Below are 288358 nucleotides of genomic sequence, written 5' to 3' on the forward strand. Positions count from 1 at the left end.
CCCTGTGTCATTAAATTATTCTATATCATCATTCAATTGCCTGTCACTCATGAATGGACTTCTTGTGGTTTATTTAACCAATTCCCTATGATGTGCCCTTTCGGTTGATTCCAGTATTTTCATTTTGCCATTATAATTGTTGCTGTAGTGAACATCCTTGGGGTTTCCTCTTTATGTCAAAGTTGAGCACATTTTTAAAAGACCTGGATTGATACTGTCCAATGATTCTCCTGAAAGTGTGTACACATTTCTGACCAGCTGTGTACGGATGCCTTTTATTGTGATATCTGTCAATTTAATAGGTGAAAAATGAGCATCTCTTGTTCATTTTAATGTCTTGGATTACGGGAGGTCAAACATTCTTCTTGTGGTTAATTAGCTGCAGGGCTATCTTGTACTCCAGGCAGTGGGGTTTAGTGTCCTTAGTTATAACTTAAGATGAAATTGGGGCGTGCTGCCAGGGAGCTGAGGCAGTTAAAGTGGTAGCTATTAGCCTTCAGTCCTAAAGCCAATCTTCCTAAGTGTCTCTCCTCAATCATCCCCGAGTGGGCCTTCTAATCTGAGGGTATCTCGCTCCTCCAGGCCTCCTGCAGGGCAGAACTGGATGGAGCAGGATTTGGGACACAAGAGGCTGGGGTGGCTTCATGAGGACAGGGTGCCTGGCGCACTAATATAGATTGGTTTCCTCACCTCCAGTCTTTCCCCTTTTCTTCCCCTTGTTCGTGCAGATAATCATGTATTGAGTATCTTTCATTGTGTTTTGTGGTGTCTGTTCCCTTAAACGAGGGGGTAACTAGAATGTTCGATGCCACTGTTGACACTCTGAGTCTGAGGTTGGTGGGTTATCTGCCTGGTAAGTGGTTAGGACCAGCTGTGTATGGGTGCCAGGCTTCTATTATTTCCAGGTGTGAGGCCTGCAGGCCTGCGCGAGGAGAGAGGTCAGAGTGGGGAAGCCGGCTCGGAATCCAGTTTGTATCATCTGTAATATGTAATATGTAACATGCAATGTGTTGGGAGCAGCAGCCATCTGGGGTGCGGTGGCTGGGCTTTGAGAAAATGTTGATTTGTGCTTCCTTCATGATACAAAAATGACTTATTCCAACTCATTCCAGTTAGAAGGCCTAGGGATGGGTCTGGAAAAAAAAAATCATGAAGTGTTTTGTCAGTTTCATTAACCAAGTTTATGAGGAGAAAAGCAATGGCTGTGGGGAAGTCGAGGGGCCTCTGGCTCCCACCCAACCAAGCCAGTCCTGTGAACTGGGTGAGAGCAGCCCCCCACCCTCCCAAACTGGCAGGTGCTCCTGGAAGAGCTGCCGAGGGGTGAGAGAAATGGCATCGTTACCTGGAATGTGGGAAGGAGGGTAGAGGCTTTATGTATAATTTCTTGTCCTCAGAATCCAACGTAGTCATGAATAAGCTCAGAGACAACCGGCAGGAGAATTCGGCATGAATGCCTATGGCTTCTGAGGCGCTGGAGGCTCAGAGGAATTCAGATTGCATCTCTCACTTTGGGTTTTGACTCTGAAGTAATTTGACCAAAGCTAACTGTAGTCAGTTGACAAAAAAGGCCCTGCAAGGTGACGGCATGCCACAGGGATCAAGACCTTCACAATGGAAAATGCAGGCTTGGCATAGGTGAGCTCCAAATGCTTCTTTTTTAAATCCTGCCCAAGGATATATGTTTATTGATTTTAGAGAGAGAGAGGAAGAGGGAAGAGAGAGAGAAACATTGATGTGAGAGAGAAACATTGATCGGTTGCCTCCAGCATGTGCCCCGAACCGGGGATTGAACCCATAACTTTTGGTGTAAGGGAGGATGCTCCAGCCAACTGAGTGACTCGGCCGGGGCTTTAAACTCTTTTGGGGTGATAATCCTGGACCCCTTGCAAGTCTTCAGGAGTTCGAGGCTGAGAATATCAGAGCATCACGACAGAGTTGTACACCAACCCTCCTTGCTGTGCAGGGACTTGGTGTCTTTGGGGGCTGAGTGCAGAGGCGAGGACTTGGGAGGAGTCGGGGGGACACCGTGGGCTGCCACAGAGAGAACTGCCCCTTGGAAGAATCTGGAGGCATTTATTTGGTTGAACCAGCGGTGAGCCAGCATTTATTATTAATCACAGTGAAACTGCTTTGTGTTTTTTGAAGTGCTTTCATGTAGACCTGACTTGATCTTCCTAATATAAAACATTTTTCACAGGTTTTTTGAATTTCAATTGTTCAGTCAATATTTGAACAATTGCTCAGCCTCACAGAAGGGGCAGTTTTATAACAGGTGTGTGTGTGACAAGCCGCAGCAGCCCATGTCTGAGGAGTTGGGCATGAACCCCAGTCCTGACAGGGGTGCAGCGGGGGCAATGGTGGCTGATACAGCAGAGTAAAGGTCCGAGTCAGAGACCCCGCTGGAGGCTTAGCTCCACTCCACCTTGGAGGCATCAAGGCCTCGTTCTCTGTCCGAGGATCTCTGTGTAACTGTAGTAGGCACTTAGATAGGCATAAGCCAAGCAGGAATGATGGGCGTGTGCAGAGGGTCACCAGGGCCGAGACCCCTGGGTGCCTAGCAACCGGCAAAACTACAAGCCCTTGCATGACCACTCCCTTAAGCATGGAATCCTGGAAGATGACACCTAGGCCTCAGCTGTGTTTCAGCTCCAGGCCCAGAGAAGCAGCAAAATCAGACGGAGTGATGCCATGGCTGACATCAGGATCAGCTGCACTGACTAATGACCCCCTGGCTCCAGCCAATCAGTGGAGACCACAAAGTTGCACACCTGGAAAGCTGATGGATATTCTGTTGAGATCCCTCCCTCAGACTTCAGATAAAAGCCCTCAGAATGGAGGACCCAACATGGCTCTCCCTATGGAGCACCTTTCCCCACCCCTTTCTTTCCCCAGGGTGCACTCTCCCCACCCCCTGAGCAAGCCAGAACAGCCCCCACCCCCTCTCGCTCGCTCCCTGGGCCCTTCTTTTGCTGTAACTTGAGCCCATTTCTTCTGCAGCTCACTTCTTCTACCTCTGACTTTCTAGATAAACTTTCTCTTATAGTTGGAGTCCTGCCTCTGAATTCTTTCTTAGCCAGAACTCAAGTACTGAGGTCGCTGGACCAAGGGTAACACCTGGCGCCGTTTCTCCGCGGCCAACGTAACTAGAGTGGGCAACTCGTCCACCTGAGAGCTGCTGTCTTTGCTGCATGATTTTTGGCAAGTTATTTAAGCTCTCCAGGCCTTAGTTCTCATTTGTAAAGTGAAATAATAAGGGTATATATCTCAAGGAATTGTGTGAATATTAACTAAGTTAATACCTTTTTAAAAAGAGCACTTAGAGTAGGAAGTTAGCACTCAGTGCGTATTTACTATGACGACAACAGCAGTAATGACCGTGAACATTGGATTCACGGGGGAGGCAGCCGAGGATGGTGAGACAGTTTCCCTGTCTCCCAGCAAGTGTTCAACAAATCCCCACGTTACATCTTCATGGCCTTGCCGCGCCATGGTGAAGAGCATGCAGGGGAAGGGCTAATTTTCTATCTACTTCTGAAAGGGGCTAATAGAAAAATAACCTTCAAGTTTGTGAGATAAAAGGTCAAAGTGGGAAACTTGACCTTGACTATTTCATTAATCTCTTCAACTACATTGAAGGCAGCAAAGACCTGACTTTTCACATGAGACCCCCAAGAATTGAAAGAGTAAATGCTGTCCTCTAACTCTTGGCTTTGCCACTTTTCAGCTGTGTAACCTTGGGCTAGTTACTTAATCTCTCTGAGTGTTAGTTTCTTGATTTGTAAAATAGTATGGGGGGAACAAACTTTCCTCTACCCTCAAGGATTTTTTGGCTGGTCTAATAATCAAATAGACATGAGACAGATTAGCAAGAGAAAATAACCACATTTAATGCACACATATGTATGGGAACCCCACATGCATCAGGGAGTCAGAGACCCCACATGCACAAGAGGTTCAGAGATAGAAAGGGTACTGAGGTATATAAGACGTTTTGAGCTGGGATGCGGTGATACACCTTGGGGACTTCAAAGGGTCATTGTATTGGCGGTGGGAGAAAGGCACCAGGTATTAGACTGGTGGGGTCAGACCAGCCCTTGGTTCAGCAACCTCAATATTTGAGTTCTGGCTAGGAAAGAATTCAGAGCCAAGACTCAGACTATTAGAGTTTATTTAGAAAGTCACAGAGGTAGAATAAGTGAGCAGTAGAAGGAATGGGCTCAGGAAACAAGTTACAGAGGCAAAAGAAGGGGCCTTGGAGCTTAGGAGAGAGGAAGGTAAAGGTAACCAGCCTGGGGGGAGGGGGAGGGGGAGGGGGAGACAGAGGGGGAAGGGCAAGGCGTGTGTTCCCAGGAGGAAGAGTGCTCTGGGTCTTGTGTCCTAAGGGCTTTTAAGGGTGGGGATTAGTGGAGGTCCCAGAGGAGGATCTCAATAGCATGTGTATCAGCTTTCCAGGTGGGTCTTTTCCAGGTGGTCTCCTCTGACTGGCCAGCGCTAGGGGAGCTGGTCATTAGTCAATGCAGCTGGTCAGCTATGCTGTCGATGGTTTGGTTTTGCTGCTTTTCTGGGCCTGGAGCTGAAACGCAACTGAGGCCTAGATGTATCTGATGTGGGTCAGAACCTCATTGTCCTGGGGGCTTAATGCTTAAGGGCTATTCTTTGGCCCCCTTGTTCGTTCCTCCTCTAAGGGTGTCTAACCCGCATGACTAGCAACATGCTAGGGGAGGAAAGGTTAGGGGGTTCCAGCCACAGGACCAGAGATATGCTCGGGGAGGAAAGGTTACCCTGGGGGCGAGGTCCTTGTTTCCCCAGTTTTGCCCATTGCTAGGCATCCTGTGGCTTCAGCCCTGGCTATTGTCCTTGCCTGTTTAACTGCCCCCCACTATTGCAGGATCATAAGAACAGACATTTAGTAAAGAGAAGTTTGCTGGCCTTATAAATAGGTCAAAAAAGTTATCTCCGGGCCCTGACCAAAGATAGTTGAAGGGAGGGAGAGTTGGTTAGAGCGTCATCCGGATGCACCAAGGTTTCGGTTTCCATCCCTGGTCCAGCCAGAACCAATGAATGCATAAATAAGTGGATCAACAAATTGTTGTTCCTTTCTTTCTCCCTTCCTCTCTCTATTTAAAATAAAAAATAAAAATAAATTTAAAAATGTTCTCTCTGATCATCTTTTATGGGCAAGGCCCCTGATTCAAGTCCTCGAGGTAGTTAAAGGGAGGGGCGGAACTATCTCCTGAGCCTGTGGCTAAAATTGCCTTTAGCTCTAAGTAACCTGAGTGCTATTGAGGCAAATCTTAGGGTGGCTTTTTCTGAACCCCCACCATGGGGATAATACTTTATAGGGCTGTTGGAATTACAAACTCAGATGATCTGTAGAAAGAGCTAAGTTCTTGGAACCTGGCAATGGCTTAGTAAAAGCCTATTACTATGCTATTATCATGATTATTGTAAATGTTTATAATTTCAAGCTACCTTACAGTTTACAATTTATAACTCCAGGAACAGATTATCCTCACAGCAGGACTTGTCCTGGGAGGGTCCTCTCCCTCGCCTGGAAAGTTAACCCACAGGAATTCCCTGGCCCTGGCCAGACCTAACCCTCTGTGCTGGGTGGCTGACCGTATGGAGCTGTCCTGGTTGCACAGGGCTGGGTCCACGGCCCCCGCCTCTGCATGTGTCCCCAGCCCCCAGAACAGGGACTGGCCACGGCTCCTATTGGATGATCAGGGCAGGGCTTTTGAGGGTTTTGAGGTGTCTGTACTCAAGTGTTTCTCATCATTGACTCCTGCTGGCCAAATTCCTAGGAATAGAATGGCAGGATTATATGGCAGGTGTGTGTTAAATTCTTTTAAGAAACTACCAACTGTTTTCCAATGTGGTTGTACCAGTTTACATTGTAACTAAGCAAAGAGTTGGTCCACTGGGTGCAGCAGGTAGCCAAGTACGCGGACACCAGGCGCAGTGAAAGAAAGTGGTGTTATTACTAAGTGGAGGAGAGGCCGCTTGCACTGGACAAACCCAGACTCCCCGAGGGTTTGTTTATAGGCAAGAGGCATTAAAGAGCAAAAATCATACGTCATCACAAGTAAGTCTGGTTTCATGGGGACGAGACCAGGGGGTAGTCCCCTTTAGTGCTCAGGAGCTGAAACACAACATAGGGCATGCTGTTATCTTCAGCTTAACAAACCCATATCTTGTGACCATTAGTCAGGGCCTGGCCATCGTTTCTGGCTGCCCGAAGGAGTAATAAAATGTAAGGGAAAGGGCCGAGGCCTATTGGACGCGCTGTGAGGAAACTACATCGAGTGCTGGGGCTACATGTTAAATCAAAATCAGACATTAAATCAGGACCCTCGGTTTCCCTTCTCACCAATTCCAACTGTACAATCTCCCAGGCCACATTTTTTATTCTGCCCCATATATCAAAGTCTGTGCCTTTCAAACTTTAAAAAAACTGTGTGTTTTTTAAGAAGCAGAACCTTAAAACATAACTGGTCATATAGCCCCCCCCCAATAAATAAAACAGGGAGGGAGACAGATGCTGTGGTTGACGGGTCAGGGAGTGTGTGGAGCCTGGGGCCCTGAGGCACCTCTGCCCACTCCAGGCCCCCAGCAGCATAGAGTGGAGTCTTCCTCTAGGTTACACCCGTGGGTCAGGCTGTCGGATTTAATTGTCAGTGGAGTCCTGTTCCTGCCAGAGCTGTAGAGATACTGCCCGGGCCTGGCCCACCACTGCTCTGCCAGCCATGCTAAAAGCCCTCTGCAGGGCCCCCAGAGCTGTGGCAGAGGGCCGGCCCCTGGGGGGCCTGGCCGTGGGGACGATGCTTCCTGCTGGACGGAGAAGGTCTCTCAGGATCCAGGTGCTCCCTTTCCACCACCCTGCGTGTCAAACTGACACCATCCAAGACAAGCATCGGAAGCTGTGCGACTCCAGGTACCAGGAACAAAGAAACAAATTTGGAACACTGGGCGTGTGGAAGATTTTAATAAAGATTGAGCTGGCTCCGCACGTAGATTCTGCCGTTCTCCTTATCGTGATCTTGACGGCGATGCAGGTGGGAAATGAACAGGCTGAGCCCGAGGCGATTCGTATTCCTGGCACCGACGGCCCAGCGCAGCCTGGATGGTGGTGACGACAGACAGCGGAGCCTTTGCGGAGGTGCTCCAGGGGCGCCCCCACCCTCCGTGGGCTCCCACCGCTGCCCTGGGGGCCGGATGCTGAGGTTTCTCAGTGTCCCTGTGGGAGCCTGATGGGAGCAGATGCCAGGACCCTTCACCTTCGCTCAGCATCCCTGGGGCAGGGGCCCAGGAGCTGTGTTCTCACCAACCTCTCTGCACGGTCCTTCCTCCTCCTTCTAACTTTTATTATGGACAATTTTAAACATATACCGAAGTAGATGGAATAGTATCTATCATGAACCCCCCTGAACCCACAGCCCAGAGTCAACAGTTACCAACAGGGACACTCTTCCTTCACCTCTAGCCCCACTCACACCCAGCATGTTATTTTGAATCAAATCCCAGGCATCATATTATTTATAGACAGGTCAGTATGTATGGCTGAGATAAGGGCTTTTTTATTTTAAAGACATAACCGCACTATCATAATCCCACCTAAAAAATTGAATAAAGGCTTCTGAGTGTGTCTTAGGTGGAGTCCGTGTGAGGCCCGCTGCCCAGAGCTCTCTTGTCTGATTGGGAGGTCACTTCCTGCGGTGGCAGGAGCCACACCTGACGTGTTGGAGGAGAGTGTGCATTTTAAAAACATTTTTCAATTACAGTTTACATTCAGTATTATTTTGAATTAGTTTCAGGTGTGCAGCGTCGTGGTTAGACAATCGCATACTTTACAAAGTGGTCCCCCTGATATTTCCAGTACCCACCTGGCCCCGTACATAGTTATTACAGTATTGTGATATTTCCTTTGCTGTACTTGCATCCCCATGGCTATTTTGTAACCACCAATTTGTATTTCTTAAGCCCTTCACCTTTTTCACTCATCCCCCAAACCCCCTCCCCTCTGGCAACCATCAGTCTGTTCTCTATGAGTCTGTTTCTGTTTTGTTTGTTTATATTGTTTTTTAGATTCCACATATAAGTGAAATGATATGACATTTGTCTTTCTCCAACCGACTTCTCTCACTTGGAGGGTGTGTGTTTGAAAAGAAAGCCGAATCCACACTCAGGAGAGAACCCAGCAGAAAGTCAAGCTGCTGACTTGCTTTGGAAAAGGGCCTCTGGGCCTTAGGCCCAGGAATCTGAGAATCTGGGAATCTTGTAGTTAGACGCCTTTTATTTATTTTTCAAATAATTTTTTTAACCTAAAGGGCAGTGGGGAGCTCTGTTGAGTTCCCTAGGAATAGTCCCTGGGGCCACCAGTATAAGGTCACCCTGCTGGCTCCCCGAGGTCGCCCATGAGGAGCGTCCTAATTCATTTTCACAGGAGAGAAATGTGACCGTGAATGCTTTAAGATGAAAGCACAGGGAATCTCTCTGTTTTGCACGCGTCCGTGTTTTCACTGCTCCTGATTTGTGCCCCTGTGTCAGGCAGCCCGTGTTCACCTGCTGCTCTCACCGCCTCGTTTCCTACAGGACTGTCAGGTGGAGAGAGTAACAGTTGGTATGTTTTTCTGATACAGTTACTTTAGCTGCAATAATAAACAGGACTTGGTATCGGCTAATATGTGGAGACAGCATACTGCTACTTCGTAACATAGAAAAAGTCTTATTTAAACTTTTCATTAAACTCAGTGAGTCTCATGGGCTTAAGAGAAACAAACAAAAAATCCCCAGGTTTTCAGTGTCCGGTCAGAACACCTGGCTTTGATTTGCGGCTGTGCAGTTTCGCTGCTGGGTAGTTTCCTTGCCTGTGTTGTAAAGATGACAACCCCTTGCCCCAGGCAGCTCATAGGGGAGTTTGCTTGAGACGATGACAGCAGACTCCGTGCCTGGTACTGTGCTGGGGCCTGCGAGGGTGCGGCAATGCCTCCTACCGGGCTGTGCTCACTGCCCACCAGGAGCAGCTTTCGGGCCCCTCTGTCACTTGCAGATTGCTGGTCACAGCCTCTCCCAGGTGCTGAGTGGGAGCCAGCTGGGCTCCCCTGACACCCAGAGCCCAAGGCTGCTGGGCAGTGCAGGCTCTGCTGGGACTCCTGTCCTACTTGTCCCCGTTCTGGAACCCTCTACTGTACAGGGCGTGGATCTCCCTGGCTGCCTTCTGTCCCCTGCCTGTTGCCCACACAGGCTAGTCCCCTCAGAAGTCAGACTGCTTTGGTCTTGGCTCACCAGGTGTCCCCTGGTTCCAGTGGGGGACAGGGAAAGAGGAAAGGGAGCTTTGCCAGGGAGGAGGTGGCAAGAGGGGCAGTGAGATGCCAGGGTGTTCTCTTGTTGTTTGTCCTCAGAGGCGAATGCTGCTCAGGAATCAGTGCCCAGGAAGATGGGCTCATCCATGCAGCACCCAGGGCAGCCTCGAAGGCTCCCTGATAACAGAATCCCTTCCTCTCAGGAGAGGCCAGATGTGTTCCCCTCTCAGGAGGAGCTGGTGGCTTTGAAGGCCTGGGGACAGAGGCCACTTCTCTGCCTTTGTTTAGATGCCTGGGGAGGCCAAGGAGTGTCCCCCAAGGGCCTAGTCTGTCCAGATGCTGCTGCTTCCTGGCTGGCTGGACACTCTACCCCTACAGCGGGGAAGACTCCCCTCCCTCCCCACGCACCCTGCTCCGGGGTGTTCACAAGAGCTCCCGGGTGACTCCCGCAAAGGTGCCTGGTACCTGCCTGGTGAATCCTAGCCTTGACGTTGGGGGCTTGTCGAGGAGGAGAAATGCCGTGGGGAAGATGGCCTTGGCTCTAGAGTCAGGAGGGCCCATTTCCTGCCAGGGTGGGGGGTGGGGGCTCAGTTGGTACAAACATAATAGATGGAAGATTGATGACATCTCTCAAAACCACAAACGCCCGTCCATATCCTTCGACCCAGCAACTCGCTTGTGCAGAGGGACATAGGTACAAGGAGGCTACTGCAGCGTATTTGTAATCGCAGGAGACTGGCCACAGCTCAGTGCCTGTCGGCAGCAGGCAAGTTGAATGAGCTGTGGTTGTTCCGTGCAATAGTCTGTTAGAGGGAGTGAGGCAGCTCCGTGCATTGACTGCTACAGAATGATCCTCGGTGATATTACTGAGTGAAAAAGGCAAGATCATGACATGCTGCCTTTTGAAATCCTACTCTTTGTGCTTTTAAGAAAAGGCTCCTTTATATGCATAGAATATGTGTGAGCAAGTTGCAAGAAACTAAAAGCCAAGGTTGCCCCTGGGGTGGTGACCTGGGGAGACAGTGGTGGGAGGGAGATGTGTTTTTACTGTAAACGCGGTTGTAAAACTTGAGTTTGTACCATTTGTATGTGTATAAAACAAATCGAGTGTATTTAAAGAAAATCTCTGGCATTTATGGGCTGTGTGATTTGGGGCAGGTCGCCTGCTCTGAGTCTCAGTGTGAAATCAGAATCTGGGTTTAAGTGACAGTGTCGCAAGTAAGACGAGAGCTAATGGATAAGAAGCGCCTTGCTCAGGATGTGGGCATAAAGGGGATTCAGAGAGTGGAGCTGCCATGAGTGTCGATGATTGTTCAGGTTGTTACCCTCTGGACACGGGGCGGAGAGGACAGTCCCAGGCTAGAAGAGACAGTTGTTGGGAGACCCTGAGCGCCTCAGGGCCAGGATGGTCCCTTTCTCATCCTTGTCGCCTCCAGCCACCCCCGCGCCTCTCCCCACCACCCCTTCACACACACACCCCCCGGCACAGCAAACCTGCGCTGCTTTGAGCTGTGCCCCCCGGGAGCTGCCTCCCCAGAGAACAGCCGTCGGCGAGCTGAGACGACTCTGCCCACCAGAGGGCGTCAGCCGCCGCTGTGCTCCCCCTCTCGTTCCTGGAACCTCTTTCGGGGCTGCCAGAATGTGACAGGAGATTTGCCAGGGAAGATGTTTAAGGTGACCTTTTCCTCTTGGCTACAGCCACTGATACATTGTAAATGTAAAGCCTGGGGGATTCTTAGTCACCAAAGGCGCTGCAGGAACTGGTGTAACAGCCCTGGGGACGGGTTTATTTGCGTGTGTGTGTGTGTGTGTGTGTGTGTGTGCGTGGGCTTGCAGGGTGGACATGTGCACGTGTGCATGTACGCATGCATGAGTGTGTGTGTGTGGTATGCACGTGCACACATTAGCATTTGTAGCGTACGTACACGTGCATGTGTGAGGGACCCCATGTTGTGAGTTCCAGGTCACTTAGCCTCTGCCTGGCGGGTGACTCTGCCCTGAAGTGGACGGAGCTGCCCCAGGCATCTCTGCTCTAAGTGGTCAGGCTCTAGGGCCCTAACCTTTCCTTTGCAGAGTGCTTTACATTCCCAAATCCCTGCACCCCATCCTGGACCACTGCCTCTCACACGTCCTGTTCCACCGTCATTTCTCACCTCCCTGTGGCCTATTAACAACTTTTCCCCAGACAGCAGAAGGGAGAAATCCCCAAGAGAATTCTATGCTCTTCCCTGCAGGGTGGCATCTCCCAACCCTTTCTGGCCAGGGCATCTAACAGGCTGTGCCTTACCCTCTGCTGCCACCTCTCCACTCACAGCAGACAGAGTGGGGCTGGGGGACATTTTCTCTCAGCAGCCTCTCTGTGACATCAGCACAGGAGCTCACAGCTCCTGACTCTCAGAAACAGTCTCCAGGCCTATAGCAACAGTTGGGGATTCTGAGGGGAATGGAGACACGGTCTGTCTAGGATGCCTGGGTCTGCATTGCTTCTAGGCTGGCAGAGCGCTGGAAATTGCCCCAAGTTCTGACTCCTCAGTGTCTGACTCCTGCCGTTGGCCGATGAGGTGTGGACTGGACGCTACTGGGGCTGGTGATGATGATGGTAATAACACTGGCCACTGCCACTCAAGGTCACGTCCTGTGTGTCAGGCACTGGGCCAGTGCTTTGCACACAGCAACTCACTGGGCATTTAACCTTTAAAAGACGGCATTTAAAAGACAGCATCATACAAACTCCATATATTTTCCAGGATCAACTGTACAAATAATGGTTTCTTTCCTTTTGCCTGTAAAAAAGAACGTATATGCTTAGGTTTCTGAGTATTTAACCTTTAAATGACAGCATTTAAATTCCGTCAGCATTTAAATTCAGCCAGTGGGACCCACTCCTTGCTGGGAACTAAAGTTCCCTTTCATCGGATAAAGGCTAATACCCCACTAGGTATTACCCCTATTTCACAGATGGGGAAACTGAGGCACAGAGAGGCAAAGTAATTTACACAAGGACACATAGCTGGTCAGTGGCATAGCTGGGAACTGAATTCAGGAAATTGGGCTCTGAAGCCCCAGGGGTTTGAAGCCAATTTGTTCAGGCTGGCAGCACTTCGGGGTACCTAGTCGGGGAGAATCCTCATTTTAAAGTGAAGGGAGCTGGATTCCAAAATGGGCACAAAGCCCAGCCAGCGTGGCTCAGCGATTGAGCATCGACCTAGGGTCCAGGAGATCACAGCTCGATTCCCGGTCAGGGCACATGCCCGGGTTGTGGGCTCGATCCCCAGTAGGGGACATGCAGGAGGCAGCCGATCAATGATTCTCTCATCATTGATGTTTCTATCTCTCTCTCCCTCTCTCTCTCCGTCTCCCTCTCCCTTCCTCTCTCCGAAATCAATAAAGATATATGAAAAACAAAAACAAAAAACTCACCAAAAAACACAAAATGGGCACAAAACTTCAGATTTTTTAGGGTATTCTCCAGAGTGCTGGTCAAGGAGAGCCCATTCAGAGAAACTCTGAACACAAAGCACCGTGACCATGTCCCCGAGTTGGGGTTGGGGACACATCTGGGGAGCAGATCCTTTCCTGCGAGGAGGCAGGGTCCTGTGGGCAGTTTCGTTAAAGGTTCCTCTGAGAACTCGGGGAGCAGCAGGCACCTGGGTCCGTGGTCAGCGGGAGGGGGACGCTCTCCCCAGGGGCCTCCAGGGCTGCAGGGCGGGTTAGAGCTGGAGCTCCCTCACTCGCTTGCTTGGTGGAGGCAGGTGGGAGGCCGCTGCAGGCACTTCTTTTCCTTTTAATTTATTTTTTGAGTCAGTCCCTCACGGGGTCAGGTTGCCGCTTCCTGCTGGCTCTCCGCAGAACCCAGCCTTTGAATGGGAGACTGAGCCAGAGCAGCCCAAACTGTCCCTGAAGGGGAGAACAATTGCTCATGAAAGCACCTTTCATAGCGGTAAATTCCCTGCTCTGAGTCTTTGAAGCTGGAGTGGTCCACAGGCTGCAGCCCAGCTGGAAATGAAGGATGAAAGGAGCTGGCCTGCTCGGAGTCCAGTGGGAGCTGACGGAGGAGAGTCTGGCAGGATGAGGCGGGGCCTGGGCCTGAGGCCCAGCGAGCCCACAGCACACACCGGCAGGACGGAGGCCACCGGCCATCCAGGACACCCCCTCGGCTGCTGATGCCACTGCAAGCTCCCCCAGACTCCAAGGGTCTGAAGAGAGGCAGTGAACCCGGATAAAGTGACCCGAGTTTGCTTCGTAATGGAACCAGGTTCCCCGACAGTGAGGACAGGGCCCTAGGACCTTGCCCATCTGGGCACAGACAGGGTAGGGTCGCACTTCCCAGCTCCCTTTGAATCGAGATGTGGCTGTGGGGCTGCCTTGGGCCAGCGCCCTGTGAGCTCACTTGTGGAGGAAGCCACACCCGTTCTCCTTACTTGGTGGCGGCTGCGCCAGCCTGGGTCCCAGTGACCTGTGTGGGGCAGAGGCCCTCGCCGGCCTGGGGTGGACGTGCGGCCCCGTGAGAACTAAGTCGTTGTGGTTTTAAGCAGCGAACTGTTGAGGGCGTCTGTTAGGGAAGCATAAGCGAACGCATGCTGACACGTATGTGGTTAATCCGATCGATGAACTCTGGCGAATGGATCACTCTGCTAATGAGTCAGGCATCCCAGGCAACAAAATTCATGAACCGAACTGAAGCGCTGTACACACAGTTTCCAAGACGGAAGTCTCTGTGGTGACAGGATGAGACTGGGCCAGCAGGGGAGGCACTTGGGAAGTGGCCGAGCCCCCCGAGACCCCACCGCTAATTCTGTCGCTCAGGGGATCCCAAGGTAGGCGCCAGGGACTGCGATGGGTTGGTCGGGTGCTTGTTCTTAGTTCCCTAATGAGCTGACGGAAACAGCCGCCTTTTACCCTCCGTCCATCAAGGAGGCAGAAGCACTTAACATCATAAACCACTTGAGTAGCAGAGGAGAGGCAGGCCGCCGTCGCGTGGGGTCCCCACGCTCGTCCGCGCTGGAATCACCCGGGAGCTTCATTCAACTCCTCATGCCGAGGCCCGGCCCCCCCAGCCTAGCCTGTCTCGGGGTGGCCAGCGTCAGCAGCCCGTGAGGCTCCCCACGCGATCGGTGTGCAGCCAGGCGGGAACCACAGCTCTGAGGGCCCCTCTTCCTCCGCCAGGGACATGTTTCAGTCCATGTCTTGAGATGACCCCTTTTTATAGGATTCCACTGCCTGCCTGTGAGCTTGTGTCTCAGGCTGCAGCAGACGCTGGAAAGAAAAGGCCTGGGGGTTCATTCTTCACAGTCTCCTTAGCTCAAGGGCTCATGTGTGGGGGGGGTGTCTCAGAGTCCAAGACAGCCAGCCACTGTCCCCTCCCAGCAGGATCTGGGGGTGGACAGACTTGGAGTTGAGCGCCTGCCCCCCTCCCTGTAACAGTCTGTGACCGTGGACAAGTTGCTTGATATCCGTGAGCCTCAGTTCCTCCATTTGCGAAGTGGGGATAATCTTACTACCAGCCTTTTTCGTAACACAATAGCCTCCGCATCACCGCGTGTTATTTATTAGATCTGCCAGGTGACTTGTGCTAAATGATCACATAGGTCAAGTAGCAAAACAAATTCCACCTGCTGCCCCTCCCCCCAGCCCACTCCTTCCCTGCGACTAGGACCCCAGCCTTCCAATTGTCCGGGCCAGAAAGTTGGGGGGCGTTCTGGACTCTTCACTCCCTCCTTCAACCCCATGTCCCGTCCGGCGTGAATCATGATGCTGCCCCCTAATCGCCTCGGAGGCCCGGCCAGCGCTCCCTGTTCCTGCTGTCGCTCCCGTCGGGACTAAGGCTGCCCCTGGTGGGCCTCCCCAGCTCCGCTTTGCCCTCTCCTCTAGTCCATTTCACAAGATGAAGACAGAGTGACCTTTCTAAAATATAAATCTCCCTACCGGGTATTAAAGCAAATTTTGAAGTTATAATAATTAAAACAGTGGGGATACTGGTGCATGAATAGACAAACATATCATGGAAATTGGAAGTCCTGCAAGAAACCTAACCACGTGGAGGAAGCTCGGATATTACAGGAGAGGCGTTCGAATCAGCAGAAGAAAGAGAGATTATTCAATTAAACAGCAAAAGCACCACTGGGCAGCCTTCTTGCGTAGAAATGAAATTGGATCCATAGCTCATGCTTTACACAAGGAATGTTCCAAAGATACAAATGTGAAAAAACCAAAAAACCCCAGAATCCATAAAAGTACTAGAAAAAAACCTAGTATATGTCAAAGCGAAGAGGGCCTTTAAAAATAGGATTCGAAATCCAGAAGCCCAAAGAGAAAAGATCAAGACATTTAACTACATTTATAAACATTCTCTATGGCAAGAATTACCATAGGCAAAACCAAAAGACAACTGGAAAAAAGTATTTGTAGCTCATATCACAGAGTGAAGCTTACCTTCCACAATAGACAAGGAGCTTGTACAAATGATCAGAAAAAGACCAACAACCCAATAGGAAAATGGGCAAATATGTGGCCAGAGAATTCAAAGAAAATTATCAGTGACTCTTAAGCATATACAATTATGCTCAACCTCACTCAAATAAGGAAAAGGCAAATGAAAAGGACACGGATTACTTTTCCATTATTAGAGTGAAAAACATTTAAAAATTGGTGGCATAGAATTGACAAAAGTGTAGAAAATAAAGCATAGCTGCTGGAAGTGTAACTCTGTGGAAGGCAACTTGGGGAAATTTGGCAACATGACCAATAATACCTGTCATGGTTAGTTTCCTTTGTCAACTCGGCAAGACTACGTCCCGGTTATTTAGCCAAACACTAATCTAAATGTTGCCGTGAGGGTGTTTTGTAGATGTGGTTAAATTTACAATCAATTGACATTAAGAGCACCCTTGATGATGTAGGTGGGCCTCATCCAATCAGTTGAAGGGCTTAAGAGCAAAAACCGAGGATTCTGGGGGGAAAGGAGAAATTCTGCCTCAAAACTTAAGCACCAGCTTCTGCCTGGGTTTCCAGCCCGCTGGCCTGTCCTCCAGATTTCAGACTTGCGCCCCCACAGCTGAGCAATCCCTTGAAACATCTCTCACATACAGGGGTGGGCAAAAGTAGGTTTATAGTTGTGAGTATGTGAAACACAGGGTGGAGCCGGTAGACCCCAAGAATTTGTAAATAACAAAGGTTGACCATTTGAGTACTTAAGAGTTGTGCCCAAGTGCACTGTGCCGTTGTGACATTCTTTTGAGTTAATAAAGCTGTTGTAATAACCATAACCCGCGGGTCTTTTTCCCTACGAACAGCTGCAAACCTACTTTTGCGCACCCCCGTGTGTATACATTTAATGGTGTTTCTCCGGAGAACGCTGCTGAGAGAATGCCCTTTGCTCCCGCAACCCCACTTTCCCGCGGGGCTCCCTCGCGCTCGTGTGAAATGACCCCGTGCGACTCGCGCCATGCGCCTGGTTACCAACAGAGGGAGGGCAGGCGGCCCGCGCGTCCACTAAGGGGCTCGCTCCGAGCCGCGTCCGTCCAGGAGCCGGGCGCTGCGTGGCCGTCGGAAAAGCGCGAGGCAGCGACGGAGAACGGTTTCCAAAGCTGACGTGAGGACAGCAAATACCACACAGCGAAGAGCGATGCGCGAACCACGCTCTGTCGTGTGGGAAAAGGGTGGGAAGAGGCTAGTGTTTGTAAATGCACGAAATGGTCCTCGGGAGCGCCAGACACTAACCCCGAAGGCCTCCAGGAGGGGCCCGGGGTGACTGGGTCCTGGGATGGGAGGAGACATTTCTCCCTGTGCCCTTCTGTGTCCCAAAGCCAAGCGCCTTACCTCTGGCCACCTTGCTGGCAGGCACAGCGCTGCGGCCCTGAGGCCGCGTCCTTCGCGACCCTGCGGCGCCTCCGTCCATCCCCCGCCCGGACCCCACTGCTCCCCATTCTCAGCACTCTCCCCCCCAGTCCTGTATTCACTCACTCCAGTTCCTCAGGCTCACGTGCTTTCTCACACCTCAAATCTGGGCCACCCTGAGGTCCTCTCCAACAGCTCCTGCTTGTCCCCGGCGTCCCTCCCCTTGGTCAGAGGGCCCTGGCGGCGTGGCTCTGCAGGGAGGCGCTCAGCAGTCCCTGTTCTCTCTCCGGCCCTCGGTGGACACCCTGGGCCCTGGGCTTCTGTCGTTCAGGCTGAGACTGAAAGGGGCCATCCCCCCCCCCAAGGGTGCCTGCGGGCATCTCAGGTTTTCTCAGGTGGGCATAGGGAAAGAGACCTCCCCATAACTGGATTCACCGACCGTTCCCAGCAGGAACTTGGCACCGTGTGTGGCCAGGTGTCCTCTGTCTCAGACCAGGAGCTGGTCAGCACCCGTCCCCGGGAAGTCCTGCTGTGTGAGGAAGACAGGGAACCCCAGGCCTTCCCCTACGTCTCCTCTGGGGAGAGGTGGCTGTGGCGCCTGGAAGCACACCCGGTGGCGCAGTGGCCTCAGGGGGACGAGAGCTTGGATGCTCGGGGAGGGCGGAGCGGAGCAGGCCCTGGAGGGGAGGGAGCCATCGGGCTGGGCACAGCCACCAGGGGAGCCGGTGGGGGCTGCTCTCGGATTTGGCGGCCGGTGAGGAAATGACGTGTTGAGTGTGCGTTTCGTTTCTCTCACCCACCATGTGCCGTCTTTGGACAGATTCCGTCTGGGATGAGTTACGGGGTCACGGGTCAGTGCCAGGAGGGACTCAGTCGGGGACAGGCGCAGCAAGTCCCCTTTAGCCTGTTGGCAGTGAACAGGTCTGGGAGGAGCATGACGTGGTGAGGCCCGCGTGGGCAGACTTGATCTGGGGGTTTTGTGGGTTCATCTGACTTCACTGGGAGCCTGCTGGAGTTTTATGACTGGGAGTCCTGGAGGTATCTCCCGAGGACACTGGTGCAAACCGGGACACCCAGTCCCAGCTGCGGTCCCCACAGTGGGCTGTAACGGGAACCTCTCGGCCGTCCTGAGTTCTGGCAGGTCTGGTGGGACCATTTCACTCACCAAAGCTCTGATTATGTTTCTCCTGGATTGGACTTAAAAAAATAAAACCTCAGAAAACTGTGGAACACACTATTTAAAAACATGCGCTCTGAGTCAAGCATAAACACAAAGCTGTCTTTTTATAAAGTCTGAGCTTTATAAGGTTGCCAAAATGTTTCTCTGTCGGTTTTCAGAATTGAAGGAGAAACCACTTAAGAGCGAAAAAATATTCCGCGGAGGAAATTCTCAGACATGGAATTCCCAGGTTTACATCACAGAGGACTCAGTGTCTGTGCCCCAGAGCCGGGGGCCAGGCTGGAGGGAGGGGGCCCCGAGCCAGGGTGGCGCCTGGAGGACTCCATGAACCGTCGCCCCTCCGGTGCAGGTCCTCAGTAGTGACCGAGACGGCTGGCTTCAGTTTTGCCAGTTTCCCATTTTCCCTGTCACCCATCTTTCCTGTGTCCCAAATGTAGACAGACAGACACCCAGGAGACACCCCCCGTTCTTAGTCCACGTGGGCCAGGAGCCGAGTGTGAAGACCACAGGCTTAGGGTTGCTGTGGAAACGGCGCTCTTCGCTTGACCCCTTTCCAGAGACTTTAGCTTTGGGCTCTCACCTCCAACTCTGGACCCTCCCCTTCCTTCCCTTCCAACATGTCCCTTTCTCAACTCTTTCCTTCTGATCTCTCAAATGACAAGTGGACATTTGTCGCCATTGTGGGGACTTCCGGGCATTGCTCAGAGCAGATGGTCGCTTCTCTGCACAGTGGGCACCGCTGGCCGCGGCGAGGGAAGCGCTGGCGTCCGGGTTCTGGTCACCTCATCCTGAGGGTAACACTCTCCGGGGGGTTGTGCAGGCTGAGCCCACAGCTCAGGGAACTGGAGCTTTAGAGCAATTTGACAGGATAATTTTGTCCGTTGAATGTAGTACAATATTGGGGGCTTATAATTTTTTCTTTTATTGTATTTTACAAAAGATTTGGACTGTGTGTGGGCTGGAAATAAACAGCTACCTCCACCGTGGGACCCACAGAGGGTTTGGGAAGCGGGGTGAGCTAGGGCGTCCCAGGGCTGCTGGGGAGGATCCGGAGGCTGACGTGCCCAGGAGGGCGGCTTTCAAGGATGGTGACGCCTGGAGGGAAAATCGGAAACGGAAGTGCCTGTGGGAGCCAGGGGACGGCACCGTGAGGGCGGTGCTGGAGTGCGACGTGCAGGCATTGCCCAGCGGGAAAGGGACAAGTGTGGGCCACGCTGTGCTTCCCGCGGGCCAGCTCCACCGACTGCCCCGCATCTTTCCGGGTAAGGATCAGGTTCTGGCCACAGGTGCGATTTCACTGGCCCCCAAACCCTCCCCTCAGACTGGGGCCGGCGGGTCTTGGGCTCCTTGGTAGTCAGGTCACCAGCAGACGTCGTGGCTGCTGAAGGGACCAAGCCAAGGTGCTCCCACGAGTTTGAACTCTCTTTTCCTTAGGGTGGAGGGCATGAGGGGAGAAGCTGCCGGCGCCCCGTTCGGGACTCCTGGCTCGGGCCCACGCAGCCTCGTCAGGGCAGTGCGCTAGGCGGGCCATATCCGTTTAACGAATGGAACTCAACCGCTTTTCCGGAGGAAGGCCTGCTGGGCCGTGTCCTAAAATCTTTATGAGGAACCTCTTCTCCAGGATCGACCATTGTTACAAAGCTCGCTGGCAAAGAGCCACAACTTCGTTGATAAAAATTGCCAACCAGCCCTGTTCCAGGCACCGGGCTGAGCCCTTTATGTTCCCTCCCCCCCTTCACTCCCACTCGCACATTTACCCTCATTCCACACATTTCAACAGTGAGGTTGGGCTCTCTTGGACTCTCTCCTTCCTTTCCTTTAGGACACGAAGTCATACTCTGAGATATAACTCATTTGGGTTATAAGAATTTAGGAAGAATTTCATTTAACATCTCAGCTTATGAGGCATCTTTGTGTTTCTAGGGACCACTTTGAATTTTACATTCTCCTCAGCAGCTTGAGCCAAGTGAGAAGGGAGTTGCCATGTGGTCACTGTCACAATGTCGGACTCAGAGAAATCTTGGGTTACTAGGCTTTGGTGGCAATAACCTCTATGGCCTGTTTTCTTTTATCTTTATTATTATTATTTGGATTAGAGGCTTACTTACATAAACCTTGAGTAAAAATAGGACAAAAAACAAACTCAAAGCTCAGAGAGGTTAAGTACCTTGTTCAACATCACACAGCCAGAGAATGCTGGAGCCAAAAGTCAGACCCAGGTTAGTTTCTCTAGCCATACGCTTAACTGGCATTATTTAGAATTTATATTAGTATATTTTATATATCATACTGGGATTAGAAGTATTAAAATGAGATTTACACTATGTGTACTGTAGTTCAAACCCCGAGGCTCCCAAGAGGTTGCTTTTTCTTCATGCTGTGGACAAGGAGTGAAATATCATTTCAGAGGCATAGAGGGTGAGAGCAAGTTATAAACAGTATCATCTACAAGGTGAGAGTTTGTATTTAGAAACATGCCCCTTAGTCAGGGGATACATTTATCAGCTACTCTGGGCACAGATCAAACTGCATAGCTTTTTATACCTCTCTCCCTCCCTTTTTGTTAAGAAAAAGCAGTTCATAGATGAAGACACAGTCTGGGTAGAACGGTCAGGAGGGGACAGTTTACAGGGATGCCATGCTCATTCTTCCTTGCTGGATATTTCTAAGATTCAATTGTTTTCTAATTGATCATATTGACAAAAAGGAAAAAAACGACACACACACACCAGTGTTACAAAACCTTGTATTAATCATTTCCCTTCACTTTCAATATAACGTTGATATGAAATATAGCCATGATTCTTAGTTACATGGGAGGAAATGAGTAATAAATACATTGTAGCAAGTTTAAACCACAAGGGTGTTTCACTGGTAACAACATTTGAAAACTGTACACTTGCAAAGAACAGCATCTTCAAACATTAGTATATCTGTATATCAGTAAAGCTTTTACATGTAACAAACATGCTATTTCCATATATGACAAATTTAAAAAATATGCATTGCTTGGCAACATGAACTAGGCAAAAATAGTTCTTTGTTCACTAACTTTATACAAGAAAACAGGACGAAAGGCATGCATGTACAAGAGAGATGCCTGCACGGGGCATGCAACTGAAGGCGGCTTTTTAAAAGTCAGCTTACATTAGGCATAAATACATGAGGGTTATATATTAATAAGGGAGGAAGTCTTCTGCTTGACACTATTAACACTCCTGTTTTCTTCCTATTCCTCCCAGAGGAATACACATTCACCTTTAAGTAAAGATAAAGGAATTACGAAAAAATATAACTCACTTTGCAAACATCTCAGATGACTTGTAAAAAAAAAAAAAAAATCGTTAGTGTTATCATAGCCCCATGTGCAAATTATCCTCCTGCAGGTCCTTCTTGTAAGAGGCACACCGAGCGCCTTGGTCAGGCCGCTTCTGGGCGCCGGGCTGGAGCGGCGCTGCAGACGTCGCCAGAGGGCCCGCCTGTCCCCCTCGCCGCCCTCTGGCCGCACGCCTGCGCCCTCCGCCCAGCTCAGCCCAGGCCTGGGTCAGATCCGAATTCTAGCTGGGAGTGCACGTCCACAAACCTTGCCCGGCACTAGCTACAAGAGGCGCAGGAGAACAAGAGACCCGGAGAAGGCTCCCATTCCGTAAAAGGCAACCGATGACACCTCAAAAGGAAACCTCGTTTCCCTCAGTGTCTCTTCAAACGAATGGGAGATGGGGGCCCAGCGGTCGCTCCCACCCTGAGTACCCAAAAGGGACCATCGGTACCCAGGACTTGAGAGCGTGGTGCAAACAGCCGCCTTCCGCAGGCAGACCCAGCAGCGTCTATTCTGCTTGCTGGCCCTCGGTTAAAAAGCGAAGCTCGAAAAGCATGTGGAAAAAAACAAAACCTATCAGCAGCAATGTTTCATTTCTTGTACACAGTTCGTGTGTGTCTTCCTATTGTTTCTGGTAAGAAACCACTAAGAATAAAAAGCACCAATAAAACATCATACATGGTAACAATATTGTAGAACGCCGCTGTCCCTGGGACAGTGTAGAGATGCCCAATACACACTGCTTAAATCAGAACACGTGGGGAAAACATGTGAAACAGACTTGACGCAGGGATCTTTTCAAATGTTTACTATTAATATAAAACAGTCGCACGGGGGGTGTCAATGGGTAAATACAAAAAAAGGCACTGCCGCGTTATTACTAAGTATCCGACTTCACAGCCTTCTGCATGCAACTGTTTGATTCTTTTATAAATAAAATTCTTTTGCTTTAGGATTTTTAAATTGAGCTGTATACCTGCAGTCAACACAGGACTCGAAACAAAGTGGGGACAGGCTCCTAAAACCGATCAGAACGCTCAACTTAAAAAAAAAAATTAAACCACGAAGAGCGAAACACAACTAAGTAGATAAATCTATACACAGTCAATGAAAAATAAGCTTCTCTCTTTTTTTTTTTTTAAAAAAGAATTATGTTATTAATAACAGACTTTATCATGGTTACCAGCCATAGCAAGTTAATAAGTAACATATCCAAAATAATCTCTCTAGTAATCAGATAACCATTGTTTCTATAGTCAGTGAAGGAATAAATAGAAATTCAGATTTGCAAATACTTTAAGGTCTTCCTTTTAAAGGAGTCATGCTAATGTGATTGTATTCACAATCTGTTTTCTGACAACCGCGGTCTCTGTGGATACGTGTCTTGCAGATTTGACGCTTTCTCATTCCGTCACGAGATGTACAGTACCAGCGTCTTTTCTCTCTAACTTTCTTAGCATCCAAAAACCACTTCCGCAAACCCTCTGGTCTTACCTTTGGCCTTCTACATTTTGGACCTATTTTTCCTGCCTTACGTGTGATCGTCCGTCCCAACACATTCCCCAAGCAGCACTGGGCTTATTTAGAAACGGGATGTGGACGATGAATGTTAATGGCACTTGGTTAAAAAAAAAAATCAACTAAAAAATGCAGCCTCTTTCTGCACCTGGATTTGCATCTTTAGAATGTAGTCACCCAAGGAGAGCTTTTTTTTTTTTTTTTAATGTAATGCATGATTTTGTAGGTTCAAGCCTTCTTTTTGCTTGCTAAAGGCTCTCTACAGTTCAGATATCCTCACCCTTTAAGGACCTTATTACAACACCCAGGCCACTCAAGGCCGTGTTGGGTGTACGCTTTTAATCTTGAAGGTTAAAGAACGTTAGGTTTCATTAAGGCCTTTTAAATCTGCGTTTACTTCATTAACTGTTTATTTTTGAATAACCATAAGCAAGTGCAGTGATGTTCATGGTCTGATCTTTTCAATCTTGACCAACTTCACTAAAAAAAAAAAAAAAAAAAGGCACCAGATTCACCCATTTAATAAACAGGCCTCATCCTATCTCCCCGCTCCCGCCTCCGGCCGAGCATCCACACCATCACTTACGCAACCCGATTTTCCTGACTCCCTCTGGCACCCTCCGTGGGCTGAATTCCCAAGCGGAGCCTCTCTCGCCCTCAGGACACAGAGCTCTCACTCTGGTCGTGGCTGGTTAACCTCTCGCCCTGGGGAGCGGGCTTTCTCTCCCTTCCCGCGGAGGGGAAGTCAGCCCACAGCACGGCCGGTCCCTGAGGGACGCCGGCCTGTCCCAGGCCCCCCGCTGCCCGCCTGGGCGGGGGCCCGACACCTGCCTGGGCTCCCCGGGCTCCCTGCAGCCTGCCGGTCTCGGCACTGCTGCTGGGCCTCGCTCTCCTCTGCCCTCAGCAGAGAACCGGCGGCAAGGCTGCGGCCCGGCCGGGCCCCGGAGGCCTGTCCCGGAGGCCCGCCCCGTCGGCCCGCCCCGTCAGCGGCGGTCTGAGCTCATCGCCTGGGTATTAAGGCCTCCTGCAAGGAACCGGCGCCCACCCTCGCCTTCCCCTCCGGTGGGACTTGCACCACCCGTGGGAGTGTGTACCAGCGGCAGGACCGAACCCAGGTTCGGCGGGGAGTCTCGGGGTGAGGGGCAGATCCAGCAGAGGGGCTGCAGGGTCTTTCAGAAGCTCGGGGCGGCCTGCGAAGCTGGTGGGCCCGGCAGCGCCGTCCTCGCGCCCCCCCTCGGCACTCTGCCCTCCCGGCCGCACCCAGGCCTTCCAAGCACCCCCCGCGCTCCCCCACCGCCCTGCGCGCCCCGCAACTCAGGCCTCCGGGACGGCGTCCGTCCCCCCGAGAAGCAGAGCGGGACGGCCGTTTAAAAAGACAACCCTGCTGCTGGTATAAAAATAGAGGGAGAAGAAAAATGAATCCGTATCCACAAATCCTTTACAAAAACCATAGTATGAAGAGAAGTTCTATCCAAACTCTTTACACATTATGTACCCTTTAAAACGGTTATGTAAACAATACACAAATCAAAGTTTATCTGAAATTTCGTCGGAGGGACTCCCCCTTCTCGCCCCCGTCGCCACGCAGCCTCCTCCGGGGCTCGTTCCAAGCAGGGGCCTCGGGGAATCCGAGGGGGGACATGAGAGCGTGGGCGCCGTCTCGCTTTGGTCACAGGCAGCCGTGACTTCCTCTGGCGCCAGACGGTGAAGGCCGGCCACCTGCGGGCTCTCGGGGCTGGGCTTCTGCCTCCCTCGTGGGTCTCTCTTCTCCCTTTCATGGCCGTTCTCCCCCCTCCATCCCAGAAGCTACTGGCATTCCCTCCACACACCCCGCCCCCAGTCCCACGATTCCCCACAGACCCCTCCCCACCCGACACCAAGCCATCCCAAGACAGAAACAAATGACAGAATAACCAGTCCCAGGTCTACCGATATGTTTACAAGGATGACCTACGCTCTCACAAAATCAGAGTGGGAGAGGGACCGGGAGGAGGCTGCAGAGGATCTTGGAGGATTCTGCGCAGCCCTGAAGACGGCTGACACTGGACCCGCAGCAGTCGGTTTCACGGCCAGCGCGGTCTCCCATCTTCAGCTCTAGATTGTGGAGGTCCGGTCAACCCCGTCTGCAGAGGAAGCACACAGTGGCACCGGTGAGCAAGCAGCTCCCATCGCGCCCACCCAGACCCACGCCATGCATTCGGGCCTCCCGGTGTCTGAGGACAGAGGAGGGCTGTGTTCATTCACTCATTCACTCATTCATTCGTTCACACACCCACCCACTTAACACCTGCCAAGCCGCTATCTTGCCAGCAGCCATAACGAGCCGGGAGCCAAGGCGTAGAGACCTAACCCTAACCCTCCAGGTGCTCACATCCCAGTCAGAGCACGGGCGTGAAAACCCGCAACGACGGATGCGTGATGAGCCCTCTCACGGAGTATGTACCAGGCACCGCAGAAACATGGGAGGAGTGTTAGGTCACCCCTGGAAATCAGGGAGTTTCCCAGAGGTAGAAAATGACTCATAGATCCCGCTGTAGGGAAGGGAAGGAGGCAGGCGGGAAGGAGGGTGGGAGGGCACACAGCTCACGCACAGGTGTGACGCTGGCCATCAAAGGGGGGCTGGGGCAGGCCGGAGGGTTAGGATGGACGGGAATGGAGGAGCGGCAGGAGGGCCGGGGGGTCAGGTGGGGGCTGCGACAGACACGCAGGCGGCCTCGCTACATCCCTTTCTTCGTGAGCAGCTCCCTCCCATCCTGGAGCTCCGCTGAATGACTGGGACGAGGCGCTTGACTCTGACCCCTGGCCACAGCTGAGCAGACCTGGGGGACGCATCTGACCCAAACCGATCCAGATTCTGTTTCAAGAATCTGATCAGGGGCAGACACCACAGTTAAATGTGGTGGGCGTCGGGAACGGAGAGATCCTGAGGAACTGGGAGTGCTGAGGTCACCCCGATGTGAGTCTGCGTTGTGGAGAATCAGCGGAGCCGGCCTATCCAATGGGGGACGAATGTGTATGCCTGGGTCGAGAAGCCACGAGTGCGGCAGACAGCAGGGGGACCCAGGGCTGCCTGACCCCTTTTTGGTTTTCTGCTTACACATGGGACTATAGGACAGTCCCCAGAATCAGGCTGTAAGGGTCTGTGTACTATGAACAGGAGCTTGGACATCAGTGATTAGGGAATTATAAGCAGTGGAGTTACCAGGTCTGACTTTAGAATGGTTTTCCTGGTGAGGCAGGGGGACCAGTTCAGAGGCCCCTACAATGGTCCACGCTAGAACTGCAAGGGCTTATCAGTGAGCAGAGGGGCACCGACTGGTCATTACAGGAAGCAGCGATGACTGTGTTCCTCGACCACTACATGAAGGCCCTGCGGGGACACGAGATGCCTGCCTGATTTTGCTCAAATCCAAATGTCAGCAGGTGTGCCCGAGTCTAAGCCTTGATGTCGCAAACCTGGTCTACCAGAGGGAGCGTCTAGACTCACTGGGCAGAACTCGGGTGTGGGAGGGGAGGGGCAGGCTGCTGCAGGGACAGTGGAGCACCTCAGTGACACGGAGGAGTGCCGAGACCACGGGCGGGGCGTGGCTGGCGTCTCCCCAGCAGAGACTCGGAGAAAGGTTTCTTAATTGAAAATTTGCGGTCATCGTAGGTTCACATGCAGTTGTAAGAAATAGTACCAGGTTTTCCCAGTGGTAATATATTGCAAAACTTTAGTACAATATCACTACCAAGATATTGACATTGACACAGTTGACCCATCTTACGTAGATTTTGTTTTACTTGTACTTGTGTGTGTGTGTAAAGTTCTATACACATTTTGAAGCGATTTTTAAAGAAGGGAAGCAAATGGCCCCTAAGGTCGTCTGTAGTATCAGATCATCAATCCCAGAGGCCCTCGGGTGTGAATTATAATCAATGACCTCTCCCCATCCTCTGTGGGTGTTCAACTGAGCCTCTCGTGGTGGCCCTGCAGTGGTCACTGGTCACGGGAGAACGGTAGGGGTGTGTGTGTGTGTGTGTGTGTGTGTGTGTGTGTGCGTGCACACCCAGTGTGTGCCCAGGTGAGGGTGCAGGGGTCACTCCCTCATCTGTAAAAGTGCAGTGCACACTCTTGCCAGGGCTCCGACTCACTCATTATTGCCAACCCTTCATAGCTGTAGAAGTGGGGAGCTGGAAACCTGAAAATCTCAACTAACCCAGCCCCAAGTCACATTTTCACTGAATTCCAACCGTATACCTCATCTCCCAAAGGTGACGGTATTCATCGGCAGGGAGAAGGCCAATAGCGAAGTCCAGACTCCACATTTACCACTGTGCAAATTGTGCACTGCACAACCCCACGGGGTGCTATTCACACGCAACCATCATAGGTTTTTATAGTAATTATAAAAATTTCAAATAAAAGACAGAACAGCATCCTGAGAAAGTGGAGCCACTTTCTAACTTACACAAAGCCTCCATGCCAGCTAGAAGGGGGGCTGTAAGCCCCGAGAAGAAGTGAGGCGAGAAGGTGAGAAGGAATGGCATGGGGGCCACGTGAAGCACAGGACCCCAGAACATCGGAGTGAACTGTGCACTCCTCTCTGTGGTACCATTCACTGCAGGCTCCATTCTGCGGGCAGGAGCCTCGTTTCTGTATCATGAGCATTCCGGCCCATGTCACCCATGCCCAGGAAGAAATCATGACCAGGCTTGGCACTGAGACTTCCTGAGTACCCCGGGCCACCGGTCAGGAGCAAGCCCCCAAGAGCCAGATCAAGCCTTCAGTAAAGACTCACAAGCCTTCAGTAAAGACTCACCAAGACGGCAGAACCAACCCAGCCCCAGGGTTTCTTCGTGGGTTATGTTGGAGGAGCTTGGGGGAGGGAAAAGAAAGAGATGAAGAGGGAACACCAAAGAGAAAAGTGGCTTAAGACGAGCACCAGGAGGGCAGCAGTTAGTGGAGGAGACGAGAGAGCAGGGACATCAGCACAGAGGGCTGGGCTCCCAGAGCCTGGGGCCATGGACCGGCCACATAGACTGGCCGTCCTGGGATGTGGTGTCCCAGGAACCTAACAGCTCCCCCACCTTTCCTGAGGCGTAAGCAGAGGAACCTTAGTAACCTTTCCTCTCCCTAGTTATTCATCTTCCTGTAAAATGACTTAATTCACTGTCTCTGTCCCCAGCAAGGTCGCCTTCCCTGGCACCTGGAAGGGGTGGGCCAGCAGAGAGGTGCTGTTGGCAGGAGGGCACGCCAGGACTGTGCCCAACTGGGCCACCCTGAACTCAATTTGCATCCTCTGCTCAGGAAACTGCTTACGAGGCTTCCCGCCCGAGGATTACCGAGAAAAAACAGCAATAAAAAGGCTTAGGAGATTAATCACATGAAAACATTAGCAAAAACACATCCGTTTAGAAAGGTTTTCTGTAAAAATAGAAGAATGGGCTGAAAAATAGTCTTTTGAATAAAAGCCTCCCTTCAATAAAGAGCATTTGGCATTCTTGTTACTAATGATGATAATGTTAGTACTTAGCAGTTTGATAAGAGCTTCCAATATGCCAATTATCTGAGAAATATCAAGCCCTGGGGGACACGGCAAGTTCTCCTTGCTGACTCAAAGGCAGGGAGAGCCCCCCCACCGCCCCCGCCAGCCACGTCAGGTGGGAGGGTGCTCAGGCTGCCTCCAGTGGGCTGAGCTTGGCCTGATGACTCAGGGTTTGGGGGGGGGTTTCCCCTTTTGAAAAAAATTGAGATATAATTTGCATACCACAAATTTCACTGTTACAGTGTACAGTTCAGTGGTTTTTAGTATAGTCACAGAGTTGTGCAACCATCTCCACCATCTAATTCCAGAATATTTTCATCACCCCAAAGAAGAAATCTGGTACCCATTAGCAGTCACTACCCACTCCCACCTCCCTGCATCCCCCGACAACCACTAGTCTATACTGTTTGTCTCTACAGATTTGCCTATTCTGGACATTTAATAAACCGTAAATGAAATCATGTACTGTGTGGCCTTCTGTGTCTGGCTTCTTTCACTTAGCGTCATGTCTGCAAGGCTCATTCAGGCTGCGGTCTGTATCAGTACTTCATTCTTTTTAAGGCTGAACTGTATGGTTGTATTACATTTTTTTGTCCATATTTATCCACGGATGGACCTTTGGGTTGTTTCTTTTTACTTATTAGGGGCAATTGGTGTGCTGACCCAGTCTCCTCGGTTAATGGAAAAGAAGTGCCTTATCCCAGAAGCACCAGGGATAGGCCAACGATGCTGGGAAGCTTCCAGGATCTGAACAGCTAAGGGAGAGAGCAGTGTTTGCACATGGAGTTCCTGGGACCCTGGGAGGTCACAGGAGCTGTGCCCTGAGAGGCGTTTGGCCACCTCCCTCTGGTACTGAGCAGAGACTTCCTCCGGACCACAGACAGCCTCACGCAGGCCCTCCTCTCTGCTCTGGGCCAAGCATTTCATCTGCCTCATATTTGGTTTCAGGATAAGACTGTGTTTGCAGAGACTAAAAATTTAAAAATCCCTGGCCAGAAGGACAACGCTCTCTGGAGTAGTAGCTGATGGTGCCTCTCTCCCCACCACTGCCAGACAGTGCAAATGTTGGCTCTAGGTGTGCTGCTGGCCCATCTCTGGGGTGGGGAAGTGCGTCCAGATTGAGGGCCATTGGGAAGGGTCACAGGAGGCCTCCCTGGATCTCCATGACTCAGAGCCGCCCGGACGTTGGCAGGAAGGAGTGGACATCTCTCCTCTGCCTGCCAAACAGCCCAGGGCTGGCGGCGAGTCCAGGCTGGAGAAAGGCGCCCGTTAGTACCAACAGGGCACTGGAGGCCTCCTGGGGCTGTTGTGACAACGCAGGGTTTCAGACCAAATAGACAGTGGGATGACCCGGCTGCTTCTAGGAGCTCTTCACAGGGCCACAGCCCTGTGCATCACAGGAAAACCCAACTAGACCATCCCCCTCACACGGCAAAGGACACCTCCGACTGCTCGGGGCTCTAAGCATTGTGGAAGCCATTTGGAACAGGACCATATAAAAATGAGCATGGATTTCTGTTCAAAGATTCTGTTTTTAGAGCAAGTTGAGGTATGCTTGAACCAGACTGGGGGAATCTAGTGCCAAGAAGGAAAGTACCCAGTGCTGTGGGGCTTGTTCCCACTCAAAGCCACGTGTGGTGTTCCAGATGCCTCCAGCTCCCTGCGTTTGGTTGGGAAAATGGCTGTGGTGGGACTCCAGGGTGCACCGGGGGTGGTCCCTCTAGGAAAGAGGGACAGGCTCCATCTCCAGGTCCCCCTGACTCACCTCCCAGAAAAGGAGGAACGGGACAGGTGGGCTGCTGGGTTGGTGTGGCTTGATGACAGTCCAGAAACCCCGAGGCCTCTCTCTCCCCCAGCCCCCTGCCTTCCCCATCCTGTGCTCCGCCCACCCCCCACCACCACCTCCCCCAGCTACTGCCAGAGTGTAGACAGCAGATAGCTGGTAGTTCTCCCAGCCTGAGTAACACCAAGGAGCACAGCACTCACCTCCCAGGGCGTGCTCGGTCATACTGAGGCACAAGGACTCCAGCCTGTTATTGATGTCAGGTTCAGTCACAGGAAGCTGGAATTCTGTAGGGGACAAAGGGTTATATTGGTGACAGGGGTTCTAAGTACAAAGAGAAAGTGTGCACAGTGCTACCTGGCTCCACCTGCCTGGGGGTCTGCTGCTCCGCCCTGGGAGGACTTGGGGGGACTGTCAGGGCCAGCACAAGGGCAAGTTACACTCAGGTTCAACCACCCTCTGAGGTCAGACTCACACAGTCCACTGTCAACGTGGGTGTCTGGAAGAATACTGGTGACTAAGAATAGCTGGTCATACTCAGTCTGTCAGTCCTCTGCTCAGAACTGTCCAGTTCTTTCCCATCCAAGGCAACCCAACCCCTGCCACAGCCTGCAAGTCCCCACATGGTCTGGCTCCTGGTTAGCTCCTGCCCTTGTACAGCTCTCCCCTCCTTCAGTCCACCCCAGACCCTCTTCTGCCCCAGGGCCTTTGCACTGCTGTCCCTCTGCCCAGAATGTTGGGCCTGGGATGTCTCCACGGCTCTCCCTCTCCCTGCCATGCCGTCTCTGGCTCTACTGTCTCCTTAGAGAGGACTTGCTGTTCATTGTATGTGAACAGACCTTTTCTGCCTCCACCCCTTTCTTCTGCTTTACTACATAGCTGTCACAACATCTGACATATGTATTTATTTGCTGCTTCCCCCAGCTGAAAGTTTGCTTGATTGGAACAAGACTTGGCTCAGCTCCCTGTGCCTAGACCAGGCCTAGTGCATTTCTGCTTCGTTACAAGGAGCAGGGCATGGAAACCATAGCATGGAAAGAGCCTCTTCTGAGTCTGAGACTGTGCTGGGTGCCTGATTCCCAGGTGGGGCACAGGGAGGCTGAGGGACCCGTCAGGGTCAGCCAGCTTACACGGACCTGGGCCAAGAACCCACAGGGGTCAGACCCCAGAGCCGGTGCTGTCCCTGTCAACACTCAGCCTTAGGCTGAGCTGTCTGCTTTGCGGGTCCCACTGCCCAGGACAGTGCTGCGTGCATTCTAACCACAAAGCCTCCTCCAGGATCTGGATCCTCCCCGTCTCCCTTGGCTCCAGCCCCTGGGGTCATCCTCCTCTGTCTTCCTGGGGCCCCCACTGTCAGCCTCCCCGTCCCTTATCCCCTAGAGCTCTCGAATGTTCTGGACTAGCTTGGAAGTGCCTTGCAGATAGCGACGATACTTTCATGGTTCTCTGAATCTCCCATAGTACCCTGGCATGGCTTTCTGCACACCTCGCACATGTCTACTGAGTGATCAGAAATGGAGCAAGAAAAGAAACTCTGACAGCTGAGAACTGAAATCCTGTGGCAGGGAGGCAGAAAAAAAATCAGTGGGATATGTTCTCAGAGTCTGGGAAGTCTCAGCACCGCCACTGCCTCCACAGGTGACCCTGGGACGCTGTTCTCTCCTTTGGGCTTTAGCTCTTCCACCTGTAAAGGATCCTGTGTCCAAATGTAAGGCCACGTCCTTGCTCCTTTACATCTCCATCAGGGGGCGCTCAGGGCCAGGGCCGGGGATTACAAATGAGTTGGTGGTTTGGTGGGATAGGAAATTGAAACCAAGGGCTAAACCAAAGTCTTTGTTTTCCTTGGTTAGCTGTACATTTAAATATTCTTCGCAATCTGGGTCCCCCATTACCAGCTCATTCAGAGGCAGATGTCGTTTCCATTGTTCAAGCTTCTAAAAGAGAAGGTTGGCAAAATGGACCAATGTAAAAAGCACTGGGGAGCAGATAGGGCTCTTTCTAACACAAATTCCAGCACCAGTGGGTGTGAAGGTCAACTGTGCCAGATCATGAGTGAACCGAGAATGCAAGGGTCTCCCCCACCCACACTCACAGGCTGCTCTCAGAGTAGGGTTGGGCAGTTAGACAACCCAGGGGGAAGAGTATTTTAGTATTTTCACCCATTCATATGAAAATCATATGCATGCAAAAATTAGCAGCCTTCAGGGTGTGAAATCTATAAAAGAGAAACACAACTTTATATATAGCTAGTTAGCAAATATGAAAAAAAGAAAAAACAACAACCCCTCAGCAATTACAGCCATCCATATGCTCACTGTAAAATTTAGTTTACTCTCTAGCACTTCCCTTTAAACAAACACTGTGGAGAGATTTGGATAAATAAAGATGCTCGACATTTGGAGAGAAGTGTTTCAGCTGCAAGATTCCTTGCCAACACGCAGCAAAATGCCATTTTCCAAGCCTGGGATAGCGTGTTCCAAAAAGGGGGCTGAGGAGTGCGGGACTCTACGCTCCAGAGTCTCCAAGCCTCAGTGGCTGCTCTTTTAGGCTGAGAGTTGGTGTGCTGGCTTTTCATTCTCCAGCTCCTCCCTCTGGTGTGCTGGGGAGTCGGGACCCCCACCACTCTCAGAATGGCTCTGAAAAATTCGAAGTCTTGGGAGGAACACATATGTTCACACTCTTGAGTTTCCTAATAGTGTGACTTTTTAATTGTGTATTTGATAAAAACAGATCTGTGGCATCTCCTGGCACATACAAGATAGAGGGAGACTAGACAGCTTCCATCTCAGGCTAGGAGCCCTCAGCCATGGGTAGCTTGGTGGGCAGAGCTCTCAAAACCCTAGAGGAGCATTTGGGCAGCTCCTGCTCCATGGCCCACAGTAACCACCAGGCCAACTCTCACCATGGCTCCTGCTATCCCTAAGGGCTCATCACAGTTATCCCGGGCCCCCAGCTGTAATGGACCAGTCAGATGTAGTTTCTAGTCCTCTGAAAGGCATAGAGGAAGGACTCTCTGCATCTGAGTCCTCTCTGCTATTGCCCAAAGCAGGCCTATTTCTTCAACTCAGATGCCATCTCTGAGCACTAGAAATTCTTCCCTCACCATCAGATCGTCCCATTATTCAGCTAGGCTCCCAGTTCTAAGATGCCCAGGTCTAGGCTGACATGGAACTTCTTTCTTGTGCTTTTTCAGAAGTCCCACAAGTACAGAGCCTCGTGCTCAGGCCCGGGTCAAGAAGAATCTAGAAGGGACTGGGGCTGCCCATCCTTCATGAGGTGCTGCTGCAGGGTCCACCTGGGGGAGCCCAGGTGGCTTTTCCTTGGCAGAAATAGGCCATTCCTGCTGAGTTTCATGTCTGTGGCATCCGAGGTGCAATTTTGCATCTCTCTCAAGGCACTGAGGCTGAGGTAGGAGGCCAATTGCTTAGGACTTTAGAAGAAGAGGTTGGGCATTTTAGGAGAAAACCTTCAGAACCCCACTTGGCCACTGACAGCCGGGGGTTACTCTGCCTAATACCTAGGAAGGCTTTGAAAGCCTGGTGAAGCGAGAAGCAGGGCCCCTGGAAGGAAAGAAATCAGGAAAGACAGGCTGGCGAAGAAGGGACAAAGAAAGGGAAGTGGGACCTGGACCACTGTGATTGGGGGGAAGGGAGCGGTAAGGAAGGAAGGGAGACAAAGCCAGGAACCAAGAGGAAAGGGGGAGGATGGTAACAAAGGCAGAGAGATCAGTGTGGGCAGGAAATGCAGTCCACGCAGCAAGCAAGCTGGTAATCACAGGGAGGTCTTGGCGGGTGAGAGAGGAACGTGAGTGATGAATGAGTTGCACCCCTGAATCTGCTCCGGGGGCTGAGGCTTTTCTTCATTCCTAAACCTGCAGAGGAAGTGCTGTGGGAATCCACACAGTGTCATCAAAAAAGTGACAAGTAGAGTATGGTACAAGACAATATTGCACCATCTCGCCTCAAGTCGGCCTCTCTGAATTTGACTTTGAGATGCAGGCGGGCGCGGGCCCAGCTGGGCTCTTGGCTGAGAGAGAACTGACTCACCAACCTCCCGAGCAGGGCCGTCTGCCTTGCTTACTAGAAGGCAGGGAACAAATGTTTATTAAGTACTTTAAGTGGGTCCCTATTCTGGCCGCCCCCTGCGCTCCGCTCCCCTCGTGGGCCCGGCGCCGACGCCCTCTCCCTCTCCCCACTCTTGGGCAAGGCAGCCTCTGAAAGGCACGGGGAAAACCCACTCGCGCTCACCCACGGAGGGAGTGAATGGGAACGCCCCCAGGTAGGCAGCATCTAAGGGCGGAGGCGCTCCAACCACGGGCTGGCGCACAGGGAGGTCTGCTGGGAACAGGAATGCCCTCAACCACCTCCCATCTGGGTGGCGCAGCACCGAGGGTCATCTGCACGTGGCTTCGAGCAGGGGAGGAAGGATATCCCCAGAACGCAGCCCAGTGAGGCAGCCAGCCTTCCCCACGCTCGTCCTTTGGAGCCTGCCGGCCATCTGCCCTTTCTCTCGCAGGCCCTCCAGGTGTCTGGAGCCTCGGTATCCCGTTGTTGCTCCAGGGCTGGATCCCAAGGGTAGCTGAGGCAGGTCAAGAGGAATAGAGCTGCTTCCAAGATAAGGCGGCATTCGGCAAGCAGGGTTTTTTCCCAAAGTAATTTTCCAGCTAGGAAAACACTCTGCCTCTCTGAGGATCCTGAGCACTCTCAGCGGGCGCCACGCTTGTTCTGAGCTTGTTTCCTCCCTGGTGAGTCCATCAGACCCTGTCCCCTCGCTCTCAGAGGACCAGCCTAGTGTTTCCTACTCATCCCCGAGGCCAGAAAGGGGCAACAGTCACCCATGGCTCTCCTGGCTTGTCCTGGGAAACATCTAGAACCTGTCCCTGTGGGAAAACAGAGAAAAGCACCCTGACATGGCCTCCAAGGGGTAAGACTGTGGATCCGGGAGAGAGGAGAGCATCCTGCAAACCCAAGCGAGGTGACCGATCAGTGATACACAGCTTGGGGCTGGTTCCAGCCCCCAGCCTTTACTATATTCTCTGAGATATTTAAAGTCTTCCATCATCTTAACAGAATTATTTTATGTTAACAGAATAAATAAAAGCTCCTTTAGAATACACTGTAGTCTTCAAGATTTGCCAGAGGATTTAAATGGAAGCTTTGAAGACACTGCAGGGCCAGGAAGAAAAGACTGTGTTCTACTGTAGCACAGCTCTCTGAGCATTTGATTTTGGGTTGGTCACATGTCTCTATTCCATTTTGTGTTCACTGTTCTGCTGCTGTGTAAATACGAAAGCCACTTGCAGCCTTCCTGGTTCCTGCCGCCTGGTGTGATGATACTTATAGTCTGCCTTACCCCGGCCACCACTCCCAGACACCTGGATGTGCTGCTGGAGGGGAAAGGCTCACCTGCAGAGGAGGCCCAGGGCCCCGCCCATCTCTGAGACCCTGTCTCTGGAGGGGGAGCCTCTGTCTGGGCCTGGCTGTGGCAGTGAGAGGGGCTCCCCCGTGGAGGATGCCTCCTCGGGAAGAAGGAGGAGTTCTGACAGTGACTTGCGGTCTTGAAAACCAGCGTCTGATCTGCAAAGGCAAGGATGCGCTTGTGCGCTGGGCAGAGGCTGGGAAGGGCATCCCTGTGCAGCCTCAGTGAGGGATCCTGGGCACGGCTATGCCCTGCCTCGCTTTTCCTGACCACATCCCAGCAACAGCCACCCAGCCTGGGCCGAGTGTGCCAGGAAGGACTTAGGAATGGCCCCTGCCAGCACTCACCACTGTCTGTGCAACCGGGAAACATGGAGTAGCCCTGCCTGGTTTCTTGGCTGTTATTAGAAACGGTGCGGTTCATTAGGGCCTCACTGGAAGTGCGTTTGCAATGCTTGGGCAAGAGGCTAATTAAAAAACAAAACCCTAACGGTTCCAGCATCTAAGTCCGGTACGCAAAATACGTTATCTAGAGGCTTGCAGGTCACTGCCAGGAAAACTAAACACAAACTGTTATAAGTAGATGCCCCTGGGAGACGGGACTGTGGGCCTGCAGGGGGAGGCGGGGGGACAGTCAGTTTTCTTGGCGAGCCCTTCTGTATTACTTGATTCTTTAACTATGGTAACGAGAGTCTTCATGGGAGGAGGGTGGAGACGGTCGGTCTTAGGGTCACAGGTGTCCTGAGCATGAGCAAGCCGCTCAGCACTGCTGTATGACAGTGGAGGGAAACAACAGTGCCGACGGGGGATCCACACTGTCCTCCCAGGGGACAGGAGGCCTGGTCTTCCCGGTGAAGCCAGGAACAAAGAGGAAGACTGAGGACTCGGAAGAGAGCTGCGGTATTAGAATTGGAGGGGAGCAGTCAACTATGCGAGGACTCCCCTGAGCCACGGGGTGGCTGGGCTACAGCCCCGGGACTGAGGTCAGGGTGGGATATTTGTTCAAGGTCACAGACCTCGTGCCCAGGATGCCTTCAAGCCCTGTCCAGGTTCTCTGCTATTGGGAATGGATTATACATAATTTGGCATGGTAATAGGCTGGGACTAACCCCGGGGAGAAGACCTTTACAACCCCTGAATTTTACCAAGTATTTCTGCCTGGGAAGGAAAATAGCAACAGGTTATCAAAATGGAGAAAAAGAACCTTAAAACAAAAGTGTGCCAATATGGAGTGTTCTCGAAGTCAAGAAGCACCTTTAAACAGGCACCTGGACCACGCGGATGCCCCTTCCTTTCCTGACACGCCTCACCCCACAGCAGCTCCGCACCAGCACCCTCCTCTTCCTCAGTGGCCCCCCACCCTCACCCTGCCTCCCCTTCGCGCCTCCACCCACACCCTCGCCTGAGCCCCTGCTCAAAACCTTCCACAGATTCCCCCCAGAGAGCGGCTGGCTCTGAGCTCCTTGGCCTTGGATTTAGAGGCCCCACCACCAGGCACTATCTTTCCAGCTCCCTTGGTCTCCCCCGCTGCTACTTCAGCCCAGCGACGGCGCCCAGGACGCACACAGCCCTCGGTACCGCTGCAGTCTTGCTCCCCGGTCCCTCTGCCTGCAATGTTCTCCTCTTTCCACCTCTTCACCCTCTGTCCTCTGAAGCGCGGCTCCAATTCCAAGCAGTTTCCTTGCCCGCCCAAGGCCACAGGGACATTTCCCCTCCTAAACTCCTATAAAACTTATGCACAGAGCGAGCACATCTACGGCCGAGGGTGGGCATTTTCCTGCAGGTACATGTCTGATTTGCCACCTGGAGGGCCATCTAGGCAAGTGCAGTGATTGCTTGTGTGGCTTTGCATTCTTTGTGGAGGCTAAGAGGTCACTGTCTACGTCGAGAAAGGGTGCAGGCATTTGTTGGCCACACATAATTCTGGCTGCCCTGTTTTAGGGAGCGCGGTGAAAGGTGAAACGGACTTGAGTTGCACCAAGTTGCTATGACCAAGTAACGGGAAGATGGCCAGTCATGTCTGCAAGGCACTCCCAAACCAGGGGGAGGGCGCTTAACATCAACGCTGTCAAGTCTTCCTTTTATCTGTCTTACTCTCTACACTGCCTGCCCCCACGACACATGGAACCCCTCCCATCTCCCCCAAAGCCTTCCAGTGGTATCTCTGCTTTAATCAATCTGGAAATATGACTAGTATCAAAAATATCCCCGTCAGATTGCAATGACTCCGGGGCTCCCTGTGCTGGCTTCCAGCCAGCCAGCCAGCCGCTATTCATGCTGGCAAGGCACAGTTTAAAAAAAGAAAGGCTTCTATAAGCTTGCAAGAATGCGTGGTGACAGTCGGGGCTAAGCACTTTCCAGCTGGGTTCACCGGGGCATCTATTCTGGCGTCCTGGCCTCGCCTGTGCCAGGGGAGAGCAGAGAGCAGGACCACGCTCCGGGCCTACCTGGCTGCTGGAACATCAGCATGTTCTGGGGAGAAGTGTGCACAGGCAGGGAGCGGGTCCTCTGGACCGAGCTGTGGGTGCGGCTTGGCATGCTGTTGCTGCCCCCAGGGTTGGCAAACCAGAGGTTCTAGCGAGGAATACAAAAGGGAGACGTTAGTCCAGACACCCTGGGGGGGGGTAGGGAGTGGGGCCCGGGCCAGAGTTCAGGAGACTAATACTGCGGGGAGAATTCTCTGCTGACTTCTGGAAAAGGGCTTGCAGACCAGCACTGCCCATCCGCTTGCTTACAGAGAGGGAACTGAGGTTCTGTTCATTTTATCTACATGGCCCCTCTCCCCCCTCCTCAGCCCCAGGCCCCTCTCTACACCTCATTTAATCTGGACACCTCTCCCCCTCACTATCTCCAAACCCTTTTCTATCCCTTTTGTTGCCTTTGCTTTTCCTGTCATTTTTCTCAGAAATGGGGGGAGTCCCACTAATGTCTGTCACAAAGGGCACCAACTTTCAGGGCTATCATTTGATTTTTTTTGAGATTCTTACAATTTACTTTACTACAAAGTGAGGGGGTAAAAAAGAACCTCTCAATTGGCAATGAGCTGGTACAACTCAGCTTGTGTTTATTATTAAGTGGCGTCTTACCAGTGACTTCCTCTCGAACTGACCTGGGGGCTCCCCACAATGACCAGAAAGTGGGGCTTTCTCATAGCCTGGGCTGCTTCCCCTGGGGGAGCGAATCCTGCCTGTCTGGCCTAGAGCTGTTTTCCTGTTTTTAAACCAACCTATCATCCCTAAATTTTTCATTACAACCCAGGACCTCAGAACCACCGTGTCCCTCCAATCCCAGCCCTAACCTACATGCCCCCACAGATAGAAGGGCACGGGGCACACAGATGGAAGGCACTGGGCATGGGCAGGGGCAGGGGACGGGGTAGAGGGTTGAGGAGCCAAGGGATAGAGATCAGCCCTAAGTCACACAGACAGGAACTCTGGGCAGCCTGGCCTTGCCTGGCTTGAGAGTATTTCAACTCTCCCTCTGATAGCTGCTCTTAGGCTCCTTCCTGCGGACTCTCCACCAGAGCTGGGATGGTGACAAGGAGGTATTTGTCATAAACAAGTTCTTTAGAGGCTAGGGCTTCTCTGGAACCCAGATTTGGGAAGTGGTGAGGTCTGCCGGGGCAAGTTAAGGGTTGAGGCAACTAATAAGCAGATCTTAAGTTTCTTTCTAAAGGCCCCCTTGCTCGGGGCCCCCGAGGTTAAAGTGGTCCCAGGGACATCTTAAGCCATCCTCCCTGAGGCCAGGTACAGCCTTGGCATTGATCTATCTCCCAGAGGAACAATGCACATGACACTGGTGACTGCATAGGACAGGGACAACTGTCTCTCAGTTTAGCCCCCCTTGGTCTCTCCCCTCACCTTGGGGTCATCTGGGGAAACATCCTGAAGCCTCAGGCACTGAGCTTGGCTGCCCACCCTCCTCTCCGGTGCAGAACATACCTGTCTTCCCTGTTTCATGATGGTGGGGTTGGCTGTGGTGTTGCGCTGGGTGGAGCTGACGAACCCACTGGTGCCCAAGAGGCCAAGGCGGGCGGAGGGGACATTCCGAGAAGGGATCTGGTACTGGCGCGGGTTCCGTCTGCCCATGCCACCGCCCACAGAGCCGGCCGTCGGGAGGGAGTTGGACTGCCCAAAGCCGCGACTGTGGGAGCAAACAGAACAAGAGCATGAGTGCCCCTCAGCCCTGTCACTCCCCAGGCTGCCAGTGGGATGCCTCCTGGGGGTCTGCTCACATTTTGATAGTCATGAGGCCTATCGGATCTTGGGGGGCTCTGAACCAGGCAGGGCTATGATTAGAACAACAGCTAAAGCCTGAGAGCAAACATGTGCACCGTCACAGCCCTTTCACATCGATTCTTCAATCCTCACAACAACCCAATGAAGTAGGGGCTCTATCCACTTTTATTTACGGCTGGAGAAGTAAAAAAGCTTGTTTCGCGAAGGTCACACAGCCAGCAGGGGGCAGTGCTGGCAGCCCAGTTTAACCAGCGTGCTCTAGGGCCTTCTTCCAAGCTGCGTCACAGGGCCCAGAGCACTCGCATGCCTGTCAAGAGGCCACATAGCAAGAAAGCGGCACAGCCAGGCTCAGTGTTCCTTCCATCAAACCACAGTCTTGTCTGATGTCTGTCTGTGTGGCAGACTTGTGGAGAGTGGCCTGAGAGCCCCACAGGATGTAAGCTCCATGAGAAAAAGGACGGTGTCTGTTCTCATCAAACCTGTATGTTCCATGGCTGAATCAGCTCCTGGCACAGGATACGCAGGTTGAATGAATGAAAGAATGAACGAGCCTCTGCCATCACGATGACTCTCCAAATGGGAAAGCTGACCCCACGTCTGGGGCTCTGACTCCAGGGTACACAGTAGGGACATGAGAATGGAGATGGTGATGTTTACAAGCTTTCTGGACCCAGGACCCTGACTGCTCCCCACTGCACAGGCCCTCCCTGCAGAAAGATCAGAGGCTACGTGTCTCCCCCGGATCCACACAGGAGGGCTGCTGAGACCCAGGCATTGCACTCGGACGCTGTGCTCCCATTGCTCCTGTGACCTCATCTCCAAAGAACTCGTCCTAACACGCCTCAGGTTCTGGGAGGGTATGCAGCAGCCAGCAGGGCTTCAGGAACCAGCACATTCTTTCCAAGAAGAGTCAGCTTTAGTCATTCACTGATGTTTAGGTCGAAATGCTTTACCTCCAGTGGCCACAAGATGGAACAGACTTGCTTTCCCAAAGGTACAGGGGAGGTTTGTACCAGGCCTGTGAGGAGACTCCAGGAGACAGGGCTGACGTAGTTTAACCAGTTGAGGATGTTTGGGGGGCGGGAGGGGGGGGCTGCAAAACAGTCATTTCCTGAGAGAGAGTTGTGTGTGCATAGGGGGAGGGGCGTCTAAGCCATCAGCACAGTTGATCTCAGAAAATGTTTCTCTTTCCCCAGCATTCCTATTTTCCCAGGGAGAGAGAGAGAGGGCAGGGAGGAGAATTCCATTGTGAGCTGGCTGCAACTGATTTCTGGGCTTGTGTCTTTCCACTTTCAAGCTTCTGTGGCCCAGGAAAAGGTCCCCGACTCTGTTACAGGCTCATCTACACATGGTGAGAAGGATTCTAGGTCTCTTTATCTCATCCCTTCCCCGTTTTCTTCCTGTCTTTTTTCTTTTACTAAGGTTTAAAATGTTTGATTTGAAAAAAGAAATTTGAGCCAGGAGGGGTAGGAGTAATTTCATGTGATGGCAGAGACCTCCCTTGGAGGAAGGACAGTCTGACTGACAGGTGGAGAGCAAGGGGTGGTGGTTGTTCTTTTAAACTATGAAGATTGGATTTTGGAGTCAGAATTTTGGCTGCCTGGTAGACGATTCAGTATTCTGCTAAGACTTTTCCTTATTTAGTGCTAATGGCTTTTGTTCTTGCTCGTTTGCATTTTTGGTTGGATTTTTTAAAAGTTACTTCATATGCAAAATACAGTCATCAATGAATGATGCTAAAATGATCTGCGATTCCAGGAAGGCAGAGTGTATCTTAAGCAATAGGATGTGGGCAGAGGGTTCTGTTATGGGACATGCAGTCATGGGAGAAACAGGGCTTGAGGCACTCCTGAAGTGAGGACTCACTGGGCGGTACAGGGTGGTAAAGCCCAGAACATTTTGGGGCTAGAATGGGTGGGGGTGGGGAGAATTTGGCTAGGCCTTCTTTCTAACGATGCTGAGCCCTGCTGTGGTGTCCTTAATGGGTTATTACAAAGCCAATCTTGTTAAGCGTCGCCACTGCTGGCAACCAGGGTGAATGCTTAGCTTACTTAAAATCACTAGGCTTAATGAAATAATCATTCCTTCTGGGGAGAGAACAAAGCGACAAAAGTAAATTTTCATTTTTCATTTTCTTTCTCTGCCCATCTGTGTGTCTCTCTTTCTCTGCCTTCCTAAATCTAACCAACTGATTTCATTACCTTGAAATGTGTGAAAAGACTGAATAAGAACCGATTAATTCGGGATTTGTGATAATTCAAGCAGAGGCTGGGCTGCAGTTACTTTTGTATGATTGGAGAAACAGGTCTTCAAAGCAAATTAATAGCATAAAAAGATCCCAGAGGTAATACTTAGGAGAACAAATTAATTTCTAGAGCTTTAGCAACCTCCAATTGAACATCTACAATCAATGATTGAATTCATTCTTATCGAATCAATAAAAAGAGGTCCATTGGGACTCCAATCTGGCAAACCTTAGGTTAACCCAATACAAGCTTTAGATAGTAACAATCTAGAGAGGTCAAGGTTAATGGGAACTTGGATGCAAACCAAGGACAAGGCGGGACAGAGAGAGGCAGGGGATGAAGCTTTTGGGAGGAGCAGCAAAGACCTTAAAAGCTCTGTCTTCATCATCAACCTTTAATATTCCTTCTTCCTCTAGGAACTTGTCTCCCAAGGGGCTGGTGTTGCAAGAGGGGTCTGGAACCTCCTACTCTTATTTGGGAGAAGCACTGTTGCCCTTACAAAAGAAAGAGAGTCTGGGAAAGGGGCAGCCCCAGGAGAGGCGGCTGAAGAGCAGGCCTGGCCTTTCATCTGGGTGCAGAGGTGATCCAGCCCAGCCCAGCCCAGCCCAGAAGGGAGGCTGCCCCCAGAGGGCTTGGGGCCAGGGAGCAGGAAATAAAGAGTGTTGCTTGACCCGCCCATCTTTTCTGTACAGGAGCCAAAGACCATGAGAGCTGCCCAACAACCGCAGTGGCTAAGACACTGACCCTGAACTGGCCTGCCTGGACCAAATCCTGGCTGCCGCTGCCTACCACTCCTCTGTAAAACGAGGTTAAGAGTAGCTCCTCTGCCTTACATGGTTGTTGCAAGGATTAAATGTATTAATATTCTTAAAGTGCTTGGATACCACTTGGCACATAGTAAGTCCCAAACGTCTGTTTAATGAATAACAATGTTGTATGTGCCGGAGTATGATAATTCATTTTTTACACTAATCTTTAATAAAGACTTTTCACAAATTTCAACTTGCCTTAACTCCCTTAAATAATATAAACCAGTGATGTTTTAAGGCACACTTATGCAAATAAATACACTGAGAAATGAATTCAGAACTTTTTAGGCGCAAGGGAAAACATGATTTATCTGCTCATGTTTAAAAAGGTAAAATAAATAGAATGTTGATTTTTTGGAGGTTGGCATCATTCCCTTGTCTCCCCCAAACTCCCCGTCATTGTTCAAGGCTTACTCCACCCCTCCCCTAATTTCTCCCCCAGATTGGCACTGTAATTCACCTTTAATATGCGATTGGATTCCTTAATTTATAGCGAGATTAAGGTAATGGGGTCTAAATTACACGAGGCTTATTTTTAACTGCACCCAAGAAGCTGAAGTACTATGAAAAGTCAAGAATGGTACTGCTCCACTCTTAGATTGCAGCTCAGACCAAAATAGACTAGCACTGGGCTCTTCACCCTACCACCAACTATAATTAGCTTGTCTGCAGCTAGAAGAGAGAAAAAAATTATACCACCACGTAAGGTGCCGATAGAACAATCCATTTTTGTCCTTTCAGAGCTCCCTTTTGGGGATAAACTACCAAGCGTTCTGCTGGTATTCATTAAATCATACCCACTCTGCACATCTGGACGAGAACCATCATTTTGACAATGTCAATTGAGTTACAAAAGAACACATTCAACTCTTCCTCCCGGGAATGCTTTCCCTCTACAGTCTTTCCCAGCCCCACCTGTTTAAGGAATGCAATTTGGAAGTCGCCACAGGGCACCCTGGTGAACAAGGAATGCCCTGCCTGGTCCTGCCCCAGGAACCCAGGCAGGCAATGAGGCACCTGGGAACCACCATGCATTACAAACAATGAAATCCCAACATACTTTCTTTGCTGTCGATATCCTGATATGTCTAGAAGGGTTTTCCGAGGGAAAGACCGGAAGAGCTTCTGCACCTGCTGTTTCCATGACAACAATCTTTTTTTCTGCGTCTCTGTAAATGCCTGCAAAAACAAACAGGACTTTTTAATGGGTGACGCAGCCTGACATTAGAGGAAGAAACATGCAATTAATAGGAGGAAACATCACTGTCTCTGCCGTTGCTTTTTTTCCACCTGTTTCCAACCTGGTTCAAACAGCAATAGGTTTCATTTGCGAGCTGGCATTGGAGGTACATGCATTAAGCTTTTGATAACCCTTGGTTTTGGTTGCATTTCTGGCAGATCCATACCCCCCTCCCCTTTCCTCTGACTCCACTCTGGACTCTATTCATTAACCAAGAATAAATTGCAAAATTGATTGTTGAATACTCTGGCTTTTGCAGGCCCCCTGGCATTTTCATAATCAATGGAAATGCTAAACCACTCCAAAAATCAATTTGCTTGATGGTGTGTGGACACCCTGAGTGGTCAGCTGGACTTCAGAAAACAGAGTATAGCCTGGCCAGCGTGGCTCAGTGGTTGAGAGTCGACCCATGAACCAGGAGGTTGCCAGTTTGATTCTCAGTCAGGCACATGCCTGGGTTACAGGTTTGATCCCCAGTAGGGGGTGTGCAGGAGGCAGCTGACCAATGACTCTCTCATCACTGATGTTTCTATCTCTCTCTCTCTCCCTCTCCCTTCCTCTCTCTGAAATAAATTAAAAACATTTTAAAAAAAAGAAAATGGAATATAATCTCTGTGTTTCAGGGCTGGGCCGAGAAATCTCCAGTTAAGGGATCCTGTGCCCTACCAAAACCCCAGTGTACCCATTCTAACCTAAATTGTCTAAAGTTTAGGAAGATGGGTAGATCTGATGACTTCTCAAATCTTTTCTAGTAAAACTGGTGTTTGGGGATGTTTTTCCTATTGTCCGGTAATATGCTGACATCTATATCACGTATCTTTTTGTGTTCATCATGGCCCAGGGAAGGACTTTCAGAGGTTATGTGTCTCCAGGGCAGAGGCTCTCAAATTCATGATCTATTAGACGTCCCCAAGGAGATGGTTAAAATGTTGATTCCTGGGCCTTTCCCCCACACCCAGAGCCTGACTTAATAGATATGGAGGGGAGTAAAGGGGGTTTGTGTTTGCAGCAAGTGCCCAAGTATCTCTGCTGCAAGCAGAACTTGGACATTGAGTATTCTAGATGGTGAGGACCACCCACGCAATACAGTAATCCCCTATTCAAGTATCTAGAACTGTGGTCCACACGCTGTGAGAAATTCATTGGGTTTGACAGATTAGCATTAACAATGATGGAGATAGCATGCTTAAGTGGTTTAGTCAATAAGGCATGAAATTTAAGTAGCAATAAACTATTACTTAGAATAACAGGCTATATGACTATTTTCCATGAAGGAAACAGATTCCTGAAACAGAGAAAAAAAATGACAGCTTAATTTTTTCCTGATGACATTTAATCTTTAAGGACCTAAACACAGGAGAGCTATGTGAACAAAAGCAAAACAATATTAGTCATATTGCAGAAAAGTTATTGACTTGCAAACTGCTTCCTCCTGGATGACCTTAGCCAGACACCATTAAGGGTATTAATCAAAGAGAGCTACCAACCAAGGGACCCAGTGCCCTGCTAGGGAAAGAGGTACAGACCCCCCCCCCACGGTGAGCGGTGGGATGTCTCATGGTTAAAAGGTGAGGTCGCCCTCCTCCATGGTCTCTCTCACTTGTTTGTGATGCTGGGTGAGTGTCCACCTACAAGTGAGGACCTCTGAAAACTGCAACAGGCAAACACTGCTGCTGGACTCATAATGGGATGGAGAGATTTTGCTTTTGACCTGCTCATTCAGCCAGATGTTAACTGAGGACATAAGAAGCAGGCACCCTGGTCAAGATGAGTTGAGGAGGAGGGTCCAGCGCAGTGGGTCAGAGGAAGGCTCTGGATATAGATGGGCAGGGCTTGAATCCCTACACACCCCTGTGTGAATTCCTCTACCTGAGACTATTCCTTCTAAAAACTGAGGATGATAACATCTCCCTCAAAGGGACCCTACGCTGTAAGGATTAAAAGACATAAGCCCTGGCCAGTGTGGCTCAGTGGTTAGAGTGTCGGCCTGCACACCGAAGGGTCTCGGGTTTGATTCTCAGTCAAGGGCACAAACCTGGGTTGTAGGTTCGATCCTGGCCCTACCGAGGTGTGTGCAAGGCACGTGCAGGAGGCAACCAATTGATGTGTCTCTCTCACAGCGATTTTCTCTCTCTTTCTCTCTCTTTCCCCTCACTCTCCCTCTCTTCTACTCTCTCTAAAAATCATCAATAGAAAAAATATCCTCGTGAGGATTAACAACAAAAAAGGAGATAACGCACGAAAAGCACTTAGAATACTTAAAACACGCCTGGCTTTTAGTAATGTTTCTGTCCACACTGCTCAGATACCCTAACCGGAGTTTTAAGTGACACCAGTTCATACCTAACATCAGCCATGGTGGCAAAAAGCACCCAAAAAGATATGCAGACACCTCCACAGGGAGGTGCACTCATTCACTCAACTCTGGGGCATCAGGTCATTTAGTTCGGGGTCGCAGACAGGAGTGAGCCCCCTAGCAGTGCCAAGTGCGTGTGGTGGCCAGTTCTTCCCAGTCCTGGGAGCATGGAGAGGAGCTAGGTCATGGCTGGCTGGGGTGGTTTCTGAAGGCTGGCTCCTGGCATGCCTCGGCCGTTGGCCAGGATGGCTGATACCACACCTCAGCCCCTCCACTGGCGGCTCTGGGCTGGAGGGGAAGAAACATTCCAGACTACAGGCTGTGCAGACACAGCCAGTCATCCACTGCTCAGTCTTCTGTTCCTGTCAAGCCCAGACCAATAAGTCTGTCTGGAGGAAGATGTGTCCTGCAGCTTTTGAGACTGGATTAAAAGCCTCATTAAGGGGACAAGAGCTCAGCTTCCTAGAAACTTCTCAAGAAGGGGAGGAGGCAAGAAGCCTGGGATCACAATCCATGAGTGGAGTGATTGGTCTCAGATACAAAATTCAGAAGTTACCCATCTTTCCTTTCCCTACCCTCGGGAGTCAGTCCCTTCATCCCTGGAGAGAAGGAAGGGGCCCTGGAAGCGTCAACACCTCCCCTCCAGCTGGCTGAAGAGCAGCACGCCAGGCTGTGAAAGGAGCCCTGTCCCGAGCCCAGGCTGCAGGCTGCGTGTGGGCCTCACAGGCAGGGTGTGTTCTCACACACACAACCACCCGGCGCCGTGGAAAATTATTCAGACGGGCTTCCTCTTTCTCAAACTAAAATAATAAAAAGTCTTGAACAACATTTTTCCTTCCAAAGCAGAGTACAGGCTCCTCCATCCTGACCTGAATTCAGGCAAGTGGACTCGGCCTGAGCTCCTATTTGCCATGACTCCCGTTGCCGAGAGGCCCCTAAGAGGGCAACCGGGGCCTCTTGCTGGCAGATGAGCCCACACCGTGCCATCTTTGCATTGAGTTGCTTGGGCAGCCGGGGAGAAAAAGTGGTAAGCAGCAGAAAGAAGAGCCATGATGCCCAGGGAGGGCATGCACGAGGCAGGACAGTGACAAGTATCAGGCCACAGCTTCCGGCTGGTGCAGACCAATTAGGAAGCTGGGCACTGTCCAGCAGAGGTGGCCGGAGGATGCTTCATTTTCTCTCATGGGCTTGGCAGACTGGAGGCTCAGTGTTGAGAGTGAGAGTGGGAGTGGAGGAAGGGATCTTGTTTGCTTTTCCAGAAGTTTGAAGGCTCCCTTGATCAGTCCCTCTCGAAATCCTCCGACAAGATACAGCACCCTCTCTGCCTGGAGCACTCTCCTGCCTCCTTCCTTCCTGAGTCTCGGCCACTGAGGCTGCCCGCCGTTCAGGGCGTGTGGAGGCAGTGCCTCTGGGGACGCCTGTTTCTGGCTCGGGTAGATGCCCGCCACTCCTCATGCGGGCTCTGGGGCAGCCGGGAGGGGCCTCATCAGAGGTTTTATCATCATGTCATCATGTGATGACCTGTTTGCCTTTCATCTCACCCACTATCCTCACCCAGTAAACTGCCTGGCCAGGGCCAGGGTGATTGATAAATATCTATGGAATGAATGAGTTCTGAAACTCGTCACTGTGTTCTTGCCTTCTCTTCTTTCTGTGGCTTTTTGCTGGCAAAACAAGTGCAGGGTCAGGGCTGGAAACAGAAAAGGTTGAGTCGGGGGTTGGGGAGAGGCACACAAAAGGATGGATATTGCAAAAATGAGTGTTTAGTGGGTGGGGCAGGCGTGGCTGGGGTGGCAAACCAGCAGGAGACTGAACACCTGCACTGGAGGATGGGCAGTCCGACCAGGAGTGGGGGTGCCAGAGAACTGACCACAGTAGGGAGGGTGGGTAGGGGTCAGACCTCCACACCGGGTATCTCCCCAAACTGGGGCCCACTGGACTCCCAGGGTTCTGGCTGCCACCAGGGCAAAGGTAAGGAGACTTGGAGGCCTTTACCATCTTATTCTCATGTCAAAACCCCACAAAAAGAACTCAACGCCCTAGGTCCATCCAGGCCTAAGTTTTCTAAGGTCTAGACTTTGTCCCTGTATCTCTTTGGAGAAGAGTCACCAAAGAAGCCACTGGAGTCTTGGATTTGAGGCACAGCCGCCTGTCCCCACATGTCGCTCAGGGCAGCCGTGACCAGCACCTGTCTCGCCTGGTGGTGAAGACTGGGCTCACTTTGAGAGTCTGGTAGGCACAGTGCCAGCCTGCCTCAGTCATTCTTCAAAAGGACATTTGGCTAAACACAGTTCCTACACACAAACACAGCTTCTTTCTTCTGCACACTCTCCATCTCTCCCTCAAATGTCGTTGGGCCAAAGGACAAAATGTTTCAACACAAAACTTTGGAAAGATGAAGCGTCGAGGGCAAGGCGGCAGGACTGTGTGTTAACCTCCCCAGGCTCAATAGCTCAGAGATCCTTCTGGAGTCAGGAGTTTCTCTCAGGCATTCGCCCTCACTTCAGAGCTCAGTTCAGATGAATCTTTGGACACCTAAGTTATATACAAGCTTTGTTTAGGCTTGAGGCCACCATGCCCAGTTCTGCCCGAGGTATTGTGACCTCTGCCCCATGGAAACAAGGTGTTGCTGAGCCAAATGATCATGTCACAGAAACGCTGAGAATCATTTGTAAGCAGTGAGAAAAAAGCTTTGTGGAATCTGCCACTACTCACCTCATGAATTAGACACTTGTCTATGAGCTGCAAATAGGAACTTATATTTTCTTCATCGGGTCTGGAGACCAAGAGCTGCGTGCACACTGTGAATTTAAAAAAAAAAAAAAAGATGAATTAGAAAAATGCATGCCCATCCTAACCTCGAGATCTGCCTCTGATTTCCTTTCAGGACTGGTATTTTGAGAGGTATGTATGCCTGTGGCTTTATATAAGGCCCACAAAAAAGGCCAGGAGGCTCTTCATTCCACTGAAGTCAAAGGCTCGGTCACCACGGGAGCCCTCGCCTCGAGAAGCCCCTTCGATTAATTCCAGGCATACCATTCTATATTAAGCCTCCTGCGACCCAGCCTGAGACAGACGCTCTGGGAGAGGAAGAACGCAGCAGTGTCCTGAGCTCTGTCTTTGAAAGAGGCTCCTTTTGAGAGGGAGTTCAAAGGCATCAAAGCCCATTGACATTATCAGAGAGCAGTCTCCATGACTTTATGAATGAACCGTGCACCTCATTTGGAGGAATCAAGCTGGCACATCCTTTAGGACATGAGGTGCGTGGGCGCGCACATGAGCAGGAGCCTGCTGCTCAAGCACTGGAGGGTTATTTCTCAAAGTGATCCATGCATTTATACGCACAGGTTCACCTACACACCCCAGGGAGGTGCTGATACAGACAGCAGAGTGAGTCCGTGGGGAGAGTACACACACTGCTGGGCTTCAGGGCCATGGTAGTGGAGCCCACTCTGCTCTCGCCCTAGACATTTTATTTTGTGTGATTTTTTTGAGACATCTTGAATGTTTAATAATAAATTCAAACTGCATGTATCATGCATCGAGTTAATTATAACAATTAAAATCAGTCTTTAAGATGATTACTGAGCCACCATACTTCGATTTAGTTAATGTGAGTGACCTGCACACTGCAGATTCTGTTTCTTATACTTTGATTGTTGGTTTTAGGTTGATGGAAAACATTTTCCTTCCCCTCCCCCCCATCTTTACCTTGCAGTTGAACTTGAAAATTTCCTTGTCTTTTTTCAGTGATACTAGCTACAACTCATGCAATACTAAGGACACAGAGTTCTTTTTCTTGTCTCTTAATAATGAGTATAAAAATAAGCCTTCCCTAGACAGAAAGCCCAACACCCTAGATGTCTTGATGCTCTGATTCTGATGGGCATGTTTAAAAGGACATCATGGAGATGGCTGGACAAAAGACGTCAAATAGAAGTGGAAATGCCTGGCACTCGGTAGATCACACTTGAAACCTGGGCATCATGATTTTCTCTCTTCTCAATCCTGCACAACCCTCTGTCAGAGAATCCCACTTATACCACATCTCTGCACATAGGTTTTCAGTATAGTGTTGTTTGTAAAGACAAAAACTTGGAAACCACTTCCATGTCTATTAACTGGGGCCCTGTTAATAAATTATGGTTTACGCACACTGTGGAATAGTACACAGCCTTTTAAAAAAGAACGAGCTGGTGCTATTGTATTGATAGAAATATTAAAAATATGTAATGTAAAAAAAGCTGCAAAGAAACATGTAAACAAGACCTGTTTGCGTATGAAAAGGACACTCATGTGCTTGTATATGATTATAAAGTTTCCAAGGGGATATTCCAAATCTGTTTATCTGGTCGCCTCTGGGGAGGAAGATGGTCAGGCTTGGGGTTGAAGAGCTATTTTTCACTGTTTAGTTCTGATATTTTATGTTGACCATGAAATTATTTTATAATTTATTTAAAAGCATTTAAACTTTATTTAAAAAGCAGTGCCAGAGGAGTGCAGACCTCCTGAGGGCAGAGCCCACTATACCTCTCACCACAGGGGAGGAGACAGAGGCGCCTCACACTCAGGTAACCACCCCCATGTCCCTTCATCCACGGGGTCAGGCCATTTGCTCTAAGCACCCACTAGGGGGTGGGAGAGAGCAAGAAAGTGAAGGGAGGCGGCCATGGACCCACCCCGGCCATCAAGCTACCAGCATTTGTGCTCCAAGGGATGTTACAGGTCAACTCCTCTGAAACACTCTGAAACAGATTTTTAAGGATCTAATTCTTTTTGAGGACACGTACCAGGGGGAGTTTCTCAGTGCAACTCTAAGACTTGGGTGTCCATATCTTTTGGTAAAAACTTAGTTCTTTAAAACGGTCAGAAATATTGTATAATAAAGAAGAAAAAAATTATTTCCTCCTCCCAAAGTAAAGTACAGGCATTCACTACATTTTTCAAATAGTCAAGATTTCTTGTGACATACCCATCAAGCACAAGTTAGTCTAGCCTTGGACACCGACAAGGATATGTGCATAAGGATCTAAGCCACGGGGCAGGCACAGGGCCGTCCAGGCAGAAAGAGTGCTCTTACCCAGAGGACCATGTGTGACTTCTGTGCTGCCCTACAGACAGACAGACAGACAGACAGACAGACACACACACACACACACGGCATGGCTGTGGTACCTTGCACGGTCCGTGGTAAGGGCTGACTTTAGCCCAGCAATTTTCAACCTGTGCGCTGCAAGGATGATTAAAACATGCAGCACCTGACTATTTAGTCAAGGGCACTGGCCGCTTTTTCCTTAGACTGTCAAATTAAAAAATGACAACAGCCACACAACAATAACCATTCCATGTGAATGAATCAAAATTATACCTATTTTTTTGTCATATCGGCAAAAAATATTTTTTTGGTGTGCCACAGAATTTTAGTAATTGATGTGTGTCATGAGATGAAAAAGGTTGAAAATCGCTGCTTTAGCCTGAGGGTCCAAGGCCCAGTGAGAGCTATACCAGGAGGGCCCCGCAGCCCTGGTCTGGGGAGTGGGAGAGAAAGGATACAAGGTTAAGGAAGAGGCCTTTGGGGATCAGAGAGATCTGAATTCAGATCCAAATACCTTGACCTCTCAGAGCCACACTTTCCTCATCTGTACAATGGGCTAATGACACGGACTCTGGCAGGCAGTTTATCCAGCACCCAGGGGAAGCCCCTTGGGGACTGGTAGCTCTGATTAGTGGTGTTGAGAGAAGAGAAGGGGAGGTGGGGAAATCAGGCTCTACCTTTCCCCATGACACGGGTGAACTGCCCAGGGAGATCCCCCTCTGGCAGGGGGGCGACAGCTAACTCCCCGTCACAGCTGCTCAGATGGTGTGGATGGAGCCCGCCGCTAGCTCCAGCTGAGGTGGTGGCTGTGGTGCCAGGGGCCGCAGCACTGTCTTTGCAGTCGGGGTTCTGGCTCTCGGGGCCCATGAGTGAAGGTGCCTGTGGGGCCTGGGGCTCCCGGTGGCGAGCCTCAGGGGTGGCGCTCGGGGAGCTGTAGGCCTTGATAGGAGTCAGGATCATCTGGTGCAGTTCCTGGAGTGGGATGCGAAGGTTGCCCCCCTCGATGATGTCCTGGAAGGTCAAAGGGAGAAGATCACAGATGGGGTGGCTTACCTCCGATGCCTCCCCTGCCCTGCCCAGAGCTGAGCCCAGGCAGGACTCAAGGCTGCTGGCCCCTTCGACATAACATTCATTGGAGAAGCAACCATTTTAATTTTAGCATTCTAATATTAGCCCAGGCGGAAAGCTTGGAATATACAGATATGTACAGTGAGGAAAATACACGTCACCTGAAAACCCACTATCTAGAGATGATCACTAAGATGATTTTAGTCCATTTCCTTCCCTGGCTTCTTCAGTGCCTTCCTATAAAATGCATTTCTATAGCTTACACTCACATACTTCAGAAGCTGTATAGCAAAGCTGGGTCATATGGCGGCTTCCTGTCCTGTGGATCATTGGTTTTAAGGGAAGGAACCTGATCATTTACACCTTTGTTCAGCCCACAACACAGGAAACACAGGGTAGTGGTTAAAAGCACAGATTCTAGGATGGATGTCTGGCTTTGAATTCTGAAGGGAAACAACTTAACCTCTCTGTGCCTCAGTTTCCCTGCGTATAAAATGAAGGTAACAACAGTACCCGCCTCATCAGGTGGTTGTGATGATATTAATATTTGTAAAGCTGCAAGTCAGTGCCTGTTTTTGTGTCATGTGCTTCATTGTTAAATTAGTGATTATGTGTTGAGTGCTCCCACATGCCAGGCACTGGGCCAAGCATGGGGATATGGCAGCAACAGACTTTAGGATTCCCTCAGGGAGTTTACATCCTACCATGAGATGAACAGTCATTGTGCTAGAGACTGAGGTACAGGCCAAGGCTGCTGCTGAGAGGGGGGCTCTCTGAGGGGCTGACCTTGGAGCAGGAACCCAAATGAGCATGGGCATGAGGCTCATGTGGAGTGCTCCAGGCAGAGGGCCCAGCGAGGGCAATGGCACCGAGGTGGGAGCATGCCCGGCATGTGTGAAGAACAGCAAGGAGGCCTGGGGTGAAGCAGGGTGGGTGAGGGGAGGAGGTGGGGGGAATGGGATCCGAGGAACCAGGGGGACTGAGTGTGGGGGCCTGCAGGCTGGGGCAAGGATGCAAGAATTTCTTCTAAATGAATGGGAAACCAGGGAGGGTTTGTTGCAGGGACATGCCATGCTTTATAAGGATCCTTCTAGAGAGAAATATGTGTGTTTTATATATATATATATATATATATATATATATATATATATATATACACACACACACACACACACACACATATATTACATTACATGTAATATATACAGTACATATAATATATATATATTACAATGCATATAATTGCATGTCATATATATACGACTTTATAAAATTAGATTCTTTGCCACATACAGACTGACATACTGGGCATTACTTATTAGGAAAAGGAATGAAAGTTGATTCTGACTGACATTTATCATGTGTCAGATGCTCACAGAGGTGAACAGGCTCAAACACTCATGGTTGGAGGTTAGGGCTGGGCAGGGGGTCTTCCCTGGCATGGTGGGTGGGCCCAGCCCTCTGCCCCAGGGCTGCCCAGTGCTTATGCAGCAAACTTTGCCCTGGGATCCCGGAAGGACACTGACAGTCAGTGCCCTGATTACTAATGAAGATTTCATCTTCTGAGAGCCCAGAATAGCAAGGACATAATTTGAAAAGCATGAGTACCAATCCAGTCCTGGGATCCTCTCTTACCAAGAAAAATTGCTTGATGATGTCAAGGAAAACAAGGATACGGAATGTGATCATTTCTGCACCCAGACTTTCTAATCAATCAATTAGTAAGAGGAAACCTGAGGACAGCAGCCTTGGACAGACGTGTTTCAATTCTGGGCAGCAAAACACCAAGAGCCCTGCTCCATCATTGGCGGGAACCTGCTTTGTTCCGGGAGTTGGAAGCAGAGCCTGAATTGTGCCTTAGCCTAGTTGGCACCCAGGGTTTCTGAGAGAAGGGAAATGCTAAGTAGCCACCAGAATTGTCTCAGTCCTGGCCAGGGCCACTGTCCGGCCTTCTTTAGGGAGAGAGTACATTTTTCTTTCTAAATCTGGCGGATGTGTCCATGGTGAGACCAGCCAGAAGCCTGTGCTGGCAAGCCTGGTGAGTGAGTTGGGGTGCTCCTGATCATTCCCAGTTTTCCTGCTGCCTGGACTGGACCGGTCCTTTCCCAGAATCTGATACTGTCACGTGACTGGTTCTTTGACTTTGGAGTTGGTAATCTGGTTCAGGGCAGGGCACATGGAGGCGAGCTAGCTGACCCATGCCAGGAGAGCACCTGCTTCCTTTTCTGACCCAACTATGTGTCAACTGGACCCCTGCCTCGAGGTCCTCCAGTTCCTGCCAACCACCCAACCAGCACCTGGGGCATGGGGGGTTCTCACCTTCCTATCCAGCCCAACTGAAGAGGGGAAGGGAAAGGAGAGAGAGGGGTGAGGCTTCCCCATGAAGACAGAAGGGTGTCGTTTGCATCTTGCCATACCATCCCTCTTGGCACCTACCACAGAGGCAAGCAAATGCACGCCTGTGACACTGTCAACTGCCACCAAACCTTCACTTGCTCTTGTCATGTGGCAAGAAGGCCTCTGTAATTATTCAGTGATGGGAAAGGAGATCTGGGTGATGCTAAGAGTTGAAGTCCTTCAAACAGGAAACATATACTTGCCCAAAGCTCAAATCTTATCTTTTTCTGTTGGGGACAACCACACCAAAAAGGAAACCACAGACATAATGAATAATATTGGACACTTTCGGAAAATATAACTTACAGAAATCATGCAGACTTTTGTTTAGTTTCCCCCACAGACTTCAAACCACAACTCAGATAACATTTAACTGCCAGCTTCCATGGGGTGGCATAAGACCATCAGGCCACATTCCTGATGCTTCAAAATGAATTCCTGAATGCAACCCTGAATGCCCAAGGTGAGCAGGAAAGTAGGGAACCACCCAAATGGGACTCAATCCAGTGCCCTCGACTAGCTACTGGAACTAATTCTTTTTGTTGATAAAAACAGGGACTCAACCCAACACTCTATTGACCCTCATACCCTAAATATAATTCTTTAATTATGAACAAAAAGGCAAACACGGAGCTGTGTTCACTAATGCGCCGAGCTGAGGAGCTCATGTGAGAACAGGTCATAGGAAGGGCGGCACCCCAGAGGATTTCCTCCGTCAGACACTCTCTCTGACACTCTGGGTGGGCTCGGTCATCAACTGGTTCCTCCATCCCTTCCGGGGATCCTCAGGGTCTGTCCTCAGCTCTCAACACTCAGCACACTTCTGGGGGTACTGACTACCGTTCACACACAGATGGCCCACAACTGAGTCTTCCAAACCCTATAGACTCTAGACTGTTCTTCTGGCCCCTTCCTGCCTGGCTGTCCCACAGGCACCTCAGACTTGATCCATCAAACTGAACCCCATTTCTCCCACACTAGGAACTCCTCCTGTATTTTTTGTTCCCAAATGGCACAGCATCCAGGCCCAAGCCCCCTGCTAACGCCTGGACTCCTGCTAAAGGGCCTTTCTGATCCTTCACCCTCATGGCCCCTGCTGTGGCTCAAGGGCCCAGTAAGACTGGCCGGCCGTAGCCTCCTAATGTGTCCTCCAGCCAGCACTGGCCCTTCCAGGTTCCTCTCCTTACCCCTGCAGTGGTGTGTTTCAGTCCAGGAGGATGTTCCCACCAGCCTCAGTGATGGCTTGTCCCAATCACACTAGACTGTGAGAGCTCTGGTTACACGTCTATGCATCACAATGCTGTGCCTAGCCCCCGAGGCCAAGAACCATGTATCACGATTCCCCTCCAGTGGATGGGGTAAATCTAGTCCGAGGCAGCTGCCTAGTAAGCGTTCAGTAACTGAGTGGAACAGCTCTGGCCGCAGAGCTCATCTGCAGTGACTGCTGATTGTGAACTAGGCATGGGCGGGGTCCCAGCGGTCTCCTTAGAAATCTCCAGGTTCTCTGTGAGGTAAGAATACTGGGGGAGGCCAGGGCATGGTGACTGCCTTTCCAACAACATAATCAGCTGAGGATGCCTGGAAGGCCAGGGAAATGGCTGGTTTCAGTCTGTCACTGGTGGCCTAAGTGGCAATAGGTTATGGACAACCCCGCCTTTGAAGAACAGGAGAGAGCCAGGTCCCAGGGAAGAGAGAACAGAGCCAGGGACTGTCCTTGGTGGATGCTGAGTTGAGGTTCACCTCCATCCCCAGGCCATTAGCTCCCAAGGGGGCAAGCACGCAGGTGTCTGACTTGCATGTTCTGAGGCAAGCACAATGTGACGGTCTGACAGACATAAGCTTTTCTCCTCAAATAAGTCAAACCAAATAAACTATTAATTGCTCTCCTCCTGCCCAACAGCCGCTCTCAGGCTCTGTACTATGCCTGTCATCTTTTCAACATTCCCGTTCCAGTGAACCAGGGAGACAGTATTTTTGTGGAGTCAGTATTATTCTAGGTATGAAATCTGGGACACAGAAAGTGTCACTGACTTATTAAAGATTGGATGGGAAGTCAGGGGCATACCAGGACCAGCGCACTACCTTCTGCCCCTGTGTTTCCACACACTGACTTGGCCCTAGGCCGCAGGGAGTACAGCTTACAGCAATTCCTTCTCTGTGTGTGTGTGTGTGTGTGTGTGTGTGTGTGTGTGTGTGTGTGTGTTTCCTCAGTGACAGGACAGGAATGAGTTCCTGAAGGATGCTCTTTCACCATAACATTTAACAATGTAATCCTTATGCAAAATATTTTCTGTGCTTCCTAACAGATAAGGCAAAAACTGGCCTTTTAAATGCTCCCCCAAAGAGAACAGTTTCTTATGTTAAAAATGGCAACAATCGCTCAGTGGACAAGCTGCTTGGTAAAGGCGTTAGCATAAAATTATGAACAACAATAGCCTCGAGCTCAGTTGGACAGGTCACTGTCATTTGTGATGAACCAATTGTGAATGGGCCTTTCATCATAGATGGGTAGGTGAGAAGCCTCTGTGTATCCATCCAGAGGTTTTCAAAATAACCTTCCTTATAAAGCATACATGCATATTCTATCAATATATATTACTTTATATTTCATGTACTATGCATTAAATATAACTATATATGACATGTAAAAGCCTATACACATTTTGTGAATAAGTTAAACAAAAACCCTCCCAGTGCATTAAAATGTTTATGTGCTCACAAAACTTGCTTTAGCCCTACCTCTCTCTGCTTTGCTACCCCTGGAGCTCTGCAGGCAGCAGATAAGTACTGAACTTCCCACCTACCGCTCCACCGCCTCCCAACAGCAGTGCACGGAACCTGACTCTGGGACAGAGGCAGATGGGCTCCCTGTGTGTGGAACCAGGTCTGCTCTCCTTTAGCCCTTAGATGTAATCATAAAGTCACCAAGTCCTAAAAATGACATCGTTACCAGAGTGATGTCTGGATACAAAGATAGGCCAAGAATGTGTTTAGGCAGCAAACACAGAGGGACAGTAGCAGCTGATAACTGCTTTTAACACTGGAATAAACTCTTTTTCAGCATTTGGCATTTTTGAGATGGTTCCTACCAGAGTCATGGGTACCCATTCTGCTGTTAAGTTAAAGTGTGAAATTATTCTATGGAGAGCCAACCACGCCCGTCTGCCAAGTGATTTCCATCCCCTCAAGCGAAACCTGGAGCACACCTGTAGGTGTTGGCCTTTCTGGGGCAGCTTCTCACAAAAGCAGGCCTTTCCCTGGTGGAGAGCAGGAGTGAAGCAGATCTGCATATTCCCTGCAATATTCCGTCAGGATTTCAGCCTCTGATTGTGGGTTGAACCCTTCTCTAACCTCTGCAAATGCACGAAAGGCAGCGGGGAATGTGCACAGAAAGGATTCATTTGCCAACACTTCTTCAGCGCTCTGGGGCGGCCAGTCACAGGCTGCCTGGACCCCGGGAACAAGTACATTTCGGCAGGCAGGTTACACAGAAGTCTGAAGGAGCAGGAATCTGCCCTTCAAAACCATTTCATTCCTCCTAACTCTGGTAAGGAAACAGCGTGACACACTCCATAAGGTCTGCCAGTGACACTTTTCAATTGAGAAATGTCCCTGGTCCATTTCCCCATGATGAAGGTGGAAACAATCCCTCGGCCGGGAATCACTTACCCTTTCCAAAGACTTCAGGAGGTTCTGTCTTTCTTTGAGCTTCTGAATACTGATGACAATTTTGTGTCTTGCACCTTTGGTAACATTCTGTAATTAAATGAAAGTTATATTTCAAAACATTTTAAAGAATCAGCTTAGAGACTGGGAGGCTATTTAGTACTTTACTGTTTGCTTTGTTCCTACATGTTTGTAGACTAGCAGATATCTATTGTCTCTCTCTTTAGTACCTATCATTACAAACCTCTTCTTACTAAGCATTCTAACTTCATCTGGCTGCACGCGTGCCTGGTCTTTTGCTGTAACCTTTAGGAGAGAGAGGCTGGAATCACCCCACCCAGCATGAAATTTCTTCATAGTCGTAAGAGATCATTTTTAAGCCAGACACTTCACCAGGGTTTATGATCCAGTCCCTCCCAGGTTCCCTGAAGGTTCCAATCCCATAGAGATACTCATGGTTTCTTCCAATCTTTCCTATGTTTCCCAACTCGAGAAGATGTGAGGTCCACTACAGGTCTTACCTGGTGTCACAGCACATAGGCAATTTCTGTGAGGCCACAAACCCTCTGTGGTCTCCATAAGGAAAACTTAAACCTATAATTCAGTCGTCACTTCAGGTAAATGATTAGGATTCACAGGTTGTGGATTTTATCTTCTTAATTGTATAGCAATGATGAGCCTAACGATTTTCTTTAACACTTGTTAACTATACATACTACAAATTTCCAAATAGGAAGTCCTTTCTGACATCAAGTCTCCAATACAAACTTCGTGCAACTATTCATAGAACTCCCCTTAAAAAAGGAGATGGGAACACAGCTCCTTTACTTAGAAAAATTAAGTTGTCAACTGACAACTGAACTCACTTTCAAGATGAAGCACTGGGGGCATATTTCTGTTTAGCCTTAACTTTGGGTTAAAGGGAACAAAATTACTCTGAACAGTTTGTGCTGGCCTCTGGCATTGCCCTCTGTGTCAGTTATTTCTTGGTGTGTTTTTTTCCCTCAAGTGAAACGAATGATGACTTAGTTTTTTCTCTCAACTATGACCCAAAGACAAAAATGCTCTTAGAAGCAGTTCTCATCAATTCCTGGGATCTCAAGGAGCAATCGAGATGAAAAAGGCAGTGGGAGAGTGTTGGGAAGCTGAAATTAGTGCCTTTCATTCTCTGTGATGTGCAGTAACTTTGGGTTTTGTCTTGCATCTCAATATTGGTAATCAGCCAGGCCGGCAGAGGTTAACTGGGGTGCTGACTGTACACCGGGAGTTCAGCGATCTGCTGGGAGGTATGTGTGCAGACCAGCTATGCCCCAAATGGTACAATCTCCTCTTCCTGCAAAGGAAATACTATTAGCCTGTTCAGACCATTAATTCTTTTAAATCACTGCTCAGAGGAAACTGAGGTCAATTTAAAACATGCAAATAGCATTTTAAACAAGGGAAACAAAGACATCAGTCAGATCTATTGACTCGAGCACAGCGTGGTAGAAAACATGCTTCATTTCTGGGGTTCTGTTGACTGGCCTGGCCTTTGGCAACCACACTTGGGAACGATGCCTTAGATTCTAAGGCTTAGAAGGAAGGAGGGACTTTGTCCTCTATGGTACGCAGAGGGAAATGAAATCTGAGACCTGGGGGAATCCCGTCTCAATGACTGTCCCGCACTATTGAAGGGGGTTAGAGGAAAAAAAGTATTGTACAGCTTACTCTAATTTCAGCTAAAGACCAGTCTGAACATATTTTTGTACCAGTGTTGGGAAAGGTTTGAGGCTTGACCTATGCTTCTGCTCAGCAATTACCAGAACTTAGCTGATTTGTAACCAGACTGGATAATAGAAAACCAACCGTTCTGTTATTCCCCAAACACACCCTGGCTGGACAGGGGGGAGGAGTAAAAGAAAGTAAAAGCAGGACACAGGCCTTGGTCAAATGTTCCACTTCTAAGAGATGCCTCCCTAGCACCCTAGGACTTAGTGAGTGCACCTAGGTTACACCTTTTCCATAATACTCTCTCTCGCCTCATTTGCCCTTTCTGGGTTATCTGCTTGTCTTCCGTTTCCTACTGGGCCCTGAAGGCAAGAACCCAGCCTTACTTACCATGCAACGCTGGCCAGCACCTGGCAATTCCTCAAAGAAGACAAGCTACTGGGAGGGTAAAGGTATGAGTCTAAATAAGGTCTGTCTTGGACTTGAACTTCAGGTTCTACCTGGGGCATCTTCTTGGGGAATGCTCCCTAGAACACGTACCTGAGCCTCTAGCTGGCACTCAGTGAGGGCCATCATCTCCTCGTAGGTCATCTGGGAAAACAGCGCGGCGTACTTGTGCAGGCGGAGGCTTTTTAACCAGGCGGGAACATCTGCAGTGCGAGATGCGCAAGAGGTGGGGAGAGAAATAGAGAGGGCACAAGGAGAGATGGCAAAAGATGTGGGAATAGAGAAAGAAAAAGAGGGTGATGGTCAGAGGGAAAAAAGAAAAGAAATCTTTATGTTACTACATGTTTAATTTTGGCAGCAAATTATGGGCTTGGAAATCTGGGTCTAGCCCTGAACTTCTCGGTCTAGCCCTGTTGAGCTCCCTTATTCCACTTTAGACCAGGGGGTTGCTGACTTGGGGTCCATGGGCTTCAGGGCATATAGGAATCCCTAAAATTATATCCCGGTTTGTGAATATATGGGTAGTTTTCTAGCAAAGAAACATCCATAGCTGCTGTAAGATTTCTAAAAGGGTTCAGAACCCAAAAAACGGCAAGGAACCACTGCTTTAGCCAGACTACTTCATTACTGATTTGGAAAGAACTGACTTACAGTGTCAAAACTATATATGATGAGTCTTTGTCCCAAGATCATTTCTTTCTAGGTTTAGTGCAGATCTCCGCGTGCTGTTTCTGCCACTTCTCCAAAGAGAGGAAAACCAGGCAGCTGTAGGCACCCCTTCCCCACCCCTGCCCATGGGTGGAGTCGCTGTCCTTCATTAGCCTGATCTTTCTCCTTCCTTCCTATACTCCTGTGGGAACAGGGCATCCTGGACTCCAAGCCTATCCCTCTAGTGTATATGTGTGTGTATGTGTGTATCTGCTGACCATTTCTCCAAGCTATGGAATGTGTCTGGATGTCTCTGACATTTTCCTTGAATGTCAACCACATATATCTATCTATCTATCTATCTATCTATCTATCTATCTATCTATCTATCTATCATCTATCTATCTATCTATCTATCTATCTATCTATCTATCTATCTATCTGTCTGTCTGTCTATCTATCATCTATCTATCATCTATCTATCATCTATCTATCTATCTATCTATCTATCTATCTATCTATCTATCTATCTATCATCTATCTGTCTGTCTATCTATCTATCTATCTATCTATCTATCTATCATCTATCTATCTATCATCTATCTATCTATCATCTATCTATCTATCTATCTATCTATCTATCTATCATCTATCTATCTATCTATCTATCTATCTATCTATCTATCTATCATCTGTCTATCTATCTATCTATCTATCTATCTATCTATCTATCTATCTATCTATCAGGATTTGAAAGTTCCCAAGACTGGCTAGATCACAGGATAATGGAAATTCCAAAACACATCCAAAATAGAGCCCAACTTTGGGATCCCAGAGTTAGGAAAATTAAATAGTAACTACTGAAAACCCGCAGAATTATTACCTTGTTAAGTACAACCAGAACAAATTGAGAAGTCTCTAGAATCACCTTCCCCACCCCTGCCTCATTCTATAGATGGTAAAATTAAGTCATTAATTCTAGATCCCAGAGTATGGTGAAATGGGGACTAGAACCAGGTCTCCTGATCCCCAGTTTTTTCCTACATTGCATCAACTTCATGTAAAACGAGAACCAAACAGCGGCTGCAGAGCACTCTGAAAGGCTGAAGCACCGGTAAAGGTTACTCGCGCTTTCTATAAAGTGTTATTATCCATTCCTAACCATGCTGACTGCAAGATGCTGTCTACTGCTAAGGGCTTTATGCTGAGGCACTGGTAGAGACCACAAACACTCCAAAATAAGTGGAAACCTTCTAATTTTTTAATGTTTATAGCAGACAACTGGGGGTGATTAGAGGCCTGGTCTACTCTGAAATCAGGCCCTGCCCTCCTAGGTGAACCAAACCCAAAAGCCAGACTTAGGGGATGTGGATATGAGATGACCTCCTGAAACTCAAGGACATAGGAGGGGAGGGTGGTCTGGTGAGGTTACTTTTTGATTTGCAGTAACATGAAAGCCAAAGATGGAGAATTTCTGGAGAAACAGAATTGAGTGTCCAATGACATTTTAAGAACAGATTTAGTCATCTCAGGCAAGAAATCACTTGATTCTCTGCTTGGAGCCCTTCATTCCACTGTGACAAGCGGAGTCCCTCTGGGACCATCACTAAGCACAGAAAGACAGGTCTCCCTCAGGCACACAGTACGGACCCCTTATATCCTCCACTCCAACTGTGGCCGGGGCAAGAGCTCAGGACATGCCAGCCCAGAAGGCACTTTCCATCCTGCGACATCCTGGGGCTATTTTACCAGATTTTATTCTTCACCGTGTTTTTGTTGCTGTTAAAACAATGCTCATACTTCTGCAGAGTGAGCAGCAAATGACTCCAGCTCCAGCTTTTAGGCCAATGACATGTTACCACTTTGTTACCAGGTTTCATTTTTTGCTACTTACATCATTGAAAAGTCCCAAGTCATTGCTCAGAAAACTCAGTGATCATGACTCAGAGGAGTCTGGGTAACCCAATGCCACACTTGGGCACAATTCATCATCACAAAAGAGCATGGAGCAACCTCATGGGCCAAATTTTCACCGGGTGCCCCACAGCTTAATCATGCAAAGTCCACTGGTAATTAAACAAACAGGATCCTGAGCTACCAAACCATGTTGCAAACTCAGTGCTTTATAAGTCAAGGTGACAATGTTGTGTTTTGAGTCGGAGAGAGTAGGGTGCAAGTCTTGGGAAGTCTCAGCTCAGTCAGTGCCAGTTCCTTCCTATAAAAGTATTTGACCAGGTTAGAATCCCCCTGGTTAGAAGACAGGAAGAGCCTTGCTCACTCATTTACTAAAAATGCAGGACATCGGGACTTGTTTTCCTAGAAAAGGTTCCTACACAACCTCAGAGCATGGAGAATGAGGCCTTCCTGAAGCCTTATTTCTGGATAATTCGTGGGAAGTGTAAGCTCTTCTTGGCCCTCTATTCTCTGAAGCAGGCACATGCTGACCCTGCTGGTAAAGCAAACAGCTCAGGGCCTCGCTCAGTGCTGTGGCTTAAAGAGCTCTCCCTGCCTGCAACGTGAACCGATGAACAAAGAAGAGGAAATCCCAGTTCCCAAGAACATAGCCTACTAACCTTCACTCCCTGGTTGGAGGCGAGGCACCTTCCTTTGCCAAGGATGAAAACAAAACACCATTAAAAGGGAAACAAACCAGAGAACTGAGCGCCTTCCCTATTTTACTCCTCCCAAGCCAGGAATTCCAATGACTTGGATGCTCGATTCTGTAAGATGTTGGCCAGAAACAAATTCTAACTAAAAGCTCAGGTCCTTTCCCATGGTCCAGATGCCACATGGTTGGATGCAAAGCTGAGAACCACCTAACATAACCTCAGACCTTCCTTTCATTCTGCAGAGCTGTGGCTATGGTTGATAGACACAGACAAGTAGGGGAGAAGCAGGGGAGAAGCAGGGGTGTTCCGTGGAGGAGCTGACATGTGATTGAAGGCGTGCCTGCCTCCTGAGCGCCCACCTCTGGCCGGCGCGCTACCGTTTAGCTTCATCTGGGCTGCGTCTGATGGACATGCCAGTGGAGACCCCAGACTAGAAAGTCAGTCTCTTACGCAGTGTGAGAGATAAAGATGTTTTGCTGTGTGCTGGGATGACTTCCTTGCCAGGTGTGGGCATCCTGAAATCTGAATGCCTACCATGGGGACCAGGCTCTGTGAAGGCATGTCCTTGCCATCAAGGAACTTTTAATCTGGAGAGAAAAATTATAACTAAGTCTACTCAAAGTTCTAGGGAGGCACAGAACTTTGCTTTGGGAGTGAGGGATAGCTTCACGGTAGCAGCAAAACTGGAATCGCTGGGCAGGCCATATTTGTGGAAGCCGATGCAGGCAGGAGGAATGGTGTATAAACAAAGCATATAGCTAAGAGAGCATTTGGGGTCAAGCAAACCTTTGGGTGAATGATATAGAATGGCTAGACACAAGATGGGGCAAACAGCCAGGGGCCAGATGATTGAGATTTGTGATGCTGAAACAAGGAGAGTAGACTTCATCTTGTGGGTGATGAGAAGCTGTTGAAATCTGAGCAGTAGAGGCTCAGTCAGATCAGAATGTTAGAAAGATGATGACTGTCAATGGAAAGGCGGGACTGGAGGATTGTGAGAGTAGAGTCCGGATGAGTCCAAGCCCTTGGAGATGGTTGGGAAGGCAGTGGAGAGGAGAAGGGAAGGAAGGAAACTGACAGTACTTGAAGGTCAGGGTAGAACAGGATGAGAGAGAAAAGAGCCTAATTAGGATGGCTCCTTTGATTCAGGTTTGGTGAGACAGAAAATACAGAAGAGACAGAAAATTCAGGGGCGTAGCAGGTCTGGGGTGATAAGAGAGAGATGGTGAACTCTTTTTTAGATCAGTTGAGTGTCACTGCCTTTGGGTCAGCCAGGTGGAAAAGTCAACTGCTCAAGATCTCTGAAGGGAGGCCTGAGTCAGAGAACCATTTTCCCTGTCAGTAGCACATGGTGCTTATTTTAGCCGTGAAAGTGGCTGAGATCACTCAGGGAAAGAGCATGAAGTGAGAATGGGGGGGAGCCAGGGAGAGCCCTGGGAGTACCAGGCTTTTAGGGGAATGTGTGGGAAGAGGAGTCCATGACGAAAACTGAGATGATAAGGTCAAAGGGTAGGAGGTTTCCGGGAGAAAGCACCACCATCCATGTGTGGACACTGGGCTCCCATGCCACACTGTCCATCCTTCTAGATCTTTCTGCAGTCCACAGTGGTTTATCTTCTCACAGCTATTTTTTATAACAGTCCCACATCCATCTTTTATACACTCTCTATTTATCTGCTGGTCTTTACCAATGGGATGAAGTTTCCAATTATGCTGACTTCTATTTCCCTTTTAGAGTTTGGATGACACAGCCACAGAGAGGCTTTGTGGTGCATACAAAACTCACCCAGAAGCTGGGCTCCAGTTAGAACTCAGGCTGCTTTTCTCAAATGCCTGCTTCTGGAATGGCTGAAAATACCAGTCAGGTCAACAGACCACGCAGCACCTGCCCCACCAACAAGAAGGCCCCGCAGGAGAGGATGATGGCATCAATAGAGCTAAAAGGCCCAGTAGGAGAAGCAAAGTAAAGGGCAGGGAGTGAGGTATCCCTGGAAGACAGTAACATGAATAGCTTTATTTTCCACAAGAAGCCCCTCTTGTGGTGGTCCTGGCACCTGCAGATGGAAGAGAAACTCCCATTAGAGAGCCAGGCTAATCTCAGACAATGCTTCTCCAAGATCTGGCTGCATTTTCGGTCTTTCAGGGAGAGAAGGGGAGAGCCACCAGCTGAGAGGTAGGAGGGACTAAGCTTCAGTGTTGAAAACATTCCTTTCTAAAATGAAGAGCGGAAGTCTGGCGGCACCATCAGGATTACTGAAGTATGCATTTTTGGCCAGAGGAGAATGAGGAGCGCACTTCTGTCCCAGCCTCTGAACAAAGGAAAGAAGCTTCCTTGACCTCTGGTCCCTGTAGAGCCGTATGCATGCTCCTTGATCCTGGAAGGTGCCCCCGGTAACCTCCAGGAGGGGTCCCCTGCTCGTGCGGAGCATGTGTAGGTCTTGGAAGGCACAGAGATGGCCTCCTTTGGGGAAAAATACCCACTTACAAGGGTTGGAGGGACTAAATTTCTCCTTGCAGCTTCCATGAGCTATGACATTCCTAAGTGAGGTTCTATATGCCCCCTGCTTTGCATCGTTATATAGCGGTTGGGTTCCATGTCAAAAGCTGCCCTCTGCATCTGGCACAGTCCTTACAGCCCATCACATACTCGGTAAGGAATGCTGCCTACAAATCTCAGGACCTCGAGAATTTGGGAGAACCTTGGGGATCTGCTTTTCAAAGACACCAGGGCTCTCAGCTTATCTGAGAAAAGGCAGCATAAGCCTGAGCCCTTTAGGACCTATCGTGCAGGTTGTATGTTGGCATTTGAGAATAAAGAAAGAAAAGCAAATTTACTAAATCTTGGCCTCTAAGTTACATGAATTCAAGGCAGTGCCTAGAATGTCAACATTCAGAAAACAGTCTCGTTCCCATGACAGCCATGCTGAAAAGTGTCCCAGCCACACATGGAGCTATGACACTCCCACTCTGTCACTCCCATTATGACCCTTAGAAATGCTGTGTTCACAACCTTCTCACAAAGGCTCCTGACAGTTTCCTTTTTCTTAATAATTCTCAATAATTTCTCTAATCGCATTCTGGGACAGGCAGAGATTCAAAAGTCTACATTTGAACAACCCAAACCCCCGAACCGGCTATTTCAGATTAGGCAATATATTTCCTTTGCTATGGAGAAAAAAAAATTTACATAGTTTCATCTAAAAAAGACTCCTCAGAAAAGGCAAACAGCGTATTTTCATTGTCACTGGTCTGCTCCACTCTCAATTGCTGTCTCTATCAAGGTTTCTGGAGCCAAAGGTTTCTTTTTGACCTTTACCATGCCTGAACCCTGTAACAGTTTCAGTGACCTTTATATTTTTGTACTAACATAGTACCACACATCATAGGTATACCCAGCTAATTTGTAATAGTGAGGCCAAAGCTCATACAAAGAGAAGCAGACCTCCAATCTCTACCCCTCTCGCACCGACAACTGCAATGACAAAGTCTCACTCTTAGGACCCCAAAGCTATGGGCTTCACTAGCCAGAAATCTGGAATGAAGTCTACCCGATGAAGTTCACTACAGGTAAGCATAATGTTTAATCTGTGCAGGTGAGGGGAGAAGCTAGAGCTCTTAAAAAAGGCTGTGCCAGTGAAGAGCATGGTCCACTGGCAGTCCTGGCTGGCACATCTCCACTGGAATGTTCTACAGGTTCCCACATTCACCCTGCCCAACATTATCTCCCCAAACTCTTTCTTCACCCATATACTCTCTGCAGTAGATGACACCCTGGGCTATGCAAACGTCTCAGACAGAAACCAGGGCATCATCCTAGATTCCTCCTGCTCCATCACTGTCGACATTCCATTAGTGTCCATTCATTTCACCACGATCCCGTGAACACACCCTTCTCTGCATTCTCACTGCCAATTGCCTTGGCCCAATTTCATTTTCATCCTCAGTTACTGAAGTTTCTTCCACTTTTCAGGTGGCCTCCAAATCCAGAACCCCCGTGCCCTCTCACTTTGATTTATTCTCGATGCTGCTGCCAGGCTCCATTTCTTGTGTGCAAATCTAAGCAGGCCACTCTGCTGCTGAAATTCCATTAACAGCTTCTACCAACATCAGGATACAAGCCAAGGCCCTTCGTGAAGCCCAGCATGTGGCTCTTCCCTCTCCAGCTCCCTTTCCCAGGTGTCCTTAACACTTAAGCCACAGGACCTACTTGGCCAAGCTGTCTCATGCTCTCTCACTTGCTGCTTCCTGTGTCGAATGCCCTTCCCTCACCTTCTGGTATTTGGTTAACCTGTAATCAAGCTCTGGGACTCAGCTCCAGGCCTCTCCGCCGGAACTTGCCTTGACTTCCCTCCACTTGACTTAGGGCCCTCCTTGGTACCAGCCCTGATCCGGGCAAGTCTCCAAGACAAGACGTTTTCACAGCTGTGCACCTGCATCAGGTACCTGTTTGCTTCTCATGTGATAGTGAGTCCCTTGAATAGTCTCTTCTGCCTCTGTCTCCCCAATAGCTAGTCAGAGCCTCTCTCACCAGGTGCTCAAAAAGTCACCCCACTTGAATGAGGACCAGACTGAAACCTGTTAATCAATCTTTTTCCCTCTCTCTGCTGCCATATAACACGGCCACATCACCCATCAACAGCCTTGGCCTTCTGATAAGTCTTCAGTTGTTGAGTTGCTACATTTCTGAGGACACAATGCTGATAAAAGGGCAAATGTGCTTATTCTACAACGGACTTCTCTTCCATATTTTCTCTTCTTTCTAGGAAATTATGGAAATGCTTTTTTTTTTTTTTTTTTTTCTCCTTCTTGGCCACCTGAAGGCTTTGCATGAGAGAAGACGTAAGAGAGAAGGTTGCATTCCTGTGATGCCGAGGGAAAAGGGGGTGTTATAATTGAGTACAGACTCAGATTCCAGACTTGTTCCCCTGGGAGAAGCCACAGTGACGCTTTTGCAAAGAACAAGGACAACTGAATTTAGAAACCACAACCAGCATATTTAGCCCAAACATGTATGAGCAGTAGCCTCCCCAGGGAATGTCAAAGGGGGAAACTTCCACATCCCTGCTCAGGATTGAACTCCTGTCCATTCATTTCTGGTAGAGTAGCTGATCCCCTTCTTCCCTTGACCTGAGATATTCGCCTGAGATCCCTGCCCTCAGGGCCAGCCACTCTGTGCTCTGGAGCTGACTTAAACCTTCAGGATGGGTATTTACTATAAAAGGAAAAACAAATCACAGCAGGCAGATGATGTTAATCCTCTGAGAGCAGGAGCTGGTCTCCTTGGGAGAGAACTTTGTGAGAATCCCTGGCAGGGAGTGCTGACGCCAAGACATAAAAAAGGGCCAGATCGATGTTTGTGAAAAAATGAAAAGAGCAAGAATGCTGGGCCGTGAGCTTTATTTCACACTTTTGACTGAGAGGCACATTCCTCAGGGACAATTCATAGCCAAATCTGGCTACTCTGTCGAGATGAAAAGGGAGAAACGGGTGAACGCAGTGTTTCAGCAAGGTTCGTACAGCTGCTGGCGGGAGCGATGAGCTCACACTGAATTAAACTCAATTATGGTGACTTTTTATTCTTTCCCCAAGGTGTGGGGTGAGGGCTGACATGCGTCCCTTGGAGGTTTGGAACTCCTCCAAACTCTACTATAGATTCCTTGTTGTTCTTGTAAACGGGGTGTTTAAAAATTAGAAAAACGGCAATTAGGTGATGGCGTCCCGAAGTGGACCAGGTGGACCAGCATGGAGCGGAAAAAGGCCCGCCCTCCCGCCAAAGGGCCAGGTCACAAGAAAGAGAGAGCTGTGGCTCCGAGAGGAAGTGCTGGCTCTTTTTAAAAGCACTTCATCAGATTTCATATTTCATTTATAAGAAAGTAGGAATTAATTTGGAAATTTAAACCAGCATCTGCTCTTGGACCTGGGAATCAAATGACACACTCCCGGGACAGGCTTGTTCAGGCTGCTTCTCCAGCGCTCTCCTGGGAGGCCATCCGCAGCCCTGGCTGCCCCATGAGGACACGTCGAGGCAGGGCTGGGCGAGGGGTGCTGGGGTTTCACAGGACTCAGGAATGCTGCTGTTTTGGGGCATGGATGTTTCTACTGCGAATATGCTTTTCCCACAGATAGAATCCTCCATCGTCTCTCCTGTTCCTTCCTTCCAATGTGTTTTCCCTTTAGTTTGCTAAGGGCTTTATACTTTACATCCCAGTCCAATTCCTTGGAAGAAGAACACTGGAATAGGTCAGCAGAAGGTGGACACACGTGGAAGACAGTCATCCAGTCACCAAGCACCCTGTTTTCTGACCATGCCCCTCAGGCCGATAAAGAAAATCTTGGATATCAGACCTTGTCTGTGTCTTTTCTGATGGAAGAAGCTCCGAGGAGACAATTCCCATCAATTCTAAAGGCAGGAACTGAAGACGCTTATACAGTATGTGGGATAGTCCTTGAACTTTGGAATATTATGGCTTTTATTCTAAAACAAGGATAGGACATTTAATCGAATTTTCTTTCATTTATTTCTCTTTAAAAACATGCTCTCTTTACTTATTTCTCACCTCAAAATGCCAGCTCGCCATGAGCATACTTTTGCCTACTTTGAGAGAATGTGTAAGGTGTACAAAAGGCTTCCAAAAAAAAGAAAGAAAGAAAGAAAAAAAAGGAAGGAAGAAAAGCAAACACACCTCCCATACAGAGCAGGGGAACTGGCATTCCTCTCTGGGAGAGGTCTGTATCCTGGTGAATGGCCTTCTCGCCAGACCTTCCTTAGCCTTCAGCACAAAGGCAAGGCCTCCTTCCCACAGTCACCAATTAGAGCCACACATACAACTTCTTGGAAACATGCCATCCAGACACTCCACTTCGCCTAGAAAAATCTGGTCCAGAGCCATGGCTGACTCTGCCTCCCTTGGTCCCTCAGGTACTTCACTGCCCTAGTGACAGATGCCCTGCTGGCTTACCCGAAGCATGGCTGAGCCTCACCTGCTACCCATCGCCTGGGCCTCAGCTGCTTGAGCACAAAACCATGTAGCATAAACTCAGAAATGAGTTTTGCTAAGTCTCCAAAAATATGGCACATTTCCCTGAAAACTGAGAGAGAGAGAGGACACACATCCCTTTCATGCCAAAATGAGCCATTGTTTTCGCTGCCTATAAACACCTTTAAAGACCCATTGGTATCCCCAGAGGAAAACATCAGAACACATCCCACGTGCTCTGGGCACTCAGCACAGGGCCCACCGGGGCTGGGGTGGGGTGGGATGGGGTGTGTTGGGGTGGGGAGAACGCAGGGTCAGGCCTGCACAGGGATGTGGCTTCACATTAGCTTCATTCCATTTTCAGCCTGGTGCTCTCTTACAACTGGCACCTTTCTGGGCAGTTGTGCATATCTTTCTGTGCCAGGCTTCCGTGGCAGGGAGGGGACTCTGTACAGAGCCTCCTATGTCAACACTGACCCTTTTCAAGGCAAAGATCAGAAACAGCAAAAACTCAGGACTAACGCCAGCAAAAGGAGTGCCCTTAGAGCCTCCCCTCAGCCTCAGAGTCCCAGAAACATGACTAGTGATTGTTTCTCCACCTAAAATTGTTATTAGTGTGTCTCTGATGAGCATCTTTCCCTAAGGAATTCCCAGCCCTTGAATAAATGGCATCTAGAAATACAGAACGCACGAAACTTCTTTGAACCTATCATGGGTAATTTGGAAATCTGTATCTCCTGATGATGATCTTTAGAAGAGGGTAGATTTACAGGGAAATGTAGGAACATTTATTTATGCTGCACAAAAGGTCTTTATCATCTGTATGCAAACCTGTTATCAGGCTGAAAAAACACTGTCAGATTCCCAGTGATATTTTCATATCCCTTCACAGATGCAAAGAAAAAGGGTTGAAAGGTTTCTGTGGATATCAAAGGGAAAGGGAGAGAGAGAGAGAGAGGAAGCACTACTACAGTTCTGCATTAAGAGAGGTTTAAAAAAAGATTCTGTGGGTTTTTTTGCTAAATTATTGACGGTTCCATGGCCATGGCAACACATGGACAAGAAGGTAGAGGGCAGGAGCAGCTCAGCATCTTTATAAACAGGGCAGACTGAGCAATGTCCGTGCAAACAGTAGATCCTATCAGCATTGGCTGTGACTCATTTGATTGTCTATAAGTCATTGCATTAAAAAAACAAATTAATTAAAGAAGGCACTGACCTCTCTTGCTCAGGTTCTTGCTTCCCGGGTTTTGGCAAGAAGCCCTAGAAGGGGAATCTGAGCCCTTTCTTCCATGGCCAACCCTGGAGCTCTGCAATGGATGGGTTCAACGCATGGGCCTGGGGAAGGGGTGGGCTCCTTCTCTCTTGCTGACTCCCTCTCTTTTTACCCTTCTGACTCCAAATAAAGGGAGGGACTCTGTTCCCAGTGGTTTCTCATTCGGTCACTCACCTTTCATACCACTACCTTCTTCTTGGAATGTGTTACGAGCAGTGGTCTGATCTTCTAAGTGTTCACTCCCACCACTTCCTGAAGAGGCTACACTGCTTTGTGGAGACAGGGGGGCATGATCGGATGGGAGGCACTGGGGTCCTCTAGCTCGCAAGTCCTCATGAGACATCCATCCATGTCCTAGAGGCTGGTTTGGCACATTCATGGGTGGGGTAAGGGACACAGATCGTTTCAAAGGGCTGTGGTGTGCCTGGCCTGAGAGAACTGGAAAATAAAAATAAAATGAAATAGGTTATTGCCCCCCCTTGAGCCTGGGCCGCAGAAGAACCCACAATACCCCTAAGAGAAGCTGCTAGCTGTCTCACAACTCCATCAGCAGTCACAGAGGGTGAATACAGGCCTGGCCTGGTCCTTCCCTTTGGGGTGGATACAAAAGGTGCTGCCTGGACCTCCTGGTGGGTTAGGTCTTTCCGAGGAGGCTGCACCTATAGTGCCCACATCTGTGACCTTAGCCTCTGTGGGCTGGGATCTGGTTTTAGTTCTAACTCTAGAAACCAGGATTTGTAGCAGTAGGCCCATAAATCAGGAGAGACTTGACAGCCTGGCAAAGCGGCCATCTGCCAAGGGTGTTTAAAAACAATTTTTTTAAACACACAAAAACTGACATTACCCATGTCGCTAGGGTGGACTTCCTGGCCAGCAGGGATCTCTGCTGGGCTGAACTAGAAGAAAATGGACTAGTCCTTCCAACAAGGAGTTAGGGGGACTATCCTCTCGAGGGGGCACAGGCTCAGCGAGGGCCCCCATACTAACACAGGTCCCAGGGAACGGGATACCAGCAGCTATGTGTGAAAGGGTCGATTCTTTCCATGGCTATAATGCCAAACTTTATATTGAAAATACTTCCAGGTAACAAGGCTCTCATTCAGAAGCCAGTGGGGTGTGCTCGGGAAGCCGGGACTGGTTTTCACCAGCATTCTCAGCCCTTCCGCACAGTGGGCAACATCTGCGTGGCCCCCACTTTTAATTTCTTTTCCAGAAAACTAGGAAAAAGCAACAAGACTCACATAACTAGCCAAATTAAATTGAGGTCATTCAAGGGAGGGATTTAACCAAAATCAACGTCGAGGGAGCCGGCGTTACCCTTGGTTGGTTTTTCTGGGTGTGTGAAGTGACAGCTTTACAAAAGAAGCCTATTCATAACGTTCTCTCAGCGTTGCTTCCTGACAGGTCCGGTTTATTTTGACTGCTGCAGGACTAACATAGAATGGAGCCACATGCATTTTTAAACATTTTTCAGGGAAGCCATTAAGTTCCATCTCTGGTCCTATCCCCTCCAGTGAGGTATTTGCTCTCCCGAGTTCGGACTAGCATGTCTTTGCCGGCGTCAATCTTTCTGTGTGTTTCGGGAAGCAGGCCTGACATCCAGTGTAGGAAGTTCTGCTTTTTGTTAAGTTGCATTTCTGGTGGGGCAGCACCCACTTAAAGACAGGGCCAGCAGGTTACCTTGCCTCCACTTAAAAAGACACACACCAGAGCCAAAAAGGCTGGGCATTTTCAAAAAGTGTGTTTGGGGCAGTAGTGGTGTGGGTTGGCTCTCGTGGTCAGCTGACATGAACTAGGCCCTGAGAGCAATGGGCTCACACCTCATTTGTCAATGTTTCCACTTGGCTTCGTGTGGCCAGAGGGCAGCCTTGTATATGAAAGGGGCACAAGCAGAAGGGCTAGAAACTTCTTCATTAACAACAAAAGAAAGGGGGGTGGGGGAAGAGCTGCTGAGTTTTGTATTTGTAATCTGAAAAATTTTTAATTTGGGTAGAGTCTATCAAAGGCAAGGAATTATCACCTAATTTAAAAATATGCAAAGGGAACATTAAAAAAATTTTCTTTTGACCGTAACAGGCGGAAACAACTTGCATTTCCACTAAATAGACTAAGGAAGACACTATTTAAAAAGGCTCCCTGGAAAATGCATTGCTACCTGATTGGATCAGAATTAGCAAGAGAGAAAAAAAAGGCAAGAAAAAATAAAATAAAAAGGAAGCAGCAGCAAAAATGAAGAGAGAAGCCAATAGGAAGAAAAGCCAGACATCCAGAAAATCCATTTCATGCCTGTCTAAGTATTTATATAAAATTGGGTAGACTTTTCTAGGGCTACCCGAGTGCTGGGACATTTCAGCTTACAGGGCTTTGCTTTCTGCTACCTCTGCAGTCATTTCAGAATATCTGGGGGATGCTCTGAATGGTGCCAGCCAGGTGTGCTCCAAGTGGACATGGGGCTCCTCTTGATAGCCAGGATTGGAAAGAGCCCCAAACCATAGAAATGGGCCTTGCCAAAGAGAGACATAGCTGGGAGCTGGTGGAGCCCTTAGTACCTAGCTTGGCTAAAAGTGATGACTGAATCCATAGCCATGGGTGGTAACACTGCTCAGATCCTTAGATGCTAAGAAAAATACCACACATATGTAGCTGAATTCCATTACTGGATGCAGCCAATTTGTTTCTTTCCACCTAAAGTTTTCTTAAAGTCCATGTCACCTCCCCAATGATGGGCATCCTTGGGGAAGCTGTGAATATCCAAGGAATCCACTGGCTACTGAGAATGGAACTAAATGTTTACCTAACTTAATGGGACTTATAGGGATTTATTCATTGAAACCTACACCCATTTCCTTATACATTCCTGAGCTTGACTGAAGTCACAGGGGATATGGTATCAAGTTGGCCTCTGCCTCTAATAAAACATCAATTATACCTCAGGCGCCAGGACTTTTCCCAATGACTTTCTACCAAGGGCCCCTCCTTGTCTAAATCACAAAGACTCCCACAGCTGGCACCAAGCTCAGAAATGTCTCCTTAGGGTCACCCTGCCATAGCAGCCAAGCAAACTGTCTTACACTAAATTTCTGATCTTCCGAGAGGGCCATGGATTTAGAGCTGGGCTGGCCACTACACCTCAAACAAAGCAAAGTCATGCTGGGCAAATGCCTGATTTCTTTAAAGGGAACCGAGGCCCTGAAGCCCCAAGGCAATACAGGCTTGTCTACCTAAGGGAAGGAGACTGAAGAAGGTGACAGGCAACCTGCCAACAGTTCCACTTTGGGGTGAAGGTAAATCTTCAGGTAAAGGTAATAGTGACCTCAAATCCAATTTCCACGTTGCTTTGTGTGCTGGAGCACTTTGGCATAAAGTGGCAGAGGGAATAACAAATGCTACACAGAAAAGACTGCAAGAAAACAGGCCACACAGTTGTGGAATTAAAGAGGTGGCCAGCGGCACAGGATTGATGGGTGCCCTACTGCTCCTCATTTTTTTCCTTAACCAAAAGAACTCATCTGAAGTGGTGATAAATAGAGGAAGAACTGATGTTCAGGCAAAAATAAATTCCTTTTCCTATGAGAAGGGAGGAGAGATAGTGAAGAGAGACTTCTGAGAGGCTTCTCAGTGCTGTGTTAGTGGCCCCAGAATGCCTCCAGCTAGAGGCAGGCCTTTTGAACGCTCTCCCTTGCTGACTGCTGTGCAGCAAACAGCTAACGCTTCATTCCCATTTAAGCTGCCCCAAAGTCATATTCAAATGATGCGGAATTAAGTACACCTTTTTAAAAAAAATCTTAGTAGAGGCTAGTAATTGGCAAGTTCCAGTAAAACTGAGGTCCTGAATTCATATTTGCATTTGTGACTTTCTAACAGTGAGAGGGAAGGGCCAGCGTGTTTCAGGGTGGATTCATTCTATTGAAAATCATACTAAAAATTACCCAGGGAGGCAAAATCATGCCTTTTTTGCTCTGGAAAAACTGAAGCTAAAAGTTAATATTGTGTACAGTATAGAGCCAATGTTGTTTCTATTTTTAGAAACCTCTACAGGAACATTCAGGTATGTACACATATATGTGCACATGTACATGTATATATGTCAGTAAAATGCTGTTATTTTGAGGACACTCATAAATTCAAGTGAACCAAAAATAAATAATAAACTGAGTAAGTCTAATTTAAGTATAAAAAAGCAGTTAAAATAACGTGTGTAAATATAGAGGGCAATAAAGTCTGTCATGCCATCAGAGCCAGCCAACGTCTCTGACCTCATCAAACTTTAGGATTTCTCTTTCATCTCCAAGCACCTTTCAATGGAAAAATACGATGCCTGGCTCTGGGTTCCATTCCTTTAAGTATTTTCTTGAGAGCCTGTACATCTGTTTACTTCTCATTTCCTTTGATCATCTTAGACTTTTGTCTTAATTTGTAATTAGTGAAATAAGATTTAAGAAAAAGCTTTCCAGGATATTTCATGCTCTTTTAAGAAAATGAGGTATAACTACTTTTTTTCTGCCTTCTAAGATGACAAATAACAGGGTTTCTGAAAAGCAAAAGGCTTGGGAAACTGGCCCAACTATCACCTTAGTTCACTGTCAGGTTAAGTATTATGCCTCACTGTCAAGGAGGGAATGATCCCCAAAAATGAATGGTCCAGATAACTGAAGCTTGACTCTTACGCCAAGCTCTATCTTAACAGACTTTGATGGAGATCTTTTAAAGACACATTACAGTTTTCTGCTCTCTTTGAATTTATACATTGAATGCAACTTATGCTTTAAAAATGTTTGTTATGAGTACAGATTCATAACATTTTAGAGCTGGAAATGCCCTGGGAGACAACATAATTCAGTAATTCCCAAGTTGTGAGCTGTGGGCCCTTAGGTTATCAAAGGCCTGAAAGTCTCTATACACGCCCAGCCTCGTTAGTAGATAAAATACTGTGCTATCAATGGTTTTTACATGTATGTAAAGAGCATTAGAATTAATAAAATATAAATTTAAATGTTGCTGAATTTACACCTCTTGTCATTTTTTAAATCAGCAGATTCGAAGTACGAGTATTGTTTTATGAAGACTGCAATTGTTTTATTTATTAAAAATTGAGTCATGAACTCAATCAACAAATAGAGATAACTGCTGCTCTCTGCTATCTCTGTTGAATGAGGCTTCCATAGGAAATATTGCTGCCCTTGGGACCTTGTGGGCCAAAGTACTTTGTATGCCTTTCATAGTTACTCTATCTCCTCAAATTCAGTCAACCATTATTTCTCATTGCTAGCACTGCACGTTTCTATTTCCAGGCTTTGCACTTTGTTCTAGAGTCTAGAATCTAAACTGCTGAAGCTGACTTATAAAAAAACAAAAAAAAAACATTAAATATCCCCATACTCCTAATGTCGTCCTCTTTCATCAAACCAAATAACCTGTCTTCTCAACCCAAGCTTGGGTTCTTGCACCCTCAACAGGACACCTTATGAGCTCAGCTTCATAGACATAATTTGCAGTTTTAATCTTTTTTTCTCCCTAAGCTAATCTCCCCATTTCTAACTTGAGAAGCTGTCCTTCTTACAGAAAAATTTGTGCTTTGTTAACTTTTCAAATTCTAGATGCTCATGTGATAGAACTCAATTCAATTGCTAGCACAACTGAACTTTTCAAAAAAGAACTCATTCTAATTTAGGGATTTTAGAAAGTAGAATGAGGAAACTAAGCATTTGGATATGATTTTAAAATATTACCTTAGAATTTCTTTCCTGAATTAAAAGGTCCTGGCCATTTCTCTACTCTGGTAATATATACTATGTGTGTCCACATACTAAGAAAAAAACACAGGGAATATTCTACTTGTATGTTGCTAATGGTGTATTTTAACAATATTTTCTAGACTTACTCCCAAAAGATTTTCAGAAATATCAGAAGAACCTTTGCTGAATACACCAATCTAAGGGCTCACAACATACAATTCTTAAGTTTTGCTGCAGGATATGGTTTGATACTTGTCAAGTTTAAAGGAGAAAAAGCTCAACCCATTGCCAGCTGCAAAATAGTTGTTATTGTTTCAAAGTTATTGGGGGAGTGTTTCTGTTCATGCCCTTGGGTTTGGCCTGCTCATCAAGCATCTTTCAGGTACCATCCCAAGAGTTTCTTCTGAGAGCACCGATGTCAGAGCACTGAAGGAACTGCTACTTTTAAAGGCTTTCCATGTTCAAAGAGTAGAGTTCTGCTAACACCACTTGTATGAATATTCCAGGCATTTGCCTTAAAAAAGAAAAAAGCTGACATTTTAGCAGGGATCAGTGGTGAAACAATATTAGACCCCAATTCCTCTTCTTTAGTTGGTTTTGTGGTACCACAATCAGTAATCTGAGCCTCTGTGGTGGGAATCTTTGGGGAAGAGAAGATTAATAGGAGTGCAAGAATACATTTACAAAACCAAACCAAACCAAACCAAACCAGAGTATTTGATCAGTGACTTCATGCAAAAAAAAAAAAAAAAAAAAAGACAAAGTAACACCAGTTGCATGTATGGCCAAGTACAGATTTGTGTAAGGGGAGGGAAGAAGAGTATTAATTACTAAGGTTAAAATTAACATGCTCTGTCCTCATTGCTTCAGGGAATAGATTAAAAGCAAATCTGGAAGGTTATATGCCTCAACTCTGCATGCTTTCTCTCTGCTTCTTGTCCAAAGGTTTGGGAAACCAGTGCTCACAACATCTGGACACCAGAAGATGATTCCCCCCCACAGTTTCAGACTCCACCTCATTCTGGGGGGAAGAGAAAACATGCTACAAAGCCAAGATGTGGGGTGTTCCCGACAAGCCCGAGAGGAAGTCACACACTCTCTGGGAAGAGAAAGTGTATGCCTGCCCGTGCAACAAAGCCAAACAAATGGAGCCCCTGTAAGAGGAGAAAGCCGCAAAGAACATCACGAGGTTGACAAATACACACTGCTAAATCTCTTTTCCCCCCATTCAATCTCATCTCCACACAGTGCTGAAGTGAAAGCATTCTGGTGCAGGGAACAGCACCTGAGAGGCTTTGCAATAACCTGAGTCCTTGTCACTGGCGTCAGCTCTTATTACTCTAAGGATGGTTCAGCCTTTGGGCAGAGCAAAGATGTATGTTTCTGCCTTCACATTATCACTTAAACATCTGGGCTTTTAGGAAGCAAATTAGAATGTTTCTGGCAGACTTTTATAGCTGCATTAATCTTTGGGACATTTCATTTGTCCTCTCTTGTCAGCTTCTACAATGGCAAAACTGGGTGTCATCCTGTAGAAAACCTATTTTAGATAATTGCTGAATGACATTACGTGGTCATTATTTATGAAATAAGTTAGACAAGGAGCCAATATACATACATTTTATAGAACACAGCAGAATTTTACTCACAAATTTAACTTCAACTCAAGCAGTCCTAAAAGGAAACTGCCCCAATCCTCTCATTCCATTCTATCAAAACCAATGACATCAACTGTGGAAGTAATTTGACACCGCTGAAGCAGATGTTTAAGCCAATTCAAGGAACTGCTGGATCAGCCCAGCCATTTCTAGAGTTCCTGGGTTAAAGTCTACTTTCCTGAACTATGTTTCTTTTCATGTGTGTAGTTACATCTAGATGTACTTAACCCTTAGGTTTGTCCATGGAATTTCTACTCACATAGTGAGCGAGCAGATGTCCAGAAATGAGCTTAGGTAAAGTTGCAGAATTTGAATCATTTTGTTTATGACACCAAGTAAAGGAAATAATTGAGTCAAGCAAGTGGCCAGGAGTGGATTTAAGCAGATATTTCCATGTATCGGTAAAAAAAAAAAAAAAAAAAAGTGCTCCAGTCGCTGTGTTTAAGGAAGAGAGATGGTGGAGAAACTCAGGAAGATAGATGTTTGATGACAAAACTTCCCTCCTACCCTTTTCTTTCTTTTTTTAAAAAATATATCTTTATTGATTTCAGAGAGAGGAAAGGAGAGGGAGAGCACGAGATAGAAACATCAATGATGAGAGAGTCACTGATCGAGCCCGCAACCCAGGCATGTGCCCTGACCGGGAATCGAACCCCGATTGCCTGGATCCTAGGTCGACGCTCAACCGCTGAGCCACGCCCGGCCGGGCCCCCCTACCCTTTTCTTAAAAAACTCTCAAATTGTAACTTGGTACCTTAACTCACATGCCTATACAGGGAGTGCTTCTCAGGTTTACAAAATGCAATGTCCATCCACGTTTAACAACGCCTGGGCTGCTAACTGAGCATGGGTACCAGCAAAGCAATCCAGTGTGGAACTGCAAATAGCCAGTCTCATGACTGAGCAACCCTCAGAGCACTGGTCTCAAGACCACGGCCAGAGTCACTGAACAAATCATCAGGGTATCATAATTTTACATCTTGACACCACTAGCAGGTCAATCATTTGAAAGAGGCTAACAAAGAATATTTTTAAAATCTTGTCTACTAACTCCAGGCAAAATCTTCACAGACGCTGGCGCCTAAAGGTTCCCAGATAAGAGGGCAAAGTGGCTCTTAAAGGCAATGGCACTGAGTAGGCAAGGACCGGCATCATTAGAAGATGCATGAATCCTACAGCCATCGGGGTCTCAACTTAGCACCAGCCAAATGCATGACTGGTGCCAGGATTTCTCTGAGAGTGAAGCTCGGAACTTTTGCCTTGATCAAGCAAGATTCTTCTTTGCTTTTCTTTCTAATGTCAGGAGAAGGGTTATAACTAATTGGAAAAGTACTGTGTAGTCCTGACTAATTCTTAACTTAGTTCCTTTATAGAAGAATGAGAGCTACAGATTCTCAGCACTGTGGCTAGCAGGGCAATTTACTGATTAGCGAATTGGTTCTTGTTTTCATTAAAGCATTCAATCTAAATGTCAACTGTAACAATACACATTAATGATGGTTCAAAAAAACCACCATTTGAGCTTACATTGCTAATTAGATGATTTTTTTTGTTGTTAATTAAGAGCAACCGGATGTTTTAGGGTCTCCTGGCTTCTTAATTATATTTGATTGGATCACTATGTGATTCAAGACAAGCTATTGAGGCTTCACACACCCCAGTTCCCGCTTTCGCTTCCACTTCAGCCTCTTCTCGAATTCTAAACTGTCACAACCTGACCCTGTGGGTGTCAGAACACGGTTAGATCGGTACTGCGTTTGTAAAATTGATTTACTGTGGTCTGTAATTACACATAACGATTTGAATGTTTGACTTGGCACTGCATTTTTCATTTAAACCATACTGTTCTTCTCTACCCCAGAGAAACAGCGTTTATGTAATTGCTCTCAAGTCATCTACTTGGGTATTATAAATCAGTCCTGAAATAAAAGACTTCCAGAGACACTGCAAGCATGAGGTTCCTGGCATAATTCAGCCCCCGACTGGTCTAGTTTAAGAACAGGCTTGAACAGCATGGATTTCTTATTAGATATGAGGTGGCAGGGCTATCAGGAGCCTTCGGGTTCCAGCAGCAAAGAGAACAGGCTGTTGGCTATCACGAGGGCTGGGCTGGGCTCCCAAGGCCAGCTCAGATCCACAAGTCGGCACCCTTTGCATCTGGTCTGCTTCTGAGTTCCTCCTTCACCTGTCATACAAACTGTAGAGTGTGTGTGTTCCTCTATTACAGGTCTTATATACCCATGGATCCTCATTATTGACAGATTCTGTTTTTGCAAATTCACCTCTTTGCTAAAATTTATTTGTAACCTCAAAATCAATACTTGCAGCATTTTCATGGTCATTCATGGACATACTCGGAGTGGCAAGAAATTTGAGTCCCTGCCGCACAGGCTCCTCACTGAGGTTGAGCAGATATTGGTCTGCCTTCCTGTTTCAGCTCTCGCACTATAAACAAGTGCCCTTTTCGAGGTCTCTTTAGTGCCCTGTTTGTCTAACTTTGATGTTTTTCGTTGGTGAATTTGCTGTTTAAAATGGTATAGTGCTGAGTGGCCAGGTGGCTCAGTTGGCTGGGGAGTCGTCCCGTACACTGAAAGGTCACGGGTTTGATTCCCGGTCAGGGCACATGCCTAGGTTGTGGGTTTGGTCCTCAGTTGGGGCATGTACGAGAGGCAACCAATCAATGTATGTCTCTCACGTCAATGTTTCTCTCTCTTCCTTCCTCTGAAACCAATAAACACATAGTTGGGTGGGGATTAAAAAAATAAGAAATAAAATAAAATAGCCTAGTGCTGAGGTGCTGGCCAGTGTTCCTAAGTGCAATGAGGCTGCGATGTGCTTTACAGAGAAAATGGATGCATTAGATTAGCTCCGTCCATACATGAGTTATAGTGCTGTTGGCCCTGAGTTCAATGTTAATGAATCCAACAATATATATTAAATAAAATGTCTTTAAACAGAAACACACGTAAAGCAAAGTTATATATTGATCGGTTGATGAAAATGCTGTGCATCTTGCAGGAACCTACCCTATACTTCCTGGAGGAGCAATGATTCAATATTTGTAAATTCAGTGTTCCCAGTGACTTTATAGAACATACCTATTGCAAAAAATGGGAGTCGACCATATGTATATATGTATTTATTGATACAAACTCTTTATTCCACGTCCCATCCTGTGATGTTTTCTCACATTTGCCATATTTTTGTCTTAGGCTAGTGGTTCTCAACCTTGGCTGCACGTTCAACCTCCTTGGAGCCTTTAAAAAATCCTGATGCCCAGGCCCCATCCTAGACCAAGTAATTGGAAATCCCTATGGTGGGTTGAGCATCTTAAAATTTAGATGCACCTGGGTGGTTTTAGTGCCTAGCCAGGGCTGAGAACCACTGTCTTACACTACTTCTTGCCTCAGTGGTCCTCTAAACCCTGTCCCACATCCCGAATATCTCGAACCTACCCAGGTTGGCTGCTGCTTCTCCCTGGCCTTAAGAACATGCCCCTAAAGATTCGAGGCATCTTGTGTACTTTTCAAGTGGCTTTTAAAAGACAACATACAAATCATTGCTTCTCCCACTAATATCTTACTTGCTTTGGGTTCACATGCAGAATTCTGCTCAGACTCTTCAGCCCAAGATTTTATCACACTTGCCCTGCCCTCCAGGTAAAATAAATGATATTTTAGTACCAGAATTCCAACCCAAACAATACCTGGGTAGAAATTTCTAAAGACTCCTTAGACAAATGTTTGGACTTTGGGGCACTAACGTCTAACCCCTTGCTGTGGCCATTGACTCTTGCTAAGCAGGGAGAGTGAGTCAGGGGTCAGCCCAGGCCCTTTCTCACTGTGAGTCAGCTTCAGAAAGCTCCAAGCACATTTTCTCTTAGTCTGGAAACTCGGTTTGTGAGAGCATAACCGATTCACAAACAGCAAAACTTGTGCTCTAGATCCATGGACCAGCAGCAATGGCATCATCCGGGAGCTTGTTAGAAAGGCTGGACTCTCAGGCCTTACCCCAGATCTACTGAGTCGGGAGCTGCATTGTAAGATCCCAGGAAACTTGTGTGCACATTCAAGGTTAACCGCAACAAAAACAGACAACTGAAGTGTGAGAAGAATTTGGGATTTGGATCGGAAGTCATATAACCTTTGCGTGCCTCAGTTTCCCCCATTAGTAGATATTGGGAAAATATCAAATTATTTAATGTACGTGACAATGTTTTGCAAGCTGTAAAGCACTATAGAAATATAAGTCACTAGTTGTGAGAGTAAGAATAACCCAATATAAACCAGCACTGTTAATGGGAAAATCAACTCAAAGTACTAGCCAATCCAAGGACATTCATGGAGCATTTTCAGCATATTACGTGTGGTATGAAAAATATCTCTGCTTACTTGGTAGTGTTTCACAGATTTACAAGAGATGAATTTTCCATCATTTCATGCCAAAGAGAGTGCCTTCCATGCTCTTTCCAAATCCTTATCCACACTGACACACTTTCCTCAGCCCCAATCAGAATAATCTTCCTCTGATTCAGACTCAACAACTTGGTCTTTCCTTCCCTCTATTTTAAGTGCTCACATTTCATTTCTATTTTCTAAAGGGTCAGGGTATGCGAATCACCTTCTTTTCCATTAAATTTCAGTGTTCAGAACTTCTCATGAGACCTTCTCTTTGTCCGATATTGGTAAGCAACACTGACACCCCAAAGTCCTTACTGAAGAGTCTAAGTACTTCCATGATAATTAGAAATTTAAGCTAAGAACCTATCACATGGGTGGGTGACACTGGGTTCTTCACATGTAAAGCTAGGACTTAGAATGGGTGAATTCATTCATTCATCAGACAGTTGCTGAGTGTCCATCATATGCCACATTCTCAAAGCTGAGGGCACAATGTTAAAAAAGCCAAAATTACAGCCCAGTGGATGATCTCTCAGCCTCTCCCTAAGCCAACCTTCTGTGATGCTATTTATTAGCATCTTTATGCAGTGTCGTTCTCATTTGGACAAGATACTTTCCCCACATTATTTATTTCTCCATATTTTTTTAAAAGTCTGCCTTATAACACCAATAGAACAGCCAGCCAGGGTGTCAGGGTGAAGGAGCTGCCAGCTGCTCACCGCAGGCTAGATTCTGGAAAAGGGAAGGCACTAAATTAGATCATTCCTCCCCCTTCCTGGCTCAGCCCAATGCTTTCATTTCTCCTGCACATTTTAGGCTCTCATGGAAGTGTGACTGAATGATTGGATGCTCTGACTCTTTATTCTGTTTCCTTCTTGATCTGCCTGGGGCTGGGGATACTCTACTGTCATTTCCCCAGATGCACCCCCAAAGACCCATCCTTAAGGACTACCTTTCCTGGTCCTTTGTCCTCTGAAGATGAGGCCATGTGAGACTGAGCACAATATCCTCAGCTACCATTTGCCAACACTGAGTAAGTAGTAGATATACTCGGCCAAATACGTGCACATATTGCTCCATAAAATCCTCATCTAATGCCATCTGAGGCAGGGCTTATCGTCATTCTCCCCAGCCCCCAACACACACATTTCACAGACAGGAGGCTGAGGTGTAGAGAGTAAGGGACTTGTCAAAGATCAGGTAGCAAGGTAGGGCCAAGAGAGAGCCAGGTCCAAAGTCTAAGGTTCTTTAACCTGCAAGCCTGCGGTCTTAAGCCCAAAACCACATGGCTTCTCATGGCAGAAAGAACTCTGGGCTCAGACTTTCAGCCCTGACACTGAACTCTCACTATCCAAAACCCTGAGCAAGTCCATTGGCTCCTCAGGGTCTCAGTATACTTGTCTGGAAAACAGTTACAATGGTTGTACCTCTTCTACCTCCCTCCCAGGGTTGCTGTGGGATCAGATGCTGCCTGTATCATCCATCCATCCATCCATCCATCCATCCATCCATCCATCCATCCATCCATCCATCCATTCATCCATCCATCCAATTTTGCTAAGCATCTGCCCTCCACTGGGCATATGCTAGGAAGGATGATGAAGGTCCACTAAGATGATGGATGAAAGATACTTTTGAAATGAAAAAAAATATGAGTTGTTACCTTCCTAGAGAAAGAGTTTAAGAGAACCTCCTCATTCAGTCACTCATTCAACAGTGAGCATCTCCATGCACAGGGCAATGTGCTAGTCACTAGGGCTACAGATGCCAAAAAGAATATAATAAAAGACAGGACTGCACAGATGCAAACAGTATCTTCCATCAGTTATTAAGCCATCCCCTTGCATCATTTAGAAGCACACAGCAGCTGGAGCCGTAAGGCAGTGTTAATATTCTAAGTAACACTCTGCACGAAGGTGAAGAATTGCTGAAGGAAGTAAAAATTTTAGGTGATTTCAATTTCAATTAATTTGTCACAGTATCTCAAGGACTAATAAGAGCTTTTGAGGAGGTGGTAATACACCAGGACCAAGGTGCCTCTCTAATCCTGGCCCTCATTTCAGGATGACAGTATCAGGGGAAATACATGAAAGTCAAAAAAGCTCTGCTCTCTAGCTTCTATGGTAAATATGCATGTTGTTTCCCTGCAAGTTGGCTATTCCATGCAACGATTTAAAATCCATGGCTCTGAGCAGCACGAAGATTCTCGATCACTGAATTTGAAATCACCTGCTCAACCACATGGAAAGCATCGTTTTTCCATTTGGGTTTTCCCCAGATGGCTCACAAAGCTTACGGTTTTGGTCTTGTGTGGGTGTTCTGAGGGCAGAATCAGGCAAGCATCTGCATAAAAAGCCAAACCAGAATCTTTTCATTTTAAATTAGAAGCTGGAGGAGCAACAGACTTAAGAGAAACAACCTAGCTTTCTTTTTCCCCCCTTCAAAGATGTAAGATAACCATGATGTTTTCCTAAGTGAAAAGCTGTACTTCAAGAATGGTTCCTCCTGAAATAAACACTGACTCACCGGGCGCTCAATGGGGTGGGTGCTGAGCTTTTCATTCCTGAGTCAAGCCCTCAAGAGAATTGGCAGAGAGCAATGCCAATGTTTTATTGAAAAGTACATAGATGTTGCTGTTGTTTAGGTGCCCAGTGGGGTTGGCCCTGATGGAATTTTAATGATGGTGCTACCTTCTTGGGCTCTCCCTCTACAAATATTATTTTCGGAAGTCTGGAAGGTGTAACACTGCAATTTGTTTCCCTCATTTATTTACTGGCTAATTATCTCAGAATTCCAGAACTTTAAAGCTGGAAGGGAGTTTAAAAATATGATTTAGAAATCATCTAATCCATTTTATCAGTTAAGGAATCAGAGACCTAGAGAGATACACAGCAACTACCCAAGGTTACTCAACAAAATTGATATTGAAGCTGAGACTAGAACCTCAATGTTTCCGATCTTCATGATTCATATTATATCAATGGTCACTGGTCTTCATATCAATGTCATTGATAGAGAGGGGTAGAATAATAGATCTGTGATATGAAACAGATAATGCCCCATTTAACCCCAGAGTAATACATTGCACGACCTAAATGTTGAGGCCTATAGATTTATGCAACAGTGTAAACAGTGTAACTATCAAGAAAAGTTCCATCTGGAAGAAGGAGTTGTAGAGGAGGTTAAGATATTTCAGATCCTCCCCATTAAAGATAGTAGTTTAAGAGACAGATTTATCCCCATTTAAAATCAATGGCTATCAGTAGCATAGAGTTTGGTTTCACTACCTAATCCTCAAAGATTAAAATAATTAAGATTGTTATTTATCAGGCTATAGACATTGTACAAGAGATCTACATTACATGTCATCCATTCATTTATTCATTCAACAAGGGCTTATTCAACATCTAACAATATACTAGGCAGTATTTTGGATAATGGGAAGAGCGCAGGGAAGAAAACCACATCCTTGACCTCTTGGAATTTATATTCAAGTGGGGAGTTAGATAATAAACAAGTAGATTAAAATAGACTTTCAATTTATGCAGATGTTACTCTGTTCCTTCAGAAAAGTGACTAAAATGACAGTAAATGCATAAACTCACAAGGAATGGGATATAGGAGAGAGATGCCAGTGAGTATCAGCGGACCACTAAAGTCAACAAAATTTTGGAAACTGGAAAACAGGACATGGGATAACTAAGTAGACCAAAGAAAGGTAACAGGGAAATCATGACAGTTCACACTGCAGAACTCCCAAGAAGTTTAGGATGCAGGAACCAGGCACCTGTGAAGGCAGAGGTGCAGAGAGGGTCTGAAAATAGGAGGTTTGGTAGAAAGTATGTTTAAGGTATAGGGAGACCCTTAGATTCTCTCTCACCCCACAAAACCAGGCGAGTCTCATCTTAGCATCTTTCTCCCAATGGCCCTTAGAACCCTGGATATCAGGCCTGTATCTTCTAGCAGGAGAGAAGGATTCTTCCAGGGGAAATGAATACTCTACAAAAAAAGAATTATAGCTGGTGATATGTGAGAGTCCCAACAAACAGCCAGGCCAGGTCCTTACCTAATCTCTCTGTGATGAAATTTGCACACACAAGGTTCTAACGCCTTCCTCTTAAATGAAAGAACTCTTGTTTGAGAGACAGGGTACAAAACAGAGAAAAAAAACTCCAAAAAAAAGGGAGCAGAAAAAGAGTCAAAAAAAAAATTATAATGTCTTCAGAGATATTAGAAAAAAATTTCACCTGTGAAACAAGAACTGAATGCAATACAAAAAGTATCATTCAAAGAATAAGAAAGAACTCTTGCAATTTGAAAATGTCATAGCAGAGATTAAAAATTATATAGTAAATTTGGAAGATAAAGTTGTAGAAATCACCCAGAAAGTAGAACAAAAAGACTGAAAGTAGGAGGGAAAAAGTTAAGGAAATTAGAGGATCAACAGAGAAGAGTTATATAATTAAAAGGAGTTCCTGGGAGAGAAAAGACAAAAAATAAACTAGTGGAAATTATTTTTTAAATTTGAGCAAATTACCTAGAACTAAAGGGGCACAAGTGTTTAGATTAGGAGGCTAGACTAAGGATAACAGCTATACTAAGGATTAGAAAGAAGGATCCAGGATGTCTTCAACAAAAGATCGTACTTAGACCCAGAGAGCACTTTCACAGTCAATCATGGGTGGTAGTGATTATTAACTGTTTTTGTTTTTTTTTTTGTTGTTTTTTTTAATATATCTTTATTGATTTCTGAAAGAGGAAGGGAGAGGGAGAGAGAGAAACATCAATTATGAGAGAGTCATTGATTGGCTGCATCCTGCATGCCCCCAACTGGGGATCGAGCCCGCAACCCAGGCATGTGCTATGACAGGGAATCGAACTGCAATCTCCTTGATCCTAGGTCGATGCTCAACCATGAGCCACTGGGCTATTACTCTTTTTTTAATATGAGGAAATCAGGGCCAAGAGAGGTTAAGGCACTTCTCCAAGGTCACACAGCCAGTAATCAATGGGACTGAAACCTAGTTTGGTATGACTCCAAACATGTGCTCTGAACTGCAACCTGATCTTACCTGAGACCTTTCTGGCCTGATTCTGTATTAATGACCCTGCCAGATCTGTGCTACCAGCACATGTTCTTGAATTAGCCAGAGCATAACAAAGGAAGGAATGTTGAGAAGTGTGGGGTCAATTACACAACTCTCCCTTCAATAGGAAAAACTAGGCTGCGCCCATTGCTAGATTTGGGAGGTGGACCCAAGTTGGGGCAATTTTGGAAAGTCAGATATATCTTTGAACTACAGGACTTGAGGAAAAGCAAACATCTCCAGCACTAAAGACTCCAATTCCACTCTGTGATGGGCTTAAGGGCAGGATTCCCAGTGGAATCCTCATGACCATCCTGGACTTGTTTGAGGTAGAAGCTTCGCTAAAGTTCCAATTGGATAGACTTGGCATTGGGAATCTATAGTGTCTTTGGGTTGAAGATAAATGTAGGTATCAAGCTGGTTTCCTCCAGCGTTCCAACAGCTCAGCCAAAGGTCCATTCAGATCTTTGCCAGTCTGGATGATTCCAAGGGGCCGAGTCCAAGCTGATTGATTAAAAAGAGGGAGGCAGAGGGAAAAGATGTTCCTCTGTCCCCTTCTTTCCCAAAGTCTGGATTCTTTAGCAAATGCTTCCTTTCTCTCAGTCCACACCACTGAGGTGGCACAGTGGTCTCCCAGGGTCAATATCTCTGGAAGTAAATCATTTACCCAATAGGATGAAGTGCCAGCAAAGTATCTCCGGGGTGAAGGAATTTCAGCAGCCTTTTCTGCTTGAATCACACCAGTTTGAGAGTTTCACCCCTCAGTGTATAAAGTTTCTTGCTCCTAAGCCATTACAGGGCAGCCAAACATGAAAAGCCTTGGTTAAGGATAGGAACATATCTTTTTTCTTGGCCACTTTGTGACTATTTTTCCATGTGAAGACCCAAGAAGTAAACATGAAATCCTTTACTTGCTCTGTCCTTTAAGAAAAAGCACTTATTTCTTGTGTTGACCTTTCTAAAACGTTGCTCCTGCAACTGCAAAAGGATGGAAGGCAGCTCACATGCAGACGTGTAGACGTGAATGAGATGGTCACGAGTGTGACCCTGGCGTTGAGCTATCCTAGTTGAGCGCTTAAAGAGCTTTTCTCCGAGCAACTGCTTCTCCAGCACCCCATAATTAGCCTGCTCTCTGAACTGCATACAGATGGAGTGGCTGGGGGAGAAGAGCAAGAGAATAACTCTAGAAGCAAATACAAATTATGCAGCTGTCTAGCCAGAGAGAGAAGATCGCCAACAGAAAATAAGGGAAAGAACTGGGACCATACGAAGTTTTAAATTCTTTTTCACAAATCTCATAGGCTTGAAAAGAAAGCCTCAAGCAACGCATCATTTGCTTGCAAGACATCTACCTTCTCTGAGTACTGACAATACTAATTCCTGAAGAGCAGGGAGCTATGCAATAAGGCTTGCCTTGAATTTAGGATCTGCGGCTCAGATCCAGATTTAGGGACTGGCTGGTCTCAACCACACTGTCGGCCTCATAATCAAAGCAGACACTCTTGGGAATCAAAAACTCTCAGACTTGCGCCCTGGCCAGTTTGGTTCAGTGGTTAGAACGCTGGTCTGTGGACTGAAGGGTCTCGAGTTCCATTCCGGTCAAGGGCACATACCTCGGTTGCAGGCTCGATCCTCAGCTCTGGTTGGGGTGTGTGCGGAAGGCAACCAATAATCAATGTTTCTCCCCCCCCCCACCTTGAAAAGCAATGGAAAAAAATATCCTGAGGTGAGGATTAAAAAATAATAATAATAAATAAAAATAAAAACCTCGCAGACTTTGAAGTGAAGCACATGATGCTTTGAGATTCCAGGTGAATTTGAAGCCACATTGCCAGAAGTAAACAAACATACAAATGTAGTCATTGTTACCCAAAGATGCCATTATTGTACTTGTAAGCTTTGACTCTTAGAATAAACATTGAGTTGGGATATTAAAATTATTAAACCTAGTAGAGTTAATAACAATATCACAGACACTGAATAATTCCTTGGATAACGATGAACACGTGTGAATAATTCCCTTTCTCACAACCTAGCTCCTTGAGGCCTAATGACTACTCCAAAATTCTTCCAACTTCCCAAGCATGTTGCAGTCTTCAGCATTCTCCCAACACACCCAGTGGATGGAGACCCGGGCATTATTCTAGCCAAGCCGTCACATCAACATCTCTCCTCAGCAATGCTCTCTCCAGCCCCAGAAAGTATTCAGGAAGATTCACTCCACATTTACAAACTCAGCCTGAGGTGGGAATGAGGGCTGCCCACCTGCCCTGCCCATCCAAAGCCACCTAAAGAAAGTCACCTAAAGAATTCCAATTTACTAATCAGAGAACTATCATGCCTAAAATCAAATATTGATGAAATCCTTTCAATATTTGTTATTTTAAAATACTTTATTGATTAACTTTGATAGAGAATCTCAGGATCTGAGGCCCTTAACTTGATTTTTTAAGAGTTCCTGTCATTAAAGATTATTTAAAAACCAAGACAATTTATACCCCAAATCATATTTTTTGTTAATGGAAAAATTATCTGATTCAAAAAAAAGAAAATTTCTGGCAACGTTTTAAGAATATGGCACTATGTAAAGGAGTCTCGTGCGTGGCATGTCCTCTTTCAGATGCTTCACAACTTGAGACTAGTGACAGATTAGGAGAGTGCACTCAGTTTCTTAACGCCTGCCACTGCCACCCCTTGTCCACTGAGAAAGCAGGGTGCATTAGCTATACATTGATGCGAGACTGCCTCTCGGGGAAACTGGGACTAAGAGATACCCATCTAACTTGATTTTAACTTGGATATATAGCAAAAGTTGTGTGTTTTTAATTTAAAATGAGTAGTAGCTTCTGAGACAGAGCTCCAAAGCTGCATGTCCCTGCTCCCGCTGTGGAAATGTTTGATGCAGTGGTATGCGAAGAACACCAGTAACGTGCTGAATGTTGATCAGATCCCTTAAAATCAAGAACCTCCAAGCAGTCCTCTTTTCTTCCCAAAGAACCCATCCCCAGAGTGGCTTTCAAGGGGCCTGAGATCTAGGCACCAGGCAACTAAACCTGGTGATGCCTCTTTTTTTCCTTCTATCTTTAAGCTCAGAAAGGATAGAAAATCCACATTTGGATTCCACATGCCCTGGAGTTTCATTGTCACCAAGATCTTAACCTGTAATCTTTGCCAGTTTTCTTTTCTCTCTATATGGCACAGATCAAGGAACTCATGCAAGCACCCTTCCTATTAATACTACTCCAGGCTATATTACCGTTTTTCCTTTTAGAATATCTTTTTTCTCCCATTTATTTTAATAGATAATATATGGTATTAACATGGCACTCACTTCAAAAGGTAGAGTGGAAAGTAAGTCCCCCCAAACCCTGTCTGCCAGACTTCCCAGGTCCACATTCCAGGTACCAGTTACTGGTGTTCACATTCTTCTAAAAACGAGGGGGACCAAAATCACATAATATTCTTATGGAGTGTGTGATTAATGCTGAGACGAGGAGGAGGATCTCCTCCAGGCTCTGGCAGGTGCCAATTTTCGACTAGCCTAGCACATTGCTCGGTATCTCATTCTCCTCCATCCACTCAGCCCAGAATAACAGCACAGAACACTCATCACCTTATCTGTCATAAATCCCTATTCTGTTAGTTAAGGATCTTTTTTTATCAATTAAAACAATATCCTCACACTTACTACTAATTTAAAAAATTATTCCTGTTAGCAATGGATCCCAAAGAAGCAACATCAACAATTTTTTACCCTATTCTTGACTATTTCTTTAATTTTCTTTCTGGTCACTGTAAGGTATCTAGTAAGATGTATCACTGGAACAGTCCTTAAGGGGATACTGGTATCTGTGGAAGGCTGGTTCTTCAGCTCTTCGTAGAGCTGAGTAAAGTATCTTGATTTCAGTTTAGCATATTGGAGGAGCTTTGTCATAAGGCTGCCCCAGGGAGCCCATTACACCCTAGTTTAATGCAGAGCCTGGACCAGGGAGGAAGCACCCCTTCCTGTATCCGCATTAACAAACCAGTGAGAAATAATAATGAGGGCTATCATTTGTTGAGCATCTCCCCACGGCAAGTGCATTACATGGATTTCTCATTTAATCCTCACAATAGCCCTTAGAACCAGCTCTCTTTGCTCTTCATTTAAACAACTTGCTGGACCAAACAGTACTCTCCAGTCCCTTTAGACTACTTATTGATGCCCATGGCTCATCAACTCCTTAAGGACTGTAATTTACTTGTGTGTTTCTGCTCCTACCAGCTGACTTGTAGGTGTACCAAGACTTAGTTGAATTTGTTTCCAAACCTGTTTATGCCAGTGTGCTTACTATGGTGAATATGTAATATTTAAAAAGTGTAACAGCAATGATGATATATAAATTATTAAAAAGTTAACTGCACAGAAACTTTATTACATGCCTTAGAAATATGCATCATTTTGCTTAAAAATCTGTTGAATTTGGTATGAGAGAACTATAAGCTAAATTATAAAAAGAAAAAAAATAATTTAGAAAGATTCTGTACTGATTGTTTTTGCAAACGTCTTCAAATTCCTGTTCTTTTTTAAAGAAATCACAGACAATAATGCATCAAGGATGTGATTTATGCGGTAAAGACAAAGAATAGCCACAGTCAGGAGCCCAAAGAGATGGTCATAAGTCTACATAAAAGATGGGACATAAATGTATGTATTTATGCTTTAAGTTAAAATCATATACGGTCTTATGCCTTTTTAAAATCCCTGCTTGAAATGGCTATAGCAATAAACACATCAACTATGCATCCTGATCAAGTCAATTACGGGGCCTTCTACTGAAATTAATTCTAATTTTATAGATGAGGAAAGGAGGTTTAGAGGTGAAGTAATCTGTCCATTGTCACAATCTAGTTATTGGTGGAGCTGGAATTTAAAACTAAGTCGCCTGACTTCAAAGTCATGTTCTTGATCTTGACCAAGGCTGCCTCATCATTTATACCTCAAACTCAAATATTTAAAATGCCACTTATAGCCTCAGAATTCCCTTTGCATTGTGGTGTTTTACTTTGCAAAGGAAAAAACTAAAGTATAAAATAATCTGATATAAACCTTCTAGCTCCATACAGGTTTTGCTGGACTTTTCCGAATGGATGCATCTCCGCAAGGTTGGCTGTGAAATAAATCTCTAAAGCGAACCCTGTGCTCTCATGGCTCGACTCTTTAATTCTAGTCACGAAATTTGTCTACGGGGACCATCCAGATTTTTGGTGAAGAATGATTACCCCAGAGTATGTTGGGAATTTTAGCCTCTCTCCAATCCACAAAAATCCTTCCTAGCATATTCCAGATTTCAGAACCCCCTGCCTGCCTCGCTTCCCTATCTCCATACCCTTCTCTTACTTGACTTATCCCTGAGATTTCCTAATACTGTATTTTACCGCATAGAATGTTGAGGACTGGGGTGTGGGTAGGGAGTGGCAGGAATGATATTTACAGTGTTTAAGAGTTAGAAAGTATATCCCAAGTTGACAGTAATTGCTGCCACTAAGACTTACCCTCACCTGAAACCATGAAATTTAGGGTTTAATTTCTTTGCTATTAAATATATACATACACACACACATATATGCTACATTCATAATACAACTTTCCTCAGTGTAACCTGAGTTTATCCCTGAAAATCTTAAAAGTGAGACAAGTGAAAAGTAAGTAAATGCAAGATTAGATTATTCCTTGCCCAGTGGTTTGTGGAGCAGGCACTGTTAGACTGTGACACTAAATCTTGTGAAATAATAGAAATCCTAAGACTACAGGGCTCAAAGTCTTCAAGAAGCCATCCTGTCCATCTCCGCCTTGTTCCTCCCCTCTTCCAGTCTGGTCCAATTTAAGCCATTTATTCCAGCCAGAATCTATCCAATTTTTGAAGTACAGTGGAGAATTGGAAACACTGCTGCCTTCCTCTGTAGCTCATCTAGTATTTAATAGCCCTCGCTGTCATTAGTCTAAAAAAATCCTCCTGGATCGGCGACGGATGGCACAGCCTTATGACCCCAAACACATGTAGCCCAAGCAGGCCGTTGACTTTCCCCAAGCAGTGAGATCTCCAACTCACAATAAACTAGCAGACTTCTTGTTTACCACAGTGCTTTTCTGACTGTCTTCCCCAAGCCCCAGAAAACAAACACCAGGCATGGTGAAGAAAGCACAGTCCTGTAAGATCCTTGGACTCTGGAACCGGGAGAAGGGTCAGGCAGTGGCAATACTGGGTCCTCCAAGACACCCTGAGCCATCTTCACAATGTGGTGTCAGGAAGGCCAGTGGCATGCTTTAAAAAAGATTCCCCCAAAGGGGAAGGAAGCTGAAGCTAAAAATATACCATGCCAGCTGTTATAAATGCTTTTCAAAGGAAGCAAAGCAACTAGAGTTACCTCTTTGAAGAGCAAATGAGGGGTTAAGGAAATAATGGAATTTTTCAGTTACATGCCAGGTTGGCTAGATTTGGGGGAGGAAGAAATTTTCCACTAAGAAAGTCTGTTGGTAAAAGACAAAATAATTCCATGAAAATTTAAAAGGTATTCCAAACGACACCAGTGGCTCCAAAGGCTTCGGACGGAGATGACCTGCAGCCTGCAAAACAGAATCTTTTTCTGTTTCCAGGAGGCCACTGGCAAAGACGTCTTTTCTTCCCAAGCCTCCCTAAAGCTGTGTGGCCTCCCTCCTTCCCTTAAATATCTGTGTGCTGATGGTTCTTTGCAGTCTAAGTAGAATGAGTCTGAAGTGGCTGGTGGCCTTGAAAGAAAATGGGAAGAGCAGAGAAAAAGGGAAGGGTTTCTTGAGCCAAACAGGTATCCCGGAAAGAGCTGGCCCTGGCTACCTAGGGGACGATCCATGGACATGGAGGGGTTTTTCCGTTGCAGATCAGTGGTTCCCAAAGGAGCCACCTTCCCTGAGATCCACGTGGCCCCCACTCCTCACCTTGCCTGCTACAGTAGTGTTGCTTCAGGTGAGGACTCCCTGAGGCTGAGCACCATCCTTTCCATAAATGGACAACCCCTCCGCCCCCCAGAAAGGCCAAGAAACAAAGACCAAAGCTCAACAAATATCCAGGCTCTGGATGCCCCAGTAGTTTTGTTTTTTTAACTTTTAAGTTTGAAATATTTATAAGTTTATAAGGAATTGCAGAGGTCTCATGTACCCATCCCCCAGGTTCCTCCAAGGTGACATTTTACATGACTATAGTGTATTATCAAAACCAGGAAATTGACCTTAACACAATATGATTAAACAAGATAATAAACCTTACTCAGCTCTCAGCAGTTTTTGTACAAATTATCACATGTATAAATTCATATATCCACCTCCAAAATCAAGACCATAGTATGTATCTGCTTAGTATTGGGACCAAATTGGTAAAATAAGTCATATAAAAAAGCAAGAGTAACAATAAATGTCACTATGAGGATTATGACAGAAGGCTAAATGACCAGTATTATCACCAAATATTTCATGAATTCCCAAAGACATTTTTCTCATTTATTTTGGAAATTCACTAATTTCATACGCATCTGCCTAGTGAGCCCAGAAAATGTATTAAGTCCCTGCCATTCAGCAAACATTTATGGCAGGGTGGGCAGACAGGCTTAGCTCACATGCCATCTCTTACTGAATTACAGTGGCTGCCTCGAGGGACATATTGAGGGGGATTTGGAGGCCACATCTGGGCTTAGCAAGCGATAGATATTATCTAACAGAGACGCTCTGCCACGGAAGAGTGGCAGCTGAATGCATGCCAGGAATTTGCCATCTCCAAAATGTCTGTGTTCTAGGCTTTGGGCAGGAAAGATAAAGACACAACCCCTGTCCCCAAGGAATTTGTAATCAGGAAGGGGAGGCAAATGAGTCAACCAAAAACAGACACAGAATGCGAAGGCCTGACATTGAGGTACATGGGTCAATGCAAAGCGAGCACAGGAACGGCTCTTCTTCAGGGAGTCACAGAGCAACAGTGGCTGGGCAGGTCTTAGATCTGTGTGCTGTAGAAAACATGGATACTACAGGGTGGCTGGTCTATGTGGGAGCAAACTCAGGGCCAGAGAAAAACAAGGGTCTAGTAGCTACTAATTGAGTCCATCTCTGAGGATGGGATCAGGAGGGAGAGGCACATAACCTTGAATTCAGAGCCAGGCTCGAGCCTGACTGCCTGAGTTCAAACCCCAGTTCATCTACTTTGTTAATCTGACAAGTTACTTAGCTGCTCTGTGCCTATTTGCTCATCTGTCAGATGGGGGTAACCATAATAGCCGTATCATGGGGTTATGAGGATTAAGTGAGTTAATGTTTACGTAAAGGGTTTTGGACAGCACCCAGCATGTAGTAAACACTATGTCATTGTATACTATTGCTGTTAATTTACTTTTTATGATCTATGGTACCAATTTTTTTTTAATCCATTGTTTTTATCATCAGAAAAATCAATTGAAATTAATAAAAGAAATACTAAGGTTCCAAGTTGTACCATAAGACTGTAGAAGGGAGCATTCAAATGAAGCATTGTGGAATAATTTTTGATACCCACAGTTTCTGAGTCTTGCTTCATACCAGGCTAGCAAAGGTCAGCATATTTTCAAATCCAAATGTAAAGAATGCTAACAAAAAATCAAGGATTGCATTGATTGGAATAGAAACGAGTTTCTCTCCAGGTCCCAGTGTGCTAGTGAAGAGTGGAAAATAGTTAGAAAGGCAGTCTGGGTGAGGCCAGTGGCATGGGCCTCCACACAGGGGATGCTGAGGGCCCTTAAGAAAGCCAGGAGAGATTGTTCTTTTTCTGAATGGTTTACTTTTTCAGTAGCAGACCAGCCCAGAAGCAAACCTAGAGATGCTAAGCCAGGTTCTATGCACCATATGTCTGGAATTGCTTGCGATGGCCGAAACCAAGTTCACCAAGACCTGTGCATGGCTTGTGACAGCCAGTACCTTGGTCCTTTCTGGTCCGCAGGCTTATGATGAACAATTTGTACATTCTTGCACTTAGTCATGCCTCCTGACTAGCGAGGCATGGAAAATACATTTTTTCCTCTCTTCTGGTGCTATTCAATATGTTGCTTAACAGACTTCTCGGCAGGCCCCAGCCCCTACTTCTCTTATCTCATGGAAGTAAAGGCTTAAAGATTTCACCTGATTTAACGTCTATCTCAGGGGTGGGGAACATTTTTTCTGCCAAGGGATATTTGGGTATTTATAACATCATTCGTGGGCCATACAAAATTATCAACTTAAAAATCAGCTTCCTATATTTGGTCAAACATTTAATTAACTCACCCCTAATGTGATGGCTGGAACTGCTTCTCTTTGGTGAGGCCTTGGCTGGGCCAGACCAAATGATTTTGTGGGACGTATATGGCCCGCGGGCCAGACGTTGCCCACCCCTGGTAGATGGATGAAAATAGGTTGATCTTTGTTATATTAGGACTAGTTTTTGCCCCTTACTCTTAATCTTATCCCAATTCCTTCCTTCAAAAACTCTGTGTGGCTCCATCATCTATTTTTAATGCCTTCTAAACATTTTTCTTGACCTCAACATTCCAGCACCTTCTCAATGTCAATATATATCCACAACCAAGCTTGTAGCTAGTTTCTCTCCCTATCTTGCCTCTTATCTCTTTAGAATCACAACTTTCTTCATCCCTTAAATGCCTATCATGTGCGAAGTACTCCCAGTTTATATCTAATATCCCTCCTGCATTAATTCTTAGTGCTCATCTCATTTGACCTATCAGTAGGATTTTATTCAGTTGATCACTCTTTCTTCCTTGAAACATTTTCTTCATTTGCCTTGAAAGACAGACTAGACTCTTGGTGTTTTGCCAGCTTCAATGGTTTCTCCTTAGTGTCTTTTGCTGCTCCCTTGTCTGTTTCCAGCCTTCCTGTTGATGTATCCAGGGTTGGTCCTTTGTCTTCTCTATGTACATCTCTATGTTGGTAATCTCAATTAGTTTTATAGCTTTAAATACCTCCCATGTGCTGGTAACTCCCAAATGTCTATCTCAGATCAGTCCTCTCTCCCAAACTACATACTCATAAATACAACTGCCTACTAGGCACCTCTGATTGTCTAACAGACATGCAAACACATCACGTATGACTTTGAACTCCCAACCTTGAAACCTATTCAATAAATAGGGGCATCTTTATCTCAACTAATGGCAATGCCATCCTTCTAGTTGTATAAGCAAAAAACCCTGAAGTCCTTTTTGAATTCTCTCCCTCACACCCCTCATTTATTCTGTCAGGAAATCTTGTTGGCTATACTTTCAAAATATATCTAGACTCTGACCTGGTCTCCCCCTGCCCCTTTCTACAGTGGCTATCTAGGTCTGAGTCATCAGTGTCTTGTGTAGATTACTGCAATAGCCTCTTAACTGTTCTTTGTGTTTTTGTCCTTGCCCTGGTATAATCTATTCTTAAGACAGCAGCCAAAGCGACCTCTTTAAAATGTGAGTCAGATTACATCACTCATCTGCCCCAAATCCTCCAATGGCTTCCTGGTTTATTGAGAGAAAGTCAAAGTCCTTGTGATGACCTACATGCCCTGTAGGGTCTGCCCCTCCCCACTGCCTCTGTAACTCCCACCACTGCCTATCTCACTCACTCCCTTTCAGTCACGGGCTTTCTTGCTTTTCCCGAAACAGGCTGGCGCTCCTCTCTCTTGGGATCTTTGCTCCAGCTTTTTCTCTGCCTCCCCCAGACCGCACTTGGCTAGCCACCTCGCCTCCTTCAAGCCTTTGCTCGCTCATCACCTTCTCAATGAGGTCTACTCTGATCATCCTATTTAATACTATAACCACCTCACCGGGTAGGTCTGATCCTGCTGATCCTAGTCTTTTTCTCATTTCCGTGTCACTTAATGTCCAGCACACTATATAACTCACTTATGTACTACAATTTATATACACTGGACTGCAAGCTCCACGAGGGGGGGCAGCTTTGTCTTGTCCAATGACTGAGTGTCTTGAGTAGGACAGGCATACACTGGTCCTCAATGAACATTCATTCTCTAAGTGAACGAACAAATATATGAATCAATAATGTATGTCCAAATTAATACTGAGTCCTAATCCTAATAATTCCACCTAGGAACATTTCTAGTACCCATTCCTCTGCTCCATAGCTAATGCTACTTTTATTACCTCACAACTGAGACTTTAAACTCACTGACCTGCACTCACCGCTTGCTCTCTACCTGGTCTGTCCGCAGACCAGTACCCCTTACAATGTCGCTCACGTCACTCCCATATGTTGTTATGCTTGGCCTCTTCAGGGCTCTAAGATCCCTTCCCTTGGTCTACTTTTATTCCCTTTACCCACTGCCCTTTCCTTCCTGAACCTCTCCTTCCTCCTCGCACTCTAACCTGCCTGCACACTATGACCTCTACTGCTTTGTCACAATGCATATTCCTACCCTGTGCCCTCCCCTCCCCTCCTCTCTAAATGTCCCTGCTAGTGCACTTCCGATTTCCTCTGCAAGGCTTTCCTGACCCTTCAGTTCACAAGGATTTCGCCATTCCCTACATTCACAGTAACTTACAATAGACCCCTCCCCATTCAGCTGAAACAACCCTATATTGCCTTGTGGCAGCTCTTAGAGGTTTTTTAAACTACATTTTTATGTAACTCATGGACTGTTATGTAAAATTTCTGTGGATAAAAGTCTGAGGAAAAGGGAACATTTAATTTGTAATTGGGAGGCTGATTGATACGTCTTCTTTCTCCTCGTAGTTATAGGCTCCCTGAAGGGGGAAATGCTTTCCTTAAGCTCCCTTGTATTCCCACGGGCTCGAACACAGCGATAAGCCTCTATAGATATGAAACAAGTGTTTGTGGGGAAGTTGCATGATTCAGAATTCACACAGGGAGGAGGCCACGAATGCTACGGCATTTTGCTGGAGTACAATGACCAAAGGAATAAAATATTAGTGGAGTCGACCAAGGTTAAAAACAAAAAACCGTAAGGGGGTGATTAGCTTCTTTTCGTTAACTGTCATTAATGTGGGTGATAATTTGAGGATCTGAAGCACTAATTGATTTCAGTTCTTTACTTACAATCAGGTTGTTTTGTGCCAATATTTTTTCCACTTTGAAAGGAGAAATGCAGCTCTTCAATGTAGTGGAAGAGGCCCGCCTTTAGTCTAAGCCCTTCTGTACTGCAGTGAAAGGCCGAAAGGCCCACTGGACCACTCTGCACGGCGGGGCTCGGGAAAGGTGCTTTAATCAGGTGACCATCAGAGGGTGCAAAAGAGGACAGTGTCTGCATACCGTGTTTGCACTTCGCTCCTCACTGTCTTTCCTAGTCTCTGCCTTCTATTCACTTAGCAGACACTTACTGCTGCCAGCTCTGGCCAGGGATGGGCAATTACACGCACAATCTCATTCAGCCTCACCACAGCCCTTGAAGGTAGATATGGATGTTCCCACTTTACAGCTAGAGACCTTGCTCCGCAAGGTTAAGTAATGTGGCCAACTTGTAGCGAACAAATTGTAGATCTGACATTTTACCCCAGGAGGGCGTGGACATCAAAGTCCTTGCTTTTTCCACTTGGTCAAGCTGCCTCCCAAGTGCTCAGGATATATTTGAGAGAGGCATGAGTGAATGAATGACCCCAAAGGTTTGCAGTTTTGACAAACACAGTTTAGCCTCTGTAGACAATGCAGAAGAAAATAAAGCAATGACATTAATGTTTTGTTAAAGAGATATTACTGAAATACAAACGTTGACATGGCCTAAGTGTTTGAATGAAACTTTATGGAGGAGAGATCTAAGCTCTTCTTTGCTCTGGAACAGGGCTCCGACTCTTTTCTCCTTCCTGCGATACGCAATCTAGTTATCTTATTAAATCTTCAGGTCCTTTTCTACTCAAGTACTACACAGAGACCCAAAAATCTGGGAGGCCAGGACAGTCACCTCTGTATTTCCTCCTCTCTGTGAAGCTAGGTGGCCACAGTGAAGAATAAAAGTACCTGCTAACTACAATTTGATACTATCTCAAAGGTGCTAATCTTGTCAAGACCAAACCCTGAATGCGTAAGTCAGTAGAGAAAGAAATGTGGTGACCCAAGACAGGTTTCAAGACAAATGACATCAAATCAACACTTTCAATGCAAAAGACCAAGTTTTGAGAAGGCAAGTGGCTCAGAGCTTGAGTCTCTCCCACTAGCAAAGAGTTTTGTAACAATTACTAGATTCTGTCACTGACCCAGGAAGCCTGGGCCAAGCAGCTCCGTCACCCCAGCCTGCACTGTCTGCTCTCACAGCCCCAGCCATCACTCTCATCACACAGAGGCTAGCCAAACTGCTCCCCAGATTACTAGTCAGTGAAAAAGACTAGTCCATCACCAGAATCTCTGGCATAATAAATTAATGATGTAATAATCACCTAATTCTCAAAATGTGCAAGTTATTGATATCTAAATGTAAACAGAAAAAAGAATTTAAAGCCTAATACTGTAGCATCATCAATGCAGTATCTTAGGTATTTCCTTGGTTACTTCACTAAGGTACTGTTTCAATTGAGTTACAGTCAACACTCCTCCATATGTGAGAAAACCATTTTAAAAGGCCCATTAGCCAAAAGATCCAAGTGGAGGTAAAGGCCAAGAAGCCTTCCAATTCTTAATACTCTTCTATCTTTTAGGTGGGGGTTCCTGCATATTGGCAGGCACATGAGTTCTAACAGCAGAAGCTCCCCGCCCCACACCCGAGAAAGTCATCTCAGCACTGAGACTGTATTCACAGACACACGCAAACTAGCATCAAGGGCTTCTGTTTGGTGACCGCCCACTCTTCCCCAGTTGCTACTTTGTAGAAGCACCAAGGGCATTTTAAGAAGACTCCAGCCTTAGGCCCAGCTGTCAGCGGGTACTTTGCTTTCATGGTCAAAAGAGCAGGAGGTTGTCCTTTACTCCCTGCCCCCTGCAAAGCAGGTCCTGACCCACGTCCTAAGGGGTTAGACTGAGCAAGACAAGGCCACACAGCATTCACACCAGGCCACAGCACAGAGCGGCATTCTCAGTTAGCAAACCTGCTCCCCCTGGCCAGGAGGAAAGTGCCCCCAACAACAGGGGATAACACCAGGAAATGCAAGGGAGGGAACATTCCAGGGTGAAATTTAAATTTAAAAAAAAGGTAAAAAGAAAGAGGGAAAAAAGAGAAAATGCACAAAGCCCATGAGGCTGTCTGGTTAACCAGGGGTTAGACTGAGGTTTGGAAAATCACACATAACAGCATCTTGGCAAATCCAAAGACCCGGGGGTGAAAGACACGTGGATGAAAGGCATTTCTATTTGTGGAAACAGGATGTTTCCTTCTTTTATCACTTATTCTTATTTTTAAATTTTAAAAAATCTATTTGTAACCCAAATTTGGACCATCAATCATTTTTACCTGCCCAGCATTTCATCCTTCCAGAGTCAAAAGAGCAACAAAGGTGGGGTCCAAAGACCCCTTTCCCACAGCCAATTCCAATCAGCCCTTCTCTCCCGGGGTTACCGGTGCTCAGAGCAGACATTCCCAGCAGGCATGCCACACACAGCAAGTCGCCAAACCAGACTGCGCCAAAGGGCTTCCAGGGGACTTACTTGTACTTGTGCTGGTTCCGATCGTATTGATTGTGGTGGGGACGGATGAGGAGGAGTAGAGGGGCACATGGCCGTTCTCACACCCCAGACTTTTGTCCTGCCAGTTGGAGGCGTTGATGCAAATCCCAGAATCCCGAGAGTTCTGCCACCCATTGAGCTTGTCGTCGGAGTTCTGTCTTTGGTGATAGTAGTGCGTCTGCCCATAATCCACAGAGTCCGAGCGGCCTCGGTTCTGGCCACCGAAGCTGGTTGACGTGCGGTCCTCCAAGTGATTCAGCCACATGGCTAAAGCACTGCGGTCTTCCAAGGAGGTGGCCGGATGTATCAAAGCATAGGACAGCAGCTGCCTGCTCTCCTCGATGTGCTGGTTGTGTTCAATAGAGTGCGCCAGGATTTTGGGCAGCAGTTTCATATACTCTACTTTTGCGTCGAGGTTTCCTGGCTTCAGCAAAGGCAGGTGAGTTAACAGGAGGGAAATCACTTTATCCTTGGATTCCTGTTGCCATTGGTTAATGATTCCTGGAAAGAAAAATATACAGGGCAAATAAGTAAACACAGCCACAATGACACAGAACACCACACTGTAAAGAGAATGCCTGTGGATTAGCGTCCCAGTCTATGTACCCTGGCTAAATTCTCTCAAAACAGCCCCTGCATCGGATTGGAAAACTGACCTCAGGTTGTCAGGGGGCAGTGACTTCAGTGAAACACGGGGCAAACGTTCTTAGATGTGTGGGTCCTCAGTCTAATTCTCATTTCGGTCTCCAAAGAGGCTACAACTACAGAATTACAGTACTGTTTTTTTCGTGCTTATGTGTATTTTTTCTTAGAAAAGCCTAGCCACATCCTCAGATAGACGGGGGAGGGGGAGCTAGGAGAAGAAAATCTCTATAAAAAGCAAGTATAATCAAGGATCCATATACCTGAGCCCGTGAGGACAAGCTTGCTTCCCACCCCCACCCCCAGCTCCAGACATCTGTGGAAAAGTGGTTTGAGACCTGGGAAAAGCATTTGTGTGAAGTTGGTAGAACTTCTTAGATTGAGAACCTGTCAAGAAAAGAAAAAGGACTCCCCTCACCCTCGTGAAGTCAGCCTGTACCTTGTGTACGAGAAGCTGACTCAGAAAACGACTGTGAGCTCAAGTCTCAAAGGAGCAATGGACCCGAGGCCCGCCTCTGACCACGCGCGAAGCAAGCTCTTTTTCTCTAGGTACACAAGATCTGTTTGGTTATTTCTATTGTGGTAAAATATATATAACATTATATTTACCATTCTAACCATTTTTTAAACAATAGCTTATTGATTTTTTTAGAGAGACAGGAAAGGAGAGGGAGACAGAGAGAGAAACATTGATCGGCTGCCTCCTGCATGCCCCGTTGGGGATCAAGCCCGCAACCTGGGCATGTGCCCTGACCAGTAATCGAACCAGCAACCTTTTGGTGCACAGGACGATGCCCAACCAACTGAGCCACACCAGCCAGGCCCATTTTAACCATTTTTTAAGTGTACAGTTCAGTGACATTAAGTCCATTCACAATGTCGCGCAACCATCATCACCATTCATTCACCTCCAGATTTCTTTTTCATCTTCCCAACCTGAAACTCTGTGCTCATTAAACAATAAGTCCCCATCCCCTCCTCCCCCCATCCCCTGGCAACCACCATTCTACTTCCTGTCTCTGTGACTTTGCCTACTCTGGGGACCACATATAAGTGGAATCACACAGTATTTGTCCTTTTGTGACTGGTTTGTTTCATTTTGAATAATGCCTTCAAAATGAAGATCTGTTTTTAACACACTCAAAAGGATCCTTCTTATCCCTTCTGATCAAAACACAAACTTGTTGCCTTTAGGTAAACATGGGTAAACAGTGCACTTCGCCTTGATTGGCCTTTGAGAAGTAGCTTGTTCTGGGGACTGATAGTTATCCACAGGACCTGGGGCCACAGGAAAGAAAGCTCCCTTTTAGAAAAGCCATTCCAGACACCTGGAGACCTCAACTCTGGCCCACTGATGACCCTACAAGGACAGGCAGTCCCACTGGCTTTCACACAGTATCTGCAGGGTTGAAAAAGGGTTTCTGGAATTTAGCAGAAGGGCTTCACAATGCTAGCAAGGCACAAACATCAGAATAAACTCCAGAGGCATCACTGACCATAAGTTGCAAATGTATCAGCCGTGTACTCTAAGGTCTCTCAGGACCACAGGGGTGTATTCAGAGAAAAGTATCAGGCGAGGTCTGTAATGAAAAAATAAAGGCTTTCGAGTCAGGCAACACTGGGCACGAATCCCAGATCTGCCACTTAATTTGAGCGGAACCTTGGTCAATTAATTACTTAACGTCTCTGAGCCTCAACTCCCTCATCAGTCAAGAGTGTTACCAAGAGCATGTGCTCTCCTTGTGTCGTAGGATTAAATGAGGTAATGTATCAGAAAAACCATGCAAGTACTTGATGGTGAAAATGATTCCTTCTACTTCTCTCTGCATTAATCAGGCCCACAGTAGAGCGCTATTGGATGGTTTTGTATAGTGAGTTTTATAATTGACTGGAGATGACCCAGGGAAGGTCATGAAACACCATCAGAGTTGGAAAAGGGGTACAAAGTCAAAAGGTAAAAGAACATGGGGGTATTAAGCTTATAATAGAACAATATGAAGAGGTGCTTGACTCCTTTCCAGTGGACATCTCATAAGGAGATGAACAGCCAACTGTTGGAAGTGGAAGTCTTCAGGCTGAAGCGGGAGAGATTAAGATGGGATGTGAGAAGAACCAAGTGCCAGAGTGAAAGAAGACCCAGGGGAGTCCCGAGAAAGGCTCTCCGGTCTGTCCTGGGGGCCTGAAGAGGAGAGCTAGGTGGTCTAGGAAGCAGATAGAAATATAATATGGAATTCCACATAAGGAATTTTAAATCTCCTAGTATACAAAGTAAAAAAAAAAAATAATAAAGGAGGTGAAATTAACTTCAATGATATATGTTACTTAATCCAATATATCAAAATATTGTTATTTCAACTTGTAATTAACCTAAAATTACTGATGAAACATTTTCATTGTATTAACTAAGTCTTTGAAATGCAGGATGTATTTTACCACCAACAGCACATCTCAGCATGGACTAGCCACAGCCGAAGTGCTCAGAAGCCACGTGTGGCTGGTGGCTACTAAACTGCTAGCACAGGACTAGAGCCATTCAGATGGGGAGGCGGGTGGGAGGGCACAGATGACCTCGGCAGGTCCCTCCCGGCTCCCTGATTCTATATTTAGCTAGCTGCCACCTGACACAAGGCAACCCTTATGCATTCCACTAGGTATAGCCTCCCTTTAAGTCACTCTGGGAGATGAAAAAAGCGCCAACCCTAAATTTCTCATCAATACTTTTTCAGCAAACACCCGGCTTGTTATAAATCAGGAATATGCTTGGGATGAGCACAAAGACTCATCATTAAGCCTAAGTTGCTCGAGAGGCACCGGCAAGAAGCAAAAGGGCCTGAGGGGAAGATGACTCTCTGTCCGACGCCAACACTGATCAAATGTGGTTAGTGTATGCCCTGGAAAAAATGTGTTTAAAAATAAAATTTGGGAACAACCTTGAAGAAAAATTCATGGGGCGAAGGAACTCCCTCACTTTCTGCTAGGTCACTTCCCATTTGGATATTGTACCCTTCCACAAAAGGTCAGTCTAAAAAAAAATCAGCAACAAAAACAAAGCGTAAATAGGACTCGGAGTACAAACTAAATATGTTATGTCCATGCAAGCCCTCTCTGCCTGGGTTCCAGGGGAGCAACAAGCATAGCAAAGAGGAAAGGGAAGCGAGAGGCTGCTGGCCCCGGTCCCTTCCAGGCCTGAAACAGTTCTTCCTCTATCCTTGGGACAGTGCTTGGATGGTGTGGGGCTGTGACACGGCCAGGAAGACAACTATGACTTTTGTTTACCTGCTACTGCCTTCTGAGGGGTAGCTACGCCTCCTGGATCAGACTGTTTCTGTTACTGCTACAGCAGCCAGGCTGCTAGCTAACAGTACCTCATGTTTCCTGTATGCCAGGCACTCTTCTAAGTGCTGTCATATTACTCATTGAACCCTCACAAGAAGCTCAGGAGGTAGGTCCTATAGTCTTATCTTACAAATAAGGACACAAAGAGGCACAGAGAGGTCAAGGAACTTGTCCCAGGTCCCTTGGCTAGTGAGGTGGCTGGAGTATGCAAATTAGCATAAGATGCATAAGGGTTATCATGCTAGAAAAGCTTGGATATGAGCTAAATACATTACTACTTATAGTATATATAATTATATACATACATAATTACATATAAAATTAGTATATGTGTATTATCTTTATAAATATAATAATGTAAATATATCAATAGAGTACATAGATCAGAAGAGTTGGTCAGCTATTGAAATGTAGAAAAAAAAGAATTACAGAGACAATGTAGGTGATACCTATTGTGGTTTTAAAATAGTCTACAATTTCCTTGACACTCCTCTCCAAAAGGTGGAGCCTAATTAATTCCCTTCCCTCTGAGTGAAGACTGGACCTGCTGAGTCACTTCCAGCAAATAGAAAGTACAGTGACAGTGTGTGACTTCATGATTAGGTAATAAAAGGCACTGCAGCTTTTGCCTTGCTCTCTTGGGTTATTCACTCTGGGGGAAGTCAGCCGCCATGCTGTGTGGACACTCAAGCAACCCAATAGGGGGAGCTCTTGGTGGTGAGGAACAGGGACCTCCTGCCAACAGTCAGCACCAACCTGCCAGTAATGTAAGGGAACCATCTTCAGAGCAGAACTCCCAGCACTGGCTCAGTCTTCAGATGGCTGCACTCCAGACAACATTTTGAGGGACCCTGAGCTAGAATCACCCATATTACTAATCCACAGACCGTGTGTGGTAACATGTTCATTGTTGTTTTAAGCTGCTAAATTTTGGGTACCTTGTTGTGTGGCCAAAGATAATTAAACTAATCCACCTATCCAAGTGCCCCTCTAGAAAAAAGGAAGTTTTAGGCATTTGGCTTTCAGTAGTTCAGTCTTTCAGGCAAAGTCATTCTCAATGAGAAATGAACTCATGAAGCTAACCTGTTGCCACTTAGTCTCACTTAACCTCCCTCATCCTGATTATCCCCTCACCAAACCACCTTTGGACTATGATTTCACTTCCCAGGTACCTTCAGGGGAAGAATGAACTGATCACACAAACTGGAGGTATTTCTAGATTCTGTGATGATGATTTTTCAGGGCAACTTAATAGATGGCTTCTGATTATGATCTGGCTCCCTGTCGTGGCCTTGCTGCGCTGATTATATGGACTTTGAGTACATCCGGTCCCTCTGATGATGGCTCCTCCTGGCAAATTAATAAGCCAGCATTGCAGGCTCTACTTCCTTACTTTCTAGTTAGTACTGCATCAATCTCTCAGGGTGAGCATCCCCAGGGCACTGATGAGAGTGAGCATCTCCATCTTCAAACAGAAGCCAGGTCCTACATGTGGGGACTTGATACATAAAGGCTCAGTCCTGCCCAGCTGCCCACTGGCCTTCTTTGTGGCATCCACACCACCTTCCAGAGAGAAAAGAGCTTTTACTGAGATGTGCATTCAATGGATTCTCCTTATTGGAGAAGACCCAAGCATCCTCAAAATTTTCAATTAATTGATCACTTCTGCAAGGCAGTTTCTATTATTATCCACCCCAAAATTGTTCTATTCAGCAGACAGTCTGCCAGAATGGAAGTCCAAGAACAGCAAGGTTCAGTGATGCCAACTCACCTCTATTACTTTCTCTGAATACTCTATTATTTCTTTGGATAAATACCAGAGATGTAAGAGTTTGCTGGATGTTTTACGAGGGTAAAAGTTAATGATTTATAATTTATAAACCAGTGACAAGGAGTAGTAAAAAAATCTTAGAAGAGCTATAATTAAGGACAATGAGGATTAGGAAACTGTCTCAATGATTCTTGGAGTGACAAAGAGTATGTTTAAATGCCAAGTCTGGTATTATTACTACACAATGGTACTACACAACAGTATGTCAATGTTTAAGGGCTCCAGTTGTTAGTAAATTACCCTGAAATTGCTATTTTATTATACCCTTGTTTTCAGTTTAATAACATTTACCATCTCACCAGTGTATTTAGGCAATTTGCTCATGCAAGAAATGTTTCGAAATTAAGTTCACATATACAAGAAGTATATATTAAGTAAATGTGCTAAAAGGAGGGAATACTTGTGGTCTTAAGTGGTCAAATGTTCCTTGGAAGAATTTGTGGTACAAACTCAATCCTAGACATGTCATGTAATAAAGGCTTCTAAACAGTGCAACTCTGCACAACTCAAGGACAGATGGCCAGTGTTAACACCTCACACTACGTATTTGATGAGCTGACAGGGCACCCGAAAAAAAATCAGGGGGAAAAATGGCAAATGCTCATGGCAAACAGTGGGATTCTTGTGTTGGCACCTGTACTTGCCTACTGTCTCCCAAGGCACTTTCTTGTGTTTGAGATGACTAGAGAAACAACCCCATAATTTGGTGGAGCCCTGCAAGAGATGTGGATTAGACCACTGGTGATGGGGGACCTAAATAGTATGGAGTGACAGCTCCTACAGCTACAAGTTGTGCTTAGAGCAGACAAAGGATTAAAAAAATAGGAACCTTCTCCCTATTTCCAAGGAGGGTGATTGCTGGCTTCTGAGATGGGCCCCTGGTTTTCAGGCCCTTGTGTACTCTCTTCCCACAAGGAACCTGAGCAGGTCCACATGATCAAGAGTGTGGAGGTGGTGTTCTGAGACTAGGCCATAAAAGGCATTGCAGCTTCCACCTCACTCTCTCGGTTCACTTGCTCTGGGGAAAGCTAGCCACACTAAGTATGAAGACACTCAGGCAGCCCCGGGAGAGGCCCATGTGGGGAGGAACTCAGGCCTCCTAATAGCAGCCAATACCAACTGCCAGCAATGGGAGTGAGCCACTCAGAAGTGGAATCTCCAGCTTCTGACAACTTCATGAAAGACCTTAAGCCAGAACTACCCAGCTAAGCTGTCCCAAATTTCTGACCCTCAGAAAACTAAGATAAATGTTATTATGTGAAGCCATTAAATTAAGTTTTGGGGTAATTTGTTACGCAGCAATAGTTAACTTGGTAAAAATCACTCAAAATGCTACTACCCCTTGAATTCACTAGAAAAGGCAGGCATCTATGGAGTGGACTCCATGGCCTATTATAACCACTGGAGCTTTCTTTGAGAGCATGAAGGCTGTTAGATACTGGCCATTCATAAGCATGTGACCATCCTCAAAGGGCAAGAACCAGGAAACTCTGGTCCCAACACCTACAGTGACCCACTTGCTGCTCCAGAGGGATCTGGTCATCTCTTCAATGAGGACTTTCCATCTTGGTCACTTTTTTCCTGGGTAGTACTGGCATGCCTGAGTGATCAAGGGGGACTCTTTTGCTCCTGAAGGACCTCAGGCCTACAGTGAATTAGTCCTGAAATGTCAGCTAAGGGCTCAAATTAGGGTTGGGATTGACCTTCAGACTTCTACCCTTCTCCTGGCCATGACCAACTCTTATAGTCTGAGGCTGCCCATTCACAGCAGGCACATAAAATAGGCCAGCTCCCTAACCCACTTGCTTCAGTTCTGACCTCTGGCCTTGCTCCCCACATCTGTACCTCTAGCCTAGGTCTCATTCTGAGCTTCAGACTCATATATGCTGACTGCATCCTCTGCATCTCTACTCAGATGATCTCAAAATTAACATGTCCGAAACTGAACACGTGCTCTTATTCACTAGATCTGCTCCTTTGTCATCCCTAGCTCAGCAAATGACTTTTCCATCTATTTATTTATTTGCTCGGGTTGAAACCTTGGAGTATCCTTGACAATTGTTTCTCTCACATCCTATATTTAATGTCAACAAATCCTGTCTACCCAACCTCCAAAATATATCCAGAATCTGTCTACCTCTCACCAAATTTCTGCATTTTACCCACCCCCAGCAGTCTATTATCAGTGTAACAACCAGATGATCAACCAGATATACTAGGAGATATGTCATGTCATTTCTCTGATCAAATATTCCAATGGTTTCCTATCTTATACTGAGTAAGAGCCATAAATGGCCTGTCGGCCCCTCTATGATCTAGACCCCCATCCCTGATATGTCCCTCATTCATTTCAGTCCATTCTGACTTCCTTTGATGTTCCTTTAACATTCTAGACATGTATCTACCTCCCAACCTTTGTGTTTGTTCTTTCCTCTGCCTAAACTGCTTTTCCCCAAGATCCACATTTAGCTCCCCTCAGTTCTGTCTGCACCAATGCTACCTTCTTGGTGAGACTTCCTCTGTCCACAGTATTTTAAATTGCCCACATCACCCCCTCATCCTACATTCCCTTATCCCCCCCACCCTGCTTTATTTTTCTCTATAGTACTGGTCATGTGGATCATTTATTTTCTGTGTTTCTCTACTAGACCATAAGCTCTATGAAGGTAGCGGAGTTGTCTCCACATTTCCTTTTTAATCACAATTTTAGTGGCTACATAGAATCATGCCAAGCATTTTGTTTAATAGTGGTTTATTAAACTTTAGGGTTTCTTAGTCCAAATCTTAGGCACTTCCTAGAATTTTTTTTTAGATGAAGACCGATGGACTAGGTGACCTGCAAACAATAGTGGGTACCAACTGTCACCCAAAACTATTCAGTCACCTTTCTCTTTTAACTCTGCAGAATTCTGATCACTTTTAGCTTTAACAGCAAATAAAAACAAGAACATATAAAGGAGGAAAATAAAATAATTAGCTCAATTTTCAAAATCTTTACTACATTCCCCTTCCCAATATTCTGTTTAGGATGGAAAATTTCGCTGTGTGCTAGAAAACAAAAGCATAATGGGTACTTGTCCTGATTGTAACTGACACCAATTAAAGTAATCTACATGATAAAGATCTGAGAGGCTGAGACAGCAGAATCGAGTGTATTTAATACACTCTTGCAAACATCTGTTGAAGAAAGAAAACCAATGCCAACAGAATTGTGTTAAGGCAGTTGTATGTCCAAATGTTTTAGCCACAAGTGATTATGTTCTAATAAGACCTCATAGGAACAGGTCTCCTAAGGGTCGTATAAACTAGAGATGAAGAGAATGTTACCCTTACTCTTGACAAATGCAAGACAAATCCTTGCAAACCACATTCAGCTAGTTTTTTATACCAAAAAACCCCTCAGAGGAGCGGCTATAAATGCTCTAAAAGCAGGAAGCTTTCCCACTCACTAATCTCCAGTGCCGCTCTCGCACTCCCAGGCCACCGCCGACAAAACCCCACACACCACAAAATGACTCTCCAATAGCGATTCAAAATAATGAATTAGCAATCCTCCTGCCAACCTCGCAAAGGGGAGAAGCACGCTTCGTACTGCTACTGTAAGTCCTCATTTAACATCGGCGATAGGTTCTTGGAAACTGTGAATTTAATCAAAGCGACGTAGAATGAAACCAATTTTACCATCCGCTAATTGATATAAACAAGAGTTAAGTTCCGACCACAAATTTCTAGTAGGAAATATATCACAAATCTTCTAAATTAAGACCCAAAATGCTTGTTACATTAAACACTGAAATAAATGTGAGCTGTACATACATTTAAGAAACATTAATAAAAACAAATAAGATACTTCTTTTCCAACCTGCTTGTTCCAGTTCAGGGTCGTGGGTGGCTGGAGCCTATCCTAGGAGCTCAGGGTGCAAGGCGGGCACCGACCCTGGACAGGACGCCCTTCCATCATAGGGTTACTCACACTCATACCACCCACCCACACTCATGCTGGGACAACTTGACACATCAGTGCAGCTCACGTGTACATCTTTAGGATTAGGACGTGGGAGTACCCAGAGTGAACACACACGGGGAGAACATGCAAATGCCACGCAGGCACTGGCCACAGCCCAGAATCAACTTTTTCCCTCATTAACATGATAGCAAAACAACAATGGACAAAACGATGGTATTCGAGGACCTGCTGTGCACTTAGATTCAGGCCTTGTTCCATGAGAAGCACTAGAAATGAGAACCTCGAAAGGATCGCACCATGGTCCACGCAGCCTAATTGCAATAATATTTGTTCACGAACTTCAAGACCAAAATCCTTGGCAATGTCCAACAGAGTCAACAAAGGAGTGTCTTGGGAGGACTCATAAAGAGGTCAACTCACAAAAGAATAGTCAGTGCCCAATCCAACAGCCCAAAGTGAACAACAGGCACTTCACACAACAGTTTTATAAACCTCACAAAGGCAGGGGAGGGTCAGGGTGAACAAGCTTCACCTCTGACAACAGGGAGCCACTCTATGTCTTTAAACGAGCCTGGGCTGTTGAGTCACTGGGTCCCACACTTTCTAAAATAATGAGGAATTTGCTCAATGACTTAAGAGACAAGATTCCGCATCTTGAGGGATAAGAATCTAAGGTATAAGTGTGAATGTAAGAGTCCCATGATGTGTGTAACTATGTACGTATTGTTGCCAAGGAATGGCACATATATATTCCTAAAAAAATATGCATGTTAGAAAAGTTGACAGTAAAATTTCTGTACCACTCATTTAGGTATGAAATCTGAAATACAAGTTACTCTACTGAGGAGAGAAAGAACAGTTCTGTGGAGGCAGGATATTGGAATCCACAGTCACAAATGAACCGCACAAGGAGAGCTGGGTGACCTGTCCCAGGACACAGCCAGTCCAGCTCGCCAGTCCTCACTAGGCACAGCCCTGCAGAGGGAGTTAGAGGCACACCTCCCCTCCTGCTTCTCTTGAGCTAGCAGCCGATTCCAGGAACTTACACAAAGAAAGGTAGGCAGAAAAGCGGCTTCTTATCACCTGTGATTTGTGCACTGAGCTCGTTTTCAGGTTAGTGGTCTGTGGATGCAATCAGAATAAGATTTTTTCAGATTTTTTTGAGAAAGGGAGCTACTTTTTAGTATCTGAAGTTCTCCGGGGAAGTGGGGTAAGGAGAAAAGTTAGAAAGGACGATGGTGACGGACAAAGTTCTCTAATCTGGAATGAAAATGGCCGAGGTCATTTCCCTCCTTCTGGTCATCCCACCGTGAAATTAAAACAGACCCCTAGGTCAGCGACTGGACCAGAATCACGGGGACTAACCAGACGAGACCCTTTGCTTCAGCAGACTTTGTGGGAATGTTGCAGGGGAGACAAGAGCTCAGGGCTATTACACCTCTCACTCACCCTTCCTGAATCTCAAACATACAAGCTAGAATTCTAAACCAAGGGAAGACACAAAAACAGCAACAGGACTTAGGCCGCACTGGTCCAGAGCTGGGAGTGACGGCAGTGACCTGTTCTGTGTTAATCTGACTTTACACCACCACCTTTGGAGGTGGATATATGTATTCATCCATTATTTACCTTTGAGCCCTTATCAATGTATATGGCTAGGATCTGCTCTTTTTGATGGGGTGTGCAGGGTCAGAAATAGCCATGGGAGAAGTTTTGTACCCCACAGAAATATCTGCAATACAAAGAACTTGGAGAGAATCAAACAAGAGGGGTAGAGAAATAATTTACAAAGGTCTCCATTTATAGAACCAACAGGCAGCTAAGGAGTAGATTCATTCTCTAAAGTAACCCCAGAACCTGCAGCAGACATATAGCCAGCAGCCAACACATTTTGTACTAGAAAAACATGCAGAGCTTAATCAATTATCACTATACAAGTGGGAACTTAACCTTTGGCTGCTTAAATCTTAAAAGAGATTGTTACTTATCATTAAACATTCTGGGCTGTAGATACACACCCTATATGTCCAAACCCTCTCCCGCCTGCCCCTGCACCATCACCCACAACATAGTTTAAGACTATACTTCCCTCCTCAGATCCCAATGATCTACTCTAGCCCTCACTGCCTTCTCTCTACCGCACAGTCTACCTCGATGACGTACATGCTTGTGCAGCATTTTCTCCCCAGTGAGACCCTACTAAAGGGCAGGGACAGCATCTGCACTTGTGTCCCCTACTCACTTGCCCAATCATGTCGGCTTATTGGGCCAGACTGGACAAAAATTACATGCACTTTTCTATCATGGCTGATGACACAGCAGAGCATGTGCCTCTGGTTAGGATGCTATTGTCAGCAACAGACTCGTGACTCTGGTCCAAGGCAGAAGTGGAGGGACACTGATAGAAAGTGAGCATTGGCCTCTCTTCACAGGTGGATGCTCCTCAGTGTCTTTGCATCAGCCCCCTCCTTCACCCCTCCCAAGGCCATTGTTCTCTAAGAGACACCCTCACCTCCACGTACACACACAAAGATGGGAAGCCCAGCTGCCTGGAGATTCGGACCCCAAGACGCAGGTGACAAGTACCTAAAATGGGCTTGGTTGTCTTGGGGCTCCTGTCTGAGATATTTACTTCTAAGAACTATAGGAGTAGCAGGTGCGTTAAGCGACTTGAGGGGAAGGAAACAAAAGATAATAAAGCCAAGTGATTGAGAGCACAGATTCTAGTTGTATTCTCTGGGTTTGAACCCAATCTTCCACTTGGTTAGCATTGTGTCCTTGGGCAAGTCACTTAACCACTCCATGTACTTCGGTTTTCTCGTCTGGAAAACGGGCTACTTCATAGGACTTTTGTGCTCTTTGGATTGTTTGATTTATATAAAGCATGGGGACCATTGTCTGGCCCATGGTGGATACTATATAATTGCTCATGACAGTTACCATTATCTGAGGAATCAGGCTGATACTCCAAGGGACCCTGTCCTACAGGCGGAGGAGAGGGGAGAACAGGAAAGCCAGAAAGCCCTAAGGCACTGGTTCCCAAAGTGCAGAGGGGGTCACACACCTGGGAACCTATTAGAAAAACACATTCTGGGACCTTACCCTAGATTTGCTGAATCAGAAACTCTATTTGTGTTTAAAACCCCTTTGAGTGATTCAGATCCAGACTTAAATTTGAGAACCACTGGTCCAAGGAACAAAGAGAAAATCATGGCCTCCGATTTCCACCTTTTGGACGATCAGCAGGTTGAGGCTGATGTGAAAAGCAGGTGGGAAAAATAATTTCCTACCAAGAGAATGGTTAAGAGAAATCAATTCAAAGAGTGGTAAGAACCTATTTTTGAGAGGAAGTTGTTGGATTAAAAAGAAATAATAACCAACACATAAGCAAACAAAATACTATAATATTTCTAGGACAGGGCCAATCTCGAGTTTTCCAATAATAGCGATGTTAAAGGAGTGATAACACCTTCTAAGGCCAGACAGGGGAGCCACGGTTTGGCCCACTGGGTTTTGAGGGCGCCATCAGAACAATAAAGCCTGACCAAGCCTGAGGTAGCTGAGGAATAAAACGAAGGTGAGACTTGCCGTCTTAAAGCATCTTTACCCTAGAATCACCCCCTCACCAGCCACCCCTCCATGGCCTCTGGAGTGCGTGCGTGTTGCTCTAAGGAACAGGGTGGAGGTGGGTCTGCGGGAGGAAGGGGAGCCTGGACCGCAGAGCCAGAGCATTACCTCTAAACAGTTGCTCCGGAGAGCCGTCTGGTGAAGTACCAACTCACGGGTCCGACGACGAACCACGAGACGTGCAGCAACAGGAGCACAATTCTCTTGATTAGAGGACCATAATATTTTGCTGAGTTTTGGGGGAAGGTCACAGACGCTGTACAGGTTGTATGGAGCTGAACGCATTACAGTAGAACCAGGTGTTAGCTGAAAACGTTGTGAGCTGATGGAATTATCACATATGGGATTGCTCCATCTCTTCCCTCTCCACTTTGCCCTCCCCCTTTTCTTCCCTGCTCTGGTGGCCACTGGGCACCGCTCATCATTATTGAGTGTCCAGCTGGGTATTGTGATGTCAGAGGCATCACCCACAGCGGGCGATGCCTGAGGGGAGGCTAGCAGCACAGCCCTGATCTGAGTTCCTGTGACACCACCCTCCCTCCATTTACCCGATAACATCTCACATCTCATACATCTCCGGAAGCCCTTATTCTCCCCCCACAAAACCAATACGATGCTTTGGGGAAACTGAGGCACAGAGAAACTCACTCAAGGTCATAGGGCAACACCTTGGTATGGCCGTGAGCAGTGCCAGAGCTTCCTGACCACTTGTCCACACCAGTCCAGGGGACCCGGCTGCCTTTTATAGAAAGTTTCCACACACCTTCTATTCCTAACCTCGATCACAAGCATCGCCGGCCCGCATGCTTCGGGCACCAGCAGAATGCTCTGTGTCACAGACTTAGTAACGTGCCCCATTTAGGCCATGAGCACAACTTGTTTGTACTGGACACTGAATTCTAGATATTCTTCTTGGGCTGCTTTGTTTTTATTTCAGACACGGCTAATGAATCGGGCTTTAGGCATTAACAAAGCCAACTGGGATTCTCCAAAAAAAATCAGCAGCTTATCACAGGCAACCCTTCCTGGTCCCCCCCAAGATGCCAAGAATGTCAAGAGCCTGCAGTTTTGGGGTAGGAGGAAGACTCTGTTCCTAATGCCCATGGTGGGTAGGACCCATCTATTTTTTTGTTTTCATTTTGCAAGCTGATGATAACAGTGCTAAGAAAATGAAAGGTAATCAAATAAATTGAGATCATCACTTTTAAATATATACTTAAATATGTGATATATATTTATTTTGAAAGCAATCAGAATGTCTTGACCTTGATATCCAAAATGGGTAGAGCCTTTGGAAAAAAGGGAAGCAGCTCCTCAGAATAGTCCTGGATGTGAAGGTGAAGAACAGATATATAACCTTTAGCACATGGCTTGCTCCACTAATCACTGAACAGATTCCAGTACCTAAATAAAGCCCCGGAAAGCACACATATCGGAAGAACTGGCTTATGTATGCAACAACCGATGGGCTAAGGAATGGAGCGCTCACTGGCCAATAAGGTGACTTGGTTTCTCAATATGACACATGTACATTTCAACCATGTAGTAAATAAGATAAAACTTCATTGTAAAAGAGCCCCAACCGTTCCCCATGTGATCCGCCTTTGCTGCTTCCTCATGTGACTGGCCTCCCAATTTAGAGCGTAACCAACTCCCAATGACCTGTAATAACACCATTCCCAAATTAGAGCTCTCAATTTGACTTGGCCTCAGTCCCTCCCTCAAAGCAAAATAAAGCATCTGTTTTCTTTTTTTCACATTCATAATACTCTCCTTTTTGAGTTGCCAACTCAAACCCTGCTCCAGTCAGATTGAGCCCTTCCTCTATTTTTTTTTTTTTTTTTTTCTGGTTAGCCAAAGAGCCTGATGGAAAAACACCAAGAGACAAAAACAAAAACAAAATCAGGCGAAAATTCCAAGTAAGTGACATTCAGCTGGAAAAGCTATGATTCACATGCAAATAAAAATCTCCCTGAATTCGCTGTTACATGACGCAAGCCCCTGGCTTCAACATAAAAAGGGCAGAATGAAATCACCCACAATTAAACTCACTCTGGAATACTGGAATTCTCTGGCTAGGCCTCCCCAGCTAATGATAAGAAAACCCCCAACTGTAACAGAATGAAGCTAATTGTGTTGGATCCCGGGGCTTCTCACCTCAGCTGGCATTCACTCCTGCACATGCCCCAATTCAGCCTTCTCCACCATCCCTCACCCCTGATATGGACTCAGCATAACCTACACTGAGATGGGGTTCAAACAGTCTCCCAGGGGGGCAGCCTTCCTCTCTGGGCAGACAAGAGGGGATTGTGCTAAGGACCCTAGGCCTTGCCCCGACACCCCCATTCTAGCATGCAAGAAAGTTTTCTAAAGAACTCTAGGAGGATCCCCTCAAGACTAGACAGAGCCTTTGTATGAGCTTAACAGCATCATCAACCTCTGCTCTCAAGTCCAGAACAGAGCAAGTCACCTCTTCTGACTGGTAGATAATGTACCATCCATCCCACTTCCCCTTTCTCTTCTCCCGGGAAAGTTGATCAGACACCACTTTCTTTTTTCTCTAGATGGTTCCCTTAGGAGGCACAACCCACCTGCCTGAGAGCAACAGAATTCTGCAGATGGAAGGGCCCTCAGAATTTTCTGGCCCTTCCTTACAGCTGTGGGGGACCCACCCCACGATTTCTCCCTGGTGGTCACCTGGGCTGAGCTAACTCCCTAGCCACAGGGAGCCCACTTCCACCATCAAAGAGAACTACGATTGCTGAAGCCAAAATCGGCGGCTTGCAACTTGGTCCCCTTCAACTAAGGTCAGCCTTTCTGAAACCACGAAGAATAAACCTACGAATACTTGTACACCCACATAAATAGCAACATTGTCCACAATAACCAAAAGCAACCCAAATGTCCATCAGCAGCTGAATGGACAAACAAAATGTGGTAGATACATACAATGGAATATTATTCAGCCTTTAAAAGGAATGCAATTCCGATACGTGCCACAACATGGATAAACCTTGAACATATTATGCTAAGTGAAGGAAGCCAGACACAGAAGGACAAATATTGTAGGATTCCATGTATACAAGAAACCTAGAAGAGGCAAATTCACAGAGACAGAGTAGATCAGGCATCACCAGGGGCTAGGGGAGTGGGGGGAGTTGTTTAATGTGTAAGAGTTTGTGTTTGGGGTGATGAAAAGTTCTGGAAATGGACAGAAGTGGTAGCACAACATTGTGAATAAAATTAATGTAAAAGAACTGTACACTTAAAAATGATTAAAATGGCAAACATTATGTATATTTTTATTACAATTAAAAATCACCAAAACATCTACTCCCTCTTTCACAACAAAGCCATCCCTCTAATTTTTTGTTAAGGCTAAAAATCTCCAGTTCCTTCTACTAATATTTAGATAAGGTGATTTCTAGACCCCCACAGCTTCCTCGCCACCCTCCTCTGGCTTCATTCAATGCCTCTTTGAAAACCTGGTGCCTAGACCTGAACCACAGACTATGCTTAGCCACCCCCTCCCCAGTGTCTCCTTCTGAGGCCCCCAGCTGAGCCCCCAGTCAAAAGCTGTAGAGTGGACCTATTGACGGTCTGTTTTGGCTGCTAGGGCAAAAAGGTCCAGATTAAAAAAACATGCCATATTCCACTCCCACCCCCTGCTGCTGCTTCCCCGGGCCCAGATCCATCTCCCAGACAGCTGTGGGCAGCTGTGGTGGGGAACTGAAACCAGTAGAGGCAAGCGGGGGGTCGCTGGGTGGGGCCACATCTCAGCTGAGCACACTGGCCTTTCACAGATTCCCCTGGTTTCTTGTGGGTGTTTGGCAAATGCAAACAGAGCGGGTACAGGAGGCATCTCTCTCCAGGCACAGGGGATGCCTCTTATCAGCCACCCACCGCGAGCCTGTGGCCACCACCGTGATGCTCAGCCGTGCAGGCTTTGCTGGGCTCGACCACTCACTCACCCCTCCTGGCCCATCTGGAAAAGGTTTGAGGCAGGAAAGTTCCCTTTTGCATTTTAAAGTATGTTGAAACCGAGCAGCCTGGGTGTTGGTCTGACTCCACAAGTGTGTAATCCATTTCCTGAAAGTAAACTGCTCACCCCTTGGGAGTGGACCAGCGATTTCGGGGTATCGTCTGAAGTGTCGCTAACTGGGTAAATATTTACTGGCACACCATGGAGCTCTTCTAGGAATGTCAGTTAATTTGCTAAATTAGTGACCCTTAGGGTGCTACCCTTAAAAACAATTAGTCTCTAAGGGTGAGCAATGGATGCCTAGGATGGGGTTTGGGGTGGGGGGGTGTTGCTTCTCTAACTAGTTACAATAACCAGGAATGACTTTAAAATCTCTACCTTCTCACTTTTCTTGACTCCTGATTTTCTATTAATATCTGAGCCAGTGATGGGTTGATTTTGGAAAACTCCGTTGTCTATGCCAATATTTTACCTGGAATTTGAAATGACAGGATTTGAAAAATCCCTTCTCTGTGAGCCTCAGGGATTCCGTACAGAAGAGCTCATCCATCCGCACTCACTAAAGACTGTGCCCACCTGGGTATACCTGGAGACATGCCTCCCCTTCTCCTGAGTGGAGCAATTTAGACTCCAATCAGCTGGCTTGAAAATGCCTTTTGTTTTGAAGAATAAAAAGGTGATTTCTTTTTGGCTCAAACGATCATTTAAACAATCCTTTCAAAAAGACTCTGTGGCATCCCCTCCTCCTCTGTGAAACAGGCAATCTGCAGGAAGTAATCCAAAGTTTCTGATTAAAAATATGCAGGCAGATGAGTGTTTTTGGAGCTGTGCTGGGAGGAGACTATGCGGGTGTGTGGTGGGCTCTGCTGCAGGAATAAATGAGGCTGAGAAGTGACTGTCAGTGGAAGAATCATAGAAGTTTATGAATTTGATAGAGAAAGGGTCCTTCTGGACTCCCCATCTCATGCTCAGTCTCCCTCCAGCACTTCTCAGCCTCTCCAGGAAAGAGAACTCAGGTGAAGTTCACTTAGAACAAAGTGACTGTGTTGGGCTCAGGCATCACCACAACCCTCGTGGGTCTTTTAGACAGAAATGGGAGTTTCTGTGACTTTCCCTGAACCCTGGTGTGGTCCTGGGCCTCAGGGTCTGACCCACCTCAAAACCACTAGTGCCTGGGTCTTAGGCCAACCCTATGAGATATCCTGAAATCAGACGGATCTTCCTGCTAGTCCATCCCCATCACGGGTGTCCCAGAAGGACACTGACTCTGTGACTCTGAGAGGTAACAACCTTCTCACAGTGTCCTGGAGCCTGGGCCCGAGAAGGCCAGAGCATCCACATACACTTCAGACCCTCGAGAACAGGGCAGGTGCTCACTGGGTCCTCAGCGTCTCTGGGGAGGGCCCACCTTTAATAGCACTGCACGGCGGCTGGCTGCCCAGAAGACAGGGTTGCTTATCCAGGTAGCCAGCAGCTCTGAACTCTGTTTTCCCTTCTTCATTCATTTCCTTCCTTTCCAACAGGCCTACCTACGAGGCAGCATTGCTTAAAGAGAAGTCGCTGAATGCCTAAAAAACAGGGCTGGCCTATACAGTTAGCAGAGTGGGAGTTCTGTGTTAGCATGTTTCCCTTTATGCTTTAATTTGGCAAGTGTCTCTTCCCCATTGCATTATCTCTTCTATTTATCATTTGAAGAATTCAGCCACAGAGTATAGACTCAGAGCAAAACATCTTGGGAAGATGATTATGTTCTGAGAAACTCCATCTTAAATACTTTTTGGAACACAAGGAAATACTTAAAACATAACCGATGATGATCAGTAAGCAGTTATATCCACAGGATTGTCGGGAGCTGGGAAATGGCAGAAAGATTCACAAGATGAGCCTTCAGTGGGATGTGTGCTGGCAGGGGCACGATTGAGCGTTAGGGACCCAGATATGGTATGTGTTTGTCACTTGGCTACCACTGGCACCAGAGCTCGACAGCCCCCTGGGAAACCACCTTATTTTACTTTTCTGTGACTCCCACCCGTCCAGGCCTGGCCTGGAGAGGAGGAAAAGCCACAGAGGAGAGCAAATGGAATGAAAGAGTAGAGGTAGGAGGCCGACATGGCACTGAGCAAGCCCCAGCTACTTGTGCTGCCTTCTGAGTCCTGAGAATAAGTACACCTTATGGACATTTCCCCCGCAAACTCAGACCTCAAGATTCTTCCACACATGCTGCAGACTCCCCACGACCCCCCACATTAAAGGCCATACTGTGGGATAAGAACAGGGCTCCTCCTTCATCCAGGGGTTCCTGACCCACACAGCCCTTCAGTGGAATACCACCTCAGGCGTGCTCGCCAGATTCACCCCTGCAGTCCCTGCAAGGCCAGCCTGTACCACACAGGGAATGAGTGTCGGGGCAGCTGTCGTCACCAGCTCTGCATGTCTTCCTAACGTGGGACGTTGCATCATAAATCTTTCCATCATCTGGAGCGGGGGTCTGACCCAGCTTACTTCTGCTTGTCTTTGGGAGATGTCCAATTCTCACTTTGTTTAAACTTCACGAAACTGCTGAACTGGTCTCCCTGCATATTTTTCGCTCGAGGCCCTGTGGAGAAGTGACTAAAAGCTTTTCCAGAATTACCGGTGTCCTCCATACATAATGATGGACACACACGGACACACACACACACACACACACACACACACACACACAATTACATTTACCTAATAAAGCTCAGGTTTAGTTTCTAACTTATTAGTATTTAACATCTGTGAAGTACCTTCTTTAAAAAGTTTGCAATGATCTCTTTCCACACATTACCACATCTAATTTTGAAAAGAAGCATGACTGGGCGGGTGGTGAGGAAACTGAGGCTGGGGGCGGTGAGGGGCATGCAAGGCCCCCAGGCAGCCCTGACTCGCGCTCCCAGCCCCGCATTGGCGTCCACAGTCCCCTCACCATGAGGCTGGGCTCAGGCTCCCTGCAAGAAAGTTCTGCACAACATGGCCCAACTGGCTCACTTATGTTTTCTTGGTTCTTCCTACGGCTCAGTCTAAACCTGGACGGACATTAGAAATGTAATAATAGTTTAGGAGCAAATCCCAGCATGTCTCTAAAGCAACAGAGCATCGGATTCTGAAAGCAAATAAGACTTCTCCTCCCTCTGGCTCCGCTGGCGGGGTGAGGGAACTGGGTGTGTTGGGCGCGGGGAGAGGAGCCTCCGGAACATACCATCATGATTATCTAACAACAATAACACTCTTACTGGCAACGTGAACCCACAAGATTAAAAGCATGAGGCTTCCTTCACTCTTCATGGCAACAAGCGTCTAAAGTAAAAATACAAACGGCTTCATTAGGTCTCAGGGGTGCTGGTTACATTGATAGAGTTTTCTTTAAAACTTAACGTTATAAACTGAAGAATGTGCTGAAATGGGACGTTTCTGGATCTTGTTTCAATCTAAGTTATCTTTCAATTTTCCAGAGATGACGATTTAAGAAATGTGGCTAAATTTAAGTAACTTAAGTGTAGTTAACTTTCTCTTCCAACAACCATATCAAAAAGGAATCATACACGCAAAAAAGCCTCAACATTCACATCACTACCCTAAGCGTTATCAGTCCAGGGAGTCACAACCCTAGTCTCTCAGTCACAGATCTGAAGATTATCCCCCTCAACAAGAAGCATTAAAAAATGAGTGGTGATTATTTAACACCCAATTCACCATGCATTGCCTTATTTTCATTTCCTGAGAAGTAATTTTTTTTTTCAAACAGAAAATCTGGCAGTTGTATCAACACCTACTATTAGTTTTCACTTGCATAGTTCTTACTCTATAAGTACATGGAGCCTAAGAAAAGATTTCTGTATAAAGAGATACGCAGTGACCTCAGACATGCTTGTGAGATTTCCTAGCAGACACACAGGGGAAGGAATGATGGCAGAAGACTGGCAGGAACCATCCCTGGTCAGAAGATAAGGGAGTGTGGCGCCACTGGGCCTTGGAACACACATACTCCATCTTCTCTGGACACACACACACACACCTGTCCCACCATCACTTTGACTCCAAATCCTCCAGGTCACTATCTCATCCTGTTCTCTGTCTCAGGTCTTAGACAAGATCCTGGAGTCAAATCTTGAAGGCCACCAAATAGAAGTATTTCCCTCCACATATTCTGAGAGGCGGACCTGGGAAGGATAAGCATAAGGAATAGTTACCATGCGGAGACCTGGCCAGTGTGGCTCAGTTGGCTGAGCATCATCCACGCACCAAGAGGTCTCTGGTTCAATTCCCAGCCAGGGCACATACCCAGGTTATGGGTTTGATCCCTGGTCGGGGTGCTTATGAGAGGCAACCGATTGATGTTCCTCTCTCTCCCTCTCCCCTCCTCTCTCTCTAAAATCAATAAAAACATCTTGTGTTTTTTTTAATGGTTTGGTTCAGAGTTGTCTCCCAACTGCTGACAGGACCTCAGGAAAGCAGCACCAGGCTCTAAGTCTGGGAATATAATCTCTCATGCCTCAGTTTCTTCATGAGAAAAAAATAAATATAATACCTTCCCATCACCAGCCATCTCCAAAGAAGGGTGTGCAAAACAATGATTTGTGCATCTAAAGACTCGGCACTGGTGTAATGATAAGGCAGTCACTTTGAATGTCCTGGTCTAAAGATCTTTACTCCTATAAGCTGAAACCTCTACCCATGCCCAGGCTTCAGGTTTCTTCTGAAACCCAGTCTTTACCTAGAATCTTGCATCATCTGGAAAGGGAAGAAAGCTTAAACATTCTTGGTTGCAGATTAGTATTTTTAGCACTTTCAGAACAGATTAGACAGTTTTTCATGTAATTCATTTCTCATACTATTAGCCCTTGTGTTTTAAGGGCACGTAGCAGGGAGCTATTGTTAGAGAAGACTGGATCAGAAATAAATGGCTAAGTGATAAGATATAGTGCTCATTCTCTTCTTTTGCTGAAAATATCTCCTAAATTGTCTACTTTCCAATTACCAGTTCTAAAATATCTCTGGTCCAATGGACTATAGAATAAGAATCACCAAAAACCAACTTTAAATATTTGGCCCTTCCATCCCAGTCTCCAAGAACGATGGGAAATTGGCTCACCTGAGAGTTTCTGCAAAATCCCACCAACCTGTCAGACATGAAATTCAAACTCAAGTCAATAAAAAATAAGCGTTTGAAAATATGTCTTCTTTGTTTCCCCCACTTCTTCCTGCTGTCTATTTTTCTTGGCTGTTTTACTTCTTTGAAATCTTACATAGCACAATGAAAAAAGTTTGGGGACAAGATTGGGTCAAGCAGAAAGTAAATTAAAAGGTGACAACTATCCAGTGTGTGTGTGTGTGTGTGTGTGTGTGTGTGTGTGTGTACACACACACACACTGTATGCACATGCACACAGTTATGGACATGTAGGTAGGTAGGTCAAGAGATAGAGAGAGAGAATGAATGAATGAATGAATGAATGAATGAATGAGAATTGGCTGCAGGTCATTAGAGACCATTTAAAAAGTCATCAGATACTAGTATAAACACCAGGAGACTAATTCAGTAGACAAAAATGCTCTTTTAACCAAACAGTTCCAACATATGCGAGAATTTCCTCCTTTTACCAAAGCCAAATATTTTACGGTGCTTTAAAAGACTAAATAAAGCAATATTGTGGGATTCAAGTATGCGTGGGTTATGACTTCATAAGAAGACACTGGATCTATGGTGAGAGTTATGAGGGAGCTGTGGAGACCGTGCTTCGTTTCATTAACATTCACATATTCACTTGGTAAGAACTGTAGCTTGGAACTCTGATTTCCATTACAAAGCCCCTGAAATGCCAGGAATGAGTCATGGCATTGTGCCTGGGCACTGCACTGGTTTTCTCCATTAACCAGGCACCCATACTGACAACTTCCAGGAGAAAAGCTGAATGAGTCAGTGTCAGGAATAAACCGCATTAGAATACTATGTGCGTGGAGGAGGCAGGGGACTAGGAATTGGGGTTTCTCTTGTTATTGTTTTGTCTTCTTTAAATAGAAACATTCATAAAATCCATTTCTCCAAAGACAGCAAAAAGCATAAATCCATCCAATGATAAGGATCCTAACATCATGACCAAATGTTACCCAAACACTACACAGTGCTGTAAAACTGCTCGGGTCAGTGACGGCTTTTCAAGGACAATTCCATAGTCCCTTTAACCTTTGGACCAGTTCCAAACACCTTTTCTTGTTCTGACTTTTCTTCAGGTGTCTTCCACCAGCTGGCTTTCTCGGGGAAACTGGAAGCCACCAGCAGATAACAAAATGAGGTAAACGTGTGGCCAGAATTCAGGCAGAGCAAAGCAGAGTCCCAGCGGACACGACAAACTGGCTGTACAAGTGATCCCTGGCTTCAGCGGGAAGCAAAGGCACCAAGGCAAACGCTCTGCACTGTGGGGACCTCTTTTGCATCCTGTCTCGTCGCTTTAGGCCATTCTCATCATGGAAATTGGAGTCTAAGTCTCTTTAGCTCTCTTCTTTCTCAAGATTGCTTCCTGTGTTGAAGAGATGAAGGCTTAGAACATTGTCATCCTGGCCATTGGTTAAAAAAAATTGTATTTGAGCTTATTTTGGGGAATCCTGGCAAGGTGGAAATATTGAAAGTACTAAAAAACATCGACGGCTAACATCTTTTTGGAGCTTCTGATCTCATCGGAAGTGGGAAACCTGGACTGTGAGATACTTTGGAAGCTGATAAGAATCACACTGAATGGAGAAATCTGAACATGCCAAAGACACTTGTAAAGCCAAAATATGATGTTAATTAATGAGAATGATTACAAGGCGCCAGCATCTCCCTTTTCTAACATGGGCCTGCAGCACGGGCTCCTCGGCCCAGAGTTATACTCATTTGTTCCATGTCTTTTCTAGGATTGAGCCCCAGGCTCACTTTTTCATTTTTTTGGATTTGGCCCCCAATACTGAGGCACGAGTCAGCTCACACGGATGAATAGATTAACTAAGCTCATTTCAGCGAGCCCTACCATGGAAGGGTTCTTTTTTAGCTCTCTGTATTTAGGGTAAGGTTTGTGCTCGTGCAAGACACTGACTGAAGAACTGAGGTTTTTAAACCTTGCAAGTGAGGAATTTCTACCATGAGATCTTCCCCCTAACAGGCCACTCTCCTGTTCGCTGGGGCTCTGATGTCCCCATAGTGGCAGAGCATTAAAATAGGCCAATTAAGGTGACCTCATTTATATTACAGGATGACGCCAGCCTCACTTGCATAAAGGCAGCAAGCACACATTATATTGGGAACCAAGCGGGAGAATGTCCCTATCAGACAAAACCTGATAAAACTTAATTTGATACGACAACTCCGTTGAATTGCTACCAGAAGCAATCACTTTGATTAAATCACAGGCTTCCTAAAACTTACATTTACTGACTACAGACTTCGAAGCTCTCTCCACTGCGCTTGCTGAAACAGATTCTCCTGTTCTTACGCCGTTGCTTAATCAGACCTAATCTGTTTTTAAAGAATAAGTTTAAAGTTTAGCCCTCAAGCAAACAATTCCAGAAAGATTCTGTGGCTCCCCAGCTATAAAATGAGCTGCTCTCCATGGCAGGGGATTCTCCACTTTCTTTCAAAATCACTGTTGTGAGTGTCATTTGGAGGCATGGCTACATTGTCACAATGACAGGAGTGTCCACGGATTTCCACCTCATGTTTTTGACATTTAAAGACATCTGCAGCAAGGTAGCCTCCGTCTGCGTCCTCCTCCTGGCAGAGACTGAACACCTGCGCGGTAGAAAACAGGCCCAGATCCATTCAGAGTCAGGGCGGCCTTTGGAGAACAGAATCAATTATCCGTTGCATTCTCCTTCGCTTCTCAAATTCTCGGGCATGCTGAAGAAGTTCAACTGCTGTTTCGTTCTTGGTTTAGAGAACCTCTTGCAGAAATTTATATCCAAAAAGCAACTTAAAGGAACAGCAAAACTCCTGCCCTTCTGTCCCTAAAAACTGGAATAAATTTACTTGGCAAAATCTTTGCTGCCACCAAATAGTTTACTTCTTACATGAGACGAGCCTCTGGCCAGGCTTTTGCCCACTCTGCGGGAACCCAGGCCTCCCCCGCATAACCTCTTCCCATCGAGAACGAGAATGCCATGTTTAATGTTTTGGCATTTCTTGTTTGATGCAAGTGGGACACTAACATGGATTTAGGTCCCAAGAGGAAAAGTAAATGGAGTTTCTTCACTCCCCATCCCCCCTTAATTGCATGTGCCCCAAGTACGGCTTTTTAAGACCCAGAGAGTAGGCTGCAGGCCCAGGTAGAAGCATTGTTGGCTTCAGAAAGTGGGGAGGAGTGGCCCCCCAGAATTAAGGTCTAAGAAAGAAGCCAACCCAGATCTGTGGGCTGAGGTCTGAAGTTTTAGCCTAATGGCCGTGACTGTTTACAGAGGCAGAAGACAGTTATTTAAGGGCGAAATTTGATCTACCTTTAGCTCAGCCAAAATGATGATCGGAGAGAAGTGTTAGGCTATTTCTTCTGAGACTCCGCTGCCAAAGGGCCCTGCAGAGTGGTGGGGCTGCCAGGCTGGGGCCACTGCTCTCTCCCAAGGGCTACAGAGCCCCCACCCCACCCCACCCCACTCCACCTCCCCCTAAGGGTGCCTGGGCATCCCGACAGCAGGTGGGGGGTGCAGTGGGCTTCCAAACTGTTCCTTCCAAGGGGGCTGAGAGGGTGAAAGAAACCAGTCCAAACTTCAAGCACTAAAAGCAGCAGGCAGCCTGCTCTGCTGACACCGTCACAAAACCCCCAGGAAGAACAAGGCAGCCATTATTTCTTCCCTGATCCCGAGGGAGTCTGCTGCCTGTTTTGTTTTCTAACTTTGGAAGCACCAAATAAGGACGACTTTTGGTTCAAGGTAGGAGGCTTGACTGTTTATATGACCTCACTCTTTCTTACATAATATATTAAACAGGCCCTTTAAGCCTGAGTTTGAAAGAGCCAAACTCTGCCTTTGGACAAACATGTGCTGCTCCCATTCAAGTCGGTGTGACTTGGCCATCAGGCAGATGGGGACAACTTCACTCCTCAGCAAGGATGTGATGGATCCGTGATGGTTTCCAAGGCCAGAATACGATGCTCTGATGCAGAGCCTCAACTGGAGTAGGGAAATCAGCAAATGCTTCCTATTATTTACAAAGGAACTGTCTGCCTTCAGAGTTGGCAAGGTAACCTTTGAGAAAGGGCCCAGGCACCTGCCTGGAGATCATTCGGGACGCCTTCGGGTGAGCCTCTACTGCTGGCAGGTGCAGCCAGGGCCAGATCACTTTTCCAGCTGTAAGGTGACATTTCACTCCCAGCCCCTCCATGGGAAGATGCTGAGCGGGTTTCAGGGCAACAGATGACTCTATGGTTGCACTTTATCATTTCATTGTTCCCATGTTATAGGCAGATATTTTATGGTAACTGCTCTTGATTTGGTACACATATAGATTTACTGTATACTACCTTATTCCAAAAAGAATTTGAAATGATTAACATGAGATCTTAGGAACTTCCCCCACACCCCCATAACACTTATAAAACAATGCTATCCTCCTATAACAACTTGGATGATTTTTTTTTTAAATCAAAGTTAGCCCTTACACAGCTAAAGTTGAAAATATATCAAACCCAAGGCATTCCAACCCTCCAATTTTTCATTTAAAAACCAATCCCAGATGGCAGGGCGTCTGCTCAGGGGCCCTGTGAGCTGTGGGCTGCCTTCCTGAGGTCCTGCTTAATCCAGCCAGAGGTGCACAGAGGAGGGGCAGTGAGCCAGAGTCCACATCCTGACAATGGGCCACATCTGTAGATGACTGAAAACGGCCTCCTGTGATGGGTTCTAATAATCCCCCTCCCCTCACCACCCTAGCACAGTCATGCATTGCAAGGCCCAAAGGAAATAAACCCAAACCCAACAGCTGACTATACCCTAAAGAAAAAAATCTGTAACCCGAAAAGGAAGCAGTGGATGGGGGTAGCAGTGTGATGTTTCTTCCCTCACCCCCAATCTCTGCACCTCCCCTCCCCTTGCTCCCCCCAGTTTAACCTCCTGAGAGGGCCCCCGCTGCAAGTCTTCCCCGAGGCCTACGTGTTGAGCCCTGCTAATCCAAGCTTCGATTTCGTGCCCACTGGCAACTAGCCCACTGCCATGTCCACTGGAACTGAGATGCAGAGACCTACCCCGAGACAGGTTGGGATTCTGGCTTCACATACGTGGACTGAGGAATTCCAGAAGACTGAGTTCCCTTCACATTTTCAATGAAGTCTGAGATTCCTGGCCCAGCACTTCACACGGTGTCCCATGCTGCGTCTCCCTCTCACCTTCCCCAACCCCACACCTCAGTGCAGACTCTGCCTTGGCTCGTGTCACCCGCCATCTGGAGGAATACTGCCCACCTTCCTCAGCAGGTAAATCTATACCTGCACTTTGGCAAATTCATTTAACAAACACCAGCAGAGCACTCACTGTGTGCCAGGCACTGCTCTAAGCACGTTACATATCTCACTCAATCTTGACAATGAACCTGGGAGGTAGATACTATTATTATCCCCATTTTAAAGATGAGGAAGCAGAGACACAGAGATGGGACCTCACCTGCTCAAGGAGCCACACATGTAAGCAGCAAGGCCAAGTTCACACCTGGTGGTCCAACCCCAGAATGTGCATTCTTGATGATGCCAGGCTGCCTGTTTCATAAAACCTGCATATCCCAATTCCAGCTAAAATTCCTCCTAAATCCCATAGCCCTTTAGTGGTCTCTCTCTATGGTCCTACCGTTTTCTACCTAACTTTCCTGGTAGACGGTAAGGCCCTTGAGGATAGAACCTACATCTGATTCAGCTTCGGTCCCCATGGCTCACCCCTGAATCCTGCACATGTGAATATTTACAGATGGAAAGCAGCAAACAAGGAAGGAAGAAGGAACCCACTCAACTAAGGGGCCCCCTGCTGGAGTGAGGAATCTTCATTCTTTGTCTTCATCCCCGTGTGGTTGCAATTTTTATGTTTATTCTTATTGTTTTAGGAGCAATTTCAGCTGCTATAGTAAGAAAGGCGGGTAGTCTTAAAGATTAAAGCTCTGTCCGATGGGCACGGGAGTGAAGTTCCCCTTGGTTCTTCTCATATCCCCGAGCTACTTGGAGAGGCAGGGGTAATGACCGTGACAGCAATAGCAGTAACAACAAAAACTACTCGATTACTGCGTACCGGCGTTAGGCACTTTCTATCCAGTGTTTGCAGTCCTTACAAACCCTGCAAGCTAGGCCTCACCATCCTTATTTTTCAGACGGGAATGGCTAATTCACTTGGCCAAGGTCACAAGCCCGTAAGACATGGCGTGGAGGTGAGAACTCGATGGTGCTTTGCTCAGGGTCTGTCTGGGCCCATAGTCCTGTGGAGCTAAGAAAGCAAGTCACCTGGGCCAGTCATTCTCTACCTCCTTGACTCTCTCTGTGGTTTCATCTTTTAGATGCAAATCTACCTTCACATACAGTTCTTCCAAGAAACCAGATGAAGAGTAACCTACTTTCACATTGCTCAGACAGGCCTTAATTACCAGAAACAGACAGGGCAGCAGGACAAAAATGTACCATGAGAGCTACAAGAGGGGAGTGCATGTGAGGGTGGGGTGTAAGGGAGGGAGCGGACAGATTTGCTTGGACTCAAAATGGCAGAGATGGAACTAAATGTTCTGTTTATTAGAGAGAATAAATCACTTTTCATTCATCTACAAAGCTGTGTTAGTTGAGCCACAACGAACATTCAGTGTGTCCACGATATCACCACAGAGGCATTTTCGTGGTCTGGATGTACTCAGCAGTTTTCCTCTGCACCGGGAAAGCGGTGCTTTTCACCCCGCAGGGGCCGGGGGCAGAGGGAATCCCACAAAATGCCGCACACACTTAAACATGATTCAGCTCTGAGTCATCGAGCCTGGAATTGTAATCTATTTACTCTCGGATTCTTGGTGCAAAGTGTTCCCTAAATGCTGGCACAGTCGTCTTTCCCTGCTCTTAAGTGAGAGACCACTTCCTCCAACACGCTCTAAACCTCACAATACGCTTAAGATAGACTTTTCTGTGTGGGCAAGAGAGGCAGAGCTAACATAGCAGAAATACCAGCAGCTACTGGGGGCCCGGGTAAAAATCAGCCACATTAACAGTGGACTAAATAAGAGAGCGGTGCTTCTAAAGAGAAATACCCCCATTAAATATTCTGTATCAGCCTGTTTCAGCCATGCCTGATACATGTGCTTCTGCTTTGTAGCCATGGTGATTTCACAACCACGGCTTTCTCCCTGAAGGGAGCAGCCCACGGACAGCACGTGTCCTAGAGGGCGCCTCCGAGGAGAAAGCGGCAACCTTCCTTTCTCTAAGGGGCTCCGAGTTGGGGGCATGTGGACTACTCAGCAGTCTCCTGTAATGACTAGCATGTAAGGAAGGAAATGTAGGCACAGTATTCAGGAAGTTTCATAGTAATCAATTCTAACAGTAATCCAGGCAGTGGCCACAAACTCAGCAGCCTGGCTGCTGCTCTGGCGGATCGGGGCTACTTCTCAATTTAAATTAAAAGAAGACAAAGCATGGCAGCCTGAGCAAAATTTCCTCCGCTCTGTCATCTTGAAAACTGATGTGAGGTTCATTCTGCACCTTTCCCTGTCTTTCTGCACCTTTCCCTGTCTTTCTATCCTTCCTGATCCTGCAGCACAACACGGGAGAAGAGCACGGACTCGGGAGCCAGACTCCCTGGGTTAGGGTCCTGACTGGCACTTACCCACTCTTGGGCAAGTTACTTAATCTTTCTTGCCTGAGTCTCCTCACCTGTAAAATGGGGCTGAAAACTAATGGTACCTATCGCATAGGGATGTCGGAGGAAGCAAGCTAGCAAGGGGGTTAAATTAAAGCAGAAGTGCCCTGTAAGTGTTAGTTATTATGATTATTAACATTTACTTATTCCTTTCTATCTTCTTTTCTTTGCTTTCTTTCAGCAAATATTTACTGAATATCCACTAGACCCAAGACTCTACACTGGATGCTATATGAACCTCAAATACAGACAGGATAGCCCTGGCCTGGTGGCTCGGTTGGTTGGAGTGTTGTCCCAGACACCAAAAGATTCCTGGTCAGGGCACATACCTAGGTTGCAGATTCAATCCCTAGTCGGGGTGTGTATGGGAAGCAACCAATCAATGTTCCTCCCCCCCCCCCTTCTCCCTTCCTATCTTTCTAAAATCAAGAAACATGTCTTTGGGCAAGGAATTAAAAAAAGCAATTAAAAAATATAGAGAGACAGGATATAGTTATTGCTCTCCAAGGAAGGACAGAAGGTAAAAAGCAATAGTAAATATCTACAAATATCGAATCATTACATTGTACACCTGAAACTAATATAATGTTATATCAATGATTCCTCAATTAAAAATGTTTTGAAGAGAAAATAGTATCAGAATGACGGTATGGAGAAGTACATCTGGTGGTGGCCTGCAGGAGGGACGGGGTCTGGGGACAACAGTTGGGAGACAACTGCACAAGGAAGGCAGGAAGGCACAGAGCGGGAGGGAGGGAGGCAGGCCCCTCCTCGGAACAGCTGTCCGGTCTGCGGAGCTCTCTTAACCTCTCTTATCCACAGTTCTTTCAAGTTAACAGGAGGTTAACACAGCAAAGGGTGAGCACAGTGCCTGACACATGGTACAGACTCAGCAAATATTACCTAGAAAATAAAGTCATGGATGTAACGTTGTGCATGAAGAATTACTATTCACCCGGGAGTCAGTTATTGGTGAAACAAATAGCAGGCGACAGTAAGAGAGGGGGACATGGAGACATCCTCCACGTCGCTGGCCCTTGGGGCAGTTTGGAAGATGACAGAGAGAGAATTCAGGAGAATTTCAGCATGCGGAGGAATGGTGGACACCCCCTCCTCGACTATTCAATCAGAATGACCCAGGGTAACCGGACAGCGCAGTTGCTGGGTTCAACAGAGGTGTAGACTAGGGAGAGACTAAAGTAGTGCCATCCCTGGATAGAATCCTGACCTACACACTTGTCCCCAAGGAAGACAGGAGAGGTTATTCCCTCAGACTCAGCCCAAAGCTGCCAGCAGTGCTGATCACAGATATCATTGTATCCCACAAAAAGACAGTCAGCATTATTGTTTCCATTTTTAAGGTGAGGAAATTGGGCTGAGGTCACTTGGTGAGCTGGTAACAGCTGAACCCCGAGCCCAGGACTTTGTCTCAGGCTTGCAAACCTGTTCCTCTCCCAGCTGTCTCTCAGGGCTGTTTTCACCCCAATCAGCCTTCACAAACAGATCTAAAACTGCACTGCAAAATACAAGAGCGTGAAATTGGAAATAAAATAGGTGCTTCTACACCTATTTTAATCCCATTTATTTAAAAGAGGTTAGGCTTTGCATGAAAGCTGAGAAGTTGGCTTAAATCTTGATTTACCTCTTGGTTGCCTAGTAAAATACTGTCATTCTGCTCAAGTGAAGAAAAGGGCCATCGAAAATCTCACACTTATTTAGATTTTTCTTTAAACTAGTGTACACCTCCTGCGCACTTTCTTCCAGGGTCTTAAGCACCTGTAATGTACCAGCTTTTGGTTTACTGGTATGCTCCATGCCTCTAACACATGGCACATATGTGTCTGCAGTCCTATGGCAGCCGAGGGGTAATGCTCACTGTCAATAACATATATTCTCACCTTAAGTGGGAATCACTTGTCCTATTGGTAAGCGTCTTTGACAATATGTGCTATTTATAAACCGAGGCATCTGGCTCAGAATGGGGGCTAATACAATCACAGTAAACATCATAATAAGACAATTGGTTAATAGGAAGGATCTCCAGCATGGGCAAAATAGTTGTGGCAATGAGCCTACCCAACCTGGAATAAATGAGACTATCAGGCCATCAATCAAGAAGCACACAGGCATCGTTGTTTTTCTGTTTTGTTTTTTAATCCTCACCTGAGGATATTTTTTCCATTGCTTTTCAGAGAGAGTAGAAGGGAGAGGGAGACAGAGAGAGAGAAACATCGACTGGTTGCCTCCCACACACACCCCAACCTGCCTGGGGATCGAGCCTGCAATCACAGTATGTGCCCTTGACTGGAACTGAACCCAAGACCCTTCAGTCCGTGGGCCAACGCGCTAACCACTGAGCCAAACCGGCCAGGGCACACAGGCATTGTTTTAATGAAATCTACAAAGCATCGCTGTCCCCAGTTCTTCCCATTGATTTTGGGGGTCTCCTCTTCGCCCCAGTGGCCCAAATGATGCTTCTGGGTTTCTCACAATCATCTGCTTCTTCTTATGTCCCTAAATGCCAGTCTTGCTCAGTCATGGGTGGTTACGAGTTCCCTCATCAGGCTTAATCTAAGAACCAAAGTCTATCCTTTACTAGATTTTACCTGAACAGCAGTGAAAGCAATTTGTCTCCCAAACTCACTCCTTGAGCTTTAAACTTTGCACCCTGCCCAAATATGTCTCCTTATTCCTAGGAAACAAATCCATTATTACTCAAAGTCAGGAAAAGATTTCAAGTTGAGACAGCTTCTTTATTCCATAAGTTGGAATATCAGGTGAGTAGCTCTTTCAATTTGTTCAGAGTTCAGTTAGCACATTTTGGTTGGTCTAGGCCCAGAAAACTCTCAGAAATCAGGGTTCATTAGGTTAGGGTCAGAGAGATGGAGATGAATGATGGTAAACCAGGAATTAACGAGGACTGAGGAAATCTAACCCATTTCTCCAGGAGATATCTGTGGTCATCCATCTTTTCTGCCATCTGCTCCAAATTTGGACCTATGCCCTGAGAGGCAAAAGACAAATCCATCCATCTTAAATGTCCACTCAGGTGAAATGCCATTAAATTGCGTTACTGTCCAGAACAGCAGAGAGAAACATTTTTTTTCTAGTTAACCTGGCAGCCATCAGTTGTTCCCTGTTAACTCGAGAGAAGCATCTGGTTTATGCTCTAGAATAAAATACCTCACAATCTGTCACAATGAAACCCCTAAGAGCTGTTACTGAAACCAAGGATGATTTCTTATCTGCTGGAGGTGGGTGGGTTCATGCCTTCCCATGAAGTTTGTGTTTGGAATCCTTATCTTTGGGGTCTGCATTCTCTGGGAGAGTTGGAACCCAAAAATCATACCTGTTTTATGAGTTTAAGCATTCCGCATTAGCACAAATTAAACACATTCATATGGCTTTCATTATTAAAGACAACAACCACCACCCTGTGTAGTAAAATACTACTCTTCCTCAGGGTTCTCAAATACGTCTGTTAACACACCCCAGTGTCCACAGGCTTCTCACCATTTTCCTGGAGTTGTTTGTGCTCTGATAAGAGTGTCCAGACACGGCACAGAGAGAGAGGAAGGCCTTTCCAAAATGGTTTTAGGCCAAAGAGAATAGAAAGATGACCTAAAACACACTGGATTTTAAGACACTTCAAGTAAGTCTTCTTTCACTATATCCTGATCTCACTTCATGAGAAATAGCTGTGGTCCTAAATTACCTAATGTAAATCACATTTTAGTAAGTCAAAGCTCATTATTTAAAAGAATAGTCTATCTATCATCTATCTATCTATCTATCTATCTATCTATCTATCTATCTATCTATCTATCTATCTATCTCTGTCTCTCTATTTCTGTTGGGTTTGCATAAATAAACATATATTTCAACCCTTCTAAAGCCAAAGGTTATATCTTTCTTGGAACAAATATTTTGAAATATATTGTTGTTCAATTCCAAATGTTTTCTCCCTTATTTATTTCAGAGTTCTTTGAACTAAACTACATTGCTTAGTGAGCAAGAAGGAGGGAGCAATAGAGAGAGAAAGAGAGGTGGGAGAGAGGGGAGAGAAGGGAGAGAGGAAGAGGAACAGAGGGGAGAGTGGATGGGAGACAGACAACGTGTGCAGTCTGGGAGCTGGCGCACATGGTTCTGCCCACAGCGTGTGTCCTTCCTTGATGGGCATAATAAGGGAGATGTGTCTGCTCTTTCCTCAGCCTGGCTCAGTTGTCTTTTAACTTACATAGTATAAGCATCTTGACATGCTCAGCAGACATGTATATTTTACACAACATGACGTCACTACAAAAAGAAACTCTAATCCAAGGTGATTGGACTGACAGTCAGTTAATCTAAAAAAAAAAAGCTGGTTAAAGCATGAAATCATAAATATGGTACTCTCATTATATATATTAGTTGATATTTAACATATATATTCATAGATATTTAAGTGTATGAGTGTACACTTATTCACAAACTTGGTACAGGAATGATGCTTTGTCTTTAAAATGGGTCCATTGTTGGAATTCCCAATTGTCTTTCTTGTATAAACCAGAAATCTGCTATGATTTTCAGGGTCAGTTTCTTTAAAGAAGAGAAAAAACCCAAAGACAGCTGAAAATCAATTTGACTGTGGAATCTGCCTAGATTTTTATGACCCTCCCCCCTCAATCTTTTAGAGTTATCTTGTTTATGTTTATTTTAGCTTCGATTTTTGTTTTTTAAGCAAATTTATCATTGCAAGTCTTTCCAAGACAACAGTGTAGTTTTCATAGAAACACTCATATCAACTGTTTATGTAATATTTAGTTACATGTCTTAAGTGGAAAAAGTACAAATAGCATAAACAGGTTTGGGAACAAACAACTCACAATTGGCTCCCAAATGAACTGACTGGGGAAGTGGGAGGGCCCGTTGGAGAGTGGTATGCCATCCACCGACATCTGGTACACTTGTCAGAGGGAACAAGACACAGCTTGAGTGGTGAGTGGGTCCAATGAGCTCCTCTGCGCCTCATCTGAGGCTCAACCAAAGAAATAGCTAATGATCTATTCCAGTACTGGAGGAAAAAAATGACCAGGTTGGACCTAGGGGAGGGCTGCAGGTTGGCCTCTAAGCTGGTGCCTTTCTAAGGCTTTGAAGGGTAATTTCATCTGCTCAATTTTTATCTTACAGACTATTGGATAAACCTCCTAAGTGCAGTAAGTAACATTGCTATAAACAGGACAGAAAGAAAAAGTAGCCATGCTTTTAACTAAACAGAGAGAAAAACTAAAAGGCAGAATATAAGTATATATTATAAAAGTATATATAAAAATATATAATATGGTCATTATATAATATATAATACATAATAATAAAAATATATTATATATTTTAAGTATAACATATATTCTGCCTTTCAGTTATATATGTGTATTATGTGCATATATATGTATATGTAAGTGTATGTACATATGTCTATGATATATATATGTGTATGTGCATATACGATGGTGTTTCATGAGGTGTGGAGGTTCATACTGTAGTTTAAGATCCTTTGACTAAAAGCTTTAATCCCTAAAATTCCAGCTGGATTGAAAAATCAGCTTAGTTGCCTAGGTCCAGTACTTTAGACCTCAGTTCATCATTTTATTTATCATTGCTAGTATACAGGGTTTGGATAAAAATATTTTGGATGAAAAGTATCTGAGGCTGAATCCAGTCTGTGTCAAGAAGTGAACGCCCATAATCCTATGTACTGGCTGATTCTACTCTGCAACACTTGCAGCTGTGAGGGATGGTATATTTAAAGGGCCTTTATTTAGCTCTTGAGTTTTATTTATTTGTGATTTATTATTTACATCCTGCCGACTTCCATGAAGGATGTGAGGCAGCTTAGCTCTTTAGTTAAGCCCACTTTCAATCCGTTTCAGTCACTTGTCCCTCATCCTGCCACATCCAACTTCAATGAAGTAGTTTTCCCAGTGTGATCAATTAACCTGGACTCCTGTGGTCCAGGCATTCCTGAGCAACGGAGGTGGTGCACTTGCAGAGACTGTGACCTTTGGTTTGCTGCCCGGTACAGGGAGCTGCCCCAGCAGCACAGGAAATCCTGGCAGAACTTCCCAGGGCATCCCCTTTGGTGTCTAAGACCTCTCCAGGGGATGGCGTGGGTGTGGGGACCCATAAGGCCATCAGCAGCTCCAAACCCTGTGCCCAGGGAGCAGAAACATGATTGGTCTCAAGGTCCCTCCTTGTGAGGATGTACAGCATCAGTAAGTGTCCCATCCAGTAGGGGTCTCCACCAATATATTCAATAATCACACGGCTGCTCTCTTGCGTGAAGCAAGAGAAAGGGCAAGGCTTTGACCTCTGCGCGTATAGCTCTCCACACCTGACAAGTCTCTAAATGGAGCAAAGTATCCACAGGTGTGATTTCAACCTGCCACTGCTGTCTCTGGCACAGGTCACTGAACTTCACTATGCTTGGTTTTTCCATCTATACCAGCAATTTCCAACCTTTTTCATCTCATGGCACACAGAAACTAATTACTAAAATTCTGCAGCACACTAAAAAATGTATTATACTTTTTGCCAATCTGACAAGAAAAAAAAGGTATAATTTTGATTCATTAACACCAGAAGGCTATTGCTGTGTTGGCTGTTGTCATTTTTTTTAAATTTGACAATCTAAGGGAAAAGAGGTCAGTGCCCCTGACTAAAACAGTCAGGCAGTGCATGTTTTCAAAATCCTTGCGCACACTGTTGATAACCGCTGGTCTATACCACAGTGAAGGAACCACCAGTTAGAGGCCTGCTAGAGGAAACTCAAGGCGAGGGCTGCCACATGTGGTTGCAGTAAAGTCCCTGAGGTCCTCATGCTGAGAGTCACTCCTAATCTGACCACCTTCTTGTGCTCCCAACCCCTTGGCCCTTGGCTTTTCCTGGTGGGAATGATGGCTGCCTCTATCAGTGATTTATAGAATTAGAAAGAACTTTCTCCTTTTCTTTGCAAACAGAATACATTTATGGCAAAACTTGTGCTGGGAAAATGCACGTAGAGAGAAGTGAGTGAAAAGTGACAACTGCCAGGGCTCATGTCCCTGACCCATCACTTCTTGGAACAAGTTACCAGCTTCTCAGAAGGCTGCTGCTCCATTAAAATAGGGAAAACAAAAATAATGTCTACTTCTTATGTTCCACAAGGACTGAAGGAAATAAGGTGATTTGGGAACAACACAGCACCGTACAAACAAGAACTCAGGTATCAGTGAGTTCTGGGAAATCAGATTCGCCAAGAACCTGGGAGCAGGGGAATGAGACTAACAAGGGACCTTTAGAGTGGGCCTGGCTCGCTTCTCTATTTCTTCCTCCCAGCCCCAAGCATACCCTCGTGACGACCATCAGCCACCTAACTGTCCAGTGTGTCCTGTTAACAGGGCTCTGAGGGGATCCAAGGTGGAGTCCCCAGCGATGACACAGCGCAGGTAGTTTCCAAAGGAGATTTCCAGAGTCCGGAGTCAGCCAGCACACTAACAGCTGGGCTCCAGGACTGTTTGTTTTCAGGCGTCATGTTCTACCTCATGACCACTAGATCCTGGGGTTAGGGGAGGGGAGTGTCTATCTGTCTTGTTTTCCCCAAAGCACCAAGTAGAACATCCCCAGAAATGTTTGCTGAAGAATGAGAACAGTGGTTATTCACGGTCCAGATAAGGGAGGGCCACAAAAGAGCCAAATACCCGCTCCTCCCAAAAAACCCAGCACACAAAAAGTATTTTAAATAGCCCTGATAAGAATGGACCCCACCAGGGAAGATGGCAGGCCTCCTGTGAACTGTGGGACTGAGTAACCAACCACGATGTGTTTTGAATGCGTCACAGGCCTGTGGAGATATTGGTCCCCTCAGCCCTGGAGCTGCTGTGCATGAGCCAGGGTAGCTGGGTGACCCCTGTGTGCTGAACAAATGTTAGCACTTCTTCCACAGACCCAGGATGTAAGGGACAGAGAAAGAGCCACAGGAATGTGGAACTGTAGTCCCGAACCTGTCCTCACTATATTACAGAGAGCCAGAGGTAAAATGGATACTTGGATCCCACGTGTCATTCATTTCCTTGCCTGATTCCTCATGTATGACATCAGCCTCACAAGCACCCTGTGAGCGAGGCATTCCCAACTGACAGGTAAGCAAACTGAGCAGAGAGCACACACAACTTGGACAGCAGGTTGCAACCCTCTTAGCAGAAAACCTTGACTACAAAGCTAGAAATAGCACTTCCACCCAACCTCTCCTCTTATCCTCCGAAAACCCAGCATCGCTCTGATTTCTCGACTGGCAATAAACAAGCAAGACCAACAGCCCAATCACCCTGTTAATTCTAGCAGCCTTGGAAAGTGAAAAAGTAGTCAGGGACAAAACCTGCACTTCAAGGAATAGGAACGCAACAGAGCAGCGAGGAAAAGTCTTTAATGTATGAATTGATAGTGTTACTTACAGAGGAAAGTTTTAGCTGTTGATCAGTTTCAGTTTCTCATTACACCACAGAAAGGTGGTGGGTAGATTAATTTGCTTCAGTAGCCCATGTATCTGGAATATTTTATAGTAAAATATTATAATGGCCAATAGTAACTGTAATTTATCACTGTAAATTTAGTGAGGAAATTGAAAAATGATCACACTACAGGTGTTAGGCATGTCTATAGATTAGACGGAATGCTTGCATTCCTAGAAAAGGCATGCTGAACATCAATCTGGCACTGGCTTTCTCCGGAAAATGGTTGTTAAGTTTCTCCAGGGGATGGAGAAATGGAAAAAATCAGGTTATTTGTCACCTTGCCCTCTGGGCTTGGCAAAATAGGAGAAAGCACATAAAGAGCTAGTCAAAGACTCAGCTTTACTATTATTTTAAAGGACACCTGTGTAAGTATCTCAGCATCTCTTGGTATCTTAATAGACAGGTTCGTGCTTGGTATATCAAGAGCTAGTGGGCTTCTCCTACCTCCTCCAAATAAGTCAAGTCCAATGTCAAAGGGGGAAAGTCCAGGAAGAGGTGACCTAGGGAAGAGGCCCTGACAGCATCCACCACAGTAAAAACAGCAAAAAGCCTCTCCACAGGTGCCCTCAGGGAAGGAAGCCCTTGACAGCTTCAGATCCAAGTATCTCTCCACAGTCAACAGAGAACTTCTAGTCAATCAAAACTGTAATCAGTGAAAAAGAAATTAGACATGATATGAAAATATATAGAAATGGTGAAGAGTAAAAACAGAAACCAAAGTTTATTAAAAAGGTGAATTCTGCAGTAAGGAAAGTTAAAGTGTAAGAGTCTAACCAATTCTCCCTGTCTGATTTTTATTCATTTTTCCATGTCCACCACAAAACTAGCTTCCGCCATAATATTTTTAATTTTATTTGTCAATTACAGCTGACATTCAATACTATTTTATATTAGTTTCAGATGTATCTCCATGATATTAATACTACTAACAATAAATATTTCTTGATCATTTATTATATGCCAGACTCTCGTAAGCACTTTACATGTATCAACTCCTTTCCTTATCAAAACAAAACTCTGTGGCAAATTCTATTATTATCTCCACTTTACAGATGACAACAGTGAGGCACAGAGAGGGCAAATAAATCACCCAGTGTCCCACACCTAGTAAAAGGTAAAGCTTGCCTACATACCTGGACATTTGGCCCTAGAGCCTCTGCTCTTAACCACTATGCTTTACTGTCTCTCAATAAAGAGGAATGTCCAAAGACAGAGAAAACAATGCCAGTGAAATAAAATGGGCTCTACCTTAAGTTTGCTGGAATGAAGTCAGTCAACCAATTCCTAGTGCTTTCATTCTGTGTTCCCCAAGGAAAGTGAACATCATGATTGCCACCCCAGCATCCATCCCACCTCTCCCCCACTGTGGAGAGGACATGGGGTCTGGCAGACTGATCCACTGATATGGTCTCTGAAAAAGCATATCTTCTCTCTGTAAAGTAATAAGCTGCATTTTTGTTGATGGATTAGCCTCCTGCGAGCTTGGAAGTGTAAGTCTTTCCACATCAAGCTTCAGATCTGCAAAGCTGAAGGTCAGATCCTAGTCTACAATGAAAAAAAGCTAAAGAAGAACAGTGTCCCTTGAAGTACAACCTGGAACAGTCGTCTAGTCTACTGGCTGTTCCAAGAGAAAATAAAAATGAACATCATTTACTGAGCACTTACTATGTATGTGCCAGACACTGGTGAGCTGCTCTATGCGCCATCTTCCTCACACATCCTCTGTGCTCTCCCTGGAGAGAGGGGCAGGGGCTCACCAGCCATGGAGTGAAGGCTGGTGGTTCCTGCGTATCACAGATCAACACTGCTTCTGGCATGAAACTTATGTTGGCTTGTGGCTAGATAAGGAAAATCTGGCCAAGACAATATGAGTTCTTCTGGAAGCAATACGTGTATGGTATAGAGGACTATATTCTATTATATTCTTCCTACTTTGGGTGTTGAAATGTCTTTTCTCTTATGAAAGGATTGTAACATCATATAACAATTTTACTGTTGCTCTTTTTAATATCTTTACTTCTCAAGATAAAAGCTAATAACTCTATGTTGGGCCTCCTCAATTAAAAAAAAAAAAGTTAAGTCATACAATCCCAAAGTGTAGTCACTGACATCAACCACAGAGAGAACGTAGAAACCAGAGACAACCCCATTGGCTGAAATATACCCTGTGCTGCTGAAGTCTTTCTTGCTAGCTCCTATCTGACCTCTAGTTACTCCCTTAGTCCCCAGTGGCTGCTACCAGTAGGAATTCCCTCTCCTTCCTGGCCAAGCTGACATGCTGGGCAGAGTTCAGGACACAGCTTTAAATGTGATTTCCTGATTAACAGAGAGACTCCAGTTAGGCAGGAAGGAGTTTAAGCTTGCATACTATATGTCATAGTCATCTACCGGTTCTCAGGAATGAACACATCAACAGAAATGACCTGGGGCAAGTTACCATTCCTGAGAAAATCCCCAACAACTCTGGGAGGGACTCTAATCGCTATGCTACATCTTTTGTGCTTTCTGTTGACAAGAAAGTGACACACAAGACTCAGTTACTCTAAAAGACATTTAAACCAAACAGTGTTTGAGAAGGCTAATGGTGACTGAGAGAAATGAGTGCTGAAAGGAAGCCGACACATCTCTGTGACATCCTGGCTAAGAAAGAGGGTGATGAGAACAGGGCCCCAAAACAGGAGTCAGGAGATGGGGTAACTGACTTGGTTCTGAGGCAATTTTGAATCTTAGGAGAGATCATGCTCAGGTCTCCTACTTCCTCACCTGCAAGATAAGATGACTGGTCCCTCTACATCCTAAAATTCTCAAATTCTGTTCATTGTCTGAAGAAAAGGGCAAGGTATCTTTATGTGTAAAGAAGAGCAGTGAGAAATGACATTGAAAGAAAGCCTCAAAGGAAGAGTGGAGAGCTCCTCAGGGGTCTCCAAGCCATGATTAGACACTGATGAAGGATGAGCTGACGAAGCGGAGCGCCAGGAACATCTCCAGGGGGCTCCTTTCCAGCAGGAGCTTCCAGCCTGAGCGGAGAAAGGAAGGGGTGGGCCGACCTGGCCGAGAGCGAGAAAGAGAATGTAAGGGAGGGAACAGGTGGGAAAGCAGCACTGAAAAGGCAAAGGCCTCAAATAAGTAGGATCCTAAGAGTTTCAAAATGAAAGAGCACAACTCTGCATAAGATTGACAGTGTATGGAAGAAGGGTAGGGAGGAAAGAAGAGAAAGTTGAGAAGAGGAAAAAGCAGAAGAGCACATAAAGAAGGGGGGGGGTGGAGAGAATCAAGGCCTCCAAAATACATTTTAAATAGAAATAGAGTTTCTTAATTCTCCCACCATCCATTCACCAAAAAAGCCACCAGATGTGAGGTTCCATGGCATCCTGCCAAATTAAATAGAGAAACCCGCACTTTTAAAGAGAACAACACAGTATCATTTTCTATAACACAGTGAACTCAGAGACAGCCCATCTGTACGCAGACATGGAAGAAGAACAAAAAAAAACAAAAAACTCCACCAAGGGTCTATAACCTTCTAAAAAAAAAAAAGATTCTGGGCTAGGCTATCCAGAAATAGAACATTTTGATTACAAAATAAAAACTAGGTCAATAAGATAATGGACATGATTTAAATGAAAATCACAGTATTTGTAATGGGCTAAAAATGGTATCAATATTACTGCAGAGAAGGAATATAATTAAATGTATTTTTAAACAGCAGCTCCCCACCCCTGCCCTGCAGATCCCAGCCCGGCCACCAGTATGCCTCCACCTCATCGCGCAGGAATGTGCTGGCATGCCGCAGGCCGGTCTGAAGAATGCAGAGTTTCCGTGCTACTTTAGAAGATCCCAAATGACACTGGTTAGCTACATTCTTTCACTTGTAGATCACTGTTATTCATTTACAAAGCAGAGAAATGGAAAGGTTGGGGATCTGACCATTTCATTCTTTCACCATTTTTACTACCTGGCCAGGAAACATACAAAGGGAGGTAAAACTGCCCTTCGGTTCTCTTTGGTCCACCGAAAGAAGGAGAGTTCTAGACCATCGTCCGAAGTGGATATAGATCCCAAGAGGTTCAGCACAGGCTACGAATGAAGATAGAGGGCAGAGTGCAAATTTCTGGTCTCTGCCTACAACTTGTGGTGCGACCTTGTGGAGGAACTCTGACTCTTGAGTGTAATTTATCTTCTTAACCCTCACAAGGAAAAGGGAGGCCAAGAGGAACAAGGTGAATTAGACATGACAAGTGACATTCGGGGTGGTGACTACACTGACCACCACGAGCGTACAAAGGTTACGGTGGCATTTCCTTGGATGCCTCTGTAAGAGCCAGGCCTGGGAGTCTATTTATGAGGTAATATCTATGGCCCTTCCAAACTCAGGATGCCTTCAGGGGTCAAATAAAGAAAACTACTCTAGGATGAATATATTACCACTTTAGAATACACACACACACACACACACACACACACACACACAGTATTCCTTATTAAAGGAGCTGGCATCCATACTTTTATCATGGAAATCTCAGAATAAGATATCAGCATGACCGCATATACACATTAATCATTCAGAAGAGATTACTCTCAAAATCTTACTGTGGGTAGTGCATATTTACTAGTAAGTTTCCTTAAAAACAATTAACTCTTTAATATGCCTCAATTCCAACATACCAACCATTAGTTGCAAGACATTCATAAGACATTCATTCATCCTTAGAAACCATAAGCTCACCTCCCATGAAGAAAATCTGGCCCTTTAGAGTGTCGGCCCATGGACTGAAGGGTCCTGGGTTCAATTCCAGCCAAGGGCATGAACCTCGGTTGCAGGCTCGATCCCCAGCTCCGGTCAGGGTGTGTGCAGGAGGCAACCAATCCATGTGTCTCTCTCACATTGATGTTTCTCTCTCTCTCTCTCTCCCTTTCTCTTCCCCTTCCACTCTCTCATGGGAAAAATACCCTCAGGTGAGAATTAAAAAAAAAATCTGTTAAATGACAACTGAAGTTGTCAAACGAAAGAGCAGTAGAGAACTTAGTCATGCGATGCTATGACTCTTGTAACGCTGAATCCCCTAAGCGCAACCATGTTTGTAAAAGGTCATTCCATTAGTACCCACCTGCCCCCCTTACTTCAAGCACTATAATAGAAGGTATTTCAATATCAGACACCATGACCATGAGTGCCTCCTGTAAGTGACTCCAGGAGCCCCGAACCCCTGGTATTCTGCGTCAAGTGAAATAAGTCACTGTCATAGGTCTTGAGGAATTCTAAACCAAGAGAAAGGCCAAAAAGTTCAGGATCATCTGAGCTCGCCCTCTCCCTCCCGGGGTTGCTCTTATTTATAGCTCCTTCCTATCAGCAGGGCCTCTAAACCTTGACATGAAACTAGAGAAGCAGAAGTGTGGCAAGGGTCAATGCAACCGGGGGCAAACCACGGTATCCAGAAAGCGGGGAGTTCGGTTGTCTGCTGAAAAGCATTCGGTCGATGCCATTTTTCAACTCTGACCTTCCATGACCTCAGCCTGGAGGTCCTGAGAAGGGTAAAAGAAAAGAACTGAAGGGCGAAGCAAGTGAAAAACACGGAAGGAATGCCAGGGCCAGCACATGACAGGGGCGCGCCTCTGTTCCGCGAGGCTGGTGGGGGGAAATGGGTCATTGACGGGAGAAGCGGAGCAAGGTGACAAAATAAGCTCTTGACAAAGAGGATAGGAGCTTACGCTGGGAAAAGCTTGTGGGGAGGGGAAGGCATCGGAGTCGTCTGCACTGTTGCAGGATGAACTTGGTCTAGCAGTGACTCGGGCGTATTTTGGCTTCTCAGCAGGGAGGAACCAGCTGGGGGCTGGGGAAACTGGTGTTTTTGGAGAAAGAAACAGCTGCTTGAGCAGGAGTGTCGGAAGGAAGTCCTCTTCCCTACTGCCAACCCACAAGACATGACTGTAATCCAGTCTCAGGGGCCACTATAATGAGACCAAGGGGGACAAGATTGAGTCCCTGCCCATTAATACCCCCAAGACCTTTAGACAATGCGATTAGTTCAACACATGTAAGAAGCGAAAAAACACTAGCCAGTACTATGGGGATCCTCACCTATAAACAGGACTCATGGAAGGAATTATAACTATCTATTTAAGCAACTATTAATTACTTATATAGGTTCAGGAACAGGATGGGATGATGTAAAGGTTATCTATAAACAATATGTAAACCCTCTATTCCAAGTCTTGTCTCTGATAGAAGCTGTGAGTCTGATTGATGTAACTCACTCTCAATTCCCTTCTCCTCCATCAATTTGTCAGCTGAGGTAAGTGGAAAGACAAGAGACTTCTCTCTGGAATAATCATCCCCTCAGTAAGAATTCTCAATAACCCCTTCCATTGTCCTATTGGTACAGTCATTATAAGTCAGTAACTATAATAGAAAAATCTTGTGGAGTTCTTCTAATAGTAAACTTTCTAATGGCTGAAAGCCTAAATAGACTGGAGATGAACACCAAATATATCAAGACTGGCCATTTTAATGGGGAAAAATACAAAACACATTATTTTCATGTAAATGGAAATCCTACATTTGCAAAAGCAAGCAAGATGATCGTGTGTGACACATTCTCAAAGGCAAATGAGAAAAAGGGAAAAAAAGTTCCCCCTTCTAAAATAAATAAATTTTTTCTCGATACATAATTCTCTGAAATTCTGAGATATATGCTTGCTTGAAAAAAAAACAATTTAAGTCAACACTTCCCAGTCTGTTATCCAACCCTGAGGCATAAATATTTGATCAAATAGCCTAAAAGTACTTTTATGCCCAAGGAGCAGGCCATAGCTGACACACTGTGAGGAAGTCATGCTGCAGTTTGACTTCTACCCAGTGCTTGTATTGGCATCCTACTGAACCTCCAGTCCTATGTCTCCCACTTCTTCTCTCCCTCCGTTGTCCCTTCTCTGAGAGTTACCCCATAGGGCCCCAGTGTGGGCTCTCCCCCAGTGATCACCGCCATACCACATTAGTCTATTCAAAACCACCTTTTTTGTTTCAACAACACCATACCCAGAATGGCATGTCCCTCCCCAGGGTCAACGCCTCCATACGAAACAGGACCCTGTGGCTTCTCATTTCCGCAGACCTCTGTCCCACTCTTGAATACTCTTGTCCCTTAGCTTCTCTTTCTCCTCTGGCTCCTCCTTTCCCCTAAAAACCTGAATAAACCACCACTCACCAAATCACGAGACAGTCCCAGGATCACATGTTCACCTGCCTACTGGACAACCCCCGTAGGATGTTTTGCAGCCATCTCTAGCTTAATGTGTCCAGAACGGAATTCTCGATTCTGGCTGTCAGCCTGGTTCTCCTTCAGTGTCCCCCACATCAATAAACAACTGTTTAGACAAAAGCTTGAAATCACCCTCAACTCCTCTCTCTCTCTCAAATCGCACATCTCATCCGACAACAAACTCTGTGGGCTCTACCCTTGAAATGTATCTCTGGGATCCAACCACTTGTCTCCATGCCCACCATGCCGTGCTGGCCCAAGCCATCGCCATCCCTCACCTGGAATACTGACGTAGCTGGCAGCTTCCGGCTTCCAATTTCACCCTTTCACTAAAGTCTATTCTCTGTGCCACATTCAGAGGGGTTATTTACAAAGTCCAAAGAAATTCCATTTTCTTTCTCAAACTTAAAATGTAATCCAGCCCAGCTGGGCGTGGCTCAGCAGTTGAGCATCGACCTAGGATCCAGGCGATCGGGGTTTGATTCCCGGTCAGGGCACATGCCCGAGTTGCGGGCTGCAGCCGATCAGTGACTCTCTCATCACTGATGTTTCTATCTCTCTCTCTCCCTCTCCTTTACTCTCTCTGAAATCAATAAAGATATATATAAAAAAAAAAAAATCCAAGGTTTTACATGAACTGTACAGCTCCTGGCAGCCCCACAGCCCACAAGGCTACCTCTCCAATGTCATTTCCTACCACACTTTGCCTTGCTCACCCCACTCCAGTCACACTGACTTTCCTACTATTTTTTAAACACACAACTTTGAATATTATCTGTGTACACAGATTTAATATTTTGTCTATGCCAAAGTTAAATCTCTTTATCCATCTACCAACTGCTTCTCTGATACAGCCTTATGGGATACATACTCTATCCATCAGGCATCTCAAGGTAGATGTCCCTATGCCAACACAAATTAGACACTGCAAAAAAGAGCTGTCTTCCCATCACCGGGCCGGATGCCTTGAAGTAGCTGCCAACCTCCACTGTACTTCACCCCACAACCAGTGAGTGGCCCAATCCTGCCACATCTCCCAGCACAGAAGTCTTAGTTTGCCCTTTCCTCTTCCTCCCTCTATTCAGAGCCTGTGTCTGTCCTGCTCATCTCATGTCTGAAATCCCACACCTCCTCCATTTGTCCCCTAGCTTCCTCATATTGCGGTAACAAGTGTCCTTCCAGAGGGCTTCTGGCAAGGACTTCTTTCTATACCCAGTTCACATCCACACATGTCAGCCTCCATTCCTGCCTCCTGCTGCTTAATCCTTTGATTGACTTATGCTGTCCCTATGCTGTCCAATACGATAGCCCCCAGCCACATGTGGCGACTTCAATGTCAATTAATTAAAATTTATAAAACTAAAAATTCAGTTCCTCAGCTGCATGAGCCACGTCTCAAGTGCTCAATGGCCACGTGTGACTGGGGGAACCCTACTGAGCAGAATAGCTATAGAGCATTTCCATCATCAAAGAAAGTTCCACTGGGTAGTACTAGAACCTATCCCCTCTGGAAAATTTACTCAACTCCCACAACAAAATCTTCTGAGAGAATAAATCCCATACCCAATAAGCCCTTTCAACACAATTTTTACCAAGACCTCACATTTCAATATTAGGGAGCTCCTGAGACATTCTTCCCCGAGATCGACACTCATTGAAGGGAAAGACAAATGACATACCCTTCGCCCTGTCCCACATAGACATGTCTTTCCTTTCATAAAACTTGTTTTCTGTGCAGAGTAAATATTTACATATTAATATTCAATTTATATCTTTCTCAATGCTTGCTCAGCTGTTAGGCCTTCACTATCTTGCTCAATAAGGTAAGCTATTTTAGACTGAATGCTTTTGGGGGCAGGGCCAATATTTAATGATGCTAAGCATAGAAAGCTCTTTAATAAGTATGTTTTAATAAGGGTGATAGCATAGCGGGAAAGCACTAGGCTTTGAAATTACTCTGCATCTGAGTTCCTGTTCTGCAACTTTCTAGCCAGGGACCTTAAGCAACTTATTTAATCCCTCATCATTCTCAGTTTAAGCATCTGTAAAACAGAGAAAATGGTAACTGTCTTCCTCGTCAGGTCGTTGTGATAATTAAATGAGATCAGACCTGTAAATCTCTTAGCAATGATGGATGCATAATTACCACTCATAAATGTCAGCTGGTGATCATATAGATTATTTTAAATAGTTGTAAACAAAATAAATTTAAGTGATATTTGAGGAGGTTAAAAGTAGGATGAAAAAGAAATCCAAAATGTAGTTGCTTGTCTTATAGAGTCAAATAAATGTCTTCAGATACAACGTGATGGATATTACTTAAATATCAAACTGTGGAAAATATGTATCAGAATAACATAAATTTGAACATTTCCATTCTGCTTCTTGTATAAAAGCTGCATAGAGTTTCCAGTTCTTTGGAAACTTTATTTCAGGGACAGTGGAACCTTGCTTGGCAAGTTGAACAACTTTCCATTAGTTAAATGCAAGAAGGATGATTTCATTTAAAAGTGAAATGTGGAAAATGGTTAAGTGGGTAAGATATAACTAATCATACTAGTCTTTTTAAAAATCTGAAAGACAAAACAATGAGAGAGAAGGAAGACTTATAATTCAAAGCACATGTAGACATTGGTTTGCATTGAGTGCTTAAAGGTCCATCATCCCAGCGAACAAATAAGATGTGCACACACATTCCACACATTCAGAGCATGAGATATCACTCCCAGCCTTCTGTGGCTGAAATTCAGAGGTAGCTGTGTGTAGTCAATAACCAAAGCCAGTACATTTATTTTGCCAAATCAGCCATCCAATCTTCTCTTGCTACGGCTTCTGAAGGTGCTAAGCCAGTAATGGTCAAAATGTGGCCCCTGGACCAATAGCAGCAATATCACCTGGGAACTCGCAAATTCCTGGACCCCACCCTGGACCTACTGCATCAGAAACTCTAGGGTCGGGGCCCAGCCATGTGTGTTTGAACAAGCTCTCCAGATGTCTGTAGGGCCAGAGCCTGGGAAGTACACCTGGGCTGCACCTGGATCTGGGCCCTCTATTTGGGGCAGCTCCAGCAAAGAAGCCAGGAGGCCTCCTCTTAGACAGGTATTATCTAAAATCTCTTTAACTGGCTCTCACCTATATGGACACATGATGTGGATTCCACCTCCCTCACTAAGACTTGGTTCCCTGATGTGAAAAGTAATGAATCATTAATGGCTTGCTAAGCAGAGCAACCACAGGAAAGGGGGACCCCTGTGGCTCTAAGGCACCAACAGGCTGGATCCTGTGGAGCAAGCTGACCCTGGAACCACGAATTTTGTATTATCACGTAGAATGGCGTAAAAAAATCATACAGCCCCAAATCATACAGCTTAATGTACTTGGTCTTTGTAGGAGGAGTCACTGGTCTACAATGAGACACAGAGTAACAATACAGAGGATGGAGTATTGCAGCTAATTCAGGAAAGCCCCTAACACATCTTGTTTAAATTCATTTTGGAAAACAAAAGAATCACAAAATTATATAACAAAACCCCACCCACTATATAAAAAGCAAACAAAAGGAAAGATACAGGAAACTCTCTCCAGAGGTTTTTCAAAACATAACACTTCTTAGCAGTCAAAACTCACTGGGAGGGAAATGGAGATGAATATTCTGGATCTCAAATCTTGAACCATCATGTGAAAGCTCATCCTCTGTTCTTAGGCTGCTTGGTTTATGCTTCTTTTAAAAACAACAACAATCATATCCTGTTGCCCATCACATGTTCTACACCACCATTCATGTGTTAATCTAAGATCTAAATCACAATCATGATGTTTCATCAGTGTTACAAAACCATAACTCCATGAGAATTCAAGCTGATCACTCCACTTAAACCCTGCACTTAAGGATGGCCCTTGCAAAGGACCTACCTGTAAGAAGGCAGAGTGCTGGGAGGGCTTAAGATCAGGGATTCCGCAGCTTTCTTCCTGAACTGAGTCCTCCACTTGCTGATCGTGTGACAAATTGCATGTAACCTTCTTTTTCTCATCTGTAATATCACAATTAAAACCAGTATCTACGTACTTAATAGAACTTCGAGGGTTAAATGAAATAATATATGTCAAGTACATAGACAAATGCCTGGTACATAGCAAGTGGTCAATAAAAGCTAGCTATTATCAATCAAAATTTAAATTAAAGCCAGCAGGGCGTGGCTCAGCAGTTGAGCATTGGCCTAGGATCCAGGCGATTGGGGTTCAATTCCTGGCCAGGCACATGCCCGGGGTTGTAGGCTCCATCCCCAGCCAGGGGCATGCAGGAGGCAGCCAATCAATGACTCTCATCATTGATGTTTCTATCTCTCTCTCCCTCTCCTTTCCTCTCTCTGAAATCAATAAAGATATATATATATATATATTTTTTAATTTTAATTAAAAAACTAGATACAATTCAGAACCTTCCTCACTAATTCCTGGCTGACTTTAATCTATCACAACCATAGTTTCCTCCCCCAAATTTGATTATAAAAGCTCATCTTGGAGAAGATTTGCATTTATCACAAGGTAGTAACCTTAGGAAAGACACACCTCCTTGCCTCATTCTCCCCAGGGGTAAGGGCCAAAAAAGCTAATTACATAAATGTGTGTGAATACACTGTGGGATGGCCAAGTTTCCTAAGCAAAAGATATACTTTGTTTTTAGCTTACCCTGAATCATAGCTGGTAGTCATTTGTTCTCAAATCTTCCAACACCCAAATGACCTTTGACTCTTTCCCCAGCTAGCTGCCCGCAATGAGAACTAGTTCTGCTGGGTCCCCCCTGGGCCCACCTGCCTTCCCAGAGCAGGTGAATCCCCCTCCTCAGGCCTGCCCCTCCGGGAGAGCCCCTCCCTCTTTTCTCCTTTCCCCTGGTGAAAAGGCCTCTCTTCTCTAAGGCAAAAGTGCAAAACAAAACAACAAACAACAAAACAAACCCTGTGACTAATCTCTTCAAGTCTGGAGAAGGTAGTTTTCCCAGCTTCTCTGCAGTGAAGGAGAAAGGAGTCGGTCAACCCCTGTGACCTCCTTAACGAAAACATTCTTTGAAGATAGGACAGAATAAGCAATAACTGACAATTTAAACATACCTGGAATACTTCCCCGCACATATTTCTAGAGTGTCTTATAACACCACAAAACTTCAAGCAGCATACCAACCCCTGCCTACTGGCTTACATGGAAATTAAATGAGCTAAGCCCATTGTCAAGGCATTTCGAGGATATTTTCAAATGCTTACTGGAAATGATAGCAACGATCTACTGAGAGCTCATCCTGTAAATCTGTGGACCTAGGAGACTTCCTAGCTTGAGGCTGGTACTTCTATAAAAGGGCAGACATTTGCCAATGTCTGGTTTAGTGACAAAGTCAAAAGAGCAGCTTTGGATTTTGAAACCAAACAATCAAGAGTGTGAGGCCTGCACTTGCTGTTACCAACAACTGGACTGAGAAGGTTCACAGTCAATTCATTTGCATGGAGTCAGACCAACAATGAGCTTACTCAGTGAGTTTCACAATTGGGGCAAATAGTTCTAAAGGGTGTATTCCTTTTTTCCCTTTCTTCTAGTTCTTTCTTTTCAAAGTCAGACCTGCTGAGGGGGAGCAGAAGTAAAACGAGTAGAATGGGGGCTGAGGCTTTTTTTAAAAAAGAGAGAAATAATGGACATATGACATTTAATTAGTTTTAGGTATACAACATGACTTGATATATGTATATACTATGAAGTGATCACCACAATAAATTTAATCTACATCCATCACCGCCACATAATTTACAATTTTTTTCTTGTTTTGAGAACTTTAAAGATCTATTCTCTTAGCATCTTTCCACTACACAGTACAGTATTAACTAAGTCACCGTGCTATATACATTACCTCCCCATTAAATCTATAATAAAAACTTATAACAAAGTTTATCCCTTTTGATGACCTTCACCCACCTCACCCATTCCCTTACCCCCCACTCCGGCAATCACCAATCTGTTCTCTGTATCTATGTGTTCAGTGTTTTCTAGGTTCCACATATAAGTGAGATCATACTGTATTTGTCTTTCTCTGACTTATTTCTCTGACTTGAGCATAATGCCCTCAAGTTCCTTCCAGGTTGTCACAAATGGCAGGATTTCCTCTCTTATGGCTGAATCATGTTTGTATCTGCCACATCTTCTTTAAGGGATGGCGTTCTTGGAGCAGGATTATAACCACCCTGCTCTTACCTATTGTCTTAATAATTTTTACCAAGTTCCTTGCTGATTCAATGCTTTATCCTACTAAACATCTGCTTTCCTATCCAGATATTAAAGGAACTAAAGAAGGCAGCTGAATCAGTTAATCGCCTCAAGACCTTGGAAGAAAGGGAGTTATGGTGCAGGGCTTTCCAATCACATGGGGGGCTCACTGCTGGGTTCTCCATCATCGGAAGTTCTGGTGGGCCAGTGACAGTGTATGATGCATCTCCTAATATTCATTAATGCTCACAGGCTTATGACACCATGTTCAAAAATGCAGGGCTGGTAGGTCTGGCTAAAGCACACGTGCTTCCCTTTGATTCACAATGCTTTTCTCTTCATCTGACTCTCCGACTGTTCCCCATTTCTCTCCTTCCTCCCTCACCCCTCAATGAGGGATCAGGAAGCTGGATCATCCACAGAACAGGATTTTCACCCGTCACTTCAGTGACAAACACAGCACCAGGTACACAGGTGTACTGAGTGTCTGATGAATGTATGAATGAATGAATGAATGAATGAATGAATGAATGAATGAACGAACGAGCCTGATGCGCATTGCTACTCTACCCAGATAGTAGAGCAAAGATATGCCTGGTTTGGGGCCAGAGTCAGGGCCAAGTGACTTAACAATGGATTCTTCTACAGACAGCCAATGCCAGACCAATTTGTGGACAGCAGTTTATGTCAGGTTTGCAAAACCAGCTCTTGGTTTTATGTCACTTCTACCCATCTCCACTTCCCCAGGTATACCTGTGCTCCCATCGTTGAATGGAGCCCCCCCTGTGTTGCAGTCCCTCAGGACGACTTTTCCAGCCTAAACAAAGCTGAGTCCATAACATCATGTCCTTAGGCCTCTGCCCTCGGTGAGTGTTGGAAAAGACACCTGGTAAATAAGACCAAGCCATGGTGCTGGGGTCAGATAAGATGGACGCATCTTCGAGAGAGACTTAGAACTAAAGTCTACCTTCCAAGTTAAAACGTGCTGACTTCTTGGTAAATTCTAGATAGAAGAGTAAATGCTGTTGTTCCTCCACACACACAAAATGGCTCCACAGGGAAACTACACTGGACTTGGAGTCAGAAGACTCTGGTTTGAGTCTTGGGTCTGCCTCCTATTGGCTGGTTGTCTTTAAGCCAAACAAGTACTAACTTCTCTGTTTTGAAATGTTATCATCTGTAAAATGCAAAGTATAATGCTCTGTCTCATAATGCGCTGTTATAAGGATTCAATGCAATGGCACTTATAATACTGCTTTGTCAGTTCTAATGCGGTAAATGAAACGAGGCAGAAAAGAAGAGACAAGAAGACTATTTCTTGAAGATTCAGAATATAAGACAGAAAAGGAAATTGGCAACATGTGAAATGAATTTAGAGGAGACTTGGGTTGTGATGTGTAGGACCTAACATATAATCATAGCATCAAAAGTACAAGTGGTCCCTGCCTGTAGACCTAGTGTACTCCTAGAGTGTGCTGACGAAGCAGAGGATCCTGCCGCCTTTACCGAGAGATGGCCATCTACCTGGCCTTATTCTGAGCACTTTATATGCTCTTCTTGTTCAATCTGACAATAACCCTATGAGGTAAGTAATGCTATCATCCCCATTTTACAGATAAGAAAGCAAACTAAGGCCCAGAGAGTTCAATTCATCATGAAGTACAATTCCCTCCAAACGGGTGCTTTCTTTTCAACAGACTGCTGAAGAAGAAGATAAAAGCATCGGGAAGTAAAAGCCATGCTTTTATTCGGCAGGACTGAAAGGGGGAGGCCAAGAGGGGTGAAGCTCCAGAGCAGGGGTGGAAGGAAGTTATTGACACGGAGAAGGAACCTGCAAGAATCCTAGTGAGAAAGACCAAAAGGACTGTTTTTATAATGGAAGACAAAAGGTAGCCTCTGTGTAAGGGGAAGGCCAGTAGGAAGCAAAAGGAGAATGTAATTGTTGGGAAATCAACAGAGATCATACCATGGCATTTTCCTCACAGCCGCCCAATGTGCCAGGCACACTAATCAGCAATGTTCTCGTTCGCAGAGGCACGACCTGCTGCTGTGACAACTGAGGGCTGGGGGAGGGCATGCTGACGAAGCTGCTGCCATCCCCAAAGCCTCGTGCCACCTCTGAGTATTCAGCACCATTCCTGTGAGCAATGACAGGAGGAAACGGCTAAAGCTAGCTGTCACCACCAGACTACTAATGAAAACCAGAAAGTCTGCGAACAAAACTGCCAGCTTCTTCACAATTAAACGACCACCCAGAATGGTACAAATTCAAAAAAGGAGGCCCTTCCGCTGGGAACAGGTTTCCCCAGCGGTGAGTCCCCAAAGAGGCTTGTTTTAGAGACTATCAACCAAAATGAAATATATAAAATCTGACAATGTCTTTGCCATTCTGTATTTTTCTTCGTCTAAATCAATAAATAATTGATTCCGTGCCCATGGGAACCTCTTGATAAGAGATTTCAGAGATCAGCTACAGATCTTTACGGTCTTGAAACAAATTTACGAAACCAAAGGAAAACAGAAATCCCACGACACAAAAACTGCCAGTTACTGTTATAAGAGAGAGAAAGAAAGACATACAGAGAGGCAAAAAGTAGTAGAGAGAGAGGAAGGAAGAAAAGGAGAGAGGGAAAGAGAAAACATTTCCCAGGAAAAAAGGAAAGGCAGTAGCTATATTATATTTGTTTTGTTTAATCGGGGGAAAGGCCAACAGAAGTCACTCTCTTCCTTGACTTGCTTGGGGTGACAGGTTTGCATATGGTGATTTGAAGGCACATGGAAAACAAAATATAAAGTTGTGTGTTTTTTAACCAAACCCAAATATTTTATTTTAATCGGCCAATTCATGACTTTTTGGGCAAACAGGTCCTATTGAAAATAAACAGAATTGCAAGGACTTGGCATTTTAAAAGAGCGTAATTTGTCAATAGCAGAAAGTTAGACCTTTTATATCTTCATCAATGAGCCATATGTTTTAGAACCAGTAACTGGTAGCTTGACATTTAAAACACCTAATCAAGTAGCAGGCCCCACTGGCATCCAGAGCAAACAGAAGCAAAGGGATGTGAGTGGCCTGTTTGAAACCCCAACACAAAGGCGGGACAACCCTAATAATTCCTTGAACATGGGGAAGCAGGTCTGCATGGAAGTGCTGAGAGACTGAGCATGAGAGGAGCCCTGAGGGGAAGGAAACCACAGATCTCATCCTAACAGGCTACCTGGACTGCGCTGCTTCATGTGGCCTTACTGGTGGTGGCTGTGAGGTGTGGCCCCCACTGGCTACCACCCTGCTTCCTCCTCCGCTCCCTCCTCCCAACCCTGGTGCCTCAGTTGAAACAGAAGGCAGGGTGAGATGAGGGCAGGATGTTTTAGACAAGGGTGCAGCACACAGAGAGATATCTCACCAAGGCTTGACCACCCGCTTTCTCTTCTCACATCTTCAAGGCTGCCGGCTGGAGGAGATCACAGCAGCGATAACAACTATAATAATAGCTGCCACTTATTCCATGCCCCATACATCCTTGTGCTAAGAACTTCACATAAACTATGCTATTTAATTGTCACAATAACTCTGAGATGCAGGTTATTTCCCTCATAATAGATATGAAGAAACAGAGGCTTGGAGAAATTAATTTGCTGAGGTCAGTCAGTACCTGGTGGCATCGTTCAGATATCTGCTAAACCATGTCCCCTCTCTCTAGTACGCCAACCATGCTCAGCCATCGAGAAAGACAAATGGGACTTTGGGCCCTAAGGTTAATAAACCGAAACTTAGTCTGATTTAAAAAATAAATGCCAAAAGGCAAAATCAACCCTGTTTAATTTAGAGAAGGGTGCTTTTTCAACAACATCATTTAAAATAGAGCTGCCACAGGTCCATTCTCTGAGGACACCAAGAGATGCTAGATCCAGATAATAAAATTAAAACTAGCTTTTCAATTTCCAGCCTGGCTAGAAATTACTGTAAATACTTGCCATGACAATAGAAATTAATTCCAGGATTCTATTATAACTCAGAGTATAATCTATCCTGAAACAATACTGTAAGTGACTGGCATACTCTCCTAGAGAAACCTCTCTTGTTGCTCAAAAATTAGTAACATAAAAGATTTTACTTATGGATGAATCTGCTTTTAACAAGGACTTATAGATGAATATGCTTCTAAGTCAGGGAATTTAACAAACAGCCTCGTTAGTAATTTATTATAACTCCCATTTTTCTTTCACATTTATTCTGGTTAACACAGAGAATGTCTATAATACTAAAAGTTTATAATATCCATCACTTAATATTCACCCTCAAAATGCCAATATTTTAGAATTCTATTCCCTTGGTTCAAGGTAGAATATTAATGTACACAGAGATTTCTATAGGATTACCAGAGCCAACTCAGCTTGACAAATGGGGCAAATTCCACACACGTGTTATGGGAAACATCAGGTCAGTATGCTCCTAGGACCAGCTGCAGCTCCCTGGTACACTCCCCATGAATCACAACGATTCACAGTTGCCCTAAGCCTGAGGCATTCACCAAGTGGCTTGCTTAAGCAGAGACAGACTTTTTTCTGCTCCTGGACAGTGAAGACTCCATATGTTGTGCCATAATCTCCTTGTAGCAAAAATAACCTTGGGAATTTATATAGCTTCCCGGAAGGAAGGATGTACGGATGGTGACCATTTGGCGCAAAGCTACCAAGGTCAGGGCTTGATGCAATAACTGACCAGTTTTGTTCTTGAGACTTTCCTTAAACATAAAAGCAATGTGTTACCAGAAATAAAAATTTCAAGAATTCAAGAGGCCCAAGTGATACATAAAAGGGAATGAAATTTCATCTGCTGGGGATCTTAAAAGGCCATTTGAACCAATTAAACATAACCAGTGTCAAAAAAAGGTCAAGAAGTACATCACTGTGTCACATACAAAGCTACCCTTCCACCTCTGCTCATTTCTCTCCTTCTTGAGAAGTGAGAACTGATGGAGGAAGATGCTTTTCCTCTGAGGATGCTGTGGACAGCTTTGCATCCACTAGGCCTCTCTTCCACTGCTCCTCTGCTGACTCCCAGCGCTGAGCTCTCCCTCTCTCCTCCATGTGAAAGGGGGAAGACTTACTTGGCCTGTCAGGAGCTTTGGGCACTGCTCATCACTGTCTCCTCCTCGACGGTCCTAGAGTCCCTGAGCCCTCTTCACTTGGCTGCAAGGGCGCCACGCTCGCCTGGCTTTCGGCCAACCTCACAGGTGGCCCCTGTTCATCTGCTTCTGCTAGTTCCTATACTCCTCCTGGACTCTTGCTGCTGAAATGACTCAGTTCTTCTTTCCCGTCTCTTCTCTGTCTACCCCCACTCGCTCGGTGATCTCATGTAGCCTCACGCTGTATAGATGGTATTTAAAGCAAACAACTCCCAAATATATATCCCAACCGTGGATCACGCTCCTGAATTCTAGACTTGCATATATCCCACTGCTTACTCAACATTGGACTTGGAGGTATAATAAACATCCCAAATTCGACATGTTCCAAACCGAAAGCATTTCTTACATATTAAGTCATTATTCATAACCACCATACGAGAATGGTAAGATTACTCTCCTCATTTTATAAAGGACACTGAAGCACAGAGTTGAAATCATTGCCCAAGGTCATACCTCTAGTGAATGACAAAGCCAAGGGGGTCCACTATCCTTGGGCTTTCTCTCTCCCTGTCTTCCCTCTTCCCGCCACCCTGCCATCAGCAAAGCCTGCAGGCTCCACCTCCTTGATTCCTACTACCACTCCAGGCACCCACGAACCTCTCCTCTTCTCTCTCTCTCTCACTCTCACTCTCTCTCGCAACGGTTATGCGGTAGCCCTTAACTGATTTCTCTGCCTCCTTCCATTTGCCCCTGTCTACTCTCTACCCTACCACCAAAGCGATCTTATAAAACCAGCCTTTAGACCCTCTAATGATTTCCATTGCTTGGAACACGCTCCCAAGTAGAGCCCATAGGAATTCTGTCTTCCTGTCCAACTCAGAGCCAGGCACTCTCCTTGCTCGCCAGACTTCAGCCACGCTGGTTTGTTTTCAGGGCCTTGAACCCACCAGGGCTAATTCTGTCTCGTAGCTTAGCCCCAGCTGTTGTGATCCCAGATCTTTCTAGCTGGCTCTGTCTCAACATCTGGAATTAAATTTCAATGTCATGTCTATAGAGTGACCTTCCTTGACCATCCAATCTGAAGTAACCCCTGTCTCTACCCTACATGCCCAACCTTACACACTCTGGTTAGGACTGTGGATTAGTACAACCTCTTCAGACAGCCAGTTGGCAATATCCATCAACATATGTAGCCATTTGACCCAGCAATTCTACTTCTAAGAATTCATTCCAAATATAAACTTGTGCATATGTGAAATGATATATTTTACAGGATTATTTATTGCTGTGTTGCTTCTGATAGCAAAATGCTGACAACAACCTAAATGTCATCAGTAGGAGCTTCTTAAATAAATTATCGTACAAAGTAACAGATAAAATGCATTGGTACCTAACAACAACCTTATGGGGTAAATACTATTCCAGGTATACTTCGGAGATATTATGGATTCCATTCCAGACCACCACAATAAATAAAAGCCAATATCGCAGTAAAGTGGGTCATGTGAAATTTTTGGTTTCCCGGTGCATATAAAAGTTATGTTTACACTATACTATAGTTTATTAAGTGTTCAGTAAACCTGATGTCTAAAAAATCCATGTACATGGCTTAATTTAAAAATAATCTATTGCTAAAAAATGCTAACTATCATCTGAGCCTTCAGCAAATCATAATCTTGTTGCTGATAAAGGATCCTGCCTCAATGTTGATGAAAACTATCTGCCACAAACAAAAAGCAGAGCGCAGTAAAGTGAAGTATACCTGTATAAGCCCTACATTAGGGAGACGTCTAAGGCATAGAGAACTTAATTAACTAACCCAAGGTGCACAGCTAATAAGCGGTAAACTAGGGATTCATAGTCTCTATACTATAATGCTTCCCCCTACACATTCCCATGGTGAAATACTATGCAGCCATCAAAAGGAACAAGGCATTATGTATGTACTGATATAGACTGATCTCCAAGACACGCTATTGAGTGAGAAAAGTGTAGAACAGCAGGTAGAGTTTAATCTCTTTGGTGGTTTTTTTCTTAAAGAATGCAAATATATATGTTTGCATATATATATATACACACACACACACACACACACACACACACACACACACACACACACACACACACAAAGACTAACAAGAAGCCATGGTAAAATATGTAAGAAATAGTGGCTACTCTGGAAAGAGAAACTAGGTGGCTAGGAGCAAGGGTGGGAAAAGAATTACATTTCACTGCATACCCTTTTTTGTCTTTTTACTTTTATTTTGTTTGTTTGTTTTTATCATTATTGTTGAAAGTATTACATATGTCCCCTTTTCTTTCCCATTGACGTCCTCCACCCTGCAAACATATACACACTGCCTATTCAAAGAACTAAATAATTAAAAACAGATTGCTGGGTTGATATTTTTCCAAATAAAAAACAATAGTACACCAAGTCACTCTTTATAATATCACTTGTTCTATTTTCTTTATGTATCTACTATTAAATGGTTTATTTATTAATGTGTGGTTATCTGATGACCTAAAATTATTTGGTTCTTCTTTGCAGTGGGGCAGTGGGGTAGAGGGCAGTGCATGTTTACTGTACTAGGTATATAAGCTCACTAGACCCCATTAGAACGTAAGCTCCATGATGGCGGGGACTATGCATGTACAGTTCAGTGCCAGAGCCCCAGCATCTAGCATATCATCTCATGTATATAACTATGAATGAATGAATGAACTGAATTGAATTAGTGCCCAAGAGTTTAGGGTTTAGGTAATCAAAGTCAAATAGTAAGACCCTTCTTTATCAAAATGCACAGAAGTTTTTAATGCTTTAAATTAACAAGTAAGTTTCTTAGTGTGAAATATTAAGATCTTCAAAAAATCTACTATACTATTAACACAGAGATTCTAAATAAGCACATTCACAAATTTAAGTCCTAGTTCTCACGGGATTTCACTGGGGCTAATATATGGTGAGAAAATGCTGATACTGAACAAGAAGTGATGAGGTTATGAAAGGAAAATAGCTCAAGCCTTAAAAAACAGGAAGAATTGAGAAAAGCCATACATGCATCTACAAAGCTTCAGTCATTATTTAAGCAATTTTAGGTGATAAAAATTGTTGATTCAGTAAAGGGAAACTCCCTTGAAGAGTTTTTGGCCCGGCGAGGCGTGGCTCAGCAGTTGAGCATCGACCTAGGATCCAGGCGATGGGGGCTCAATTCCCTGTCAGGGCACAGGCCCGGGTTGTGGGCTCCATCCAGTCGGGATCGTGCAGGAGGCAGCCGATAATGACTCTCTCATCATTGATGTTTCTATCTCTCTCTCTCCCTCTCCTTTCCTCTCTCTGAAATCAATAAAGATATATTTTAAAAAAGTTTTTGAAGCTGCACAATGCTGAGGAGAACATCTGCCCTAGAAACAGCCTCCAGGAGCCCTTCAGAGATGGCCTGTCTGGTTATGGCTTCATATGCAAATGAATGAGCTCCATAACAGACCCAAACCACAAAACCTACACGAAAATTATGATCCTGAGACTATTCATTTTCAAACTAATTAACAAGGCAGAGGAGGAGAGGATTATTTATTAGTGCTGTGAGATGTTGAATTTTATATATCAACTTGACTGGACCATGGGGTGCCAAGATATTTGGTCAGACTCTATTCTGAGTGGTCTATGAGGGTGTTTCTGGATGAGACTGACATTTAAATCAGTAAACTGAGTAAAGAAGATTGCTCTCCCTAATGCGTGTGGGCCTCATCCAATCAGTTGAAGGCCTGACTGAAACAAAAGGCTGACCCTCCCCTAACCAAGGGAGATTCCTCCTGCCTGACTGCTTTCAAGCTGGGATATCAGCTTTCTTCTGCCTTTGGGCTCAACTAAAACATAAGCTCTTTTGGTTCTCAGGTCTTTGGTCTTGGACTGACACTGTATCATTAGGGCTCTCTTCAATGTCAAGCTTGTTGACTCACCCTGCAGATCTTAGGACTTGTCAACCTCCATAACCATGTGAACTAATTCTTTATAATAAATATATTATAATATTGTGTGTGTGTTCTGTTTCTGGGTAACCCCAACTAATACATACTGCTTCCTTGTTTGGACACTTGCCAGAGTGAAATACCCCTTGCTTGGTACAACCAACACTAGAAGCCTGAGATGGGAATACAATGTTACCCCTCCACACATACCCCATTCATGAGCACATTCTCAGCTGGTGGAGAGAGAATCAACAATCGAAAAGCTAAAGCGTTATACACATATGCCTGATACAGAGCTGATACCCAGAATATATAAATAACTACTACAATTCAACAACAACAAAACAAACAACCCAATTACAAAAATGGGCAAAGGACTTGAACAGGCATTTCTCCAAAGAAGACATACAAATGGCTAATAAAGCACATGAAAATATGCTCAACATCATTAAGCATTAGGGAAATGCAAATCAAAAACACAATGAGATATCATCTCATAGTCATTAAGATGGCAAGGCGTGCTCAGCAGTTGAGCACCAACCTAGGATCCAGGAGATCGAAGTTTGATTCCCAGTCAGAGCACATGCCCAGGTTTCGGGCTCGATCCCCAGCAGGGGGTGTGCAGGAAGCAGCCAATCAATGGCAACTGTCTCATCACTTATGTTTCTCTCTCTCTCTCCCCCTTCCTTTCTGCTCTCTGAAATCAATAAAGATATATATATAAAAAAAAGATGGCAAGGATGTGGAGATATTATAATACTTGTAGACTGCTGGTGGGAATGTAAAATGATGCAGCTGCCAAAGAAAACAGTATGGCAAGTCCTCAAAAAATTAAAAATAGAATTATCATATAATCTAGCAGCTCTACATATGGGTATATACCCAAAAGAACTAGAAGCAGGACCTTGAAGAGATACTTATACACCCATGCTTATAGCAGCATTATTCATAATAGTCAAAAGTTGGAAGCAACCCAAGTGTCCATCAAAAGACGAATAAATAATCAAAATGTAGCATATACATACAATGGACTATTATTCAGCCTTAAAAAGGAAGGAAATTCTGATACATGCTACAACATATAAATCTTGAGGACACGTTAAGTGAAATGAGCCAGACACAAGAAGACTAATGCTCTATGATCCCACTTCTATGAGGAACCTAGAGTAGCTAAATTCATAGAGACAGAAATAAAAATGGTAGTTGCCCAGAACTGGGAGAGGGGAGAATGGGGAGTTTGGGAATTTCGTTTAATAAATATGAGGTTTCAGTTTTATAAGATGAAAAGAGTTCTGCAGATGGATAGTGTTAATGGTTGCACAACAATATGAACATACTTAATACCACTAAACTGTAAATTTAAAAATAGTTAAGATGGTAAATTTCATGCTACATGTATTTTACAACTTAAAAAACAAAGCTAAAGACCCAGAGATCTCCAATATACATGAGTAAGCTTTTTTAAAAAGTTGCAACAAAATGCAAGTAACATAGACCCGTTATATAAAAAGCAGTTACCAATAAGATGGGAAGGGGAGATAAAGCCGAATGGGAAAGTTCACATATCACGTCGTGTGCCTCTGTACTGACCGAATCTAGTACAGTAAGAACATATTTGTATTTGCTTCTAAAGGTGATTATAACAAAGTACCAATGACTAAGTGGCTTAAACAGTAGAAATTTATTCTCTCCCAGTTCTGGAGACTGGAGGTCTGAAATCAAGGTGACAGCAGGGCCACACTCCCAAGACTCTGGGTAGAATCCTCTCCAGCTTCCGGTGGTGGCCGTGAATCCTTGCTTGGTGCTCCGTGGTGTGCAGCTGCATCACTTCCAATCCCTGCCTGTTTCTTCACACGTTTTCTCCCTGTGTGCCTCTCTTCACTTGGCATTTTCTTCTTTTTATAAGGACACCAGTCATGTTAGATTAGGGCCCACCTTAATGACCTCATCTATACTTGGTTACATCTGCAAAGATCCTATTTCCAAATAAGGTCACATTCCTAGTGGTTAGGACATCAGCATTTTTGAGGGGACACAATTCAATCTGTAGCGATATTTGTACTTCAAAGGACTATAGTTAGGGTTCCTTGAACCCTCTACTTAGGAGCCCTCAAGAAGAAAAATATCCTTTAGAGGCAGTACTGTGAAAATTAACAGCCTGGATCTATGAGCCACACTGCAAAGGTTCAAATCGCAGTCAGCCACTTACAAGCTACATAACTTTGGAAAGTCCATTAACTTCTCCTTGCCTCAGTTTCCTTATCTTTAAAATAACAGCACCTAGCTCAAAGGAGAGAATTAAATTGTTGTCATGAGTTACAAAGTGCTTAGCACATAGTAAGTGCTCAATCAACATGAGCAACTGTGTTATGATTATCACCACTGACAGGATCCTGAAGCCTCCCCTACAAAGTATTCTTGGGGACAGAGAGCCTTTATTTGTGCAGCTCCTACTCAATAGTCCTTGCCCAACAGCCTCATGCTTGACTTTCAGTCATCAGCAATTTCATCTGACACAGGCTTACCCTGCTGCACTAAATATTCTTCATCCATGCAGTTATCCAACTACCTCCTGGGTGTAGTCCCATCTGCAGTGTGGCAGTCAATCTCTTGATGGCTGAGTGGGTCTCGGAGCAGTGCCACCAAAACAATCAGGGCAAAATGCCCAACACTTCACGTGCAGCCCTAGGGGGGATACAGACCAGTTCTTGGCCTCAGACCTCCTGCTTTCTGTGATCAGTGCCCCAAACTTGGATTTTAATCTTGGCCTCACTTGCTGCTATATCTGTATCCAGTTAATCTTACAGGGTTGTGGAGGAGGAGTCATGCTGCTATGGCAACCTAACAACTCTGGGCAGGACAGAAGAAATGGAATTTCAAGATTGAGACCACCAAAGGATTCAGAAACACCCATTTCTGCCTTTGTTTCACAGAAACGAATCTTGATATGCTACAATAAACAGACCCTTCTTCTCTTTTTTACAAGTTTCCAGCCATTGGCAAAAAAAAGGCCTGCTTATACAAGTATTCTATTCACATGTCATTTCCTAACAGAATAGAAACTAAAACTCACACTTCATTCAGCAAGTCAGGAAGTCAGCTGATTTCCTTTAAAGCTCTCTCTCTGCATGAAACAAGCAATTGTCCAGTCTGGATTTTATACATAATATTACTTTTTGACCTGCAGTTTACAAATAAACTAACAGAGAGACACAAACAGAATTTGGGCCCTCCCACCTCCCAATGGCCTAGAGGAGCCAGAGGAGGGCAGAGAAGATGAAAGAGCTGCCTTGGTAACCCAGAGACCTCATCCTTGCCTGTGGCTGCTACCTTGCCCACATTGTCAGGGAGCCGCTCACACACAGCACAGCCGCTCCCCTGCCTTTGTTTTCCTGTCTACATTCTGGAGGAACAGTAAATTATCCAAAAGGTAAATATCATAGTCAAACCAACACATGAACACAAACCATGGATTAAGATTGTGTACCTTGCCCGGCAGGGCGTGGCTCAGCAGTTGAGCATCGACCTAGGATCCAGGCGATCGGGGTTCGATTCCCGGTCAGGGCACATGCTCGGGTTTCGGGCTCGATCCCCAGTTAGGGGTGTGCAGGAGGCAGCCGATCAATGACTCTCATCATTGATGTTTCTATCTCCCTCTCCTTTCCTCTCTCTGAAATCAATAAAGGTATATTAAAAAAAAAAAAAAAAAAAAAAGATTGTGTACCTGGTAGGCAGGCCCTAAATCATCTCAAATGAATGAAAGAAAATTCTGGTGGGCTCGCTACCCCAAGATAGGACCAGCCAGGAGACAGCAAGTGTAACCAACAGGCTTCATCTTTGGAAAACCACTCTAGGTTAAAATGAGAATCGACATCTTAGGGCAAAAGTTGAAAAAAATTTTTAAGGAAAAAAATAGTCAGAAGTCCCCTTAGCCTGATCCTCTTTACTTTCTGGCCTTTCCCCCTCTTCTTCCAAGACAGTTTTCCTGAGCTTGAACAAGGACACAGTAAGTACTGAAGGAGAATTTGTTAACTCAACAGTCTGGGGGTGGGGAAGCAAAAAGGTGATGAGTGAGTTGGGCTATGATTATGTAATTTTTCTGAATTTTTAAGGAATAGCAATTGATTATAATTACACAATAAGAATATAAACTAGATCTGGGTAAACAGGTTAGCGCATGGGATGTGATCAGGGAAACACAACTCCGGAACAAGAGTCAGAAGGTTCAAGCCCTTGGCTCGGCTCCACCACTTAACCTGCCACACCACCACAGACAAGTTATTTAAACTCCCTAAACTTCAGTTGTTTCAACCACAAAATGGATATAAGGATAACTGCCCTGACCTCAATAACTGTATAAATATATATGAAATCATATACACGAAGGCCTTTTCTAAACTATTAAGTACTTCTCTGTGAATGTATTGCTAATTCTACTAAAATCTAGATTGGACATAGGGAACAGATGTTCTGCTTTGTATGTGCTTCAGCCTCCATAGGAGTTCCTTACATCTAGTAGAAAAAAGAATGCAATTGAATACAAAAATATGCTAACCAAATACACAAACAGGTTTTCAGACCTATTTCCCAAAAGTTGGTTTAAGGGAGAGTTGTCCTACTTGGAAAATCAGGGTCATCGGCCATCACCAAGCAATCTGTGACACACCCACAAGGTATAGAACACCATGGGCAAACCAGCTCTCCTCCCTAAACGGCACCTCCACAATGAAATCACTCACTGTTGTGCAAGAGATAAAAAGTTTTAGTTCATAAAATTTTAGTTGGTGGTATGCCATGTCAATTAGCTTCTTCCTCTATGTTCAGAGCATTAGCACTAAATTAGAACTAATTACCCTCTCAATCGACAATTCAGGCTGTTAAAATATAGATTAGCATGAAAGAAATTCAGTATCCCGAGGAAAGTGAAATTCTGATGGTAGGAGATCAACTCTAATATCTATTTAGTGTGTTAATGATCCTGTTATCAGGCACTAAAATGGGACGTTAAAGTAGAGCTGCTACGTTTCCTGACCTCCTGGAACCTAGGGTCCAAAAGGACAAGGTTATTCAGACCTGCACTCACACGCACACACCTAGCAGCAGAGCTGCTATCCAGTACAACACACAATCAATACCAAACCTCGGTCAGGGGTGAAACGCAGACTTCGCTTAGCATGAAGTCAAAGAGATAGCAAATCTTCGTAGGATCACTTAGAGGTGCATTGTATGGAGGGATGAAGAGGGAAGAAAATAGGAAAAGTAAGGCAAAGGAGACCGTGAGTCATGAGCTGAGCATGCCCAATGAACAAAGCTGCACTGGGTGATTCAGAGAATTTAATTTTTTTAAAAAAAGTATTGTGTTAGAAAGTTCTATTCCTTAGGTACTTCTTGCAACCACTTAACTATGGGACCCTTTCTCTAGGAAGACTTGCAATTATGAGAACAGATTTTTACGGAAGTGTGAAGGGATTTAACATCTCCTTGTGTAAACATCACCTGGTGATCAAAAGAAGAACAGTTTGTCAATAAACAAGCCCCACCTGGGTTCACAAACAAGTCAGAACAGGCTTTTCCAGGTCCTGGAAGAGAACATTTTCTTGCTGTTCTCACTGCTGAACTTTGGGGCAGCCAATTTCAGAATGGCAATGTTTACCTTCCATCCCCTACAACCTCATACCTAGGGTAGGGGAGACTAATGACAGTGTTGGAGGCAGCATCGTGGGAGTAATTGCTGAGCCTGTCGGAGCACTGGCAGTCTGGATATATGCAACAGCAGGGAAGCCCATTACTCCAACTGCTGAAATTATGTTTCATGGAGTCAAGTTTACAGAAATATTTATAGAATTAGCAAACACTATCACTGGCAGTTTCTTTGGGTTGCCTAATTTCCTGAAAACCTTTTAAAGCCTTTTTTTTTTGGGGGGGGGGGCCGGGGAGACAGGGTGGAAGTGGGAAGGAGGAACAAGGGAAGCCAGCCACCAAGAAAAAAAATGCTAAGTGTGAGAAAAAAAATGAATGGGCTTTTTGCTGTAGTGGTGTAGTGTTTAGAGAAAGCATGGGAAACCAAGCCCATGTCATCATTCATTCTAAAGAAGAAACAGACTGCCTATTGCTGTCAACTCCAGATATGTGATCCAAGGACTTCTATTAGCCATCAAAATCCTTACATTCGGACAGCTGTAATATTTTAAACAAAAATAAAAAAAAAAAAAAGAACCAAAACTGCCAAAAAAAAGAAAAATCCTTACATTCAGAAGGCACCTGGAAAGGTTGTATTTATGTTTCTGATATTTTAAAAATATTTACTGCATATCTTTGCTGAATCCTTAATGCTTTCGTCATTTATAGTCACTTTGCCCCATAAACAATCTCTTTTCAACCAGGTTGCCCTTTATATTACAAAGTACTTGTGCCCATCAGTTGACCTTATTAATTGAGAATGATTATATTGTCATATGAATAGAACTATTTGCTTTCTTGGCAATTCTGTCAGTTCTCAGTCTATTAAAAGTCACAAATGACTCAGAGGACAAGGGCATTTACTTTCTAGGTCTCAACTGTAGGCTTTTTACCAAACCTTGGTGATCACATCATTTGCACTCAGTTACACTGATTGTTTCTGAAATTTCCTGCTAGCATTCAAATCGATGTCAAAGCAGGTGGTGTCCAAAAGGTCTGAGATCAGTCATGCTTGGGCTCCCTGGCTCAGTGAGGGTTTGTGCAATGAGTCAATGGAAGTGGTTCCAGAAGGAAGTACAGTACATTTGGCAATGTTTGACGTCCCTTTTCCTTCCCACATCACACACTGACCTGTAAGTTAACATGTCACTGGAGAGGGCACAACAGAAATGCAACAGGAGTGGAAGGAATCAAACCAGATCCTCTGAATGCCATTCATTAGACTGTCTCCTCACACCAAGTTCTTATGAAAATTTGGTAATTATGAAACACCCTTCTCATTTTCTTCCTGGTTGTTAAGTTAAAGAAGGCCCCTGGGCAGCCATAGTCCATTTCCTCCCAACGTTTCAGGCATAGTGGAAAGAACAAGAACATTCCAGCCAAGAGATTCTAAAGGAGGTTTAGCAGCAATGACCAGACCTCCCACGCCGTTACCCCCAACTGTGTTCATTACACTTCTGCACTGATACCCACCCTTACTTTAAGTTCAGCAAGTCCAAGTCAACCTCAACCTCCCTCCTTCCCTCCCCCAGAGTAGGCCCCTACCTTGGATTCTCTGTTTCCAATGGACTTATCCATCGTTTTGCTAGTGGCCAGGGGTTAATACTCTGGAATCATCTTCTACACATATTTTCCTTTTTCACCAACATCCAGGCTATTTCTTCACAGAGTTGTCATCACAGTGATCAGTTATATCAACAGATTTGGGCCCCCCACCAGTGCTCCAAAATTCACTCATATAAATGCTCTCCCATCTACTCAGGGTCTTTAAAAAAATCAAGGTAGGCTTTACGATACTAAAAACAATTTGGAAAGTGTACAAAGACTACACTGAGGTCCTGCCTAGCAGCTGTAAACAGAAGTAAGAAGGTTTTCTGAGAGAGAAAACATAAGCGTGATACTGGGATAGGCGGGCAGACCAGCAACGATGTGGACTGGGACTAAAGGGCAACCAGGCCATCAGGACCTCAAAAGAAAAGGAGCTGGCCTGCCGTGGGGACCCAGAGCAAGAGAAGTCACTGGGGGAGAAGTGGCAGCGACGTGCCAGTGGAAGAAGAGCAGCGAACACAACAGGTTTCTGCCCACACAGCGCTGACAGTCCAAGGGATGGAACAAAAACAACCCAGCCTAGAGTTTAACCTTCTCCATTCACCCAACTGCCCTTGTTCTGATCCCAGACTCACCCGGAACCTTCTGGTCATGACTCTCCTTTCCATCTGGGTCTGCCTGCAGGGAGAGAAAGCGCTGCCCTGTGGCAGTCACGTTTCTCGCTGTAACTTCTCCGTGGCTGGTTTTGACACTTGGAGCCCTCGTTGGAATCAGCACCCTGGCCCAGTTGTGCTGGGGTGGGGCCTGAGCGGCTGCTAACAAGCTCCCAGGTGATGCCAGTGCTGCCTGCCACCGAGCCCACCTTGAGGAGCGAGAACGCCAACACCTGAGAGCTCATCGGAAGGTGTGGCACACCAATGAAATCCGAGTCTCGGGGACTGAGACCAGGACCCAGGAACACGTGGAGCGCGGGCCGCTCTCATGGCAGCCACGGCTGAGGCCCCCCAGATGAGTTCAAGGCCCAAGAGCCTCCCCTCAGCGGGAATCGCTGCTCTCTGCTCTCAGGTGCAAACCAACAAGCTGTCTGCAGGCGCCGCACTACTTCCATTTTTTCAGGTCCTCAATGCCGAGACAGAATTTCCCAAACTGGGGAAGATTTTAAGTGTTTATATTTACCAAGACAATGCCTTTTACACAAAGTATGACTTTACATATAAGCTCATTTGAAGATATCTCAAGTGTACATCTGAGGCCATCAGAATCCTACATCCCACCTCCCTTGATAGGCCCTGAGCAGGGTCTCCACTGGGTGCCCGGTTATTTGAAAAAGTCTTTCTGTGAGAACTAGATAATGAGAAGGCAAGATGGAAGAGAGCCGTTATAGCTGTTGCTTTCTCAGTAAAACATCAAGATTGATGTAACAAAATAAACCTTGAGAAATTAATTTCTAACTTAAACAAAAACAACCTAATGTTAACAAGCCCTATCATGTCACTCCCACAAAACTATTACCAGTCAAGAAAATCAGTTTTTTAAGCCAAAATCAAAAAGACTGTGCGTAGGTGGCACGTTTTTATACATGAAAAAAAAAAATCAATGAAATATTTCCCTTCCTCCAGTCAAAAATTCTTAGAAATAGTCATTATTCTATTCCTAAATTTCATATATTATGAGTAACAAAACCATACACAAGTGAATAAAAATATTTTAAAGAGATTAATTGCTTCTCCTCCCCCAAAACTGTTCTCCTCTGCCCAGCTGGTATATCAGAAGCGAGCCTAGTTGTACTTAGACACTCTCAAAATCAGAAGATTTCCTTTTTCCTCTCTTAGACAATGCATTAGAAAGCATCGATGTCCTGTAAATTTTTGAGAATAGATCTGTTTTCTTTGAGTAGAGGAGACTAGACAAGAAAGAATCTGGTCTAGAATCTAAGAATGCTACATGCTTCAAAAAGGCACTCTGAAAATAAACACCAGGGGAACAGTCTCAGGCATCTATAACCACACGGGCCTCGCTTCACGGCGGCCTTCCTGGGCTCTGTGGCGACTGCTGGCGAGGGAAAGCTATTCTCTGATGGTGCTGCTTGAGTTCAAGAGCTGCTATTTTAAACATTCAAACAGGAAATCTGGGAGTTGAAACGCACTGAACCTTTCGCCTAGAGGTCACGCCTTCCAGCGAGCTCTCAGATGTCAGCTCTTTCTTTCTCCTTTTGCCACCTGATCTGACATGGATTTCAGTGGCACAATGAGGAAAAAGAAATGGAACAATAATTTTTTTCTAGGTTCAGTTTTAAAATTATACCTAAGTCTGCTCAGAAGACACCATAGCTTTGGCACATACATATTCCTTAAAGACTTCTTTCCTACCTGGTTGAATTCTGGTTTAAAGAAAAAGAGCTCAGACCTAAAAACAATCATAATCACTCTAGGCTTTGTGGAGAGAAGCTGTTTCTGAACTGGGAAGGTAGGGCCAGTGCCACATACATCTGCACTATTGATCAACTGCCTCATTTGGGAATCCTCTGGGCAGACCATAGTCATGTGAAGGGGAGGGAATGTCACTACTATTCTATTCACCTGGCATTTTAGGCAGGGCTGTTTGCACCGACTTGGGGATCAGATTAGTTTTTATGAGAATGAGGATGGTGACGATGATGATGGCGGCTAAGCCTTACCCAATGCCTGTTTTTGTTTCAAACACTGTTCTAGTCCATTTCCATCTGCTAATTCCTTTAATCCTCAGAACAACCCTATGGAATGGGTTAGGTCTCTTCGCAAATGAGTTTAGGCTCTGCAGCCGCTAACTGTGAGACCCAGGGCAAGTTAGTTAAACTCCCAAACCTTTCATTTTGACAACTGAAAAACAAAGATTACGATGATGCCAACCTCATGAGATGACACAGCAAGGCTCTCCACGCAGCCTGGCACATATGCAGTGCCCACCAAAGGGTAGCCAACAGTATTAGTTGAATGCCTGATCCAAGAGGTGCTCACCACACTCTCAGCAGCTAAGTATCACCTCATGTCACAGTTGAGGTTGAATTAGGGAGATGCTGGCAGTGGTTACTGTGGCTAAACTTAAGATCATCAGATGACAGAAGTTCTTCAAAGATCAATGAAAAAGTAAAAGCATCTCCCAAGTCCAAAGGAGAATAGTAATTTTAAGAATTGACTTGCCTGCTTTGTTTTTGTCTTCCAACTAGGACAAAAAGGTAATCCCTAGCCACAAACATGATCCCCTTCCTGATTTTTTTTTAATCCTCACATGAGGATATTTGTTCTATTGATTTTTAGGGAGGGAGGGAGGGAGGGAGGGAGGAAAAAACATTCATGAGAGGAACACACAACGACTGGCTGCCTCCCACACACCCCCACCTGGGGCAGGGATCAAACCTGCAACCCAGGTACGTGCCCTTGATCAGGAATTGAACCCGAAACCATTTGGTGCATGAGTCAACGCTTAGACCACTGAACAACACTGGCTAGGGCCCTTCCTGATTTCTCAACGTGTTCTATATTAAACCTGTTCTAGTCATTTTTCCAAGTATATGTTACAAAGGGAAAGAACACCTGTGAAAATGCACTGAGTGCTAAAATAATCTTGTAGACATAGCCAGAAAAGAAAAATGTAAATACAAAAGCAGGGGTTCAGGATTCCCACTGAGAGATCAAATAAATTTAAATAAAATTTAGGATACAGTGAGAAGAAAGCCATCATATTCAAAATTTTGATAACAACCATATCTAAATACCAGAAACTGATCTTGGCTAATTAATATTTGGAATTGAAGTAATTACCTCTTAATTACACCAATAAGTGTTATAATTCTTAGCAATTTTTTCATTTATAATTCATTCTATTTTAAATCATTGTTAAGAACTTATTTGAAGGCTGTAGTATTCAGGTTGTAAATGATTCTACACATCTACTCTTTTTTTTAAATATATCTTTATTGATTTCAGAGAGAGGAAAGGAGAGGGAGAGAGAGAGAAAAACATCAATGATGAGAGAGTCATTGATCAGCTGCCTCCTGCACGCCCCAGACTGGGGATCAAGCCCGCAATACGGGCATGTGCCCTGACAGGGAATCAAACCCCAATCGCCTTTATCCTAGGTCGACGCTCAACCGCTGAGCCAAGCTCGGTCGGGCTCTACACATCTACTCTTGAAACATATTTAAAGAGGCATATTGATCCATGAAGGGGCTATTTATTATCTTTCTATATAAAAACTACATATTTTTTCAAAGATAAGGCTTTTTTATAGGATTCTAGCCCTATTATATAGTTAGCCTTAGGAAAAAGTACCTTGCTTTCATAGGGTTCTAATAAACAGTAAAGTAAAACATTTTTCTTTTCTGCCCAAGATATCTTTAAGTAATTTTCCAAAGGACAAGTGTTAGTTTAAAAATAAAACAAACAAAACGGGAGGGAGGGGAGAAAAGCACCTTATCAGTGATTGGCCAGCTTCTCTGAGTACCAGGCAAGACTAGCATCCCTAAGGATATATACTTTAGTAACTGTAGCTGGCTCTCTCCAAACTGGAAAAACACCTGCCCCAAGAAGGCTCTATTAAATCAAACAAACATTAAAAAATATACTGGAGTCTTCCAGTATTTATCTATTTTAACCTAGGCTTAAATTCTCTTATTCATTTTCAAGTGTGAAGGGAGGCAAATTTGATAAATGCTTGAGTGGAGGTAGTTTGGCTAAACCTGTGATTTCTGTGTCAAAAGCCTTATTTGATATTTCTTTTTGTGATGGGACCTCAGTAGATACTGTTTAAGATCTCAAAAATGGAGCAGTTACAGCCTTGGCCGGTGTGGCTCAGTTGGTTGGAGCACTGTCCTGTACACCAAAGGTGAGGAGGTTCAATTCCTGGTCAGGGCACATACCCAGGTTGCAGGCTGGATCCCCAGTTCGGGCGTGTGCGGGAGGTAACCAATTGATGTTTCTCTCTCTCCTTCCCTCTAAAATCAATAAAATTCTTTAAAACAAAGACTAAAAAAATGCAGCAATTACAAAATAGTCACAGGAATGTAAGTACAGCATGGGAAATATAGTCGACAATACTGAAACACCTATGTATGGTACCAGGTGGGTACTAGACTTACTGGGGGAATCACTTTGTAAGTTATAAAAATGTCTAACTACTATGCTGAAACTAATATAATATTGAATGTCAACTGTAATTGAAAAAATTAATTAAAAAATAAAGATCTCAAACTGTAAGTTTAGAATTTCTTAGTTTTGAAGCAGCAATGTGTTGGTACATGTATTAACAATTCAGGGAGCAGACAGGGTGTGGCGGAGAGGGTTTATAGTATGTGCCAATTCCCTTGGTGTAAATACACCCAACATGGCTGATTTCAGGACACCTAGGTGACATCATTGAAAGTGTAGCTGGAAAGAGCTGTGCACTACTGCAGCTGTGTGAGCTGGCTCTAGCACACTGCTGGAAATGAAGTACTACACATCAGCAATACCATATAGCTCTAAGCCAGTTTTAATCTGAGTTGCACCTGAAACCACCTATCCAAGTTGAAAGCATTTTTTTATTCTTACAATGTCTGTCAGCAAAAGACTAATAATGTTTGGGCACAATCAATTGCAGACCCCTTGAAGAAAAAACAGAGTAAGGAATGAAATGGCTCCTTAAAGAACAAATCCTATTATACTAATCTCCAATAACTCAGGGCCAGGCCTAAAAGGCATCATCCATTGCCATGACAGGAAGGCTTTGAGTCTCTCCCACAGTGTAGTCATTAATAAACTTGTGAAAACAGAGTTTACATGGCTCTTAAAATAAGATACCCAACTTTCAAGAAATTTATAAGCTAGGCATAGTTATGAGCTGCAGAAAAACAATTGCCCCCAGTATACTGGTTGAAAGGTAATCTGGGTCATTGAAAGCTGTCATCAGTAGGGTCTGACTATTAATTCTGTAGATAATGTGTGAGTAGTGGTCGTCAGAGCTCTGATAGAAAAAGAGGCTGGATGACTTCTTAAAATGAATCAAGAAATCTAATGACTCATCGGAATGACTGCATTCAGTTACAGTATATGGAATACCAGATGTTTGTTCATTTTCTCAGCTTTAAAAAAGACCAAATGTGAAGCCACCAGGGAACCAGCTAAACCCAAAATATCTTCTTCCTACACCACTTTCTTCTGAATTGTCAGGTTCCCCCTCACATCATTTTAGCAAACCATTTGAGTTAGGAAGACGGTTCAGTGCTTTCAAGGAAATGACTGACATACTAATTCATGCTCACATGCTCTTATACTATAACTTTTTGATATTTATGTACAACAGTGTGGTTGTATTTATTTTTTGTTGAAAGAGCCCATTGCATTGGAGAGAGACACAATCTTTTCACGTACAGTTGAGAAAGAAATACCCTACACTTTCTATGGAATACATTATCTCAAAAAAAATGAATGACCCCTTCATCTCCCCTCCCTTCTTCTCATAGAATTGCAAAGAGCAGAAGCGTATCTCAACATCTCCACATTTAGTGAATATTTAATATCAGTATCTTTAAAAATCCTTTGGTCTGTAAATATATATTTGCATTTCATCAGGGTTTTCAATAAATTGTTTCACACATAAGTAAAACAAGGAAGGGTTTTACTCAAAGGTGAAGTGCCTAGAGGCAAATTCCAGTTTCGGCCTCAGCTTTCACTAGCTCACATTCAAAACTCTCCTTTTGCCATTAAAGGACATCATTTCTCTATTGCTACCTCATAAAAGAAAATTTTAATTTTTTTAAAAATTCAGAATTCTTGAAATGTGTACCGTTACTTCAGAAAACATAAACAATGGCAAGTTTGATGACAAGACAGGTACTTAAAGGCTCTGAATTTGTCAAAACAAAAGAATTACATCAATTTGGCGATAAGAGATCGATGGCAAGTTTAATTCTGTAAAAGCTTAACCAAAGGAATTCACAACAGTCAAGTTTCATATTATTAAAATCTGGAGGGAGCTAATAAAAGAGATTATGTTGACTATATCTGGTTATCTGAAGACAGAGCGATTTGTTTTGGATGATTTGGGATATCACCTTGCCAGGAGCTTGGGGCCCCAACCAGGAGGGAGCCTTCCCAGGCTCAAATCTTATGCTTTAAAGAGTATTGACACAACCACTAGAACATATGCATTACACAAGGACACAAAGCACCCACGGGCAGAAAAAGCTTCTAACATAATAAGAAACGCAAATAAAAGTGATACATCAGTATGTGATTTTTTTCTGTGGATGTGCCTGTTCATAAAGACGTAAGAAGCTCTAAAGAATCAAAAACAAAACATAGCCATTTTCCCATAATCCAATAGCGAGTTATGAAAATATTTTTCCCCAGAATATAAGACAGCATGGAGTAACTGAAGAGCTTTAAGGAGAGTAATAAAGACACACATGACATGTGCATGAGCAGCAGGATCACATTCTCTACATGGGATACACTTAAACGGTGTGGAGGCAGCCATCTGACTGCAGCTACCTTCTCTAGAAATAGTGTGTGGTTGCACACAGTTGCGTGGGAATACCACAAACTGTATAGCCGTTAATAAATACAAGTAAATTTCATGTAAAAGAAGACAGAATACAACAAAATTTTATCTTCACATAGAACGTTTCAGATAAGAAAACTTTTGCCCTCACTTCTATTATATAATCAGATCTGCCTTTTGTGGGGGGCAGGGGAGGCTTCCTCTACGTAATAAAAAAATGAAGTAAAGATTTTTGAAATGTTATACTTTTAAAACTATCATCATTTTCAGATAAAATAGTCTCACCTCTTAGTAATACATATTACAATTTCAAATAAGTCACAAAATAAAAATGATAAACATTAAAATAGAGTACAGACAGTGCCGAGCTGTAGAATGCTTTGTTTTCTAAAGGCTCATTTCTAATTGAGTTGTGTGGACCTGGGAACACCTTTTTCAAGAAACAATGCTTACAGGGTGTGATTAGGAGCGTTGGTCAACCCGTAGATACCCATTTAGCCCACAGTGTTCCTAAAACATAGCACTTACAGTGTTCAGTCCCAAAGAGCCTTGGCAGAGGCTGTGTACTGTTAGGAACAGAATTAAGTGTCATCACTCACTAAGCACATAATCTCAGGTATTTCCCCAACTGCAAAAGAGAAGCATGACACCTGCCCTACCTACTTCAGAGGTTTGCTTGAGCATTAAGTACAGTACAGAGATGGAGTACAAATAAGTTACATTATAAACTATAAAGGGGCTCACTCCTCTCCAGGTGGGTAAGTCTTCATTTGACAGACCACCCAGAAGCAATGGGGAAGTCTGGAGACTTATCCAAGGTTGCAATGCGAGCTCAGGAGAAGCCAGGAGAAGCAGCCAGGGCACCTGGCTTCTTGTCCATCTCCCTCCGCACGAGATGTGGTGTCTAACACATCCTTTAGGTAGTTAATCTTTATCGAACACACACTGGGCAGAGTATCAGAGAAAGGCGACAGTAAGAATGGTACGTTTTTAGATGATAAGGCTGAGGCCAAGAGGACACGGTCCCAACCCCGACCTCACCTCTGACTCTATTAGACAATCACGGAGTCACTTTCCATTTCACAAGCTCTCTCTCCCCTAAAGTTGGGAGAAATACTGTGGCTTCTCCAGCCTTCCTCTTAGGACGCTGTTCTTTGGCTTTTGTGTTAATGAATAAATAATGGAGAATCAATGAAATTTGCTGTAAAGCTGTGTCCCTTAGGCAAAACGGGCAAAATTGCTTGCTTTTATTAAAGCATTATTGACAACTTGAAACAGTGTATGAAAAGAGAATAAATAGTAACTAAATGCTTCCCACATATTTATACAAGGTTGACTCAGGTTTTACATTTATGGATATTCAACGGGTATGTGAGGGGAAGAAGGAAGGAAGGACAGACCCTGACCGAGTGCTTTTTAATAGTCCTTTTTGTTATCAATATCTGACATTATGTATACATTCACCTCATTAGACAGCTAAATTTTTGTATTATCCCAACAAATGCTTACTTTAAAGCTGTAGTTCTCAAACTTTTTAGTCTGAGGGTCCCACTCTTAAAAGTCATCAGAACCCCAAACAACTTTTATGTGGAGTATATGTATCCTGAGTAACCGTACTACAAATTAAAGAGACTTTTTAAATATTTATTAATTTAGTTTTAAATAACAACGCATTCTATGTTAACATATATAATATATTTTTATGAAAAATAACTATTTTCCAAAAAGACCTTTAGTAACAAGAGCCACAGGTTTTACATTTTTGCAAATCTCTTTAATGTCTGTCTTCCTTGAGGTCAGCCAGATTCTCATACCTCCTTCTGCATTCAGTTTGTGGTGATACCCTCTTTCAGTTAAAGTATATGAAGAAAATCTAGCCTCACAGAAATGAAATTGGGGGAAAAAGGAGTATTTTAATAGCCTTTCCAGAAAATTGCAATATCCTTCAACATACAATAAAACTCGACAACTGGTTGTTTCTTTAAAGGTTACCAGCAACATGGAACCTGAATCCTTGTTGACAAAAAATTGTACGCTGTAGAGTGATGAGAGAATGCAAACAAAAAAGGCAAATAGTCTCTTAGTGTTATTGTGAAAATGTTAGACCTTGCATATCCTCTGAAAGGGTGTTTGGGATCTTTGGGTTGCCCAGACCACACTTTGAGAATCTCTGCTTTAAAGATACAGGTCACCTTAGGATGTACAATTGGTAGCTGAGGGAAATACTATGTGAAGCTTAAGGAACAGGGTGGGGTAACCGCACAAAGGAGCAAAAGAAAGACCAAGTGCAAACCAACATTCATCCCACGGCCCACCTTCACTCGGACATGGGAACCGGAAAGCAGGCACCGCGAGGGACAGCGCAGAGAAATGGCCCCAGCTGAACCCCAGCAAGAGCAGTTACACCGTAATCACCAAATATGTCAGACAGGGTGACTTTTTGCAAACCCCTGGGTGCATGGTAAAGACATTTTTTTTATTGCATCATGACTGGTAACAAACAGCCCTAGCCCTTTAAAACAGCCTAAAATGCACACATTGAACCCACTCGCCAGCAGAGGCAATCAGAAACACCCCGGTTTGGTCGTGGTGATGCCTGCTGCCTCCTTCACTTCACTGCATCCCACTCTGCTCCCACCTCCCTCGCATCGCCACCCACCTCTGACCCAGGCCTTCTGCTCCTGCATGCATCCTGCTCTTGTTGTTAGAATTGGCGAGTATATTTGCTTTCCTTGGCTTTTACTCTTTATGAGGACTGTGGCTCTTTCCGCTCCTGCCTGCCTCAGGCAGCCCCCCTAGTCCACCCTCTGTGCCAATTTTAACCCCTCACACTCAGGTCCTGACCCCCAGGTAGATGAGGGTGGGTGCAGCTCCCTTGAACGGGGGCGTTGGAGAAAACCGATGCATTTCAGTCTTCTTGTGCAAATTTTTCTTTTTGTCTGTTTTGTAGCACAGCAAGACAGAGAACATGGAAATAAGTCATTTTCATGCTATTAGCACATTTAGGAAACAGGCTCCCACAGTAATTAAACTAATGAAGATGCCCCTAAACTGAAGAAACAGCAATTAGAGTTGACTATTGAATAGGCATTAGGGGAAATAAAGACATTCACATTCAAAGAAAGATAAGAATTCTAAATCAGAGGTAAAAATTAATAGCAGCCTGAACTCTACTGAGCAGGAAAGAGTTTCTAATGACTCGAAGAAGACTTAGAGACCTGCAGATTAGTCCATCATATTGAAATGAATACAAAAATGAGGGCATCCTATCAGAAAAATATGGACATTAAGTGATGGGCTAAAAGAAGTAAAAATTATAAGAAACTGGATAACTATATACCTGTGAAAACAGTTATTGCTGGTTCATCTCCCATCAACCTGTCTCTCTTTAATCTCAGAAGAACCCAGAGGTCAAAACCAGAGGGAAAAAGGTTAACACAAGGAAGGGTTTCTTCAAATGCCTCCTCTAAAGCTACAATTTCTACATAAAGTTTGGTCAGGTGGTTTGCTGAGGCCTGGAGCTACCCAGGGAATTTCTGCCCAGTCTGCAAGGCCACTGGTACCCTGAGCCCTGCTCACTCACCCCACAGAATGGAGAGCTCTGTGAAACCTCGACGCCGCTTGTAGGGTAAAGAAGGAATGTGCTCATTACTGTTGATGCTGTTACTATTACTCAATGGGCCTTCAAGGCTAAAAAGGGAAGTGAGCTATGACATTATTAACTCTTTTTCATTAATTCTTTGAATTTTTAAAAAAATATATCTTTATCGACTTCAGAGAAAGGAAGGGAGAGGGAGAGAGAGAGACAGAAACATCAATGATGAGAGAATCGGCATTGATCGGCTGCCTCCTGCACACCCCCACCTGGGGGTCGAGCCCACAACCCAGGCATGTGCCCTGACTGGGAATCGAACTGCGATCTCCTGGATCCTAGGTCGATGCTCAACCGCTGAGCCACACCTGGCCGGGCTAATTCGTTGAATTTTTTAGTTTCTTTTTCTTTAAGACCCATATGCCCAGCCTAGGTTCAAAAGCTTCCCTTTATGAATGAAAGTACACTATCTTTCTATGCGATCATTATACATAGCCTTGAGTAATCACAATCAATAGGATTTTTAGTGCACAAATTCAATGTGCTATAAATTGTAGCTATCATCAGGCTGATTTTTAATCATCATTATTAGGTGAAACATTAGAAAAAAAATAAACCTATCATGGACCCAAACAGATTATTATTTTAATTCTACAGTTTGGGCATATCTGTTGTTGAAAGAGTGAGAAATGAGAGAGGGAGGGAGATGTGGGGGGAGAGAGAAAGAGAAAGAGAGGAAGAGAGAGAGAGCGCCAAAACTTTCTCTTTTTCCATCTGGCCACAGTGCTTTTCATAGCTTATTTTTCCATACTCAGCCCTAAAAAATGCACTGAGCTATTTGGTAAGATTGTGTCAGAGTCAAACTATTATATCACTCACTATCAGCTATGTCACAGGAGAATTGAACTGTCTGACTTTTTAAAAAAAATCAGAATGGACTTTTATAGTAGTAAGACGCTATCAAGAGTGACTGAGTGAACATACAACTTGGCTCAAAAAAAAAAATCGAAAGTTTCAGAAATTAACCTTATCACAGAAAACATTTAGCTGTGAGCAATATCCAGCTGTAGAGGCACAGAACCAAAAATCAGAAAAATGTGCTCAAAAATAAATACTTTTCAGACACAGAGTAGAGAGAATAATAAGAGCCGGTGTCAGCCTGCTGCAGTGCCAGGCCGAGCTAGCTGGTAAGTTCTCCGGTAAAGAAAACGCTTTTCTGGGATGACTATAATGGGTACTCTGTGAGCCCTGGGGCCTGGATTTGCTTGTCTATAGATTACTTTGTTCCTTCTTTACATTGTAAAGTTCAGTTTATATTTTTGTAGAAATACATTGCCGTCATTTCAAATACAGATGCTGATTTGGCCACATTTCCATTTCATTCTAATTGGAAGAAATGTGCCCTAGCTTGTTTGGGAGAGAAAATGCTACCCAGACTCTTGTTTCCTTTTGAAATTCTTATTTAATATTCAGAACAAAGTGAAAGTGATCTAGTTATGGAAGGGAAGGGTCATGCTTATGTTAAAAACAGAAACCAGGTTGCAGAAAGATCAAAAGACAAGGAATTCACTAACGAGTTGCAAGTTAGAAGCGCACACACACACACACATACACACAGTCGAATCACCATTAGAGATACTCCAACTTAATATCAGCAGTCCCAACAAAGGAAGAACCTTTCAAAGGTCCTAAAGGGCCCCCATTTTTCAGAGGGCAAATAAATTCCTTCCTAGGAAAAGAAAATCACAAAGAGATGGTGATGTTACTTTTATTTCAAAGGCTAAATAATGCCTTAGATCCTGCAAGCAAGTTGAAACACTCCAAAAAGATATTCCGAATGATTCTGCTAACTACTGCTGCCACTCTGACTCAGGAAGGACTTAACTAACTTCGCTTTCTTTGATAATTTTCACTTAAAATAATCACGTGGCAGACACAAGAAATACAGTGTGGCCAAGAGGAACCTGTAATGATGTACTAATGAATCACAGCTATTTCTTTCAAACCCATGTCCTTTTAAATTAACCTTTCTCTCCAGATGCATACACTAGCCATCCACAAAGCGTTCAGATGCCAAAAACTACATTATTCTATAGAGGAGAACCCTCAGACGCAGACAGAGCCTACCTCTGGTGCCATACTGGAACTGTATTCGTTTCCTGTAGGCAGCTGTAACAAATTCCCATAAACTTAGTGGTTTAAAACAATGCACACCTCTGATTTTATAGCTCTGGAGGTCACAGTCCAAAATGGGCTTCACTGGGCTAAAATCAAGGTGTCGGCAGGGCTGCATTCCTTCTGGAGGCTCTACGGGAGAATCTCATTCCGTGTCTCTTCCAGCTTCTAGAGGCCCGCACTCCTTGTGCCACTGGGCAGGCTGTGCCCGGTCCTCACAGCCCGGCTCTGCCTCCTCACCAGGCAGGGAGGATTACACAGCCCGGAGAAGAATTGCCTTCTAAAGTAGACTCAGGTCCTTTGTCTTCTTGGATAGCATCAAAGGCAGCGTTGGCAAATAGGTGAAGGTGTGCTGACCACCTATACACCTTTCACAGCATTTCCCCAGTGACGAAAATAGCCAAGCCATGGATTCTCTTCAGCCATCAAGCTAAAGGACTAAACGGGGATGGGGGGGTGCCAAGAACCATGCAGCTTGCTGAATTAAGAACTTTCTGAGTCACTCAATCTTCCCAGACTTTGAAAACTAAACCTTTAAAACAGACATTATGAAAAGACATTTCGCAGAAAACCCCAGAGAAATGTGCTGAGTGAATGTTGACAGTCTAGTGATGATTTCTGGAACACGGAGACCAAGCAGGGCCTATGCCCTTCGTCTTTTGAGGTTACTGTGCCTGCCTTAGAGAAGCAGCCTCATGCCCGGCCTGACTGTGCAGGGCACGAGCCCTCCCCTGGCTCAGCTCTGCCTCCCACAAAGGGACGCATTAGAAGCAAGCACATGCCACAGATTAAGCAGCACCAGGCAACATTTTGCAAACAGCTCGTAAACATGAATGTCATACGAATCTGTGATGGCCAACCGGGATGGCAAGATGCTCTCCAATCTCAAACTCTCACTATTGGAAACCACATGAAGGGAGACTGTGGCAAGGAAGCAGCAAAAGCATTCACAAACACACACGCACGCGCACATACACACACAAATGCACACAAATACACACATGCACGAACACACACACATATGCACCAGAATTAAGGCACAGGGAAGTCTGAGCTCTTTTCCTTACAGCAAAAAGTACATGCTTCATATTTCCTCAAAAGGTGGGGCTGATCCTTAAACTTAATTTTACAATTTCCTCACCCTCCTAGTACTTAAAACAGTCCTAAGATAAACATGGGCCCCTAATAAATATCTATTGAAATGAGTTCATTATTGTTTTATTCTAAGTTAAGCTCTAGCTTTTCTCCACCAGAGGAGTCAGAGGAATAATTTGCTTTGAACTATTTAACAGGGTTGTTGTAAAGACGTGGATTCCTTTAAATGTTAGTCACAGTGGAAAGTAATGATTCTGTAAAACAGTTTTTAAAGTTATATATATATCTGTGTGTGCTCAATGCCCCGGTTTATTTTAAGAAAATAGAGTTTATTCCCAAAGATGTTTATGAAAACATTAATTATAATAGTCAAATACCAAACAATGGAGCAATATAGAAATTATTAGAGCCATTAAAATATTTATGAAGATAGTACAAAGATAATACTCATATAATCATTATATTATCAAATGTAAAGGGTGCAAAATTGTTTATATAGTATGATTATAATCACAATGATATTAAAAACAGCACATAAGAAAACAGAACAAAGTATTAGTAAAAATTATTTTTTGAGAATGGGGTAAAGTTTTTTCCTGTTTTATTTCTATATCTTTTCCAACTGCTTTATAACAAAAATTATTACTTGAATAAAAAGTGAATTATTTTCTAAAATATTTAAGTAGTCCCATTCTTAGAGAAATGCTCAACACTGACTCTCCTCTTTCTGCCAATCGGCCAGACTTTCCTAAGCATTTACTATATACCAGGCACTAGGCCAAGTATTTTACAGTCATTACTTCTTAATCCTAAACACCATCCTAGGAGGAGGGCAATGCTATTATCCTTGTTTTATGGATGAGGAAACAGGCATCCAAAGGTTAAGTAAACTTGCCCAAGATCACAGAGCTAGTTAAGTAGCTGAATGTAACGCGAACCCCAGAGCTCATTCTCTTAACCACTGTGCAGTGCTCTCTTCTCTCTACAAGGCTCTAGCAGAAATGCTGATTAAAGTAATGCAACCTCACCAGGTGCCGGAGCTTCTGTGGGCCTCAGTTTCTTTATTTATAACAGCACCTACTCAGTGGAGTTACTGTGAGATGATACATGCAGACAAAACGCTTAATGCAATGCCTGGCACACAGTAAGCCCTCAGTGTCAAACCTGGTCATTTTTTAAAGAAAACCAGTACCTCTGGCCATGAGCCCAAACTGTCAGCAGGACAGGCATCCCTCGGGGCCTCCTGAGAATTGTCCTATTAGGCATCTGCATCACTGTGAGGTTTCCTGCCCATTTTTAAAGGATGCAATGTAGTGGCTACTCAATGTCCTGCATTCTGACTTCTTCGAAACTCTGATTTTCACCAAAGCACGTATTTAAATGTATGCATCCAATCTTCGCTCTTGGGAATTGTAGATGGCAATGACAACAAAAAATACCACGTCAGAAATGCTCCTATCATGCATGCACCTAGGAAATAATGCCACCCTGTCTGAATATTATGTTGATGACTTAAAGATAGTTCCCTATAGGTATGCTCCCCTGGTCTTCCACTTCCTCCAGGGCCTGCGTGGAGTTTCAGCCTGCAGGCACCTCGCCCTCTCCAAAGCGGAAGCTCCAGCTGACAGATACTCATCCTGCACTCAGGGAAGCTCCCACTGCTGTAATTGTCATGTGAACAGGAAAATTAGAATCATGAACAATGCTATTATTTTTAAGCAGGATAATTAGCTTGTTAAAGATGAGTTTCTAAGTGGAAAATTTAACTGTTATTAAGTCCAACATCAGACAGATTGGAAATCTAAAAAGAGTTTGGATACGAGATAAAAATGGCTCAGCCATTCTCATTTGATACTCACTGATATTAGTGCTCACAAACAGAACGCTGTGGTGCACAAACCTAATACTTTAAAAGCAGCCCAGAAACTCACATTAACAGAGACTGCTTCAAAGACACTGGTAATGTTCTAGTTGTTAGGCTGGGTGGTAGGCACGGGAGTGTTCAACATCTTATTAATTTTTAACAGTACATAAAATGTGATACACTCTTTTGCATGTGTGATAAATTTCATAACTTAAAAAAAATCACAAGTGCAATGGGAACTCAAACTTTAAAGGTGCATTTTTTAGATAGAACATAAATTTAAACCAGGACGCTCTTTTTCTCATTTAGAATTTATAAACAATGTTTATTAGCGTTTATAAAATTTCAGACTACAAAAGACTGAAGACCATCTAATCAAATGGGTTTCCAATGAAGTCCCACAAATAACATTCCATCTTGCACAGATGACCATGAACTCCCCTTATTCAGAACTGGGAGTTTTCTTACACTGGATGCTCACTTTGAATGTCATAAGAGTGGCCCTAAGTCTCTCTGTATTTGACATCACCCCTGGTTCTTCCTTTCCTTCTTGATTCAAGAGTTTCTTTCCTACACCTGAATTGCTTCAACAAAGACACAGATTTAATTTGTGTGTCTGCAATAAATTCAGAGAGAAATGTACAATGTGCCTTAAAGAGACAAATTCTGTTTAAAAGGCATGTGTTAGCTGAAGAAATCGAAAACACCAATTTGAAAAAATATATGCCCCTCCATGTTCATTACAACTTTATTTACAATAGCCAAGTTATGAAAACAACCTAGGTGCCCATCAGCAGATGAATGGGTTAAGAAATACGGTATGCACACATGCACGTACACTCAATGGAATATTACTCAGCAATAAAAAAAGAAAGAAATCTTGCCATTTGTGACAAAGACCTACAGGATATTATGCTAAGTGAAATAAGTCAGAGAAAGACAAATACCATGCGATTTCACTTACACATGGAATCTAAAAAAACAAAACAAGTGAACAAACAAAATAAAACCAGACTCATAGAAACAGAGAACAAACTGATGATTGCCGAAGGGAGGGAGTGGGAGGATGGGTAAAAAAGGTAAAGGGAAAAAAGAGGTACAAATTTCCAGTTATAAAATAAATAAGCCATGGAGATGTAGTGTATTGCACAGGGAATAAAGTCAATAATATTGTAATAACTTGGCATGATGACAGATGGTATTAGACTTAGTGTGGTGATCACCTCACAAGGTACATAAACGTCAAATATACTATTGTATGCCAACTATACTTTAATTGAAAAATTAAATAAACAAGAGGCTTTGTGGCAACCCATCATTCTTACTGAAACAATTACTAAGCAGGGATAAATCAGCAACCTGAAATACCAAAAACTAGAACAGCCAAGCAAAGAACAAATGGCTAATCATACTTTAGGCAACTATGGGTAGCAAGGGTGAGCTAAAGAATGAAACATTCAAACAAAATAATAGTGTGTAGGGCTAGGGGTATATGGGAAATCTTTGTATCTTCCCCCCAGTTTTCCTATGAATGTTAAACTGCTCTAAAATTATAAAAATAAAAATTAATTTTTAATAGTAGAATGAGAAATTCCTTAAATAATAAAAGTAGAAAAGTCCCCCACTTAAAAAAAAAAAAAGCCTTCTAGGATATGGAATGGATCAAGTTGTAAAAGACCGTAAGCGTCCCCAGGAAGAACTAATTCACACACACCAGTCTTTGAATGGTCTCACTGCTTCCTCACAGAATAGTACTGAAAACAGGGCTCCCTTGCTCAATCATGCAGTTGGCTATAGGCCAAATGCCTGTACAACCATTAAAAACAAATCAATTTCACAGGCTAACGGGCATGATGCACATTGGACTCCAGACCCAGTTGGGCACACAGCTTTGTAAAGGCTAGCACTGATCAGTTTCTGCTTCAAGCAAGAGGTAGCTCTTGTTAAGTTACCAGAGAGCTCATTTATGTCAGAGTTAAAAACTCATTTTCATACGACTGCCTAAATTGTACATATTCTTCAGTGTTTTCAGGTTTAATTATTTCTGGGCTAATGAAAAGTTAATACAAATAGAACAATGACATTTTAAAGTAGTAATGACACTTCTTCAGATAAATGCCCAGAAATGGGCTTGGTGGGTCATAAGATAGTTCTATTTTTAAGTTTTTGAGGAACCTCCATACTGTTTTCCACAGTGGCTGCACCAATTTACATCCCCACCAACAGACACAAGGGTGCCCTTTTCTCCACACCCTTGCCAGCACTTGTTTGTTGATTTACTGGTGATAGCCACTCTCACAGGTGTGAGGTCATATCTCATTGTGGTTTTAATTTGCATTTCCCTGATGATTAGTGACATTGAGCATTTTTTCATATGTCTATTGGCCATCTGTAATTCCTTTTTGGAGAAATGTCTATTCAGGTCCTCCGACCAATTTTTATGTGCTAAGTTGAGCTGTATTTTTGGTGCTAAGTTGTATGAGTTCTTTATAAATTTTGGATATTAACCCCCACTCAAATATATCAGCGGCAAATATTTTCTCCCATTCAATAGGTTGTCTTTTCAATTTGTTGATGGTTTCCTTCACTGTGCAAAAGCTTTTTGAAAAGATATGTGCCTTATGTTCATTGCAGCATTATTTACAATAACCAAGCTATGGAAACAACCTAAGTGTTCATTGATAGACGAGTAGTAAAGAAGATGTGGTGCATGTATACAATGGAATATGACTCAGCCATAGAAAAGAACGAAATCTTACCATTTGCAGCAGCATGGATGAAGCCAGAGGGTACTGTGCTAAGTGAAATAAGTCAGATAGGAAAAGACAAAGACCATATGATTTCACTTATATGTGGAATCTAAAAACAAAATAAACAAACAAATAAAACAGAAACAAACTCATAGATACAGAGAACAAACTGATGGTTGCCAGATGGAAGGGAGTGGGTGGCTGGGTGAAAAAGGCAAAAGGATTAGGATGTACAAATTGGCAGCTACAAAATAGTCTCCAGGATATAAAATGCAGCACAGGGAATACACTCAATATTATTGTAATAACTACATATACTGCCAGGTGGGTATTAGACTTATCAGGTGGATTACTGTGTAAGTTATGTAAATGTCTAACCACTGTGCTAAAACTAACATAATATTGAATGCCAAGTGTAAATAAAAAAATATTTAAAAAATTTTTTAACGATGGTATAATGGAAAAAGTTTTTCAAAAATAGTAATGGCACTACAAGCAGTTTCATTCATTTTAAAATAAACCACTAGATTTTTCTATCAACTTTGTCTTAGCAATCAGGAGCCTCCACAGCCCTGAAAGAGATACCACAAGTTAGAGGAAAGCACAGCAGTCTCAGGCACTGTATCAGGTGTGTCTGGCCTGACCTAGCCCTCCCACAGCCCCTGCTTGTAACAAGACCCTACCCACCCCTCCAGAGTGATGACACTGGGGCGGGCACCTGCGTGAGGGGAACACGTCCCTAAGTAGCTAGGGACCTAAACTGGTGTTCCTCTTGTGCAAATAAATGAATCACCCTGGGGTCTTTTTAAATGAATTCAGGCGGGGGGGGGGGGGGGGGGGGGGCCGAGCTTCTGCATTTCAAACAAGACCCAAGGTGATTGATGTCCAAGCTGCTAGTCCCCAGTGTGCCCTTGAAGTAACAAGGACCTAGACATGTAGCCTGACAGACACACGAACAGAGAGAAAGCAAGGAAGTGGTTATCTTGAGTCTCCAAGCTGTCCCAATTCTAGCTCCTCAAAGGCTGGGGAGGTTCCTGTCCATGGGAATCTCACGTCACTCCCACAAGAACATTTTTGTACACTTGTAATTAACCCCCATTTCCTCAAGCTACCTCGTGCTGGCTTCTGTTCCATGCAACCAGAAGAGGCTTGACTAGAACAGGCACAGAGGGAACTATCTTCATCTCTGAAAGTCCCCTTCTGAGCCACTCTGGTTTAAAGGGGCGGAGGCCCTAGCTGGTTTGGCTCAGTGGTTAGAGCGTCGGCCGCAGACTGAAGGGCCTCGGGTTCCATTCAGGTCAAGGACATGTACCTCGGTTGCAGGCTCGATCCCCGGCCCCGGACTGGGCCCATGCAGGAGGCAACCAATCGATGTGATTCTTTCACATCGATGTTTCTCTCTCTCTCTTTCTCTCTCCCTCTCTCTCCCTTCCACTCTCTCTGAAAATCAATGGAAAAAATATCCTCAGGTGAGGATTAAAAAAAAAAAAATTTTAAAGGAGTGGGGAGACCAGTCTTCTACCAATCAGCAATGCATTATTCTAGGTTTAAAATAAAGCAGCAGCAAATAGATGGGCTTCCCCTTTGAACAGTGATTTTTCCACTTAATCCTAAGGGAACGGTCCAGACCTGGATGGATGGTCCAAGGAAAGGGGCCACTCCTTCCATGGTTACCTAAGCTATGGCCACCATCCCACACCCCACCTCTACGCCACAAGCCCTCCCTGGGTCCCGCTGAGACTCAGTGAGAGATGGAGAGGAAGTCTCAGCTACCACTGCACCCCAGCATCCTCCTGTCTCTCTCTTGCTTTCCCCTTTGTTTCTATATCGTTTTCCTTGATAGTATCTCCAGTATTATTGCCAAATGCCTTTGGAGTTTTCTTTTCACTCCAATGACCCAGAATCATCACTTCATCCTAAAGTCTTTAAGTCAGATTGTGGCTTTACCACCCAGTATCCACACTGGCTCTTATGGATACGGACAAACATGTGCGAGAGGTCAGCGTCTTTTCTCCAAGTCATCAGCCTTGGTTTCTGCCTTGAACAGCAACTCCACACCCAGGCACGAGACTCAACTAAAAAGTGCTTTTAAGTTCTAACACTGGCAGTCCACTATTTAACCTCAACCAAGTCCACTGATCAATTATGGTAACTGTTTCTTATACTGTATTCAAAACAGGTGGTGTCTCTTTGATATACAAGAAAATAAAAATATTTGTACAGTAGGCTTTATAACTTTATATTTTAAACTATAAAAATGTTGCTGGGTTTCTGTTAAAGATCCTGTTCCTCTTTTGCTCACATTCCTGCTTTTCATTCCCATCCAAATATGAATGAACCAAAAAGCATAAAGAAATTCAGAGGGAAACGGGAGACTAGCACCAAAGATAAATCAATAATGTGACTGTGACAATAACACAAGTGATACCACTTTATTTATAATCTGAGCCCTACCTACTTCCATAAAGGATTTAAAATCGCTTAAAATAAACACATGTACAGGACCACTGAAATAAAGAAAAGAAGAGCTAATCCACATGGAAGAAAGGGGAGATAACTACCCGGAAATAGAGACGAAAGCTATTATAACGAAACACTAATTTTGGCTCTGAGCTTAAGAAACCAAAGCTGAAAAGGAAACATGATAGGTTACAAATTCTCAGTTTTGTCAATGTGGAAGCAGATGGATTTACCAGGAGAGAACGTCCATTTTCTACTGCTGAGCTGAAAGAGGAATTTATGGAGTAGTCCCTCCATAAAATAAACTGAGAAATAAGAAACGGAGATTGCAGCTGAAGCCAGGTGGCCATGTCTTCCTTCAACTGTTGGTAGATGGCAAAACCCAGATGCTGAAATGCAGCTCAGAAAAGGCATATCTGTGCAAAGCTGAGTTAGCATAGTCTAGGCAAGCTGTTTTCTGGTGCAACTGTGATAAAAATGGTAGCTCTTGGAGAACCTGGAGTAAACTGGTGACTCACCTGCCCTGCAAATTGTCTTCCTCAAGGAAGAATTAAGGTTGCTGGTGGTAAGCATTTTCGGGACTGCATGTAGGTACTGTTGGCTGGTGTTCTGCCCGCAAAACAAAGAACCCTGCCTTGAAATTTTACCAGGAAAGGGGCTCTACAATGATTCCAATAGGCAAGACCCATATTATTTTTCAGTAGCAAGCTTTTACTAAGCTTTACATGCTAAGCAACCCAAAGTTCTGGACAACAGAGAGAAACCATTTTAGCCTAGAAGGTTAAGGGCAGGGGTTATCTGGTGGTTAACTCAATCACAAAACACCGCAGCATGGTTTCAACAGAAAAACAAATTTTGAGAGAAATTATATCCTGTTGACAGTTCACCAGATTCCAAGCAGCTAGGTCAATGGAAGTACTGGATAAACAGTAATAAAGATCTTTTAGGAACAAAACATATAAAGAAAAACAAAACCAGTAATAGCTACAAAGGGAAATGTCTTCCAAAGATACTGATTTCAGGTGTGGGCCATTTAATGTTGAAATATTGTTTCCTAAGTAGCTGCCTCACCAGACTGTGGGGTTTCTGACAGTGATGTGCACAAATGAGGGGCCTGGCTTCCCTTTGCTCTGGCAGAAACCAGGCACCTAGCTTGCCTAAAAACAGAAAATAGATTTCTAGCTATAATTTTAAAAAAAGAAAAGGCCAGGACATAGCTCTGCTTCCTGTATTTTAAAATTGAAATTTGATCTGCCAAAAGGTTATTAGTCACCCCAGTCTGGCATTAGGAAATGATGTGGTACGAGGTTTGGAGGAGAATTGAAAGTAGGAGTCTGCAGGAATATGTCTCTTCTCTCCAAGATCCAAGACTCCAAGTCCATAAATTCTCCTGAAATTTCAACAGAGAACTCCCAGTGTTTTCAGAAGAATAGAGGCACAGAGTTTTAAGGAGATGTCCACCTGACTAACTGATCTGTAATTTGAGGAGTGATCAGAAGGAACTATATCTGAAAGTTTTAGGAAAAGTATTACTATTGTCACCAGTGATAGCCATTTGTATACTGCTTTGTCCTTAACAAGTATTCTACATTTTCACCTATGGTTTTATCACATCTAATTCTTTTTTATTTATTTATTGCGGTAACATTGGTTAATAACATAATGTAAATTTCAGGTATACAACATTATGCTTCGACATCTATACGCTCTATTGGGCGCTCACCACCAAAAGTCATTTCCCTCCATTACCATATATTTGACCCACCTTAAGCCAAGTCACCTTCCTCCCATCCCCCATTCCCTGTGGTAACCACCATTCCACTGTCTGTACCCATAAGTCAGTTTTTGTTTGTTTTGTTTGTTCATCTGTGGCTTTGTTTTATATGCCCCGTATGAATGGAATCATAAGTTTTTGTCGTTTTCCATTGGACTTATTTCACTTGGTATAATATCCTCAAGATTCATCCATGTTGTCGCAATGGCAATACTTCATCTTTTTATGGCTAAGTAGTATTCCACTGTGTGTTTAAAATTTTCTTTACCCAGTCATCCACTAATGGACACTTACGCCGTTTCTGTATCTCAGTCACTGTACATAGTGCTGCAGCGAACACAGAGGTACATGTATCGTTTTGAATTAGTGTCTTTGTATTACTGGGATAAATACCCAGAAGAGGAATTCCTGGATCATACGGTGGGGCTATTCTTAATTTTATAAAGAACCTCTATACTGTTTCCCATAGTGTCTGCACCAATGTTTAATCCCACCAACAGTCCACAAGGGTTCTTTTCCCCACATCCTCTATAATACGTATTTCTTCCTGTCTTTTTTATAATCGTCATTCTAACAGATGTGAGGTTATCTCATTTAATTATTACAATAATACTGTAAGTCAATTTTTTACTTTTTTTTACAAAAGTGCTGTGAATGCTTTTTCCCGGAGATAAGCCAAGTAACCTGTCCGAGATCACATAAACACCTGGGACAGAATTAGAACTCAGCGCTTCTCACTCTAAATCTTTTTATCATAGAGATTAGAACCCATTTGTCTTGACACAATCCAAACAGTAGAGCATTTTTAAAAAATTTTCTCATAGTGCAGAGAAAAAAAATTTTCATGCAAAATTTGTGGGCTTCAACTATCCTACCTATAGCTTCCATGGATGGCACTAGCAATAAAAATGTAGTCTGTCATAAACATCTCACAGGTTGCCTTTATGTTAAGCAAAAATTGTCCTTATTTCAGACCTCACACCTTCAGATAGTGGCTATTACTCCAGATATACAGGGCAATTTAACAACAGGAATCAAAGGTCTTAAAAACAGGTGTACTACTTGGGAATGTCTACCAAAGATGTAAACGTGCATCACCCCAGCAATTCCTCTTCTAGAAACTTATGCAAAATCAATCAGGACAACTGCACAAAAATGTAATAGGATGTTCCTGACGGTGTTGTTTATATTCATAAATTACAGGTTGTCTACTTTCTTCTCTACTTTGTCTTTGTTTGTTTTGCCATGAGCCAGCGTGTTTCTTTTAAAATCAGAAAAACAAAGGAATTTTTAATAAAGGGAATGAGAGGACGAATAAATTTTGACACAGCAAATCTATTTTTTGCTGAAGAAAAGATTCAGATGAGTGTTTTAAAATATGTGTACAAAAGAGTATGTATAGCGCAGTATTTTACAATAGTGGAAAACTAATTTTTTTCCTATCATCACAATATCTAATATTGTAATTACAATATCATCGTAAGACTGACCACTACATAGCTATTTAAACTGTTGATACTTGCTTTTATTACTGAATAAAGAAAGCTAATTATGAAATAGGATGTACATAGTATTACCTCATTGTGTATATGCATCTGATATATATGCACATATAGGAAAAAGCTTTAGAAGGCTATGGCTATACCGGGATTAGCCTTGGTGAACAGGAAAACAGCAGTTATGCTAGGCAACCAAACTGGCTGAGTTCAAATCCTGAGTGTGGCACGTTCTAGCTATATAATCTCAAGACTTCAAGCTTGTTTGTGCTTCACTTTTCTCATTTGTAATGGGAAGGACAACAGTGGCTGCCTCATAGGGCCATTATGAGGTATAAACACGTAAAGCACTTATTTAGCAGAGTGACCAACACATAGTGAGGGCCACACACATGCCATTGTCACTATCCTGGTCCTTGGTGCTAGGGTCATCCATGCCTTGTTTGTTTGTTTAAATCTGTATCTTCCAAGTTTTCTACATTCTGCAAAGGATTAGTTACGTAATATTTAAAAGTATCTGATCGCAGAGACTTGAACAGATATTTGTATACTTATGTTCACAGCAGCATAATTCACAATTGCCAAAAAGGTGGCAACAACCCAAATGTCTGACAGATGAATGAACAAACTGGTACACACATACAGTGGAATATTAGTTTGTAAAAGGAAGGAAATCCTGATACTTGCTGCAACATGGATACACCTTGAAAGCACTATGTCAGATGAAATAAACCAGACACAAAAGAACAAATATTGCATGATTCTACTTATAATAGGTACCTAGAGTGGTCAAATTCACAGAGACAGTAGAATGCTGGTTGCCCCGGGCTGGGGGGAGAGGGGAACGGGAAGCAGGTGTTCACTGCACAGAGTTTCGGTTTGGGAAGATGAGAGAAGTTCTGGAGATGGATGGTGGTGATGGTTGCACACAATGTGAATGTACTTAATGCCACTGAACTGTACACCTAAAAACGGTTAAAAGGGTAAACTTTATATTATATATATTTACACAATTTTAAAAAATAACATAGCTCTACAGCGTTCAGGCTTAAGGACAGGAGAATTCTGGGGCTATTCATTCAGGCCTCAGCTCTTGTGAAGGGACAAGGCAGCAATTTAGAGAAAGAGGGGACCAAAGCCTGAAAAGGCTGCTCTCCCCATCTTCAGAGCCTCCCCATCTCCCTTCTTGCGTAAGTCCCCTCTGACCCACTTCAGCCTCTCTCTTTCCCTAGCGTGCCCTTGCGCTAAACTAAGGAATCAGCTAGGAACACACTCCATTCAACAACCTCTGTTCTATGGAAAAGAATGAAACGTTTAATGGTCAACTTACAGACCGACCTGGAGGTTCAAACTGAACTTCATTTGTCTATGCAAAGATTTCTCCTAGCTAGTCTAACACTCAGACTGTGTCCTGGGGACCAGATTAGTCTCCCGGTCTCTATTCCCCTAGCCCACATCACATACCATGATTTAGTTCTGATACTAAATAGACAAGATCAGGATCCCTCCCTTCCAGACCTGGGAGCCCAATTCCACAGAGGAAAGAGATCCACTAGGTGAGGCTACCTTGACCCTATTTTTTCTAGGTTGAAAAGATACTATTTCTTGAACCTTACATGAACTCTGATTTCTAAATCACAGTTCTGAATGACTAAAATACTTGGGTTAGCAGCCCCGCTCTGGAACAGTTAACATGGAAGGCAAAAAACCAGTATCCTCCCACTACAAATACAACTTGGAAATCATGTGTGCCCCATGGGGCAAAGATCTTTCTCTTATATTTTCCTGAAATGCCCTCCTAAGACAGGTAACAATTTTTAAGTAATTTTGAATGAGATGTGCCATTAAGATGTTATATTGAAGCTCTTCCTCCCATTTAACCCCATTAAACACTTTTAGCGGCCCTGCTTAATCCAATTATCTAAATACCAATTATCAGGCACTAAAACTCTACATTAAAAGGGGCATTATGATCCCTGTACTCCTCTTAAGACTGTTCTTGACTCCTTGTATTGTAGTTAGAAATGTAGAGAGTTCAGCCATTATTACCAGATTTGTTAGTTCATGTGATCATTTATTCAACAAATGTATATCTACATATCCGTATCTCTCTAAATATTTAGCACCAACTATGTACCCATTTTGACTCCGGGGCTATGATGATATGAGGACACTGAAATCAAGCAACTCAACATTTATGTATTGTTGTACTTATAAGACAATGAGATGACATTCTAGTGGAGATGTGTTCAAATGGGAGAAGCAGTCAATGAGGGATCTGCTAAGTCAGTCTATAGAGCTGGACAGGTGACCTCTGTGTTGGGACACGAAGGATGAGAGACATGTTGTCAGATGGAAGAGAGGGAAGTATTCCAGATGGATGAAAAAGCATGTCAAAGTCCGACAGCAGCAAGCTTTACAAGTTTGTGTCTCTAACACTGAGTATAACTCATGTCACAGAGTAGGTGTTTTTAATGAACAAAATGGGTGGGATTTCACATGCAAAAATTCCACTGTCTTCATCACATACATACCTGTTATAGTAAGCAATACAATTAATCATTCATGGTTGGCCCTAAACTGGAATTACATAGACCTTGTAAAATGCATTATTTGTAGCGTTCCCAAAATTAAAAGAAAAAAAGTCCCAACATTAGCAACGCCCACTCCTGTCACTTAAATGCCAATGCAAAAATTAAGCTCCAACAAGCTGATGATATGTTAGTATGGCTGAGACTAGTTTAATATTTTAAATTCATTCATGATTTAGTCATCTTGTCATAATGACTATTTTAATGTGTTCCCCAGGGGAAAAGTACAACCACCAATTAAATCTGATTCAGCGATAAAAATCTAACCTCTGAATAATAAAAACTTGGGCTCCTACTCCTTTCTCTCCGTAAGCTTTCCCTTCTGCGAGTTGTCCAGACCTCACTAGCTCGGCCCTGTGGTCTGTAGTCATCATTTTACCTTTAACCAGGAGAAACTGTAAGTGGTCACTGATTCCACTAGCACTTTATTTTATTTATTTATTTTAAAATATATCTTTATTGATTTCAGAGAGAGGAAAGGAAAGGGAGAGAGAGAAACATCAATGTACACTAGCACTTTAAAAGGCAGCGTTTTTGTTCTGTGCGTTACGCAGATACTAGATGCTACTGTGGGCACAGAGAAAACCAGTGTGAGTATACACAGCACAGCAAACGGTGGTCACCTCGTCGGGAGGGGTGTGCATGATGGGAGACTTTCACTTTCTGTGTTATGAATCTCTATTATAAATCTCTGAAAATCTATTTTCTTTTTTCTTTCCCAAGGCAACCATATTTTATTTTGTAAGAGAAGAAACAAAGACATATTCTTAGAGTAGGCAGGCACGTGAGTCATCTTCCTGTATAGAATCTGGTCTAGAAAGCTCAACAGGTGCTGCGGAAGACACCCCAGCGGAACTGGAGCAACAGTGATCCTCACTCATTTTTAGGGGTGACAAGCAACCCCACTGCCCATGGGAACCTCCCCTGCTCGCTCATCCCCCCACGGCTCACAGCGGGCCAGAGGGAAGGGAGAAACCCATCTCTCCCTACTGCCTGCATGCGGGACCTCTTCGCTTAGAGAGGCTGGGTTTTATTCTTAAATACCAAATGTATTTATTAAAATATAAACTTTGCCCGGCCAGGCGTGGCTCAGCAGTTGAGCGTCGACCTAGGATCCAGGCGATCGGGGTTCGATTCCCGGTCAGGGCACATGCCTGGGTTGTGGGCTGCAGCCGATCAATGACTCTCTCATCACTGATGTTTCTATCTCCTTCTCTCCCTCTCCTTTCCTCTCTCTGAAATCAATAAAGATGTATTTAAAAATATATATATATAAACTTTAATCTGCTGGAGGAAAACACATACATACTGATGACCCAAGTGCCCCTTAGTTTAGATGGTCAAGTTCTGCCTTTAAGAAGAGGCCATTTTTCAGTCGATATTAAGCATTTATAAAACAGTTTTTCATTGGGCCAAGGTGATAAGCTACCAGATACTGTTTCTCCTGAAACCATTTTCTCCTTCCTTCTTGTGTTTGCCCTTTACATTATCTAAAGAGTAAACACATCCTCTTACATCGCCAGTTTTCAGGGGTTGGTTATTTTCTCTAAAAATATGAATAGAAAAGCATGGCTTGTTACTGCAATTCATTTGAAACCCATTCTGGCTAATATAAGAAATACTTGCTAAATGAAGAAAACAAAAGTGACAATGAAACCAGTCACAGATATGAAATACAATTTTAAAAAATCACAGAATACAAAATAATCAGAATTACTTAATCATGAAGAAATTAATTAGGTTCTCCAGGAAGCAAGAATAATAATTATGGCCAGGAGGAAGAAAGCATAAGCATCTATAATTATAGAAAACTAGACATCCTCTAAATTTTCAGTAACAGAAAAATGGTTAAATAAATTATGTACCATCCAAAGAACAGAATAGTACGCATCCATTACAAACCATGTATCCAGAATGACAGAATACTGATAATTACTGAAGCTAAATGCTGGGTATCTAGGAGTTTATTCTATTATCCTAATTTTTTGCATGTCTAAAATTTTCCATAAAACATCGCTTACAGAATACATGTTTTCTAAAACTATTTAGTGACCCAGGAAAATGCTCATCCTAAAACGTTAGGTGAAATAGGGGGTGGAGCCAAGTACAAACTATAATAAGTGCATGATTCTGATTTTGTTAACAGCACACATAGACACAGATGACAGCGGGGAGGGGATGCTCTGAACTGATGAGCAATGAGTGGCTCTGGGTGGCAGATCAATGATGATGATTATTTTCTTCTTTTACTTTTCCGTATCTAAAAGTGTCTTAACAATGAGCATGTTTTACTTTTGTAAATTAGCAACATGATAGACAGGAAAGAATTCCTGCTTGGGAAAGAAAAGAAGATGAGCACCTAGCCTGTGAGAGAAAGCTGGCGACACATACATGAAGTGTTCCCGGGCACGGCACGGCCTGGAGGGCGGGGGGACGGGGGGGGGGGGGGGCGGGGGGGGCAGGGCTAAATCAAGTTGACCATCCGAAAGGAGCTGACAAACTCTTGAGGAGATAACACAGAAAGATATCTAATGCTACCAGGCTATAGACAAGTGTTGAAAGAGGAGTTTTTACAAGGGCTACAGTAGTTTAAAGAGGGAGGGAGGGAGGAAGAGAAGGAGGGAGGGAGGGAGGGAGGGAGGGAGGGAGGGAGGGAGGGAGGGAGGGAGGGAGGGAGGGAGGGAGGGAGGGAGGGAGGGAGGGAAGGAGGGAAGGAGGGAAGGAGGGAAGGAGGGAAGGAGGGAAGGAGGGAAGGAGGGAAGGAGGGAAGGAGGGAAGGAAGGAAGGGTTACAGAGCTGCAGTAGTGGAGGAATGATGACCTCACAGGGCTGCCAGGGGAACTGGGCTCTGAAGATGGGGTTTGTAGAGGCAGAGATGGAAGGAACTTGGGGGCCGAGGGGTGGTTTGAGTTGAAGGCACACTAGGAGGAAAAGAAACTGTGAGCCACAGAGCAATTCACTTTGGTTGAAACGGAGTTCATGCAGAAAATTGGTGAGAAATCTGGCTGTCAAGTTAAGTTAGAGTGAAGGTTTTCAACCTCATCAGACTCCATGCCCCCTTTACGGTCCTGTAATGAAAATCACACATACTGTAATCTAGTATACATAACTGTACTAAATCAGCGTCGAGACGGGCTGCGATATACAGGAGGGGTAAAAGGAGAACAATTTATAATGGTATGCTATACATTACAATATGTACATTTCAGGCACGAGATCTGCAGAAGACAGAATGTAGTCAGGTCTTTGCCCCGACACTGCAGTCACTGAGCGCAGCAGCGACTCACGACGGGCAGGCAGTTACAAAGCACAAGGAACGGTGCTGTGTGGGGCGCGAAGAAGCCAAAGTACTGACGCCCATCCATTTAAACTGTGCAAAAAACACCTTTTGCTTATAGAGCTGGTTGTAGGCTCCGATATTATCAATAGGGGTTTTCGCTTTCGTTGCCTGGTGGACATTTGAAAGTCGAGCTGGATGTGGGGCAATTCTCCGTGGGGGCGACCGCAGGACTTCCAGCATCCTTGGCCCTGCCCACTCACCGCCAGGAGGACAGCACCCCTTAACACTGTGAAAACTGACCACGTCCCACACATTTCTAAAGTACCCCCTACAGGCCATGAACGACTGGGCCGGAGTCAGCATTTAGGCCCAGCAGCACCACAGACACCCAGGCAGGATGACTTATCTTGGGCACAACTGTCTCCTGTCCTGCCTGCAGGACGTTCGGTATCCCCATCAGCAGGTGCTAAAGTTCAGTCATGGTAATAACCAAAAACAGCCCCTCATCTATCCTGTTCCAGAGCTGCGGCTCCACCCTCGAGGGACACTGACCAAGGTCTCAGGAGGTTTGAATCTCAAGCCACTGAAGCAGCTGAGGGAAAGAAAAGGTCTGACACAAAGAACTCTACTTTTTAAAACTTTTTTGTCTCTCTACGACACGTATCTCAAAGAACTTAAGCTGAGACTTTTGATCATTAACGCATAAAATGAAAACTATAATAAAAGCACCCTTGAACCCTCACTGACCTTTGGCTATCTCTCAAACCCTAAGGCAGCCTCTGGCTACTTCTGGAAGGATCGAGCCGCTCCAAGGCATATAAAAAGCTCAAGAGTTGACCACATCTGGGCTTTCATGCTACTCAAGTGGGAAGGTCACATGGAGTATGGCATGAAAAGAATGTAATGTCACTCCTTAGAGAGACCCAGCACAGCTAAGTGGCCACGCACAGCTAGAAGAGAGACAGGAAAGGGCTCAGACACTTGGGAGAGAGGAAGGGAGGGTAGGGCTGCCCAAGCAGGGTCTTCCCACCTTTTACAGCCAGACCCTTTGAGGACGGACATCTTTAAGAACTGTCTGTCTCCTTAATCTGCTTTATTTCTCTTCATAGCACTTATCACCACCTGCAGTGCCAGCCACATCACAGACATACAAATGCTCAGTGATTTCATTCGTTCAACAAGTATTTATTGCATTCCTGCTAAATTCCACGCTGGGTTTCATATGGGGGAAAGCAGCCAACATAACTGTCCTCACCCTTTTTTCATGGACCTTACATTCTAGTGAGGGGGTTCGGGCGACACAGACACATGACATAACATGCCATACAGTGATGAACACCATGAGTAAAATAAAATAAATCGGGGTAAGGGGTTTAGAAGGGTGGCTGGGAAGGCTGCTCTGAGGAGACGTGGGAGCTGAGACCTGACGTACGTGAGGAATGAACCACACAGACACTGAGAGAAAGAGCAATCAGAGGGAACTCCTGCCTTATATGCCAAAGTTAGGACATCATGATGAAAACAAATGAAAGCAACGGGCTTTGCTTTCAAATGAAGGAAGGGGCTATGTCTTTATACAGCTGGATCTTCAACTTCTAACATGGTATGTGCTCCTTCTTACAAAAAACAAAACAAAACACCACAGTTCTAATAGGCACAGAGTAAAACTTTGTGAATGAATGAATGAATGAATGAATGAATGAATGAATGAATGAATGACACGAGCCATCTTATTACTCCCTGGAAGGACATACATTCTCCAGGTACTGAGACTCCCCTGGCTCTAACTGATACTAACATGGCTTGGCCTCTTAAACAGCTTTGCTTAGAGCTGAGTTTTGCTACTTTTTGGTCACATAAATTTGATGCAGAATGGACCAGGAAAATATCAACATGGAAAATCCAACCAAAGTATCCACACCCCATATGGCTATAAAATTTCCACACACTGGAGGGGAAACGTGAGGCTTTTTGACCCAGTGGGTGTCTATGAATCAGAAAACCATCAGCTTTACTAGACCTGGAGCCGTCCTTGTTTCCATCCCCACCTCCAGGCATTCCTCACAGATGAGCATGTAAATTACTCCGCCGTCAAAAATTTTCACACATAATGAATCATTTGTCCATTTTCACTCTTGTTCCCATCTCTAATGTGTCTTAGTTGATATAAAATAGAACAAACTCCAAAATAAGGACTTTCTAGGATTAAAGTACTAATCTGAGCTCTTTTGATAGACTGTTCAAACAGATAATGCAAATATGGAAATGTCTCGATTCTTAATACGAAGTTGTATAAATTTTAGTAACATAAAACTCTTCTGAGATGATTAAATAAAACCAAGCAGCTACCTCTTCCTTCCTGCCGGAAAACTAAACGTTCCCACACTGGGGGAGGAAGTAAGCATTTGATAGAAATAACACTTGCTCTCAAATATCCTTTTTCTACCAATAGAATCAAAATTTAAAACTTCCAGACATTAAATCACACCATACAAAAATGGAAATAAAAATACACTTATATACATATAGACAAATATGAATGACATATAGATAGATGTGATAAAGAGTGCTCATAAATCAGTAAGTAAAAACGGATGCCCTAATGGAAAAGAAAACAGGACAAAGAGATAAACACTACAGCAGGGCCATAAATATAGGAAAAAGTATCATCAGAGAAATGCACCTGAAAATAATAAGAACTTATCAAACACGGGGTTCTTTTGTTTGTTATTAATGTCCAATACAGAAAGAATGTACAAAGGGTAACACGTTCACAGGAGCATTCACTGGTCCAACCTTTCGGGACAATATGGTTAACGTACTTCCCGCAAAATGTTAAGGATGTGTGACCCAGAAATGGCACTTGCAGGCACAGATCCCAGAGCAATAACCATGCTTTAAAGGCTGTTTACCACAGCACTGTAAGCAACTGGAAATAACCTACATGACCAAGTGCAAGGGTTTGCTTTAATAAATTATGGCACAGCCATCCCATACATGTAACACAGTCATTAAACATACTGTTGTAAAAGAATTAATGGTGATGCCCTGAAATATGAATGACTCAATTAAGCTTAAAAAGGCAGTTTAAATTTATTTTTCACAAAACAACACATAAATACATATGTACCGTTGTACAATATGTTCATATGGTTCTAATTTTGTGTACTTGAGTAGAAAAAATTGTTTGTGTATTTGTTAGGAAAGAAGACTAAATATGTTCAATAAATGAGAAATAAGATTATAAGTATTATTCATGTGATTCTCTCTGTTCTTCTATTTTTCTAGAACATAAATGTAATTCTTCTTATAAAAATGTTGTCTTTCAAAAACTGTTTTACCCAATTTGCTAGGACCTGATTTGCACCATTTGATAAATCTTTTCGGACACAGGAGAAAGTATGTTTAATAAAATAGACTTCTTAGAAATAGCTTTTGTGTCAAATTCTATTTCATCCATTTAATGCTCCTAATTCTTTATATAAAGAATTCCAACTTAGATTGGAACATTTATTTTAATCAGAAAACATGTTAACAACTGTGTTGCCAAGCAATTAGGTAAAGGGCAGTAGCTAAAAGATCTTCTATTTCAAGTAATTAAATCATATTAAAAGTGAAGTAATAATCCAAACATAATTATCAAATTCATTCCACTGAACAAACTTTACTTTGAGTGCCTACTATGTGCTAAGCACTGTACTGATCATTATTTGCCGGGGTCATTTTCAATGCTTTGGACCTGAGATAAAAGAAAAAAATTCAAGTCTTTGGAGTTAATCTGAACAGTTGCCCCCAAACCTCAAGCCCAGCAGAACAACAGATCCTCTGGTAAAAATTCCTCTGCCACATGGAGACGACCCTGGATGTTTTCTCCTTCAGCTGCTATGTCTTATCTGTAAGCTCTCCAACTCATGCACATGCAATAGACTCCACCCTAAACCCAAACCTCAACACTGAAATGCAATTCCAAAAAGGAAGTCAGTCCAGCACGAGGCCACAATTCCAATGGTTCAATAATGCAACGCTCTATTTGCATCAATTTCAACAAAAGCAGGCCGACCGAAGCCACCTGTTACTTGCATAGACCCCTCTTTTAGCAGCTCCATGACAAAACAGTATAAATATTTATTCTTTATGAAATTGCTGAAAGGTCACTTTTAAAGGGAAGGTTATCAACGGGACAGCTGGCACAGACGAGCTGTATTTAAAGGCTCTACACTTGCATTTTAAAAGGCACCGGTAATTGAGAACATTGTAATGTGCTATTACTACCTTGGTGGGGAAAATTAATGGAAAATATCACTAAGTGTAAAATCCCTTAGAGCATTTTATTTGATAATTTCACTGTGAACACCCAAATCATTTAAATTCTATAAAATACTATTTGATGGAACAGTGTGCACATCTTTTCAAAAGGTTCACTGAATAATAGCAGTGTTACAAATAACCTCTTCGACCTGCTGTTGCAACAGTGTAGATTTTCAACAGCTGTCAAAATAGATTCCAGTATCCATTTTACCCAACTATGTTAGGAGAAGAACTTAAAACTGTCAGGAGCGTCAGGATGAGGGTACCTTAGTATAAAATATAACCCAGCTGACTGCACCAACTACAGAGAAATGGAGAAAGCTGGAATCAGCCCAAAGAGTAAGGATCACCCAAAGCGGGAAGGACAAGGAGGAGACCATGTCCAAGAGCAGGCAAGTCCCCACTCTGAGCTCAGGCACAATGGGTTTTACCTAACAGGAGCTACAGAACAGAATTCTGGAAAGCCACGTCATTCATTCCCTGTAACGGAGGAACACTTCCTAGATGTCACTTGCTCTGCTGGGAATAGGGGCACTTGCTGGTTCAGGGCAGGGTTGCCAGGTACAGAAAATAAAAATACAGAACCCCCAGTTAATTCCGACTGCTGATACACCACAAATAGTTCTTTTAGTATGATACTAGCATGCCCCGTTACTCACAGTGCATCTGCAATTCAAAGTTAACTGTGTGTCCTGTATTTTAATTGGCAACCTACCTGCTCAAGGGTGACCAAACACAGGCCCTTCCCTCCTGGAGCCAATGTTCCAGTGCAGGATACTGATGTAAAAAAACACACATTTTGAACTCCTTATTTTTAAAATGTATTCTCATATACATTTCACCAAGATTCACCAAATCTTAATCTTTGTCACCTTACATATAATAAGTTGCAGACATCATGTCCCTTCACCCCCAAAAGACTTCAATATGCATCTCTTAATAATAAGGACATTTTCTGATGTGACCAAAGTGTAATTACAACATTAAGGAAATTTAAAGTTGTTATAATACGGTCCCCTATAATAGAGATAGTCCACATTTAAATTTCACCAACTGTCCCAATACTGGCAATGATTTCTTCTAATCGAGGACCCATGCTGCATTAACTTGTCACCTCTGTAGTTTCCTTTGCTCTGGAGCAGTTCCTCAGCTAAATTGGTCACTGCCATCCGGCGTGCTAAAGGTTGAGCTGGTGGCATGCAGGGGGGTGTGGGAGCACCAGAGATGGACAGGCACCTCCTTCTTTGTCTTCTATCCAAGGACTGAACTCAGCTGATGGACACCACTCACCATTTTCACCCTTGAGATGCTCAGCGAAATACCCAAGCATTTCCTCTTTTAGCTCTGGGAGTTTTTCCCTCTCTCAATGAGAAGTGGGGAAAGTCTCAAAGAAAGCCAGCAGCAGCGATTCTGTCCTAATTACTCCTCTCTAAAATACTGCGAACAAAACAGATACACACAGCGATTCCTTCCATGTAACCCACCAGCAGCCTAACATCAGGATCACAGCCTAACATCAGGATCACAATTCGACCTTACAGCTCACACTTCCAATATTTTAACTGTGCTCAGATCATCTGTAAATACCACAATAATCTGGAAAATTTGCTAACACAGCGCATTCTGCCACGAAAAGAAAATGTGAGAACAGGGAGGTTCCGTTAAAAACAAACAAACAAACAAATAAATAAGGTCAGTGACAAGAAACCATTCTCCTTTCCTAGCTTACACTTGTCCAATGAAAGTAAAGGTGGAAATAATATTAAACAATTAAAAGCAAAGCATAATTATTTCCTTGTTTAGCTGAGGCATGCAAAAATATGCAAAGGTGTCCCCCTGAATGGGTTTAAGCTGGATAATAACTTTCATGAAGTTACCTCTTTAATAATAAAACTTAAGAAACTCAATTATCACACATTTTTAAAGCACCCAGGCCTGCCAGTCCGTGTATGGAATCCCCATGGCGTTCTTCCTCTGGCTCCGTGAACACTCACACTGGAGTACTTTCAGTCAGGGGGACAGCCGTCCCAACACAGAAGTTTGCGTAACTTTCCCCGAAGAAATTCTTTAGCACTGACATCTGAGTCCTTCCTCCTAGAAGAAAGTGCACTCAGTGATCTAATCAATTAAAAGGATGAAAGTGGATACAAAATGAACTTTGACAAATTACAGCCAGGCCAGCCTGTGGGGACTCTCTGCCCTGCAGCTGCAAGTCCCGATTGACTCATCAGCTCCAGGCCCTGGTCCAGGCCCAGAGGTGGCTGGTTTTCACCAAGAGAACCATGTGCTTACTTCAGCCCCTGTGAATGAGCAAAAGCTCTGAAAAGAACCCTTGGTGATCTTTTCCTGGACCTTTTAAACACCCACATGCCTGGATTTTTTTTATCCCACTGTTTCAGCTGGTCATTCAAGAATAACGTCACCCTACATTCATACAACATGATGCAGCTTACAAAGCACTTTATGCACATGTAACCCCACTTTGTCCCGGTAACAGCTCTGTGACTTTCTCAGGGGTGGTTCCAATTCATAGATGAGGAAACTGAGGCTCTGAGAGTTTAAATAATTTTTACAAGGTGACACACTTCTGAGTGAGGGTGCCACGACCCCATCCCAGGTCTTCTGTAAGGCAACGAAAAGTAATGGCATCTCTTTCTCACATCTGGCCTTTATCACATACCTCTTGGTAACAGCTCTGGGATTATCATCTTGTCCTGTTTTATTGTTAAATCTTTATGCACTGAGGTTTTTCTCTCAACCAAGATGTAAACCCTTGTGGATTAGGGCTATGAGTTCAATTTCTCTATATTCATTCATACATTCTTTAAAAAAAAAAAAATGTTCTTATTGATTTTTAGAGAGAGGAACAGAGAGGGATAGAGAGACAGAAACATCGATGAGAGAGAAACATCGATTGGCTGCCTCCTGCACACCCCCCCTGCTGGGGAGCAAGCCCACAACCTGGGCATGTGCCCTGACCAGGAATCAAACCGGTGACCTCCTGGTTCAATGCTCAACCACTGAACCACACCAGTCAGGCCATTCATCCATTCTTTCAAAGGAAACATATCAAGGTCACCTATGTGCCAGGAACAGTATTAGGTTTTGGAGGACAGAAGTGATGAAGACACAGGCTACCCTGGAAGGCACTCGATGAATTTGCCTGGCACTGGGACTGTACCTGCAGGGTGCCATCGAGCCCCAAGGGCTCAGGACACTCTTTGGAGGAGCTGCAGTTGGTCCGCCATACCATGCACATGAAGACCCAGGAGGGAACCTCTTAAGCAGCCAGAGAGTAAAATCCCTCCCACCGGCCTGGGGCAGTTATGAAGGACTCCCAGTTCTCGTCCGGGATTCAGGGTAACTCCAGAGTGGCTGAGTCAGACTCCGCATAAATCAAGAGGACATTACTGGAACTGTGATTAACACATGCCAAAATAAAGTCAAACCTTCCTACACTAAACGGCAATTTCAAAATATGAGTGGTAATCATCTTCCAATAAAAACAAATCTCCACTTCATTGTGAGTGAAGAAATACACAGAAAAGACGGTGTGGTCTGGAAACCGCTTCAAGGAGCCCATCGTGATAAACGTTGTCTTTGACATTCAGGAAAGTAGAGCATCGTTCAAGTGCAGCACAAACAGTCATTCACTGTGGTGACCGTGTTAGCCGAGCCAACCATGGGAGTGTATCAAGTCTAGGTCACCAATGGTTGGGAAGTGACTGGGTATAACACCAGCCCTTCCCCTACTAGCTGACCCCAGTCTCCTCAAATCTTCAAAAGAGGGGCTGGACTAGGTAAGGTCTCTTCCACCTCCTCAATTTCACGCTGCTAGAAAATGAAATGAGAAGCATTCACTCTTACACCAGCTATAACATATTTTCCTAAAACGATCTTCAGAAATTTCCCCCATTTACAAACAAGGGGAAAGCTTGCTTTCATATATAGCCCTGAAGTTGGTGCTTTGCCCAATTCTAGATCCTAAGGAGATCCCAACCCTGACATTAATTGCTGGTGTGTCAACATCAAGGATGCCATGAGCTATTGGATAACACATTCCTCATCCTTTCCTCTCTGCAGGTTGTTTCCTTCCCACGTCCTGCCTGATCACGCAGAGGCGGCAGAAGCCCCCATTCTTTGAGTCTCCCTCACAGGAAGGGAAATGTTTGAATCAATGGCTTCACTTAATTTTTTTTTTAAAAAAAAGCCCATATAAAAAAGAAGTCAAGCCATATCAATCTCCATAGGATTAAAATCTGATAAATAAGATACACATTTAAATGGACAAGCTGGAAACAGTTCTTCCAAGATCACATTTATGAAATGTTAGAGTAAAACATATCAAAACTGCCATTAAATATCCTTAAGTATTTTTCTTTTAAACGCCCTCATTTTCCTTTACCTAAGAACGGGAAGCGATCTGCTGCATTCACATGGTGGTGAGGGTTCAACACAGAAACACTTTGGTGAGCTTATTTATATTAGCACATTTCCAACCACTCTCAACCTAAGTCTGCTCATCTACAGAATGGAGATAATATCTACTTTGTGGAATTTATATCATTTAGAAACCCAGTTATTAAGCATTTACTATGTGCAAGAGTCTGGGTAGTAATAAGCACATTATCTAATTATTGCACTGTATTGTATTTCATGTTCGCAACCATTAGTTCTGCTTCTTTGTATCATTCACCTGTTCAATGACTGGAGATAACAGTTGTGTGTATGTGCAGGTCTCAGCATAGTGCCTGACACTCAGAAAGTGCTAATGAAAGAAAAAAGAAAAGGCAGCTGCTATCATACAAAGACTATCCTACAGTCATTTTTAGACCTACATGGAGAAAACTAAAAGATTCAGAGACTACAGACAAGTATGCAATTATGAATTACTTTGCTAACAAATGACTGACACTCAGGACTTATCACTGTTACTGGGTGACCCCAAAGAAGCAAGATTCAATTTAGTTCATGACATCTTTCCTTAAACGTGGTGGCCCTACTCATCATGGTGACTTAGCCTCACCTCACTGCCTACTTCAAAAAAAAAAAAAGAACAGAAAATCCCTCTAACGTGTATTTCTTAAACAAAAGCCACAAACCTGCAGCCCAAACAGGCCGAGAAGTACAGGAGGAATGCACTGGAAGTAATTTGAAGATGACTTTTAAGACCACCCTTATCCACTCACTCATACTGTCTCTTTTTCTTCTCTGCTCCCAAAAGTTGTGTTTTCCTATCTTTATTCCTGTTTCACAGAAATCATAGAATCTTAAGGTTAGGAGGTACTTTGGAGGTCATCCGAGAGGTCACAGCTTCTTTCCTGAAGAAACTCACCCTGAATTCCTCCAGTGGAGAGGCACGTGGAGTGGTTCTGCACTGAGGCTGCTTGTTTCCTCCCTGGCCACCTCGTCTCGCAGGGTAGGGGATAACTGATGAGATCATGTGCTTGAAGAGTTCACCCAGGTGCCTGGCGCAAAGCAGGTGCTCAACGAACAGGAGCCAGGCTTGCACAGAAGTATTGTTCTGTGGCCCGCACACTGCTAAATGCTTGCCCACCTCTGGTGCAACCCAAACCTCTTCCTCCAAAACCATGTGCGCCACTGTCTGGGAACTCTAATCACTATAGGTTTTCTTTCCTTTGAGCTAGGATTGCAGCTTCCACACACTGCTCTCTACACAGATACAGAACTGAACCCCTCAGCTCCATGCCAACCTTCCAAAGAACCAACGGCAGTTGCCATGTTCTCCGCTCATCTTTTACTCCAGCCTAAATGTTCCCCAGGTCCTCAAGTGGACCATGCTCTTTCCTCCGGCCACATCCTGACCTGCCCGTCTTCCTCCAAGTGTGTACCCAGGACTCAAAGGCCAGACCGTGTGTTGTATTATTACTCGGAACAGAAGACCTGTTCTGAGAATAGCATTATTACATATTGTGTCATATATCTAACGTATTATTAAAGGTTTAAGTGGCTTTGGGGGCAAGCACATCATGACATGATTCATGGGAAGCTCCGAGCTGAACCAAGCCTCCTCAGTTAGGCCTCGGGGGCGCAGCAGTGGTTAATAGTCATCTTATCATATTCAAATACCATTTCGGATCATGACTCTCTCATCAAGCCCTCAGCTACACCTTCTCAGCCCAGCTCGCATTGCCGCTCTTGCTGCGGCCACCAGCCTCTGGCAGGTATAACCTGACAGAGCCCTGCCTCAGTTGTCCCATGTCTCTCGGGGCCTCTCCAACACCACAGTGTGGGACACCGTGGAAAGGCTCAGCCTCGCAAACCTGGAAGTGCCGGAATGCGGCACCTGGGAAACCCCTGGCCGAGGTGAGAGGGAGCGGGTGGATAAACGCCCACAGTCCACGGGGCTCCTTCCTTCCCTGTTTCTCTCCTCCCGGCCCCCTTTCCTGTTCCCTGGAGTCAGTGCGAAAATGAACTACCTGAAGCTGGTCCTGGCCTCGGATCCCGCTCCCTGGGAGACCCCAGGCGAAGTCACACGTCAGTATGAACATGATGATGATACAGAACACGTGAGCCCCAAGCACAGCACCAAAAGACCTTCCTTGAGGCTGACAGTTGCCAGTAGTTCTCTCCATGTAGTTCAGGGCCTGTCAGCCACTGAAACCACTCTACTGCCATAGAACTAGGCTCTCCTCCAGCCCCCCATGTCTCCATTTTACTCGCCAGGGAACAAGGCGCTTGGACATAGGCGGAGCTGAGACCTAGATAGAGGAGACCTATCCGAGTCCCTGTGATGTGCACACACGCAGTCTCTCTGTGCATGCCATCTCCCTTCCATTCCACTGTCCCACAACAAAGAAATGACATTAGTTCTCCATGACCCAGTCTTCCCATTCTTAGGAAAACCAGGCTCCTTCCTATTTCCTCATCCTAATACTAGCAAATCAAGTTTTAAATACTCTTCTGGTATCTTACACGGGATCACTGTTAACCTCCCACATCCCCGCTAGGTACAGAACCTACTTTCACCCCCCCATTTTTTCTTTTTCAAATGGAGACAACGTTCATCATGGAGGCTTCAGATGGTACCCTATTCCTTTATGACTCTTCAGAAATTCAAAAGTGGACCAGCACTGCCATTTTAGTCACGCACTTAAATCACATACTTGGTGCACATACTCCTACAGCTAAGTGTGCACAGGGAGAGTCAACGCTCTGTGTGTATCTATGCTGCACACACCAACTCCTGCATTCCACTGAAGGTGATAAGCACTTCAGAAATTCCGATGATTGCACTTTATGGGAGTGTGCTGGGGAAGTAGGAAGAGATCTCTCCCATCCGGCCTCTGGAATTAACACTCCTGCTCTTTCCAGTTCAACTTCACAGTCCATAGAATCAGCAAAAAAATTAAAAAATAGAAAGAAATTTTCCTGGAGCCTGATTTTCCATGGGACGCTGGTCATCAGAATGCCTGGAAATTCCAGCAGGGATGAGTCCAAAAAGCTTGGGGAAACGCTGCAGCAGAAGCCAGCTCTGCCTTCTTCAAACCCAGACTCTCGTCAGGCTATGAGAGACAGTTTGAATGTCTCTGAGCCTGGGGAAACCACAGACTTTGGTCAGAGATTCTCAAACTGCTCTCCCTGGACTTAGGGTTGGGGGTGGAAATGGGGGTGGCTACCATCCACTTTCTATAAGCTTTCATGTAAGTTTCCATTTGCAAACAAAAAATCGTCTGATACATATCCATAAAATTTGAAGAACGGCGATGCACCGATAACCTCTAAGTTACCTTCCGCCTCTTACAGTCTACGATCTTCCTACTCACAGTGTGGCACACAGACAGCAGAACCAGCACCACCTGGGAGTTTACTAGCAATGCAGCTGCTCAGGCCTCCCTCCACCCAGACCCCTCTATAAGAGTTCTAGGTTTAACAAGATCCCCAAGTAACATAGATATACAGTAAATGTTGAGAACTGGTCTAAAACACGTATCTTTTCCAATACGTGTTTTTAGGTGTTTCCACTTAACGCTAGTTCTAATACAAAAGTATTCTACTGTGAGGAGCCAACAGAACTATTACTAAGTCTCATAATTTTATGGACACCTAAGAGGGACGAAAATAATGGGCGAGCAGATATTTTGCATTCCTACCTTTAAATATGTTAGAAACCAGCGGAGTGTTTAAATTGTTCCTTCTTCCATTCAATAAATCATTCCTGATGGAGAACATACATCAGGTTCCCCTCTCTCTAACATATTCATACTCTTCCTTCAAAGGTCCAAGAAGCCGGCCCCTAACATGGCCCATGCACCAAGCCCCTATATGTGTGAAACTCATTAAAAGTACATTAAAAGTACTAAAAAAGAAAAAACTTGAAAACCATAAAGCACTGTTTCAAACGACACAGTCAAGTTTACTTCTCCCATTACTTCTTCGACTACCCAACCCATCCTGTTCTCTCCCTTTTCCTCACTCCAACATTGTGCTCTCATCAGAACCACAGCATTTAGCAACTACTTATGGTGGAATTTTATATACATATGTACACATGCATATATACATATGTGTGTGTGTGTATATACATGTATATATATATAATGTTTGTTTTACAACTCAAGTGCAAGCTCCTTGAGAAGAATCATTACACCAACTTCACCTTTTGAGACAGCACACAGCTCTCTGCAGGGGTACTTGGTGAATATAAACTTGGTCCCTCAGTGTCTTACTGCATACTCTTTGCGAGGTACAGTTTAATGGCATTTATTATCCATTGTGTAAAAGAAACCACTGAATCATTTGACTGATTTTTCCCCCTAGTAAACCAAGACAAGGAAGAGTGTATTAAAATGCTGACACGGGCCCAGCCGGCGTGGCTCAGCCATTGAGCATCAACCTATGATCCAGGAGTTTGCGGTTCAATTCCCGGTCAGGGCACATGCCTGGGTTGCAGGCTCAATCCCCAGTAGGGGGCGTGCAGTAGGGAACCAATCAAGGACTCTCTCATCATTGATGTCTCTGTTTCTCTCTCTCTCCCTCTCCCTTCCTCTCTCTGAAATCAATAAAGATATATTTTTTAAATAATAATAATAAAAATAAATAAAATGCTGACACAGCTCTGCCAGTATGGCTCAGTGGTTGAGTATCGACCCATGCACCAAGAGGTTGTCAGTTCAATTCCCGGTCAGGGCACATGCCTGGGTTGTGGGCTCGAGTCCCAGCAGGAGGTGTGCAGGAGGCAACTGATAGGTGTTGATGTTTCTTATCAATGTTTCTATCTTCTCTCTCTCCCTCTCCTTTCCTCTCTCTCTCTCAAAATCAATAAAAAACATATAAAAATTTTTTAATGTTGATACATAGTGGGAACTAGCTTATGAATCCCAAGGAGTGGCATACTCTGCACCAGGCTTGTTCCTCAAAACTCCAAGCTGGCTCTTGGTGTGCAACCTTCAGTAAGGCCAAGTCTGGACTAGCTAACTAAGGGAGAAAGCTTGACTCCTGCTCTGAAAATTCTGCTTTGTTTGGGAGATTCCTGCCTCGGGCAGCTTCCACGGAAGCAAAAAATAGCTCAGAGGAGACATCTAATTCTGCATCTATGTGAATTGGATGAACTCAGTAAGCCCTTGGAATGATTACAAGGGATGGAAAGAAAGGAACAGGCTAAAAATTTAAAGTAGTAATTATTTTAAAGAGAAAAAAAGATTTGTATGAACATCACACCTTTCCTAGAAAATGAGTTACACAAGGCACTTCGCTCATGGATGAAAACCTTCCAATTTTTCCAGGTCAAGGAGGAGTATTATTTTCTCCTCTCGGGTGTTAATTCTCTTTAGAAGCGCACTTCTACAGGATATGCTGGGGAGTTTTCAGTTATTTCTCAGCCCTTCCAACTCTCATTTCACCCTCATTTGTTTGTTTAAACATAAACAAACCACTTTGCTGTTAACTTTGCCTGCCTTTTACTTGCTTTGATGGGACCTATTTATAACATACGCAGTTGCTGAAGCCCTTGAGCACCCAAGCTAGACAATCAAATCCAAGTTATTCAGAACAAGGAGTACGGATGTGTTTGACCAACCAAAGAAAATTACCGCACCCTAATAATTGAAAGTGTTTTAGATAAAAAATCCCAATAAATTTCATTCAACAAAATGATTTCTTCTTTTCACTTTCACCAACTGCAGGAAAAAAATGTTGATAGGTAATTTGGGAAAACTGGGTTATCGCTGCACATTTTTAGGACCCAACATGATAAGAACAACAAAGCTAAAATGCAGAAGGTGGAGCAAAGTAGGCTCATATCGTCTCAGGGTTCCAAGTCCCTTCCAATCTCTCCTTGATAATCCTTTAAATAAAAAGATTTCTGATCATTTAAGCAAACATTTTTATATAAATTCTATATAAATCAGAGGCAAATTTAAACCTGGGGAATAGAAGAGGTCATCATTTGATTGTTAATAAGTAACTTCTGGACAATAACAAGGCTTCATTAGCTCCATTTTACAGATGAGAAAATAGAGGCTCAGAAATTGACTTCCGTGGATATAAATAAATGGCCACATGGACAACACCTTCTTTTCCTCTCCATCTCAATCCTTTCTTCTCCCCCCATACATCAGTGCTGATAGTAACAAAGCTACCCTGAGCTCATGATGCCACCAGGTGGCCAAAATGGAAACAGTTTGAACCAAACTTTGCCTTCTTACATTTTTACCTCTCAGAGGATCATGCAGATACAGGGAAGCTCTTTCCCAAAAGTGTATACACACACACACACACACACACAAACACACACACATACACACACAAACATACGTTTCATTTTTTAACTCCTTTCCAAAAAGTCGTCTTCTGGGTTTCCTATCATCTCTGCAGAATTAAGTCCAAATACCTTAGCTGACAAAGTCCTGCATACCCAGAGCTTTTATTTTAACTTCTGTCTCTTAGAGCTCAACATTCTACACTCTTCTACCCACTCTGAACACACTGTTTCCTGCACACAACTGGGCCTTTTCATAAGGCAATATTTTTATAAATATGACCCTTTCTGCTTATAAAACACCTTCATGCCTGCTTTCTACAATCCTGTCTACATATTGAACCAACATCCTTCAAAACTCAACTCAAACATATCTTTTTTCAGTGAAGTCTTCCTTGACACCCCCAGGGGATGGCTTCTAGGTTCACAAGGCATCCAGAACCCCTGCCCCCACCCATACTTATGCTTGAGCACCCATGATACTGTGTTAATCATTCTATGTACGGGACACAGGACTACACAGTAAGTTACTTTTGAATTCCCCCTTCATAACACAGGGCCAGGAAAATAGTAAGCAGTCAGAAAATGCATGTGGAATGACTGAGCTAAAGAAAGAACTACAAACAAGATCTTACCCAGTATCATCAGGAAAATCGCTACTCTTCTGCTTTCCTTTTATTCCACTTGTGATTTTAAAAAGCAACTCAGGGTATGGCATACCTACAGAATGGAAACTAAAAACCATAAAAATCACAGAGCCAACATCTTCACCCTCTAGTGAGAGTAAACCCTCCCACAAGTCCTTTGGAATTTTCACCATTAGTTTTGTCTTAAGCACCACTGTTTCAGATAATACTTTCTCCTGTATTTAATTGTAAGTAAAGCAACGATCTTTTTGCCACTTATTTACTGCAAACATATGCAGTTTCTCTACAAAATAATGCACTGTTCTGTGAGTTAATAAGTAGCTATGGATTCACTTGCCAGTCTCCATTTATTACACTATTTCCACTGGAAAATATATTTCAAGTCCAAATGACAAAAGTCATAAATAAACAATGCCACACAACCTATTTTTCTCTGGGAAACTGCAAGTAAGGTGAGTGGGTTCCATTTTTGCCACTTTTAGGTATTAAATGAACTATTAGCTCCAGAAACAGTCATCTACAAACTGAGACTGGCTAGAAGTCTCAATGTTAACCTGGGCTGGTGGTCGAAGGGTACTTATCTCAGGTTACGAAGCTTCTGAAAACAAATCTCTACTTAACTGATCGTGACCTATACCCACTGAGCAAATCTGGAGTCACACACACAGACACACACAAATCCATAGGAACTGACTCAACCTTTCTCTGTAGGTTTGTTTGTGGGGTTTTTTTTGTGTGTGTGTTTTTTTTTAATCTCAGATGACCGTGAACCTGAGGCAAAGGATGAACCAGTGAAGCACTAGATTCTCAATATGCTAAATTTAAGAGAATGAAAAGTTAGTATCAAAATACACCCCATAGATTTCAAATAAACCAGGTTTAATGTGAAAGAGTCTCTCTAGTTAAAGTCAGTCCTGGAGAAAACAGAGCCAAGTTCATACTATGACTAATTTTTTTTCTTATTATGCTGAGATCAAGCCCCAGACATGAATTCAGTTCCCATTCACCAAACTTTAAAATCTCTCAGTACCAGAAGAAATACATGTCCTTGTTGAACTGATGATTCCAGAATAAAGAAATACATGATGATTATGGTATAGGAAACCTCAGCCAGCCAGTGAATGAGTCATTATACACAGCCTAGTTTTCTGAATGGGTAAGAGTTTTACAGAATGAAACAGCTTGGGGTGGGGGGGTGTCAATTATTTTGAGTGTCACTATTTCCAAAGTTTATGGCCTATTTCCCTCTCTTCTCAAAGAGTGCATTTAAAAATGTACCCCTTTGGTAGTTCACTCTCATTCACGGTAAACAGCAATTACTGCTTTATGTTATTATAGAGTAATACCTGCAGGGTCAACTGAGGATTCCTAGTCTAACACTCCCAAAACTTCAGAGCTTTTGCTGTGAACTTTTCTGTCTCTTCCCTGGTTGTCAGGCTGTCAGGGATCACTTTTCACTCTTGGTTACAGCAGCTGCTCACCTCGTTCTAAATGTGCTAACCATAATATGCAATGGATGGTTGTTCGAAATTTTTAAAATGTTAGGATCATTGTCTAAAATAAGAGTCATTATGTTCCCAGAGAGGGTCGGAAGTATTCTCCCGGACATTATGCCATCTACTCTGGTTGCTGAGTGGGCATTTTTGCCCCCTCCCTCATTCTTGGCTAGGTTCCAATGTCTGTAAGAGAGCCACACTCCAGACTCAGGTAAGCTGGGACACATCTTGATGTTCTTTGTGGTCCCCACAATGCAGAAGTAAAGCAGACCACCACACGACCCCACTAGTGAATGTCTGTCCTGGCCACAAAACATAACAACGGCAAAGGTTTCCAAGGAAGCAAACTGTCCCAGTTGAAAGGTTAATCCCGAAACTAGAAAATGGTCCCTACCTTACATAGTGGTTCTAGATGACAGACATCTATAGCATTTAGCAGCATAAACAGGTAGGTGTCTTACACAATTAGGTACGGGCAAAAAAATTTTGAGGGGAAAAAAATTACAAAATGACTTACAAGAATTCACAGTTCAACATTTTCTTGGCTTATTAAATTACAAGATTTTTAAAGTAAGCAACTTCTTTTTAATACCATATGTTTTAAATGCCTCACTTACTAAACTGCTGCTCTGTGGGGAAAGTCTTCTTTACTCAGAAGGAAAAAATGTTGCTCCAACATTTTGAGTAACCTAAAGATTAATTATCATCATTTTAAACAGTCCCTAAAAGCACTGAAGTCAAGCATTCAACATAAACGACCGGACTTCAATCCTGTGCATTTCACAAAATGCCAAAGTTTACATAGCCTCGTTTGTCAAACCTGAGAAAGCAGAATCAAGCAGGTGAGCCAGGCCACCCTGTCGCATTAACGTCGGAAATAAAGAGAGTGGACATCAGTTATCCTAGTTATGCTTCCACGCCCTGAAGGAGGCTGGCCTTTCAGCTATTTATAAATGTGGGGCTGAAGCAAGGGGACCCAGCCACCACCACCCTTGTGAGGAAGGGGGGGTGGCTATTAGGCTCCAGCAAATCCCAGTGGGCCTGTGGGACCTCCCTCAGTGTGCCCCCCACACTTGGCAGCACCAGGTCCTCTTGGGTGCAGTGCTGTCTGCTCAGGAACAGGACTGTGAGGATCTCCAGCGGTCACTTCCAGCCTGTGATTCTATATATGGAAACATCCCATCCTGGTGTTTTCAGCATCATGAGTAAAGCAAAAGGGAGGAATAGGGAGGAGGCTAGCTCCCCTCTGGCTGCCCGGACACACTCACTTGAGTGTCTCCCGGGCCCTGCCGTCCTGGGCTGGACCTTGTCATCCAGTGGCAGCCCAGACCTCTTGCAGGCTCGGGGCTCTAACATGCAACAGCTGGAAGAAGACCCTGCATTCTTTTCTCTGGGTAAACACTGGGGGCTCTGTTCGCCCTCCTGCTGCAGCATGAACTGAAGAATCTCCCCTATCCAAAATTACAACCAACAGACCTCCCCCCCGCCCCCCGCCCCCAGGATATGATTTCAGTCTGTCGCCACCCACGCTAGCTAGCAAACAGCAAACTGCTGGACCTCTCGAGTCCATTCACTATCCACACTAGCCCAGGTGTCTGCACATCCTAGCAGGGTAATAGGAAGCCATTCTGTTCAGGTCAGTAAAGTTTCCTCGCAAAAAAAAGCATCAAGAACTCTGACTCCCGCCCGCTGCCGGGAGGCCCTTTCTGCAAGGTCCGTGTCAACATGAACATCGTCGCGACGGACGAGCGCACCCAAGGAGTCTATGAGCGGCAAAGGCGACCTGAACAGCCTGGAGCGTCACCTACACACGCTCCAGAAGACGGAGCTCTAGGACGGCGATGCCCGCGGGGAACACCTAACCGCGGGGCTGGATCTGCACTATCGCGCCCGCAGCGCCCTGGAAGCCCGGCTGCCGCGTGTGCTGCCGAAGCGCAGAGGGCCACGCTGCCCAAACGAAGAAGGAAAAAAAAGCCCTGGAAATCCAGACTCTACGTGACCTGACTTACTTATTTCCCAGGAAACTGCATGAGAGGAAAGCCAATCATTCACGCTACCGTGGCTACCACTCGGAAGGAACCGAGGGGGTCGGCGGCGGGCGAGAGCCCCAAGCGGCCGGCGGAGGTGAGGGGGCGGCGGAGGCGGGGAACCGGCGAGGTGGCGAGGCCGAGGGCCCCGGGGCCGGCCCTGACCGTGTCCCCGCGGGGCCGCGGCCGGGGGCGGAGCCTGGGCCCGAGGCTTGCGAGTGGGGGTGGGGGGCCGGGCGGGACCCCGCCGCGCACTTACCGGGGCTGTTGGCCTCGCCTTCCAGGACGTGCAGCTCCGCGCAGTCGGCCAGCGAGTGCTCCAGGCAGAGCTGCAGGAAGCGGGCCTGGGTCTGGCTCACGCGCTTCAGCAGCGACAGCAGCGCAACAGTCTGCTCGCACTCGTTCCAGCCCTTAAACCAGCCCGCAAGCACCCCGACCTGGTCGCGAAACATCATGGTTAGGGGGGCGGCCCTCAGTCTACAAAGCCCCCCCGGAGCCCCGGCCCGGCCCGCCCGCCCCAAAGTTTGGCGGAGCCGCAGCCCCGCGGCCGCCCGAGGCGCGTTCCGGTTCCAAGGTGGCTCCGGCGCCCGCCCGCTGCAGGTACAGCCTCGGCTCCTGCCTCGCCCGCTCGTCTGGCTTCAGTTACGTCCCGGTGGTTCTGGATGGTTTCCCCAGAGATGATGACAGACAGTAGCACGGAAATGTTTCTTTTTAAAAAATAAAAAAAAATAACGACTTAAAAAAAAAATCCCCCACAAGGCACACAAACTGAATGAAGAATGCTCTTTCCCTCCCCTTCTCACAGCTTCGGGATGGTGGTTTCCGGCGTCCCGGGGTCTCTCCCCCGCTGGGCGGCAGCGCGGACCCTTCACACCCGCATTCCCGAGCGATCACCACTGGAGGGAGAGAAAGGGCTGCAGTGAGACCTCGGCCGGCCAGGCAGCGCGCCCGCCGACCTGGGGGGGGGGGGGCGGGGGCGCCCCGCGGGGGGCTCGGGCCCCCCCAATGCCAGCCGCCCCCTCTGCACCCGGATGCGGGAGACTAGCTATTCCCGTCCTGGGAAGGGCAAGAAGCCTCCCTCCCAGGTGCGGGAGGAGCCCGCACGGCTTCCTGTTGCTGCCGCCGCGAGCGAGGGGCGCTCCCCACACGCGCCGCCCGGGTGGCCTCGGGCTGTGCCCGCGAACGCGGCGCCAGCAACAGATTTTCCTCGCGCAGAAAACTTGCAATGCGGCTGCGAAGGGGCGCGGGGGCGGGGGCGGGGGGTGGGGGCTAATGCAAAGCAGAGGCGGAGGCAGCGGCAGCCCGAGTTCCTTCCTCCTCCTCCTCCTCCTCCTCCTCCCGGAGAAGCAGCCGAGCGGCTGCAGCTCCATCTACAGCAACAGCCAGCATCTCCACCGCCAGGCGCCCCTCTGGATTTAGGCCGTGAGCAGCCAAGGCAGCAGCTCGAGACAAAAATAAACTCTCCCCACCCAGAGCTCCTCGCCCAGCGGGCGGAGGCGCCGCCGGAGCCCGGGCTCCCCGCGCCGCACCGCGCCAGCCCACCCGCGAGGGCTCCGGGGCCTGCTTCGCCCGGAGCGGTCAGATGTGTGCGTGCCTGTGTGTAAGTGTGTAAGTGCGTGTGCGCGCGTGTGTGCTTTAGGCATCCCGCCCCCGCCGCCTCTTTCTACGGGCGGGTGTGTCCGGCCCAGCGCCTGGTCCGCGCGTCCCAGGCCGGAGGCGGCACGGCCCCGAGCGCACCGGGAACGCGGCGACGGCCTGGGGCCCGCACTCCTCACCCGGCGGGCGGGGCGGCTCCGCCGGGGCTGCGGCTCCACGCCGCCCGCACACGCCCGCGCCCCCCCCCCCCAGGACCTCAAAGAAACTTCGGCTTCTGGGGCTCCCCTGTCCGGGTGGCCGCCGCCGGCAAAGAGGGGAGCCAGCGGCTCCACCCTCGATGGGGCGGCTCCGTCCCAGCATCCCGCTGCCGGCTCCCAGAACTTCTCGAGCCGAGAGGGAAGTTCCCCGGGAAGGGGACCCAGCGGCCGGCGGGTTCGCAGCCGGGGGCGCGAGGAAAGGGGCGCTCACCTCGGCGGGGCTCATACCGGCGGCTCGCGGCCCCGCGCGCGGGTCCGGGCCTGCGGCGGCCGTCAGCGAGGTTGCGGGCGCCCGGAGCTCGGGCCGGCGGCCATGCCGTCGGGGCGGGCGGCGCTGAGGGAGTGCTGCGCTGCGGGTCCCGGCCGCCGCCGCCGCCGCCTCCAGTGCCGGCTCGGCGAGGACTGGGCCGCCGAGCCGGAGCTCCCCACATGCTACTGATTAACATACACCATTACATCATGGGCTTGGCAGGGAGCGCCCGAGCGGGGGGAGCCGGGCGGCGGCACGCGGGGGCGGGGCGAGGATCCCCGGACCCGGCGCGCGGCGGGGGTGGGGGTGGATTCCTAAGTGGGGACCAGAAAAGGGGAGGGGAGCGAAGTGGGAGGAGCCAGATGGCGCGGAGGGGTCGGGTTGGAAGAACCGCCCCGCCGAGGGAAGAAGTTTGGCGAAGGGGAGGGGTCCGAGTGAATTCCTCCCCCGCCCCTGCTCCCCGCGGGTTCTGGAGGGGCTGGGGCGCCCGAGTCGCCGTAGCGCGGGTAGGAGGGGACCCGGAGGGGGCGGTGAGCGAGGGCGGGGCTGCCACCGGCTGCTCGTCCTTGGGAATGTGGTTCGCCGACTCCGCTGACCCCTCTGCCTGACTGGGGCCCGGGCTGGCGGAGCGGCTCGGTCCTCCGGCGGCCGGGACCTGGGGCCGCAGTGGCCGGGGGCGTGGACGGACCCCGGGGGTCGCAGCCTCGAAGGGCAGAGGAGGCCGAGGGGCGGTGCGCAGAGCCGACGCGCCTGGGCGCCAGGCTCCGGGGGGCCCTCGGTGGAGGAGCGCGAGGAACGCCTGGCCCGAGGGCCCCTCGGCCCGGTCGCCCTTTGCTCCTGTGGGCCGCCCCGCGCCCGGCCCGCGCCCCTCCCGGCCTCCTCGCTGCTCCCCGGGGAAGCCGCCGGCTTCTGCGGCCAGCGCGGGAGCTACGCCTGGGGCGCGGGCCTGGGGCCGAGGCGAGCGGCGCCCCGGGCGGCCGGGAGGCGGGCGCCGCCACCTGTCGCGCGCCGGGGTCGCGGGGCCGGGCAGCGGGCACCTGCGCCTGGCCGGTGCGCGAGGCCGAGCCCGGGCCGGGGCTCGCGGGCCCCGGTGGCGCGGCAGAGGGTCGGAGACTGTGGCGTCGGGGCCGAGCGCGAGGCGGCTGGCCGCGGGAGTGGAGCGTTGTTTAAAAATACCCTAAAGCCTGAAAGTCGATGTGCCTTTTAGTAGCAGTTGAATATTCACAGGTGGGAGTTGATGACAACATCCGGACTATCGCCTTATTTCCAGTGAAAACACTGAGCCCTTGGGCAGAGCAACTTTATTAAAAAGTGTTTCTGAGAAATCAGTGTAACGCTTGTTTCAGACCCAGCCTTCCCTATTCTTTCTAATACAGTATCTTTGAAGATAAAGTGTCTGAGATCTTGTTCCACTAATGAACACTTCCGTCTTTCAACTCCAGCATATGTCCCTGGAATTTCAATCCTTTCTCCCTCAAACCTAGTTTCTGTACCATTTAATTCATGTCAGACATGTGACAGCACCTAACCATCTGTGGAGCTAATGAAAAGGCTTGTGGAGCTGCAAAAATTTAGGTGTTAAAAGAGTATGTGAGTAATTTTTTAAAGTTCGTTATTAACCAGCCAGGTGCCTTCATGATTTAATGACTATTTTGCCCCCCTCCCCCCAAAAGAACCCCAAGAATTCTAGAGTCTAGGTTTTATTTTTGTTGTTTTATCATTATAGAGGCAGAAAAGCTTGACACGGTTTCTCCGAGACATTACTGTCAATTAGCCAGTCCTTAGCAGTAACTTCGGTCAGGGAATGGGGAGGAGAGTTAGAGCACCGTCTACCTTGCTACTGAATGTAGCCAAAGCATAAATTCCCAATCTGGGGCTTTTGGAAACCCCCAAGAGTGATTTTTTTAAAAGAAAGTAAGAGAAACATAAGTTTTATTAACTTGTTTATTGTCACCTGCAGTTTGCTAAACAAATAGTAAAACTAAAAAACGAAAACAAATACAACAAACCTTGAGGCAAGTAAATCTTCAAGAATTCTATTTAGGGTGAAGAAAGAAAATACTGCCACCTACTGGGAAAAACGTAGTCCTTAAAGCAGCCTTTGACCTAGGAAATATCTTGATTTAGCTAATTTTTGAACTATTTTTGAAGAAATACAAATTTGGGCCTGCCATGAGTTACCAGCCCCCCTTTTCTTGAAGGTTCATAATACTGGTGATGCCCTTTGCCTCTTGACCTTCTCCCTGATGGGAAAGGGAGTGGAGATAAAACCCAGTGACGCTGCTTCTCTATTTCTCACAGAAAGTGAAGTCGGGACTCCGAAGAAAGGAAAGTAATACTATTAGTAAATATATGTTGTATTAAATGCGGATTTCTCCTTTGTGAACCTGTAACCCATTTTTATGGATAAGAAGTGGCTAACAAGTGCTAAATACTCACAGAGAAAAGGAATGAAAATAAGGGATAAAGGAGATTATTAATATGTCTATGTTCACTATTTTCCTAATTACTAATTTTAAAAATGCCTATTGTTTACCTATGTTGTGCCAGGCACTGGGTTAGACAGTGAGTATACTAAGTAGAGTACTGAGTCCACAATGGCATACCAACCAAAAGATTCTCTGTATGAATAAAAAGTAGATAAGATTATCAAACAAATTAACATTCTCAAAATTGCTGTGCTTTTCTCTTCCCTAGAATCTGGGAAGGAGAGAAACTGGTGTTTGCTCAGTCAAATAACTCAAACGTTTCAAAGATGACTACTTTCAGATAAATCAGCTGCTTAAGAAGATGTCTAGGTGTTGTATCAATAAGGCACCTCGAGGAGCCCATGTCTATATATTTTACCTTGTCAGGTCCTCAAGATATGATGTTGAAGGTAGAAGGTGTTTTCTATTTAACGTAAAAGTCTATATATGTATATAATTTTATGTAATATATAAATATATGTAATTTATAAGAAAAATTTAATGTTAAATTTAATATATAAAATAAAACTATAAATTTTCATATAAGCATTACGTATTAAAATACAGATTTTTATTATATATATATATATATATGCACAGGCAAAGGTATGAAAAGACTTACACCCAAATGATAGCGTACTGGTGATTTTCCCTGTATGGTAGAATTATTGAAGATTATTTTCTTTTTCTTTTTTATTTTCTAATTTTTCTACCCAAAAATAAAAAGTTAAAACACTGCATGAGCTCAGAACCACTGACTAAAATTAAATTTATGAAGTATCCTAAATAAACTACACTGTAAAATGTAGGTCTTCAGTTCCCAAGCATTGTTGATGAGTCTTTTGCTCCCTGCCTGGGTCTTGTCCTAGCCTCATTACTGTCTGCCTGCCTCAGCTCTAGTCTAACCACTCCCCAGCTCAGACCTTTCTGTGGTTTCTGACTTGACATTAAATACCTTCCAGGCTCTTTGGCCTGAAATACAAGCAGTTCATCATTTGGCCACTATCTGCTGCTCTGGACTTCTCTCTCACACACGTTTCGTTCACTAATTCATGCAACAAGAAGTATTTATTCAATATAAATCACTGTGCTAGGCAAATAGGGGATACAACGGTAGAAGAGGAGGCATGGTCTCTTCAACCTCTATTGGAGAGTGCAAGGTGTGCTTGTGACACACACACACACACACACACACACACACACACCCCTTCACTAAAAGGTACAATAAGCAGTGGGTCTAGGGGGTGGCCACAATGTTGAGAAAGACCAGAGGAGGCCAGAATTCTGCCAGAAAATTCAGAAAGGTACTATGCATCGGGTGGGTGCCTTTTGAGTTGGTGCTCATTGGATGAATAGTTTCAGTAGAGATGAACAAAATTTTAAACACAGATCCAGGAGGCCAGGATATATAGGTGTTTGTATAATAAAGCATCTTGAGAACTCCATGTTTCTATTGGTCAGTCCATATTTGTTCTAGCAGTAACAAGATAAAACAGGAAAAGAAATACAGGCCTTCCCAGATTTTGCTGGTGGCAATATACTAGTGGAAAGAGATCCAACAGTATCCACTAAATTAGGCATATCTTTTAAGCTGGTAACTCCATTTTTAGGAATCTATCCTACTGAAGTAAAAGCATCATTACTAAAGTTTACTAAAGTGTAAGAATAAATACAAGAATGTTAATTTCAACATTGTTCGTAATAGCAAAACACTAGAATACTTATCTGTAGAGGAATGCATGGATAAATTATGAAACCTCCATACTGTAAATCTCACACACCTATTTTAAAAAGTGAGTTGTACTTGAAAAATTGCATCAGAATATGATAGACTGATGGATGGATACATAGGTAAAGTAATAATAAAATAAATACAGCAAAATGTTAATATAGAATCTACATGGTGAGTAGATAGTCACTATTAATTTCTTCCAACTTTCTGTATGCTGAGGTTTATAATAGATTGTTGGCAATAAAAAGGATGAATCGAGTTTATATATATATTGGCCTAGAAATACAGATGATTTCTTAAAGATGTAGAATAATATCTACGCTATGATTCCATTTTTGTGGTTAAGAAAGCCAGCTCCTGAATCTCGGAACCCCAACCCATCATTTACTAGCCCTTTGACCTTTTACAAGTCACTTCCCACTCTGTGCCTCAGTTTCATTGGTAACAAACATACCTCATTGTTGATACGAGGAGTAAATAAGTTAATACATTTACATTTCTTAAAACAGTGCCAAGCATATAATGTGTTGAATAAATGTTATTATTAACTATGATTGTTTGAGAGGGAAAAGAGTTATGTGGATGGGGCAAAGCAAACGAACCTGTGTCTCTCTCTACACATATACTATAAATATACATATACATATAGGTATGCATATACATATAAATATACATATATTTGTATGGGAATGTTTGTTTGAATGTTTAGTACAACCCCATCAGGAAACAATCAGACAACTTCAGAAAGAGGGACATTCTCCAAGACAACTGGCCTGGAAAAAATGTTGGAAACACTTCTAGATTAAAAGAGACAAAAAGGCACATAACAACCATATGCAATGTGTTATCCTTGATTGCATCCAGGCTTGAAAAAAATAGCTATGAAGGACGTTTGGGAACATTTTGAAAAGAGACTGGGAATGAGCTGATATTAGGCAATATTAGATAGTCAATAATTAAGTAACAGAAAGAGAGTCCCATGTGATGCCCATGCAAGCTCTCTCTCCATGGAAGACAGCACCTTCCCCTCCTTAAGGGCACTCAGGTACACCCCTAAGTGTCCCAGGCCCAGTATTCCAGCCCGGAGAGTCCGACTGGAAGATGTCTTGCCCTGTGGCGTACCTGCAGACGGGACTGTGCCGGCGGGTGTGCAGGGGTTCGGTGCCCTGGGAAATTAGAGCTCTCACTGTCAATACTGTCACCCTAGGTGTATGCAAACATCTCATAGGCTTGCTGAATACATGTCCACCCCTGAAAGATGGACCAGTTCTTTTATGTTTTCTTCTCTGTTTTTATTGTTTTGTTTTGTTTTGCCTGCAGAAAGGAGAGCCCTGGTGAATGAGCTGAGGATGGTATGTCCCTTTGGATGCTTTGGAGGAAATACCCAGACATCCTCTTTAGACAAAAAGGAGTGTCTGTCACTGAAATACGGTCGTTGCGGCAGAATGGTGGACCCTTAACCGGGCAACTGGCAACCTGCCCTGCCCGACCTCGCCCGCTGCCCCTCCCTGCCCCATTAAGCAAGCTGCCGCCCCCTGGCCTGCGTTCGGTTTCCCAAATGAGCCAAATTCATTCCCTTCTCGAAGCCTTTACACTTACTATTCCTGGACAGTTACGTCTTCCCAGCTTCTCGTCCAGCGCTCCAAAAGGCTGACTCCTCCCTCAGGTCTTAGCTCAAATGTCACCTTCTTAGAGATGCCTGTTTAGCCCACACTATCTAAAGTAGCGGCGCTTTCCTTATGGTGGCACTTACCACACACAGACCCTACTGCTTATTCATTTGTGCCTCTCTTTTTTATCTCCCTCCCTCACCAGACCGTAAGCTCCACGAGTGCAGGGATCGGGTCTGTGTAATTCACCCTTGGACCCTCAATATCTTCGCAGGACCTGCCGCACAGAAGTAAATATTTGTGAATTGAATGAATGAGTCTCAGGATTGGAAGGGACCTCAAAAGACCCCAGATCCAATGTCCCATCCTGGACTGCGAGCTTTTACCTAAACTGCAGCAAAATAAGACTAGTAAACAATGTTTTTTCATCGTTCTGAATTTATCCAACTTAAAGAACTTCACTCTGAGATTATTTATGCTCTTCCTGTTTGGGGATACTAAAGCATTTGTATTAAATTACAGTGATATAAGTGGTATTTGGCTATTAATATCCTTATTTGGAAAAATCAAAACTAAAAATTAGCTAATTTAGTTGGTTTCCTGGGTTTTTGAGCCCAAGAAATTCAGAAGTCTAGAAGTCATGGGTCACATTCATCCCTCTAAGTGGCTGTTTAGATGGTGCTGGAGTGGCCATTGTATCCTTGGTTAGCATTGATGATTAAAACGTGCTTTCTTTAAAAAGTCTTTGTTCTGGCCCGGCCGGGAGTGGCTCAGCGGTTGAGCATCGACCTGGGATCCAGGCAATCGGGGTTCAATTCCCGGTCAGGGCACATGCCCGGGTTGCGGGCTCGATCAATGACTCATCATTGATGTTTCTATCTCTCTCTCCCTCTCCTTTCCTCTCTCTGAAATCAATAAAAAAGATATATTTAAAAAAAAAAAAAAAAAGTCTTTGTTCTGACCAGCTGGCATGGCTCACTGGTTGAGTGTCGACCTATGAACCAGGAGGTCACAGTTCGATTCCTGGTCAGGGCATGCGTCCCGGTTGTAGGCTCGATCCCCAATAGGGGGTATGCAGGAAACATCCTCTCTTTCTCATCATTGATATTTCTATTTCTCTCTCTCTCTCTCTCTCTCTCTCTCCTTTCCTCTCTCTGAAATCAATAAAAAAACATATATTTTTAAAAATAAAATAATAAAGCTTTGGTCTGTCTGTCTATAACTTCCACCCATGGCAGCCATGGAAGTATATCGCTACAATGTGGCATTGCCAACTCCAGCTACCGCCTCTTTGCTCAGGGACACCTCATCCACTTAGTAGAGACTTTCTCCAAACTGTACTGTGGTCCTAGGCTCTTCCTACCCAATTCTTCTTCCCTCTCTCCTCTCACAGTCCTAGTCTGAAGGCTCTCCCTGCCTGCTTCTGCTCCCTTCCCATTCAACTTTCTCAGGTAGTTCCTCCAATAAATGGCTTGCACATCTAATCTTGTCTTGGTATCCGTTCTTGGAGGACCTTCTTGAACAGACACATTACCACTGACATCAAGTGACCCTGGGAATTGGACAAGGCATTCTGAATGTGATCGAAGCAGTTATGTGACCATGGATAGGTCATGTAATCTATTTCACCATCTATAAAATGGAGATACTACTACTCATCTCATAGGGCTGTGTGAGATTTGAGGGAGTAACATGTGAAGTACCTTACAGTGCCTGACACTCAATAAATGGTAATAATCTGCCTCCCACCCACCACCACTGTGAGAAAGCTGAAATGTCTGTTCAAAAGCTGTTCTGATCTATAAAAAAATATTTGATAAGTTCAGGGAAAAAGTGAACAAAAGCATCATTTTTTTGGAAGTTGCATAATTTAAAGGGCCTAGGGCTATCAATGTATTAATATCAGACAATCTAATGTAAAATGAGTTTCAGTGCAAATTCTAACTTCCAAAGAGCAGATGGTTAGGCAGTGAGCTGGGAGAAAGGATTGAGATGAGCTATGAACATGGCTGGCAGGCAGGGCAACTTTCCTGGCTAAAGGAGACCGGCCCAGGTGAACCCCTGGACTCTGGACTCTGGACTCAGGAAAGCTGCAGAACCATGGGTGAGCATGCAGGCGAGTGCAGGCTATTGAGGTCAAGCTGTAGAGAAGGACCTGACTATTAAAAGATGAGACTTGGGCGGCTGAACAGAGGTGCCCAGGATTGAGGAAATGTGAAGACCGATTTAAAGTGAGCCAAGTTGGCATCTGCATCAGCCAGAACTCTATATTTGCCACTAGGATCTAGTGTGCTTCCTGAAGAGTAGGCACAGCTATGGTAAAGTAGCCTTTGGATTAAAAATATTATTTAAAAATAATTGTAGTGCTGGCTCTCGTACACTTGTTAGGGGGTCTGAAAATAACTGGCACATTACTTGGCACATAGTAGGAACTTGATAAATATTAACTTTCCTTCTTTTTATGCACAGAGTACTCATTTGGCTAATTTATGTCTTGCGTCTGCCTCACATAGAAACATGCTTTATTCACTCTTCAAAGGCATGCTTTCTCAAAAGCCTTGTAATAAGGCCTAGGACAGGATTGCCAGGGCTTGAGTCAGGATTCAAGGGGATGAAGAGAGCGATGTGGAGGAAGGAACTGCAGAACCGGTGACAGATGGAATGTGGGAAGGCTAAATCAGGAGTCAGGTCTGCTAAGATAGCAACCATGAAAGGCTAGATGGGCAAGGCCCAGGAGCCACAGCTTACGGAGACTAAACTCGAGTTCAGATCTCATTAGAAGTAGCTCAGAAATATCTCTGCTGGCAGGGGCACGCATTCAGATGGAGAGCTGGTGTTCTGTTAGCCAGGGCAGAGTGGTAATTGCCTGGCCAATTTCCTCTACCCCTAGCACATTTTTACACCAATGGAATCATAGCTGATTCTAAGCCAAAAGCTAGTGCAGGGCTAGCGGGCCAGGCTAGCATCAGGTGGGACAGGAGGACTCTTGAGGACTCTGCTCTCACTTTGCACTAAAGTTCTTACTACACTCAGGATGGTTTTCAAATGTTCTTCAGTTCCCCAGCTTAGAGAATTCTTCCGGAAGACTTCTGAACCCAGGTTTTAGGTAAATGGAACACAACTGCCCGAACCGTGCACACTTATGATCGTCCTTCAGGGGTCAAGCTGGATGGCAACTGGACAAGGGTGTTGAATCCATGAAGAAAATGTTTGTTTGTGGGTATGGGGTTTGTTTGTGGTAAAATATGCATAATTAACACTAAATTTACCCTTTTACCATCTTTAAGCGTAAAACTCAGTGGTATTCAGTACATTCACATTGTTTGCACAACCATGAACACTAAAGTTTCCAGAATTTTTTCATCACCCCAGACTGAAGCTCTGTACCCATTAAGCAGTAACTCCCATTTCCCCATCCCCTCCGTCCCTACCAACCACTACTCTACTCTCCGTCTCTATGAATTTGCCTGAGTTCTCGGTGCCGTACATACGTGGAATTATATAATACTGTCCATTTGTGCTTGGCTTCTTTCACTTAGCATGATGTTTTCAAGGTTCATCCATGCTGTGGCATGCACTGGAATTTCCTTCCTTTTTGAGGATGAATATTCCATCAAGAAAAGTTTTGAGACAGCTTTCTCTAGGATTGAGTTAGATAAGAAGGGTTAACCCTAGGATTTAGAACACCTAGTCAGGTACACTGTATTTTTAACTGATTTCTAAACAGTATAACCCAAACCAATTAACTGGTACAGTTATTTAAATATAATATAAACACAAGCAAATGAACCACAATTTCAAACACAAGTGCAGATGGGTTCACACTTCTTAAAAATAAACAAATGTGTGAAGTATTAATTATAGTTTTTTATAGTAAAACATCTTACAAGGTGTCACAGATAAAATTTCAAATAAATCCAGAGGTCAAATGTCAGCATTGCAAAACTACTCCTACTTACAGGATTTATGTGAGTCAGGATTACAAAAGTGGTACCTTAGGCCTTTGGAGGGATAACTTGTCCCAGATCGGCATGAGAGAAAAAAAGTAAAACTTACTTGTTCTAGAAGTCATCAAATCTATTCTGATCTTGGTTTTTGATTCAAGAATTACCAATCTTTTTCAATTGAAAGTGCAATTGAAATGTGTCCACAAGTTTACACAGTTGAAATTTTTAAAAGTACAAATCTAAGATGGTATTTCAGTAACCTTAACAAAGGTCAGAATTGCCTTCCCAATATTGTTTAAAGCCACCTCTGTGTGTGCCCACAATTACTGGCACTGACTTCTTTATCCTAACCAGGCACTGCTGTTGCACAGGGTGCATTAGATTAGTGATTAATCCCACATTTGGCACATCCTTGGAATATTTCTAGTCAAAAAAATCCATGAGAAGCTGCCTGGTTATATATTTAAATTTTATTGCAAAATTTCTGAGAGCCTTTATTATACTGATGTCCGCTGTGCCTCTTCTGGAGAACACAGTACATGGCAGTCTCTAAACGGGTCTTGAAGTACATACGGCTGCCTGGGATGTGTGCTGGGAAAAGCTGGGTCTGGTACCAAGCTCAAGGGAAGCAATACAAATGATGAAAGAATTTTAAAATTGTACCTACAGTTCGATGTTAAAAAACCATGTTTTTTTGTAGGAAGATGACTAGTGATTAAGAAGAGCTTCAGGCAAAACAAAACAAAATTGGGTTCAAATCCCAACTCCACCCCCAAGGAGCTGTATAATATGGGCTATTTAACCGAAATTGGTCTCAGTTTTCTGTCTACCTTAGTAAAACAAACCAGGATTACAGGAGATGATATCTAATTATATCGATTTAGGGTAGGCAGGAGACTGAAAGGACAACCATTATTTTATCAGATATTAATATAAAGAGTTAACTGAAAAGTAGAGAGAGGAACATGAGGGTATCTCAGAGGGAGCAAGCAGGAAGCAACTTCCATCCACAGGGCTGGGAGCCAAAGCGAAAAAGTTGAAATCATAAAAATTTAGGAGTTTGGAGGAGGGGGCCCCTCAGAGCTGAAACACTCAGACCTCTGAGGACGGGGTGCCGCTGGCCTGGGGCTGGTGTCCCAAGGTGGGTGAGGAGAGGAAGCAGGCTCCAGTCTGGATTCAACTGCTGCTCCTGGAATCAACTGCCACCGCCAAGGTAAAGAAGCGAGATTGGGGTGATGTTCACAGGAACAGAAAAGCCACAGGGACAGGAAGGAGCAAGGCCTCCTTCCTCCCATCTTCCTCTCTCCTCCTATTGCTCTGAATTGCAAAGCCTCATAGGGAGTCGGCAGGTGAAGTATAAGTGTGGTTTGCAGTCCTACCCCAGCATCACAGAGCAGAGTGTAGAGGGGTGGGTTTGGAGCAGAGAGGCAACAGCTTACTCGCTTCACAATTACAAAGCGTTTAGAGCACAGAAAGTGTAACCAAAGAATTTATATGCAGATATGCACAACCCAAGGACACGGACAATGGTGGGGAGAGGGACTGGGAAGGGGGAAGGAACGGGGGGGGGGGGGGAACGGGTCATTGGGGAGAAAAAGGGACATCTGTAATACTTTAAACAAAAATAAAAATAAAAATAAAACCATGGAATTTTACACTTTAAATGGGTAAATTCAAGGTATGTGAATTATACTTCAACAAAACTGTTTAAAATGTATGTATATACATTTTGAATTATAAAGAATTCATACAACTCAATAAAAAGACTGCAAATTAAAAAAAAAAAAAAAAAGTGTATGGCAGCTAGTCCTCCGCCTCCTAACCTGACTGACTCGGTCCTGGGCCTGGTGTAGGTTTGCAGAATTTCTGTAGGCTCTAGCTATGAAGAAGAAAGAAGAGCCCGGCCGGGCGTGGCTCAGCAGTTGAGCGTTGACCCAGGATCCAGGAGACTGCGGTTCAATTCCTGGTCAGGGCACATGCCCAGGTTGCACGCTTGATCCCATCGGGGGCAAGCAGGAGGCAGCTGATCAATGACTCCCTCATCATTGATGTTTCTATATCTCTCCCTCTCCTCTCCTTTCCTCTCTCTGAAATCAATAAAGATATATTATTAAAAAAAAGATTAAATGCCTGGAGGTCCAGCTAATTCAATAAAACAAACAATGTAGGCTTAACATCACATCTCAAACTTCAAGTGTGTAAGACAGAACTCTTGTAATCAATGTTCACAGCAACCTTATTCATAATAGCCAAAAAGTGGACAAGTCTAGATGCCCATCAACTGATGGATGGTAAACGCAATGTGACATATCTATACAGTGGAATATTATTTGGCAATAAAAAATAAAATACTGATTCATGCTTTAACATGGGTGAACCTTAAAAACATTATGCCAAGTGATGTTTCTGGTTAGTCAAAAAAGACCACATTGTGTGATCCCTTTTGTGATTCCACATGTAATTTCATTTCATAAAATAAATGGCCAGAACAGGCAAATCTATAGAGACAGAAAGTAGATCGGTGGTTGCCTAGGGTTGGGGCAACATGGTGGGGATTGGGGGTAACTGCTAATGTGCAGTTTCTTTTTAAGGGTAATTAAATACTCTGAAGTTGACTGTAGTGGTAGTTGAAAAACTCTGAGTACATTAAAGCTATTGAGTGGTACATCTGAATGGGAAATTATATGGTATGTAAACTGCATCTCCATTAAGCTTTTGAGTTGTCCCAGCACACAAACCAAATACATGAGCTGAAGCCTTTTGGATTACTTTAGCCTTCTGGCCTTTGAGTCAACCCGTCATTTGAGTCCCAGGTAGGCCTGACCCTGCCATATCCTATCCCGATATCTGACCACAGAATCTGTGGTTGTTTTATACCACTCCATTTCGAGGTGGTTTGTAAAGACCACTCTTCTGGTTTTCTTCCTACCTCAGTCTTCTCGGTCTACTGGTTCCTCTGCAACCCTCCTGAATAGCTGGTCTCCCCTCAGTATGTGGGCCACTTCTGTTCTTGTGCTCACTCCTTTGGCGATCTCACATAGACTTATGGCTTTAAATACCACAATGATGACCCCCAAATTTATAACTTCAGCCAGATCTCTCCCCTGAACTTCAGATTACTATATCCACCTTCTTGACATCCCTACTTGGATTTTTGGAAAGTAGCAACTAATCTATATAAACCAAATATTTTATCTAATACGTTCAAATGCAATGCTTTTATTGACATTCTTGCAAAAGGTCACTATTCACTGTTATTGGAAAATTCTCACATAAGCCTCTAAGTGTCAGTTTACTTGTTTTTACTTGATTACCTAACAAATTTCTCATATTTTTATCACCAAGGGCAGAAAAAACAGTTAGTTCAACTGCAGCAAGAGGAGCTAAGGGCAAATCATCACTAAGAGTTATGAAAAATGATGGGTGAGTAGATAAACAAATTGTGGTATATACACAAAATGGAATATTATTCAGCCTTAAAAAGGAATGAAATTCTGACACACACACTGCAGCATAAACCTTGAAAACATTATAGTCAGTGAAATAAGCCAGACAGAAAAAGACAAATACTGCATGATTCCATGTAAATGAGGACCTAGAATAGTCAAGTTCATACAGAAAGTATACTTGTGGTTACCAGGGGCTGAAGGGAGGGGTAATGGGGAGTTATTATTTGATGAGTACAGAGTGTCAGTTTGGGTTGATGAAAAAATTCTGAAGATGGATACTGGTGATGGTTGTACAATGTGAATGTAATTAATGCTATTGAATTGTACACTTAAGAATGGTTAAAACAGTAAATTTTCTGTTATATTTTACTACAATGAAAAAGTTATGGCCTGGCTGGTATGGCTCAGTGGTTGAGAGTTAACCCATGCACCAAGAGATCACCAGTTCGATTCCCAGTCAGGGCACATGCCCAGGTTTCAGGCTCAATCCCCAGTAGGGGGCATGCAGGAGGCAACCCACCGTTTCTCCCCTGGATGTTTCTCCCTCTCTCTCCCTCTCCCTTCTCTCTCTCTAGAAATCAATAAAACCATATTTTTTAAAAACCTGCCAAATTCTTAAAAAAAAAAAGTTATGAAAAATGGAATAGGACTGTAGGTGGAATCAGAGAAATCAACTCTGTGTCTAGGACAGTTTAGGTGCATTCAGATCTGAAAAGGGAAGCAGGATGGTTAGGATGGAAGAAATGATCTCTGAATATTCCCCAACTGACACCACAAATGAGTTTCTCAGAGGAATGGTTATAATGGTAGCTAACCACTGGCTTCTGACCACCCTGCTACCGGTGGCAGTCAGAACAGGGCCTTAGGAATTTCTGAGGTAGGGATGTGCTTCCAATAAGCTGCCAATGCTCCTTTCAGGCAAATACTTTGAGGCCAGGAGCTTTCCTGAGTCTTTGTAGCCCAGACTCCTCAAAGGTATCTGGGACCTAGGTGGTATTTATTATGTAGCTGTTGAGTGCAGATAAAAGTTTGATTTGGTTTATAGAATGAAGGATAGATAATGTCTTTTTGAGAGTGCTATATTTGATTAGAATGAAATGATATTATATAAAAACACTGATACAAAGATAAGGCATTATTCTTAATAAAGCAGGACAAAAAAGGCTTAAAAATCTCCCTGAATGTCACAGCTTATTTGCTATGATCTAATTACTTGGTGAGTTGAAGGCAATTTCCGCTGCTTTACCTTTTTCTTAATCATTTTAGAAAGAGTGGGGGATGGGGCCTTTTTGCCTATCAGGTTCCTGAACTCTTCCAACGGTATAACAAGGAATAAACAAAGTAATTTACCATTCGGAAGGATATGGCGTTTAGCTGGCACAAAAACACACTAGAAAAAAATAGTTGCTTGTTTCTGTTAGTGATTTTTCTGGCTATAAACCCCCCTCCAGTTTTGGATGGATATGCTGTGCAGGAGGAAACCAACGGTAAGGCACTGAGTGTCTCACAGATCTTCCCTGGTAGGTCACAGTCTGTTAATCTAATCATATCTGACAGTAAATTTAATTATCCGAGAAATTTTATTATTCTTGTTTTAGATATCTGCTTCCTGTAAATGAGTATCATTTCAATCTATGACACACTGAGAACAGTCAAGAATTGTATCTTGCACTTATAATTTAAGAAGTTATACTTAAAAATTAAGACTTGTGTTTATGTGACTATGATTATAAGGAAAATCAGAAACCAAACAGACGGATATTTATAAAAACCAATATTTCAGGAAAGGACTTAAGGTTAGAAACCCTTTTCAACTCCTCTTGTAAACTGGGGAACACACAATTACTTCAAGAATTCAGCCTGGCCGGCGTGGCTCCGACCTATGATCCAGGAGATGGAAGTCGGATTCCCAGTCAGGGCACATGCCCGAGTTGCGGGCTCATCCCCGGGGGGGCCGCGAGGGGCGTGCAGGAGGCAGCCGATCAATGACTGTCTCATCACTCATGTTTCTCTCTCTCCCTTCCTCTCTCTGAAATCAATAAAGACATATTTATTTTTTTTAAAAAGAAGAATTCTATTTTTTCACAATTGCATTCTAGATTATGGCAAAGGAAAAACATTCAAAAATCTTAAGACTTTTACTTCCTCAAATTTTACATGGATTGCTTTTCAGAATTTTCCTAATTGATATTATATGAAACATTCTAGCTGATAAAAGGCCAAACATCTACATCTTCTCAAGAGCTGAATGCATTTTTATGTATTAACACAGATGGCATTCCAGTATTTACCACATGGGACAGGAAGGAATAATTAGATTTTATCATCCAGGTACCGTACAAATATGAAGTTAAAACAGAATTTTCATTGATGGTCAACCTCTAGATTCCATGTTATGATTAATTCCAAGAACACAAATGTCTGCATCTTCTGTGGAAATTGTACTTTTCAGTTGTAACAACATCCTCAAAGGGTTTTCAGCTTGTCTTTATCTTGCTCCTTTTGACTGCGAAGTGCAAAGGACTCCTGAACGAACTGCCTGCACATGGGGCAGCGCTGGAAATACCTCACGCAGCCGTCGCACAGGCACGTGTGCCTGCAGGGCAGCAGCACCCAGTTCACGGCCCCGTTCTGGCAGACAACACAGTCCTTGCTGTTCTGCTCCGGGGGCTCCACTTCACTCTCAGAGAGCCCGGCCTTTTCCAACAAGCTTCGGTCTGTGCTCACCTCTTCTGGAGAAGAGTTGCTGGAAGGAGTGGAATTACTATTTGCAGACATGAAAAGTTGCTGAAAAATCAAAGGAACAAGTTTAAAGATAATTACAAATGACAATTACTCTTTTTTTATTTATTTAAATATATCTTTATTGATTTCAGAGAGAGAAAAGGAGAGGGAGAGAGAGAGAGATGAAAACATCAATGATGAGAGAGTCACTGATCGGCTCCCCCCTGCATGACCCTACTGGAGATCGAGTCTGAAACCCGGCAAGTGCCCTGACCAGGAATCGATCCTCAATTGTAAGTCCATGATCAACTGCTGAGCCACACCCACTGGGCACAAATCACAATTACTCTTTCAACCTGAGGGTCGTAAGAGCTGCTCCAAATTTATGAGCTAGCAAATCCAATAGCAAATAACAGCTAACTTCTATCCTAACTAACTGAAAACTATTATCCCTTTATAAATGGTCATTCTTTGAAACTGCGAGCAAAAGAGACAAAGATAAGACTACAGGGTACAACTTACCTTAAGATCATGAAATTGACCTTGAGTCGGGAGTAAATATTGACATAATATTCTACAGGATAGTTTATAAGTTTTATCAGGAATATGAATTACTGACACCATGGAAATCTAAAATAAAAATTGAACACTGGTCAGTACTTAACCTCTTTATATTATTTTACAGATATGTGAAAACGTGTCTCAAATAAAAATAAGAAGTTGATAAATTAGAAAACTTACAATAATTTATTCAAATCAGCCACTATAGAGGAACCAGTTACTGACATATTTTTGCCAGTTATTTTAATTATACTCGTTTACAAATTTAATGTGATCCCAACAAAATAGCTGAGTTGACTCTAAAATTCTCATATAGCAAAATAATACATAAGAATAGCTAGGAAAATACTGAAAAGAAAGCTATGGGGAGGGAGGCTAAACCCAGTCAGATATTAAAACATACTACCAAAATTAAAACAGTGTGGTACTAGCACATGAATAGACAGATGTCTGAAACAGAGTAAACAGTCTAGAAACAGATCCAATTATATATACAAATATACTAAAGGTAGCATCTCAAATCACTGGGCAGAGAGACTATCAGGACAACTGAATAGCTACTCAGAAAAACAAAATATTAGATGTAGTCCTCATACCATATACAAGAATAAACTCCAAAAGCATAAGGTGTAGAAAATAAAACTATACAAATACTAGAAGAAAACATATGCGTTCTTTTTTAGTCTCAGTGTAGAGAAAGATTTTCTAACTGTAAATCAATCCCAAAGGCAGATAAATTTGACAAATTTGACTATATAAAAATTAAAAACTTGCATGACAAAAAGCACCATAAGCAAAGTTAAAAGACATATGGCAACTGCAATAAAATATTCACAATGCATATCACAGACTAAGGGTTAAAACCCTAATTTATGAACAGCTTTTAAAAACTGAAGTAACCAAATATCCACAGAAAAATGGGCGAAAGACATGAACAGATAATTCACAAAAGAGACAAACATGGTCCTTAGCCATTTTAAAAGTGTTCAATTTTACTCACAACATGATAAATGCAAATCAAAAATTCACTGATAGACCATTTCTCACTCATCAGATTAACAAAAATTCAAAAGTTTGTCAATACACTCTATGGAGTGATAATCCCTCTCCTATATTGCTGGTGGAAATGTTAAAAAAAAAAAAAAAAGGTTCAGCCCTGGCTGGTGTGGCACAATTGGCTGGGCATCTTCCCATGCACCAAAAAGTTGCCAATTTGATTCCCGGTCAGGGCACACGCCTGTGCTGCGGGCTCAGTCCAGGCAGGGGGTGTGCAGGAGAGAGGCAGCTGATCAATGTGTGCACTCACATCAATGTTTCTCTCTTTCTCTCCCTCTCCCTTCCTCTTTTCTAAAATCAATAATAATAAATAAATAAAAAGCTCAACTCCAAAGGCACAACCCTAATAGAGGGGAATTTGGCAATATGTAATAAATGACGTGCATTTACCCTTCAACCATACAACCCGAACTACATTAAAATCCATACACATAGATTATACAGTGCAAAGTTATTTGCTAGTGCAGAATACTGGAAACTACCTGAATGTCCAACCACAGGAGATTAAATAAATGGTACCTGTACACCCTACATACAATGGAGTGCTACGCAGCTGTAAAACAAAACAAAACAAAACAAAGCAAAACCAGTGTGAGAAAATCTCTATGAACCAGTCTAGCCTGATTTCCAGAAGACACTGTAAAGTGAAAAAAGCAATTACATATATAGTATACATAGTGTGCTGCCTTCAATGTAAGAAAGAAAGGAAAATAAGAAATATAAACACACATATATCATCATTACAATAAGAAACATAGGAAGAATAAACCAGAAAACAATGAACTTGGTTATTTACAGGATTGGGGTGTGTGAGAATGGGGGAGGGTATGCAGAAAACAGTAAAACTTGAATATACCACTTAATATATTGTTTTATGATTTGGGGGAGAACTAATCCAAGTAATTGATGAACACAGTGTTTGACTATAAACCTGCAGTCTTTGGCAGGAAGTACGAAGACAATGGTGTGAGCACAAAAATAATTAAATTCATTAATTAAACCACTGGGAAATAGATAAACAAAAAATAAATGGTAGGTTTCTTGCTTATAGAATACTGAGGACTGACAGGATGGTGGAAGTTGAAAGATAATCATTTTGCAAGCATCATGGTAAAGATAAGATCTGGTAAGAATCACGCATGGAGCCCTGGCCCGTTTGGCTCAGTGGTTAAGCGTCAGCCTGTAGACTGCAGGGTCTCGGGTTCGAGTCCAGTCAAGGGCACATACCTCAGTTGCAAGCTCGATCCACCGCCCCAGTCGGGGCCCGTGTGAAGGCAACCAGTCGATGTGTCTCCCTCACATCAATGTTTCTCTCTCTCTCTTTCTCTCCTTTCCACTCTCTCTGAAAAGCAATGAAGAAAATGTTTTAAATCCTCGGGTGAGGATTAAAAAAAAAAAGACTCAGTCACGGATATTAAATCCAGGGGGAAATGTTGATAAAGGGCAGGATATCGGCCTGGTCTTAAAGTGCCTCCCTATAGACTGCTTATGATCTGTAAAGGAAGGAAAAAAGGGAACAGTGGAGAAAACAGGTAACTACTTGACTGACAGATCAGAACTAACATCACCAATGACAGAAAAAAACCTGAAGGTGATGCCCTGAAAACATGTATTATCACCTGTGCAAGGATACTGGCTGAAAACGCATAATTCCAAAGTAATCATGAAGAAACATCAGAAAAACAAAATAAGAATTGTTCTATTTTTTTACAAAAAGAGGGTGTGTGTATGGCTGTATTCTTCAAAAAATGTTAATATCATAAAAGACAAAAAGAAAAGCTACAAAAATATTCCAGATGAAAGGAGGCTAATGATACATGACAAACACAATATCTAACTCTAGACTAGAATCTGTACTGGAGGGGAAACATGCTATAAAGAATACTATTAGACAAACTAACAAATTGGAATACAGGTAATAGATTGGACAAAACATTATATTAATGTTGACTTATAAAGTTGAGAACTACATTGTCATTATATAAGAAAACATCCCTATTTTTAGGAAATACATACTGAAATATTTAGGAGTAAAAATCATCATACAACTTACTCTCAAATCATTCACTTAAAAAAATATATCTAAAAATAAAAATATATATCTATACACACATACATATCTACATATAAGGTAAATAATGCAAATGTACAGTGTTAACAATTAACAACAGGAGATCTGGGTAAAGGATATATGGGTGCTCTTTGACTTTGTTATTTTTGCAAGTTTTTGAAATTATGGCCAAATAAAAAGTTTGAAATAAATACCCTACTATGGTTATAAATATACAATGTTCTTCACAGCTTTATCAGGATTTGTTAATTTGGCAATGGCTTCAAAGGCTTTTAATACTAAATCAATTTTGTATTAACAATTGGCAGAAGACAAAAATGTTATCACCTCATACTAACATTCTTGTCATTTGATTTAATATTAAAAGGCTCTGAAGCTACTATAATGCTAGTTATAAATATATATGTAGTTGTAGATATACATTTCATATGGAAAAGATGTTAATAAAATACTAAATGAAAGTAGGTCACCAAACAGTGTATACAAGTTGATCCCATTTTTGCTTAAAAATTACATATATAAAGGTCTGGATAGATACAAGTATTCACAGTAGTTATCTTTGGGTGATAGAATAAAAGTGATTATACTTTTTTTTCATTTGGCTTATCAAGATTTCCTAATATTACTTTCTGCCATAAGCATGTACTGTTTGAGTAATACAGAAAACAAACTGATGCAATTATGTAAAAATGAAAAAAATTTAAAATCAAAATCTTGCAGTAACAATCCTTGTTTTCCTTTATCTACTTATAATAAACTAGTTCCTAACTGTACTATATAAGTGTAATTTTTTACTGTTACAATAGGAATGGGAGAGTTTAATTTTTTCTTTTTAGATTTAGAGTCTCTGACTCCCAGATAAATTACTGAAAAAGCACTTAAGAAAAAGAATTATGAAATGCTCAGCTTGTTTTTAAAATTAAGAAGAGAACATTATTATAAAATATACTAACAATTATGCTTTAGTTCTAATGTTAGGCCCAATCTGAGAGATAAGAGATGGAGAAATAAGATTTAACAGGAAAAAAGGGAAGAGCCTGCTGATAAAAGACAGAGAAGAGCCAAAGCAGGGAGACATAGCCAAAGAAACGCAGGGAGACATAGCCAAAGAAAATGACTGTTAATGCTTGAGGGCCAGGGATCAGGCTCCTCTGTGGAAATAAGCAGCCCACAACTACAGCAGGGCCCTGGAGTCTTCATTCCAGTTGGATCCGGGACCCAATAAGCAAATCTTTCCCTTTTTATATTGCCATAGAATTGTACACTGAAAAGTGGTTAAAAAGGTACATTTTATGTTATATATGTTTTAGCATGCATACAACAAATCCTTCTCTGTTTAGATGGAGGAAGGAAAATTAGAAAATATAGACCATCAGAGCCTCAAGTAGATAGAAAGCACCACCCCAGTGAGAGGAAGAGGAACCAAAAGGGAAAGCTGGGAGGGAGGTGACCGAAAGGTGACCCTTTTGGTCAGAACTAAAAGAAGGAGGGGAGCTTAGAAGAGACGGGAAACACAGTGGGGAGAGGAGGGTTACCTTGCCCAGGCAGGCGGGGTATGAAACACCAACCTAACGGGCCTTAGTTCTCTTCAGCTGAAGAGGGGTTGGGGAGAAACCCGAGGTCTTGCATACACTTCCTCATGCACATGCAACTAAGGAGCTCACCGTCGAGCTCTAGGAGACTCCCTGTGTTGCTTGGTATGACTTTTTTTTCACATTGATTAAATCTATTGAGTACCTACTGTGTTTAAGGCACTGTGCTAGATTCTGAAAATAACTGCTGTTGGTATGTCTTTTATTTGGGAAAAAAACTAGCTGACTTCAGCTCAATGGAACTTCAATTTGATAAGATTAAACACCTCAAAACCTAGATTGGCTTAACTGCGTATGAACAGGGTCTATATTTCCCAATATGGGTCTACACCTTCCAGCACCTTCCAAAGCTCAATGCACACTTGTTTAGGGGAGATATTTCTGTTAAGAAAATGGGAGGGGTTTACTGGCACAGAACTACATGGGTTCAGGGTCAAGCCCATCTTTTATTTCCTAAATGACTGGGATTTTTCTCTGGACTCTGTTTCAGTCCTTGTAAGAAGGATATTTGCGTAACACACAAGGTTGCTGGAAGGAATAAGTAAGTTAATGTCAGTGAATGCACTCTGGGCAGTACAAAGTGTCATAAAGATGTTACCGTATCTTTACTAATGAACGTATCTATATCATGCACTTCAGAAAAGTAGTAAATTGTGTATATGGACATTCTTACCATGATACAATTTCACCAAGTTTATTTCATGTATAATCTTCTACCTTACTTAGAGGATTGTCAGGGCCCGGGTCCTCTTAGCTCTCTAAAATGCTTTTATCTTCCTAATAGGGGTAAATTAGCAAACTAAAGAAATAATTAGCATATAATGAGAAAAGTAATTATCACTATAATTGCTGAAAATACAGGGACCAAACATATATAAGATGTAGGTAGAGCAGAAACTATAATGGAAACAAGATGACTGTAAACATGCAAAGAAAAGAGTGGATATTGTCTTAAAACTGAGCATTTTGGATCATTATACTACAATTTATTCAGTGCTAAAAATGTTAAAAATAAACATACTCCCAGCAGACTTTTCTACGTAGCAAATGTGACAGAATGATGAAATTAACTCAAATATAATAAGCTTTTATTTTCTAAATAAAATCATATTCTTGTAAACCATATGGGAAAAAAGTCATGCTCCGAAGGAGCTGTTACATGTATAAAAATCATACAGGTGTACTTCTTGTGTATTCATTTTCTAGGAAAAATGTGCCCAGGCCAAATGTATACCCTCAGAAATTAAAATAATACTTTTTCTATATCACCAAATCATTAAGACCCATTATCCAAGTCACTTAAAAATAATGCTTCCAAAACTTTAAAATTACTTACAATATCATAAATTTCTCGGTCACCCGCATCAGCTAGGGTCAACAGTGCTACCAGTGGGTAGCGAGATCTGGGCACTGTACCAAAGTCTTCAATGTTAGTATCTTTTGGTAACTGGCAATATATTTCTTCTTTGCTGTCCTTTTTAATACTTTTTGAAAATGTAAGGGTAAATTGTCACTATAACCACAAATACAATATATACCAAAGGTGATCAATAGTAACTTAGCAACACTTTATTTTATCCATAAAAAGTCTAATGTCTAAAATTGTCATGTCCTAATAGGTATACGGTAAAGGATACAAATACTGTTCTCGACAGAGATACTCGCTGTACAGAGCGTCTTCCAGTGCTTGGGGAGTGCTTATTCGGAAGCAGTAAACGTGCTTCTGCAGAGCCTCGTATAATTTTTGAACACTGCACCCCCAGTAGCATGTAAGGAGGCTATCTTCAAGGCAATCTGTTGTCAAAGTTATGCCAGCTGTAGAAAACAAACAAGACAAAGAGAAGAAAATTACCTGATGTAATTTCTAATGCAATTATACATAGTGAGTAACAAAAGCTTCATTTTGGATGCTAGCCAGGCTGCTGGCAGTTAAAGGAACTCGTTAAAGGGCATGTGCCCATAAATGAAGGAACTGGTCTCTAAAAGAGGACATATAAAAACCTCAATGTCTACACAACTTTGAAGCACTACCAGTAAACCTTATTATTTATGCATTTATGCTTGGAAATTATCCATTTAATTTTTTTGGTGACCTCAACACTTTTCCCAAAATAAGAGTTTAAAAACTGAAAAACTGAAATATAGTTCACTACCACTCTAATAGCATCTACAATCCTAACTACCGGAAACAGAGCTGTTTCCAAAAGTAGATACACTCAACCTTATAACTACAAGTAGAGCAGAGCTGTCTCTGAAAGTGGATACACACCACCCACAGTCCTGCAAGATAATCACTGAATAGGAAAAATATTGAAAAGAAATTGAGCTTTACTAATATTAATATACACACTGACAACATTAATATACATTTTTGTCACAAAGTTAATGTCCCATGTAATGTGCAACATATCCTGAGGAAAGACTGGAGCTTCCAAAACACGGAGGGTTTAATAGTGATGTCCTCATTCATTTGTTCGCTTTCAGCATAATAAAAGATATTACAATTTGAGTAGAGCTGATTAAGAGGGCACATAAATTATAAGTGGCCAAATTATGTTATATACGATTTACTATGTGCCACCTAGATGATTTTTTCCCTCACTTGTGGCAATTGCAGCAGGAAGTTCAAAGGCAGCAACATCCAGGGTATCACATTGCTGGCAGTATAAGCTGCAACATCCAGGGTGTACTTGCTAAACCAAAAGGAAACGTTTTTGGTCATTGTGAGGCAGGATAGGAAGAAGATAGGAAAACTCCTTGACAAGTGGAATGAAGGAAACTGAGACAAGATAGCTAAACAAGGCCGAGCAATTAACAGCCTGCTAATAAATCACAAGATCTTATCTTCCCTAACCAAAGACACTTGGGAGCAGATGGTTTATACCTCTCCTCCGGAAACAGAGAGGGAGTAGCTTAAATCACCCTGGTCAGGGAGAGAGACAACAGAGACTGCTATTAGTGCCAGCCTAACCCCAGAACAGATGAAGTCAGGGGAATAAGTAACCAAAAAAAACAACAAAAAACAATTAGAGCCAGACAAATCCAAGATAAAAGTAAAGCAGTGAAGCTGACCAGAGAATAATCTCAAACTCCCCTAAATGCTCATTTTGATGCATCAGCATATTAAAGGACACACCTGGAAAGCTGTTGAATATTCTACTGAGACTCTCCCCTTAGATCTCCCCTAAAATTCCCGCCTTTAGAAAACAGATAACCCTTAAGACAAAGGACCCAGTACACTTGCTTGAGAACTCCCGTATCCCCCTTTCCTCAGACATGTGCTTTTATTTTCTTTCTCCTAAGTTCTAAAGGTTTCTGGGAGACTTACAACCAGGGGAGCAGTGGGCAGCGGCAACTCATCCCAGGCTAATCCCTTCAACCTGTCTCCAAGGGCCCTCCTTTTTCCCCTGTGACTTACTTTCCTGAGTCCATGAAGCCCAGCATGGCTCACTTCTGTTACTGTGACTTCCTTTCCTGCATCCACACAGCCTAGTGTGGCTCAACTCTGTTATGTGACTTCCCTTCCTGAGTCTAGGCAGCCCAGGCTAGGCCCATTCCTGTTGTTGTGATCTTGGCCCTTCTATCTTAAGCCTATCCTTTGTTTCGCTGCTCCCAGCTTTAACAAATGTACTCTCAAAATCACCTGGACTCACGTTGTGAAATCTTTCCTACATGAAGTCAAAAACCCACACATTCCACACCATGCCAAGGCAGGCCCACCTGGTTCCGGTCCCTTTCCAGTGACAATTATTCCTGGCTAAACAATTATTCCATGGTCTCTGATTCTGTCTCTCCAAACCTACTGGCAAGTCCGTAAACCATTCAATACCTCCCCCCCATTTTATTTATTTATTATTGACAGTATTACAGGTGTCTCCATTTCCCCCCCACTTCAATATCCTTTTATTGGAGTAGTTTCTGTTGCTTGCTAATAAGAAATCTGATTAATACATTACTTATTTTTAAATGTGATCAAGAGAATGTGTTGGAAGGAGATACATAAACACAACCAGATCATCCACAGGATACCAAATACTGTAGAATGTACAAAGTTTCAGATTCTGAGTATACATAGTAGCAGTAAAATAGAGCAATTTCTAACCACTATTAAGCAAAAATGTTAACTGATAGGAACTTTGCACACATAATTGATACAGGATTTGATTTCACATTTTTATGATTCTAATCATCAAGTATTAATTCAAGAATGTAGAATTTAATTAGCTATATTTTCCAATTAGCTGCAAAATAGCTGAAGAAAAACACTTCATTAATACAAATTTTAAATATATGTATTAAAAATCATGCATACTTTTCTCTATGCCCCTTGAGAACCACACAAAGCAAGGCAAGGAAAAAAAGTTGAAAGTAGATGGGAAAAGGAAAAAAAATGTAAAGCCTACAAAAAAAAGTGGAAAAAGAAAAAGAATCCAGAAAATGATTACTTAATATTACTGTATTACTGGCAAAATGTAAAAAAGATGTATGGATAAGGCTATTCACTATAGAACTAGTTATATCAAAATGCTACATTAGACCTAAAAGTCGAGGATTAAATTAACAAAATATGGAATACTCTCCAATGAAGAAGTACTATGGAGCTCTTAAAAAAAAACTGAGGCAGCCTGGCCAGGCATGGCTCAGCGGTTGAGCATCGACCTAGGATCCAGGAGATCGAGGTTCGATTCCTGGTCAGGGCACATGCCTGGGCTGCAGGCTCGATCCCCAATGACTCTCTCATCATTGATGTTTCTGTCTGTCTCTCCCTCTCTCTGAAATCAATAGAGATATATTTTAAAAATAAATAAATAAAAATTAATTAATTTTTAAAAACTGAGGCATATCAAAATATCTGTGGATAGTACTACTGTGGCATGAGCTTCAGAATATACCATTAAATGAAAAAAGCAAGGTGTAGAAAAGTATACAGGGTGAGGCAAAAAGTAGGTTTACAGTTGTGAGTATGTGAAGCAAGAGTTTGTTCCTGTATTATTATTTATTAATTACTGTATTATTTTTTATATGAACAACTGAAAACTCATTTTTGCCTCACTCTGAATATAGCATACTACTGTTTATCTCACAGGAGAGGATATCCAAATATGTGTTTGTTTACACTAAAAAAAGAACAATGGAAGAATAATCCTTAAAAAAAAAAACTTCAACTTACAGAACATACATAACTACCAGTCTATCTGCTTTGTAAAAATCAGAGTTCCAGCCCAGCCAGGCATGGCTCAGCGGCTGAGCATCGACCCAGGATCCAGGAGATCAAGGTTCGATTCCTGGTCAGGGCACAGGCCTGGGTTTCGGGCTCGATTCCCAGTCAGGGGCATGCAGGAGGCAGCCGATCAATGAGGACTCTCTCATCATTGATGTTCTATCTCTCTCTCTCCCTCTCCCTCCTTCTTTCAGAAATCAATAAAGATAGATTTTAAAAAAGAAGAATCAGGGTTTCAGAGATTCAGAGCTAAATAAAACTTATTTACAGACTTCATACACTTGACTAAAATGGGGGGGTGTCAGGGACTACTCATAACTGGACATTAATCAGATTTTAATACAATGTCCTGATATTAATATTATAAGTAAATGAAAAAGAACTACAAAATCTATAACTCTGCTCTCCACAATCTTTCATAAATTTGTCTGTACACAGACTAAGGAGAATCTACTGATTTATACTAACTGGTAATAGTTCAAATACCCCCAGGCAAAACTACTCTCCCTTCAGTTTTTATTGCTTCTTCTGCAAAGACCCTTATATTCTATTCCCATTCTTACATTTTCTTAGTCTTTTAAAATTCAGTGAGCACACAATGACATCTTAGATCAATAGCATTAACCGAATTGGAATAGAGACATAACCCAGGAGATTCAGAATCCAAATGAAGGGGAGCAGCATGGGTGGGACTCCTCCCAACCGGCCTGCCTGTGACGCCCAAATAAAGTGTAAGAGGCAGTGTAAGAGAATCTTACAAAAAACTGAAAAAAATCAGGGTTTTTTGAGTTGAGTTGAGCCATTAAAAAAAAAGCGAGAAACGATGGGACAGAAAAGCCACAAACCTTCCTGCAGAAGAACTCTGTGAGAAGATTATACACGGGGCCCATGCACGAGGATGATGCAACCAGAACACTGGGAGACGAAAGCTTTGGCTGTAAGGAACAGAGGCCCACGGATTTCTCCAAAATGCCGCCGTGTGCCATTCTGCTTAACCCTTTTGCTTCTGTTCGCGCTTACCAGGGTGAGTCAGTCAAAATACAAGGAAGCTGTTTACGAAAGGGCAGCACAACTCCTGAACCAAACAAATACAACTCAACTAATACGTCCCAAGTAGCGACCTTCAGTTTCATTAAAACCTCTGCACTGAGGACATGGAAGCATCATAAATCCGAATACGGTATCATTACAGAACAACAAAAACCCGCAAAACCTACCCCTAGTAAACAGAACTAAATGACTAAGATTAAAACTGATTGTCTGGTTGATTTTCAAGTCAGTCGGTTCTCTAGATGTTCCCCATCCCTTCCCTATGTGCCAGGCATCTTGGGTACAGTGATTTAAAAAAACAACAACAAAAACCAAAAGAACCCCTGGATTTTTAAATTATCACACCAAATGAAATAACCTTTTAAAATGTCACAATTATTGCTCAGAATATTATTTTGATATCCTGGTTAGAGATACTTAATGACACCCACTGTTCCACAGTTTAAATAAATGAATTTTACTCTGTCAAGTACAATTTCCACCAAAATTCTTCTCCTTATTTCCCCATAGAAGACAGATAATGAATGATATGCATTGGTATTTAAAAATTAAAATACTTCAATAAGCACGCTATAAACCCGCACATTTAAAATTTTTTCATGTACTTCAGTAATGCTAGCATCTAGTGTGTTGGGCATAGCTGAGGCATCTTCCACGTAGTAGATATCTTTTCATTTGCTTCTAACATTTACGGGGCTGGCTCTACTTAAGACTACTTGGGTCTTAAAAGCAGATTGATGGGTTTCCTGATACTTTCTAGCTCACAAGTGTCCAGTTTGTTTGCTCATGTATCAGTTCTTACTTTCTGTGTCTCCAGGCTTGTGGATCTGTGCTGCAGGAAGAAGGACTTTGTACTGGTGGAGTTTTTTACACGCAGTCTTGCTCAAGAGCCAGACGTGATGTTACAGCAGGTTCAAGTGCATGGCCACAAAGGTCAGAGGTCACCCTGCCACCACTATTCTGTACATTTCATTCAGGCAGGTTTCCTAAATAAGTTAGTCTTCTCTGTGGGATCCTGAAATTTGGTTTTCCCAAGTGAAAAGTGTCAGAATGAACTCCTTATCTACCACTAGGGGGATAAAAGGTCCTTAGTCCCCTCAACTCATAGGGGTTATTTTATATTTATATACACACACACACACACGGTATGGTATATACAACTAAGGAAGAAAAATAAGAAATTTCTTACTTTGTCATTGTAAATCAAGATTTACTTAAGGCTGATAATCTCTAGTGATTAAGTACACGAATTTTTGACAAGTGATTCTGGAAGGTGGAGGTAGGAAGATGACGAGACAAGAAAGTTCACAGAAGACAAGGGAGCAGGATGTCAAAAGGGAAGGACTGGTCAGCTCTGTTAGACACTGCAGAGGGAGCACTAACTCAGGCCTGGGAAGCGTCCAGTAAATTTTATGACTGCCAGGGGTCAGAGGTGGGGGGCAGAAGTGCTAATTAGTGACCTTGGAGAAAGCCATTTTAATAGAGGGATACAGGTGAAAATCAGACTACACTGCCCGACGCAGTAAAAAGGAAGCAGGCTAAGAGAAGGCAAATGCAAAGTGCTCTGAAGATGCCTGGCTATGAGGGGAAAAAGAGAAACAGGACAGTAGCTAGAATAAGATGAAAAGTTGAGAAAGTTTGGGGTTGTTTTTAAGATACCAGAAACGTGAGCAAGTGTAAAAGGTGACAGAGTTTCAGCCCAGAAAACTGTGCAGAGCTACAGGACTGTATCTAGAACTGCCTACTCCATATCTCCACTTAACTGTCACAAAAGCATTTAGAAGTCCAGAAGTTCAAAAATGAATTCATTGCCTTTCTTCCGAAACCTGATTCCTCCCGCATTCCTCATCTCGGTCAAGGACCTGTCTATGGAGGACCCAAGCAGAGCACGTGAGTCTTCCTCGACTCTTCTGCCTTACCCGTGCCCTGCACTCCCTTCTCTTTCACTGGTTCCTAGATATGCTTGCAGACAATTTGTTTTCCAAGTACAGAAACAAAAACTACCATCTACCAAAATAATTTTAGACCAAAATACCATAATTTCAGAATAAGAGACAACTGTTCTTCAGAATGTTAGAAACCTTACATTAACTGTGCTCACACCACACCATTCTTATGTTTCCCACTGCACTGAAGACCAATGAAAATGGCACACTGTCCTACAGACTTCTCTTATTAACACCTGTGATACTTTCTGTTTGCTAGTTGATAAGTTCCTTAGGAGCAAGGTTTGTGAATTATTAACCTTTGTATCTGCAGTATTTAGTACAGCTCCTGGAACCAAACAGGTGCTCAATAAATGTTAAGTCTAATGAAGAGAAAGTAAGAGAGAAAGAAAATTAAAGGGTTCAAAAGGGGGCAGAGAAAGAGAGAAGAATCTTTGGAAAATAGCTACCAACTTGAAATCGAAGCTGAAGATGGATTAGCGATCTCTAAGCCAAAAGGATTCTTGACTTGTCTCATTTGCTTTTTGAAAACTCTTGTTTTGAACTGGGTCTCTTCGGAATTTCTCAGAATTACTGGAACATCCCAACCAAACCTGAAGGTAAAAATAAAATAGTACATAATTTTAACAAATGTTGAAACTTTCTGTTACATGTAGACTATGTTATGCTTCATTAATCATTTTAATGTAAATATCAGAAAAAGAGATTAAGTTACTCAATTTACATTATATTAGAGAATTAATCTAGAAGTAAGAGAGATCAGAGGTCCCATAGAATTGCAATATATTGTCAAGCTGGCTGAACCAACATACTCTTGAAAACAGTTCTATTATTAATAACAATGGAGCACACTAATTATAAATTGTACCTAATGTAATAGCAAAAACATGACAGAATTACTAAATTTTTAAATGATATGATAAACAAATACTATTTAATATGCAGACTATTTGATATTATTTATGGGACAATAGAACTTTAAAACACCAAATAGAGCCCTGCATTTATACAGCATATTTTCTCCTTTTAAATTTCATGTAAAAATATGATAATGCATACTGAACCGACTTAGAAGAAAAATGAAAAGGCCTAAATTTAATTCTTTATAAAACTAGAAAGCAGCTAAGTTTACTCAATTTAAATAAAATAACTGAAAATGAATACACATTAGTTTAACCAGGGGACTTTAGGTTAAGCTGGCAGTTAGGTTCATACTTGGATGCACTCTATTCTCTCCAAACACGGAGAAATCAAAGAAGACCGTGCTGAAATGAGTGAAAAAAAACAGTGGTGTGTTTAAAGAAAGGAACAGAAGAGCTCAGCAATGAAAAGGAATAAATTATTGCTACGACCACAGGGATAAATCTCAAATGCTGTGCAAAAGAAGCCTGACACAAAAGAGTGCAAGCTCTGATTCGATAAAGTGAAATTCTAGAGCAGGCAAAAGTAACTGAGTAGAAACAAAAAGCAAAACAACAGTTACTTCTGGGGTGTGGGTATATGGGCTAACTGGGAAAGGGAATGAGGAAACTTTCTCTGGTGATGGCAGTATTCTGCACCTTGATAGAGGCTTGAGTTGGATAGGTGATGTGTTTGATTACACTTAAGACATGTACATTTCATTGCATATAAATATTACTTCAAAAGAAAAAATATATAAACAAAAACCATTATTGAACTCTAGCTATGCAGTGCTTTGGGGTGAAGAATATAAGTTACTTTGAAGTGATCAACAAATAAGATGGACTGATGGATGGACAGAAGGATGGACGGATCAGGACAGATACGTAATAAAGACATTATAGCAAAATGTTGGTTTAGAGCCTAAGTGATGGGCATGTGAATGTTTACCATATTCTTTATTGTATGTATATTTCAAATTTTTAATAATAAAATGTTGGAAAGAAGAGAAATAGCTGGGTTCAGAGACATCTTTACAAACCTGAAAAGGGAAAAAAATATAAAGTGCTGAGTAAGGCTTATGCCATGGTTTGATGGGTGCTGAGTCTGGCAGTAGGCAGTGGAAACTAAGCCTTCACATAGTAAGAGGGCCTTACAGGCTGTCCACTCAAGACAAGGGTCAGAGCCAGTTCACAACTTGAATCCAGGAGCTGGGTTAGGTCAACATCAATATGAGACCGAACTGTCACTGTAAGACTTGGTCCTTTACTAGGTAAAGGGGGTGGTCTATAAATCTGGGGGGAGGCAACTAGAAATGGTTAAAAAGCAAGGATGAGGGCAAAGGGAAGGGGGAAAAGCTTCCACCAAAAGCTAGATTGCAAACTACAATTTCAAAGCACATGGATAGACCTATTGCCAAGAGAAAGCCAATAAAATTAACAAATAGAATAAAATTTCACTCTAGATTAATTTAATTTTATAGAATAGTTAGATGAGACTATTCTGTTTCTGCCTAAAAAAAGGTAAAAAGTGCCCTGGCTGGTGTGGCTCAGTTGGTTGACAGTCGTCCCAAGCACCAAGAGGTTGCTGGTTCCATTCCGGACCGATGTGGCTCAGTTAGTTGGGTGTCATCTAGTGTATTGAAAGGTGGCCAGTTCGATTCCAGTCAGAGCACGTGCCGGGGCTGTGTGCTCAATCGCCCACAGAGGGCGTGCAGGATTGATGTTACGCTCTCACACCGATGCTGCTTCTCTCTCTCTCTTTCCCTCTCCCTTACTCTCTAAAGAATCAATAAAAAATCTTTTTTTAAAATTCCAGAATCAGATAAGGTAAAATTCACAATGTTTAGTGTTCAATAAAAAATTACCAGAGAAGCAGGAAAATATGACCCACAATGAGAAGAGAAACTAATCAATAGAAATATACCCCAGAGCCTGGCCAGGCGTGGCTCAGCGGTTGAGCAACAACCTAGAATCCAGGAGATTGCAGTTCAATTCCCGGTCAGGGCACATGCCCAGGTTGCGGGCTTGGTCCCCAGTAGGGGGTGTGCAGGAGGCAGCCGATCAATGACTCACTCATCATTGATGCTTCTCTCTCTCTCTCTCCTTTTCCCTTCCTCTCTCTGAAATCAATAGATATATTAAAAAAAAGAAAAGAAAAGAAATAGACCCAAGAAATGATACAATACAGATATTAGAATTAGTAGACAAGGGTATCAAAACAATTGTTATAACTAAACTTTTTAAAGAAGATAAGTAAAGATTGAGTATATTATACAGAGATATGGAAGATATAGAAAAGACCCAATCCCACTGCTGAAGATGAAAAATACAATGTTTGAGGTGAAAAATACACTGAATGCGATTAACAGCAAATTAGATATTACAGAGCAAAATATTAGTAAATTTAAAGACCTAGCAACAGAAAGTATCTAATGTGAAACACAGAAGGGAAAAAGGCTGAACAACAAAACAAAACATGAGTGAGCTGAGGGACGGACACCTTCAAGCTGTCTAATATGCATGTAACGGAAATCTGCAGAGAGGGGCAGAGACAGTACAAGAAAACTACAGGCTGATACCACTCCGGAACACAGATGCAAAAATGCTTAGCAAATCAAATCCAACAATGTATGAAAAGATTAATATATCATGACCTAGTGAGGTTGATCTCAGGAATGCAAGGTTGGCTTAGCATAACATTAAAATTTTACACGTAATTCACCATATTAACAGAGTAAAAAACAAACATATGATTATCTCAATACGTGCAGAAAAAGCACTAGGTAAAATCCAATGTCTATTCCTGATAAAAACCATCAGCAAACTAGGGATGTAAAGGAACTTAACCTGATAAAGGGCAGCAATAAAAAATGTACAGTTAACATCATATTTGAAAAACTGCTTTCTTCTTAAAATCAGGAATAAGACACACAATAGCCATGTGTCCTTAAGTAATCACTCAACCTCTGTGTAACTGTTACCCCACCTGTAAAAGTTTATAGCAGGGCCTGGAACCACGTAAGTGCTAACAATGATAATGTTGATGATGTAAGCTGTCTTTTGAGCAGCTGACGCACTGATGGCTCAGGCTGAACTTTCAGCCTCATAAAATCCTAAACCTTTTCACATACCTGACCCAGTGTGAACATGCTCATTCTTATACAAAAATTCACAACTTTCACAGTTTTGACTTGTTGGATGTGGACCAGTATTTCTATCTTTAATGTGTTACTCAAAAGCCAACGTGCAGAAATGCTTTGGAATGAGGTTAAAAATTGGAGACTGGTTAAATAGCAATTCATGATAAATGCTGACAAATAGTTCTGTAAAATATTGATAAGTAGACCCACCATCTTTACATCTGGCCTTTTCCACATTTTTAATCAAAAACTTGAATAAAGACATTGATGTCCTGTGTATCAGATCATGGCTGATACGACATTAGAAATAAAATAGTCAAATAGAGAGTTGACCAATTTTCTTTTAAATCAATTCCATCTTTATCTTTTTTTCCAAAGTCATTTTGCCAACTGTTGATAAACAGAATACCAACTAATTAAATGTTTCTTAACATTCATTATTTTGTCTTTTATATAAACTTAGCCCTCCTTTTTTTCCATAAAAAGAATTTCCCATTCTCTTTCCTGTTACAATGGTACACTTAATCCTCCTGGATGTTTCTATAATTCTGGTTTTTCCCATTTCCAAACTGTTTGTTGCATTTGTTCATAATGCTTCAACTTCCAGAACAGCAATAACCTGTGGACTTCCAATGCTTTCCACATTTTGTCATATGGCCTATACAATATCTAACCCTGAACACACTTCCTAAGCTTCTTGCAGAAGCCAAAGCAAAACTGATCTCCTTTCCTTGTGTTTGAAGTCTCACGGAGTCCCTCATGAATGACGGTTACTTTGAAGGTAAGGTTTCAAACTCAGTAATAAACAATTTTTATCACCCCTTCAGCCTTCAGAAAACACAGAGGCAGTCTGCAGGGTCTCCTCTCCTGTACAATCTCCCAAAAATGGCCTCACTTGGCTAGATATGGATCAGTATATAAAAACCAGTCATGGGGATATCCTTGGTAGGGGAGGAGGGCTGTCTCTGAGGGAACTGCTGTGCTAATGATATGACTTTCAAAAAGTGACTCAATCTCTAAAATTCTGAACCCTTAATTATTTAAAAAAAAAAAAAAGAAGAAGAAAAAGAGTAGCCCTGGTCGGGTAGCTCAGTTGGTTAGAGCACTGTCCCAATACCAAGGTTGCAGGTTTGATCCCTGGTGAGGGCACAAGAATCAACCAACAACTGCATAAATGAGTGGAACAACACATCGATGTTTCTCTCTTTCTCATTCTCTATCTCAAATCAATATACATTTTTTAAAAAATTTAAACAAAGAATAAAAAGAAGGGTTAGAATGAGTGCTCTTTTAAGGCCCTACTAAGGTTTGAAATGCCACTTCTAGAGTTTCGTGTTTTCTTCTGAAATGTTCCCAGAAAATTCTTGCCAGGTGTCATATATTTTGCATCCTAAGCAAATACAAACTAAAGTCATATCCTGTTCCTAAGCAGGAATCTGTACCTCATCACCAGCCTCGTCACACACAAACAACCAAATGCCTTCAACAAGTGAGACGAGAAGTAGTCAAGGCTGGTGTATCAGGCAGGGTTGGCAGAAGATAGACACATCAGTTATTTGAACATAAAGAATTGTTAACCAAGTACTGGAGGACTGAAAAGGCAAGAAGGGGACACTTAGGTATCCTGGCAAGAAGCAGTTATCACTCCTAGGGCTGGGGAAACAAAGGAAAGAGTGGGGATTACAAGTTAGAAACTTAGAGAAGGGATCCCCCAGGAGCTAGGACCCAGACTTTTTGGTAGGAGTTCTGGCCAGCTGGTGTTGATATCTCTGAAAGAGTGCCATAAGGCTCATACTAGGTATGAGAAAAAATTATAAACTAAAATAAAGTGCTGCAATTGGGCCAAGTGTCACTGCCAGGGTGAAGGCCAATGTTACAGAAATGTAGCCAGGGCAAGGAAGCAAACTTAAGGAAGAGACTGTAAGGCTGGAAAAGAACTTGGGGAACTGAATAAGACAGTGAACTAGCAGGAGAGGAATGGTTTGCAAAGTCCCTGCCCCAGTATCTATCATAAAGCAGGGTACAGAAAAGCATGTGTGCACCTGAGAGACAGCAGCCTTTGAGAAAGGATGATTTATAGTATATCTTTGTGGCAGTATTGCAGGAGATAGGGTCCTTCCTCAAGGGGACTCACCTCCCCTTCAGTCAGAAGCTCCCAGTCTATGGACTGGCTTAGACCTGGAAACTGCGTGAAAGGTCAGACTCTCCACTGTTGTGACCCAAGTCAGATTTCTGGCTCCAGACCTGGAGTTTTTCCTTCTATGCAGTTCATGTAGCATTTAGTAAGCCACTGTCTATTTTATTCCCAGGGATACTGTAATCCATTAGGCACTGCCAAAGATCCCTGCAAGCCAAAACACGTTCTGCTTTGTCTACCACTATCCATGGTGGGACATGTGTCCACCTTGACTCCTGTGGTTATGTGCTGCCACCGGACTTTAAGTCAGGAAGTCCACCCTAAGGGCAGCATCTCTCACCATCATAAATAGCCTAGAGGAGGCAGGTGCCAGAGATTTTCAAGGATAGTCTCCTCTCAGTAATGTATGTCTCAGTGCTTCTGCCCGAGGCGAGGTTATTAAAAATCTTCAAGGAAGGGAAGGGTAGTTTTCTCAGACATGGAGAGCAGGCTGCTTCCACGAACAAGGAAGGCTCAGAGTGACTTGGGGTTTCAAGATTCTCAGCTTTGTCCACGTCTATTTAGATGTTCCCATTCCAAGTGTCAGGGTTCCACTTCTTTCCAATCAGTGTCCTAAGTGAGACATCTACAAGGCCGTGTGGTTCTATTACCAGCAAAATTAAAGCTGTGTTCAATTTTTAGCTCTGTGGCTACATGAAATAAAGTGCTTTAGAACCACAGAAACTCTCGGATTCTCTAAGACTTGATCTGAGAGTTCAAATACCTGTGTTTGTCTTTTTTTTTTCTGTAAGTGCTCCAGTGATCTCAGAAGCAACCATTCCACCCATCCCTCAGTCCTTATAGTCATCATTACTGCCATAATAGTCAAGTGTGTTAGCCACTTGGTCCCCCAAGGCACTTGCTTCAGAAATCATTTTATCACAATCGCCCAAAGATAGTGATTTTATTAACTGGGATGCCAATGTATGTCCTGTATTACTAGAATCGTATTTCCCATTGTCAAGGAGCTGAAGAAATGACCAGACCAGTCCCCAAACCCCATCTTTGAGGGTTTCCCCCCAGGATCCCATTCTTAGTAATAACTTGCCGATATCTTTATCAGTCCAGTCAGAAGACCAAAATCACACCAGTTATTTTAACAGAGATAATTTAATGTAAAATGTTAACCGGATGTTAAAGAACTGAAAAGGCAAAAGGAGGACACTGAGTATCAAAGAAGTTGTAACAGTAGGAAGCAACTATGTCTCCTTGGACAAGGAACAGAGGAAAACGAATTACAAGAGCCTAGACATTTGGAGGAAGGACGCCCACAGAGCTGGGACTCAGATCTGAGGAAAGAGTATTGATATCTTTGAAGGGGTGCAATGAGGCTGGTTCTAAGAAAGTGGAAAACTATAAACTGGAAAAACTGGAACCAACTGTTAGTGCTAGAGTATGGCACTACTGCTGTGCTGACACAGACAAGAAAAAGAGTCAAACAGGAGGCAGCAAGTCCTCTTGTCCTCCAGCCGACCACTCTCCCTCCCCTATTGGCAAAGCCTCGTGGGAAGCCAGCTAGCAAAGAAGAAATGGGGTTCAGAGGTTCTGCCTCCAATTCACAAAGCAAAGGATAATAATAACAGTGGTATAAAGCTGAGAGACAAACGCTTAATAACCTGTGGTCAAGGAAAAGCAGGGAGTAGCTGCAGAGTCAGGGTCCCTGATTATTGGAACCTGTTAAAAAATGTATATGGCTTTTTGGTCTTCTTTCTGCACAGTGCATGGCAAATAGCAGGAGTTTAATAAATGTGAGCTACTAGGGTTCCCAGAAACCACCATGTAGTTAAATAGAAATACCCATACTTCTAGTTGCATGATCTTTACTACTGCTATTGGGATTCCAATCATCCGAAGTTCCTGTTCTTTCTCCACTCCCACACATTGCAGCTGGACAAAGAGAACAGTGGAAAGAAGCAATGGGAAAGAAACTCAGAGCTGTACTGAGGTAAGAACCATGAGAGAGAAGACAGATGACCACTAGGGATTATATTATGGGAGGTTAAAAAAAAAAATGACAAGGGTGAAGAGCATAGTGGATTAATGGGTTTACCTTCTTTCTGGGGTACTATAAGAAAGCTGTTTTTGCCAGGTCAGTGTGGCTCAGCAGTTGAGCATTGACGAAGGATCCAGGAGACTGTGGTTTGATACCCCGTCAGGGCACATGCCCGGGCTGTGGGCTCGATCCCCATTGGGGAGCCTGCAGGAGGCAGCTGATCAATGACTCTCTCTCATCATTGATGTTTCTCTCTTTCCCTTTCCCTTCCTCTCTCTGAAATCAATAAAAATATAGTTTAAAAAAGAAAAGAAAGTTTTCATGAGACCTAGATGGTTTTCACTGTTTCTACTCAATGAATCTGTGACCTTGGCTTAGGTTAGCAAATAAATGCTAGTAAAAAATTTATCTACATGGACAAAGCTAACCCAGATGGAGAGAATAGTTGGGTTAGGCTCAAGATGACTGGTTACATACACATCAGGATGAAAATGACTAGCACTGACATGGTCTTTTGGACTCAGCAGTGTTGCGCCTACAATTCCATGAGTTCTACAATTACCTAGGTTTCCACCCTTAGAAAAGCCGTACCTAAATGGAGTATAATTAAATTTTCAAACCAAGTCTTAAACCTGGCTGAGCCAGGATTTGAACTAGGTCTGTCTGATACCAAAGTCTGTCTCTTAATGACTACAAACATGAGGTTCCTAACTACCCTTCACACACAGATGCTGCCATCATTATCAATAGGACCTTCACTCATTTTCCTCTTGCCAATACCACTAAAGACAGATATCAGAAATATCGCATTAGTTGGCCCACTGAAATTAAAATTTAAGGCTATAATGCAATTATCAACTGGTCACCTATTTCCCTTAGGGGAAAGAAAAATTACACTTCTTTAAGAGGGTAACACTAACATTATAGTTATTTTTAAATCCTGGGTCAAGACTGCTTTTCTCAACTGGGCAACCGCTTCCTAATTCCAATTCCAAACTTTCTCGAAGAACAGCACCAATAAAATCTGATGGGCCGAGAATAACAAATAGTGTAAAATGGGTCTTAATCTTCCCCCGCCCCCCCACACACAAGGAATGCCACGCTCTGCTCCTTACAGTGCGGGGAGCGGTGTGAAAGTGTCCGAACTTGGCCTGGTTCCTAAGGAGGGCATATACTGTCAGAAAACGGCAAGGGCTAGCGTCCGTTCTTGAAAGGAATCCCAGACACAGCGATCAGAGGGCCCTGAACGCTCAGTGCACAGCCCGCCCTGCTCCTCAGCGCCCCCTCTCGCCCCGCTCACGCTGCGGTCCCTGAAATGCCTTCTGTTCTCCACCACGCACATTCCACACCACTCATTTTTCAAAACACGCATTCTTCAAAGTCTAGCTCACGTCTCTCTCACCAGCGGACGGACTAGTGAAAGGGTGTCAACCAGCTGCGTCTATCAGGCTCTGTAAGCACGACCCGGCGGAGGTCCGCTAGGAGCCAGGCCGAGGCCAGGCGCTCGGCGCACAAGCTCAACCCTCAGCCTCGTCCGCGGTCCGCTCCGCGCTGTGCCGCAGGCGGCTGGACACTCTGGGCGCACAGTAGGCCCCAACCTGGGGCAGAAGCCTGCTGGACACGCCCTCTGCCCGAGCCCAGGCCCTTACTGGACGCCGTGTTACCCAGAAACAAAGCTGGGTGAAACCCCTCAAGCCGCAGCACCGCCGCCCGCCCGCAGCGCCGGGGGCCGGGCGGCAAGGCGGGGCAGTCACGCAGGTGCGGTGTCCACCTGGTTTACCTCGCGGAGCCAGTAGGAGCCCTCGGCACCGCCTCCCCGACAGCCCCAGGCGCTCCAGCGCCGAGCCCCCGGGCGCCGAGGCCCCCCGCGGCTCGCCGCGACCCCGCTCCCGGGCTGTCCGCCCCTCCTTCCCTTGCCCCTAGCTCTGGGGCACTTACCATCCCAATACCAGGCCGGTGGTCACGATGAAGCAGGTGAAGACCACCGCGATGTAGAAAAGCGGCGAGTATTCGTACAGCGTTACTAGAAACACCGCAGCCATCGGGTCTCCTAAGCGGGACGGGGCTCCTGCGCCCAGCCCCGCTCATCCCGCTCCGCCCGGGTTAAAGCTACTACGGAGCCCCGCAGCGGACAAACTTCGCACATCCGCACTTGCCTGGGGTTCTGGTAAACTGGACGTCGGGTCAGCCTCCCGGGCTGCGGGAGCGGGCGTGCCAATCACGACGTCGCCTGCAGGGCTCGCCCCGCCCCTCCCGCTCCCATCACGAGCGATTGGCTTCGCGGGGGGGCGTGGCCCTGACTCGCCCCGCCCCGACCCAGGGGATTGGTTCCCAGCGAGCGTTTTCTCCGCCCCTCGGCCCCAGCCGTCCCAGCTTTTCTGCGGCAAATTCTAACTAGATCCTGGGGCCAGCTCCGTGTTGTCCGAGACTCAGGGAAGGTTTTCTGATGCCGCTGAGAGAAGCACGGTCCGAAATCGACGTAACGGAGCCTAAATCCTGAAACGTTGCGTATGAGATCCGAGGCAAATTTGGGAGGCGGAAGGCCGGCATGTTGGGTTCTACGAAGTGAAACGGCCCCATGCCTGCGCTTGTTTTCCCTAGAACGCCGACGCTTAGGCGCCGGACACGGCACCAGGAGGGGCCTCGCAGGCAGCCTTTGCGAGCCTCGGCGGCCTTTTCGAGGTGGGTTTAATGGAAGAGGAAAACGAGCACTGCGAATCAAGATGCTCGTGGAAGCCCAGTGGGCGTGGCTCGGCGGTGGAGCATCACCTAGGATCCTGGCGAGCAGGGCTGGATTCTGGTCAGGGCACATGCCCGGGGTGCGGGCTGATTGGTTCTCTCATCATTGATATTTCTCTCTCTCTCCCTCTCCCTTCCTCTCTCTGAAATCAATAAAGATATATTTAAAAAAAAAAAGATGCTCATAGAAATAAGTCACCTGCCCTCCCACATCCCTTCTTTCCTTTCTCTCCTTGAACTTTTAAAATTAATTTCACTTTAATGAGAATTTTAAATATGTATCATGTGTAGGGGTGTGTGTGTGTGTGTATTTATACTTAAAAAAAAAAAAAAAACCTGAGCAGAAGTTTCAATACACCTTTTTTCTTCATTCCCATTCAGTCAACTCCATCTGGTTAGCCTCCCAGCAAGTCTCTCACAACACTTCCATCCACATTTTATCAATTTGCATTTAATCCTAAGACCACACCTAGCTACCACGGAGCTGGGAAACGTAGTCTTTCATTCTGAGCAACAACATCCCTGATACAACACGGGCGGGGGTGGGGAGTGGGGTTACCAAGAAAGGAACAAAGCACCTTGGGATAGACGGCTAGTGGTCGGTCATTCCACATTCCCAAATCGCCAATAACGTCAGCGCTGCAGAAAACGAGCTGTATTTGTTCTATGGCTTCACACATCCCTTGGCAAGTGGCCATGTGCTCGGTGTTCTCTGGAGTAGTGCTGTGCAAAAAGCTTGGTTCAACATCATTTTGAGTGACTACATGCATGATTTCTGAAAGTAGATAACTTAATCAGCCCCCAATTGTCAGACAATTTTTTTATTATAAGTAACACTGCAATGAACACTTTTTAAAGCTATTTCATTTCTTTGGGATAAATTCCTAGAGGTGGATCTTTTGGTTCAAAAAGTATGAACATTTTAAGCCTTTGGAAAAACACTGCTCTCCAGAAATGCATCCGTTTACGCTTCCAGCCTTTCATCCTCAGTTTTGCCACCACTTGATAGTGTCACTTAACAAAAATTTATTTAGGCCACTGTGAAAAGCAATTTTATTGCTATAAACAATAAAGAATTTTCATAATAAAAACAAAAACATAGGGAGTTCCAAGTTAAAGTGTTATAGTGATCATATGCCTATAATTTTGCACTCTCCCAAAATTCCACTAAAACTACAGTAAAAGGATTTTAAAAATAAATCAATAGAAATAAGCCAGGCAGAGAAAGACAAACATCACATGCTCTCACTTATATGTGGGATCTAAAGAACTTAATAAACTGATGAACAGAGTAGATTCAATGACATAGAAGCATAGATCAGACTGACGAATGTCAGAGGGATGGAGGGTTTGGGTGGGAGGAGGGGGAGAGAGTAACCAAAGAATTTATATGCATATATGCACAACCCAAGGAAGCGGCAATGGTGTGGTGAGGGACTGGGGAGGGGGTGGGGTGGGGTGGAAGGGGTCAATGGGGAGAAAAAGGAACATCTGTAATATTTTGAACAAAAAGAAAAAAATAAATCAACAAAAACCGGAAGAAGAGGAAATAAAATAATAGTAGCAACATATTGGAAGACGGAAAACAGATGAACAAGGATGATTCACTAACCAGGCCATGAAAGCCAAATCCCAAATCAGCAGCGGGGAAAACGGAGACCCAACCTGATTTACACCAAAGAATTCGCAGAAAGAGCAGATAATAACAAATTTAACTCAAGTCCTTATTTCCCACTTCGATATCTGCTACAACCATTGAAACTTGTCATTTTACTTCCAGCACAGATTCTTTTAAAGACAGATCTTATTTCACTCCACCACTGGAAATCCTTGATTGCCATGCTCTGTATGCTTGAGATTGAAGTCCCCAGTTACTTGTTTGACATACTCACCTCTACGTGACCTGATGCCCAGTTACCTCTTACTCATTTGGAGGCTGTTTCACAAGTGTCAGATAGGTTTCAGACACTGTAGAAGACATTCAGGATACAAAAATAAGCCAAAAGTGATATGTCTCTGTTCCCATAGAGTTTATTATCTAATGGAAAGGAAAAAACATTAGCCAAAGAATCTTGAATAAAATATAAAGGCAAAATTATGATAAGTGCTGTTAAAAAGAGCTACATGGAGCTATGAAAGCCAATAATAGGGGAGTGGGGAAATATAAGGTTGACCAAGGAAAGCTTCTCCGAAGAACAGATTATTAAACTGACTGCTGATGGAGAGAGGTTTACCAAGCAAAGGGACATGGGGGGAGAAAGAGCATATAGGACAGAAGCTACAGCATGTGCAATGGCCCCCAGGTGGGAGAAATCATAGCATACCTGAGAAAATGGAAGGCCAATGTGACTAAAACACGGAGAGTGAGGAAGAACACACTGTGAAATGAAAATGGAGCGTTAGGTAGGGCCCAGACCATCCAGGAGTCTTGCCATTTTAACTACTCAACTTTACTCTAAGAGCAATGAGTAGCCATGGATATGATTGAAGAAGGGGAGTGTCATGGGCTGAACTGTGTCCCTCAAAATTCATGTGTTGAGGCTCTAACCCCCAATGTGCCTGTATTTGGAGGTGGGGCCTTCAAGTGAAGTCATAGGGTGGAATCCTAATCCAATAGGACTGGTGTCCCTATGAAAAATTTAAAAAGGGATAGACATTGCTCTCTAAGCATGTGCATACAGAGAAGAGGCCATGCAAGGACACAGTGAGAAGGCAGCTATCTGCAAATCGGGGGAGCCTGCTGGCACCTTGATCTTGGACTTCTAGCCTCCAAAACTGTGAGAAAATTATTTTGTTTTAGCCACCCAGTCTGTGATATTGTTATGGCAGCTCAGGCAGACTAATACAGGGAATGACATTTGGTTTGTATATTGAATCAATCACTTTGGCTATTGTGTAGAAAACTCATTGGTAGGAGGCTGGGATGGATATGAGTAAATATGGGGATATCAATTAAAAGATTCTTTTAAAATTCCAGGGAAGAAATATCGGTTACTCTGATTAGGATAATGATGAAGACTTGCAGTGAAATGGATTATTAATAAGAAATTATTTTAACTGAGTGACAAAAAAATAATACTAATAACAAGACCTTACTTGAGATTGTTTATTTCTTTTTCAAGTGAAAGTCCAGAGGTAGGTAATGCAGGACTGATATAGTACTCCACGGTGCAAGGAACCCAGGCTTCTATTTTGCTTTAGTTCCATTTCCTAAGGTCACCTCATGGTCCAAGATGCCTGCTGCAGCTCCAGCCATCACGTGCATATTCTTGCTAGCAGGAGGGAGGAAAAAGAAGGGGAGAATGAGACTCCACTTCAATTTAAGGAACTATAACGATATTTCATTGGCCAAAACTAAGCCTCATGTCCACATGTAACTGAAAGGGAAGCTAAAAAATTGTCTTTTTCAGAGTATTCAGCTAAAATTAGAGGGATCTATTACTTATAGGAGAAAATGGAGTTGAAGGAGAACTAGGAATCTCTATCATAAGAGAAGTACACAGGAAGTAATGTTGGATTGGGCATAAGAGGGGCAGGAGGTGAAGTTTCTGGCTTCTTCCACCAGATGAATGTATGTAGCTGTCATTCACTGAAATTAGATCCTGTCTCCAATCTCTCACCACTCATCCCTGTTCCCCTTCCCTCATCCTCCTTAAATACTAATCATCAACCTACTGAATTACCAATCTTCTAAAAATACATTAAATATATTCGAGACGGATGCAGGTATGTAGGGCCTGAAGCTCATACCATTCAGGGGACCCATTCTAAGAGATTGAACACAAAATTACAAATACAAATGAAATATAAGGTCTTGAAAGAGACCCATGCAAACAAGGGGTCCCAAAGTGTGAACTTCATTCAGTTTAGGGTGCTTTAAGCTTTACCTTTAATTTATCTATCACCAAAAACAAAATAGTAAGATGCCGTGGATTGTTAGGTACATCCTGATTTCAGAGAAATTAAAATGTGTGGAGAAATGAATCTTAAAACCAGTGAAATAAGCTATTTTCAGATTTCGGAATTCGCTATTGTATTAGGGTTCCCCAGGAGACAGGGTAAGGAGAGAGGTAGGTAGGTAGATAGATATAGATATTGGGAGAGAATTAATTGATTGATTGATTGATTGATTGATTATGAAGAATTAATTCTCTTGACAGTGGAGGCTGAGAAGTCCCACAGACTGCCATCTACAAGCTGGAGGTCCAGGAAAGTGGTGGTGTAATTCCAACCCAAGTCTGAAGACCTGAGAACCAGGGAAACCAATGGTATAAATCCCAGTCCAAAGGCAGGAGAAGACCAATGTTCCAGCCCAAGCAAGCAGGCAGGAAGGGAAAAAAAAGGGGAGACAATTCCTTCTTCCTCTGCCTTTTGTTCTATTCAGGCCCTCATTGGATTGGACAGTGCTTACCCACATTGGGAGGGGCAATCTACTTTGCCAAGTGCACTGATTCAATGCTAATCTCATCCAGAAACGCCTTCACAGACACACTCCGAAATCCTAAGTCTCCAATCTCTCACCACTGAACATCCCATGGAGAGGGCAAGTTTGTTAGATGGGCCAGGTGCAAAAACCCAGGTATAGACCTAGGTATGGAGACTTAGCAGGGCAGGGCGAAACTGGGAAAACAACTTTGTCCCCAGGGTAATCTGCCCTCCCCTAGCATATGTATGGTAATATTTAGACTCCCTGAGCATTCCTCCCTAAAGATAACATCTAAGCCTCCGTTGTATTTCAGCTCCAGGCCTAGATAAGCATCAAAACCAGACAGGTGGTGCCATGGCTACCTCAGGACCAGATACATTGACTAATGTGACCCCCTGCCCTAGCACCGACCAGTCAGTGGAGACCACGACCCTGAAAGAGCACACCTGAAAGAGCACACTTGGAAAGCTGATGGATATTCTATTGAGACCCTCCCCTGAGACCTCCCCTAAGATTCCCACCTGCAAGAAAGAGATAAATATGCTCAGGACAAAGGACCCAGTGCACACTCCTCATGAGGGGAGCATACCAGCATCTTCTCCATCCCTCCGAGGGGACCCCACAAGACTTGCAACCAGGGGAGCAATGGGCAGCTACAGTTCCTCCCAGGTTTACCCCTGAACCTGTCTCCAAGGCCCCCTTCTCTCCGACTCCTCAGTGAGCCACAGCAGCCCAGCCTGGGCTCTCCTGTTACTTCTATGCCCTTCCTTGCTTCACTGTCCCAAGTATATTTTTGCTGCCATCATGGACCCAATACCCTTTGGCTCAGTGCTGTGTAGCCCTTCCCTTTGGATATCCCCACCCCTTTTAATAAATTTAATTTTTCTTATTCCCCTGTCTGAGATGGCTATTTAGCCTGCCCGTGCACCACCATAAAATTAATCTTCACAGCTATTCGCATATGCTCTTTCCTTTGCCTGAAAAGCCCTTCTTTCCTCCTCCTCCTGGCAAACTTCTAGTTATCCTTAAGACTCAGCTCTGGCCTGGCCAGGCATGGCTCAGCGGTTGAGCATCAACCTAGGATCCAGGAGATCACGGTTAGATTCCCGGTCAAGGCACATGCAGGAGGCAGCTGATCAATGGCTCTCACCATTGATGTTTCTCTCTTTCTTTCCCTCTCCCTTCCTCTCTCTGAAATCAATACAAATATATTAAAAAAAAAAAAAAAGACTCAGCTCTGAATCACCCTTCTTCAGGAAGCCTCCCTGAACACTTCCCAATCCCTGGGGAGAGGCCTCTCCCACAGCACCCAGTGTGGATCTATATGGAGCCCCCCGACCCTGGTGAAAGCATCTGCTCACTAGTCTATATAGCCTACTAGGTCCCTAGCTCGCTGAGTGCAGGAATGACACCTAATTGATGTGTGTGCCAACACTACCTAACCTATGTCTTGTAATGGCTCAACATGTGTTTACATAAGGAAGGAAGGAAAAGAAGGAGGGTGGGGCATTCTCCATAAGATAAACTTGGTAGCCCAAAGTATCTGTATTAGGCTATAAAATGTATAACTCTCTGATGAACAGAAAGAATGGCTCTTCTTTATTATCTAAAACTGGTTTAGTTTTGCTCGTGAATCCTCACCTGGCTGAGTAGTAGAAGGGGGTAAAAGACAGACAGGACAACGGGAGACTAGTGAGCTTAAATTTATCGATTAAAGGTAGAGTTTAACTGCCCCTGTGGGTAGCTGGTCTCTTTCAGGAAAATCCTTAGTCTCTTTTCTCATTTCTCCCTCTGCTCTTGCTTCTCCCTAAGATGGTATTTTAGGGATACCTTCTATACTGGGTATTCACATGATCTCATGGTAGGTTTGGGAAAATGAGCCCTCAAGAAGGCAAAGCAGGTTTCATCCGGCCTTTTGTGGCTCTGGCTGGCAACCACTCCTGAGACCCAGAGTTCCAGCCATTTACCTCTGGTCGTAAAGCCTTAATGCACTCTGACTTCTTAGCTCTGCTGGTTCACCAGACTGTTTACCATCTCCAATTTTACTTCCTGAAGGAATGTATGAATATGTAGATTCTCCCACACATCACCTGCAGGCCACTGAGAACCAGCAGTTATCCCAAGATGCCAAACTAGGCCACTTCTGCCATTGAACACTATTGTCCCTGAGTCATGTTCAAGGGGGTGCAGAGTCAAATGGAAGGCTTCTCCTTCCTTAGAGGAGTAGGCTGCCAATTCTCTGCAGGTTCTCCAATACCACATCTATTTGGGTGCTTTTCTACTGTCCCTCCCTGCCCCACGTTCTGAGCCTTCAGGCAGGACAGGTTGGGTATGACTGCCTGCTGCACTTATTCAAGCTCCATCTCCATCCCACCCTCCACCAGACCAGGGTGGAAAGCCTTTCCCTCCTTCCCACTCAGCAGGTACTTTCCTTATGCCATAGCCTCCATTTTCTCTGTCATATGGCATATACGAAATGACACTTTTAATTTTGCCAAGGTTTGGATTTTGTTAATGGAGCTTTAAAATTTTATAAAACCTTTCTCTCTTAGTAATGTCTGGCTTTTTCAAGATTCCTGTTTTTCTTGGGACTCAAAAGTCCTATTTTGGTAGTCAAAGCTGCTTTTTTTCTTTTGCATTCCCAACATCACAGTTATGTTTCTCCTTTGAGGCTGATAGATGCTCCTGGCCAACTAAGGAGAGAGTTTCATAAGAGAAATGCAAAATTTATTAACATCTTTTCAAAACTTATTATCTCTATTATGTATTTTTCTTGCAGCTGCCAACCCATTCATTCATTTCATATGGCTTTTCTATGTCCCGCATTATTTCCTGGAGGGCAAATTTATCTCTATTTTGGAGACACCAGTAGAAATATAATAAACGTCATAATTTGTTTCAAACTTTGAGGCAATCACTCCACAACAGAATTGAGTGGATGTGTAATTTGAGTATGATCCCATAGATGACAGCAATTGTGAAAAATCATATAGTACCTAAGCAGAACCTAACCCTTTGAACTCACTGAACTTCTAAGGCCCTCTAGTAAAAGACTCTCCTGGTCTTAGATGTTGGGCTTCTGCCATCTGTGTATACTAAGTGGCAGGGCTACCTGACGCCTGCTCCAAGCGAGCTGGCTCTGGGGACTAATACGGCACGTAGTCTGTGGCTCAAAGCTTAGGACATTCATTTGTAACAGTGGTTCTCCACTGGAGGTGATTTCCCCCCCCTGCCTCCTGGCAACAGGATTTGACAGCGTCTGGTGCCATTCTCGGTTGCCACAGCTGGGGAGGTGCTACTGGCCTCTAGCGGGTAGAGGCCAGAGATGCTGCTCAGCAGCCTACAGTGCACAGGACAGTCCACCCACAAGGAACTGTTGGACAACAAATGTCCATATGCAAGCTTGAGAAACCCTGATACAGACAATTCTATTGAATTGGATCGAATTCTACTGAGCTTGAATTTTATGAGCGCATTTTGGCAGGTTGCGCAGCCGCAGTCAGGCAGGAGCCCACCGGCGCCCGCGTCCGGCTAATTTTGAGCCGGGCCTCCCCCCGTCCGCGGTCACGTGTCGGCCTCCAGGCCGCGCGGGTCGGTGGGGGTGGCTTCGCCCAGCGCCGGGCAGGAAGGGAGGCGGCCGGGGTGCCATTCTTAAAGGGACCCGAGGGAAGGCGAGAGGCTGCGGGCTGCCGGAAGGAAAATGGTGAGCGGCCGCCCGGGAGGGTGGGGGACGAGGGCTGGGCCAGCCCGCTGGGCTTTCCTGTTTGCCGGAGCCCGTCTCGGTGGGCAGCGCCCGGGGTGCGTCGGCGGCCGCTTCCGCCCGGCTGCTGGCCGGGGTCCACGGCCAGAGACTGGGCGTCCCCCGGCCGCCGCTGCAGCCGCCCCGCCTGAGGGCAGCCTCCTGCCGCCGGGCCCGGGTCGGCGCCCCCTGCCGCCCCCCTAGCGGGCCCCGGGACTGGGGTGCGGCCGGCAGGGGTGGGCCGTCCTCGCCGGGTCCTGCTGCTCGGAGGGTTCCGGCTCCTGAGCCGCAGCGCTGGCGGGGCGGGCGCCGGGGCCGGCGGAGGGCGCGCGGGTTCGCGGGCGCGTCTGCAGGGGCCGGCTGGCGCGGCGGCCTTTGCCCGCAGGGCTCGCTCGGGCTCTGGTTCCCCTCCCTCGGCCTCGCCGTAGCTCGTCCCCTCCTCCCCCCGTCTGCCTCTGAGAATTTCCCCTCGTCTTTGCTTCCCGCGACTTACAGCAGTTGGAAACCCTTTGACCCAAGGCTTGGGCGCTCGGCATCCCAGCGACTGTAAAGATCCTCGCGCCGCTGCGTCTAGGGGCCCGGCTTCCTTTGGACCGCACGCCCCGCAGCCGGTGGAGCCCGGGCGGTGTGCGGGCTGCAGCGTCCTCCCGGGCGCCGGGCGCGGGTTCGGTTCCAGGCCGGGCACACGCCTAGGTTGCCCGTTAGACCCCCCTCGGGGCGCGTCCCAGAGGCAGCCGTCGATGTGTCTTTCACAGGGATGCCCCACCGCCCTCTTACTCCCTCTCTAAAAAAAGATCAATAAAATTTATAACCTGAAAGAAAAACACCTTAAATGTTTAAAAAAAAAAAAAAAAGGTGTAGAATTAAGTCACTTGACCAAAAAGGATCCTCTGGATCTTTCCTACCAGGTTTTTTTTTTAATATGCTTGTGTCTTTGATTAGAAAGAAAACACAAAATCGCACTGACCTATCTCTGACCTCCCACTCATTTCTCAACCCACCTCCATTGACTAGATCTTGTTATGGTTACTAAATCCAAGGGAGCCTTTAATTCTTATCTTTCCTGGCCTCCCAGCTGCATTCCAGGGTGTTGACCGCTCTCCCCTTTGAAGCATTCGTTCTCTTCCCTCCTGGCTTCTGGAATACAGAATTCCTGGGGTTTTTCCCTCCTATTGGTCCATCTGTGTCCCATGTAAGCTGTTCTCTTTCCCTGGACATGACTTCGAGCGCTTCATTTCCCATTCTGTATTCTTTCTCAGTCCTTACCGACAGCTTCAATTACCATCTATATGCATATGATTATGAAATTGTATTTCAGACCTTGCTTCTGAGATCCAGTTCAGATCTCTGTATCCCACTATTTAGTTAACATCCCCTAAGAAGCTTTCCCCCACTGGGGTTCCTCAAAGCCGCCTCAGTTTGTCCAAAATAGAATTCATGCTCTTTCCCCTCAAACCTGGCCTTCCTCCTTGTTCTGTAATTTAGTGAAAAGTAGCACTATTTAGTCTGTTACACAAGCGAGAAGCTTAGGAATCATCACGGTAAACCTTTCCCCTCCCAACATCCAGTCTTTCGCCAGCTCCTTTGCAGTGGCTAATTGCTGACTGGCAGTTTCGAGCCAGAACTCACCCTTGTGGACGGCTACTTTTCCCTCGTGACTGGTCAGCAAGATGTTTAAAATTACTTAAATTAACGTAAGTGCAGACAAGACTTATCTTGTGACCAGTCAGCAAAGTGTTAAGACAGTGAGTGGGCTAGAGGTTGCTGCCTGGATTGAATCCTGGCTCCACTAATTATGTAATTTTGGGGAAGATACTTTACTTCTCAGAGCCTTAGGTTCTTGCAAAATGGGGATAATAATACCTATCTCATAGGATTGTTTTGAGCATAAACAGAGATCTATGTAAAGGACATAGCATGTTTCTCTCTTCGTGTTTAACACATTAACTATTAGCAGTGTTCACCTCATCACTTTATTCTCATCAGCCTGCCTAAGCAGCTTTTCATCTCTCACCTGACCTAGTCTTGTCAGTTAACTAGTCTTGCTCTCTTCATCCTGGCTCTCTGTCTGTTTCCTGCCTGCAGATATGATCATGTTTTCTGTTATCACCCTGCTTAAAACACCTTAGTGGCTTCCCTTTGCTCCTAGGACAGAGACCAACATACTTCATATGACCCACTGGGCCCTAGGTGGTGCAACTCCTCCCAGTCTCCTTTTGTACCATGTTTCTGCTCATTCTCTGTGCTTGAGTCACACTGGCCTTTCATTACCTTTGTTGTGCTAGGCTCACTTTAATTGAGGGATCTTTGCAGAGGTAGTTTTGGTTCTTCAGATGCCTTCCTCGGGCAAGCCTCCTGTGACCACGATGTTCCTCACTAGTCCTAAGTTCTCATAGCATCCCATGCTTCTCCTTAGCTCTATCACAGTTACAAACAAATGTACTTTTTTTTGCCTGATTCTTTTGATATAGGTCTATACTCTACTAGATTATACTATAAGCTCCTTGAGGGTAGGACTATATTTTTTATTTACAGTCATATGCTGCTTAACGACAGTGATACATCCTGAGAAATGTGATGGTAGGCGATTTCGTCGTGTGAACATCATAGCGTGCACTTAACAAACCTAGATGGTACAGCCTACTACACACCTAGACTATATGGTATAACCAGCCTATTGCTCCTAGGCTACAAACATGTACAGCATGTTACTGTACTGAATACTGTAGATAGTTGTAACACAATAGTAAGCATTTGTGTATCTAAACATAGAAAAGGTACAGTAAAAATATGGTATAGAAGATAAAACGGCCTCTTCCCATAAACGGCCTGAGGTGACCTCCGAAAATGGTTCACTATTCACTTGACCCAGAAAACCCACAAAATTGTGCAAATCAAGAGATTTAAATCTTCACGTTCACCTTCAGAACACTTGTGAAACTGCCCAGGCCATCAAGGGTATGCATACCTACAAAGCCACCAAGTGTCTGAAGGGTGTCATGTTGCGGAAGCAATGTGTGCTATTCTGTTGTTACAATGGTGGATTTGGTAGGGGTGTGCAGGCCAAACAGTAGGGCTGGACACAGGGTCAGTGGCCCAGAAAGAGTGCTGAATTTTTGCTGCACATGCTTAAAATGCGGGGAGTAATGCTGAACTTAAGGGTTTAGATGTAGATTCTCTGGCCATTGAGCACCTCCAGGTGAACAAAGTTCCTAAGATGTGGCTCAGAACTTACAGAGCTCATGGGCAAATCAACCCACATATGAGCTCTCCCTGCCATGCTGAGATGATCTTTACTGCAAAAGAGCAGATTGTTCCTGAACCAAAAGAGGAGGTTGCATAGAAGAAAAAGATATCGCAGAGGAAACTGAAGGAAAAAAACTTATGACCTGGGAGTAAATTCATGCAAATAAAAGTAAAAGGAAAAAAAGATAAAATGGTATACCTGTATAGGGCACTTCCATGAGGGGAGCTTGCGGGACTGGAAGTCACTCTGGGTGAGTCAGTGAGCGGTGAGTGAATGTGAAGGCCTAGGATACTACTGTATACTCTGTGGGCTTCATAAACACTGTTCACTTAGGGTGCACCAAATGTATAAAACACGAAGTTAAATTCAGCACAAGAGAAAATGATGCAATCAAGAGATGCTATGAACAAGAAGTATGAGGCTGCTGTTAGTCTAAAAACAGCACACTTTTACAGCAAACTTTTTTTGTAGAGTATATGCTAAAATAATAAAAAGTATAGTATATACACAAACTAGTAACATAGTCTTTTATTATTGTTAAGTATTATGCACTATATATAACTATGCTATACTTATATGTTACTGGCAGCATAGTAGGCTTGTTTACACCAGCATCACCACAGACATGCGACTAATGCATTGCAATACAGCTAAGATGTCACTAGGCAAGAGGAGTTTTTCAGCTCCATTATACTCTTATGGGATCACCATTATATATGCAGTAAGTTGTTCACTGAAATATTGTTAGGTGGTACATGAATATATGTTTTATATGATTGTATCTCTAGAATTTAGCATGGTGCTGAAACTCATTAAATGTTCATTGTATGGATAAACCAATAAGTGCACACTGGAGGTCAATTCTCCATTTAACTTTGTGTGTTAATTTACCATATAAAGTTGTTTTCAGGGTGTTATACTCACTCTTCAATGCTTCTACTAACTGTAAGCAATTCAAATTGGCTGAGGCTGGGTCCTTGTAGGAAGAAATTTTTGGCCTTATGCTATTGGGAAGGCTACAAATGCAAAAATAAAAAACAAAAGCTATAGAAATAAAATCACAGCATGATTTTGGTTTTTCCCCTCTGCTTGGTTTCTGATCCTTAGAATGTCAGGATTGCACAAGCAGCTCTGGGTATCAGAGCTGGAAGGATAAGACTTACGTGATAAATTGGTCCTTGCCTGAACAAAAATCTAAAATATTTATTCGTTTCACTAGTGGGTTCTACCTTTGGTTGAGGATAGGAATTCTCATTTTCTGACTTCTATATTTTTCTTAGAAGGTAGGAAAAAACAGACTAGGGTTGAACTCTACCTTCAGGAAGCCCCATAGGACTTAGCATCTCTTTCTCTAAAGAGAACTAAAAGGATAGACAGACATGACTCCCACAGGAGCCTGACTGGATAGTGCCTATGGGTGGGATGTACTTTCTAACTGTATAATAGCATATCCTAGGGTATATCACACCTTACCTATTACCAGTGTTCTGAATTTAAAGGACAATATAAAATTGATAGCCATCTCCTGCTTTAACATACACTTTCATTTACCCAACAGGGTAAAAAAAAAAAAAAAGACTTTTATTAAATTTTAATTTTAACTTAAAATCAGAAGCCCTAATCCTTTTGGATTACAATGAGACATTGGTCTCAGAACTGTTTTAATTTTCTTGAAGAAGAAAAAGTGGGGGGACCTATATATGAAAAGAGACCAAAATATATGGGCCTTGTTTGGAACTGGATCATTAAACCAATGTGAAAAGAAAAACCTTAAAACAGTAAAGAAAATTTGAATGAAGTCTCTGAATATTTAAGACTGGAATTACTGTTCATTTTTTTTTTTTTTTAGGTGATATAATGTTACTACCCTTATATTTTAATGGCATATAACTGTCATTTTAATGATACATACTGAAATATTTACAGTTGAAATGACTTCTGGCCTTTGCTCTGTGACAGTCCATGGGGCAGTATTGAGGGTGTTGGATGAAATAAAATTGGCTGTGTGTTGATAATGGTTGAAGCTGAATGATAAGTGCATAGGTTTCCACTATAATAGTCTCTACTTTTATGTGTTCAAAGTTTTAAACATTAAAAAAAGAAAAAAAGAATTTCCATCCTCATGCTTGCAACCAATAATGCATTTGCACCACCAAGAGAAGAGTGCTTTTGATCATGTCCTTGCCAGATTTCTGGAGAAGAGTCTCTAATGTTTTTTCATAATTTGTAAAAGTTTTAGTTTTTATATTTGTTTCTTCTGGTTTTGCTTTCATAATTCTTAATAACTCCTGTTTTAAATCCCCATAGTCATTTAATTAAGATATAAATGTTATTGGATTTTACTCTTAGGATTTATTTTTCATACTTTTGTTTATTTGTATATTTTTCATAGTTGTGAGACCCAAAAATGGATCAAGATCTTATTAATTCTAATAGTCTTCCTGCACTTTTCCCACATTCTTCCTTTCCTCTACAGTTCTGATAAAGTTGCACATTAATATGTGTCTAGTTCTTTGAAATATTTATTAGCTAAAGAGAAAGTTAAAGTATACCCTATATATAAGATGAATAACTGTGTGTAATTAATGTGGATACAAAGGTTGGTAGATCCAAAAGCTCTTTAAGTGTTCATGTGTTTCATGCTAGTATGTTCACATAATTGTGACATTTGTAGATGTTAGTATACCTTTTTAAAGTTATAGGTTTTGTAACTTTTAACATATACATATTTTGAAACCATGGCATTTTATATGTGATTTTTTTTTTTTCTTTTCTAGAGTGAGTCTTTGGTGGTTTGTGATGTTGCTGAAGATTTAGTGGAGAAACTGAGAAAGTTTCGTTTTCGCAAAGAAACAAACAATGCTGCCATTATAAGTAAGCTAAAAGTGATTGCTTCAGTTACATGGTGTTAGTTTGTTTTTATCTTATAGCTACATTGAATAAACTGATGCTTTAGAAAGTAATTTACTTCCTCCTGTTTTAATTCATACCCCCCCTTTAGATCAGTTTAAAAAATACATAGCAGATAATATCACAAAACAGGTAGAATATCCTATCTCCCACTCCTGCTACCTACCGAGCATTGGAGATTATCTTCTTGTCACTTGGTCATTTATAGTGACCCAAACATCTCTATCCTTTAAATTCTCAGGGGACTAAAAATAGCCTGGCCATTCATCCTCAAACAGAAACCTTTGCCTACATCTAAAATGGTAAATAAAGTTCAGCATTGTGTTCAAAGTGATTTGTACCCGTATTTCAGTTCTAGGCTTGAACTCCAGTGACATGGAGAGTATGTTTAAGCGTCACTGACTTCTGGCAATGGAAAGAATGATTTGAATATTGCCTCTGCTGCTGTGTGCCGCATCTGATGTTATACAGATTTCTTTTGTATTCTTAGGTAATATTTAATATGTGAGTAGTAATTTAGAAAGATAAAGGAAGGAAGAAGGGTAAAATGTAAAAGTGTATAGACTGTGCTTAATAGATGCATCTCGCAGATATGAATTAATGGGGGTGATGACAACTTGTCATGAATTCTGGTTCCATTACAAATAAATACTACAACGTAGGAGTACAGACCTTAAAAGCGAAAATGTGTCTCAGTGCCATTTTGCCACAGAAAGGTAAAGCTATCTGAGATCATATTGTATCTCGCAGGATTTACCATGAAATCAGTGCAAAACCAAAGATGGCCACCTCTTCAGAGTGGTGGAAAAGAATAGGGCATAAATTATTGAAACACATTTTAATTTGGCTTTGGATTATGTTACATATAACTGAATATAGATATCACTGTTATTTGTAATTCGCTTTCTCATACTGGACCCACACTGCACCATGAAACCCTGACTCTGGAGAGGCTGGGAATCTGACGGTTCTATCCTGACTCCTGGTTCACTTGCTCCTCGCAGTTCCAACCATGTTACGTAGACCAGTTGCAGTCAGTCATCCTTTCAGACCTTTCCTTATTATATAGGAGGTTGCATTTGAGCTACAGAGTTCTCCATATACATAGTAAATGGAGAATTATGGGTAAAAGCTTTTAAATACTAACTACTTAAAAAGCTAAGCTAGCTAATTGACCATGAACTAAAACTGTGAATGAGTTTTTTTTATGCTTGTGTTTCTTGATGTTCTAATTTTAGATGCCAAAAAAGGAGCTGAGACTCTGTGGGTTGGGTAGATGAAGGTCACATTAGAATCACAGTTTACTCATACTGTATTTTTATTTTAGTGAAGATTGACAAGGATAAACGCCTGGTGGTACTGGATGAAGAGCTTGAGGTTTGTTTGATCAGTTTTATAGTTAAGCAATTATTGCCCAAAAGATATATTAGTTACATGTACTTCTGAATGAGTTCTACACTTATAAATATATGCTTATTATGCAGGAAAAACATGTGAATTATTGTGTAATGCTTTGTCTTGTAATTTAATCACTTTCTTTAAAACAATAATGAATCAGTGTAACAAGTAGTGGAAGTTAGGGCTATACATCCAGTAATTACTGAGTCAACTTTTTAATTTGCTTCTAAATTGCTTGGACAGTAAATAAAAACTAAAGCCCTATAACCTAAATATTTAGTTTGTCAAATTAAGTAACTAGAGTGAAAAGAAGTTAACTTTTGCCCTGGCCAGGTAGCTCAGTTGGTTAGAGCATCATCCCAATACACCAAGGTTATAGGTCTGATCCCTGGTCAGGGCACATACAAGAAAAAACCAGTGAATGCATAAATAAGTGAAACAACAAATCAATGTCTATCTCTCTTTCTCTTTCCCTTTTACTCTTTCAAGTCAATTTAAAAAAAGAAATTATATTCTCTTCCCACCCCCCAAATCAGACAAGTTGTTTCTTCTGAGGGGTTGGCTTATCTCACTATTTTCTGACAGCTAGAACATTGGCATAGACTAGTGTGCCTCTCAGCCCCATGTTTAGTTAATAAACAACTAAACTGAGGAGGCTTTCATTAGAATGAGGGTTCAGGAACCTCAGCTTTGTGCAACTTAGTAAAATAAAATTTTATGTTGTGGTGTATGGTTATGTATTTATACCTATTAGTAGAACGGGTGCTTGGTATATCTCTCAAGGATATAGGTAAAAAATTGTTTAAACGTTGTCCTTTATTATTCCAGGGCCTTTCACCGGATGAACTTAAAGATGAATTACCTGAACGACAGCCTCGATATCCTTTTCTTAGTGCTTTAAAAGATTTGTTTTCTTTAGTGGTGAGGATTTTATTTATGAAGTTTATTTTTTCAGCTTTTAGAAGACATAGTTTACAAAATTTTCTTCTATACCATGATCACAATCAAATTGAAATATGTATGGACTTATCAGACCAAGAAGAATGAAAAGATGTATTAGTGGGGTGAATTATTTCCTTTTTTAAAAATTCCATTTACTATTATATGTTTATAATAAAAATGAGAAAGATAAATCCATATTGAATGCATACTTTTAACACATTTATTTTTGAGAGATTATATGATTTTATAACTTGTCCTGGGGCCTATTTATGAATTTGTGCAAAGATAATGAATAGTGAAATTGTGGCCTAAATGTGGGTATGTTAGAAATTTACCACTCACTAGGTCCCCAGGTATGTATTTCAGAACTCTGTTGGTAAGTGCTTGGGTCAAATAGAGCAGTAATTTTAGTTTCTTTAACTTGAGAAAAACCTTCATTGTCTATAGTTATAAATATCAACATGATGATGGAAGAGTTTCATATCCTCTGTGTTTTATTTTCTCAAGTCCTGTTGGTAAGTGAATTTCTTTAAATAGTGCATATTTGTTTCTGATCTAATTAATAAAATATTTTTTATACTGGACAAATTGTATGCTTGTTTTAAAGATGGAAAGTGTTGAACGAACCTAAATTGTGTGTGTGTGCACATGCATGGGTGAATGTGTCCCTAGAAATAAATTACCATAAAGCATCATCTGTTAGAACTTGCTTATTTTCTTAGAATAAATTCCCAGAAGTGTAATTGTTAGGTCAGATCATACACACATTTTCAGGAATTTGAAATGTAATGACATTTTAAAATATCAAAAGTACATTTTCTCCTGTATTTTAAATATTTTTCTAAGTGTGAATTTTGTGTATAATCATGACGTATATTTATGTTTATCTTTAAAATGGTTACCCATAATGTGTCTGTAATCTTGAGAATAGTCCCAGAGTAGCTTACATTGGATATTAAAATGGCTTATTGGTATTTAAGTTATCTATCACCAGAACTCTCACTAGCACCACCATTCAAACCACAGTAAAATCTCTACTCGATGAACTCTTCTCTAAACTTTATTATTTGTATCATTTACTTAGCACTTAAAATATACTGCAGTATATTTTTAACTTAATATATAATCAAACTGTTACCTTTAGGACAGATCTCCCTGCCCCACTGACCCGTCACCATCCCAAAACCTTATCTGTGTTAGGCATCCATAAAATTGAACTTGATATTTAAAGTCACAATTAAGAAAATGCTAAAAAGTTTTTAAGTGTTTGCAAGGATCTAAAAGTCAAGATCTGCAGTCTAGCCTCATTTTTTTTTGCTGATCTAAAGCTTGTTTATTTGTAATTTAGCTGTGTCTCTTTGTACAGTGTGCAAGTAAGACTCTCAAAATCACATTTCGACTGAAGTTTTTTTAAACTCGAAAGCATAGGAGATCCTAAATGTGTCGTTTTTAAAAAGTAGACTGTGAAAACCCATTACTTTTTCAAAACCTCAGTCTCATTTCTGGACATGTCTCTTTCCAGGATGTAAGCCTGAACAGCAGATGATGTATGCTGGCAGTAAGAATAAGCTGGTCCAAACAGCTGAACTAACCAAGGTGCGGTTCATGTTTGACTTGTCGTTGGGACAGTATTTTCACTTAGAGTACAGTAGCTCCCCTCCCCTCATCTACGGTTTCACTTCCCACGGTTGCAGTCGCCCATGATCAACCAAAGTCCGAAAATATTAAGTGGGAAGTTCAGTAATAAATGGAGTAAATTTTAAATTGCACACTGTTCCGAATAGTGGGATAAAATCTTCATCCTGCCCAGGGCATGAATCATCCCTTTGCGAAGCAAATATGTATACAGTGTGTACATATCCAAGCCATATGCTTTACCTGCCTGTTAGTCACTGTGTACCTGGCTCAGTTTTCAGATTACTGTCCAGGTAGCCCAGTGCTTGTATTCAGGTAACCCTTATTTTACTTAATAATGGCCCCAAAGCACAAGGGTAGTGATGCTGGCAATTCAGCTGTGCCAAAGAGAAGCCGTGAAGTGCTTCCTTTAAGTGAAAAGGTATGTATGTATAAGAAAAAACATAGTATATATAGGGCTCCATACTATCCACAGTTTCAAGCAATCCACTGGGAGTCTTGAAATGTATCCCCTGAGGGTAAGAGCAATAACCAAAATAATGTGAAGAGTTAAGTATTGTTATGCAGTTGAACATTATTTAGAATAAAGCAGTAAATTAGTCAGAGCTTTTTATTGAAAATAGAATGAGAGAAGTCTTGGACCATATGTGTGTTTTTGAATGGGAATTATAAGTTCATCAGAAAAAACCACATTACAAATGTAGGCAGCTTTAGAAAAAAGTATTGTAACTATTCAATCTATTGAGAGTTCATCTTCCATAATATAATTTCTAATAGATGAAAGTCGGCATTGAAGCTTTACCATAGGCTGAATGAACCAGATTCTGTGCAGGAATTCCGTGTTATCAGCTAACTATATTGCTTCCAAATCTAAGGAATACTTATTGGGAGCTTTTATTAAGCTATAACATTCTGTTGTATGTGAGACACTTGCTTTACAATTTAACATGTCCCTATTGTCATGGCAGTTTTGAAAGTTAGATGTAAGAGAGGTACTTGCTCTTACACTTTAACTTCCACATATTAGTTTGAGTTGAAAAAGTATATGCATTTTAGGTTTAGAAATAGAATATTACAACACTGAAATGGTATTAAATAATATTTTCTTTCAGGTTTTTTAAAAAAAATATGTTTTTACTGATTTTAGAAAGAGAGGAAGGGAGAGAGAGAAACATCGATGTGAGAGAAAAACATCAATTGGTTGCCTTCTGCACTGCACCCCAACCAGGGATCAAACCTGCAACCTGGGTACATGTCCTGACCAGGAATCGTACCCGCAACCTCTTGGTGCACGGGACAGTGCTCAGCCAACTGAGCCACACCAGCCAGGGCTCAGGTTTTATTTTAAGGACAGTATCAGTGTTTTCCCCTTGGATGGGTGCTTAATCATCAATCCAGGGGATGTCTTTAAGTGCCCTCTGCTTTTTCCCTTTAGCCCATATGATTGTCATCGATACCACCAATGTATAGACACTACTTTTTCTTATTTGTACCATAGGAATTCCCTGGAGTTGCTCTAGGGGCTTGGGTAGTTAAGAAAGAGCTCTGTAACAGCCTCAAGCCTATTCTAATCCTGAGTGTGACCTAAAGTGCTGGAATTAAGGCATTAAAATTTACAAATTACCTTTACAAATAATCCCATTGAATCCTCACCACAGCCTTGTGAGGTTGATGGTGGTATTTCTATTCTGTAGATGGGAAGACTGAGGTTCAGAGGATGAATGACTTGTCCAGGGTTGCATAGTAATAAATGACAGAACTAGCATTCAGACTCACATATGGTCTCAAATCCCATTCTTTCTGCTGTATTACATTTTCTCTCTGTAGCCATTATACTTTCTGGGCCTGTGTGTGTGCAAATTCTTGCTGGAGGTTTGTGGCTGTGGACCTCCAGTCTATCTTTATCAACACAATTTACAGCTATTTCCTCCAATTATGGAGGACCAGCACATGTTCTTCTAGCTCCTAACTAGACTGACTGACTTGGGTTATCTCTTTTAGTGGGTGGGTGGGGTTTACAGAATTGCTCACTTGGAAGTTCTGGTTTTATGCCCTCTTAATTGCTAAACTTTGGTAACTGAGTACTTAGTATATTAAAAAAGTAAAGCACCTCCCAAATGGTATATCTAATGTACACAGATTAAGTCATGATCATTATGAAAGGAAGGAGAATTTGATATTTAATACTCAAATATATAATGTGTTTGATTTTTTTCTTTGAAAGTATGAGAGTATAACCTAAGTTTTTTTTTTTCTTAAGGTATTTGAAATAAGGAATACTGAAGACCTAACTGAAGAATGGTTACGTGAGAAACTTGGATTTTTCCACTAATGTGAAGTTTTATGTTTCCAAAGTATTTATGTATTAACCTGACCATACTGGAACCAGACATAAATACTTATTTATGCCTAAAAATGCACTGTTACTTACAGTTTGTTTCCTGCAGTAAAGAAAAATTCTTCATTTGTTCAAAGTTTGAACAAAATGGAAATCATCTTCATAGTAATGAAACTTTGTAAAATGTTTCCCTATATTTGTAATTGTTAGGTGGACTACTCTCCAGGGACTTTTTGCACTCTCGTGACTAATTTCTATAACTTATGTTCAGAATTTGTTACTATTTGCAGACACCATCGGAAAGTGGGTATTATAATAGACAACAGTTGCCTCCTTTTGACAAAACTGGATATTAGCAGTTTATATATGAAAATAGGATATTATCACTTGTCAAAAATTTGAAATTAATTTGGGGTAAAAGACTTGAGTGACCCAATTTTGAGCCATGAATAATAATTTACTATAGTGTAGCCTGCATTACAAGTACATTTTTCATCAATTCTATCCCTTCTTTGCTTTCCTATATCTTTTTAATCAAGTCCAGAAACTTTGTTCATCAATCACTCACTCTTGAGTTCTGGGAGTTAGGTTTTATAATTATGACTATTCTTATGGAAAATAGCATCTTAGGAATTGATGAGTTATAACTAATCAAGGGCTTCATTCCTGGTTGTGTCATTTCTAGAGTGTTTTGAATCTAGGTTAATAACACCTTATTTACAAAGCACCTCTTAATGTTGTCCTGTGAAAACTAGTTATTTTAAATTTGTTAATACTGTGCCTTTGATTTGTTAGCTTTAAAGTTAGTTTAAGACTTTTACACTGCCAGTATTCCAGATTTGGTGAGATTAATACTTTTGTAAAGAGTCCAAGTAAAAAAATTTTCTAATGTGTGTATCTGAAATTTGTAATAAAATCAACTTCATATTTTTAAAACTCCAACTGTCTGCTTGCATTGGTGAATATATGGCAGTTGAAAGTCATAATTTTGGGCATATTTGTGATTAGTTTTGTGCCATTGGAAAAAGTTACTTATCTTAAATCCTTGGCCATAGTTAATAACATTAGCACATCAATAGAAATTGCATTTTATATCCTAAATTTCAGAAAGTATTCTAAATTGGACACCTGTCCTGTTAGATGATGGCATCCTTGGCATAAAGCAAGAATTCTAGTATATAATGTACTTTAAAACAAACAAGTAAGTAACTCTAACATTAATTTGACAAAAAGTCTTGAGACTCTAAAGACTAACCAAATTTGGTGAGTTAATTCTTTTATTAAGAATATCTTAGTCATTTTAAATCTAGCAAAGGCATTTTTTTTATGTTGGCATATTTTCCATTCATATGTTCTTTGCATTTATTTTTTTGAGGTTTCTGTGCCAACTTTAACAAAGAGGTGAAGATAGTTGGAATTTTCACAGTATTGAATAGAATGTCTTCTGTTCCCAGTGCTGTTTGGCTTTACTAATCTAGAAACAGGAAGCAATAGGAAGTTAGTTGGAAATGGGGAAGTACTAGAGTGGGTATTTGTTTTGGTTAATGAATGGGAAAGATTTTTTATTCCAATTTCCAGAGAGAGAAAACATCACCCAGGAGTTTTAAGAATTCTGTAAACAGCTATTTTGATATTGGAGAATAATGCTTGTATTCTGCAGAAATGCAAATGTAATCCAAGTGAATGTAATGTAATCCAGGAGTCTTTTTAATGTTTTGAATGAAGGAAATTAGATTTGTTTCACTTGGTTCGCAGCAATAAGAGAAACTAGTGTTGCAAGAATGTATTTTTTAATGAGGTTTTTTATTTTGTCTTGCTCATTTTAGTTTTGAAAGTCCTCCATAATGTCAGATAATATTGACCTCCATACACAGAACTCTTAGTTCCCCTTTTCTCTAACAGGGGCTAAGAACTGTGATAAACTGTGGGTGTTTTTTTTTTTATCTTATCTGCTTCTTATCAATAACATGTATTTTGTAAGACAATAGATCAAGATTAGGGGATCAGTAGAACATTTTTTTACTCCCTCTGTCCTATAGGGAGATTTACAAATCCCATGCTCTAGAGTGTTCTCAGACTTTTATATAAATTTTCCTTCCATCTAACCAAATTTTGCATGATTCTTTGCAAGTACATTTTATTTGATCTCTCTCTCTGCCTTCTCTCAAGTAGTAACTCCAGATTTCATAATTCCAGTTTTTACATTCCATAACTTTCTGGTACAGCCATTCCCATTCAACCTTAAATGTTAATCTTTCCTTTTTGGCAGCAATTTTTTTTCCTGGGAACCTCCTTCATGGTCTTCTAAATCAGCATTGGTTTTGAAATTGTTGGCCTTGCATAAGTTCTGCACAGCATCTAATGTTGTCAAAATAGAACCAGCTGGTAATCACAGCATGTTTTTAGTACGGCTTTTGTGGCCACAGAAATGAGATGAAGAAAGCTGTTCTCAGGTTACTATGCTGAAATTCCAAAACGTCCGAGTTCTGAATAGTAATCAGTTTGTTCTGGTGTTGAAGCAATTATGTTAGGGAAAAACAGTTGGTTGATTATGTTTGTTTAATTGACTTCTAAAATAAGTGTTCAAATTGTCTGTTTCTAAAAAGTTTACTAAATGCCTAGTGTAAACATACTCTTGTTTAAGAGGGTGTTGCTAAATTTTTTATCGTCATTACTAA

General features: G+C 44.2%; 3 protein-coding genes across 5 annotated transcripts in view; 1 reads left to right on the forward strand and 2 right to left on the reverse strand.

The window, feature by feature from the left end:
• Nucleotides 1-24893: 24893 nt before the first annotated feature.
• On the reverse strand, nucleotides 24894-224709 carry SAMD4A (sterile alpha motif domain containing 4A). 3 transcript variants are annotated; one of them, XM_087820349.1, is made up of 14 exons: nucleotides 224630-224709; nucleotides 223369-223461; nucleotides 222825-223272; nucleotides 104154-104672; nucleotides 72837-73100; nucleotides 61246-61355; nucleotides 59002-59088; nucleotides 52545-52878; nucleotides 49488-49573; nucleotides 44237-44355; nucleotides 39825-40026; nucleotides 38331-38457; nucleotides 30670-30753; nucleotides 24894-25278 (listed from the first exon to the last, which is right to left on the reverse strand). In XM_087820349.1, the coding sequence occupies exons 3-14, from the start codon at nucleotides 223018-223020 to the stop codon at nucleotides 25250-25252; spliced, it is 2157 nt and encodes a 718-aa protein (XP_087676475.1). In that variant the 5' UTR covers nucleotides 223021-223272; nucleotides 223369-223461; nucleotides 224630-224709; the 3' UTR covers nucleotides 24894-25249. The 3 variants fall into 3 exon arrangements, with proteins under 3 accessions (XP_087676475.1, XP_087676489.1, XP_087676482.1); XM_087820363.1 differs by lacking the exons at nucleotides 223369-223461; nucleotides 224630-224709 and adding an exon at nucleotides 106310-106393 and having other exon boundaries at nucleotides 24895-25278; nucleotides 222825-222885; XM_087820356.1 differs by lacking the exons at nucleotides 72837-73100; nucleotides 223369-223461; nucleotides 224630-224709 and having other exon boundaries at nucleotides 24896-25278; nucleotides 222825-223354.
• A 15399-nt stretch (nucleotides 224710-240108) lies between these two features.
• CGRRF1 (cell growth regulator with ring finger domain 1) lies at nucleotides 240109-264455 on the reverse strand. The gene is made up of 6 exons (XM_016198138.2): nucleotides 264245-264455; nucleotides 254549-254688; nucleotides 247516-247693; nucleotides 247215-247362; nucleotides 241121-241228; nucleotides 240109-240661 (listed from the first exon to the last, which is right to left on the reverse strand). The coding sequence occupies exons 1-6, from the start codon at nucleotides 264346-264348 to the stop codon at nucleotides 240341-240343; spliced, it is 999 nt and encodes a 332-aa protein (XP_016053624.1). The 5' UTR covers nucleotides 264349-264455; the 3' UTR covers nucleotides 240109-240340.
• An 8701-nt stretch (nucleotides 264456-273156) lies between these two features.
• GMFB (glia maturation factor beta) overlaps nucleotides 273157-288358 on the forward strand; it is a 16135-nt gene continuing 933 nt past the window's right edge. The window contains exons 1-7 of the mRNA XM_016198137.2: nucleotides 273157-273174; nucleotides 279235-279331; nucleotides 280695-280744; nucleotides 281594-281643; nucleotides 282140-282222; nucleotides 283230-283303; nucleotides 285603-288358. The exon at nucleotides 285603-288358 is cut by the window's right edge and continues 933 nt beyond it. Of these exons, the coding sequence (XP_016053623.2) occupies nucleotides 273172-273174; nucleotides 279235-279331; nucleotides 280695-280744; nucleotides 281594-281643; nucleotides 282140-282222; nucleotides 283230-283303; nucleotides 285603-285674 (429 nt within the window). The 5' untranslated portion in view covers nucleotides 273157-273171 and the 3' untranslated portion in view covers nucleotides 285675-288358. The remainder of the gene's footprint in view (nucleotides 273175-279234; nucleotides 279332-280694; nucleotides 280745-281593; nucleotides 281644-282139; nucleotides 282223-283229; nucleotides 283304-285602) is intronic.

This window comes from Miniopterus natalensis, chromosome 1 (assembly GCF_054644295.1).
Source record: "Miniopterus natalensis isolate mMinNat1 chromosome 1, mMinNat1.hap1, whole genome shotgun sequence".
Lineage (NCBI taxonomy): Eukaryota > Metazoa > Chordata > Mammalia > Chiroptera > Miniopteridae > Miniopterus > Miniopterus natalensis.

Coding starts and splice junctions, on each gene's coding strand:
- SAMD4A (XM_087820349.1), bottom strand. CDS start 223,020: ATGATGTTTCGCGACCAGGTCGGGGTGCTTGCGGGCTGGTTTAAGGGC. Junction 73,101..104,153: donor CGGAACCAGCACAAGTACAA/GTAAGTCCCCTG, acceptor TTTATTTTCCAG/TTCTCTCAGGCCAGGCACAC. Junction 61,356..72,836: donor AGAAGGTAGTGGTATGAAAG/GTGAGTGACCGA, acceptor CTCGCACTGCAG/ATGTTCCCGCCTGGTTAAAA.
- CGRRF1 (XM_016198138.2), bottom strand. CDS start 264,348: ATGGCTGCGGTGTTTCTAGTAACGCTGTACGAATACTCGCCGCTTTTC. Junction 247,363..247,515: donor CTCTGTCGAGAACAGTATTT/GTATCCTTTACC, acceptor ATTTTCAAAAAG/TATTAAAAAGGACAGCAAAG. Junction 240,662..241,120: donor GTCAATTTCATGATCTTAAG/GTAAGTTGTACC, acceptor TTGATTTTTCAG/CAACTTTTCATGTCTGCAAA.